Source organism: Lineus longissimus, chromosome 2, assembly GCF_910592395.1.
Source record: "Lineus longissimus chromosome 2, tnLinLong1.2, whole genome shotgun sequence".
Lineage (NCBI taxonomy): Eukaryota > Metazoa > Nemertea > Pilidiophora > Heteronemertea > Lineidae > Lineus > Lineus longissimus.
The window spans coordinates 22,893,615-23,181,972 of NC_088309.1; the positions used below are offsets into that span (position 1 = coordinate 22,893,615).

General features: G+C 40.5%; 5 protein-coding genes and 1 long non-coding RNA gene across 11 annotated transcripts in view; 4 read left to right on the top strand and 2 right to left on the bottom strand.

Annotated features, from left to right (window-relative positions):
* Positions 1 to 12,937, bottom strand: part of LOC135483109 (uncharacterized) — a 13,494-nt gene extending 557 nt beyond the window's left edge. Inside the window, exons 1-6 of the long non-coding RNA XR_010446295.1 lie at positions 12,835 to 12,937; positions 9,443 to 9,503; positions 8,764 to 8,834; positions 7,402 to 8,084; positions 6,667 to 6,777; positions 3,894 to 4,135 (exon numbers count right to left, since the gene is read on the bottom strand). This is a non-coding gene — a long non-coding RNA (uncharacterized LOC135483109). The remainder of the gene's footprint in view (positions 1 to 3,893; positions 4,136 to 6,666; positions 6,778 to 7,401; positions 8,085 to 8,763; positions 8,835 to 9,442; positions 9,504 to 12,834) is intronic.
* A 5,243-nt stretch (positions 12,938 to 18,180) lies between these two features.
* LOC135483018 (adhesion G-protein coupled receptor V1-like) lies at positions 18,181 to 26,487 on the top strand. The gene is made up of 16 exons (XM_064763515.1): positions 18,181 to 18,383; positions 18,590 to 18,764; positions 18,971 to 19,117; positions 19,268 to 19,643; positions 19,815 to 19,940; positions 20,164 to 20,489; positions 20,798 to 21,077; positions 21,270 to 21,521; positions 22,682 to 22,766; positions 23,017 to 23,297; positions 23,653 to 23,900; positions 24,172 to 24,356; positions 24,657 to 25,017; positions 25,176 to 25,322; positions 25,582 to 25,862; positions 26,193 to 26,487. Exons 1-16 carry the CDS (start codon positions 18,181 to 18,183, stop codon positions 26,485 to 26,487), a joined length of 3,768 nt encoding a protein of 1,255 aa, XP_064619585.1.
* A 198-nt stretch (positions 26,488 to 26,685) lies between these two features.
* On the top strand, positions 26,686 to 50,773 carry LOC135483107 (adhesion G-protein coupled receptor V1-like). Its single transcript, XM_064763639.1, has 43 exons — positions 26,686 to 26,911; positions 27,087 to 27,291; positions 27,564 to 27,731; positions 28,010 to 28,157; positions 32,677 to 32,848; positions 32,957 to 33,086; positions 33,430 to 33,606; positions 33,798 to 34,025; positions 34,259 to 34,558; positions 34,788 to 35,171; positions 35,313 to 35,507; positions 35,710 to 35,942; positions 36,251 to 36,396; positions 36,743 to 36,985; positions 37,188 to 37,363; positions 37,669 to 37,944; positions 38,140 to 38,283; positions 38,478 to 38,698; positions 38,927 to 39,083; positions 39,369 to 39,525; positions 39,802 to 39,915; positions 40,069 to 40,250; positions 40,553 to 40,738; positions 40,847 to 41,014; positions 41,265 to 41,352; positions 41,485 to 41,768; positions 41,989 to 42,132; positions 42,307 to 42,594; positions 42,833 to 42,981; positions 43,287 to 43,491; positions 43,752 to 43,972; positions 44,128 to 44,241; positions 44,552 to 44,710; positions 44,883 to 45,120; positions 45,573 to 45,676; positions 45,843 to 46,047; positions 46,288 to 46,392; positions 46,757 to 46,979; positions 47,258 to 47,372; positions 47,671 to 47,828; positions 48,282 to 48,403; positions 48,750 to 48,950; positions 49,318 to 50,773. Exons 1-43 carry the CDS (start codon positions 26,754 to 26,756, stop codon positions 49,615 to 49,617), a joined length of 8,091 nt encoding a protein of 2,696 aa, XP_064619709.1. The 5' UTR covers positions 26,686 to 26,753; the 3' UTR covers positions 49,618 to 50,773.
* A 1,242-nt stretch (positions 50,774 to 52,015) lies between these two features.
* On the bottom strand, positions 52,016 to 55,435 carry LOC135483106 (sorting nexin-24-like). The gene is made up of 6 exons (XM_064763638.1): positions 55,245 to 55,435; positions 54,969 to 55,052; positions 54,571 to 54,675; positions 54,298 to 54,395; positions 53,965 to 54,056; positions 52,016 to 53,609 (listed from the first exon to the last, which is right to left on the bottom strand). Exons 1-6 carry the CDS (start codon positions 55,302 to 55,304, stop codon positions 53,551 to 53,553), a joined length of 498 nt encoding a protein of 165 aa, XP_064619708.1. The 5' UTR covers positions 55,305 to 55,435; the 3' UTR covers positions 52,016 to 53,550.
* Positions 55,436 to 55,483: 48 nt separating this feature from the next.
* Positions 55,484 to 166,555, top strand: LOC135483104 (uncharacterized). Of its 3 annotated transcripts, none has more exons than XM_064763635.1 (13): positions 55,484 to 55,545; positions 59,962 to 60,207; positions 82,773 to 82,815; positions 85,348 to 85,558; positions 91,659 to 91,768; positions 96,829 to 96,953; positions 100,068 to 100,211; positions 130,769 to 130,930; positions 137,292 to 137,456; positions 143,106 to 143,179; positions 149,644 to 149,761; positions 156,168 to 156,937; positions 162,079 to 166,555. In XM_064763635.1, exons 2-13 carry the CDS (start codon positions 59,997 to 59,999, stop codon positions 162,559 to 162,561), a joined length of 2,616 nt encoding a protein of 871 aa, XP_064619705.1. In that variant the 5' UTR covers positions 55,484 to 55,545; positions 59,962 to 59,996; the 3' UTR covers positions 162,562 to 166,555. The 3 variants fall into 3 exon arrangements, with proteins under 3 accessions (XP_064619705.1, XP_064619704.1, XP_064619706.1); XM_064763634.1 differs by lacking the exon at positions 55,484 to 55,545 and adding an exon at positions 58,862 to 58,979; XM_064763636.1 differs by lacking the exon at positions 55,484 to 55,545 and adding an exon at positions 58,862 to 58,979 and having other exon boundaries at positions 137,295 to 137,456.
* A 39,277-nt stretch (positions 166,556 to 205,832) lies between these two features.
* LOC135483110 (nuclear receptor subfamily 2 group F member 1-A-like) lies at positions 205,833 to 230,344 on the top strand. 4 transcript variants are annotated; one of them, XM_064763640.1, is made up of 4 exons: positions 205,833 to 206,847; positions 208,462 to 208,992; positions 213,089 to 213,121; positions 228,497 to 230,344. In XM_064763640.1, exons 1-4 carry the CDS (start codon positions 206,301 to 206,303, stop codon positions 228,769 to 228,771), a joined length of 1,386 nt encoding a protein of 461 aa, XP_064619710.1. In that variant the 5' UTR covers positions 205,833 to 206,300; the 3' UTR covers positions 228,772 to 230,344. The 4 variants fall into 4 exon arrangements, with proteins under 4 accessions (XP_064619710.1, XP_064619711.1, XP_064619712.1 ...); XM_064763641.1 differs by having other exon boundaries at positions 208,465 to 208,992; XM_064763642.1 differs by lacking the exon at positions 213,089 to 213,121 and having other exon boundaries at positions 205,834 to 206,847.
* The last annotated feature ends 58,014 nt before the right edge of the window (positions 230,345 to 288,358 follow it).

Below are 288,358 nucleotides of genomic sequence, written 5' to 3' on the forward strand. Positions count from 1 at the left end.
TACATGTATAGTATATAGGTCAAACCAAAGTTAGTACATGTATAACATTTGATGCATCGTCGCTTGGAGCACCTAACATCAAAATATCATCGAAAACAAGTAACTAATAAGCAACATTTAGCACTTTTCACCTTTTTTAGTTTGGGCCTTCTGGTGGCCAGGTGGAGGATATGATCGGATATCGAAATTCGGTGTCTGAGGTTACATGACATAAGCCGCGTTCACACTGGGGGTTTATACTGAATCGAAACCGGAATAAGGCGCTATTCAACTTCGGTGCGTCACACTTGATTCGGTATAAATTACCTTTATACCGCTCTAGCGAAACCAGGATTTGTATCGACATCGATGCGCTACAACCAAAGCGATACAGCTAAGCCGCAATATAATTACAGTGTGACCTCTTTATTAGTTTATTCCGCAACAAGGTGGATGACTCATCAAGCCGCGCAGGCGCAGTAGCTAATGTCACCTCTATTTCCGTTTTAGCGTATGGAGAAAACGTGTTGAAAATTTTGTCATTTCTACCACTTACTTTGAAGTATTTAGGCCCTAATTTGGTGTAATGGCGGCGAGAGGTGAAACTTGGGGTATTCCAGAGAGGCTGCTGCTCCTGCAGATCTGGCGTGATGAGGATGTTGAGGGCCAACTGACTGGTGTGCACCACAACACACCAGTTTACGATCAGGTGAATGAATGACCTTCACCCTGCAGGGCAGTTTTCTTATCTAACGTATAGGTGGCGTATGTCTATTGCGGATTGAGTGTGACGCGGTTTGTTTCGCATCGATGTCGGTTTCAAGTGCAGTGTGACCCGAACCAATACAGTGAAATTGGTTTCGGTATTTCGGAATAGGGAAGTCGGCATGAATGCGAAACAAGTGTGAACGCAGCTATAGGGAGTCATGTGTAACACATTTCAAGTTCACAGCTTTAGCATTTAAGAAACGTGCCATAGTTACACTCAAACGGCCAATTTACGCCATTTGACCTATGTCACCTTGAAAATTAGGTAAAATCAAAAACCAGCAGGAAAATATGATGTATCCTTGCAAGGAGAACCTACCATGAAATATCATTGAAACCAAGTCACTAACAAGCGCCATATTGCACTTTCTTCTTATAGTTTTGGCCCCCTGGTGGCCAAGTCGAGATTCAGATCAGACCGAAACTCGGTGTCAGTGGTTATATGGCGTAGGGAGTCATGCCCACCAAATTTCTAGTTCATTGCTTCCAATGGCTAATTTATACAATTTGACCTCTGTGACCTTGAAAATTAAGTCAAATCAAAAACCCGTATATATGTGATGTATCTCTGCTAGGAGAAGCTACCATAAAAATTTAATCAAAAACGAGTCACTCATAAGAGAGATATCACACTTCTTAGATTTTCACTTCTGGGGCTTTGGTGGTCAGAATCAGATCGGACCGAAATTTAGTCTCCGAGGTCATTTGACCTAGGGGTACATAGGTACACGATTTCAAGTCAGTAACACCAGGGGTGAGTAAAAATGCTGCTATTACCTAACGGTGACGCTGATACCGAACTTGACCTCTGTGACCTTGAAGAGTTGGTCAAATCAAAAACCTGGGTTATATTTCAAACACCCTTATAAGATGCATCTACGGTAAAATGTTCATGATTCTAGCTAGCAGCATTCATACGATATAGCCAAAAATATGTTTTCAAAGAGCGCCACCTATATGGCAGACAAGCAGTCAAATTGCGCTTATTTTCATTATGAAAAAAGGTCTTGCCTAGGGGTTGGCCGTCACAGCAAGTATGAACCTTCTAGGTCAAGTGGTTTCCACTTCTGGCCCCCTGGTGGTCAAGAATCAGATCGGACTGAAATTTAGTCTCCGAGGTCATTTGACCTAGGGGTACATAGCTGCACGATTTCAAGTCAGTAACACCAGGGGTGAAAAAACATGCTGCTAGTACCTAACCGCGATGCCGATACTTAACTTTGACCTCTGTGACCTTGAAGAGTTGGTCAAATCAAAAACCTGGGTTATATTTCAAACACCCTTATAAGATGCATCTACGGTAAAATTTTCATGATTCTAGCTAGCAGCGTTCATACGATATAGCCAAAAGTATGTTTTCAAAGAGCGCCACCTATCTGGCAGACAAGCAGTCAAATTGCACTTATTTTTTTCATTTTGAAAAAAGGTCTTGCCTAGGGGTTGGCCAACACAACAAGTATGAACCTTCTAGGTCAAGTGTTTATGAAACATGGCACTCTTTTGTCAATAGTTAACGACAAACGACGACATCGACGGATGACGACAATGGCGGACGACGACGACGACGGACGACGGACGCCACGGTATCGTAAAAGCTTCCCTGAACAGTGAGCTAAAAATGATGCAGCGAAGGTGAAGTTGTTGACCATGTTTTTAGAGATCATGAAAAGACACTGTAGAGTTTGGGCAAACTGCTCTCAGTTCGGGGACGGAGTGAGCTACCCACTTCCGATACCCAATGCCGATATTGGGCGCATGAAGATCCCGATTAAAATGCAAACCCAACTGACAATACTCTATTAAGACTAATCTTTGGTAAAGATCTTGGGTAAAGGGCTTCATTTAAACTACCAGGAAGCTGATGTCCTGAGCAACATGAGGAGTTCTTGATAGCCCATGCCTTGGTTGCCTCTGCAAATACCTCAAATATTGACAGCAGTATGATAGAACACTTTGAGAAAGACCAGGTCATGCAATTTCATTAATTTCCCTCCCAAAATCGCTCCAGAATTCCAAAACTAAAGCCCAACAAGATATACTTTATCAATTTCGACTCTCAGGAGAAGTCTTGTTATCTAACTGTAATTATATCTCAAATATAACATTGGGAAATTGTTTTATAATCGAAGAGCCCCTTGTACAGTGTTTATGTTCATGATCTCTAAATCAGGCCAATGTCTTCACCAGAGTAAGGACATTTAAAAATGAAGTGGCAAGGGGCCTTTGTGGTCACCGTATAAATATTTGGTGGATAGGAATTCATCCTGGTTAAGAAACATGCTACATGTATAGTATATAGGTCAAACCAAAGTCGGTATGACGACATGTGATGTATCCTTGATTGGAGTACCTTCCATAAAAATATCATTGAAAACAAGTCCCCAATGAGAGAGATATCGCACTTTTGTACCTCCTGGTGGGCAAGTCGTGAATCAGATTCAATGTCAGAGGTTATATGACGTAGGGAGTCATGTGTACCAAATTTAAAGTTCATAGCTTTAGCGGTAAGGAACGTGCCACAATAATTACACTCAAATGGCCACTTTACGCCATTTCACCTCCGTGACCTTGAAAACATGGTCAAATCAAAAACCTGTATGATATGTGATGTATCATTGCTAGGAGAACCTACCATAAAAATGTTATCGAAACGTGTCACTCATAAGAGAGATATCACACTTTTTAGGTTTCCACTTCTGGCCCCTGGTGGCCAACTCAAGATTCGGATCAGACCGAAATTCGGTATCAGAGGTAACATGACATATAGGGAGTCAGTCATGTGTACCAAATCTCAAGCTAATAGCTTCAGCGGTTAAGAAACGCGCCATAGTTACAATCAAACGGCCAATTTATGCCATTTGACCTCAGTGACCTTGAAAATCAGGTCAAATCAAAAACCTGTGGGATATGTGATGTATCCTTGCTAGGAGTACCTACCATAAAAATATCATCAAAATTTATTATCAGAGGTCACCTGGCCTGAGGGGTCCTGTGTACAAAGTTCACAGCTCTAGCGGTTAAGTAACGTGGCACTGTTTTTAAAACAGGATACAGACGATCACGACGATGACGGACAACGGACACAGAGGTGTTGTATAGACTCCTCTACGGTGAGCCAAAAACAAAAACTAATTCGGTTGTATTACCATGCAGTGGCATCCTTTTGCCTTGTCATAAGTGGAGCTTTCCCCGAGTCCTCAAAAGATTGTCATTAAAGTCTTTCAGAGCGACTGACGATCCTTTAGGTCATTAGAGTCTTTCAGAGTGACTGACGATCCTTTAGGTGTCCACTTCACATGTGCAGCAAACACGTTCCTTTTCTGAGAAGGTTCTGCATGCCTTAATTGGTCTGGCAAAGGCATCGTCTCTGGACATCGGGGAGTCTCTACTGCAACATAAAAATCAAATATCATTAATTTGCTGTTGCGGTGTTTATACTATTTTTAGCTCACCTCTTAGCAGAGGTGAGCTTATCCCATACCGTGGCGTCCGTCGTCCGTCGTCGTTGTCGTTGTCGTCGTCGTCCGTCGTCCGTTAGCAGGGCACGTTTCGTAACTGTTAGAGCTATTGAGTTGAAACTTGGTACACATGTACCCTTATGTAATGACACCTTGGAGACCAAGTTTCGGTCTGATTCGTTTCATGGTTTGGCCACCAGGGGGCCAAACGTTAAAAGTGAAAATATCTCCCTTAATAGTAGTCGGGAAATTTTGAAAAAAATATGGTAGGTACTTCTAGCAAAGGTGCATCATATATCCTCCGGGTTTTTGATTTGACCTCCTTTTCAAGGTCACAGAGGTCAAATGGTGTAAATTGGCCGTTAGGATGTAACGATGGCACGTTTCTAAACTCAATGACTATTGATACCAAATTTGGTACACATTTACCCCTTAGTCAGGTGATCTCAGGGACCAAAGTTTGGTCCAATATGATTCACCACTTGACCACCAGGGGGCAAAATCCAAAAACCTTAAAAATGTGGTTATTCCTTAACTTCTTGCCCGATTGCCACCAATTTGATATCATGGGTACATCTAACCACCATACAGTACATGTCACACAGGTTTTTAATTTGACCTTCTTGTCAAGGTCACAGAGGTCAAATGGCATAAATTTGCCGTCAGGCCGTAACTATGGCACGTTTCTTAACTGCAATGACTATTGATCACAAATTATGTACCCCTTGGTCAGGTGATCTCAGGTACCGAAGTTTGGTGCGATCTGATTTGCCGTTTGGCCTCCAGGGAGGGGGCCAAATCCTAAATTCTTCAAAATGCCATTATTCCTAGTAATGACTTGCCCGATTGGCACCAATTTTATATCATAGGTACATCTAATTCCAACAAACATTCAATGTGTCACCCGGGTCTTCTTTGATTTGACCTACTTTTCAAGGTCACAGAGGTTGAATGTACTGTAAATTGGCCATTTTGGGGAAATTGTAATTGCTTGGACCTACATCAAACCTAACACTACATGACACAATACCATGCTCTTTATCCATCTTTCCTCCACATGAGGTGAGCACAATGGCCCTGGCCATTTCATTTTATACCAGTCACGGAGTCGAGCACAATGTCTGCCCTCAGTCGATGTCTGTTGTCATTCGTCAATAAGCAGTTTACGAAACAGTGGCCTGTTTCTTCACCACAAAAGCTATGATCTTGAAACCTCACACATAATAAACCCTAGGTCTACTATGACAACCAATACAGGTCCAATTTGGTCCTTGAATTGACTTGCCAAGGACCAAAACTGAAAACTCAAGAAGCATGAAAGGTCCTGAACTTATGACCATATCATCTGTAAATTTTAATCACATTTGACTAGACATATGTTAGACATACTTCTCAAGGTGTAAGTCAGTTACTCAAATTGCTAAGCCATGATGATGTCTGTTGGTCTCTAATTCAGTGTGCATGTATGCTGGGGTCAGTTGATCTCTGACAATTTTTGGGGTCGAATCTGAATCACTTTATATCCAAATAACTAAGTAGAGGCAATATTCCTTGACATCTTGCTGGATAGCCTTGCACTTTTGGCTCATAGGTACTACAAGTCTTTGCAATACGACCGTTTGTGTCACCTTTCATTGTCATTGTCTGTCTTCTTCGTCTGTCTAAAATTCACGTAACTGTATGTGGCCTGTTTAAAAAAAACCCACTTGATCACATGACCACCCCCCCCCCCCAGGTCAGATCAGGGCCGGAGAAGCGAACATTAACCCCTGATTTCCTCAGGATGATGTTTAGATGGCTTTGATATGTTCTCGGGATGAAGATATAGACTGTCCTGCATCGGACTCCCCAAAGAAACAGAAAACATGGCTTCCCAATGGCCACCAAGGAGTGCAATGTCTGACGCGCTAAATGTGATGTGGCCGATGTGGGATGAGGCGCAGTTGCAGAAAGCATTTGTGGGAAGATGTTGTGGCCTTAAATCCCACTTGGGATAAGGAATCAAAATAAGTAAGTACCCCTAAGTCAGATGATGGTAGGGATCAAAAGTAGGCCAAATGTAATTTTCCCCTGGGCCACATTAAAGAAGTGTTTTATCCCTTTCTGATGGCAAGATAGGAATGATTCTTATTTTACGAGTGCACCAGGCAGCTGATTATGGAAACGTGTTAAGTGCTGTTATTCTTTATCAGCTTGCTGGATAGTCATGAAGTTGGTATCAGGGGAGGGGGAAATATCTTATAACCACATGTAACATGTCACCAAGAAAATATCTTTGACCTATTTTCCAAGTTGGTCGTTTGATGTTAACACATCTTTCAGCCCATTTTCAATCTGGTAAGCACAGTCAGCCTTGGCTATTCATTCTGCATATTTCTACATGTACCATATTATCAAAGGAGATAAAAATCTTCTTCTTAACATCAGCATCACTCAAGACATATCCAGAATTTATGCCCACCTTTTCTTGCCGTGTGTCCCTTGTATCCTGTGTCCCTTGTATCCTGTGTCCCTTGCATCCTGTGTCCCTTGCATCCTGGTCCCTTGCATCCTGTGTCCCTTGCATTCTTGCCTGAAATATAATTGAGTTGAAAAAATAACAAAATAGTTTTTTTGAGGTACTTATATAATCTAAAGAATTCAGATATGCAATATTTTTTGGTGGGGTCAACTTTTGGTGACCTTTGACCTTTGACCTGTCACCTGGACATCAATATCAGATTCCCTATCATCTAGAGATCCTAAATCATCGTCAAAGTCATCGAATTTGTGAATAATTTGATCCAATTGTTGTGAATTCCTCGCCATCGCAGAGCCGAACACACTTGATCGCTATAGAAAGATGCAAGTGGCGATCTTGCTGCACAAAAATGTGAGACTCGCAATCCAGGGATTCCCCATTGTGATTTACCTGACACCAGGAAAAGAAACCCTCATATTTTATTCCATATTTGGATGACTTAGTGCATTTACTCAACAACACATATGATGATGTAGCCGGGGATGACCAAGTAGGATATTCCAGCTGTTTTAAAAGAACATCATCGATATGGCAGTTCAGGGTGGTCGTGGTGGCTCGTAGGCAGTTTATGGCAACAATGGCTCTTTTGGGTTCAAAGCCAATTTAGAAGTCAAATTCAAAATTTTTTAACTGAAGATTCCATCAAAGCACAGGTAGGACTATTGCAATACTAACCTCATTTTGCTCAATCATTGGCTGCAACTCTTTGTTCTTGGGGTCCACTGTGTGCTCTTCTCGGCTGACAAGCTGAGGCCGGCTCTCTTTCTTCTTCTCCGTCGTGTCAATTTTCAGCGGGTGTATTTATGAGTTTTGTGGTGCACAAGGAGGTAAAGCACACTGTTGTTATCCAAAGAACCCAATGTCTTCGTCATAAGCACTAAACAGGTTTAGCACTAATCCCACACGGACACGCCTGACATTTCGTCCGACGAAATTCCGCAGGTTAACAACAGGACTTTAACCCAGTCATTCCATCCCCCTCGAGATCAGGTAGGGGATCGCTGGCCAGCTATTGCTTACTATTGTTAACAGTCGTAAGACTTATCCCGCCAACACTCTAAAACAAGGGGACCAATTGAATGTCTAGCAACACGCAACTCTAATTACCCACATCAATCAACCACGATGACTCAAGGGGAACACGTACTCTGAACCTAAGTCCATGTCATCACCGTCGAAACTTAGATGAGGACCGCAGAACAAAGTGGCAAGCATGCCTGGGACCCAGCCACCGCGCTATTGACGTGAGTTAGACTCAGTCGTAAGTCACGATAACCAAATACACCAAGCGTATAGCTTGAATCGAACCCGATCTATCATTGTCATCGGTCTCCTGGCCTGGCCTGGACAACTGAAAGCTGAATAGGTAAAACAAGATGATAAGCAGGAAACACGAAAACAACTATACTAGCTAGATAACTAAGATAACTACGATAACTACTCTTAACAACTATACTAGCTAGATAACTACGATAACTATACTCTAACAACTAGAATAACAACAATGGCTACAAAGTAGCACAACATTGATCAATCACACTTCCAGCACTCACTACAGCCACCAGAGTCCCCCCCCACACCCTTTTCCCATCACACCTTCCACTTGCACACAAACACACACACATTCACACAATATCATACTATGATAACGACTTTTAAACATCTATTTACCAAATTAGCGGCTAAAGGCATCACTGTCAATCTTATCTTATTTTGAAAAATATAACTTTTCCGAAAACATGATATAGAAATGACTATGTAACAACATGTTTTGAGAATGCAAAATATGGATAATTAGTCTCTCCAAAAGCCTTGATCTCTTTGAAGAGTGCACATAATCAAGTCCTTTTCAATATATTTTTTATCTAAGGCACAGATAAGTTGACAAATGTCGACTTTTTATCAGTTTGTCAGTTATTTTTCACTTGCCTTTTGGCCCTGCTGGAGTCATTTTACAAGTTTCTCTGAACAACATCGATTTGACAGTGGCACCTCTATCGACAAATCGAGCAAGTCATAACCTGATACTATACATACCCTTCATCTTGGAAATCATCGCAGAATCCTCGGTTGCCATCACAGACTGTTCAAGTCATGGTCTGTTGCATCTGTAATGATAAATTGGCACGAATGCAAAATTACAGCATTCCTGCTGGTGAGCAAATAAGGAAAAATAATTGTTAAAATATATTTTTCATTTTTAGTCATATTAATGTTGCCCTTGGCATAGGCGGGTCATTTCTTTGTATTTGTTGTAGTTGTGAGCCGGGTCAGGATTCATTACCATGCCAACATGATGATAGCATCACAGCTTCCAACATGGCCTCCTGGAGAATCCGGTCTGGTCAATGGCCGCCGCGTTAGAAAGACCTGTGGTGGCCATTTTGCAAAGGTTGTAATTATCAAGTGAATCCTCTCAGAACCAGCGGAAGCCAGATAAAAGAAAGTTCTGAGAGTCTCTTTTGCCATGTGAACAGCTACTATTGGAAGTTTGCAAAACACAATTCAGTGGTGATGAATGTGAATGACTCTGCTTTCCTGGGGGGGGGGGGCCTTTAGACTTGTTGAACCTTGTGAAATATTTTCTGACCAAAGGCTTGGGAGCCACAGCTGAGAACAGGAGGCTGACATATACTTTCGCAATTTCGACATAGCTAGGCATTTGACAGTGGCACCTTTATTGATGAATTGGGCGAGTTGAATACCTGATACGTACCAACCGTCTTGAAAATCATACGAGAATCTTCGGTTGCAATTGCGGACAAGGTTTGTGGCACCTGTAATGATAAATTATGGCACAAAGGCATAAATACAACAATTCTACTATTATGAAATTATTCCCTAAAAATGATGGTTGAACTATATTTTTCATTTGTAGTCATGGCTTTTGATTCCTTTTGCAAAGGTCAACTTCATTCCTTTGTAATTCTGTAAATAGATGAGACCTAGCTATAGGTCATGACTCATGAAGAGCCAAACAGATGGAAAATTCACAGCTTCCAAAATGGTCTCCCAACTAGAAACTAGAAACAGATAAGTCTGGAATAAGAACTCCAGTGGCCATATTGCATGGACATTTTTAGCAAGCTGTTCTCCCTCTCAGAAACAGCAAAAAAGTCAAATCATCAAAAAGGGTTCTAAGAGGGAAGTTTTCTCTCTATCCTGCTGTGTACTGTTCATGGTACTTGTTTCCGGAGTATATTTCTATCACAATTGATGTTGATGACCTATAGTTTCCAAGGTCAAAAAGGTCAAACTCTAAAATTTCACTGAGGTTGGTTCATTTCACTACTATTTGTCACAGATTTAAATTTTATGTGCAGACATATAAGTTGACCTGATTCAGCAAGATTTTCATTTGCCTCAGATTCTTGGCATCTTTAAGTTCTAACTTTACATCTGTTATTAAGATTTCCTAATGGATATGAGACTCATATCAATGTGATGCAGTGAGCTCTTGGGATGGATATCATGATATAAACGTTGCCTGGCAGATCTGGGGTGAGCGCTCAATCAGCGTTCCTTTATTAGAACAATCAAAGCTTGTCGGAAACGCTTAGTGCTAAGCATACTCCAGGGGATCGTCAAATGTCAAAATGGACAATATAGATGATGAAAGGATTGTAGCATGAATGGGAAGGTTTCTTAACTCTTTCAGAAAGGTGCCCAACATCTGATAACAGCTTACTACTGTTGCTGGACAGAAGACACTCTGTCAGTAATAGTTCTATATAGGCCTATATGAAGAAAACACTCCTTTCCTAAAATGCCCTGGAGTGTCGCGAAAGCACCAGATTGGTGAGGTTTGTTTATTGTTATCTCAAAGCCATTCTACATACATACTCAAAAAAAGGAGTGAATAGAATAATGCTTATTATTTTGGACTTATCCTGTCTTTGGGTAAACTTTATCAAGGGTACAAGGGTGCAAGAAGGTCTTTCATTTCAGTCCTAAGCAGGTAAAATTAGGAAGCCAATTCTTGATAAATATTTAAACCACCATCATTATGTAGAGTATTGCTTTCTCTCTTTTCAGAGTGGTGGCAACAGTCTAACTTTCGGCCCAGGTATCAACCATGCCAGCATCAACATCACCATTTTTGATGACCCAACAGCTGAAGATGACAAATATTTTGAGGTCAAACTTCTAAATCCGTCAGGTGGCGCTAGCCTGGGTTTGGGATCAGTTGTGCGGGTGATCATCTCGCACTCCGACGATGCGTATGGCGTATTCAGATTTGCTAACGAGTCTTTCATCAAGCTGACGACAGAACCTGAGGGCACTGCCCCAACTAAGGTCACACTTATGGTAAGTCTGAATTTAATTGTATCAGTGTGTCACTTCTGCATCCTCACTTAAGCCGTGGAGTCATTGCTACATGTAACACTGGGCGATATGAATAAAGACAAGTAAATGCTTTTACTACAATTTTGTACAGAAAGGCCTAGTGTAAATGTACATGGAGTTTTAGATAAAAGCATTTGCTGGTCTTTATTGGTTATCACCCACTGTTCAGAAAGTGACGTTCTTTACTTCATGACATCTAAAGCAGTTCTGAAGTCACGTTACTAATTGGAACTTCATTCTAACTTGTAATGATAATAATGATAATAAAATGATTTATATAGCGCCGCTTTAAATTAAATTGTCAGCGGTGCTTTACATACATATAAAACCAATTTACCTACATTGTAATACAACATTGACAATCTCAAAATATTAGTAGTTAAAAGGTGGTAGAAAATTCTATTGAAAATATTGCTTAAAAATATAAGTTTTAATACATTTTTTAAAAGCTGTCATAGTTTGCACGATCTTATATCTGCTGGCAGATTGTTCCCAGAGCTGTGGGGCGCAGACACTATAAGCCCTATCTCCTGCAGTTTTCTTCTTGGTCTTGCACCTGCCCTGGTTATTTATGGGTCGAAAGAAGCGGCTGCCGAAGATGGGCACTCTGGGCCACCACCGTTCACAGCCCTGAAAGCACAAGTTAAAAGGTTGAACTCTATTCTGGCACGGACTGGAAGCCAGTGAAGTTGAGTTAATTTGAAAAAGTTGATGCTTTGTCAAGATGCTGTCAAATTCAATTGAAATTTGTGTGAATTTTGCCACCAATGACAAATGAGAGACTCATCTCCAAATGAATTTGAATGATGAGCCTTTTCCTGATTTTTTGATGTGAATGTCAGTTTAATAAGCACGTTGCTTGAATAAGAATGTTATTATTTTATAGTGATAAAAAATGTATTTTAAAGGTCTTGAGGGAAGGAGGGAAGATCGGCCCATCAGATGTCACTTGGGAGGTGACCAATGATGATGACAATGACCTTGTCAATCAAACAGGGGTCATAACCTTCTCAGACGGACAACCCTCCGCTGTCATCTCCATCCATGTGACTGAGGATACAGTTCCTGAACTACTCGAGAGGTTTATCATCAGGTTGACGAATGTAACCAAGGTAATTAAACTGTTTTTTAAGCATCCCGACCTTACATTACTTAAATGACATAAAGAATTACCGCATGAACTAGGATGCCGCATCTGCGATGCAATAATCCTAACCGGATTGCACGGAGTACAATCCGGGGAAAGCTCCTTCACAACTTCAAGTCATATTCATTGCTGTCTTTTGTAACGTCATTACGTTGGCTTAAATTCTCCCAATGTTGGCTTTCGACATTGGTGTGAAGTCATGACATGATACATCAAAACATACATCATGACACATTCAAGTTTGATTAGAGATTTTGGCAGTCTGGAGCTTCTGAGGCTGGAGAAAATCAACTCGTGCGATCTGGCAAGGCGAAAGTCACACAGAAGATGAGCCCAGGTGACACCAGGAGATCATGGATGAAATTAAGGGTTGACCATAGGCATTGCCATCTTGGCTCAAACTTGAAATCGTAAAGCAATTATAACTCTGTCAAAACGAAGTGAATGCCAATTTCAAGGGCAGGAGTCAGTTCTTTGTTTTCCAGAGAACAACCTGATAACCTGTCATGAATGTGCACACTCAGAACATCTAAGAAGGCTCAAGGCAAGATGAACTTTACTTCTGACAAGCCCAAGGGAAAAAGGGTCTCAAAGTACAAAATTGGTTAACTTACAAGTTAAATGTGTCCCTGTAAGGAATCTTTGGCTAACCTTGCTTGAGGTATCCAAAACTAGAAGCAATTTTAGTTGAGGATGACGAAGATATTATAAGGATTATGAAACCGAATGGACAGACACATTTTCCCTCCATCGGCCACCATTGATCTTGAGACCCTTGCAATACAAAAGGGAAACCCCAAACCCCAAGGTCACTGGAAAGTATGCAAACTTTTTTGGAGGGAAAATTTGAATCTTGAGACCAATGAAAATAGCCTTCACACTTGGTATTTGTAATTTTTGTATATCTGTTCACAAAATGGCAATGTAATTTTTTTGTTTACTAATTTACTGAAGGAGACAATGCTCATTTGAGCTACATTGTAACACTATAGTGTTTTTCCTCTGACAACAATAAGCAACTGGGCGGAGAGGGTTAAACCTTATCCTGAAATGTTGTTATTTCAAGCTCATCTTGTAATTCTCTGGCTCATTAACTTTTGATTATGGTATTCATTGTTAATCACAAGAGTCATTGCATATTCCCTTTGGGCCACTCTATTTCATTATCGAAAATAATAATGAATTTTCTCTTGTTATGTATCAATAGAATTTGACTAGTGCTATTTGGAGAGGGAATAAGAGGGGTATAAAATGGAACTGCTGAATGAAGCGTACAGATTAACACTAGAGCCTACCTCCAGCAAATTACATCGCAATTCCAACTTTGTTTACAAGTGGGGAAAGCCCACTTAAAGGGATTCCACATAAATAGTTTATTTACAAACATTCATGGCCTATTTAAGGGACATCCCACAAATGGCAAATGGGGGAAATTGTTACTCATGACATACATGTATGTTTCAAGTGACATGATGTCACACTTGATATGAGACCTGAACTCTTTCCTCAGGAAAGATGATCGATGAATTCTCCTTGCTGTTCCTGATATTTCAACAAACTGGTCTGAAAAATAACCAAAGATAAATTTATGGCTTGCTTGCTTATATGTATAATTTCGAAATCACTGATCACTTGCCGGAACAATAATATCATCATTTATGTTATGTCCTCTAGACTATTCTCTCTCTCTGAATATTTTCAAGGTTCAAGTACATAGAAAATGGCTCAATCTGCATCAGAGATTGATGAAAATCTCCCGTTTATAAGCCTTTTATAATCCATGCAGATATTTTTAATGTAATCCAATTTTTCAAAATCGCATTAGGAGTTACAGAATCAGCCTTCTTTGATCTCAATGACCTTTGTTACGAAACATCCTCTTGTTTACAAACGGTTCTTCCAATCCTCCTTCAAAGTCTATCTGTATTTGACATTGCTTTAGGTCTCTCTAGGTGGTATGAGTTAGTTCATTATTACTGAATTATTTCTTTCCAAGGATGTTATTCTGTGGAGAGAGGAATAGAATTGCCCCATGTCGTCTCAAAGCCATCATTCTCTGCGTGGCATGAAGCCCTGAAACAGGATTTGATGTCACCCAGAAAAGAAAACCACCTCGTTCTTTTTCTTGGTTCAAAATCTGATCCCTGGTGCAACTGATCTGTCTTTGAGGCAATGTCTATGGTCCTGTTCCTTATGCGGTATGTAAAAAACTTAAGGCTTTCTTGCTGAAATGGTGCTTGCAGGTATGATGTCATAGTCAACATTCAGCGTTAGGTTCTTTTATGATTTCTTTCAACTCAGCTCTAATAATCTTCAACAGAACTTCAGAAAGATCAACAAATCATCTTTTTTCAGGGTCGACTAGCTGCCGACAATCTCATCCAGTGTAACATCCAAGTTAAGGCAAATGATGACCCATATGGTGTGTTTGTCCTGCCTGCTACTATGAGACCAGTCTACACAGAAGAGGGTGACCTGGGTAAGCAAGATGAACTTTTAATCTCACTTCACAAGAAAATGATGTCTGACTGGTTCAGTCCTTGAATGGACCCTCTATCTCTTGTGGCCTTTCTTTGACGACTCCCACACTCTCCTGGCTATTTCTTTGAGGATTCTGTTCTGTGTTAGTTATTTCTGAGTATCATTTACGATATATTCTTGACCTTAGCAGTAATTGTCATAAAGACATTTCGAAATGGTAATCTTAAAATAATCTTAAGTGCATTTTAATGTAATCGGAACATGATGTAATTCACAAAAAAATTTGGAAAATAATGTAAACTGTTTTTCAGAATTTTTAGGTTGGAAATAGAATTTGAAGTTAAATATACTATTAATCACACATTTGGTTACTGGTACTTTTATCACCACTCTAAATGGAAAGGATAGTGCCATCTCTTAGACATTGGCAAAACCCGTTAGTTGATTAACTTGCCTTTCTTTACTACATGTACCCTGATGACTATTGTGGAACAAATAATCAAGACTGTCTGATCTCATCAGTTTCAGTTTTTTATGATTTTTGTTGAAGATGGAATCCTCATAGTGCTGAACAGCAGAAAACAGCACAGAGAGTTCTAAGGTTGGGTAACCTAAGAGGACCCAGATTTCTCAAAATTTCTTAATTGTTTCAGATGTTGCCTTGACAGTCACCAGATTGGCTGGTTCAATCGGCAAGGTTGCTGTCCACTACACCACACTGCCTGAAAACAGCACAGAAAGTTACTTACCCTCTGGGGTAAGAAGGGCAGAAGAGGGGCAAGATTTCCTCAAATCAACCGGTTCTGTGGAGTTTCCCGCAGGGACAGTTAATGCAACATTTCAGGTCAAAATTAAAGAAGATGACATCCCAGAAGCGGATGAATCTATCTTTGTAAAGCTGACTAGCGCTACCTTGATTGACACCAAACAAGAACTGGGTAAGTTGTCATGCCTAAATCATTTGGAAAATGAATCACAGTTTGTAACAATTAAGCTCTGTCAAGGCAAAAGTTCCTGCTCTTGGCTATGGTAGCGTCAGGTCTTTTGAACTCTGTGACTGTCGCCTTACCTGAAGTAAAAAGCAAGGAAGAAGGACAGATTGATGAACTTGGGATCCAAGGAGGGCTTCTCAGACACATCATTGTTATTTTGTCTTCCAGCTTCGAACTCTCCAAGGCTGGGGACAGAGAGTGAAACCTTTGCTCACATCATCATAAGGCAGAATGATAACTCAAGTGGCATTCTTGAGCTCTCCACGGCTGCCAGGAGTGTTCCTGAGGGCTTCTCCGGAACTGTTTTGGAGATTGTGAGAAAGGCAGGAGCATTTGGAGAGGTCAGTAGCTTAAGAAATGGATACAACCCTGCGCTGAATGTCTCAACCTATTAACAGCATTTATGACTGTCTAACTGACTGGGTCTTATAGTTTCATGCTGAAGTGTTCTATAATATAGTGCTGTGTCCCATCATTTGCATGTTTAAGATGGGCTTACATGTATCTAGTTATTATCTATACTTCCTTTTGGTCTTCATAATTGGTGGACATCGTCTTTGCGTGATGGATGGGACATACGTTCATTCAGTCGGCCATTAGGCAGACTTACTTCAAACTGTTTTAACTTTTTGATTCTTGGTCAAATTAAGAAGTCATGAAGCAAGTATGTCATCCAACTGTTTTTGAAAATATTTTCCCTGATTTCAGGTGTCGGTTCAATTTGAGGTGACCCCTGGTACAGCCAAATATGGCCTCGACTATTCTGTCTCTGCAGCCGATATCACGTTAAAGTCCGGAGAGACAAGGAAAGCTCTGCCAATCAGCATTCAGGATGACAATATCCCAGAAGTTGCCGAGACATTTACGGTGAAGTTGAAGGATCAGGTAACAGGTGGTGCTGTTTTGGGCGATCCGTCATCTGCTGTCATAACGATTGAGGCATCGGATGATCCAAATGGTGCTTTTGGTAAGAATCCTTGAAATATTTCTAACGCTTTAACTGGATTAGATGTCAGCAGATCAAGGTGCTTGAAATCATGGCTTGGCCTGTTGTCTTATTGCTATAGGAAATAAAAAGTCTGCACGAAAAATAAATTCAGGACCAATTTGATATGGAAGGCTATTAAGTTGCAACACACAGGATCATACACTAGAGGAGATGCTTTGGAATTTGTAAAGAAAATGATACAGACCTTGAGTAATTTGCTTATTCTTTTCATTGAAAAAGAATTCAAAAACTTCTTGGAAGTTCCTAATGTTAATTTTATTGTCTTCAGGACCGGAATTGAAATCTTTTGATGTCTTTTCAGAGTTCTCCGCAGAGGGCGTAAGTGTGGAGGAGCCGGGTGCTGGAACCAAGAAGAGTGTAGAGATCATCGTGAACAGAATCGGGGGTACCCTGAATGTGGTCGCTGTTGCTTGGAATGCCACTCTCAATGGTGAGGAGAATCATTTGTGAGGCAAAAAAATGTATCATGTTCATTTCTGGTCAGAGGGTAATCTCCAGAGCTGACACTGTGTGAAAGTTATATGAAGATTATTTCACATGTTTTAATAGCAAACACGCTCTATCACTGCTGGTAGCCATCTCTCAGCAGGATATGGCCTAAAATTGATGTCATTTGCATGGAGTGGGTAAACTTTTCAGTGTTATGCCTTCCTTAATTTGAAAGAATCATGTGCAGTGGCACTGGTATTGGCCTGTACCTACTCAACAGCTGATACTTGTATAATCAAAAGTATGTAGCACGCTCACCTTATTTCTGGTGTTATGCATTTAGTGTCGACCCTCATTTGAAAAGTCATAACCTGTGAGCCTTCAAATGGACAAAGTGTTAGCAGTTCAAGCTCCTAATGAAATTATGTATTAATGAGATGCAGCTTAATTAGTGGTATCTTGTTAGGCTGTCAGTTTTATTGCAGCAACTTCACTGTGATCAATTTAGTACTTTGCATTTTGCATGTTATCAAGAGGGATAAGTTGGCTTTTCCCCGCTCTTGTGGTTGTGCAGTTAGAGAACTGGAACATCTGATAATCGCCCATGACCTCTCTTTGGCCTATGTTAGGCGGTACCGATATCTAAACTTTCCTTCTAGGCGTGGCTCCCAAGGATGACATCAGCCAGGTTAAAGGGACGATATACTTCGTCACCAATCAAGTGAGTCAGAAGATTCTCTTTGATATCACGCCTGACGATGTGCCGGAGGGAGATGAGGTGGGTAGAGACATCTGTCATCAGGCTTTGAAACTGGTCTGTTGGCTGGTCTTCTTCTTCTTCGTGTTCTTCTTCAGGATGCACCAGTTAAATTGTTTGATTATAGTCTCACCAGGTTATTAGGAAATTACTTTTCGAATATGACCAGACAGTGTGTTGATTACTTTAAAATCGACGTGTTTTGGATGAAAAGAAATCAAGTAGCAAGGCTGTCTACCCATCAATCCTATATACTGCTTACTTGAAAATATAGAATTTGTGCTTTAGTTGTATGCTACTCAACTTTTCTCTCCAGAAAATCATCATCCAGCTGTTGTCTGCCACAAATGGTGGGCGAATTAGCAATAAAAATAAGTTCACGCTGACAATTCTTGCCAATGACAATCCGCATGGTACAGTCGAGTTCTCAAAGAATAGCTTCGTCGTGATTGAAAATGAAACGGATGCCAGCCAGTATGTTAATTTGACAAGAAGGTGAGTGAGAAAGACAGTTGTCCACCATCCCGGATCCAACAACATATTCCCACTCTGAGGTGATTGATTTACTGTCATATGGATTTAATCATTTTAATAATTGGGCCCAATTCTCAACTGTGTAATTGGACCCTCTTGACCCTTTCTATAGTCCCCTTGGAAGTAAAGAATAAGTTTAAAACCTTTAAGCATCTTATTCGTTTCAGTGGAGGGACCGTGGGTGACCTTGTCATAACATTCACGACCTTGGAGATTGACATAATGACCTTGGTGGGGGAAACGGGCAAGACACCCATCGATTTCTTCTATCTGCCGTATGAGAAGTCAGTCAGGGGGAACGGAACTAAGGTGACTGCTGCGACTGCGGAACTAACTTTTCAGGTGAGAATAAGGATTTATCAACACAGAATTAGAACATTTACCATGATTTGAATCTAGAAAGTGATTCCCATGGTTGATATGCAGGACTATATTAGCCCTTGTACCACATCCACAAACTCAGTTGGATATGTCAGTGAATTACATTTTCGTAAAGCCTTACATCAATACATGCTTATTTGTGAAAGCAAGTCACATTTCCTTTTCAGAAATGTTCTGAGGCGTGTATTGTCAGTCGAGCCTGTGAAGGTTTTGAGATAGTTGTTTCAACAGCGGCCTGCTACTGGTACACTCACTTGAACCTGGATGCAATCCCCAACGGGAAAGGATCAAAGTATTACAAGAAGCATGCTAGTGTGAGTAGAATTTACAATGTAGAATTTACTTTACTCGTTTGAGTACAAAATTTTCTCACTACTTTCTATACCATTTGCTTTACATGATAAGAACAGGTTTTGAAATATTCATTTTTTTCCTATAACTTTCTCTATTGTTTCTTTTTTTAGTCGGGTCAGTTGTACCTAAAGCAAGCCCAGGCTGGGATAGATTATGGTGAGGTGACAGGGGGTGAGGTCATCATGGCAGATGGCAATAAAACCGCACTACTCCCAATCACCATCAAAGCAGACACCATTCCAGAACTTGATGAGAAATTCAAAATCACCTTAGACAAGATCAAATTAAAAAATGCAAGTGGCAACTCGAAGAATATCCCCTACTTGGGAAATTTGAGGACTGCTACGGTGACAATTGCTACCAATGATGATGCACATGGGTCGTACCGGATTTATAGTAACAACCCGAGAGCAAGCAAGGAAGGCAGTGTCCTGACTGTTGAGGAACGGTCAAAGTTAGCCGTGGAAATTCTGGTGGAGCGACAAGGTAGGTAATCATAAGAAATTCTGTGGCCAGGTGTTTATAGATTAGGCCTTTAGAACATAGATAGTTTTGGGGAATTGCTGTCAGTCTGTCCTTCAATCATCATAAGAGGGTACTGGAAGCCGGTGAATCACCTGCCGCTGTGTCCTAATCTTGTAAACTATCTTATTTCAGGAGGTTCTCTTGGAGACACCAGTGTAACCTGGTCCGTGAACACCTCAACCAGTACAGCAGTCGATGGTCAAGACTTCAGTGCCAGTGGGGCTACTTTGAACTTTAAGGAAGGGGAGACCAGGAAGTGTAAGATTCTTTCTTCATCAGATACCAATACAATTATTGCATGCCTAAGGCAAGAGGCATTCATGTATGTTAAAGGGACATTTACTTCCTATACATGTATATCTTAAGAAGGGTTCTCTTCAAAAAAAGGAAATACCATCTAAGTTTTCCTTTGTATCTAACTAGAAACTTGTTTTGTTAAAAGGTCTTATACAGACATTCAGATATATTTGTTCTATTTCAGCAATCACTATTGCAATCTTGGACGACAAACTCCCAGAGAATGATGAGACCATCATCCTGTCCCTAGCCAATCCTACAGGTGGTGCCACCCTAAGCAAACAGAAGACTATGTACATCATCATCATGGCAAATGACAATGTCGGTGGCATAGTGGGATTTGAGAAAAGCTCTGTCTTGGCTAAAGAGGGTGACTCTTTCAGTATGGCCGTCAAGAGGACTTCGCCGGCCATCGGAAATGTCACAGTTGAGTGGGCTATACAGGGTGTTAAAGAAAACAACCCTCAAAAAGGATTTCAACAGCATGAAGGGACATTATCCTTTCCACAGGTAAAGATGTTTATCGATGTAGAAGAATCTTGCAACTGTGGACAGTGGACATGTGAACTAAACTAAATTTGTTTGAACAAGAAATATTGGATGGACTAGATTTGTATTCCTTTAAAGGGCATCGTCTAATTCCATTCTTTGAATATCATCCTCTTCCAATGGGTACAAAATGAAAAACGAGATGAAGTAAAGTGAAATGAAAGTTCTATAAGGGATGTTTTCCTGTTACAAGCCCATGTTTGCTTACCTGGACTGGAAGCTTGTGTGGTGTGCATACAAAATGATAACAATGTCTTCTTCCATTATAGAGTGTGACAACACAGATGGTATCATTACAAGTCAACAAAGACACTGACCCAGAGGTGAATGAAGAATATCGGATTGTACTTCACAATATCACCACAGATGGCGTATCAAGTACCGGGGCCGCATCACTTGATCCTCAGAGCTATGCCGCTAGCATCACAATAGAGGGCAGCAACGATCCACATGGTATAATAAGCTTTGCTGCTAGTTCGCTGATGATGAGTGCGAAAGAGGAAGCTGCTACCATTAACCTGGTGGTGAACAGAAAGTTTGGAGCTATCGGTGAGTTCAGGTATTTCCCTAACGAACAAATGGGTATATAAATCATATTTTTATCAATCAACATATTTTGTTGTTGACTGGTTTGGCTCCACAAGAGGAAGGTTTCTTTAGATTAGCTATTGACACTACCACTGTCGATTCCAAGGACTATATCACTGGCAAAAGGCTGATCTTTAAAATCATATCTTTTAGGTAATATACGTGTCACATATGACATCATGAAAGGTAACATCAGCAATCTCAACAAGAACATCCAATTGGCAACACCCGATGTTGATTTCGTCGGCAAAAGTGGGAGCATATCTTTGAAGAATGGTGTCAGCTCTGGCAGTATACCTGTCAGTATCCTAGATGATGCTACTCCAGAAGTTGATGAAGTCTTCATTGTCAAGCTAACCGGGACAGAGCTCTTGGACTCGCCTTCAGGCTTTCAGCCTAGATTGGGTAAGTATTTGCAGCCCTTTTTATCCGAGTTCATGATCTATTGCCCTTTGCTGGGTTGCAATCTACTTCCTCAAATATATGACAGCCGAGTTCCAGGCCCAAAGGTCTCCAGCTTTAATTTCTTTTGAGGAAAATCTATTAGACCTGCCATACTTTCACAGTGTTCTGGTATTGTGACATTTTAACAATTGCTAACAATTTGTTTATTTGTCTACTTGTCAACAGTGAAGAATTTGGGTGATTATCATGATATTTCGTAGTTTTATTGCCAATATTCAGTGTTCAGGGGTGGATCCAAGTCAAAGGGGGTCGGGGGTCACCTGCCCCTCTTTAAGATTTCATCATATTCAAAGATATGTGATCAGTTGCAAAGATGTTTCTGAAATGGGGGGGGGGGGGGCAGGCCTGAGTGGCATCCCTAGCCCTTTCCCTTGGCTCCACTCCTGATATAACTGCCTGGAAGTGATTAAAGGTATTTTGTATCTATCCACAATAGAGGTTATTGTTAGACCACCTGTGTTATTTGAACATCAAGTTTGTAAGCATGCAGGGAATGATGAATTCAACTTGACTCTTAGATATGGAGATAGCAACAATCTTCAAGAAGTCCTTGAGCAATCTAAGGTGATGGGGACACCAGTCATATTTTGATTTTGTTCAAGATATCAAAGATTTCTATTAACAGATGTTACAAAACATCAATATGGTTATTGTCCATGATCATGTAGTTAAAACAGATGTGACATTTATGTGTGTATTAAAGGCCAAGTAGGCCTGCTTCTCTTGAGAATTTGACCATTGTCATTTTTGTTTAAATGTTCAGTATTCAAATATATATCAAGGAGGGGATAATTTCGACAGCTTTGAAATGTTATACTGGATTATGTCATGCAAATGGGAACGTAAATGTGGATGGGTCACCTTATTTATCAAAATGATATGAAAGTATGTTACAGTGCCTTTAATACATGTATGTATCTGTGTATTGACTTAGTTGAAAATGACTAAGTTTGCTTGTAAGATTATCTGGGATATCACTTTTTATTATGGGATCCCTTGATCTCAGGATTTTCGTAGATGGAGACTATTTGTCAGCTTAGACTTCCTGTCACTGATTCCGAAGACCATGTTTAACCTCTCGGTACTATTCGTGTTTTTAGCTACTACCGATATCATAGCACAAGTGAAGATCGAGGCCAATGATGGGACGATGGGTGTGGTCCATTTCAGCAATGACACAGCCAAGTAAGTAAAAGTTGCAGATGACACAAAATGGTGTTAGTGTTTGCCAACAGGTCTCTGTTAAGCTATTCGTCCATGCAGACAAGTTGGATGGAGATCTTTGAAGAAACTGCACATAAAATGCAATTGTCACATTCATGTCCTCTGTGGAGCAGAGCAATTTCAAACTGGATACAAATTGCATTGCATTGTATTGCCTATGTATTTCGTTGATTATGTCATGATTAATAAATAACACCATCCTTTTCTTCAGGATGACTGTAACGGAATTCACCCAAAACATCACCCTCAAGGTCATAAGAGACCAAGGTGCCTTTGGAGATGTGAGCGTCTTCTTCTACACCAAAGATCTCGGGGCGACCCCTGACAAAGATTACGTTGTCTCTGACCAAGACATCAAATTTGCTGATGGTGAACGCAGTAAGACAATTGAAATAGCTATCATTGATGATAGTGACCCAGAACCTGCGGAACAGTTTGAGGTCATACTAGCCAGTCCTAAGGGTGGCTTGGAGCTTGGCCAACCAATAAAAGGTACACAGCTTGGCATCACAATAATGATGTAATCACAATAATGATGTAATCCTTAGGGTGTCCTGCTTACAGAGGTGTCTGTTAAGGGCGGTTCCACTGTCTATTGCAATACTGTACGAAGCCTCCTAGCCTATCAGAGGCCTCGCCTGAATACTATGTGATGTTTCTACGAGCCAGGCACAACAAACTAATGTTACTTTCATTTTGAGCAACATACATGACAGATCAGTCTGTAAAAAAAGAAGTCTGTGAATTTGGTAAAATTGCCCCATGCCTAGAAAATATCGGGCCTCAAACACATGTAATATAATCATAGTGCTCTTGAGTTGAAGTATTGAGAACTTATTTGTTTCAGCTATCATCACTATTCGTCCCAGTGACGATGCTGGTGGACATGTCAGGTTTGAGTCGGATGCAGTCGTCTATCTCGATGAACCAAGTAACTATTCCACAGCAAATAGCAAGGCAGAGCTTCAAGTCGTTCGTGGCCCGGGTGTGTTTGGATTGGTCAATGTCCCATTTACAGTCACGGCCGCTAACGGGATCAAAAATATTACCGACATCACACCAACACAGGGATTCATCTCCATTGATAACAGACAGGTAAACTGAGCTAGGTTAAATTTAGAGAAAAATTGCCATGTATATATGTATGTGTTTCTTTGTTTCATCCAGAATCTTGCATATTATGCAGCACGTTGCTGTTTAACTAATGCCGGCATGATTTTCATGGTGGGAGTGTTGGTGACCCCAGTTTTCAGATGGTTGCAATAATGGCATTGGTCTCGATTACTCTGCCCCTTTAGAAATTAAACAGATTTTCATTAGTCAGTCATGATCATCAACTTATCATTGTTTCATACTTATTTTCCAGTCCCGCGCTACATTAGTTGTGAGTGCAATCATGGATGTCCTATCAGAACTTGATGAGACATTCTACTTCGACCTGAAGGCACCTACAGGTGGCGCCATCTTGGGAAACATCACAAGGAAGACGGTTATAATCAAGAAGAATGACTCGCCATTTGGTTTGCTGCAGATTTATCCAGCAGGAACCAAGTAAGAGAATTTTGAAACTGGTCACTTGCAATATGCAGTTAGTGGTTCCCCTGTAGGTTGAAAATATCGTCTAAGACAGAAAAGTACCAAATAGAGAAGTTTGCTGAAGACAGATTAGTTAAGAGGGGATTTTGTCGGTGGCCAAAGCAGATGGGCTAACAATCAGAGGAGGAAATAGTATTTGTCCCGTTAGTGTTAGTTTCTCTTTAGTGCTTAATGAAAGAGTGTGGATAAGATTTTAGGTTTCTGATGATCAGGTATGAGTGCTCGTTAATGATTTTTGTACTTTATCATTGCCAGGTTGACTTCACTGAACATTGAGGAGAATGTCACGCAGGTTGAATTTGACCTTGTGAGGACCCGGGGTGCAAGGGACAGAGTTCAGGTTGACTTAATCACCGAGTATTCTAGCCCCAAAGGTGCGATTGGAACACCTGGATCAAATATTGTTCTCTCAAAGTACCAGACGTTCCCGTCGAAGAAGGCCGCCAGCTGGCATACGATGAACGTGAGCGGTGTGGTGTACGGCGTGTTGTTGAATGGTTACATGACTGGAAGCCTGTCGTCTGCTGTTGGTAGCAATGGATCCGTCTCGACGAATGGAACCAGTAATAACTATACGATGATCTATAGGTGGCAAGGTGTTTATATGCCAGTTCAGGTAAAAAAAGTGCTGATTTTTACTTTAAACAGAAATTGAGCAGTGCCGCTTCATTATAAAGGAAAATAGCGACAACTTCTCATCTTGAAATTTTGTCTCCTCTTTTCAATCTGATGCAGCATCAGTCAAATCAATTTGATGTTGGTCTCTATTTCCAGACATTGGAGACAGATGGCGCTACGTCTGCAGTTTCTTTTACAAGAGATAATAAATCGTATCTGCTTATCATCAACGAAGGAAGCCTTGGACGATATGAGACAAACTCGAGGCTGTATGAAATCGGCAAGCAGGGGAATGCAACAGTGGTATGTGATGATCGAATTCAATTTTAGCATTTTGGCATTGCTGTCCGACAGCAGTCTGTCCATTCTACTGTTGCTCAAGAGGGCCAAGGCATGTTTTAATATTGGTCATGAAACATCACACGTTGATTCCAACAAACACCTCACCTGTGACCATGTGCAGCTGGAGGTTACTTCACTAAAAAACCTGATACGATATTGAATGTGATCTCGATTTAACATTCTATTTTAGCTGTGATAGAAATTCCTTCTGTCTTTTTAGCTCCAAGATATTCCAACCAAACGAGGACAGAAAGCTGTGACGTTCGTCCAAGGGAGCTCACTCTATGCAGTGGTGCTGAACTACCAGAACAACCAAGGACAGACCACTGTTCACTCGGGGAGATACGTATGGGAGGACACGGCAAAACGCTTCAGTAGTGTGCCCAAAGATTTTATTCCCACTAGAGGGGCAAGAGATTTGACCACGTTCAATATCGATGGGCTTCAGTATTTGGTTGTGGCCAATGAGTACGATTCGTCTACCAAGTCGTATGAGATAGAGTAAGTTTATTTCGATTGAACTATTCGAATTACTTTCTAACAATGATCAGTTGACAAATTATAATGCGTAGAATGGAATCACTCTTTGCTGATGCCTATTTAGTGGGACAATTTCCTTTTTGAAGACAGCATTGTCAGTCCCAGGGATGTTCATGATAGAGAAGTTCTACTTCGTCAGATTTAGCACAGGGATTAGGAAGGGCTGAGTTCATCTTCATAGCTGCTTGACGGGTCTCTTCCCTGTGATGACTTGGTCTGATAAGGATTGGTTTGTTATAACTGTGTTGGAGTTGAATATTAGAAGCATACTTGTTTCTTTTAACTTTCCAGCTCTATCGTTTATCGCCTTGAACCCAACACAGACAGGTTTGCCATTCACCAAAGGATCAACACAAAAGGTGCCGTAGGAATATCTCACTTCATTATCGGCACAGAGGTCTACCTAGTCATCGCTAACAGCCGAGGGAATGCTAGCGCCAAACTCGAGAAGAATATCATAACATATAAGTGGGATAGGACAACCAAGTCATTCACATCACATCAGGAGATGACACAACTTTATGCGAACAGGATCAATATCTTCCAGTTCAATGGTGAAAGTGAGTGTTTGTGCTTTCTCTTGTAAGGAAGGGGAAAATCCTGAAATGATATGATATAAAAATTTGTCAAATTTTCCTTCATGATTATTGGTTGACATCAAAATTTGAATTAATGTTCAAGTGATTGATAAGTATTAGTTGACCGAATTCTACTACAGAACTTAGGCATTGAAAAACACAACAGCATGTCTGAATCAGAATTATTTTGTCGGTTGCAGCTTTCCTGACCATAAGCAGCCTGAGAGGCAACTCGACCATCTACAAATGGCTTGTATCAACTTCTAAATTCCTGATGGTATCTCAGCGAGCAGCAGCAGTGGATCTAAACCCCGTCATCATCCAGCAGTCAATCGGGGATGTAGCATTCATTTCAATATCGAATACAACTTCCCTGGAGTCCAGATTGGATATGTTGTCTTTGGTGTCCTCAGACAGTGACTTTGTACCAAGGTTAGTATGCTTTGATGGATAATTGTATATAACATAAGGAAAATTAACCCCTTTTGGCAAAGTAAGCCTTCAAGGATGGAAGCCCAAATGAACAGTTTTGAAAGAATTTTAAGTAAAAAACTCAAAAGGAGGAATAGCTGATGGAAATATCTATATCATGTAATTGACCTTTCAGAAAGATCACAATGACCTTTGAACCTGACCAGCGTCTCTTAACGACAAATGTCGCTGTCTTAGAGGACACACGCCCAGAGGATGCGGAAGTTTTCATGGTTCGCTTAGTCAATCCCACTAATGGTGCCGAGGTTGGTGCAAACGATAGTGTGCAAGTCAACATCCTGCCCAATGATGATGCTTTTGGAATTATACAGTTTGCTGCGGTTGGTATACCCTATCATTTTGAGACAGTCGGGACAATCTGGAGACACTCACAATCATCAATTATAATCCTGGAGGTGACACCACAGATCTTTTTTGATTTGTGTGTGATGTTGTCATGTTCTTTCTTAGTTTTTCGCTTCTATATCTGTTATTATTCATCACATAGACATAAAAGTTACATATTCACGATCTGCTAACACTATCGCCAGTCACTTGCTCAATTGAAAGCTATTCATTTGAGCTTTAATTTTATATACCATTCCAATTGTAGGATTCAAGATTTGTCCGACAGATTGAAAGATCTGGTGAGGATAACTCTGTGCGATTGAACATTGAAAGATTGCGAGGGAATCACGGCAGGGTGGAAGTTGCATGGGACTTGATCACAAAGACGGGGACACCAGTCATGACCAATGATGTCACACCCACTGTGGGAAGCGTAAGTTATTTTAGGACATTCAAGTGGACTTATTCGTTGATCTCGTCAGCAGAATACATGGATCAGTAATCTACTCCTTTTCTGTATTTGGATCTTAGATGGCAGTACTCTTCAGCATTTTAGGCTGCGATCATTGTTGTCTTTGATTAACCGACAAAGTTTTTTGATAGCTGTTCTTGAATTAAGGAATTGTTACCAAGCTGATGGTCCTTGGTTGTCTAATCAAGACCATGTGGGTAGACTACAAGTTACACCCCAAACCATTGCACCTTTTCTAGGTTGTGTTTGTGTCTGGAGCTGAGGTGTCCACTATTTCCCTCCTGATTAGAGATGATGCCTTACCAGAGATGGACAAGGAGTTCACCATCAGGCTCAAGAATGTCACAGTCTCCGGTACAGGCATACCAGGCAAGGGTGCAACACTTGGTGAGTAAACCTTATTCTAATTTTAGATTTAAAAAAAGACTGATGCTGATGCAGTGGAACCCTGGTAACACGACCACTCATGGGACTGAGGTTGAATGATCGTGTTACCGGGGTGGTCGCATTAGTGAAGTTGAAAATCCAGGGACAAAATGCATGATTAGGTTTTCCTGCCAAAATTGCCGACCGTGTGTGTATGCTGCTCGTTCATGTACAATGCCGCCTGACTCAGATTATGCAGTCGGTTCTGGTCATACGGTTCATCTGTCAGTCAGTTAAAAAAAAAATTTCACAAAAATTTTCAAAGTCAAAAAAGTTTTGGGACTGATGATGTTGCTTCATTTTGAGAAGAAAACAAAAAAACAAGTGAACCAAAAAATTTCGACTTAAAAGTTTTTTCATCCTTCTGTGAGAGTAGAATTTTTTCGTAAGTGTGAACAACTTTCAAAGCCAAAGTTTACAGTTAGAAATTGTGATTCCCAGCCATTATTTAATCATTGGACTGAACGTTATTAGAAATGATGGATTTATCTATCTTTGGTGATTACTTTTGGCTCAACGAGTAAATTTCTCCCTGCTTGGCAAAATCTTTTCAATATCCCATTTCCCCAGTAATGACAAATGCAAATAGCCTATTGAATAAAAAACGCCCTGCGGTGACTTTTCTTTGCCGACCTAATCCCTATTTAGCCGGTTTAGAAAGTCGGGCAGGAAAAGTCTTCCCCTGTGTTTGTATGGTCTGTGGTCAGTGTATGTGTGTGACTTGACAGGGAAAGGCCTATGTACAGGGCCTTTACATATAGGCCTGCTAGGAAATAAACCGAGGTGGAACATTCGTGGATTTTGTTCATTAATTTTCGTCAAATTCATTGTTTGAGTTACTCTGTGAGCATTTGTGAGCATCATTCTGGATATTCATTTCGGAGATCAGACCGGCATCTCTGGTTTGCGTATTGCTAATTGTCAGTGAGTTTTTTGAGAAGTATCAATTTAAAGGAACTATATTTTGTCTTGAAATGAATAAGTTTGCACCTACATTTATCTCACTAACAAACTCCTGATGATCGAGCCTTACCAGAGGGCTTGATTGACAAACGGTTCACCAAAGGTGTGTGTGTGTGGGGGGGGGAGGAGCGATTTCCAAGTCAGATCAATTGGCACCCAGCTATGTCCACAACATTGCCCTCTGCTAGTTGGCCTAATTATTTGCTGTTGGATTGATTTTCTCACTTTCTGAAAAACAACTTCAAAGACAAGAAAAAGACCAATCGAATCCAGGCTAAATAAAGATTAAAATAAACCTGCAATCATTTGTGTGTTTGGACAGATTCCCATCGATTAGCTGGATCAATAAGCTTGATTAGTCCAATTAACTCGTCAGTCATAGCAAAACTGTCAATTATATCATGTGTTCAATAAGTGAGGAGGGGGGGGGGGGGAAGGGAGGGAGGGAGGACATTGACATGATTCACATGATGAAGTGCAAACTAGGAATCAGCCAGTGAGCTAAATGATAAACTGACAACACTAATGCCAGATTAGCCTGTCTCTGTCACCTGCAGAAATGGAGGAAAGATTGATTGAGCAGTAACCTCAAGGTGATAGAACTCCCCTACATTGGGAGGCTCTGTGTGCTTTTCCAATGAATAACAAAACACAGTTCCATTACAAATGTAGCTCTAATTGTCTGGTTAAAAAATAATGTAATTTTCACGATACCCAAAGCTTATTAGAAATATCAATAAAAACGAAAGAGTCAAAAAGTGCTAATTCTTGTTCCTAGGGTTTTGTTATTACAAATAGTAATTGGATGCTTAGGAAAGGAACTGTGGCTTTATAAAATCCCTGCTCCGTGTTGTGTGCGATTTATTATGCAGGATGCGCGTTCTGTGGAGAACTGTGATGAGAATCGATACAACGATGAGGTGTGCTGATCAATAGATGGTTTAGCTCACACGTTAGGAGAGTGATTGCTGATTCTTGAAGGAGTACGCTATGACTCGTGATTTTCGGATAAGTTCACTGTTTGAATTACACTGGTACCAGTTTTCATTTAGTCTGTTTTTGGACATGAATTGGCCAATCTAATGGGAGTAATGTTGCATCTCAGTGTGCTGATCTATAATAGATTGCCGCCTCAGGCTCCAAGTGGTCGATACAGAGGACGATTCTTGATATTTCGCATGCTCGGATATAATTGCTCTTTCAAGGAACGGTTGTAGTACCAGTTTGAGGTCAGTTTGAGGTCTGGATTGTCCCTCTTAGCATGTTTGATATGGAAGTTGTTCCATCAAGGTTCACTGTCATTAGATTGCTGCATGAGTTTGATCAAGATTCTTGGAGAAGGATAATGTTTGTTATTCTTGTAGGATTAGTTTTCAAATGATTGCTGTGTCTTCATTCAGTGTCTGTTTTGTTGAGTTAATGTATTCTCTTTAGCTGGCCTCAATTGTCGAAGAGAGTCATCCTCTCTATCATGATCAGTCGGGAATCGAACCCATCCAGGACCCCAGAGGTGACAGACACTGATGTTTCCACTGTGCCTCTTGATTCGACAACCTAATAGGCTATATGGTTTTATTGGATAATTTCAAACAACCAACCCTGGGAAATTTCTATTTGTACTTTCAACATTGAACTCGAAACTAATTGCCTGTTATGAGATAAGCACTATAAATATATTTACCCAATTTGATATAAGAAGTCAAACTTCTGTGTGAAAATGATAACTTGAAAAATCAATGCTTAAAATTCTCTCTTCCTCTGAAGTTCAACCCTCCATTTGAAAAACGGTTAGTTTTGTTTTGACAGACCTGCAGGGCCTGGGGTTGTGTTGCAGCGACGCGAATCTTTATTTTCTCATAATAATCCGTACATTGTCATCAGGAAAAATTGATTGTTTTTCTCGAAATGTGGGACTGTATTGCCATCGCTTAATGCTCTCTAATGTCACTTAGGGATCCGTGTATGAGAAGGCATCGGAAGATTCTTTTCTTTTGTTCTGCTGCATCGATTTGATCGGGGAAAATCAGAGCCACGCCTATATTCATTAAGATTGTCTTGTTGTTCTTCGTAGAAGTTGCATCTTCTGGCGGTCACCTTTTCTGTCTTGGTTACATGTAGGCCTAGATATACACACATACAGGGGAATGGATCGAAAAAAGAAGGTTTTAGGCCCTTTTAATCCCTCCGACTTAACAATTGTGGATAGGTCTGCATTATGGATCGTGTCCTTTGGAATTTGGATTTAGACGATGGTATTTGAATCGCAAAGTTTTAGGAGTGAAGCACCCTGCAACGAGGAATTTGAATTGCTGTCACCAACAATCATGATCGCATGCAACAAAAAAATGCTTGTTTGCAGTGGTCATTGCAAGTGCCTTCAACAACAATCGAGATTGTACTGACCTGCAGATATTATCAAACCCAGCCTGTATACTGGTTTTACTCGCAGATGGTGGCAGCGATTATAATTGCTGGTTACGGGAATTTAAATTGCTTGTTATCTGGCACTAAAGATAGCAGAAGAATCACCTGCTTCCCCATGCCCTTTGTTGCCATTATTGACTTGACAAACTGACCATCTCAATACTTTCTTCCCAATCAGTAGGTCCAGACAAAACAATTTTGAGACAAGGACTGAAACCACTCAAGCATTCTGAATGGAATTTACTTTATGACCAAAGATCGAAGAACGCCTATGCCTTAGCGAGATAACATTTTATTTGAACTTGCGCTCAAAGGAATGTATGATATCGCTTTCTCTGGTTAAAGGAAATATTAGCCAGCATGGATAGCTTTGTTATGCCCTCCCTTTGAGTTTGCAACTTGGTACAATTCTCTCGCTGTGTGTGCTAACTCAGACTCTTTCTACAGCATCATGTTTCACTGGAGAATGAAAGGATCCACTGTTCCTAGATGGACAAGGCACTCTCAGGATAAAATATGTGTTATAACTGACAAATATTATGAATATATTATCCTCCTTGGGCTGTTTGGGCTGTTTGGTGGGATTCAATGTGATATCAATTCGACAAGTACAGAAATGAATACTACTCCTCCATCTTCGGTGGTGACAACGGGTAATTTTGTTTTTTTACATTTTAGTAACTTTGTCATGTAAAATGCATGTATCATTTTCAACCTGTTTAATGCCTCGGGTACTGAATGACGTAGATCTACGTCATTTACACCCATCCATTCTGTACCCAATGACGTAGATCTACGTCATTTACACCCATCCATTCTGTACCCAATGATGTAGATCTACCTCATTGGGTGGGGGTTCCCATTGACTGTAGCAATTGTCTCTTTGAAACGATGTAAACTACACAAGCTTCAAAAGTGGTAAATGTTGGCACTGTAACAAATTTTATACATCAGTTTCATCAATAAACATGATAAAGCTGGATCATCTTCTTCGTTTGCCTTGCCTCGACTGTTTGAGTGTGCACTTCTGGTTACTTGGTTTGAAAATGACATTTGTCATAAAGCTAAGGTTTCTTGTGATATCATTTTCCAGGTGTCTATAATACGAGCACGATGGTGATCATGGCCAGTGATTCTCCAAATGGAGTGGTGTCATGGGAGAAGACGGCCTTGGCAACAACTGAACCAGAAGGCTCGGATGCCACCGTAACTCTTCATGTTATCAGGGAACAAGGCTCAAAGGGAACCATACAAGTCTCTTACATGTAAGTGTAGTGTAATTGTCTGATTTAGAAAGTGTTTTGCCACAGTTTCCCTTTAACTCAAAAGACCGCAATGTGCCTCTCTTGATGTGATCCTCTCAATTTCTTCAGCACGTCACGGGACATGTCCAAGCAGACGTCAAAACAAGCTACAGCAGGCGATGACTACGTTGCTAAGCAGGAGACCGTGAGCATGGCACCTGGTGTCAACCGGACAGCTGTGACTGTGGTCATCAAGCACGTAAGTGTAGGATTCCCTTGGAGACGTTTTCTTTATGGGCTATTACCACTGTTGAGCTGCTTCAAATGAATATGTCCTCCATTTCTGTTGCCATGCATAGCGTGTTTCACTATTCCTTCAAACTGAGTGCTTAAGGGTTATGTATTGATCTACTGACTTGCCACAAGTTCTTGTCGCATACACATTCCCATCAATGACTGGTTATAACACTGATGGCTTACGTCAGTGGATCCGAGTTTGAGTCCCGGTGAGACAACCTTACTAGGCTAGGGTGTGTAAGCCACTGAGGTGTCGTGTCAGTTATCATTATTCCCCAAAATGATTTAACTTCTTTGTATTTCAGGATGATCTACCAGAGCAGGAAGAGTCGTTCCTGGTGAACATCACCTCTGTTCACCTGATGGGCGCCCCCGCTACAGCAGGTGTCGGGCCAAGTATCAAGAAGCCAGGAGATGTTGCTACCGTTTCTATTGGAGAGAATGACGTTGCTGGTGGTGTTATACAGTTTGATGTTGCCAAGGTATGGTTTCATGTCATCTTCTTGTTTGCCTTTGTGAGAGTTTAATCTTGTGCCACTATGATTGGCTGCCAATTTAAGGTACATGTATAAATGGCATTGGAAGTCTGTCCAATCTACTCATACCTCTCACTTGTATGGTGTTGGATCACAGATTCTTGCAGGTTTGAAGAATTCTCATCTTATTCTTCTAGAATGCCAATGACCAGATTGATACCTACGAGGGGGAGGTGCTACGCTTGCCAGTGAATCGTACGAAGGGCACCTTCGGTGATGTGACAATATCATGGAGGACGATCCAGAATGAGGCTAGCAGTAGCGACTACAAACCAAATGGAGGCTATATCACATTTACCGAGGGACAAACTATGGCGACAATCAATATCACAATTGTGGACGACACTATTACTGAGGGAGTTGAGGTGAGCATTTTATGCTTCTTTTACCCTCTTAACATACATTCCTGCATTCCTTCTACTAACTTATCTGTCAAAGTGACTTGCCAAAGAATGTCGATTGTCAGAAAGTAATAGTGATCATATCTGTATTGATCAGCCGCATGTTTGTAGCATACTCTGGTTGCATTATTGGATTGACATTGAATATGCTGGGGCTTCAAATTTTCTAACCTCACTTCTGTGCATTAACATTCCAGAAATTTGAGGTTCATCTGTTTGAGAAAGTTTCTGGCCCGCCCACGGCCTTCTTGGGTGACAAGAGAAAAGTAACAGTAGCCATTAGAAAGAATGACTCGCCCAATGGCATGTTTGGGTTCGTCGAGGCCCAGCAGTCTGTGCGGGAGCCAGCAAATGCAGATGACCCTGGAGGAAACGTGACATTCAACGTCCAGCGTCTACAAGGAACTGAGGGAACGGTTGTCGTCACTTGGAGACTAAGCGAGAATGCCAAGGATGACTTCCAGGTGCCGCTGACTGGAAGTTTAACATTTAAAAATGTAAGTCTGATCCAAACTATTTCTAGTTTGCACAGCTCTGCCTATGTGATAAAGTATAGTGTACAATAAAATACACTAGACCCACAGTAATTTATCTCATATTGAGCCTCAAAGAGCCAGGAATTTTGGTTCCTTGAAAGCCACCTGGGTTCTCACAAATGTGTGGTAACCAGAAATGTTAACCACGAGACTGTAAGGCTTCTCAACCATTATTGTATTTTCTCTTCAGGGAGAAGTCAAACATGCTGTTACACTCCGCACTAAAGGTGACAGCATCCTCGAGGGTGATGAGAAATTCACCATATCATTGGTGTCCGCAGACAATAACGCTGACATCAACCCGAAAGCGAGTGAGGCAGCTATCATCATTTTGGCTGACAAGGGAGCCAACGGCATCATACAGATTGTCCCAAGCGATCGCTCCATTCTCATCGGTGAGCCCTCGGCTTCCTACGATGGGAAGGCGACTATCGGCGTAACACGAGGAATTGGGAAATTTGGTGAGGTCATTATCACTTGGCAGATTACCGAGAGGGACACGGAGACTTTCCTGGCGCTACAGGGTATGGTGACATTTAAAGATGGCCAAGAGAATCAGACCATTGAGATTCAGGTAAATCATACCATATTTTCTCTCATTTCCTTCTTTACACCGATTATTACACTATCACACCCAGTTCTCACCTTGTGTCACTTCTCAGAACCTTAAATTACTCATGATCTTGATCTTCGTACCTATCCACTCTTCCTTCAGACCAAGGATGATACCGTACCTGAACTGAAGCATCTGTATGCGTTAGAGATCACGTCTGCCACTGGTGGCGCCATAGTATCCACAGAACCGGGTGCCAGGAAGTCTATAATCACCATGGTGGCCAGTGACTACCCACACGGATTGTTCCAGTTTGCAGCTCCACAGGAGAAGATGGTGTCTGAGGATGACGGCTTTGTGAGTAGAACTGACTTCAGTCATTTTCATCCAATAAACCCTGAGTTACAATTGCCGAGTTCTATGATTCTCTTTTCTCCTGAGAGTCTTGGTCAGGTCAGAGTAATAGGTCATTATCTTCTTCCTCTGCTTTCTGGTGATTAAGGCAATTCACAATCAGTTTGAAGGTTTGGGTTATTGGTATTTTTTGTTTCTTTGATAGGTTTCCTTGACCATTAAGAGGGACTTTGGAACAGTAGGCCAGGTGAAGGTCTCGTACACGACCTGGCAGAGTACTGCCAAAGAAGGGGAAGACTTCACAGCCGAGTCTGGGGAGATGACCTTCGCCAACGGCGAGAGAGAGCAGAAGCTCCAGGTGTCGATCCTGCAGGATATCCGGCCAGAGGGACCAGAGGAATTTTGTGTCAATATCACCAAGGTGGAGTTACTGTCAAGGTAAGGGGCAGCTTTGTTTTCAGTGGTGTAGTGTTAGACGCAGGTCCACGAGGTCTCAGGTTCAAGCCTTAAATCAGTTTTAACTTAATTTCTCTGTGACAATTGCGATGCTCACATAATGCTTGTGTGAATTTGTTTAATCTCTTGAACAAAAATTTGCATTGAGGGTATGATCTCTGGGCATCTATTGTTGAATCCTATGTGAAATTTCTTTGTCATACTCTGACAAGTGAGGATCAACAGCAAGGGATTACAACTCAGCATTTGATTCTCATCCGTTGGTATGACTTGTAAAATACTTCTTCCAGTACCAACAACTATACCAGTATTGGAGGCTTGGCGATGGACATGGCACCAGAGATTGGCCCTCTAGTTGTCAAAAAGGTTATTATCACTAAGAACGATAATGCTGAGGGAACACTGGAATTCAATTCGTCTGCAGTTAATATGCTTGGTAAGTGGAATAATCCGTTCTTAAAGTTACTGGAGTATTACATGCATTCTGGCCTGATACAAGTTTGTGGCAAAGTTCCACACTAATAACCTGAAGGTCTTTGGTTCAACCACCTGAATGACACTACCTTAAGTGAGGAAATTTGATGAAGGATCTGGATACCAAGACTTATCCAGTGGGATAGGGGATAGGGGATAGACACTGGCCTAAGGGTTAAGGTTAAATTTCCAATCACACGACGGATTGGAATTCCATATTGCCGTCGAAAAACTTTAAAGAAGAGATTCCACCTTAGTATGGTAGATATAAATCCTGTCATGTCTGACTTTTTGCTATTCTGTTCCAGTCAAAGAAGATGCCGGAGTGGCCCGCATCCCTGTCATACGGACTGGTGGAAGCTATGGCAAGGTGTCCGTAAAGTATGAAGCTGCAAATCAAACAGCCAAGCATGGCGAAGACTACATCTTGCAAAAGGGCGAGGTCGAGTTTGGCGATGGGGTGACGTCTGCTTTCATACAAGTCGTCATCTTGAATGATAATTTGCGGGAATTTGGAGAATCGTTTGAAGTCAAGCTCACAGCAGCTACAGGTAAATTCAAATTTAGGTATATTACCTGACGTCTGTGCGAGTGCATGACGTCTGTGCGAGTGCAGGGAAGACCCCATCCAAGTAAGAAACGTGTAGCTGGTAATGATTGCCACCCCAATTGTCCCCCACAGTGGCGAATATACAGAAAAAGAAGAGAAAACATTTTCATTCATTTATTTACTAACTGATACATTATTTTCAGGGGGAGCTAGTCTGGGAAGTCGTACAAATGCTGTGGTCACCATTGACAAATCTGACTACCCAAATGGAAAGTTTACCTTCGTTGGTACAACCAACCTTATTATTCCCAATCCGTCAACAGATCAGGTCAGGACATTCTTCCTGGAAAGAAGTGGCGGCACCTTAGGGAAACAGACAGTAAGTTATCTTTTAGGTTGTTCTGTGTGTATCTAGGGTTTGGCGCCAATCAGGTTTATTAACATAGTGGCTTGTCTGTGGCTGGGAGAAGTTGAGTAACTAAAGAAACTTCTAAGATATTGTTGGCAGTCCATCCATGTCAGGCCAGATTGGTTGGCCCTTTTGCTGGAAGTGCTGAATTCCCATACACTATATCTAACCTGCAGTGCAATTAGACCATGTTGAGCCTTTGGCAAGGACAATTATTTTGAAAATCTTAACAATTCCGAAGTTACTATTCTTACTCTCTGTCAATTACATCTTAGGTCCACTGGCGCATCATGGGTTTCAATGACAAGAACAAACAGGTATTCGACACAAACGACGTCAGCTACAACATCAGTGGAACAGAGGTGACATCAGGAAGCTTGGTCTGGGCGGATGGAGAGCTTGGACAGAAGAACATCGCTCTCACCATCAAACCTCACACTGGACCAGAGATACAGAAGATCTTCTTGATCACAATCTACGATATTGTTGGCAGTCCAGCCACGTCAGGCCATGGGGAAGTTGGCCCTCTTGCTGGAAGTGCTGAACTCACAGTAGGTGTTGTCAAGACAGTTTCACAACCTGACTCCCTTTTCATGACTGTGTCACTACCAAGGTTGTTGAGATAGTATCACAACCTCACATTGTCACAACCTGATGTGGTTGTCAAGACCTTTTAACTATCTGACTACCTTGTTGGGACAGTTTCACAACCTGACTATGACCTGAGACAATCTGCATCTTTCCAGATTTTGAAACATGGCGATCCAAATGGTATTGTGCGCTTTGCCGATGCTGCCACTGAGCAAAGGAGCTTCTCTGAGCCCCTGACAAGTCCTACAGAAGTCGCCTTCCCATTATACAGGAGAGAGGGAACCATTGGAGACATCAAGGTATGATATTGTCGAAATAATTTGAAAATCTTTTTGCAGTTTGCTTACAACTTCTTATCATCGGATATCTTGTTTTTGCATGTCTACTGTCAAATTAAGAGCCATTTTGCCAACCTAGCCTCGTACCTGAAACTTTGACCGAGTCCAGAAAGTGTTTTTCTCCCGACTTAGTTCCCTCTCTCTCCTCAATCAAGGTCCACTGGCGTGTAACCGTACCATCTGGTTCAAACAACGACACCCTCCCCATGTCCGGTGTGGCAGTCATTCAGGACAAGAAGAGAATTGGCACCATCTACACATACATCCAGCCGGATGATGAACCGGAACTAACCGAGGAACTCACCATGGAACTTGTGAAGATCGAGGGTGGTGCTGAGATAGACACAGTTTTCAATACATCTAAAATAGCTATAACGTAAGTTAAACTGTGTAGCAGCAATAGTATGCTATTGAAGAGGCATCTATCTGATGATTCTGGGTACTTGGTAATTGTTTCTTTCTAAGACACTAATCTCTATGTAGTGATATTGCAGCCAAGTTCCAGAGCTTGGGCAGGATGCCTGATTCTGATTATGTTGACTGTCTTCAAATACTCCACTCTGGGTGACAACTATTTTGATAACTTTTCATTTGTGTGTTACAGCTACAACGATGACCCCCATGGAGTGTTTGCTGTTTTCACTCAATACCAGTCTGTTGTTGTCAACGCAGACATGTCACGATCAGTCAAAGTTAATGTCACACGCCTTGCAGGTTCTGTTGGCAAGGTCAGGGTCACCTTCACTGTGGCTTTTGATCAGGTAAGCTCCATTCCTCTACCCTCGAAAAACTTAGTGATTTGAAGTTGGCAGCTAGTAGGGCCATCGTGTAGTATGCAATGGGTATATGTTATACCAATTTTATCATGGACTGACTGTATTATGTTCTCAACAGGGAGGCATTCTTCAGAATGGACAGAAGTCACTTGTTGTCCCCCTCAAATTCTTGCATGTCCAGGTTGAGATTGTCCAAGTTACCCTCTATTGTGGGGGCAATCATCTAGCGTGATTGTGAGGGTCACTCGCTATATTCTCTGTTCCTTTCAGTCATTCACTGGTCCTGCCACAAGTTCTGGGACCATCGAGTTTGAGAATGGTGAAGCGTCTGCTTCTAAGCTTGTACCTGTTGGGAAGAACATCTTCATGGCAGTCAACTCTACCTTCACTATCACGCTTACGAATGTGGAATTCAATGGAATCGGAGGTAGGTGATGTTATGTTTAAATGGGATCATTTACGTTTCCTGGCCTTCGGAGAAAATAATTGAAGTGCTCATAGCTTTTACCGCAGCATATCATGGTGTCACTGTCATTTCTCCTTTGATATTATTCATCTAATGGATGTGCAAGGCCCCGTCAGAAGATTTGCAAAAGAATTGAAACTTTGCTGATCAGAGCTCATGGCTCGGTACACTTATTTGTAGAGAAGTAGTTGTAATTCGTGATAGCTTATTCTAAGCTTTGTTGTACTTATTTTTCAGTGACTATCCCTCCAATGCTGTCAGCTACTGACAAAACATGTAAGGCCTCTGTACCAGAGTCTGCTGCAAACAGTCAGGTTGGCTTTGCTCAGCCAGTCATTCAGATAGATGAAGGTAGGTCTTCATGTCGACATGTCAGCTTGCATTCTAAAAAAAGAATTTTTGTGTAAAGAGCGAAAATTATCATTACCTGGCCTAAATTGGACCCCATATGTCAAGAATGCAATGGATTGAAGGGTTTATTCTAAATGTGAATTATTCTTTCAGCTAATAATGAAGCCGAAGTGACTCTGACTCGTATTGGCACGTATGGATCCCTCGATGTGGAGTGGCTCACAGGATTCCCAACGAATGAGATCCCGACTGGGTTCACCCAGGGAAATGTCCTAACCGCACCATCGAAGATCAGCTTCACCAATGGAGAGAAGACACAGTCGTTTAAAATAAGTGTAAGACAGTGTTGTTGCAGTTGTTGTTTTTTGTATTTTAAAGATTTACGTGCATGCATTGAAAGCCAGGGCTGTTAACTACAGGTGTTATGCTGAAAAGAGCCATTGAAGAAACATTTGTATTGTCTTGCCTCTGAAACCAGGTAAGGAGAGTAAGATTCTGGCAGGTGCCTGAGTCCTTTTCCCCCCAGCATCTCAAGTAGATCTTATATGAACTTTGCATGACCTGATCAGCAGTTGCGTTGTTGAATTTCGTTGTTGGCCCAGAGTTGGTTCTTACCGAGTCTCCACTTCCTTTGCAGGTCCTCCCAAACAACCAAGGTACCCCGGAACTTTTTGCAATCCACCTGCCAAAAGCACCCACTTCAGGCACTGATGGTGGTGCACAGCTCTGGAGTGGTCATACCTTACTCAAGTTTGACAATCAGGGCTTAGTGCAGTTTGCGTCAAACAGCAGGGAGGTGACTGTCGATGAAAATATTGGAACGGTAAGTGAGCAATGTTGTCGCTTTTCACCTCACTAGATATTTTAGATGGAAATATTTGATGTATTTTATAAATGTACATACTAATTGGGTTTTTTCTCACTATTTTAGATGGAGTTGACCCTTGAGCGTGTTTACGGTTCAGAGGGGAGTATCCAAGTCCAGTATCGTACCTCGTCTGTCGCTCAGGGGGCGACGGGAGGACAAGACTTCACACACGTATCGGAAGGAAAACAGAACTTTGACGAGAAGCAAACACGGGCTATCATTATGATCAGGGTGAGTCAAATTGAGTGCAAGTTTTGTGTGTGTTTTGCTTCGTTTGTGGTAATCTCCTCCTTTGATCTAGGAGGTGTTGCGTATACTCCTTTCAGGGCCATTTAGCATTTAGGGCCTGTGACTCACCAACTCCAGTGTTTTGCCATGAGACATAAGTACCTCATACTCAATTCAGGTTATGTGAGAACTAATTCGAGTTCCTTCGTACATTTGTAGCATCTCATGTGACTCTCTGTTGTTTACCTTTCAGATTCTTCTCGATAATATCCCTGAAGTTGCGGAGCATTTCTTTGTAGATGTCATCGCTGTTGTGCCCCTGCCGACTGGCAGCGGAAACGGTAAGTTGAAAAGATAACTCTACAGGGCTACTAGGTGGATTTCTCTTGTATCTAGTGTTGTCCATGAGTTTTGAAATATTTTAGAATTTCATTTAAAGGTTTATCATGCTCCTCATACCTCTTCAATTTCAGGAGAGTCACCAAGAGTCAGCCGGCTCTTTTACCGAGCCAAGGTAGTCATCTCAAAGAACAATTACCCCAATGGTCTCCTCTACCTGACCCCACCAGCCCTGTCAGTGAACGAAGGTGCCAACACACTCCTCAGCATCATGCGGACAGGTGGCCTATACGGGGACATCAGGGTGACAGTCAGGACTATGGGAGCGGGGGAAATCTTCAACCATTCTGATGGAGAGATCAGGCCAACTGCTGACCACTCTGATTTCGTCCCCTTCAGTACGGTTGTTCTCTTTGAGGTAAGTCACAGAAAATTAAGAGAACTGCAAAGCATAGAAGTGTCAACTTTCAGGAGTGTTGGGGAGAGGGATGCTGGCCCAGATATCTCAATATCACACTGCCAGGTGGGCCATCTTGGCCTAATAGCTGACATAGAAGTGCCAAGTTTCTGGTGTGAGTCAGTGGGTGAGTGAGCTTGAAGGATAATCTCTCTCCAACATGTGTCTTCTTTGATTACAGAATGGTACCGCTGGACCTCGTAGTGTCAGCCTCCAGATAAGATCAGATACGGATGTTGAACAGGACGAGACCTTAGTTGTCTACTTGACAAATTCATTTGGTGGGGCTGCAATTCTCCAAGGAAATACTATCAATGGACAGAAGGTATGGGTATATATAAATCAGCATTGAGCTATTCTACTTCTGCATTTTGAATCATTGCATTTTTCAGCAGATATGCACCTTTAAACTGACCTAGACCCAGACGATGGCTTAAGTGAAGTAATGTTACTTACCCAAGCTCATCAATGGTAATCATATTCTTTTGTCATCTTCCAGAATTACTCATTAGTCACCATCAAAAGGAGTGGCCAGTACAATGGTGTCGTCTCATTTGTGACCAAAACTGCCTACATCGATGAAGATGGTAGCGCAGAAGCCAATCTCGTGTTGTCGCGGACAGCATCTTTTTATGATTTGACGGTTGAGTGGATCGCTAAGCTGGCCTTGGACAGTAATGAGCAACAGGATGCTGATATGCTGGACCCAGTCACAAAGAAGGGGTCAACAGTTTGTAGGAAGGGCGAGTCGCAGTGCAAGATTAATGTAAAGATTAAGAAAGATGAGGTAAAGATATTGAATATTCATTCGAAAGTATTTGTTGACTAATGTTACCAGTGCCTTGTGTTTGCTTAGTCTAACTAAGTTTGGCAGCAAATGTTTTATTTTCGTATTTACTTTACATGGAATGAAAAATGAGAAACTTGCGAACTTTTGGCTTCGCAGACATTACCTGGTTTACAATATACCATGAGTAACTAGTTGTTTCAAATTTGTATTTCTTATATGTCTTTACCTCTTTTAGACACCAGAGAGGAAGAGCAGCTTCTATATTATCCTGACAAATACAGATGGAGGTGGCGCATCTATCAACCAGAACCTGAAGTCCTGTAAAGTAGTGGTGAATGCGAGTGACTACCCTGATGGCTTGATACAGTTTACGGAGAAGTCTCGGTATGTCGCATAAGTATATCTACCTTGTTTACAATGTACATACAATGCCTTTACCATTCCAGAATCAAGCCCATTAAATTATATTTGGAGCAGTAACTATTCTGCACAACTCTGAAGCCAACTTTGGTCTAAACCAAGGCAGGGAATATTGTGAAGATTAGATTTAGCTGATCTGCATGGTGCCATCATATCTGCTGCGACCTAGTTTTGTGCCTACACCAAGATGTTATGGAAGTCGAAACTTGCTAGATTAGAAAACACCTTCTCATTCCTTGTGAAATCTGTTGTATTTTCTTTCCATCCAGGTTCATCACAGCAAATAACTCCCAGACAATCGTACATCTTGAGGTTTTGAGGACGAATGGTGTGGACGGTGAAGTAGCAGTGGAGTTCTACTCCTGGCAGCCTGTCACATCCACCGTTGCAATATCGGGTATAACTGTGCAGCAAGGTGTTTCTGGACAGGACTTCACAGCTAAGAGAGGCACAGTCACCTTCGGGGCCAAGGACGTAAGTTGAACTTAACACTCTTCATAGACTATGGGCTCTGAGAAATGTGGCTTGAATAATTTTTAAGGGGTTAGTGTTTGGAAATATCCAAGAAGGCCTTATTGCTCTCTACTTAAAAAACCTGGAAGCGGAGATTTTTTCCATCAGACCATTTGTATGTCATACGAGATGGTGGGGCTTTTATACCTGAATATTCTTCTGATTCAGTGGATAACTAGTAAGGAGAGTGTGTCTTAAAAAAAGTTTATATTTGCTTTCAGACTGGTCCAAAAAGTATCAACGTTACATTGACCCCGTTCAATGGGCAGTCCTCGAACGTCTACCCCAAAGTTTTCTACGTTAGTCTAGAGAAGCCGACGAATGGAGCAAGCATTGGTCATAGTCAAGCTCAGATTCTCATCTCCAAGCCGGGCGAGGACAAACTATGGGGGATATTAGCTGAGGCTAATGCTGGCACACTTGATGATGCAAGGATAAACAGGTGGGTGGAATATTGACTTCTCAAGTTTAAAGATTTTAGTGCTGCATTTTTCCGGGCAGGGGCTGTCCGTATAAAAACTGATGATATTATATCATAGTCATAAGGTAAGACATAGATTGATGACACTGATGATGATGTTTTTTTTCCTTTTGCAGTGTGTTGACAAGATTGAAAGACGCCACTAATCCCACAAAAAAGTTGGTTGCGAGTGAATTGGATGTCGTTGACAATACATTGGATCTAATCATAAAACAGGCAGAAAATCGAACGTAAGTGTTAGTGCTCTCTAGGATTGAATTTTAAATTCTTATCAGTGTTCAGTGTTGGCTCTTGTAAGCATTAGTTGTGTACCACTGCTGTTGGTTGCCAGTTTGGTTGTTTTGCCTAGTTAGTGCATCTTAGGCGACGGAGGAGTCCACATGACAGACTACTCATCTTTCTCTCTCAGATGGGAACTTTTGTCTCCTCTGCAATTGTTGCCAGGAATCAGGAATCTTGGTATGTTTCATACATATGTTGCAGCAATTGAAAGTAAAGAGATTTGCGCAAGAAATCATGTCTCTGTTCTCTTCATTTCAGTGTCCCTTTGAGTGTGCAGCAGGGCGTCATGGATGTTTTCTGCAATCTCGTCAACCCAACCCGTGACGACACTACGATGGGACATTCACAACTTTCTAGACTCGTAGAAAGATTTGCCTTTACGTTCCTCCTGGACCAGAAGTGTCAGACAGAAAACTTGTGAGTTTCTTCTTACTCTTACTGGAACAAATGTAGGAAGCATGTGGCGTTAAGAGTAACACATGTGCAGAAATTTCCTGCAGGTTTATATTATCCTATGTTTTGGTAGGAATTTAAATACACTTTAAATGGGCTGATCAGAATCTTACATATTTATCATTGTCCATTGCAGAATCAGGTTTGATCACTGTGCATCTATAAGATTAGCTATGGCCAAATGGTACCCTGAAAACATCAATGGATACAAGTACCAAGCGGACCGGAATGCCAGAGATTACTTTAAACTTCCGAGTACACTTCTCCCCACGATCAGTGCTCCCAACAAACAGTGTGAAGCAATACAATTTCTTGAGTATAGCAGTGAACAATGGTTCATGGAACAAAAAGATAAGGTTCTTATGAACAATAAGGTAAGAATATCAGAATTATTAAGGTGATAAGTATAGGTAGATAGTTAGGGGTATAGAACAGCCTTTTCCATACATGTGCCCTTCTTCTTAGTCAATAGACTCATGTGTAGTTCATCGATGGGGAGGACAGCCTTTTCCATACATGTGCCCTTCTTCTTATTCAATTGACTCATGTGTAGTTGTTCATCGATAGGGAGGCCAGCCTTCTCCATATAGCTAGGCTCCTCTGTCACATTTGGAGTAAATTAAAAGAGGAGTCTTTTGCACTCTAATTTCCATTCAGTTACTTGATCAAGATAGGTAGAGAGCAGCCTTCTCCATACTGGTTCTCATCTTCCTATTCAAGATGACACAAGGATTGTAAAAATGCTTCAACGTAATTCAGCGGTCTTGCATGACCTTGTAAATTGCTTCAAGAGAACTTGTGTCTGATGTGTAGTTCAATGTTTCAGGTCATCACCTTTAAAATTCAAGGCCAGTCGTCCAAGATGTTGGAGTCGCCTATTGTCTTCAGAATCTATACCCAAGACAGGAAAATTGCTCCTAACAGAGCACAGTAAGTTACCTCTAAATTTCTTATAAAAAGTTAAGTTGCGACTGTAAAAGCTGGGTGTTTTCCACTGAGCAAGGTCAGGGGAGATGGAATTCAAGGGGTTGATACATTTATTGTAAATTAAGTGTTTTTCTGCCACATTCTAACAAAATGTCTGCTCTTTTTTCAGGTGTGTTTATAACTTAGATACGAGTGTGGGCTGGGAGGTTCGACAGGATATCTGCTACGTGGTGAACAATTTGAACCTGGCTGTGGATGACTATGTCGAATGCTCATGTAAACACATGACAAGTTACGCTGTCAAGGCCAATACCAACAACCCTGATCTGATTGGCTATCCTATATGGTTCTCTATCTCCTGCTTTATTTGTATGGTAAGTTCTGGCTATATTTCTCCGGCTAGTGTTAAAAACGTGAACATTTCTGTCCACAAGAAACGACCTCGGTCCCTTTACCTCTCACCAGGACAGACACGGTTCAAAACTCAAAACTTTGTATTAAATGGCTATTACCTTGTTTATGCTGAAATCATAAAGTGTTTTGTGGATATTTATATTCTGATCTTGACAACCTCATGGACATTTTGATCAAAGTTGACATGCTTTTCATTTCAGTTTGGACTACTGCTGGCAGTACTTTCACATCATCTCTGTTCCGTCTATTCAATGTTTGCAGCCAACCTCCTCATGCATTTTTGCTTTGCTGCATTTGCAACACAGGTAAGTTGAGGCAAACCGCTCTTGACTCATGCCCCTGATCTTTACAAAACACCATTCCTCTTCTTTGAGGGCTGAATTATATTAAGAGGCCTGGGAGAACCTTGTGCTGTTTGATAAACAGAGGATCACATATGTATGTTTATTCATACATAAAGATATGAATACCAAAAACCATTCACCCCAACTAAATGTTTTGGACCTTTTGCATTCTGGAATATGATGATTTCAAAATCAACACTTCTGAAGGTTCTCTTGAGAGCCAAAGGTGGCACTTGCAAATCCCAGATGGGAAAAAACAAGTCTATTAATGTCAAATAAGTACAAATATTGTCAAAAAGGTATAAATTTTCTTTCCTCTCTTTAGCTGTGTTATGTGATTGATGCGTTCCTCAGTCCCGACTATCTCCTCGCATCATCAGTCGACCAAGATAACTACAGATGTATCGTCATGGGTGTCTTCACACACTATTTTGCCCTGGCCCAGTTTACTTGGCTCCTCGCACAGGCTTTGAACTTCTGGAAGATCCTCGTTTTAAACGATGAGCATACAGATCGAAAATATGCTGTTTATTTGTTAATTGGTTGGGGTAAGTATTGAGGTATGAGCAGAATTTCAAACTCCTTGGCACATGACAGTGCAATGGACATCATAGTGTTCCATTGCACCCCGAGTGACTTTAAGAACAAATATGTCTCGAGTTCCTTTGCTGTCCTTTTGGATTAAACCTAATTCCATCTACAGGTACTTGAAATATGCTGATATACACAATTTAAACAGTAGCAAAGCTTATATGTATGTTTCCAACAACAACCTAGCTTCAACCCTGTCATGACCTGAACAGTTCAGTATTTTGTTCTATTTCAGGTCTGCCAGTAGTAATTGTTGCAACCTTCTATGTCATTACATTCTGCCTGTATCACTACGTCTATAAAGAAGACGCTAAATTCATATATGGTGATGTCAACAACAATGGAGACATGTAAGTATGACGAGTTGCTGTGACATCAAGGTCAGTGTGGGTAAGGGATGGACTCACCATCCGAGCATCGAGAGTTCAATACTTGACACATTGCTTGTAAACTTGGGCAAGTCACTTCATCAGGATTGCCATGTTCTTTCATTGAGATGTTGAACCAACTATCCTTGTGCCTATCCTTTTGCAAGCAAAATACAAAAATGTACTTTACCTATCATTTTCACTGATTTCGTCCAGCGGGCAAGTGTTTCATCCTGATTGTGACTTCAAAATGAGAGTCAACTTTGTTATTTGTTTCCAGCTGTTTCATCACCAACCCCTATGCTGCCCTCGGGGGAGTGATAGCCCCTGCTCTCATATTCATCATGGTGTTAGCTGTAGTCTTCATACAGTCTTTCCAAGTCACTCCACAGTGGCAGGCTTATGATGATATATACAGAGGGAGATATAATGTGAATGGTGAGTGTTATGTGTCCTCTTTCTCATAAAGATGCTAAAGATCACATGTTAGAAGTATTGCAAAACAGTTTTGCTCCAAAAAGAATAGCAAGTGTTCATTGCTAGTTTACCAACTTAATCGTATAAAAACATCACATCTTTGACCACCAATAGTAATATTGCGACCCCATGGCAGGGGGTATTTGACAAGACCAGTATGTACCCTCAATATGCATCGGGTCCCAGGAAGGAGAAAATCGTTTTCATCATTCAGTGTTTCATCTGGAGAGAAAATGAATGAAAGTGGTCCCAATCTACCTTGGAAATTGTAATATTGTTGGACCTGCATCCTCATTCCGGGGCATTAAACTTCTTATTTTGGGCCTCTCTAGCTGAAGTCACCCACGTGGCATCCATCAGATATCAACCCTTTGTTGCTGTACTAAATGATTAATCTGATGTTTCATTTTTCAGAGGTTCGCATTCTCCTTCTTTTCTTCACCATCGTCATCCTGACGTGGCTATGGGGTGGACTCCATCTGGCCTTCAGCCATGTCTGGTGGCTCGTACTCTTCTGCATATTCAATATCATACAGGTAAGACAGTATAACATTCAACTACATGATTTGTGTTCTTATGAGAACGACAAGGTCGGTGAAGCATAATGTCAAGGAGAAACTTTGGGGGACGGAGGATGACCAGAAGGCCACAGCAAGATTCGTGACATCCACCAACCTATGAGAATTTGATGCTGTCGTTGAACACAAAGAATTTGTGTCATATCAGGTTTCAGTTGTTCAAAGAACTTACATTAGCAAAGACTAGCCTCATCCACACATTGGAGAATCACCAGGCCACTGGCCAAAGCCATTGGCCACAAATGTTTTGGTTTCCAATTACTGGTTGATATAACCAAACTTCATGTTATACATTTGCTTCCAGGGTCTGTACGCCTTAGTGGTCTACACCATTCTGCGTAATCCATGCTTGCCATGCCTGCGGCCACAAAAACAGAGCTACGCCGTCTCAGTCAACATGAACGGTGATACCGGTGGCCATTATCCTCACCATGATGGGCCGTCTTTGATTGACAGTATTAAAGGATCAAAAATATCACTTGTTCATAATGACATGATGATTGATGTGAGTATGACACTAGATTTCAGTTTTTAAAGTCTTATTTCTCCAACCTGGGTACGACGACTAAACCATAACACCATGTGTATCGAACTGCCGGTTGCCTAGTCCCAGAATGAGTTATTCTGTTGCCTGGTTGGATCATATGATTGGCATGTGCCACGTGATGGTCCTAATAACAATATCTGAAGCAATGCACTTCCACAAAGAAGTAACTTAGGCTTTCATTCAGAAGATTTTTGATTTATTAATGGACTTCAATTTGACAGTGGTGGAATGAAATCAAAAATTTGAAGATTTTTCTAGATTCCTACATGTAATTTGAGACATATAGTAATCATAAGATTAAAATTCAAGCTCATATATATTCCAGGACTGGGATCAGGATTCCCTGACTCATGTTGGTGGAATGAGGGTCAAAAGGACACCACCAGTCAATGGGAATATCTTCTCAATCTACGACAACAAGATGCCAATACCAGCAGAGGACGACCGAGAGGACCAAGACCTCGATGATCTCATCTTTGCTTTAAAAACTGGTGCTTTGACGCCAAGCGAAAGCAGCAATAATTTCGAAAAAGATTTCGACCAGTCTACGACGATCACTGGGCCACCTCATGATCCCTTCATGGGAGAAATGAGAAGAATATCGATAGCAGACACGCATTTGTAGTCAAAAGCTTTCAGTTCCATTTTATTTTTCATCTTATTTTCCTTTTGGTAAATAGTTCCAGTTTTCGTTTTGGCACTAGAAGGGGTGAACATACTTCAATCTTTAGCCAACCATTCATTAACTACATTTGGGGGTTCATATGTCAAAATGGAAAACATTGGTGTGAAATTAGGATAACACACTGGGAGATCATGAGACTCGAAGGACATTACTTATCATGATACATAAAAGTGTGTTGAAATGACAATGTTTTTTTCTCGATATTGTAGATTCTAACTTGCTGTTGTCTACATGTATGTGTCTTATTTCATATCAATATGATCAAGTTTCTAATATATACTTGGTACAATACATGTAGGCCTGGTAACCCTCGTCTGACAAGCCCAAGAAAATTTGTGATTATAATTAATCCATCTATTGGCATTTACTTAATAAATTGTAAATAAATTAATTATCCGAATGTAAGGTCCAATTTGTAATGCAACATGTTTTGATAACCAGACTCTTTTCTGTGATTTAGCCGTCCATATAATCTGTAAGTCTGTGGCAATACAGTTGCTTTCAATGTAGATATATTTGGGCAGCAGGGCTGGTTGATGGTCAGTTGAAAATCTGCTGCTCGTAACTGTTCTTTTTATATGTTAGCACAGTCAATGCACTATATATATCGAGCTACTTTTGAGTATACCTGTAATAGTCATAATGTTCACATTTATTGCATATTTATTGCACTTTCACATTCCAAACACATTGGGACACTTCAGTCTAAAAGTCGGTATGACAGGAAGGAACTTTCACCAGCATAATCAAACTCCGGCCATGATTTACCTGTTGTTTTTTGGAGTGTTGATGTCCGGGCACTACTGCATAAATTCTAGTTTCTCCTAATAATCATTTGGATGACCTCCATTGATGTTGACTACTATGTTGAAATTGACTTGTTCAGAAAGAAGCTCTGTGAGAAGTGGTTTTGGGATTTCTCTGCACTGAAACTGTGTGACTGAATAAAGCAGATCACTTCCCCCCACTCAACAGTGGATGTTCTGTCCTGTAATGTAGTCATCTGTATTCATATGTTGTCACATGCATGTCTTTGTATATAACAAAAGGGTTAAAAATGTATGAGGACATAACACATGTCAGGATAATACATTACATTGGCTTCTATTAGTTTTTTTTCATATCTTGATTGTGAAGACGTCAAGTCGAAAGTGCTATCATATATATGTCATGTATATTTACGGTACTTGAGATGAGCTACTTCCAGTCAGCTACTTGAGTTGTCCCCGCAAAAAGGGATGAGACAATACACTTCAGTGTTAGATTGTGTCTTCACTGGAGGTGACAAATTCCCTGATCTTTGAAAATGCCTACAGAGCATTCCCTGTCTTCCAGTGACCAGAGACATAAGGGTCCCGGTGTTGTCCCTGTCCGAGGACACGAGTATGAATAGGCAACAGGCTACAGGAGTTTTCTCTAAGCCCAGGTTTGACTTGTCTTCAGGAGTGACCAGAGGCAGGAGGGTGTTGGTATGAGTAGGCTCCAGGTGTTGTCTCTAAGCCCAGGTTTGGCTTGTCTTCAAGAGCGACTCGAGGCAGGAGGGTGTTGGTATGAGTAGGCTACAGGAGTTGTCTCTAAGCCCAGGTTTGGCTTGTCTTCAAGAGTGACCAGAGGCAGGAGGTTCTTGGTAGGAGTAGGCTCCAGGTGTTGTCTCTAAGCCCAGGTTTGGCTTGTCTTCAAGAGTGACCAGAGGCAGGAGGGTCTTGGTAGGAGTAGGCTACAGGAGTTGTCTCTAAGCCCAGATTTGGCTTGTCTTCAAGAGTGACCAGAGGCAGGAGGGTGTTGGTATGAGTAGGCTACAGGAGTTGTCTCTAAGCCCAGGTTTGGCTTGTCTTCAAGAGTGACCAGAGGCAGGAGGGTCTTGTTATGAGTAGGCTCCAGGTGTTGTCTCTAAGCCCAGATTTGGCTTGTCTTCAAGAGTGACCAGAGGCAGGAGGGTGTTGGTATGAGTAGGCTACAGGAGTTGTCTCTAAGCCCAGGTTTGGCTTGTCTTCAAGAGCGACTCGAGGCAGAAGGGTCTTGACGATGTCTCTGGCCTAGGACAGGTATGAGTTGGCTGCAGGAGATGTCTCTATGCCCAGGTTGTGCTTGTATTCGAGGGCAACAAGAGGCAGAAGTGTACCAGTGTTGTCTCCGCCTGAGGACGGTATGAGATGGCGACATGAGTTTTTCTCTTTGCCCCGGTTGGAGCCGACCCAATATCAGATCATAAAAACTGATAGAGTCGGATGTTATATGACTAGTTGATATTGTGAACATCTTGTAGGTCGAGTCTCAAACTTGGGTGTTACATAATAACTCCTGTACAATAGCAAACAAACCAACAAGATAACATATATAATGGTACATGAAAAGTTTATTAAAAACTTTGTAAAAATACAACAGTAAGCATGCGAAGAAAATATTCTAAGACTACAGTTCCTTTTCATCTAATGGTAAATATAATAGTATCCTAGTTTACATGGCTACATTATGTAATACTTAATGTGGCCTTGTTTGGCACCACATAATAGTTCCGTCTCCATACAAAAGTTCATAAAAACTACACTATACACTAGAACCTCTCTTTTAAGGACATTCTCGGGACTGACAAATGCTGTCCTTTATTGGGAGGGGTCCTGATTACAGAGGTCAAATGCAGTGGAAAAGACCAGTTTGGGATCAAATGCAGTGCCCTGAACAGAGGTGTTCGCTAAGGGAGGTTCCACTGTATTAGATTTGACTGACAAAAAGAACACTTGGAGACACATCTTTATCATAGATTTTGCAGATATAATAGTTATAAACTCATAAATACAGTTTAAATGTAATTTGCCCAGATACCAGGTTGCCATTAAAAAGTGATGGCTCCTAAACAGTTTTACAGTATACATCCAATCTGTCAAGAACAACCCACATTCATAGTTTAGCCTGCCAATAGACTGTATTAGTATTTGTTTACAGATGAGCTTGAATAATCGTTTAGAAGAATTAAACTGTTGCAAAAGTACCAAATAGAAATGATACATGTAAATGCAAGAATACACAATTCTAACCTCATGCATAATCAAAAACAGAAATGGCAACAAGAAATTCAACATGCAAGAAAGAATAGATAGAATGATAAATCAAAATGTGTGTATGAATGCATAAAGTGCTACTTTCCTTGATAAATAGCTGATGCATATCGCACCGTACTTGTGAAGAAAAACACCATATGTTTTGGCTTGAAAAAAGCTAATAACTAGAAAGAAGACTTGGATAGATAATTTGAGGTATTTCTAATCACTGCACTGAAGAAAAAAGGCCTTATTCGGGGCTTGATTCTGCACAAAGCTCAGCTAAATTCATGGAGGCAATAAAAAACCCACAGGTATGGATGGGCAAGGACATGTCCCAGACCTAGCAGATTATAATGAGCTTCCAATTTTGGAAGACAATAGATCATGGAGACAAGATAGATTACAGTTAAACCCATATTACATGTTATCAAGCATAGATGAGGACGAGAATGAATATCTTCAGAAAACCATGAAGACGCACTGTTTTCAACTGCATATCACAAGCTAATCACTTTTAAGAGATAAGCTAGTGATATGCAGTTGAAATCTATACTTGATATTACTTAAGACCTGATTCCTAACTTTTTAGGACAATCTCTCTCTGACCAATTTTGTCACCAAGAGACATGCTTACTCTGAGCATAGGAAAACATGGACGGTATTGCAGGAAGACTTCATTTTAACAATGCAGCCAACTACAGTATAGCAGCCTTTGATTTAAAATACAAAACCATGTCATCCACCTGTATCTCAATAAACGTAAGGAAAATGTATTCTCTTGTTCTCAGTTCGTGAATGTTGTACATTTAACACCAAACTCCAACAATCCAAGTTACTTGGTACGGTATATTGCATCTACAACGCCTTGCGTAACGATATCTGGCAAGCCACCTGAAATGTAAGGAGATTATAATGAAGGCAGGGTTATATTACTCAATAACACAACCAGAATAATGTTTCAGCTTTTACTAACTGGTCAATACGTACTGCACTTTTCACGAAGAGACTTGGTGCTTACAACAAACTGTTTCCCAAGATGCCTATGTTTTTAGGGATGTCAACACATTCAGAGTAAAATAAACACTAGACACACAGGATGAAATTTAGGAAGGTTTTTACCTTTATCTCAGCTTAACTATCACATGGGTGGTGTCGAATTTTATCTATAATGATGTTCAGGCTATGAAACGGGCAAGTTGGAAGTTACAAGCACACTTTGTAAATTCCATCTCAATTAGATACGAACCTCTTTGCTGATGGTATTTGAACATTGTGTCCTTAAATGCAATGACGGGTTGGTGGCATATGCCATGATGGCCACTCAACTGATCAAGGGAGCTGAAATACAAACAGAAAACTGAAGAAACTGAGTTTCACTGACTGACTGATGGTATCTAGCCAGAGGTGCAGAGTGATTGACCAGGTTGGCAGCAAAATCTGTCAAGGACGGTGCTCCGACAGAAAAGTCATCAACAACTCCATGAATCTGCCTGGGGTGTAATTTATTGTCTGGGTGGTAATATGCAAAAACATTTGTCCAGGGACCGTGCCTGGTGAATAACAGTACTTCTCAACTTACTCTATGCTAGTTGCCAATGAAAGTTTGTCATTGGATGACAGAGATATTCCTAGAAAGGATATCAAACTTTTAGGAATCTTTCCGGAATCTAGGATGTCCTGGAAATAATAGGAAACAAGGAATTACAATCACACACAATAAAATGGCAGAAAGACTGTTGATAATGGAAACTCACCTCAATCCATCCATTACACCAAAGCCCAAGTTAGGGAAAATTATATAAATTGATAACGGTGAGTTTATGTGATTGTGAGGTGAGACACATAGACATACCTGCAAATAAGTTTGAAACATCTGCCTTCTCTGCTCTAGAACTTTAGGATGTCGATTTAAAACCTTCTTGGGCGGAAAGTCTGGAGTCTTTATAACTTTTTTTAGCTGCAAATGCAAAAGATGAATGAATATGACATGAGTCATGATGTTACATGCGTTTCCTGTGACGGAAACATTACATGAACAAAGTTGTCTATAAATAATGTTAATGCCTGCTTGTATTTACCAGATAATTGACAGGTAAGGATGGTGGTGCCAGGGACTTCAGTATAAAGTTTTTTCCTGGATCAAGATTTGACAAAAGAAAAAGACAGGAGTGTGTCAGACTTGAGCCAGAGACCAACATGTATCGACCAAATGGTTTACCTCAGTAGACTGATCAATGACCGAGGTCCTACCTGCTTATGTAAATCTTCAAATTCACTGTAACGTTTCTCCAATATATGGCACCGTCTCCCGATAACAACTTCAATTCGGAACACCTGAGAAAAAAAGATAACAATGATTATTCAATGGATTCAAAGACGAAAATTCACGTAGGAGTGCCTCGTCTGCAACCATCCCCACCCACCCTGTGCAGTATTGGCACAATGTATCAACGATCATGTTTGTGGATGCATGTACCTACAATCATATGGGTGTGTGTAATGTGTACAAAATGTACAGCAACTTACTGTGTAACTGCTGGACGCATCTTCAATCTTGTGAAAGGACGGAACATAAACAGTGATCATCTTCGCCTTGCACCAAGATATTCTACACAATCTTAAGATTCTAGAAACGAAAAATCATCACAATCAAACCAAAAGAACACAATAAAAAAGTTGAAAAATGGTCCCGGATCTGGCCAGAAAATATTAAAAGGTGGTCGCCATTTTGTCTATGAATCACGTGACGAGTAATTGGTGCGAAATCGGCAGCCTGTCACTCAGTCGTTAATTGCCAATTAAATCCAATATGATTGATAAGTGATAGGTATGTACTAGAGGTTTTTAGTGACAATGTCTATCTGGGTATATTGTTGCAGGCTTTGTCTGTCAATCTGGGTGTATTGTTGCACGCTTTGTCTGTAAATGCAGGTTTATTGAGTAGCTCTTTTGGTTGTTCCTTGGCAGCTAACATGCTGTTTCTATTTTTAGAACAAGCACATGGCAATGTTATTATGGTTTTGCTTGGTGAGGGCCTGGGGGAATGGGGCAGGGTGTTCGGGGACATAGCCACACCCGTGAGGATTTGCTGATTGCTTTTGCAGGTCTGCATGTGACAAAAGATCTTGCTTTTGATGAAAATCGACTATTGCAGCATGCAAGCAGCCCATACCAAACTTTTTAAGCGGCTTTTGTCAAATAATGAATTGATTGCCAATTCAATATTGGAGCTATTCACACCTGCGCCTTGCTGATATTATGTGATAAATAATTGCGCGTTTGCAGAGGACTGTCGCCCATTTTCAGCAGACTGAGGGACAAATTAACGCATGTCACTGCGATAAATATCTCAGTTTGAGGTGCAGTTGTACTCGCTATCATGATTACAGTAGAACCTCTCTAGTAAGGACACCCTCGTGACCGACAAGTGCTGTTCTTAATAGAGAGGTGTCCTGATTAGAGAGGTCAAATTAAATGGAAACACCCATTTTGGGACCAAAACTAGTGTCCTTAATAGAGAGGGTGTCCTTAATAGAGTGGTGTCCGCTAAGGGAGGTTCTACTGTATTTGTTGTGATATACAGTAGAACCTCTCTATTAAGGACACCCTTGGGACTGACAAGTGCTGTCCTTAATAGAGAGGTGTCCTGATTAGAGAGGTCAAATTGAATGGAAACAACCACTTTGGGAGGGGTTGTCCTTAATAGAGAGGTGTCTGCTAGGGGAGGTTCCCCTGTAATATAAATCACTCCATGTAGTATTATCAGTTCTATTTTGATTATCCACATGTTGGCCTTATTCTACTTAAGTTTGAATTTATCTCAAGTAGGTGGTTAGGATTTTTGACTTATCACTGAAAAGTAATAACATTAATTGATGATCCCTAGCTGTCAATCAATATCAAATCTCATTCTGGTAAAAATGTTGTACAAGTGAACTTGAACTTTTACTAGTAAGTATTGTGGAACCTCCCTTAGCGGACACCTCTCTATTAAGGATAACCTCTCTATTAAGGACACTAGTTTTGGTCCCAAAGTGCTTGACTCCATTCAATTTGACCTCTCTAATCAGGACACCTCTCTATTAAGGACAGCACTTGTTAATAGAGAGGTTCTACTGTATAAGTGTAGTTCCGGTTAGTTCACATGTCTAGCAGGACACATCACACTATCACCAGAAATTAGAAACACTAGAAAATATCCGACAACAACTAAGCTCAGTTAGTAAATACTACTTTGTATATGTTTTACTAGTACAACTAGTAAATACATGTAAGAATCAAAGACAAGTTTACTAGTGAACTGCAACTAGTACTGGTAAGTATAAGTGAAGTAAGTAGGCCTACAACTAGTAGGTACAGAGACACAGAGTTCGATGGACTTCTTCTGTTAGTATGGGACTTGATATATATGCAAAGGTTTTATACGAATTATAAAAGCAAACATGAAAGCAAAAGATGACTCCCAGCCAGACTTCTTGAAGTACTCAGTCAGTATAATTTGTTTACTATGCCAAATGTATTCCAAGGTATAAAGTCTATGATATGAATACCACCAATTTTTTTTGCAATTTCATTCCAATATTATCATGTCATCATTCAAGTCTATACAAACATTCTTGCTGTAGAACCTCTTTCTATTTGGGTATGAATTGCTCTCAGTGAGGTCTGCTAACTATCCGATCTAACATCAACCTCATGAGGAAATCAGGGGTTGCTTTGCATTCTTGCAATGGGTGCTTCCAAGGCAATCCTCTTGACCCTTAATAAACTGTGTCCTGCATGAAATATTGACCAATGACATATTCATATATGATGTTTATATCAGTGACTAGAGATATTTTGAGGTTGTGGTTGGTTGCACTCACCAAGCATTGTGCCTAAATCAGATAAGAGATTTGTAATGAGATAGAAATGAACAGTTTTGTGATAGATGTGTAAGCCTGGATGATCATCGTTACATCCATTGTTGGTGATTTTATTGGCGAGTTACTGCTACTAAATACATGAGAACTGTCTGCTTATTCTGATATGTGCTATTCAGGCAATAAAACATTCATATTTCAAAAAGAGTTGTACGAAAATTTACCATGTCTCCTAAGTGGCTTGGCTTAAAAGGACGGCAAACATGGGAGGTTGTTTCTTTAATGTCACCTCAAATTTACTGATTCAGTAATAGTCTTTAGGTGACATGTAAAACAAGAATTTTTGGTTGTGCTTTTGTGCACCATCTTAAACCATAGTAAATAAAGACCAGAATTGGTGACATGTTTTAAATGGGATAATGAAAATATACTCAATGGCTGCAGCCTTGGAAGAAGTAAAATTTAAGCTTATAGTAAGGACTTTAGAAAGCAAAGTATCATAGCAAACTCCTTAAGAAAATATACCAAATACGTAAAAGGTATATGTCAATATTTGAAAAAAGTCTGATTAAACGTGTGATCAGTTGCAACTTTTGGATTGTACTCCCCCAGCCCACTTTCTCTTATTATGATTTAAAGTCTAATTAAGGCAGTTCGCTACTGGGACCCAAAATGGCATAGCATGTTAGTCCTATAGGTCCACATACCCCCTCCTGGGGGTAAAATAAGACTGTTAAGACGGTTTAAGGGCAAATCTTTGGTTGGAGGGGGCCCATGAAGCGTGTTTAAGGCATGTTGCATGCCTATGATAAAACTCGGGCAGTTTTAGGAGTTTCCAAGGTAGGCCTAATTATAATTAGTGTCACTCCAGCAGGGCTAGTTGAGACTATGTAGATCTAGTCAGCGGTGGTCCCCATTATTGCATTTTTGTCGAATAGTATTCAGTGGTTAAGGTTTTTTGTTATTTTTTCAAATCAGGATTTATTACATGTATGTAGTCTACATTTTGGTTGTACTTGTCAGAAATTCACTCACAAACCATGTCCATCATATCCATCTGTGTTCATGACACAAAGAGATAGGCCCACCAAAATGACAGTTTGACAATGACATCAATACAGTTGGTTAGACTTGTACAATATCTTTTAACTGTAATTTGAAGTTCGGTGATTGGCTTTTTGAAAAGGAATCTCTCAAGCCGGCACACTTTTGTGGGGATTTGATAGGTTTTTATTCGATAGGCCTTTATTACCAATCTGTTACAATCGGGCATACCATTAAGTTAGTGCCAAGGCCTATGCATGATTGTTGTCTGATTTGATAGCTGTGTCTTACTTTAGTGTCAAATTTTATGGATACTTGTGTCGATAGTGTTTTACCCAGCCTGGTGTCGTCAAATGTAAGTTGTTTTATGATGATGAGACGAGTTACACAGGCCAAGCCTTATTTTGTCTTTGATATTGCCAGTAAGCGATAGCTCAGCCCATGTAATTTTGACCTAGTTCATGAGAGCTGTCATTCTGAGAATGATGTGGTGTGTTTTTTTCAACTGCCCTTTCTGCAATTCTCTCCCTTCCCCAGTTCATTGAGTTGTCCATTCCAGTTTATAATTCAGGTGAGCAACCAATGCATACCCCTCGGATCAACTATATTCAGCCTCTGCCCACCAGAACTGTGCCTAAAGGAGACAATGTCACAATCAGGGGACAATATCACAATCAGGGCCAATAGTTTTATCTTGCAGTCACAGTGTGTTTTACCGTGCAGTCTCAGTGTGGCAATTAGACATTTGGTCTAAAAAATCTCATGCTGTCTTGCTAAGTTAGGTCTCAAAGGCTTATATAGATATGTTGTGTGGAAAATCCCTGAGCACAGGTTTAATACCCCAGCATGTTTACTTACAAAGGTCCTTAACATAAATCCAAGTTTACTCAGGGTATGGTAGAACCCCTGAGGGTCCAATCCAACCCACCATATTTTCATAACAGCACATAAAATTAGAGGAAAACATTTCCAAATGTAAACTTCCATTGTCATGTTTGTTCACAAGGCAAACTTACCATGATGATCTGACAAATACTGTATTGATTTTTTAATTGAATTGAATTAGAAAGTGGTACCAAAAAACAATGATTTCTTAATGAAATTCGATTCTCGGAGGATGTATTTCTAGTTTTGTCATAAAGAGGGGAGTGGGTGTTTACTTTCGGAAGACTGTTGAAACAAGGTTGGGTGAAACCTAGCTGCTTCATGAAGCTCAAATAAAAAAATTGGTTTCGTTCTGAAGTTTGCTGTAATCAGTGGTGTCATGTTATAGAGACTGCAGTGATACCCGGCCATCACTAATAAAAAAACACAAATTTTCAGTATCTTTATTTCAGTTTATGGATAGCGGGAAACAATACAGAAAAGAATAATGGATGAAGAAACAGTTGACGGAATGACTGTCCAACATGGAGAGGGAGAGCATGTGCTTTGCTGGGGCTGCTCTGAGTTTGGCCAGCATGGACACAGCAAGAGAGAAAATATTCCTGGACAAGATAGTTGGTTAAAAACGTTCAGCGGGCCCTGGGACAAACGGGCAAAGTACTTCTCCTGTGGGTCCAGCCATACTGTTGTCGTGACAAGTGAGTGCTTTGATTATACAGTGGAACCCCAGTTGGCGACCACCCTGCTATGACGACCAAGAATCGCCGGTCCCGAATGGTTTCCTCTCTAATTAACATAACAAGACCCCCGGTAACATGACTACCCCAGTTTTTGAACTGTCTGAAAGGTGAAAAAATTTCTGAGTCCAAAGTTTTTTTTTCACTTGTTTTTTTCTGCTAAAAGTGAAGCAACATCATCGGTCCCAAAAGTTTTTGACTTTGAAAATTTTGGTGAATTTTTTTTTTGAACTGACTGAAAGGTGAAAAAAAATTACCATTCATCTAAAAGGAGTGGTGTCTTGATACTCACAGAGTTCTGTGCAGAGGGCGCCACAGATAAACATACAAAATTGTCCATAGACAGTTTATGGAATATTTGTGTGCATTTTCTGATCAATTCCAGAACCATGGCTTTGTACAGGAACTCAGTACAGTTCATTGGAGATGAATGGGTATTATCTCAAGACACTTCTCCTTCGAGTCTCAGTCAGGTCAGGATGGACCATTGCTTGACTGCTTAAAACGTTTTCTCGCTAAAATTTATGACCATACTAATCTATGTTAGGAAAGTAAAGGTCCATTAGTTAACTTTGAAAATGGCTTTTTGTTAGGGGATCAAACTTTTAATTTTCTGAAAAAATTTAAGTGTTTTCTGTATCAAATGTGTAAATCCCTCATTAAATAGGTATTTACTTTAATGTTTACTTTATAAATCTCTGAAGCTGCATTTATCCAAGTTGAGCCCTTTTGTTGAATATTCATAAGGTAAAAGTGTAGAATGCATTGTCTGATTTTCGAACTGGGTTTTCAGATTTTATTGCCAGAGATTACGTGGATTAATTTCATGGTGTCCAGCAGCAAGACGAGAAATATTTTGCAGCGAGAACCTTTTTGATTTTGGTGAAGGTCCTAGTTATTATAGCCTCTCTGGATTTCAGGATTTGCACTTGAGAGTTATAACTCATTGCTATTGACTCAATGGAATTAGAATTTTTGTTTTAATTGCAGTGAATATTTGGTCCTGACTTGGACCAGGTGGTGTGGGATGATGATTTTTAAAATTTATTTGTCATTGTCACCAAACTATAGAGATAGATTGTGTGATTATGGCTGCATCTATGCATCATGGTTTTCAGGAAATATCCTGTGGTGCTTTTCCGATGGCTATCTTGTCATTTTTGTAAACGTATCATTGAATTTGAATATGGCATTTTTGTGTGTGAAGTAGGTTTTTAAATGGAGAAGAGAATGTCAGAAAAAGTGTGGTTAAAATGCTACCATAAACATATGATAACTGAAAGATTCAACCACATTTAAAGTTTTACGAAAGTTTTATCAGGAATTCTTTGTGCTCCCTATCGGCATGTCGTCCAATTTTTGCTACCACGCATCGCCAACCAAGGTTCTGGCTGTAGTTCCGAGATGGCAGCACTACCATACATATGAACTTCCCACAGGAGGCCCTTAAGGGCATCAGACCTGAAGTCGGCGTCTGTTGATTGCAAATGATTGAGAATGACTGGATGTCTTCTTTCTTATCAATATCAGGCAAAGGAAAGAATGCCATATTTATGAGACTTGAGAAGAAGACCCTCGTTTTGATACCCTGAGACTGTCTGACCGTTCAGGCATGAGCAGAAATAATCAGTTGATAAACAGCTCAGTTGACTGGAGGGGGTACTTCAAACTCCAGCATGATTTCTTTCAATAGGATAAGGAGACCATTTGTCCTCTATGGTCCTCTCAGTTCTCATATTTTAGGGTCAAAGCTGAGGTTAAAAAGAATTTTGTCTATTTGCCTTGGGCGATTGGTTACTTGCATAATGAGGGGGCCTGTCCTCGTGCTGTGGTGCAAGCTGTCATATTGGGACAGAGAGCGTGTTATCAGCATGTTCAAGGACTCCGCAGCGGCACGTGCTGTTCAAAAATGGCACGCGCCAAGTTTAGAAAGTCAATGGTTTCATGATTGGAGAAATCCAATAAAGTGATGTGGGTTAGCACTGCTAAGAAAACAGAATATTGGGGTTATTGATTGATTGATTTATTTTAAAAATAGGTGGGAAGTTTTTTTGGCGAAAAGTTTCCAATTGAGTGTTATATTCTGTTTTTAGGCTGTCGTAACAAGAGCTATCAGTTCATCTTTATTTGTCAGTATCTATTCTCATTGACTCATCTTAGATGAGACATAAGTTTGGTCAAATGCCAGCCCGGCTTGCAGTGAATGTGACGTCATGGAATGACCGGCATCTTTTGTTTTAGAAATAAACTTGATGATTCATGTTTTGACATTCTACAACATTTCACCTGCAAAACAGTGATGATGTCCTTGGTTCTACTTAAATAGTGTAGGTGTAGGTGGCAGCAGTTTCTCATTTCACACTTTTAACACCTTACAATTTTACTGAGACTTAGATTAAGCAACATGATATCTGACTCCCCTGCACTGAGGACATTTTGGAGCTGACTAGGACAGGGTTGATTGGTCTTTGCGGCTAAGTGGATAACCCTGGAGGTACCCCCCCCCCACATTCAAGTTTGTCTTTTTAGCTAGTTAGAAGTCCTTGAAAATCAGCTTGAGCCATCCTATGTATTCAAAATTGCATCATTAAGACCAGCATTGAAGTGTGTTGGCCAGAATTGAGAATTAGCCTGTTAATACAGCCCTGACTCAGCGCCATTGCTCATTATGCCCCGCCACAAAGGAGGTGAAAAGGTAGAGACAATCTAATTATGAGAGTATCAAGGTGAGAGCGTCGAGGTCCCGATGTTAAAAGCAGCACCCATCTGCTCAATCAACATGAGCAAATCAGAATTCAGACGAGAAAATTGCGTGAAATTTTATTAGCAGATATTCTCTCTGTGTTTTGCTGCATAGATTATCTTTTGGAAGATACTTTTTTTTGTGATGAGAGTTTGTTTCATGCCTTTATCTAATTTACATGTACTTGTTTTAAACTTCAGCCTCTGACAGAATTCATCACTCAGAAATCTATAATGCCAGTCCCCCCCACCTCACTTTTACCATCACCAATTTTCTGTGATTTGGTCATATCAGAAACATAAAACTGATGAAACAATAAACTTGAAAAGAAAAATTGTGGTTAAAAAGAAGCCGAGAAATCGATGAACTATAGTGATGGGTGTGGTCGAATTTTAACCGACAAAGATGCGTAAACTCTTGGCTTTAGGTTGGGTGTGGTACTATGACAACGTAGGGAGGTTTCCTTTAAAAGATCAAGAAGACATGCAGTGGATCAATAAACTGATTTTGAAAGATCTTCTGCACAATTATTGAACTAAAATGGCCAGTGTGTCTTTGTAATGTGAGGTGTGTTACATGAGACCTTTTCTCTAAATTATTTAGAACAATAAAAAAAATCATTGAGTTTATATCTTGATTCAGTTACAATCTAGCTGTGAAATGATATTGAGTTGTACATGTTTATAATCTCAATGTCTTGGAGCTGGGTCGGCTTCCATAAGAAATCCATACTTCAATGTTTGGACAAAACAGTTCTTGTGGCAACAATGATTAACAGAAGTTGGTGTTTTATTTTAAACAAAGTTGATTTTTGGCCAGATGGCATTGTGTTCAAGGACAACACCCAGTGGGTTTCATGCAGTGACCTTCAAAAAGAAACCCCCAGGTCAAGATGGACTGCTTTGCATTTGCCAAAAAATGAACCTTTCTTCTTAATAAACTAATAGATGACACTGAATTATTTCACCAGAAATATCAAGTGCATGGTTGTGACTCTTTTGCTCGTTTCAATCAAGTTAGAAGCCACAGTTATAATTCATAATCAGTCATTCAAAATTTACCTGAAAATCGTGACTTGAAATAGGTGTGCTCTCACTGTTGTGTTAGATGAGTGATCTCCTCACAGTTCACGAAGTATTCAATACAAGCTTTGGTAGAAGGATTACCTTGTATAGATTTGGAGATGCTCTTCATATAAAGAGAATGAAAAGAGAATGAAACAGTCCCAATCAAGGAGAAAACATGGTCCCTTCTCAATTTAATTGCAATTCAATGAGAACTCCCCTTGCAAAATATCAATTTTCTTCAGTATCACAACTGCCCTCTGAACCTTGCACAAGGACACACGCGCCAGCTTTTCTTCAATCATTTGTAGCCCTTTATTGTAAAATCAACTCGAGAGTAACGCACAATAGCCGAAAGGCAACAAAGGAGAGATTTTACTGTGATATTCAAGTATTCTGCCAAAGAATCTTGAAATTTTATCCTTCATTTCATTCGAATAGCTCGTTGAAGATTAGGAAAAGAACAATCATGAGATTTGAATTGTCGAGATAAGATGTGGTGGAGAATCATGCTGGGTTCACATTTCTATTCATGCCACAGATGTTGAAGGAAAACAAAAACCTCTGGACAAAACGATGAAATTTGGGCTGTTCTTGCTAAAGTTATTTCAAACTTCAAATCGTTTGAAATTTGACGAAGTTCTAAATTTTGAATGATTGTATTAGTGCATCCTTGTATGAACATTGTGGTTGTGCGTCACTCTTTTCATCCCCTAAAGAACATTCTTAATTACCGCCCAGAAGATGAGGCAAATTTTTGTGGTCCAATCACAGCCAAGCAAACAATGGAACTTGCACTTGCCGCGAGGAATCAGGCATCTTATAATTCCTTGGAGATTTGCGGTAAAGAATTGTAATTTCGATCTCACCAAGTGACTTTTAATCACCAAACGAGGTGTATAGATTTTCAAATGTGATGTACTTGTTCAAAATTTGAACACGGTTATGAGGAGATACCCACAGCTGGCGGGTGCTTTGCAGGGTACAAATTACATCAAAATGATAATCATTATAGGAAGTTGAAACTATACCACTTGGGGCCAGCTGGCCATATTGCTGATGCCCTGAAAAATGTCTTTGATAGAATTTATATTTTTCAAAATGTGGTGGACTTTTTATCTTGCTTCCATCTTACTTGCAGTTTCCTAAATTTGTGTTGAATTTTCTCAAAAGGTATCACTTAAATATCATATTTAGCGCAGCGTATGCATATCTTAATCAGCTATTCAGCCTTTGTTTGGTCATTTAATCCAACTAATCTCATGAATTTATCATATTTGATTCAGAAAATGATAGTTTCGTATCCCCATATTCCCGTATGGTCATTTTCAGGATAATGGTATCAAATCTGATTATGTTTTAAACTAGCAATCGGGGAATCGACACATTTTCAGAAATTCCTCTTTTGAAAAAGCGTAATTCGACTGATGTAATCTTGCGTCACATCATTAATGCAATTACTGACAATGTTTGATAAAATCTGATATTTCTTATTGGTGCAAAGCTACACCAAAACCTTGATTAGTTCAAACAATAGTGGAAGTCTTACTACAAATCCATGAAAATGGAGAAAATTGGCTATCGATGTCCATTATGGCATGTCTTTTATCGTTTTAGGTAATTCAGGAAAGTTATGGTTATTTCTTATGTGTCTCTCAATGGCCGTTAAGATTTTATCGTGAAAATTCAATACAAAGTAATGCATGTCATCATAAAGAAATTGTTTGATTATATCACGATACTGATTATTGTTTGAATAGCAATCTTCTGTACTGGTCAAAAGTAATGTATCTGGGTTGAGGAATTGAGGTGTGGAATTTTTTGAAAATGTGATGATATTCAAATCTTTATGGTCCTAACCATTGTTAGAGATAACACCGGTCATTTGAAGGCTAGTTCCGTTCACTGGCTGCATTCCATAATGATATGATAGACCAAGCAGGAGGTTGATTTACGCTCCTTAAAATATTTCTTGCAATATTATGTGATAAAGACAATTTTACTGCTGCACATGAACAACTAAAGAAGTGCTTGTAACTGGAACTATAGACACCAGTCACCTAAAGAAGCCTGAGTATAGTTAGCCTGACATTCACTTCTTGATCACCACCATGATCACAGGTTGAGAGGTTCTCTTACTGCATCAGATAACAGAGTCGACTTTTCCCATCACTTCTCCACGGAAGCAATATTTTGTCTTTCTCAGACCTGTCATGGACATGAGTGGAAAACCACAATCAAAATTCAGTTTTTTGCTTCTGTAGATTATGAAAGAAATCCAGGGAAATCCTCGAGATTTGGTGATTGCAGTCCGGTAAGATCGTAATAAGATATTAGGAGCCAGAAAGCTTCTGTTATATCCTAATAAGATCATCTGAGCCAAAAAGGACTTCCTCTGCCCGAATGTCCATTTTTCGTGAAAAGTTTATTACCACAATGAATATCAAAGGTCCTGCACTCCACGATAAATCATTGTACCCTGTCTCCGCTCACAAAAGACAGCCGAGAAAGATTTTCACATCTTTGTGGTGGCTTAGTATTTTGACAGGCTGTGGTTTCATTTATTACAATGATGACAGGAAATTTGTTTTGAGGGATTTTCCTAAGCTGTAAGTGATAATTAGGAATAGATAAGGGAACAGAATAATAGGTGAGAAAACAGATATCATTATGAGCCGAGATGACGAAAGCCCGGTCTTTTGCGATGTGCGAAAAAAGAATTATGAATTTTTCGCACCCATGGTGTTCTTTTCTTGCCCAAGTTAGGAGTATGACTTCTGTTATTAACTTCAGGTATGATATGAAATTTCATTGTCAGGAATACAGTGGTGGTGCAGGATTGATTTGTTGGCAGATCTGATGCAAAAAAATGGCTGTCACTTAAGAGGTTTCATTCATATTCATAAACTATATATTATTGCCCAATTTTTCATGCGAATATGTCATCATTAGTGTCTTTCGTAAACAAAGGGTTAATTTGGTGAAATCGTGGCATGACACAGAGGAAACAAAGGACATCACATTCGTTAATTGTCTTGAGGAAGCTCGGAACCCTCTGACATCACCGGATCAGGAACAAGGGCTAGGGTCAGCCGGCAGCTGCCGCCAAATGCTCTCTGACCCCTAGTCTCGTTTTCACTCATAACTAATCAGTTCATACACCAGCATCAACCAATCAGAGCCATCCTCACATCTCCAGCATTTCATATGTAATTGACGAAGTGCTCGGCTCTAATGAGATGCATTAGAGGGGAAGATGTGCCTGCGGTATTGCGGCTTATCGTCTCGTTAAATGATGCGTGATTCACGCAAATGTCGACAATATTTGATACATCAGTTTGGGAGATTCTTGCTTCAAGTCAAGTACAGATTGTAAGCTTACCTTTTCAAATTTATGTAAGAATAACTGCTCTGCAAATCATGTTTTGCTTGATTTTGATGGTGTCATGTAGGTGGTATAGGGAATCTCTGTTTTACATCTTATCCGAGGATATGGCAGCAGTCTATGACGTGTCTGTGGCTTGAAGGGGTTAATGATATCCTCCGAAGCCCTTTGTCCAATATTGGCTTGGTATTGACAGAGATCTGTCAGAGAGACTCTTCTCCAGCCTTATCAAGACTTGCCTCAAATTATGACTCCAGACCAATCAGACACAATCAGTGCCAATGGTATCGCCAGTTTATACCCATAATGCCCAATCATCGCCACTTCCAACGCCACGTTACATCCTGGTCACTCGGGCGATAAAGATGTGTAATCCTGCTAAACAATATTAACACATCATTTGATTATTCTGATCTATTTTACATGTATAATAATGAGACCGGGCGCAATCGTCCTGTGATCACTCCAGTCATTATCTATGGTCAGCGGTGGGACTGACCTACGCCGGATGACTGACCTATTCATTTGGTGTAAACGCTATCTAAATGAGACTGACAAGGAGATACTGGAACTGTAACCCTGGACAATGCGCCAGTTATTTGACTTGGTTATGATGTGGTCAGAGCTGCCACAGGCCTTGTGACCTCTAAACTCTCAGGATGATGCACTTGTGTTGGAACAGTTGCAGCTTGTGTCAGGGTAGCTGGACTAGCTAATGTGACGTCCTGTGCCAAAGCCTACCATACCCTGGCATTATACACTGTACCATCACACACTTTTGGAAGCAGGCTCCATAAATAACCTGTCACAAGGCAGAGTTCTTAATCAACCTTATAAAAAGGGAAGTCTTCCAAGTAGAGAGTGGGTTAAACCCATCAAAATTAGCCCAACCACCATGAGCAGGAATGTTAAACTGCGAGAGTAACCGAAGGTGACCCGCTGACCACATCTGATACTGGTACCGGTCAAAGAAATATCTTACTAATGACTACGCTGTTAATCTCATTAGTAGTGGTCTCGGGCAAGAGGGTGTGACTCTACGGGATGAGAGAGTTCAAGAAGCCCCTGGCTACCGAGGCAAAAATCTGCTGGAGTAGTGTGGTGTAGCTTCTTCTTGCCAACTTGCAGTTGTTGGAAATCACTTCATTGCCAGTGTGAACTACTGAAGCTATCATTTTAGATATGGCATCTCTTGGAAGACAATGTGCCATGTTCCCTTTAACATTCGGGTTTCATCCCATGACTAGTATGATATTCCCTTGCTTTCCTGGTTATTTTAAGTGATCGAAAAGATCTTCTCAATGTGATAAAGATGACAAAGATACTGCAATTTGACCAGTATCAATAAGAAATGGTATTGATGATGATCATTTGTAAGAGTTCTAACCTTTCAAAGCATGATGTATTAAGAGTCCAAAAAACTTCTTAACTGAAGCATGAAGATGATACTGAGATAACAATGTTATTCAACTTGACTAAATCAGTTCTATTGCAAAGACAATCAGTTGAATTTGTATGATTTCAGACATTTTCAAATCGGAGCATGACGTTCTGATAGAATTTATAATTTCCCACTTCATTTCCAAAGTAATTCTGAGAATGCTTGTAGGTCTTCCACACAATTATGAGACATAACGAGTCCACTCAATAAAGCCCATGTCAAATATTCCATATTTTGAGTTCAAGATGTACAGTACAATGATGAGACTTATTAGGGACTTCTTGTTTGCATTGTCTCTTCTCTGCTGGATAGCATGTTATTGATGTCCAAAATACATTATAAAGGTTCTTTGTCTTGTCATGAGTGTCTTCATTAGACATTAGTATATGACTCACCTGAAAAATTGTGTTTCTGTGGTCAAGTTGATGGTGATGGGTGGGGTGGGGGTCGTCCTAGATATATGGTACGATTGATTAGTCAGAGAAACAGGGGCGCCCAGGTGTTTTTAATGTAAATTTTCCAAAATTCAATGTCCACTTCAAATAAGTTTGCCAAATAGTGAATAGATATGTGTTTGGGGGGGGGGGGCTGGTATGGCACCCCTGGCTGAATCGTCACCAGAGAATCTTGCGCATCTCCTCCCATCTCCATGCTACAGTGCTTATCCATTGAAGTTTATTTTCATCTTTTCACCAAAATATCCTAGGATTGGATTATGAGATCGTTATCAACTGATATGATGCCACCAAAATCAAAGGACCTAACGTCTTCAATCTATGGTTTCGGGATGCATCTTTTGTAGTTTTGATTGCCACAAATCGTATACCCCTGTGGCCTGATCTATCCTTTTGTGGAGATGATGAAATGAATGAGAAAAGTGTAAACCCTGAAAATGTTCCCCCTTAAAAAAAAATGTGAACAATTGTTTTAAACAATTTGGTCTAAAGTTACTTCAAATTGATAGTTCCGAATGATAGATTTTGTCATATGTACTACTCCTTTACATATCAGCCTCATTTCTTTGTGACGCCATCGAAATGACATCAGGGGGCAATCTCAGCGTTCCTGAGTGCTGTAATGCGACCCTCTTTTTTTCAATGCATCTAACTCGTTTATCTTCCAAATATTCCGTATCAGTAAATAGGCTGGAAGAGACACAAAGAGGGCCATTTGATGGTAAATAATCACTTCAGAACATTTCATTACCACGGAGAATCTCGTTACTCGGCGGGAAATAGGAAAATTGTCTCTCTTGTGTTAGTCGATGTCAATCTTGAACGCTTTTCTGATCTCTATGGCGAAATTACACGATATCTCTCCAGTTCTTACATATCTCTCGAATGTGTACTGCCTGATGAACGTGGGGATTATTTCTTTGGATCGCTATTGACGACGTTGTTTATGGAGAATGGAGCGTGATGATGCGTTCGCTGACCCTGGTGCCCCGAGTCGTGTGGAGAACGATAATGAAAATGAGTCAAGTCACAATCTGGAGTCGAGGGGTGATTCAGTTTACGTTGGGGTGCAAAGGCCAGGCGCAGAGTTGATAGACTGCGACTCTGGGTGAATAAGTCTAGCGCGGGTCGTTACGGGATGCTCTTTCAGGGCATAGCGTAATCTTTCCAATCTTGCCTGAATACTCTCACTCGCTGGCTTGTGAATGTTGTGCGGAAATAGGAAGATATGCATGATTAGTGTTCAGGGGTTGGGTGGGATTATTTCACCCGCTGACTTAAGGTTGTTAGGGGTAGAGGAAAACAGATGAGTTCCCCAGGATTTTGGTGTCAGTTACCTGAAGTGATTTTTCATTAAGTGAAGTTGAATCGTGGCACGTCTGGAAATATTAACCACCAAGTAGAGAGACACCATTCCTCGCTCCTCGATCATCACTGCACCAAATGTATAACCTAACAGTATTCTACCCAAGTTCTCCCTATCTATATTTTTTTCTGTCGTCAAAAGTCTAATTTTTCATTGTGTTATGGAGTAGGTGTGTACTTTTCTAACCAAAGACCTGAGTCTTGCTGAGAGGTGACTGGTGCCACTGCTGCTGTACACGTACAGCCTATTACAACATTCCAGCCAAGCTCACACCTCCCTACTTTTCTTGCCGTTGAAAAAATGTTACTTTTGATTGCATTAGCTTGGAGTTGGTTTGAAGGCTGTTCTGCCCGATGCTGGAGACCTTGATTTAGACTGGAGACCTGTTTGAAGGTGACAGGTGCCCCCGCTGTGCCACTACTGTTCCACACCAGCAACCTTAAAAAATTCCAACCAAGTTCTCCCATCTTCCAACTCATTTTTTTTCGGCTTAAAAAAAAAATCACTTTTGAAAATTACTTCTGAGTCGGGTCCCTGATGTCAATCATAAGTAAATCGTCATGACACTTCCTTTATTAATTGAAACTAATACAATTACGACTTGTCATTTCTTGCACTGGATAAAAAACACTGAAGTCATCAATGAAATGATTTTTTAAGCCAGGAACAAAATTGTCAGTTTTTTCAGGTAATTTAATTTTCTGCTAAAATCCCCTATAAATTGTGTGACAGTAAGGGCTGACCCCTCTGATGTCATCATGCCGTCCCCTCTAATCTCTTAGCAGAGCCTATTTGTGCCGCTCGTAATTGCATTAATTAACGTTATAATGAAGGTTGAGTTTTTTGCGCCAAGATTGGCGAGATACGACCAGGGAGTTAGGCATGCATGTCATGGAGATTTTCTGTAGAAAACCATTTGTTAATTGTAAAAAAAAGATTGAACTATTTCATTTCATTCTCCAAAGTTTTATTCTTTGGTTCGGTTTAACATTATGCTCGGTTTTTGTTAAGGTTCTGCCAGGTTTCTCAAGGTTCTGTAGGCATGGCATGGGTTAATACTCCCATCCTCCCAGAAGTGTTATTGTCATCTTGCATTTGAAAGATGTTGAAACATTTGGGGCCGGGTTCAGCAAGTGTCACCACATTGATGGCAACCAGAGTGATCTAGTTTCAACATCTTAATTAAAGGCTCTTCCAATCAACGGCAGAACCCGTCAGATTGCTATTCTGATTAATGTGCCATGCCCCTGCGGAAGAGTTGCCTGGCCTTACCCATGACAGTGTGTTACTTGAAATGCTTCCGGAAATGGTGAGTAAGATGGTTATATATGTTTCTACAGGACAATTTTGTGGAAATTTGAGAAATTTTTCCATTTTGATTCACATTATTGAAGGTTTCATTTATTGACGGGACCATTGATTGTGACTTACAAGATGTTCCACACATGACTGCAGCATCACCAGGGCAGTGATGTCATACTCCTGACCTGTCACCTCAGAACCATCACAAGAGATGACATCACGGCAAGCGGGGCAATCTAATTAGATGGGCAGTCACCATACGGAGATGCTGATGACCATTTATGGAAACATCATTTGCATTTGCTTGGAATGCTTTCTGTTTGAAAAATGTTGCCGGCAGCGTAATGAAGTGACTGGTCAACTTAAGTTGCTGAAACCACTAACGTTGGTCTTATAACCTAGGTACTAGGACGGTAACACAAAAAATATTGTATCCTTGAATCGGTGCCTAACTGTAGTCGCATGTAAATACACTCATACAACCTTGGATAAAGTATGCCTCCTAGAAAATGACCCCTCCAGGTTCACACTGAAGAGAAACTGAATGTTCCTCCTTGGACAATATATTAGAGTGTTCCACTCCTTCCTTCTGATGGAGTTGCTTTGAAATCTCGTTATGTTTTGTGCGCGCCTCTCCTAATGGACCACCTGACTGCGGACATAATTCAAATTTATCGCATCTCTTTCTCGAGTCCTATCATGTGGTTACACAATAATAGAGTACCTTGGTATTATTGTGTTCTTTATTGGCCCTCTCTTGTCATTTCTAACTGAATTATGGTCCAGATGGCCATTTATTTCGCATTAAGATGCTGTGTAGGTAACTCAACTGGCATCCTTTCTGTGGTGTGTGTAGTAAGTTCCCTGCAGTTACATGTGGCGTGAGTGTGGGGTGGTGTCAATCTCAATACTATTGCTGTGCTTTTGGGGACAGGAGTCTCCCCCACTTGTTTCGCTTGACCCAGGAAGACAGGTACCAAGATACAGACCAGTAAATGCAAGATGGGAACTGGGCAGTTTGCTTTGACGAATGAACTGGTGACCTCAACTTTCTGACTTGGCTTTAGTATCCAACCTCACCGAGCACACCAAACTTTGCCTTCATTGGAATTCATTTTTAACTGCACAAACCTTCGTAAATATTGAAAATCTTGAAGGATGACACTAGAGGGTTTCTTTTAACAATTCAGAAGGCAAGCTAAGAAACCCTTCAACAAGGTTAAGAATAATCAAGTGAAATGCCATCTTTGTTGAATTGTGCAATTTTATCATAAGTTATCAATGAAATGAGATCAAAGATGAAAAAGTTCTCTGGCACAAAACACCAAAATATATAAGGCTTCTTGTTCTTTACGAACGTGTTAAGTTTCAGTAATTGAAACAATATCAAATTTACTTCAAAAGGAACAATTGACAAAAATCTGGCCTATTGTTTAAATTATATTTTGCGAGGTGTTGGTTTGTCAAAGCAGAAAGTCATGAGGCCGTACGATTTCTAAATCAATTTAGAAAGTTCAATTCAAGTTTCTGCCTGCTTGTTTGTCCAAGTGTTCGATGATTGTTTTGACATCTTGGTTTAAATCGGATCTAGGATTCGGAATCGTCTTTTTATGGCACTGCTATTTGCTGACACAACGGGATGTTATCATCAAATAGAAGTGACTTGTCCAAGACCACAGGCAAGTGGATGAGCATTGGAATTACATGTAAACCTTCAAATAACTTGCAAAAACCAAATTACAACACCATCCATCCCTATGAAAACAGCACTGAATGTTTTCCTCCTTGCCACTCTCTTCCTACATGTATGCTTTATTTGTCGCCAGATAAATCCCGATTTCTCATTATATTTTGACATCTCCCAAATGAATTGTTATGTTTTACTGAATAGAACAACATCCCCGATTAATTAATGTGCCTTTAATAATTAATGGATCTTGGGTCTGTAACGATACCCCGACCCATTCCGTGATCGTGATGTCCTGTCTTCTTGCTCCGATGTCATTATCTGTAGAGAGAAGTCATAGATTTGTTCAGAATTAAAAATGCATGGTGCTGACCCAGGGTCAGGAGTCCCGAGACTTCATGCGCCGCACATTAAGAAAATGGGAAAGCATTTGACTCGTTCTGTCTCGTATTCCGTCGCCATGACATTTGGTCACAGTATCATAACTCAGATTTGGTCTTGGGGACCATCTCAAGATGCATAGATGACAAAGTAAGAACCATCCCCCTCTGATAAACAAAAAAAGAAGGTAATTAGGCATAACTTCTTTTTTTGTTGATACCTATAGTCATGAACTGGAAAACAAAGATATCGATTTTAGCCTACCCATTCTAAACTGGTTTAGTAGTTATTTGCATCATTTTATTCTGAGATGGTCCCTCACAAGACAAGTATAAAAGGCAATTAGCAAGGGAGGGGTAAATGAGATGTCATTATCGTAAATAAAGGGTCGGAGAGAAAAAATAACCAGTCGATACATCGAGGGTGGCAGGTGGGGAAACTTTATAATCATTACCTGCTTTATTTGTTCTTAGACATAATAATCTGACTCAGCAGGTGATTTTTTTGTTGCTCTGCAAGCACACGGTTTCTCCTTAATCAGTTTGGATTAAGCCAATTCAAAGATCTTCGCAGAAGAATTGGTATTTTGCAATCCATTTAGACGATGAGTCCCAAACGTGATGTGCACTGTCTGATGAATGTCACGTGTTGTGCTCGTGGAATATTGTTACTATTGCTTAGTATTCTCCCGGCACTTGTGGTTTCAAATCACGGTATAAAGTAGAGATGGTAATTTGTTATCAGCTCGATGTGATTTTCTGACAGCATGTGGTATCGTAACACCCGGGTGTCTATTCGTGTGACATGTTTTAAAACAAATGGTAAAATGGATTGTCTTAAGATGTTGAAGCCATCAGAATGAGTATAAAAAATGTCAACAAAGATGACATCAGATTTCTTCAGGGTCGTTTGTCAAAACCAAGCAATTCTAAATGGTCAAAGAATCAGCAGACATGTCAGAACCCAATGGGCCAGATCGCAATGTGTTTTAAAGATAAACTTGACCTTGGATGCCTAATGCATTATCATTTCTTTCAAAAACCACCAAAATATGGAGTCGGGTCCCAGCGGATCCTTTCCAAGTTCATTACTCTTCTGAGGGTCACTAACATCGCTCTGTTTTGCCCCTTGGGACTGTGGTTAGCTGGAGATGCGTAGTGAGGCACTGGAGTGTGGTAGACCGGTGCGGTGGTAATCGGCAATCAATGAGGCAGTTTCCTTGTGGCTGCTTTCAATGACAAATGATGTTTTAACTTGATTTGTTGGCTGGTTTCTAGTGATAGGATTTTTGAGGTGCAGGATATGGCATAAAGATTGATGGGGACCTTCATGCTGATTTTGTCTGATATTGTATGAGGACGAAAGTCGACTTAGAGGGGGTCAGTCATGGCCTCCATTTGACTGGTATAAAGAATTGAAAGATATTATTGTGAATATAAGGAGTTAAAGAACTTGGCCTAGTTTGGCTCATGAAAATATTCCTGTCAGTGTCGTGAAAGCGTGGATATACTGTGAGAGAGTAGAGACATCTATTGGCAGCTTCGTGTCTCAATCTGGCCCATCTCGCTCCCGCTTATTGTCTACCTTTACAATTGTCGCAACACGGAATCATCATATAGAATTATAAAGAGTATTCGATTCGGTGATAACTGCAGTTCAGTTTATGAATTTATGAACTGTTTTATTTTCATGATGTAGTTGTCGATCATCAGTAGTGTACATGTTGGTAATAAAAGTATGTTATCACATATTGACATCCATGGGACAAACATAAATATTCGATAAACCTATCACCTTTTAGTAGCGAACTGTGGAATATGATGGACAGTGATTTGGTCGAAACATTGCTGGGGAGGCAAACAGATAGCCTCGATTTTGACGAAATGTCACAAGTTCTGGGTGTTACTGCTGCCACCTGGCGGCCGTGAGAAAATGTTTAAGGCGAAATAGTTCAGAGACACCTTTACTTTAATTTCTTGATTTGTCTCGTGCAATTTTGATTTGTTGCTTGTTGTAAATAACTATACATTACTGTTGTTCTGTAATCTTCTAACAAGGAGGAAATAAAGAAATATATATTTGAACATTTTTATTGAAATTTGAATAAAATAGATTTCCATTTCAAACTAACGTATTCATAAAAATCAAATGGGGACAAAAGTGCCAATAAACACTTTGACCGCAGATCATGATAATAAATTCAAAATTTATGAGAACGAAAAGTTTTGATACAATAAAATGATGTTATGGCATTGATGGATGATTCGCCACGCGCCAAGTTAGTGTTCATGAATAAAAGATGGCGGGACAATATTGCACATGCGGTGTCGATAAGTCGTGAAAAATTGATAAGGGGCATAAGATTAGATCGTCTCTGTTTTGATATTGCGGGACTTCCTGGCCTTTCATTTGGCTGTCATTGGTTAGCCACAATACAAGGACCGAGATTCTCGTTGACACAGTAAGAAACAAAGGAGAAACCTCATCTTGTCCGCAAATGCTAATAAGTTAAAAATGATGAGATAGTTTTCATTGGGAGAGGTCTGAACCAAATTTTCATTTGGTAGGTGATGAGATGGCTATCCAGCCTGAGATACCTTTTAAAAACACGAAATTGAGCAGGGCGGTGTCTTTCTGCATGCGAAATCCTTGAGACAGTTAGAACAAAATGCCACAAATTTCCCCCTCATTCTACTACAGTGAGAGACTCAAGAATATTAGATAAAAAAGGAACGAAATCAATTTCTGATGAGTAAAAAAGAAGCTGACAAAAGGCACCAATGGCGCTATGAAAACCTGTCTCATTAATTATGCAGAGAAACGTCATTGTTGGATTTGAGGGTGCTTATGAGTTATGAATACAATTATATCATTGACAGTCTCCAGTTTAACTGAAACCGCAACCAACTTTTTTTCATCGCTTCATCTTTTATTCATGGACCCCTGACACAGAGAGAAACTTCCATAAAAGATTTTTACGATATCATCAAGTCCAATCAGCAGGACTGAAAGTTTCGGGAATCATACTTTTTTTTGACTAAAATATTTCACAATTGTTTACATGTACATATAGGGAGGGAGGGGCAAAATGTGAGTGCTGATGTTCATGGCAACAAAATCTATTGGCTTAAATGGAAGGCCACAAAGGGGTTTGAAGTATTTATCAACACACTATCACCAAATTTACTTATCATGAAAGGTTTGACTTGAATTATATCAGGTGTTTGTGTCAGCAGTTGGTGATTTTGCAGTTCTGGAAGTCGGAGTGGAGTATTTGGCAAATGGATCGGGCAATCTCGTGACATGCCCGAAACTAATCCGGTGGAGAGATTATCTAGCAGGACCCTGCCTTCCAAAGGAGAACTTCATCACAGAGATAACCGCCAACCCATCTTGCACATGATTCGGCGATCTTTTTCCATTCTAGTCCCTTCTAGCTATCCACCTCTGACCTCATTCAAAACTCATCCATCAGCGAGCATCTTGGAAATCAGAGCCACTTACCGTATCAGCCTTTGACCTCTAAACAGTGACGTTGACCTCTGCTGCTGTCCCACCACCTGTAAGCACAAATCACGCAGATACCGCCTCTATCATGCGGGTACCCGCCTCTATCTTCGCATGATTGATCTAACTATTGCGTTGAATCTTTTATACCCGCAACTGATTGTGACCGTCTTTTTTTCTCATCATGTGACAGGAGTTGGGTATCGAGAAATCATAGTTTGTCTGTTTTCATGACGGATGCATGGTGTATTGATGATGAATGGGAATAGCCTCTTGGCTGCCCTAGTCGGGGCATATGCTATCAAGTCGGAGTTTGAAAAAGTTTGTTTGCGAAGTCATCAGAAACTGCAGTGCTACTGATAAAAAGTTCAGAATTGTAAAGTGCTTTAACAATGGCATCCATGTAGTGGCCAGTCAAATCAGGGTTACCAGAGTTAGAGACTTTTACGGCAGTGAAACAATGAGGATGAAACGACTTATACGAAAGGCTTTATAATATCTCATGAGAATGTAAAAGATAAAAAACAGTTGACAAATTGTATTTGGAGGCTGATATGAAAAAGGAGCGTGGCATATTCAGGCCATTTTGCTGATCTAGGATGTATCCAGTTGTCAGGGGGGTACTTTGTTCACATCCTCACTATAACACCATGATCAAAATGCAATCATGGGCACAGATTAATGCCAACTGATTAATTTCAAGATATCTGCAAATCTTCGATGAATTCCTTCATTACTAGCCTATGCAATCAATCGGCCATTTAAGATTTGACGATGTGATCACGGTTCTTATGTTCTCTTAGTCAGCGAGTGCTCGGTAAGCGTTTTGTTGTGCTGTAATATGAGGCGTATTAAGAGATGCTTATTGTGCTATCTGCAGTTAATGCTGAAGATGATATCCAGAGAATTTTTGCCATGTGTGTTGTTTCTTTCATTTCATTCTGTCCAGATTTGTCTGTACATCGCGGGTGGATAATGCACTGCACTTCTTGCTCTCATCCTAATAGCGCGTTCTTTAGAAACTGAAGTATCGTGGAGTATTTTGTGGGAAAAGATACTGGCTTATTTCGATGCTGTGTGTGTCGCATTCTCATCGAGAATAGTGCAAATAGTGAATAAAGAGACAAGCGGATTGATGCCAAAATACAAAAATTAATTGACACTGGCAGTTTGATTTGAAAATGTGATACAAATGGTAAACCTGATCACAGCTAAAGTGGTCTTATCACGGCATTCTGGTTGTGACGTTGTCTTCATAAGAGAATTTTGGGACCATTAAAATCAGACACGTGCGACTGTGCAATGGTGAGGATGATGTCTTTCCTCTCAAATTGGATGAGTAACTATAGGCTCATCTATATGTCTTCATGTACATGTATATGTAAAGAAACAGGAAGTAGTTGGTGCATTTTCACAGCCTACAATCTTTGCCTACGAGGAATATTCATATGGTTGGAGAAGGACACTTAAAACGTGTTACTCAACTTAACTTATAATTGATTTCAGTCTGTGGGCAAGTAGCAAAGTTAAAATCAACTTCACCTCAAAAAATTTCACCAGAGTATCATTCAACGGTAATGACATGTCAAATAAAGTGAAGATAGTTTCAATCCAGCCTAAACTATATAGCTTTAATCCACCCAAGATTGTTTTTGAAGCTGCAAAACCAACGTAAAGTCCTCTAAATGGAATATCTGAATTGGCATTTTCAGTCTCCAATTCATCCCTAATGAGGCAAAAATGATGATGATGGATTGAAAACCGGATCTTTTTGAGTAGACGGTCTTCCAGCACTTTTCATCACAGTGGCCCATCCAACTATTGAGAAGAAGAACAAAAATAGTTAGAGGGGTGTGTAATGGGTCCATTCTACTTGGAGAGGTTTACAATGGGCCATTTGGTGTGATTAACTCTCTATTGGCAGTATCTGAAGCTGTCGTAGTTTGATATTGTTTGCAAGTAGCTTTTTCCCGATACCTCACCATTGGAATAAGAGTTCAAACAGTTCTGATTTTAGCAATAAAGAATGTTGCATCTTTTTGCACCATTCAATGCAAATGATAGTGGCCAAGTAATCGCTACTGTTAATGTTGATGTCCCCTTCACAAAGAACTAGAAATTCATCGACCATCGTGCATCTTTTAAAAAATGTTCATGTCATTTTGTTGCCTGTAGTGTCACCATGGTCGATTTTATGCTATACATTAACTTTTCCATCCAAGTGTGTCCGTGAAACTTAACTGCATGTTTGTCAGAAATTGAGGCGAGATGAAGTAATATGTAATCAATATCTTGCAAATGATGCAGTTTGATCTATTTTTTAGCATCTGAAGCTCTCTAAAGATGTCCTGGCTCATTTGCTGCAGTATCGGTTCATTGTGAGTTCTTTTTTGCATGGAATAACTAGCTGGTTGAAGTCGTATTATCCACTGCATCAGACCGCTCAGATTGAAATGAAATGGTTTCTAATGAGAGTACAGAATGGTTTCTTCACTCGTAAAGTGAGGTATTGTGCAGTCATTTCAGTTCTCTCGCTACACATATCATTTGAAGAGAAATGATTGGACTTCTTTTGTACTGTGCAATACTAAAATAGTTTTGAAGTACAGTGTGTGCGTTTGTAATGGAAACTACAAGCCAGTAAAAGGCAGTGCAATATTTATATTCTAACTTCATTTTTAACAGGCCCTGCCCTTCTGATTACAACTTGTCAAACACTGACAATATCTTTCTGAGACTATTTGGCTCGCGGGTTAGCTTCCAAATCATCCAAATCCTACTAAATTATCCGCATTCATCAATTGTAAGATAGAAAGAGGCACCTCATCTAATTTTTCTGACACACTTTCCTTTTAGGTTCTACAGTGAGTGCTGTAACAGCAGCAATCTTTCCCGCATAAAGTCTCCTTTCTACAGAATCTGACTTTTCATGAAAGATTCAGAGCTGCTCTGATATCTTATCGAGTTGGCACAATTGAAGCCATGACACCTTAGGCGTCATACATCATGAGTTTCCAAGTTTTTACAAAGCTGAAGCAAATCCTTCTCTCACAAAGCTTTGTGTGTGCGGTCGTTTCAATGTTACTAGACCCCAACATCTGTACATTTCCCGTAGAGTAGTAGCAGAGCGTTTTAGGGCTTGATGTATAAGTATCAAAAGAAACCCAATGTACCATCAATGACATACCGAAAGTTCCCACTTTCTCTGGAAAAAAGGACTTATTCTCTTCAAATCTATTTATGAGGAGCACCCTTTCATCCTTCCTGAAAAAAAAATCGCATTTGGTTTCACCACACGTCAATGTCTTGTCCTATAAAAATGACACCTTCTATCGTGTTCGCTTTCTCTGTTGTTGTGTTTTTCTGGCAAAGTGACATCTCATCGAATGATACCACAAAACATGAGGATATGAAGGTGCAATTTACCTCTCACTCAGAGGTAATGAAGTCTTGACAGTGTCAACCAAGGAAATTGAATTTTTATCCACGCTGGTCTCTTAATGTAAGAATATGACAAGTCTTTGATGTAAGGTGGATTGTTTGCACGAAGCCCATCAACTGCGGGCGCTATCTCTGTGGGCATGCACGCGGCAATGACTTTTAACTTGGTAAAAAGGTTACGGTACGAGAGAACGCATGGTCTGCGGTGACAGAAAAACGCCCAAGAGTTCGTCTAGGATTAAAGCCAGTTCCTCCGCAGTTGTTACTCATTCGTAAGTGCGGTTACTTTTTCTGGCTTCTTGAGTCTTCGGTTTCATGTGTTGTCATTTTATCTTTTCCATGAGGACATGTCGTGCCATCGGGCGTACCACAGTCATTCCACTTTTCGTTGCCTCGAATCTCCTCTAGTTGCTTCAGCAAACAAGACGGATCATCTGTGGATGCTTCAGGTGAAATTGTTGTCATTCCCCTCTGTCTTGCGTGATTCTTTTAATCATATTCCTGTCAGCTTCCCTCTTTCATTACCATGATCAGAGTGGACAGATTTTTATCGGATTGCTTGAGAGAACCAGGTTAGGAAGAAGACACAAAGTTGCTGATCTCACTTCAGTTCTTTTGGAAAGTTCTCAACGCTAGCTTGAATGGTGTGCAGGCGGGATGTTTGAAAGTTTGAAAGATTTGTTTGAGACAGTATTTTCAATGAGTTATCAAAGTTGGGTTTAGCCAGTGTTTTGCAGTTGGTATGGTGTACAAATCACCACTACCAGCGGCTACATGGGGTAAAAGTGATCACTCCCTATTTATTCCATGATTACACACCATGATCTGGTCATATTTAGACCCCTCCTCTTGAACCATCAAACTTATACCGATATAATATGATACAATTGAGAAGTCAATCATCAACTCGAGATGATGTAAGATATGAATTTGCAATCACCATAGCTCAATCATAGAGGAAACGAACTTGCCAATGTAATTTTTGCCTTTTCTTGAACTCCTGGAGTCTCTGAAATTATATCCTATTCTTCTAAATAAACTATTCTGTAGTGATTAGAGTATCATCATGATGCCACAGCCTTTACCGTCATCCATTGTCCAACTCATTAACATGGCGGACTGGCCAGGCCTGCCGTTCCCCAGGATTATTGAGTTCCTGGTCAACTATTAGATTGCGGTGACCACCAAACATGGTTAGGGTCACTGGGAATTTATTCTATTGAACGGCAGAACTTTGGGGCAAACATCCACCATACATGATCGGGCGCCCGGAGCAAAATGTTAGTCGGGTAACCGGATCTCGGAGCGGCGGACCAAGGGGGTCAACGGGGATCACCGTCGTTGCCCGATTTCATTATAGATTGCCAATAGATAGCACTGCTATCAAAGTGAACGCTGTTTTATGTGCAAATGGGCTTGGTGGGGTTCTAGCGGGTCTATTCACGAAGAAAAATCAATTAATGCCTCCGTCGACTTTGATTTCTTCTCTGGAGATATTGGTCAGATGTAATGAGGATGTTTTATCGGGATATGAATCATGGTCTGGTGTGAACGTCATAATCTCGCCTTGATGCTAGACAGATCATAGCTGCTCTTATAAATAATTATAAAATTAGATGATCTTTTGGAATCTTAAGAGTTATTACATATAGCAGTTAATGTTTCAAGGGTTGAAATTCATATGATTTGGTTGTGCACATTACCACTAGAAATTCAGGAGCCATTCCTTTCACATCCTCTGATTCTCTTTTCAGATAACAATACCATCTACGCGTGGGGAAATGGACACTGCGGACAGTAAGTAAAAGGCATTTTGGAAACTGCAGCATGGAGATCAGATTATGAAATATGTAGATGCTATGACATAGTGCATCTTCTCAAACATGGCTTCAGAGGTAGGCCTAACTGTCTTTATGTCAGTTAGGCAATGCTCAGAACATTTGAATTTTGTCTGAAATTTACTCTTTGCCTGACTACAGAACAAGAGTTTCTTGAAACGGTGGCAGTCACAGTTCTGCCAAATATTACTAGAGAGTAGGAGACAGATCCCCTGGCCTTTCACCAGTGAACACAGGATCATGGTTCCTTTAACCCCGTGATCAAATCACTTGCGCCTTTCATCATCCACACGACCGATTATGTGGAGAGCAGGACACTATGTATCAATCTACTCTACCGTGATCTGATCAGGTGGAGCCCTGGGCCTGGGGCTGCCGATATGAACATCTTTATTTATCGCAGTTACTTGCAGGATCACTTCATTCAGCTGAATTGTCATCACCAAGGTATGCCTTAGTTCGTCCAAGATAAGTCCGCTCATGGACTTCGGGTTGAAACTTTAAAATGCATGGACTGATTTTACCATTTAAAGACAGGAGCTAAATAATGGTTGGATAACCCTAGGGCATTTGCCATGATAAAGGTAATTGAGGACAAGGGGTTAACCTGTATCTCTCGTCAATGAAATGGTGCCAATTTATCATCGAAAACTTAGAAGATACGGTGGCAATATGATGCATAAATTCACGGGGTCAAAACCTCAACAACTGTCAGCAAGGTACTGATTCCCAATTGATGGAAGTGCATGCGATCTTCCTCCCCGATCTGCGGTCGGGACAAAGCCGCACACGCTGTCCCCCTCTCTCCCGGGATGCTAAACGACCAAATGATGATCTAGCTATCGTTTTGGATGCAAATTGCCACCCAAAGAGACATTAGCATAGTTTGTCATCATGGCCTCATAAAGCATGGCAGAATTATCTTTTGTCGCATGGCATGACTTTGAGAAAAAGTTACAACGCTGGGCAAGCGATTTTTCTGCCCAAATGAGAAGTTATGCCCGCTAGTGTTTCGGGACGTGGTGGTGCAGAAAATGAGAGGAGAAACTGAAAGGCAAAAAATGCTCTGGTGAAAGGAGCAACTGTTCATAGTGTGAAAAAGTGAAAGGGCTTAGTGATGTCCTGCTGTCATGGTCAAATGTTCACAGGCGGCTTATTGTCCAAAAATGATGGCATTTGGTCCAAGATTTTTTTTGATAATTAACGTGCAAATTACCCCTTGTTATCATCACGAGGAGAGTGACTATTATGTGACCCTGAAACATGCCTTTTAGTAATTCTACAATTGACCAGTTTCGTCATATGTTTTTGAAAAAACATTAAAATTCATTACAGACAAGTATAGATTGGAGTGTTGAACATGTTAAACAGCAAAATGATAGAAAGACGCAAGTGTACATGATTTAATTGATTTGCTGATTTGCTTAAAAATAAGAGTAAGAAAGAAGAATTTTTGAAAGGCAATCAACGTTTTCACCCCCCCCCCCCCCCATTGCTCTTTTAATTTTAAAGTGATTGATGGAGATCTGCGTCAGAGCGATTCTCCCCCTGCACTGATTCCCCATCCCGTAATACGGTAATTGCACCAGCCCACACAATGCCGCAAATTAAAGGAGCCTCCAATTGAAAGTCCTTTATGGTTAGACCACAATTGCCTCGGTAATGCGACATCATCCAGCATCATTGGCGGGTGATTGACACTTGGAGAGTCGAGACCTGAGGGTAGCCATCTCGTGTGGGATGTTGTGCTGGCTCATAACATTGCGGTCACGGGTGCGTATCCCAGGTAGCACGTTGCACTTCTTTCAAAAACCAAAAGTTGATGGTAGAGTTGTGTCTATTTTCAATGACTTCAGAACTTCATTGATCTTATTTTTAAAAATATTAGCAATGTTATTGCAGTTTTGCCAATTTTTCGATGGTGTCTCATTGAATTTGACATCGGTGTAAAAAGTAAATGTGTATTGGTATTGTGTCGCTGGCACTAATTGCTTTCAAAAGGACAATTATGTATGAATCGTCGTAATAACCCTGGATGAGACACCATTAAAAAAAGGACAACTAGCAACTTTTAACTATGAAGTAGAGAGTCCTCAAAGAGAGTACCACCGTAGATGAAAACAACAGTTTATATTATTAAGTGGACTTTAATTACCTGGTTGCTCAAATCACAGAGGACAAATAAGTGTTTAAAAGTGCATATTTGTGAACATTAATGTACGTCTGTTTCATTTTGATGTTAAATAAAACTTTGTGTCATAAAAAGTTTAATGTTTGGGAAGTGTTTGAAGTGGTAGTGGGGACTTTGTTGGTGATTAAGGACCCCTTAAAAAAGATTTTCTAAATAATTCGATTATTAGTGGTGGTTCTCATTATATTTAATGTCAAGAGCTTTTTTTAAGCTTTATTATCTAGATGTCAGTCAATGTCCCATGCCATTAAGCTATTCTGCCCCTATGCAAAACGTAGTTGCCATCTCCTCTCTTTCCAGGGTTGGTTGTGGAGACATGGATTCACACGATGAGCCAATATGCATCAAGCTTTACGCCAACCAGCAGCGACCGCCGGAAATAAAGGGCATCGCCTGTGGATGGCGCCACACATTCATACTCCTGGAGAACGGCAACATGTTTAGCTATGGGAACAATCAGTATGCTCAACTTGGTTATGATCCACGGATAAAAGAGTTCAGAGAGAATCAGGTAAAACTGGGAGATGGGTGCCATATATATAGTTCCCAGTTTATCTTTGAAGGGTATACATCCAATTGTTTGCACAAACAGTTGGTAGACAGGGCCGTATTTTAGCTGGGCGGATGGGTGCAGGTGGAAAATTGTATTGATTCTGCACCTTCCCAATAGGGGTCTTTTCACATGCCATCCATTAATCAGCCTCTGGTCTTCCGTATTGAGACAAAGGGGAACCATTCTTCTGGTAAAATTCAAATCATCGAAGATGGCTTATTTCATGAACATACATTTATGTATTCATGCACCAAATGATAATCACAGATTCAATTTGACTTGTTCTTGAACCGAAATAAAGACGGTGGTGTATTGTTCCTAACATGGTGTTATTACAAAATTATCATATGAATACTAGGATAACCTCACTAGATGAAGAGAAAACAATTACAACCGCGGGCATCCTACCACATTATACACATAATACCAAAATCTTCTTTTTCTTGCATATTGCTGGTTGCGTTAATAACCTCTAAAACTTTCATGTCAACCTAAATAGATCCAAGTTTTCATGTGGAAATATGGTACATGATTTAGGGAATATTTAGGTATAGCTTCATGAAAAGAACTACATCCATGTTACAATGAACTTGATAATCCTCCATCCGTGAGTGACATGGCTTCTCCGACTTCGTCCTCCGGGATGAAAATAGTCCTTTGATTGCAAAAGAAAATCTAACGCCATACTTAGCGGAGATTTCCCAGCATGACAGTTGGGTCAGGGGTCAAGGTGCAAAGGATAGTTTGCCATTGCACGTCGACAAATTATTCCTGATGATGAGTTTTAAATCCATTAGTGTTTTGTGTTATGTCATTTTTTGATGGCGAATCCTCGAGTTAATATTTTAGAATATCTTAAAGTGACATTTTTGTGGTTCTCCTCTTGTCAGATTTTTCAAAATTTCTCTTATGTTTGAAAGTGAAATAATGGATACATTTTTGACATTGCGTCAGCCAAAGGAGAAAGTTTCGAAAGCTCTCGTCAGTCTGTTGCTTTTCTAAGTCTGCTTTAAATAGTTTTATGTTATGTTTGATGAGTGATAAGTAGTTTGGATGTACTTTAATACAGTCGAACCCCGGTCGGCGACCACCCCGCTAAAAAATTTCTAAGTCCAAATATTTTTTTCATTGTTTTTTTTTCTGCTCAAAATGAAGCAACATCATCAGTCCTAAAACTTTTTTGACTTTGTACATTTTTCAGAATTTTGATTTTTTTTTCTTAAATAAGAACCCTGCCACTGTGGAGCCAAAATTTGAGTCTTGTTGCCACCATCACCATCTACCCCAGCAACAGATATTGCATATTCTCACCTCATCATACGTGTTATCTTGTCTTCCACCACTCATCAACAAGATGACTTCACAGACTTTCTTTTATTGTCTCTTTACGATTAGAATGCAAATTAAAAATGCTGAAAGTGATGAGCATCATAAGAAACTAATCTTCAAATCAATGAGGAGACAAAATATCAGGGTTGAGGTTTTCATTTAGGTTTCGATCATCTAAATGGACATGAAATCAAAACATAAAGATTAGTGCCAGCGACTAAGTTTCAATAATGATGCAGAGATGGGGATGCCACCAAGGTGAAACTGTTTTCACAATATTAAAAGTTAATCCATTTTTAAGTGATGGGTTATTGGCTTTGGAAGCACTTTTGACCTTTCGTTGCCATCTTTCGGTTTATCAAGAATGAGAGGCACAAAGTTTGAAAGGACGATATTGGAAGAAAAATGTTTGATGAAGTTTTAATTGTTTTAATTTAAAATGTTAGGTACTGTTCTGAAGCTGAAGAAGTTTATATCCTGGAGTTTTAAAGCTTATACCCTGTTCATACAGAGCATCCTTAGAGTCTGCCCTATTCATAAAGAGCGTACTCAAATGGGACTTCTTGCAAAAATAGCACTTAGAACATGTAAAACAGTGAAAGAAAACGCCCTCAGATATGGTATAGGAAGTTAACTGAAACATATCACACTTTCGTCTTTGACTATAATGTTTGTCAAGTCTTCATACTGTGCTGAGTTGCGATAGGGAAAGAATGAAGTTTACAGAAGCCACCACACTTTTTGCCTATGATAACTATTGTTTGTCAAGCGATAACTTCTCGCTGTGCGCAGTTGCAATAGGGCATGCTCTTCTTTTAATATGAAATAATCTAAACTAAGAAAGTATTGCTTTGAGCCAACATGTAGTTGGTAATGTCATCCATTTAAGTTAAAAACAGGAGTTTCTGTCATTTGTTGTGACTCATTTGAAACTTGTTTATTGGTAAGAAGCCAGTTGGGATCTTGTATGATGCCAAGACTGTGTCCAACTTAGGTTGATTACTGTTTATTTTGTTTCACTCCAGATCCAAGATAAATCTTGGGTTCTTTCCATATTCCTCAGACAAATCACTTTGTCGTATGTTTCTGCACTCGGAAACAAACCATCCTTGCTGGACTGCAGGATCGGCCTTGTTTCCCAATGACATTGTTTCAGGAAGGGTTCAAAAGTTGACAACCTTTTTCTGGCTTTCGGAAGTGATCTGTTAGTGTGAAAATAACAATTTTGATTCCTTCCCTTCCGATCCTTTCCAACAGCATTGCATGCCAGTTGCGAATTAGGTCTGTAATTATTGCAAATCACGTTCTGCCGTGGGTTTGGCAAACGCCTTCTAGGATAATCAGAAGTCCTTTCTTTTGAGGAGACAGGGATGAACCCTTCTTTTTCTGCCTGAGGTTGTAGTTGTTACTTCTCAACAATAATGGGCATTAGGTAAAGAGGAAATGTTATAAAATGAATCACCTGTAGAAAATACCAAGGGCAAACATGAATGGATGAGCTTTGAACAAACTTTGGGTTGCCTGATTTCTGGAAGAAGAAATATTGGCGTCGTGAGGCAGGTCAAGGGAGGCTGGGAATATCTTTTGAAAGATTGTTACTTCGTGAATATCAGGACTTTACTGAACAGTAAAAAAATGAAAAACTGCTGCTGAATATGATATAAAGATGGCACTTAATTCCATTCTTCAGATTATGATGATAGTTTCTCATCTCACCCCAGGCTTTCTGTATGACAAATTTTAACTGTTAGGGAGAGGTATATGCTGTTGAAAGTCATCACAAAACAAAGCAACCACAGAATAAACTTGATCGAGGTGTCCTATAAAATCTCCACCCACCTTAGGCAAGTTGTGGTAGTGCAACCTCTTTTGTTAAGTTTAGACTCATTTGCGTGCATGTTTGACATTCAGTAACTTGCTCTGAGCATTCACTTTGTTTGACTTGTGCTAAATCTGTTCGTCAGTTATGAACATTTATGAAAAGTTGCCAATCCAGGTTGTTTTGGTCGTTACTGATCTTGGCGGAACACGTTTTTTCTCACCGAGGTGGTGTGCTATGGCAATGAGGTGTGTCCATTGCCTTGAGGATGTTGCTCACATTTACAGTTCTTGTCTCTCCCACGGGTTCTGTCCAAAATCACCAGGTGGACGTACTGGTTCTTACTCTGTTTCTTCAGGATGATTGTTTCTTCTAATCACCCTCTAGGCATTTTAATCGAACAATACGAAAAGAATCATATCAACTCTTCCATATATTGACTATCCCCAGACCATTTTGGAGATTCTGATCGCGTGGCATTATTGACTAAAGCACAACTCTGTTGCTATTGTCAATCTATTAGTTGGGACAGGTGGAAATAATTGTTCTAAAGTTATCATCCACAATTGTTATGCTCATATTTAAATATTTTGACCATTGTTGTGGTCCGGCCGGCATCAGAATGTGTACCAGCTCCTTCAAAGCATCACGCCGTTGTTGAATGAGTGGCCAACTGATGTTGAATTGGCTGCCGCTAATGTTGCTACTGAAGTGGTTTTGGTTTAGGAACCGTGATAATTCACTCGCTAAAAGGGCGGTGTTTGCTTATGGTCTTGTCATGGTGTCGTTGCAGTTATCAATCACAGTTGTGGTCATTCTCTGTCTTTGGTAGAGCCGTTTGCATTTCACCATTGTTACAAAAGTGTCATGTTTTGTTGAAGTGCAGGTAAAATTAATTTGGTCCAACAGTGAATATTTTGATATTTGTTTGAATGTCTGGCAAGTAAAGTGCGTTATTCGTATTTTCATTTGGTTGCTGGTTGGGTCAACAAAGCAAATGAGCCATATTTGTTAGGAAGTTCACCTGTCACTATGAAATGCTGAAGAAATAGGGCCTACTCCAGTATCACTTTTATCATGTAATGCCTACATGTAGCCTTTGCTAAATCTAGGCCAATGGCATGAGGAGTGAATATGGCTGTGCTCTTTCTCGTTATTTCAGAGAGACTTTTAATGATAATTCCTTTTGTGCCACAAACTATTGGTAACACCACCATAGTGCGCTACTCTCACCTGTCCATCACTCCAGCGGTCACTCACCCGTTGTTTCAGCAGTTACGCCGGAGCTGGAGTACACAATGGACAAGAGGCCATAAGGTCCACGATGTTGAAAGCCAAATTGTTGGGCCATGTCCTGGCAACTGGAGTGGTCCAGCCTGCTTTATTCTGACAATGGTTTGTCCAATTAACTCCGGCACCTCGTGTCCATTTCATACGGGATCAATAAAAGGGTCAGAGAAGGGTTCGACCTGTCGACCAAGAGGGCCCCTCTAATGGTCTCACCTGAGCATTATCCTGGGGCCCTCATTTAGATCCTGCTCGTGTCCGAAGTGAAATATTCCACTCGACGGGATGTTTTCGTCACATGACCATAATGCCACACTCGGAGCTGAGGTTTTGAGAGTGGGCCATCTGCCCCTTGTTCCCACGGCGTTATATCGATGGTCAGTTCCTGCATTGGTCAAAGGGCACTGATTCTGCCTTATTAATTTTTCATCGAGCAAAATGATCGGAGTGGTCAGCAGTATACCTCAGAGGTAAAACAAATAATTAGAGACATGAAAGAGGTTTTGGTTTTCAAGTCTTTTGTGCGGCTGGATATCATAGTGAGAAATTACGGAGAATTCACCGCGTGGTCAGGTGTCGCTGAGTGCCCGAGGACCTTCCTGACCGCTGATTGCGGCCATTGTTTGTCACGAATTAAAAGGCCACGGTATTCAATTTCATGTAAGATTTGGAGCGGTCACTTGGCCGTTCTGCTCACCTTATGTCATGGAGTTTAATGAAGTTCAGGCTTTGATTTAATAAAGGTGAAAATGCACAAGAATTGAATTTATTAGCTTCGGGCATCAGGGTATTGCATGAATGATTTTCATGATTTGTTAAATGTGCCTTCAAAGTTACTAGAATTTCTCTTTGCTGGGACTAAAGATATTGATGGGTATTGTCACAAAACTCTGCTTTCGACAAATGGCTTTGCCTACCTCATTCCTCCCATCCTGATACAATTAACAGGACTGAAATGTCACGGGTGAATATTGTTTTCTTAAAAGAAAACCTGAACTGATGAGCTTACAGTTTTAAAATTTATAAATGCCTGTTTGTACTTGAAGTGAGCAGTCTGAGTAAAACAACATTTCTTTTCTTCAGTGGGGTTCTGAACAGCACTTTGCTTCGAGAATTATCCAGTTCTGTCACAGTTTCTGCATCTCAGTGTCCGCTGACTTCATCTGTCACTACGCTGCTCCAAGATTTGTGGTCATCCCTTCATTGTCCAGAATGCGATCATGGCCATTTATCCCATTATAATGATGTGATAGTCTAATTCACTATTACAGCCTTAACCAGGGTGTTACTCATTGTTGGCTAACATTATGTCATTGGAGAAGACAGTGACAAATTGCCCTATTGATATTTTAGTTCAGGGTTGTGTTGCTAGGTGGAGAGAGTGGTCGTCTAGTACACGTACCGAGGCTGACGTCTGGTACAGGGGCATTAGGACTAGGGATTTATTCCAACGCTCTTCGACTGCTGCCCCCTGGTTCAAACTGAAAAACCAGCCCAAAAAGTTACAGAAACAGTTATCATGGCCATTGCTTTTGTCCTTCAAGAGATAAGGTGTCCTGCTATCAGAGGTGTCTGCGTTTACTGTACCATCTCCTAACAAAAGTCTTTCTATCCTCTTTGCAGCCACGTCCCCACCTACTGCGGACGTTTACTCATCTTGTTGTTGACCAAGTCGCATGTGGGGAGAAACATTCTCTGTTCCTCATCCAAGATGGAACTGTTGGTGCTGTTGGGTAAGTGTCCCTAAAGAAGGAGGAGCAGAATTACTCTCGAAATCAGTGATACCTCTCAAAAACAACCCGTTTTCTTTTCATAATACATAGTTTATACCTGTGTAATGCTTTAAAATATCGCCTTGTCTTCTAATGATAGGCAGGCACTCTATATCATTTTGTCTTGACTACTGCACTCCATCGCCTGAGGCTAAGGGAGAATTCGAGCAATCGCTGTAGAGGAGCCAGTGATACATGTATGCCCTGGAGTCATTTCTCCATCAAAATTCAACCAAGCTAGATCCTATGCATAGTGCATTATTATACAGCTACACATTATATTCGATGGAAAATTTTCCCAACCTGAAATAAATTTATTTAATTTCTCTTGGGCATTTTGCTGTAGGCTGTTCTTTTCTGATCACTGAAACAATGTACCTGGCAATTTACAGCCAAATCAGGGACACTCTTGAAAGTAGTAAGAATTTTTAAAATGGATTTTCATGATATTTTGATACTTTATCGTGTCTGTCCGTCGTGTTTTCTGTAAATAGAGTTGTTCTCAAATGAAAGCAAACAATGACTAATATCAGGAATTACTAAAGACTACAAGTCTTTACATGGATAAATTCTTGTTAAAACCCAGAGTGGTAATTGTATACTGTTGCACTATACTTTAACTATGTGGGTACCTCCAATATTTTACCTCCTATAGCCATGTTCTTTCCTTATCACGAAAATGACATATATTATTATGTCACCAGGGAGGGAAATAAATTGGATTAGACATGTTAGAAGATAAAAAATTGAGTATTTTTCAGAGATTATAAAATCCTCATCAGTTTATGATGCTATAAGTATTTTATGTCTAAATTGAGCCCGTGGGGGTAAAGTATTTTAGAAAATATTTCATACGAATGACAAGTTTACAAATTATGCCTCATCGAGTAAAAAATATGGAAAATTTACCAACGAAAAAATCTCGGCCTAGAATGTAAAAAATTCATAATGATGCTCTGTAGGGTCGGTAGGGTTCCCGCATGAGCACTTTGTGGTGGATCTCTGTCATCCATGCATCAACCGTGTGATCATTAGTTCAATGCAAAGTTAACGACTTCTAAATGAGCTTTTACAGGCTCCGGTGCATTTTCACAAGTTGCTATAGGATTCTGTTTCATCAAGCTGGCTCCGTAGCGATTTAAATCAAATTACAAGTCGTCATTTTTCATTTTATCATCATTTTGTTGTATGCGAATGACACGCTCTGATAAAGTTTTGGCTACATGTTTTGTGATCATTTGATATTCATGTTTCATATCCTGAACTAACAAATTTGATGTAGATTTTTTCACCTTTCTGTACGTGCAGAGGGTATTTTTATGGATCTCAATGAAATGGAGATTGATGTTTTAGTTTGGTTGTTATAGGCCAGAAGAATAACCTGCATAGTTAAAATAATTCTTGGTTCTAACTATACATATATTCTTCAGCCAGCAAACTTGACGGTAGTAAGTATATCTTGTTTAAGTAGTTTTGCTTTTCATGAGATTGATTTGATTTGTTCCTGTTATCATTATTTGTGAAATATAGCTTGCTTAGATATGAAACTGTCTTCTCATTTGTTGATTTTTTGTGAGCAGTTTGTTCACTCTTGGTGTATCAAACCCATACGTGTACATGTACTGTAAACCACCATGTTTTTGCACTGTCTGTGCATTACCCAATCAGTTCATCCAGCATCCTTGCTTGATGCCTTTGTGCGTCGTAACAGATACCATGTCGCCTTTTGCTCTCAAACAAAGGTGCACACTTCAGGATAAAGCGGTGTCTCCATAAGATGCAAAAAGGACTGAGAATCGATGGATGGGGAAACTTAAGAAGAATACTAATCAAACGAAGAGGGAAACTGAAAGAAATTCGATTCCTTCATGCCCAGTGGCGGTGTAGGGGGGCCTCAGTTCAAAAGGCAATCGTGTCAGCGTATTTGTAGTAAGATACATGTAGCTTTTGTTAGTGATTGCCATTTACTCTTCATTTGTGATATGACAGTTATGAAAATCTGAACGGAAGAAGTCATGTAGTTGAAAAAGGTATAGAAATCCGTTTTCCCTTTCAAAAGTTTTTGGGTAGTAGCAAAGTGTAAGAGGAAGCCAACCTGCAGTGATAATTTGAGAGCATTATTATGGAAATTATGGAAGAAAAACCTGTATTTTCGTGTGTTTTTTAGTGCGATGAGAATGTTGGCATTTTTCCGTGATGATCATAATTATGGCTGCACTTTGTTTGATAATTATCTTCCTGTGATACCAGGTTACGGCATATTGCAAGTGAGCCGTCGAAGTGCACTATAATTGTTGCACTCGGCGCTCAACTCCGACATTTCAGATTGCAATTTTTTATTCCACAAGATTATGTTTTGTAAGTTGTTATTCCATCTGGGTTGTGGTACGATATAAAAAATTGATGCGGTTAGAAAACGTAATGAAATCTGATTATGTAGGAGTCGTCTTAGGGAGCGTTTTTGGCCTAATCAGCTCGGATGATTCAGAAATGGAAGATTAGTTGCCCCTACGGAATGTACCATGTTTTGGTGTACCTTAAACCTTCTATTGTTACAATAATATGGGATCTGTTTGGTCGCTTCTTTGTGGTGGTGTCGTTCCCTCGTGATTTTGTCGGGGCTTAGCTTTTGCGACTTATCATGGCCTTCATCCTGTCGGAGGAAATGAACTTGGGTTGTGTGGGCTGCGATGTCATAGGATATGGTGGCAAATTATCCGTGGTAAAATGTACAGGGTGTAGAAGAAAATGAGGCCACCAGCAGCTGTGATATGCCTGCCGTTTTGTGCTTGATGGCAGTGACTTAGACTTGTTAGTGATACATCAGGAGCATAGGTCGTCTTCCTCCTCCTACCACCGTCACCAGTCCCTGTATTGGGCTCCATGAGAGTTGTCAATCAGTGAGACTGGTGACTGCTTATGAAATTTGAACCTAGTCATAAGTCTGTTACAATACAGAACCAGCATCGTCCTTCGTGCACTGCAGTCACCTTGCATGCACCAGGTATACCTTCTTTTGCACAATATTTAGCAAAGGTGCGCATTATGAGAAATATCAGAAGAAAATATTTGATTGTGTTGCTTGGTATGGGGTTGTAATGCTTCACCCTGATCGAGAAATGCAATTGAAAGTTGAAGATGGACGTGCTGTGACTAAATGACTCTTACGATTCCTACCGTTATGAGGAAGGTTCCAGTATGATTAGGCTACGAGAAAAATCCCGATGCTTTTGTCGATGCTGTTCCTGCTGCGATGCGTGCATGTAGAAGCAATTAGGGGAGAGACGAAGCGAGTGTGAAACGATCGCATGCAAGTCACCAGGGTCGGAACGTCTTGGCCAGCATTTCCTGGACTATTACTCCAGTGCCGTGAATAATTGGTCCTCAGCTGGGTCCCTTCGATACAATAGACTAATTGGCAACAAAGGGAAACGGTAATGCAAGGCACTGTCATCCCTGCTCACCTAGGCCCTCAATATTTTATTACTTGTTTCATGGGTCTGAGATGGGAAGTTGTTGTGATAGTTTGTATGTCAGCTTCATAGCCTTTCAGTGTCTTTGACCAAGGCACAAAACGCTAACTAGCTTTTCTCAAGAATATGAGAGGTGACATATCTAACTGGGAATCAAAGCTGGAATACACTAGCATCCTGTTCATGACATCCTGGTATCTAATAATGACTTCACGAATGCTGAAATACCAATTCGATAATGATTAAAAACTTGTCATTTCATCTTCTCAGTTTGACTGATTTGTCATAAGGTCTTTACCTGACTTATTCCCATCCAGCAAAAGAAGCAACTTTATTGAGAAATAAATGCCTTTTCACGATTTTTACTTTGTGATTTTTTGTCACTAAATCATCAACATTCATACTTGTTTTATCAAAAAATTTGACGTAAAATCCGTGAACCAATTAATATATTCCCCGAGGCCCCACGCTGATATCACGGGCCAATTTAATGTGTAAGTGCATTGCTCAGTGCCATGACTTTGGTGTTGTTTTCCATAGTGTTACGGTATTGATATGATTGCCTGATGACATGAATGTCGCGCGGCGGTGCCGTGACTTAACCCGAAAGTCAAAGGACTTACAGTGTGGCGGGTACATGCTCACAATTAGCAGGTGGGATGCAGGGAAAGTAGATACAGGGAGGCAGGAAGTATTAGTTGACACTCTCGTAGTGGATCTGTTTCCAACTCCCTGGTGGGGGTGTTGGGCATGATTCACAAAAGGTGGTTATTGTGTTATTTATGAAATTTTAGATGGAGGTTTGGGGTTATTTACTGACAGATGTTGAAATATTATCTTATCCCTTTAGTGACTGAGCAAATCTAACAGAGATATAAAATCATCAAGACTGGGTGAGAGGCCAAGTTCATACATGCATGATTATCTTTAAAATGAGAAACAATTAAATAATTCCCATGAGTCTTGCTGCCATAAAGATCGAAAAAGCTTTGGTTGAAGGGATAAATGTCAATCTTGTTTTGGTCACCCAAAAACTTAACCATGTCACTGCTGGAAGTTCCTCGATGTTATTCGTTTGACTTTGGCTTACTCTAGCATTTGCAAGCAATAACCAGGTGTCTGATCCATCCCTGCGCTCACGGTCAACCAAAACCTGAGAGGCCTAAGGGCCAGAAGACAAGGGTTCAGCCTTGAATCTGATGCCCATCCTTTGAGAACCCCAGGTACCCTGGTGTGACAAGGACTTCTATTCTCTTACAACCTTCAAGGGGACATCTGGCCACATTCTGAAGGACACGATTGTTCTCATCAAGAATTGTTATGTGGTCTCATTATTGTGTGCAACTCTTGTTTTCTCTCAGTTGGTGGAATTTTCTCAAAAAGTTCTTCAAGTTTTGAGATTCATTGATCGCGTGATCTGTTCTATGGACTACAATTGTTGTTTTCTATGAATTTATTGAATTTTCTTTCAAAAAGGTCACTGAGAAATATTTTTTCATGATCTTTAATGAGGTGTCATATGATTTGACTGATTTTCTTCCTCTCCAGAAATAACTGTTATGGCCAGCTTGGAATTGGTGACTGTGCAGAGGCGACTATCATGCAGAAGATTGAAAGCCTCTCTGAGGTCAAGGCCATCGCATGTGGTGCTAACCATAGTTTAGCTGTGGGCAGTAAGTATAACTCGAAAGAAGTCAAATGGAATCCATATTAAACCACACTCACAACATGGGTTACTGTGAAAGAAATATCTATAGTAATCCCCTTTTCAATTGGTCAGGCAGGTGAGTAGGACATTAGATCCCGGGATGGTGATTTCTGTTACACCAGCCTTTCAGGTCATCCTGTGTAAAATTAGAACATTACATTCATTCTTAGTTTAGAACAAACTTAATTCTTTTTAAGAATTCACATAATGCCTTTTAGTTCCACCTGATTTGGTGACATCCTCGTCCAGTGTGTGGCGGCATCCATTCCAGTTTCCCTTTGAGCGTCACCCTAAACCACACAGCCAGGGGTTGGAATAAAATGATCACAATGGCGTGTCATCACTTCAGAATATTACTTAAAAGACAGGGTTTTGTTTTTGACAACTCAGAAAGTCATTGCTCATTTCAAGGTCGAATTAACCCCAACGAAGCCCTCAATAAGTTATTTGTCGCTCCCCAATGGGTTGGGGTCCAGGTCAAGGCTGAGATGGGGGACCTATTGTCTTGTCTTCAACTCTTCCTATATTTCCCGCTGCTCCTTGACGTCTGCTATTTGATGTCTGCTCATTTGGCTGGGAAATATCAGCATGACCTCAGAATGTCAGCTTTTTGTGCTGTGAACTTCTCATTTGAACTTGAAACCTATCATTATCCTGTTAAAAGTTTTCTGCTAGCTTTATGTCCTGTTTGAAGATTTAGCGAACCATCTTAGCTATTTGAAACCTTTAATTATTCTATTAAGACTTGGCCATCATCAACAGATCATCAGCAATTGGATTAATTCTGGCATTTCTCAGATGTCCTGTTGCTCCGTTGTCTTTTAAAAATATTTGTCTGTTATGAATATTGACACCAATTTTTTTGTGCCGACAACAGGGTATAAGTTGCAGCATATAAACAAGTTGGTGGAGACGTTATGATGGTGTCATCATGCTTGAAGGCATTAACTGCAAGTGGAGCGACACAACAACCTGTTACAAATATGCCAAAATATCAATTTCAAATGGAACTTTTATCTCTTGAGATTTGTCCGAGTTGGCAAAATGCATCATAATCTAAATTAATCTAACTCAAGTTCACTATTTTTACAACCGAGAGTGTTAAAGTTACTTAAACTTCAACCAGCATCCACCATTAAAATCTTCATTGTGGAAGAGTGGTAAGTTAATTGACTCCTAATCGGTTCATTCATCACCCCACGGGTTTTACACATTTGTAAATGTGTGAATGGTTTTCAATCAAATTTGTCAAAACTTCTGATGCAAAATTGTGTTGCATTCACTCAATGAATGTCAGCATTAAATTCAAAAGTGTTTTATTAGTAGATTTAGTGAGTGCTTTGGTAAGTTTATGAATTATATCTGTGCATTCTACTCTGTGTAGGGAAAGACCTCGGCGGAGGTTGAACATATGGCTGGTCAACACAGTGGACATTAATGTTCTCCAAAAACTTTTTCCAAAACAGGTGCCATGTTCATTGAGTGCCGACTGGACTCAGTGATGATCCATGTTTTCGATCCAAGTGCCTTGCCAAAGGACAGAATGAAATTAATCCACTGACGATAAATTGAAAAATATTACAGCTCCAGTAACCCTGCCTGGGGGAATATCTAACCTCGATACTATATGTCAATTAGTCAGGTCCCCTTTCACCTCAACCTGTGAAATTCTGTTTACCCTTGCCTAAATGGAATCATGATTGCCCTTCGGAGCAGAGGATGCTCCAGTAATACAATTAAGAAGAAGCTTTTAGACGTTCTCAGGCGACAGATGCCCAGTATCGCACCTCCGTACCCCGACATAGGCGATCACAGGTCTTACAAGTGCAACTTGTGACAACCGCGGTGACTTATTACCTTTCACCGACCATAATAGCAATGTTTTCATGCCCCATGATGCCAAGGAGGTGGCATGGTCGCACGGTATGCAAGACAGAAAACTCTCACTTAAATTCAGCAGGGAGTCGCTTGTAAATCGTACAACGTGTCAGGATTCATTTGTAATAGTTAACAGTGCCAAATGCATTCTGTGGTGAAATAACTGAAATTTGTTCATTAGATACTCTTTGCATGAAGCAGTCTGGGTTCATTCCATGCTAAAGTGGTGTCAGTCTTGCAGGCATTTAAGTACATCGTCTAGTACAAATGGTGATGAATATTCAGCTTATATGCAACGACTTGGCACAAGCATGGCAAGTGGCCACCATTATTTCATCTCCTGCTCATAACCATCGCCTCCTGATTTAGCTAATCATCTTAGGTTGGCAGAATCGCCTGTGTGTTTTCCAACATAAATGCACATCTTAGTGCTGCACATTTTGGGTATTGTTATGTTGAAATGTCACAAAGTATGTGTAGGCAAGTTTCAGGTCAGGTTGACCACAACCGCTACTGTATTTGCTTTGTAAATACACATCAATGTGTGGTACATTTTAGTATAGTTTTGTCGAAATGGAAGAGATATTGCATGGACAGGTAAGTCTTTGTCTTTAAAAGCTGGGACAAGAAAATTGGCTATCTGTCGTGAGGTCTCCCATGGCCACAGGACAAACCCATCAGATTATTCACCGCATAATCCCTTTACCCGTTTATCTGCCGTATGTCACCACAATTTTTGGCCGCATCAGTCCCAAGGGTGGGTAATACGGATCTGTTGGTTAATGTGGGTATTTTGTGGCTTCCAAGCGGTGTGGTGTTACAGGTCCTCTTAAGTTAATTAGATGAAATTATGGTCTTTCTCATCCATTTTGTTTAGGTTTTGTTTGATTGTTGTCAATCCTCTTGAGGTGATCATCTAATCCGGCTTATCCTCGAACTTCTACTTCATGCTGGGTTGATCCTTTGTGGTTGTGTTGTCTATTGGAAATGAAGAGACAAAAGTCACGATATTGTCGAATAATTTGATTCCGTATTTCATCAGCTCCATTGAACACTTCTGATGTAAAAAATGTAACGTTGATTTCAGGGAAGCTGAAAATTCCATTGTCCATGTAAACATGGACCCTTTGACTACATGTAAGTATCAATAAAATAACCTTTGCAATAATCTTAAATTCCTCGACTTGTTTTTTGTTTACAGATGACGGTGGCCTCCACTGCTGGGGATTTGGTAAAGCATGCGGGTCAAAGGATGACAACTATCTCTTCCCCGAGAGAAAATATGTTGGGAGTTGTCGGTTCACTGCTGTGTCCGGTGGCAGCTTTCACAGTGTCGCTCTATCGGGTAGGTACATCAGGGATCCCCTCATCTTAACACACAAGACCTGTCTCTTCAATTAATTCTTTCTAAGCTGGCCAGGGATTGGAGTTATTGGGATAAGATGGGGTTACTCAGATGACTGAAGAGATCATGGAGAGGAAGATTAAAGTGTGTAGAGTTTTCTGTTTTGTCTGCTTAGAGAATTGAGCTAGGCCATGTCCCCTCTGCATTTGAAATTGTTAGGCTAAGTCTGTGTCAATCAGTCACTGGTACTTCGTTTTCATCTCAGTTGTTTTGAATGGTGGTTAAGCCTCTTGTTTTTTTTCGCTGCCATTCATACACTCACAAATCACGAATTCAAACGACGCCAACCAGAACCCAGCGACTAATTAGGCGAATTTGTCGAAAATTTTAAAGTGTGTATTATAGTATTTGTGGTGGCGTTCTTAATTTTGCATGCGACAGATAATAGTGTTTAATTTTAAATTGAATTGTGACAGATCAATTAGGCTAATTAGAAGCAAATTGCCCAGAATCACTTAAAAGGAATATAATTCACTCTGACAGTATATCAGACTTTGCTTTGACTATTTGTATTGTTTTGGCACATTTTGATTATTATGTTGTGCAAGTACAAAAATGTATGCAGATCTCTTGTGTTTGTCAGGTGATATAAGCAAAACTCGCTTAAAACATGAATGGCAAAACCAGAATGTGCTGACTGTCAATGGGTACTTTATTTTTTCAAACTTGACGAACCTTTGTTCTGACTTTGCTCTTGATTCTCATACGCTCCATGATAATTGTAAAATGTTTATTGTCTAGTTTCTTTTTCAAAACATTGAAATTGTTTGTCAACGAATGCGATTTTTACAGGTTTTTTAGCTCACCTAGTTTACATGTAGCTTATGTCATCACGTCTTGTCTGTCTGTCTGTCGGGCCGTCCGTCCATCCATCCATCCATCTTGCCGTCTGTCCATCCATCCATCCATCCATCCATCAATTCGTCCAACCATCTATCGGTCCGTCCATCCGTCCATCCATCCATCGGTCTGTCCATCCATCCATCCGTCCGTCCATCCATCCATCCATCCATCCATCTTGCCGTCCGTCCATCCATCCATCCATCCATCCATTCGTCCAACCATCTATCGGTCCGTCCATCCATCCATCCATCCATCGGTCTGTCCATCCATCCATCGGTCTGTCCATCCATCCATCGGTCTGTCCATCCAGCCATCCGTCCGTCGTCCGTCAACCGTCAACAATTGTGGCACGTTTGCTCACTATTGAGTCTAGAAAGTTGAAAATTGGTGTGTGGATAACTGTTTCTTCGGGCTATCACTCAGAGTGAATGCCTGTGGTGAATCCTAACTATCGTAGGAAGGCCTTAGTACCCAGGTCTCCCTTACCCTCATGTCTCACGCAAACTGATATGAAATTGAATATTTTGATTGTTATAACTTGAATGATGACCACTTTTTTAAATCTATCAGTTGACTTTGAAAGGTAAGGCATCTGATCGATATTCAATGACATTCAGCTATTAGGGGTTGTTTAAGGCAGCTTATCCCAATTCAGCACCATAGAAATTCTCATCCTGATCGGGTTACCTGTGATGTCAACTCATTGATTGAAGTAACGATCTTCCATTCCAATCTAGCGATATAGATTGGACAGTTCACCTTTGATATTGAATCTGTACACAAGAGGACAAGTTTATTTGACATTTCTTGTGCAGTTTTGGGTTTAATTTTAAATTATGTCCTCTTCTGACATCGATACATGTACTTATTGATCCCTCACCTTGTCAATAATGATATCAACAGAGAAGACATGTAATGCAGTGGTCAGCGTGAACTCTGTACCCCCTGGTCTGTCGATCCATCGACACCTATTTGATGCCTGGGATAAAATCTGAGAGCCAAACTTCAAAACTTTTTCACCGAAAATGGAATATCACTTTACCAGGAACTGAAGTCCCCAGGAATTCGACATACTGGTGAAAAATAATTCTACAGAAATTCGACTCCTGTTTTCTATCTATACAAACACCTAAAGCGTTATCATTTCTGGTGCAGATAGCTCATCTTCCAGTACAGTTACATGATACAACCATTGATCAAATTGACATTGTGCCTGTAATCCATGCCAGACGGATCGAATTACAGATCCATGGGTTAAACTTGAACTTTCATCATTTAAATTTTTCAATTGGAAAATCAGGCAATGCTAAGGGCCACACCCCACGAACCATTTCACCGAAGGTAAAACCGATAAAGACCTTTGATCCAGGTTAAATTTCTGGTTTTATAACCCCACCTCTGTTTAATACGTCTAATTTTTCCAAAAGTAATAATACACCAATTTTCTATTGTGACCTTTGTATTTTAGAGAATCGCTATTGTTAGTTTTTAATATGTGTTATTTGGGTGGTTTGGTTCCAATTATTAAATCGTTACTGTGACCTCGGGGTGGTAGTTTTGTCGTGATCTGATCACATTCAAACCACAGGTTGCATCATATTTATGTTTGATCTTTCGTGTTCTGTTGATGAGCCGAGGCAAAACTGAGCATGTTTCTTGACTTACAAGGATAGCCCCCTTTGGTCTCTAAAGAACGGAAGTCACTCTCCAGGAGCCAGTGTGGTTCAAACTGTTGGCTAGCACTCAAGACCTCCTTGGTTAGATCCACACAGTTGGCGTGAGACTCTTGGCAGATCTCATCATCATCATCAATATCACCAAGGATAAGAGATCAATAATTCGGGCCAGTCCACTTAGTTAAAAAAATCCTACCTTGGTACAATAACTAGGCCAAGAAACAGATGATGAAAGGTGTGTGCCCTTAGTTGGAAAGGTGATGCAATATGTTTGTGTATCTGCAGGTTTATCCTCCATAATAGCTCATTGATTTGGTTATTTGTTGAAGCAATTACACTCATCATCACTCCAATGTTGGCCAGGTTAGCTTGTCCACTGTGCCAACGTGACCCTACCCGTCCTCTTTACTTTCAATATATTATTCCCAGTTTGACATGTCAGTGAAGTTGTTCCACGAGACTCGTAACTAACATTTCAAAATCGAATTCTTTTGAATAATTGATTGTGCTGCCATTGTTTTTGGGTGATTTGGTATTTCTAGGACATATTTTGCGCATTTTGAGTGCCCTGGAGAGTCGTTTACCCAAACCTACAATCTAAATCGGTCGCTAGGTTTAAATTAGACAATACTAAGGTTCCTACTACAGACTGAAGCAATGCACGATCTTTGGTTCTTGTGAATATGTGAATATTTAGCGATTTGTCAATTATTGTTTTTTTCCAGTTCAAGTATGTCATAACTGGGGTTATGGTTTAGAGTAGGCTCTTTGAATGGGTGTTATGCCTTGTTACTTTCATACGATACGGGCCATGTTACTTGAGGGGTACTCGAGTGGTTTTACTGTCATGTTTCCATGCCAAATTGTCCGATGTCCGTAAATAATACACTAATACTTTTAGGGTTTACATCATGTTAGGTTACTGGAATGGGTAGGGCTTTATCAAGTAGTTGTACCCCGCTTCATATGCATTGTTTTCAGACAGATGAGTTAAATCTAAAATTTATGAAATAGTGTTCCTGTGTCATCGTGAAAACCATCCAGGGAAGCCCTGAGCTGTTGGTGATTATTGGCCGGGACTATGCGTACTTTGCAGTGTTGCAGAACTCTGTAATGGCCATATAGTCAGTCTATTGCCTCAGATGCCTCAGCTGTGGTATAACATTGTTTGCAACTGCTGTAAAATTTCAGTTGAATCTGACTTATCATTTACAACAAAAAGATTTTCTTCCCAATCAGCCACCAATTTCATCAGCTGAGTGATTAGCCATCATGCTCTTGTATTAGTTTGCTTAGCAATGTGTGATTACTTTCTCTGGCTTGACTTCTTCAAAGACAATAGGCAAATTGTTTAAGCTGGATCAATGACTCTTTCAAGAAGATCTTTGGTTGTGGATTTCTTCATATAGATTTGTAATTTCACTGAAAATGTAGAGCCTGCCAACTTGGTTCAGCTCCATTTGAACCCATCAATCATTGAATGACAGCCTACTATCTGGAACCTCCCATGATAATTTGCTTTATTCATGACCAATGTCAATTGACCATTTTGCCCAAAATGACAATTGGTCAAATATTAACATTTGAAAATGGTTCCCTGGCACAAGGAGAACCAAATATGGTCACTCGAATGCACCAGGGGTTAAATATCAGGAACTTTGGTTTACCCCTGAGATTGCTCACTTTTATAATGGATGGCACAAAAGAGGCAATCATCATTACTCATCAAAATAATGAGATTAGAAGAAATGAATTGCAGGGCAGTAAAACTTCACTCAATGAATTGCTACTATCCGGCTACCACATGTATGGTTATATTAGCTGCGGTTGGACATTCTGGTCGAGCTGAAATTAACCCTTTTATTGTTACGAGTGGTCCAAATTTTGGTGTCGATGGTCTGCAGCTGGCATCTGAATTCAACTGATGGCATGTCATTGGATTTTTCACCCGAGGATGGAATGTCTCTGGACATGATCACTTTTTAAGAGCAAGCTTATTTTCAAATTACAAAAGTGCTTTAGTCTAGTTTTGGTTCTTATAAAATTGTGACAAACTAAAGTAAAAACGCTCGTAAAGTGGTCCAAGATTGATCATGGGACATTATTTCGTTCATACCTTAAGTCTCACAGAAAAACATGTCCGCTGCAGCCAAGGGATAAAAAGCTTACGCGACCAAATGTGGTCATTACCATTTTAATCGAAGGTACTGGTCAGAAGAGATAGGTAGTTAATGCTTGGACTAATTAACCATCACAAAATGCCAATATGCCGATGAAGTAGTAAAAATCATTGCACACTATTCATAAGCATTGGTAAACGGACAGTTTTGTTTATCTTTGTACCTAGGTACGTCATGAGAATAATTCCAGAACTTCCAACTTGAGTTCGAAGTTATTCATGGTATTTGAAACTGATTAATATGAAAATAAAAGTGATATCTTAATGCCCGTGCCCATTTTTTATGCGGTCAAGAATGTAGCTTCTAATACTTGCATCATCTATTTTGATCTGGGAGCATTAATGTCAAAACTTTTTCGAACTTATTTAACACCTAGTGTATCCAGTGCATTAAGTTGTTCTGAAATAGCTAGGATTTACGAATATTGGACAGTGTGAACTCAGCGTGGCATGCTCTTCGAGTTTTTCACCAAAGATCCTACGTGGTATCTAACTTTAGAATTCATGGCATGTCTTCCTCAATCCTCATTCTGACTGAAGCTTAAAAAATTGCCCGTGTGATTCATAAAAGTATCATCAGAAATTTTGTCAAGGAACAAATTTCTTAAAAAACTGAAGTCAAAGATACCATATGCGACCACTCGAAATCTCATTTATCACTTTCCTCAAAGCAAAAGGGAATTAAATAACATGTTCCATCGAACAAAACGATGAGAAAGAGTTCCTTGCCATTGTTGATGTACTTTATGAGAAAACAGCAATTCTAAGGTTACAACACCAGTGCATTCAAGTCAAACTCTGATGCCTTTCACTTGGAAGGTGGCAATTGTCTCCTTGTTATTACGGTTGATATTGCACGCTTTGTGACTGAGGCAATAACAGCTCGATGCGCAGTCAAATCGTGTTCAATAAAGGCGATAGATATCTTTGGAACTCTGTGCAGGATTATGAGAATGAGATCTTGAAGAATGATGTTATTTTAATTTGAGCGTTTGTACGAATTTTTGATCTTTGGCAAAAGTCTTGAAGAATTTGTTGCTTATGGAAAGTGTTAGATACTTCAGTAGTACATGTAGCATGATGCATTCCAATTTCGAGTCTTTGGGACAAACGTTGTCAGGTATGATGAACACTGAGTATGTACATGTTTATTGATTTGTGTCCATCCTATGATTCTTCAAAACTGTCAACAGATTATAAAAGGTTAAAATGGAGTTGCTGTTTTGTGCTTCTGTTATCCATATTTCTAATCTAGCGTGACAAAGTCATTATATCAACTCTCAACTATAGGAAAATGTCAACAATCGCCATACCCCCTGCACCATTACATCAAACAAGGAAGCCCACTGTTTGTGCAGGATATCATGGCAATTTGTTCCTGTCGATCGCGGCCAACAAACCATGCAAACTTTACCATCGCGATCGTAAGAAATGGTGACAGAGCGGGATACTGAACGACTTCGAGCAAACACGCAGCGCTCTGGTTGGCAACCTATTTCCTCAGCAAAGATTAAAAAGGAAATTAACCGTGGATAGCCGTCCGATTTTAGTAGTTGAATTTACGAGATTGAGAAAAAATTATTTCTCTCATTTCTGGTCTTTGATTATAAGAATGCTTCACGTCCGCTCCGACATGACAACTGACACTGTGTAATTATGCCCCCTCCTGGCGAATGGTGGAAACAGATCAATCGCGTTGTGTTTTGTTCCGTGGGGTTAGTTTTGGTACAGCACCCAGGGCTAAAGTTGATGAGGCTGATTACCGGAAGCTCGTTAGGTAAGGTGATACCCCAGATCATAACAATGGCAACCTTTTTAAGAGTCATTTAAAAAAAATCGACTGGTAAGTTTTGTAAGCAAGCAGGATTGGGGTGCTAAGGGAATGGTGCTAGTTTGCTCCGAAAGTAACTATGCAAGGTTTTCCTATTCATCATATCAGTGAAATACACCTTGCAAGTAACAAAATGGCTCATGGATGGTGTTGATGATGATCCTCGTCAGACCGAACCCTCTGGCGCTCTGATGAGATCACCCTGACTCAACCTTTGATCACCAGTGTCAATATCGCTGCCAGATTACAAAGTTGCTTTGCCCGCTCATATTGAACTGCCGGTATTAATTTACTCATTAAAATCTCTCTGCTTGGAAAGTCAAAGTTGGTTCATAAAAAGGGGCTAATGATCAAGGCAAAGGTTTTGATCATGTCAACGTGTTAGGTGAAAGTGGAGATCACTTAGCTCAAGATCTGACTCCTTCAATGCACGCACCTTGGAGCATTTTGTGTTCGTTAAGGTGACTGTAATTAGCAAAAGTATTTTCTCGTAATAACCCAGGATCGTTAATCTTTTCTCTAATGGTTCCTGTACAGCCAACTGTTGTGCCATGCACCATCGACCTCGCAAATGAATCGTGACTTTCCTCGCTGAAGCCGCGCCATCCGGGGAATTCTCACCTGATTTCAGGGCTAGATCCCGACAAAGGAGGTCTTTATCAGGTGTATTCTATCTCGCCAGGATAAATTGGCGCCCCGTAATTTGCAACACAGGAATCTGAATAGAAACAAATCAGTCTTGAGGATCAAAGATGATGATCTCGATGCTTAGATGAGTAATTTAGGCCAGGTGTCGTATTGATTAGACACGCTAGGTCATTAAAATTGGCGTACATGTCATGGATCGAACGATGATCACACTGATCAATGAGTTTTAATGAGCCGCTTTTGTTGCTGAAGTTCGATCATGAGAGCCTTGGTATGAACTTCGGAAACCCTAGCCGGAGGAACCAGGAATAGGTGTAATTATATAGCAGGAATATACCTTGGTCACTTGATGAGGTTGATAAGCTAGATGGCTAGGGCAAATGTTAAGATTTTCTTTCAGTTAGGGTCAGGGCCCTGTCGAGGGATCAGGTTATTATTTACCTTTAGCCACTGAGGAGTCTGGTGCAAAATATGCTTGTGAGGTTCGGTTTGGATGCCAAGATATGGTGTTTGACATTTGAAAAGGATGCGCCTAAATCTGGGGCTGAACTACATATATAGGTATTCCTTCAATTGCAACGGTATTGCTCCGATCGCCACCGTGATCTATGACTTGGTGCGTTTGAATGGTCGGTCAGGCGCTAATGAGATCGAGGTCGGAGTTTATGGCGGCCATTCTGACGTGCGGTGGGTTCAACAAGAACGCCAATCAATCTGAACTGTCTTCTGATGTCAGTGACCAATGAAAATGAACCCAATCCCGTATGGGAGGTCAGAGGTCATGTCAGTTTGACCTTCATGAGTGGTTTACTCATATACGACCTTTCGTCCAAAACGGTGATTTTTCCACTGACTTTGACCTAGTGAGTGTTATCTTCTTCTGTCAAGGTCACAACTTGCCTTGCTTTGCTGCTGTGCAGTTGGACATGCTGGCAGTTTATCCTCCTCAACCACAGTTGCCCGCCCCAGCCCATGACATAACTGAATCTTCTCAAAGATCTAAACTGGTAATTCTTATTTCAAATGTGGTAGCCTGGTGAGGGTTTGGGACATGTAATTCCAAAATTCATCATCTGTCAAATGCTTGTTAGAGGTAATTAAGTTTGGCCATCCTGTGTGACAAAAAAACCAAACTTCCTTATTTTGCTGGAATATCAAAACGTGGTGGTATCAAAACCAGGCAATTACAGTTAAGTGCTGTTGTGAGTCCTTAGCATTAGATGAGACAGTTCCTTGACATGTCTGGCTTTGTGTAAACTTTGCTTTTAATCACTGGGACACGCTTCAATTAAAGGCACCCTGACCTCTGTCCAGTCACGGCAGATAGGTCAATCTGGTCTGCGGTCATATGACGTCTTGGGAGATGGTCAGTTGTGAGAGCAGATTTGCGGTGTTGGGTGGTGGTGCCTTTCTAGGAATTGAGATACTGTGTCAACGGGTTTTGGCCAGTTGAGAGGTGTCCTTTTACAGATTCCTATTACAGATGGCCGTGCATGCTTCACCTTTAAATGAGATGAAACATGGAGATTCCTGCAGTGGGCAAGACAGTCTGGGTCAGGGTAATCCCTGCAGTGGTTTGTTGTGTAATATCGGCTTCAGTAGATGATGGGACTTTCAGATTTATTTGACGCCATTTGTTATGGCCTTGGACCTGAGAAGCGTGATCATCTTGCTGGTCAATCTACATAAAAAATCTTTTCGCTTTCCATCATTGCTTCTGACCAATGTAACAGCTATATCATTATCTTCCGAGGGGTCTTCTATTGATGGTCAGAGGTGGATGCTCGTGCTGTTGACTTTGGCAAAATGTCACGTCCAAGGTGCATTACGATTTCTTGAATCAATGCCATCATTTTTCCATTTGGTTACATTGCATTGGTCGGTTAATGTAGCTTTTCATACTCTGTGTACCGACAAGTTGCTCATTTTGCTGCAAAACAAACAGTGGGGCTGCTTTTTACGAAACCTTGTAACACCCAACTGAGCTTTTAATTAGAGTTCATTTGTCTAATAGGCTGAGGCCATTAAAAGAGCAGTCTAAATATTATTTCATTAAATACAAATTTTCATTTCAATTTGGTGCATTTGACATGGGTGTTCTGTCTATTTGCTTGTGATTGCTTTCTTTTCCATGATTGTTTGACGATTTTGGCGCCAATCAATTTTACCATTGCATTTGTGGTCTCTTTGGGAGGGGAATTTTCTATCTAAAAGCAGACAATTTCATAAGTTTGTGAAAGCAACAATCAGTGTAAAGATTGGACGAGCTGCAAGCATCATTTTCTCCATGAGATTTTGTAACTTTACAGTCAATTTATCAGAACTGCCATAGATTACAACCTTGAGCAGATGGCTATCACTCTTGACCATTGTGTGACTCTGGTGGTCAGAGGTTAATGACCATGGCCCTTGACTGGTTTGGCGGTTGGGGAGGGGGCATGGGTCATATTGTCATGACGCGACCATGACATTAAGTCAATCAGGTGTAAAGGCAACACCTGCGTGGCAACACAATTGAAGCACTGTCAGTTGAGGATTGGTAGTGTTTCATCAAGAAGTGAATATTTCTCAATTTTAAGAAGGGTTTCATTTTAAAGTTATTGAGGAGTCAGATGATATCTGGCCATGATATGTGTCAACTAGAAACTGAACTATCTATCTATCTGTCCCCGAGCCATACGGCCATTGGGGCGACCCTTCATGTAGCTGAACAGTTGACTGCGGGGCACTATAGTCGTCTATCCTCTGCGAGGCAGATAGCTCTCCTGTCCTTTTTCCCATCCACAATGTACTCAGTACAAAAAAAACATTGCTGAAGCAAGGGTTTCCCAATGGCTGTGTGTAGCCAAACATTATTCTTGTTCCTCCAGTTATGAATGCAAAGTCACAAAGAATAGCCATGCCTGCCTCTTCAACTCTCCTGATAAGTCTATTTGACTTCACACCATAAAACCATCACTGATGATGACCGCTATTATTCCAGTGATGAACTGCAACGCCAAGTCCCCCTTAATCACGTCAAATAATTGATGGTCATAACGATGGACTAACCAGAACTGGAGTGCCCAGTTAATGATTGTTGGTCTTTATGAGAACTAGCTATGCTGCTAATCTTGAGCTATTAGCATAGCATGAATGTTTAGCTGACATCATAAAAAGTTGCAGGTTTATTGACGTCATAAACGTGTGTGGATTTAGCATCTAGATTTGTCTCCAATTTGTTGCGATGGTGGTTGGCTTATTGTGTGAAATGATGTTTAAAGAAAGTTGGCATAGTTGTAGCTCATTGGAATTATGATGACAGGTGTCCAGATCCATAGCTTTGAGTACCAATTGTTGGTTTGGGGTGCCCTATATTAGAAGCAACATATCTGGACACCCACAACATTCCCAAAATAATGCATTTTAGAAACTTGTCTGATTCATATTAAAAAATTTCTAATCCCAGACTCAAAACTCTCAGGTATGATATATAGATCAGACTAGAAAAACAGGCTTGTCAATTCATGGAGTACTGTATCAAATATATCATGTGAACCATAACGACCAAAGTTTATACCATCAGTGGTACCATTATCTTGTATAATTATTGAATACAACCTATTTCAAAGGAAGTCATGTGTCAATAAGCCAATGAATGGTAAAAATGATACCCTGATCTAGCACATTTTCAGTTCGAAGCTGCTCTAAGCGCTTGTTTGAGCAGAGATTATGATGCTGCCATTTCAATAGCTCAAATTGACTGGTTGCGACATGCATACCTGTAACTGCTGTATCGATGGCTGTGCTCAAATTGCAGCTTTGGTATGCCTCAAGTCAATTTGAGTCAGCTCTCAACATTTGATTGTGCATTGGGCTCAAATGGGCTGCAGGCGATCGAGTGATTTATGTTGCATAAACTTGCAATAGTTATTATGACATTAATTGTCATTACAAGTCTGCGGTTCTTGCAGGTGACTGGTGTGAAGTCTCTTACAAGTTTGATTTTATCACCTGTCGTTGCAACAAGCGATTTTGCTCATAGACTAGTGATTTTTTTCACACATCCCACTTCCTTCGAATGTGACTTTGGGCAATGATGCCATGACGGATGAAATGTGCTACGATTGTGATGATCAAAATCAGATCAACTGATCAGCTGATACATGATTGATTCGACCTGAAATTGAAACTTTGTTCTGATGACAGGTTGTTTAGTCAATTAGCTACCTTTGGGCGATGTCACATGTTGGTTGATTATGGGTGTACATATCAGGTTCCTTTTGATCCCATTTGTGTTTTTTTACGAGTCAGTATGTTGTTGATAAATGTAAAATGTAAAAAATTTTGCTGACATTTTGAGATTTGTTATGCTTTTTTTTCTTTGTCGGGTGTTTTTCTGGTAATAGCTGCTGGTGAATGATGTTCTTACGTGTATGAGCAAAGAGAAATTGTTGACACTAGCTCTGATCATAAAGATGATTCCTGAGACAATGGGCAATTCCCTAGCCATTGATTTAAAACGTCATAACGCATATCTCAATTAATCAAATGTACTATCATAAATTCATATGGAGTCCACCTCGAGTCATTAAAGATAATCCACAGCTTGATATGTTCCAATCTGAAAAGAGCCAAGCCCACTGTACTATTGCTGTAGATTGTGTTTAGTTGGTTTTGCTCTTTTTGAGATGAAAAATTGTTCATACTCACGGCATTGTAAGGAACACGTACGCCATGGCTTCAGTAATAAATCGTTGTTTTGATTAATTGACAGATTAACTAAATCACGAATCTGATTCGATAGTTGTGGTTAAATCTTAAATTCACCGAGAGCTCAATCTTTGTAAAATTTATCGACTGAAACCATGCCTTATCTTGAACCCTGTTGTTCCACATGTGTCCTTATAACCAAAGATTACACACTAAACTATCGATGTCACAACACCAAATTGACAGTTCGGTATTAATTACGGGCATAAATTACAAATTGCCTGATTTTAATTGCAATTTGGCATTTATACGGTCATGAAAGTGATGGCCTTGTTCATTTGCTAATGGTGGGGTTGTCTCTTTTAACCTCAAATCAAATGCCATGGCAGGCGAAGTGATCATCTAAACAATAGTTAGCCTGGCCTTGTGCTCTTATTTCACGCTTAATTGACAGATCTGTCATTCAAGTACATGACTGTCCCGCTGTCTGTAAGCTTTAGGGTGGTATAAGTATCATATCAGAATGTTGTCAGCCAAAGTTTTCGATCATGGGATTCCCTTTTGAGAACCCAAATATCAATTTCCATCTTCCACCAATTTGAACTCTGCATGTCAAAAATGGAAGATCTTTAATATGGCAGCAGATTAGACATGAATATGTTACAGAAATGCAGCAAAAAAAACAACATACCAATTTTAATGAAATATCTTTATAAGAGCAGCCAGTTTTCCATCCTTACCTGTGTAGTACATACAGCATGTTATAAAAATGTACGTTATACAACGTATCATTGCAAAGTTCAAATGTTTAAATTATTGAGTGCATTGTGTGTTTGTTAAGTGTATTGCCTCCTACATGTAATTGCTTTCAACTAATGTATATATAGAAATCAAACACCCAAAATGTCACAAAATAATGGCCTATTTACCCCTGAATAGAATGTGTGCAAACAGAAGCGAATGCTCCTGCTAATGTCTCTTTTAAAATAATGTCATGCTACCTTGTTCAAGGATGCTTCAGAATTTTCCTATTTTCAAAATTGTCAAATTGAACAAGTTAACAGTTGTGCTCTGTCAACCTAAATGTCCGCCCTGCCATTAATGCGAGGCTAAAATGCCAAGAGAGCAGATAGCAGTGCTTTGAGTGGGTTCATTAAATTGGCAAAGGTGACAGTCAACCTGTACGTTGACATTATTGACTCTTTGCTCTCTGTGTCAACTCTTTTTGATATTGAGTTGACTTTTATACATATCTATATCAAAAATGACCTGTCATATCCCAAAGAATGTATGTATCTGAGAAATCTTGTGCCATATATATTCATTTGTTCTTTGTGCAGTGGCGATACTGTGTTATACAGTTAATAATGGAATTGCCACTAACTTGTATTGAGGACCATCTGTAGTAATAAGGCTTTACATTGAACAGCACTTTAAAATGAGGTCAACTGGTTAGCCAAAACCTCAGCGGCTTTTATTCACTTAGGCCAAATGCAGCCCATTGAAAAAAAGAGATTTTTTTGATGGCAATGTCTTCTTTAATCTATCGTTCAAGTTGAAAAAGATAAAGCTCCAGGGTGGACACGGAGCCAGACCTTGCTGTGGGGTCCGAAAATGCTCTTATGAGACAGAACAGATGAAGTTCAGATTCTTTAGAAATTAAGGCCAGCGTATTTTTTTTTTCTTTTTTGCCCAAAAAACGATATCTTGTCCCTGGAATCTTTCTTTTGTAAAAAATTAAGATGTTGTAGAAAAACTTTCTGACGTAGCCTTGGGGAGGGTGCGGGATGACCCTCTTTGCTCTTCTGTCCTTGAATGCCTTCGCAGACAATATCCCATCAACAGCAGACGCTGTGAAAAAACTGATTGAATGCCGTCTACTCTTTAGATTCCTTGACCCTGGATCCATGCGATTCACACCTTTTGTGTCCTCAGATGGCGAGGTCAGTTTGTCTCAATATCACCCTGAAAAGTAAATAAATCTCTTGAGGGTGCTTTCATGATATGCCAACATAAAGTGATAACTTAGATGTAAAAATAACTCAGGATTTTCTGAGGTGCCTTCTGGCTTGTGCAAATTGCTTTAATTTTTTCTCCCGGACAATACTCTTGTGAACATTCAAGTCAAGAGCTATCGGTCATGATAAATCAGGCAGAAAATAACGATATTTCATTCAATTATGGAGAAGGGCCAACTGGCGATTTTTGCAAAAGATGCAAATTTAAGTCATTTGTTTAATTCTACGTCACTGCAACAATAAATGTTCTTTACTTTCTTGAATGCCAGAAGTGCTTCTTTAATGACCTCTTTCAAAAAACCTTGTCAAAATAGTTTTCAGTGTTGTGTTGCTTTAATAAGATTTCAAGTGACAGGTCACAACAGGGTCTTCTTTTGCTGACATTGAGGAGGACCCTTATTACAAATATCAAGGGGTGGGTTACCCCCTTGTGCCCACTTCATTTATGTCCGAGCATGTTTGTCCAGGCTCAAATTGGTTTTGAAGGAGTTGTTGGTAAACTCTGTGGCTACAGAGAGTCTTGACCTGTGATGGAAAGACTTACTGCAACATGGAATCAAAATAAATTGGCGGGAAAAGGTTGCTAAAAGTAATATTGATCATTTACAATCAGTGTCTCTCTCTTCACTTCTATCAACAGACTCGAACAGCTCTGTAGAACTCTCGAATTACAGGCTGTATCCTGTTGAGCTTTGTTAATAACAAAACAAGCCTTCCTATGCTGTGGTGCCCCCTTTTTGCTTCTGTTGATTTGCAGATGTTGTATCCAGACTGAAGTGCTAGCAACTGTGTTTGTATTGATTACTACAGTATCACTGATGTTGATATCTACTGAACATGCTGAATACAAAAAATGTCAATAGGCAATTTCCAGATTGGATTAATGACTGTTAGATGACTGTTACATGTAAGAGTATCAAGTGCCATAAAAATGATTATTAAAAATATATAGCAAGAAGTGAGAATTGGTTTAAAGGGAAGTGTCTAGAGCATCACTTTTGCAACCAGGATGTTATGGGTTCAACTCTCGGCAGAAGGAACAGTTTGATCTCTGGGTCGTTGAGCATGACTCTAACTTCTCCTTGCTTTCACAAGTAACTAGCTGGTGTTTGTGGTTCCCCTTAACCCCCCCCCCTTCACCACTATAATTGATCTGTTACCCCCAAATTCCATCCTACTGTTGACCTTTTGCATAATGTAACACCTTCAACATCACCCGGACACTACAGTCTAGGCTATCCAAATGACATTAAGGCCATTATGTTGAGGCCTTTGACTTCTAACAGTTGGCCTTTGTTCCCAGCCAATTGATAGGCCTGACCCAGACAGATCCTGGACCATTTATTAATCAAGAGCTGATGGCTGTTTTCATTTGATACTGAGAACACACTGGTGTTGATATGTGGGGCTGCTGAGGGGGAAGAGTAAAGAGGCTTGATTTTTATGTGGCGTTCTTCTTTTTCAATGTATAAGAGAGTAATGCTGCTGTTTCAAGTAGGCACCAGATACTACCACCTGAGTCTTTTTACAAAATTTGAAAAACTCTTGGTGTACTCGCATTACCACAGGTCTTCAGGAGGTTGGAACCACTCTCTGGCTTTGTATGGGAAAAAACAGCATCATATGGAAGCACTGTCTAAAGGGGTGAACAGAATAGTGTTTCATGTCCGACCTGTTTGCCAGCTTTAACCCCCCCCCCATTTTTAATGGAGGATGTGGTGTAGTAGAGTGGTAGAAAATGGACCCCCCCCCCCGCATTGAGTCCTAAATGAATTGATAACCTCTGTGGGAATAGGGTAGGTGTATCCAACCGGGTCATTTTATACTGACTGTAAATCCCTGGTTGCAATTTATTTGTTTATTCTGTTGAGTATATATTGAGATAAGGTGGATTGATTTGATGATATTTTTGAGATTGTGATTCAATTGGATGAATTGGGTTAAATTGTAATTGTTGAATGACAAGTTCAACCATTAACACTTTGCAGCCAACTGGTGTACATCCCCACTTTAGTCTTTAACAAGTAGGAAATATTGTAGGGCCGAGTCGCTGATTGGCGGCCGCTTTTTATTTCAGTTGCCGATCGACATCCATTTGCAGCAGAAAGGGTTAAGCTGGCATCAATTTTGATGACCTTCAGGGTTAGTAAAGGTTCCTTGCACTTCATTTTTGAAACAAGATACAATTTATTAAAGCCACAAATGATTTTATCGGTGATTGGAGATAACCAGCAAATGTTTGGTATCATTGGATTAAAGGTGCTATCTCTCTCTAAGGGTGCCTAAATCGTTCTTCCTACCTCCCTTACCAATGTACCAGGTTTGCTGTTAACATGGTAAACAAAGTTGAATTCAGATATTTCTTAACTTCGCGTGGTCTTCAGACCAATTACTTCTTTGACGGAGGGATTAGAAATGCCGTCTACCACTGGCAGAGCAGGATCTCAACTGTAAATATCGGCAGAAGTTACACCATGGGGGAACACACCTTCATTGCTTTAGGACTAGGGCACCATGTTGATGTCAGTGATACACACAATCACATATAAGCAAATACAGTAGAGAAATGTTCCTTTCCCTCAAACATTTTCAGTTTTTTGTTGTATCAAGACTTAGCTTATACCTGTATTGATGGCAAGCCGAGAAACCACAAAGTCTGGTAGAAATTTTCCATTGACTAAAGCAATGAAAGTTTGTTCCCCCGTGGTGTAACCTCTGCCATTATCAGTAGTGATCTTAAGTGGAAAAAATTACCCTCGCTTACCTTGGTGAGGAATTTACGAGAGATAAGCATGATCTGACGGTGAGGTATGGTTTGTGTCTAAGTCATGCATTAAAAGATCAAACTTGATACGAAAATCGTAAAAGATAAATGGGAACGAATGGATTTACTTGATGTAAATTTGATGAAAAAGTGCATCAAAGAGATTTTTGGGAACTTTTGACCTTGGCCTTTCTTAGCATCAGGGTGAGTTTAAATGCCACCCTTCACTGGCATTGATGACTTGGCTAACCTTAATTGTTTTGGCAGTTTGCAGTTTCAGAAGTATGTTTAGAATTCTGTATTCAACTGGGATACCAATATGGCCTACTACCCCTGAAACCAGAGTAAAAACTAAACGACCTTGAGCATTGACCTCGATCCCTTCTAGCAGCAGGTTGATATTGAAGATCACCTTTCACTGGCAGTGATGACTTTAGCTAATACAAACTGTTTTGATTGCTTTCTACAGGATGTGGGGCTCCCACTAAACTCGTTTTCTGCATACCGATAGCTATCTCAGTTTCTTGTGTCACAAAAACTTGGCCAAATCTTTGGCATTCCTGTGCTACTATTTTGCATTTTGATACAAAATAAATGTTTCTCAGAACAACACATTGCTTGAACAAATCTTCCCCAGTATCCTTATATACTACAAGGTTTTTTGGCATCACCAATCTGGAAATTCTGAAACTGCCCCAGAAAATGAAATAGGTAAAATCTCCCTCCGGTAAAAATCCTCCATTAACCCCCCCCCCCCCCCATCTACATGCCCACCATCGCTAGCTCATTTCTCTGAATTGGACATAACCCAGACGATAATTCTTACAATTTGCCCACCTTTGCCTGGGGTTTACCAAGCCTGCCCCCTTACTAAGATTCTTGTAAGAGCAATGTTCTCTCTTCTTGGCATTCCTGGTGGATGGTTTCATTCATTTTAAGGAACCCATCAACGTTTGTTTAGATCTATTTTGAGGAGATTGTGGCTTCACTCTGTTCATGTTAACAGTGTGATACAGCATTATCTAAGCATGTTTTTATTGACAAAGTGCTCTGAAATATGCGTGGAAGGAAAATGAGATGGGAAGTTTGTGGCAGGGAACTGAGTAAGTAATCAAAAACTTGGTATTGGTGTCTGGTGCCTGTAGTTTACTACTGAAACTTTGTAGTAGTAGGTTATACTCGCAGCCAGGTGGGCTGAGCACATGGCAGGCAAGCAGCCAAGCTCCTTACACTGACATGTGTTCATGCTACTTATCCTTAGCACTGCTCATTAACTTTGTGATCTATCCTACAACCTATGCTAAGGTTTTTACAAGGCTCAAACATCACCCGCCTCCTGGCATTCTCGTTATGAGAGCTCTTTTTTATTACTATTGGAGTATGACCTTTGCGCATATTGACATACCTTGAGTAGTAGAGGTTAGCGCTGACTATAAATGGCGCGGAAAGGTAACAGAACGACTTGGATTTATTTTCCACGCCAACTTGCGTTAAGAAACACGTACAAAATGTTTCGCAGTCACTGAAAAGTTTATATCTTGAGATTTTGGAGCAAAACTTGTATTTAACAGTTAGGTAATCTGACTATTCTTGGAGTAATGTTACTATTTTCAAAACAAATGTTGTTTACACTCTTATTTGTTTTCCCTCATTCGTTCCGACAATGTTTTTTTAGATTCATAAATTCCGTAGGTAGAATTTCATTAGACAAGAAATTGTAGTGGCATGCCGGGAGCCCGTGCCAGTACTGGGATAAGATTACTGACCTACGGCAATAAAAACACACACCAGCATTCTTGAAAAGTGGAAGAATTACATAGTAGTTTGAGTTCTGTTAGTAACCTGGGGTTCGAGTTCATCGAACGTTAGTCCCTGACAGCAGATCTGCTGTTTGCCGAAGTTAATTTTTTTTCTCATTGATATTTTCAGTTATGATATTTTTGCCTTTTCACCTTCATCTACAAATATAGTAATTCATTAATGGGTCCAAATATCACCACTTCCGGGGGTCTATTCATGAAGAATGGCTTCAGCTCAGCGAATTTGAGTTGAAGGTGTAGTTCTGGTCTTCATCTGTTGGTTGCATTCTCTCCTGATTTGTTATGCAAATTCTCATCTTGGCGTTCATTTAAGTGATGAAAACAAATAAGTTTTTCAGCAGTCATTATTGGCAGCTCACGTTTTAACAGATGCTGCACAGATTTAAGGTATTTTTTACAATGACAGGTGAGAACCATTGTTTTTTTTCCTCATCCGTCTTGCTAATGCTCTCTCCTCCTCCAATACGGAAGTTCTGCCTCATGTTTCAGGAACAAGGAAACACAAAATTGGTTGCTCACGGGTGCGGATCCAAGGGGGGAGGCGCACCAGGTACACGCCCCCTCTCCTCATTCGAGTTCCACCTTATTTGTTTCCAGTTACAGATCTGTTATTTTACACTTATTAAACAAATTGACAGTTTCAGGAAAACGGTGAACTTCCATTCAACCTTGAATGAAAGAGAATCCCCAAGGATATTGAGTGACAAGACAAGGTCAATGGTCATTTCCTTATTCCAAAGTCTTGTGATTCTTGACAACCAAGATGCTGCACCAGGAGTTGCAGTGAATATACCTGCTGATTTTATTGGCTACACCAAGGGAGGAAGTGACCCTAGGTCAGTTTAACATCGGGTCATGACCTCAGGTTGCCCAAAGGTCAGGTGGTTCTGTTCTTGGTGTTTACACTCTGACTTTTGCTGGTGTAATGTCAGACCTTTCGCATCTGTTAGAATTATCGCTGATTAGGAAGAAACCTTTAGCAAAAAACTTCAGTGAAAATCGATCCCTCCAAGGTCAACGGTCAGGTTGCTCAGAGGTCAGATGGTTCTGATGGTGTAATGTCAAACCATGTGTGTCTGTTCCTGCTGTGCCATGAGCTCTTGGCAAAAAATGAAATATCTGTCACTAGGGGTATGTGGTCAGAGGTTAGATGGGTCTATCTTCAGTGTTTTGGCTTTTAGTCTGACCATTCTCCTGGAAAATAGTGACATCCTGACTGCTCATTGTCAATGGTCAACTTCTTCAAATGATGGCTTATTTTGCACAATGTTCCTTGTATTACTTGTTGTAGTATGATAGGTTCACCCCAGGTGGATCTGCACATCATGAAAGGACACAGGCTTGGCCATTTCCTTGCATAAAAAATCTTGGTAGTTCTTTCTGGTAAATGTTGGTGTCATCAGCAGCCTCGAAAGTTTGGATAGTACCAATGTGGGTGCTTACATGAACATTTGGTTCTTAATTAAAATGCTGGTCGCCAGTTACTGTGACCATCAGTTGAGGGAATCTAGCTGGTGAGTTAACCCGAGTTGACCTAACAATGTTGGTTGTGGTCCCTGGGATGTCTAGCTGAGTGTTGTATCAACTGATAATGAGTCTGTTGACTGTGTGAACTGCTGACAGCTGCTGTGAGTAGTGATGGATCAGACCAAGATGTCAATGAGTCAGGCCATATCACTAGCCAAGGTCAGGTCCAAATCTTTGGTGTTGGCAAGTCACCAGGTTTGCCTCACTGATTTCAGTTTTGCCTTTACATTGTTGACAGAGAATCTAGCAAGTTCTTAGTTTGCTAATTCTTTCAGTTTTGCTTTCCCATAGCAGGGTATCTGTTTGCTGATAGCAGAACTGCTTTCCCATTATTGAAATTTCAGATGAAATTTCAAATTTTCTGGTGAGTTTCAGGCTGAGGGACTTCACCCCAAGCCGAAATCTTGTTTTATCAAAATCATTATGCATTTAAGAAAAAAGATGCTCTGGAGTGTATATTTAACCTTTATCAGAGTATTTTATCCACTTTTTTTGCGGTTAAAGAAAGCTGAGTGCCACTGGCACCAGGAAGATATCTTAAATTGAATGAAACCTTGAAGGATAACCAATTATTTATCATACGAGAGGTATAATCGCTAGAATTTATAAATCAAATGGCAAGGAGCACTCAGGTCTTGACATTTCGTTTAGTCTGTGAACTTCCAGCCATACATCAGCTCCAATAGTGCCTTTGTGGAGAATATCAACAGAGTCAAGATCAGCCCACCTGAAGCATACTGGTTATCAACCACAGTTTCTTATCGAAAATATACTGCAGTTCCATCCAGTAGAGAGTGGTCTTATATCAAGAAGGTGAAAGAACGGCATACTATTGCTTGAACTCAGCAGACCTAAGTGATTTATTCTTACGCACAGGGCACTGGAAAAAAAAACTTGGAAAATATATTGGCAACAACTTGGAATCAGTTGTGAAAGGTTAATTAACTGAGCTGATACATATTTGTTGCTGCAGGGAGTAGACGTTGCTTATCACTTTATACAAACTCCACTTGATTTATTTGGAACTTTCGTCCTTTTTCTGACAGTTGTTTTCTAAGGTCACACTAAATTATCATTTTGCTCAAAGCATGTATGTATGTTAAGATATTTCTTTGTTGAATAGACTGCTGTGATCAAGGAACAACCAAGGAGAGGCACTTGCCAGATGGTCAATATCACTGCCATTGCAAATAAGGATTTATTAGTAGCTTGTCAGTTTGTTGTTGAATAATGGGTACTGTGGCTGCTCTTGCCACTGAGGATTGGATATGTACAGAAAAAGCCCTACTCCGTCCTGCCTGACAGCATAATGACTTGCAAGCAAAGTCAAAACAAAGTGGAAACCACAACATCCACTTCGATGTCATGTTGACTGACCCATGGTTGCCACTCTCCTTTCATTGCTGTCATGGTGACACACCGATGCTTTCCACTCTCCTTTGATTGCTGCCATGGCAACAACCCATGGTTTCCACTCTACTTTGATTGCTGTCATGGTGACATACCCATCCATGGTTTGTACTCTGCTTTGACTGCTGTCATGGTGACAGACCCATGGTTTCAAGGCTTTTTTGACTAAACCAAACCCTTTTCCTTGACTCAGCTTGGGCTAACCTGAACTATCAACAGCCTGGATGATCTCTCGAGGCTGTCAGTCAACAACTCTGATAGCTTGTGTTGATTTCCTACTGGCATTATCAATCAACAGCTTATCTTGCTTTTGACCTGTGTAATTGCCGAGGCAGACCTATGGCCCTTGCTGGGGTAGGGTTCACTAACTAACAAGCTGAACTGGTGACCTTTCAAGGCATTTGCTGTTTGTATCAATAGTTTATCCCCACGCTTAGGCCTACTGCGGTTAAAAGAAAAAGGTAAGGAATACATTTTTGAGGTCTGTGGATCCAAGCCACAATTGGCAAAGTTGGAACAAAATGTCCAGGTTTTGTAACTATTTGATGAAACATACGATATACTGAGAGCACGGGCCACGGTATTGCAAGAACTGCTATGCACATTTAAATAAAGACCATGAAGAATCTGTGAGTGGCTTTGTGTTTCAAATGTTCTAGTTCTCTCGGATATCTCCTGGATGTTGCCCCTCCCTTCAGAGGCCAGAACCAGGTTTCTTGTCTCTCTTCATGTTAGTGAAAGTTTTTTGAATTCAACCTGAAGGTAACTTGAATATCAGTCGAACACACAAATCAATGTTGATAGGTTACATGATATGGTCCAGATGCCAGACAGGCCATGCCTCATTATACCATGGCAGTGATAAAATGTGATTGATTCTGTCTGGTCTAAGGATTTCTAACATACAATGAATAAGAAAAAATCCTTCCCCATTGGTTTTGATATTATCGTGAAATTAGTAAGTTTTTTTGACAAATGTTATGTGAAGTAGCTTCTAAAATTGTTTCGCTGAACTTTTCCAAAAAGAGTACATTGTATATCACCAGTGAGTGCCCAAGTGTTAAAATTACGCTTAGCTCATGATCCAAATGAAAGAGTCGTGTTTTCTTGAAAGTTTTTATCTAATCTTATCAACAGTTCTATAGCGCCATACACATGAAAGTAACGAGAAAAAACCCACTTAAATTGTGAAAAACGTTACATGCTTGTTTATCCGGTGGACGAAACGAAAATATAGAGAAGTTGGTAAATACCTTTTTTTAAATTCTGAAATAGTTTTGCAATCATAATTTACTGACTACACGTGCAGTGTTATGTAAAAAACGAGCTATTATGTAAAAAAATTACACGCCTGCCTCATGGGCCAAATGAAAGGATTGTGTAGTTCACCATGGCAAGTGCATCAGAGTTGTGTTTTTCCATGTTTTGTCAACTTTTTTGTTCCAGTCAAGAGAGAGAGAACATGGCTAAGCATTGGAAACGATTTTGTTTCCTGTTTCCATTGTTGGGGACCCGCTTTTCATGTGTCTACCTCTACCAGCGTCCATCCTTTAGTGGTGGTGGAAATAATGGTCATCTTGTCAATCAAGATGGCAAATGATACTAGGAAGTGATCTTGTAGTGAGATATGTCGAAAAGTAAATGTACCTTGAAGCCAAAAGAAGGTGAAAATCTTTTTTTACTTTTCTTTTGATGGGTTGGGGCTCTTCGCGGGACCCAAGCAGAGTGGATGGATGCTAATCATCCAACTAGATATCAATAACCAGCATTAAGTGGTAACATCATTGCTGATATGTTTAGTAAAATCTTCTAGCCCAAGTGGCAATGATATCTGACTTTTTGATGATTCAGCTGTGTAGGGCCAGGTGATGCTTGTATTCACCTTGATTGCTTGACCTTACAACAGCTTAGGTCAAGCTCCTGGTTCATGAGCTATGTTAATGAGGCTAATCGTGCGGTTGAACAACCACAAGGGTATGTCTAATGCACTTTTGCCAAGTTGGGGAGCATCCCTAGCTGACTTTCTTTTCTGGTCAGACCCTGGCAGCAGGCAAAAATGGTTGAACTGCCTGTGAGTAATGAGTGTCATTCGGAATTCTCCAGCTTCATAAAATGAAGTAGTTCTCCTGTAGTACTTGTAAAGTCAACATTACTGACTTAATTCATCTTTTTGTAAACTCACCATACAGCCTCGGGAAGGGAGGACCAATTAAGGTCAGTGTGCAACATGCTTCTTCAGGATTTATTGCATTCTTTGGCAGTTTGCAAAAAAAAGGAGTCAGAGAAATGCCAATGGTGGGGGCTGAGGTACACTTCTCTTTCAACCAAGGTGATATTTACTCCGCTTTTACTACTGTTTTTCTTCCTGCCAGCTTCTTTGGACTGAATGCCTGATCACCCTAACCAAAATACCACATCTGTTCACAGATATTTCTCTTCTTGACTCCTGTCTGATTGCAGTTTCAAGGCACTCAAACAACTTTGTTAGTAAATTCCAATGCTGCATTCGATTATATCAGTATTTTAATTGCCAAGAAATTCTGACTTCTGTGATGTGTTATTAAACCATAGTAATATCAACCATGCTGGTAGTGAGTTGCTTACCTTGTGTGAGTTTTTTTTCTACTGATAGCATTCATGTACAATAATTTTTTTGTTCCCATCAATTCAAAAATATGAGTTTTGAGTCATGAAAATCAGATTTTTGTTTTGAAAGGTATGAATGGCTATTTGGAAGAATAATATGTTTGGTACAGTTTCCCTTTCATTATTTATGCCTTATACCTTATTCCTAGTTTTATTTGAATAGTATAATACTTTTACCTCCATACGGTTTACCTGCGTGGAGGTCACCTTCGATGAAGAGCTGGAAACACAAGCATACCAATGTTACACATTTCCATTTTTTGGTTCATTCAGAACAGGTGATGTATTGAATTTGTTGTAAAAGCTGTCTGCCATCATCAGGAAGTAATCATCTTTGGAACTCTGTCTGTTCATTCAAGGTATTCTCATTACAGTTATATGTTTTACCATATGGACTCAAAGTCTTTGAAATGTCCAATTTCTAGAAAGCGAAAACCATTTCATGATGTTGGCCATCTATTTTTACCATGCCAACAATGTTAGTCTTAATTGATTCTGGACAATACTAATCCCAGGGAAAGACTGGCCTCCTTAGTCCTGGTAGGCAACAAGTCTAGGAGAGAAAACCCTGTAATCAAAGGGGTAGTCTTGGCTCACCAGTCAAGCAATGGCCGGCAGACTAGGAGACGGGAACTATGACATAAAACCTGCCGATAGATGGAGTGCACTGGACCAATCAACCGGGAGAGTGTGCAGGCAACAACACTCAAAATGCTCACATGATTGATACTGATCCTATAAGGTCAAATTAAAAGTGATGATGACTTTGTGCCTCAGATCTAATTTTCAGCAGACACTTCCTGTAGACTCTCTCAGAAAGCAGAATTTGTGACAGATGACCATAAAGTTAGAAAAAAGAAAGAGAATCCCAGAATCAAGTTTCACTTGATTTACAACACAGCCGCAAAATTTGTATCTTTGTTCAGCGCAGAGACCCTTTGTGCAGAAGATCAAGCACATCTAAGCCAGGCCATAACATGAAGTCAAAATTATGATCAAATTTATGACGATTATAGAAGATGACAACACGATGTGTGGTGAGGAAATAGCTTACTGTCAACCAGGCAGAATTTATCACCGTAAAATAACTCCTAGAGATGGCCAACAGCCATTATGAGGCAAATCCTTGTGTCAGCCAGCCTCAGAAAGGTGAAAACAGTCATGACTTATGCCCATTTAATGGGCCAAACTTGGCTTTAGGGATCCCAACCAATTTGCAGGCATGGTGATTGTCTTGTTGGATCATTCCATGTCTGCGTCTGTGAGGTTCAGGGCAGATTTGCTCCAATGGAAAGTCAATTTCAGGGAGTAGATTCTTCAACAGATTTCGTTATGCATGACTTAGGGTGGCTGTGGGGGATTTTGGTGGCGACAAGGGCAGATAGATATTAACCTAATGATATATTTTCGAACCTTTTGTAAGCACTTGGGGCTTGTGTCAGCTTTTCGAAGTCGATGTGGTATGAATCTTTGGTGGCTTGGATCTGCAATAAGCAAATGGGACTGTGACTGTATTTTCAGTTTGTGTCTGTTTCTATATTCATTTCCTAAACTGCTGCATCCAGTCAGGCTTACCATGTAAAGACCCGATTCTTCAAGTTAGTGAATAACTTCTTTCTGGAGTTAAACACTGATTGTTCTTCTGTCAGGCACAGCCAATTTCCTTTTTTGCCACTTTGCCATGCTCTTGTCTCTGGAGATCAATTAGATCACCACTTCCACTGTGAAGTGAAAAGGAATGGTGTGTTCTGCGATGGTCATTATCGCCCATGTTATGATAGCCCTGTCATTCCTTCATAGTTCACCAGGCATCAATCATATTGAGCGGTGATTTGGAGCTGTCATTGAAATGTCCCAAGTTGATCTTGCGGATTCTGTGTTGAGCTGCCACTAATAGGTTCAGAGATGGACAGGGGTCAGAAAAGATGTATAGATTTTGTTGTGTACATTTACAGTGCACCTCCATGCATAATACGTTGCCATTAGACTTCCGAGTTCTTGCCACATAATCCCTGAAGTCTACTTTTTTGCCTGGGTCTCATGGGACGAGCTCTGATGGCTCATTGAGCAACTGATCTCCAACACAACTTGAAACTAACTTTTGTGGATTTACCCTCTGATCTGATGCCCTCTTCAGCACTCTGGTCCAGTAAGTCTGAAGTTGAATTCTTACAAAAGCCTGGCCATCAACATGCGATTTGGTCATTTTCACTCCAAACCAAGAAAGAAATTTGTAAAAAATACTGACTTGTGAATATATTCGCCTTAATAATGGTGGCCGGAGTGGTTTAATGGGCAAAGAATAGTTCAAGATTTCGCCAGTGTTAATGGACTCGGAGTATTGCCACAGAGTGCAAATTGTTTTCTTGAAAAGTCAAAGAATGGCAAGTGATATGATTGATGTCGTCTGCTCATTCAGGACCAGGGTGCTACTTGTTCGTTGAGGCTTGAGAAATTTCTGACTAATGTGACTGCCTTTCCTCCCTAGTATGATGAGCCCTGACTTATTCATCATTATTGTTGGATACAAATGTTTGATGGTTGCAACAGAAATCTACAAATGCCATGAACAATGGCAATTAGGAATTTGTGCAGGTATCAACATTTTTAAAGAATCACACCAAGTTTTGGCATTGGGCTTTGACAAATGATACGATGTGTGACTTACACTCGGGTCTTCGCCATCCAATCCTTGGTGTCATGGTAAACATCAGGCATCAGCAGTCAGAACGGGCTGGATCGGATTGTACAAACTCTGCTGGCACTGCTGTCTCTGGAGAGATCATTTGAGAATATTCAAGGCTCCAAGATCATCTTTGCCTTTTAAAATCGTTAAGTTGTTGATTGGACGTGATTGGGATAAGATGGGTAATTATGAGCCCATATCAGGACCACTATTACTGACCTCCACTGCCGTATTTTGCTTGAAAGGTTATCTCAAGCAATGTGTACAAAAACCTTGATATAATATTATACAAGCTTGACCCATCGCCAATATATCATAAATATATTCCTAACCAATTCCCGTCGCTTCCTTGAACCTTGCCCATTCAGGAAAAAGGCGTCAAAATGTGATTGCCCTAGCATGACTTAATGCTGCATTACTTTGCCTGATTGCATTAAGGTGATGATTCAATTTTCATAACAAATAACCGAGATTAGTTCTGACACTGCTACTCCAATAGATAAAGAGTCTGATTAGGCTCTGAACCGAATCGGCTAATATCTGGAGCCGGATCAGTCTTAGATCATTCACTTTATGTTTTCTCGGTCCTCGTGTGTAACCTTCGTACTCTTGGGCAATGGCTTGGCCCCGACCCTAACAAGGTTTACATTAGATCTATAATCATCTTCGCAAGAATAGTGAGAAATTTGCCCATTTGGTGCCATTTTTCTGCCGTTAAATGACACATCATATTTTGTGTATTAGCTCCAATCTCATATTGTTGCCCCGAGAGATTTTGCTGTCACGGTTTTCATATCAAGTGATGGATAGCATGATTTGATTTGATGTTTTGTGAATAGTGAAAAGTTCATTTTCTTACGTGATCTGTCTCTTGACAGAATGCAACGCTGCCGAGATTTGGATCGGCACTGATTGGTTTTGGGAGTGAATAAAATGAAACACATCTGGCTTTGAATCAAATTTGAATTAAGCGACGCCAAGTGCACAGTCATGATCTAATCGCAGTGAGATGAGAGGGTTCCTGCACTGATCTCCTCAATTGCCATTATGTTTAATTATGCATTATTATTTGGGGATTGCCATAGTTTGCCCTGAATCTTTTAGCATAGCATATTTTGCCCTAATTCTTTTTGACATTGCTGTAATTCACCTCGTGCATTCTACATTTAGTTTGAAAGCAAGGCATTTCAGCTTTAACTGTTAAATCTTCCCATCTTATCACTGTGAAGGCGCTGATCATTTACCGGATGTGAAGGATACTTCATCACCTCTTGCTCTAACCTCTGACATCTACTTAAAGGTTTCCATCAGTTTGTTGTCAGTTTGACCCAACCCCAGACCAGAGGTGCAAATCTGATACGCAAAGCAACTGATGGTGTGCATGATGAGCAAACTTGATATGATCACTTCTGGGGAGGATATCGATCTTCTGACTAAAGATTTTTATTAGAAGATCAGTTAAACATAAAACTGTTGTTAAGTTCAGGCTGGGTGTGGCCAGGATCCAAAGGGTGACCATTGGGTGCATGCCACCTTCTTTGAACTAGACAATAATTTGGGGAAGTGATTTATAAAACATTAGACTCCATGCAGAATCCCCTTGTATCGATGTCTGTGATCAAGTTGCCATTAACGATCTAGTCCATCAAAGCTTGTGATTGTTAACCAACTTGATAAACCTCCAATTGAGAGAAAAACACAGTGTTTTGACCATCTGCCTGCGATCCTCTTTTGGCCGCACATTCCTTGACTGTTATGTTTTTTCTTTGTGGACTTGAGATCAGCATCAATATTTTCTTTGTCAGCTCAACAGGGTACCATTAAGATTGCATTCCACCCCAAGGTTGCCCTGAGAATGTTCAGATTCATGCACTGAATCATTAAGAAATGTTTAACAGTTTCTTATACAAGGAAATGGAATGGGCAATTCACTTCATACCACTTTATTTTAACCAAAAACATGCATAAAATATGGTAGATATTCCACGTAGCTTTCTTGCAAATTAGGGTGAAATCAAGAGTACATTTGTGATCCCAGGGTGAAAGGTTCCATCACCACCTGAACCTGTTATTCATAGGTAAGCAAATGATAGTATGTTTGTGGCCTTTGCTCCGAACTCGGGGCAGAGGTCCCGCCATTTACGAGATTGATGTATGGATTCATGTTTTATTCATCCCGCCAATGTTGTAGCGATGAATAACTTATACAACGGCAGAGATTCGATATCAGCACACGGCATTTCAACACTATCAGTGCGGCTCTAACTGCTTCTACTCTCTTGGCCAGAAGTAAGTTGCTGTTTAGGTTATCCTGTTGATGATGTAGAGACGAAGAAGCACTCTGGAGAATTGCCTGGCTGTCCAGAATAAGGCTGGCCTTCCAACTTGTTGAGCAATACAAGTAATTTCAATCAAAGTAAATCTCATCCAAAATAGCGTGGGTTAATGGAAATAAACCAGTCATTCTTTGTATAGCCTATCAGTTCGGTATCCTGTTTTTACATCTTTCAAAATATTTCTCCGCCCAGTATCGGAGACCAATCTCGATTATAACTTCATTAAGATTACCCAATTAGACTAGGAGTGGAACAATAGAATTCTTTAGAAAGTGCCCTGGTATGATTGGTATGCCTTTGTCTTGGTGTGTGGTGGCAACAGGCCAAGACATTCCACTGACCCTGATCACTGGTGGAGCACAGGTCATGGACCTAGATGTGACTTTCCACAAAGGTTCCTGATAGAAAAACAAGCAATATTGACTTGATGTGGAGACCTCGCTCCCTGAGGGTCAGAGCAGGAGTGAAAGTTTGTGACCTTTTAATGAGCGGGTTGATGACCTTACTGGTGTAGCTTCTGTGTTTAAAAGTGAGTTTGATGGCATTTTGAAAGACTTTGGTTCCTGTCTGAAATTCAAATTGATGTTAATAAGAATCACCAGCCAGTCAGCACCTTATCAGCAATGTCAACTGAAGCCAAAACATAGGTCAAGCTTGAAAACAAGGATCTGTCACCAGAAAGCCTGGACAGATCACTATGTTCCCTAAGAACATTGGTCACTATCAGTTGGTTCTGTATGACCCTAAGCTCTGGGTCACTTAGATACAGAGTGGTTTCAATTATTGTTTATGGCTTGTTTCTGTGTGTGATAGCTGATGACCTCCTGTATCCGTTGCCATGCAGACCATTCATGTTTGTTGATTACTTGTTGAACCTGGTCAGAGAAGCCCAGAATCAAGCCAAGTAAAGTTGTTGCTTCTGTTACTAACAATCAGATGGCAGCACCTGTATTACAATCAAACCCAAAGGCCTGATCATGGTTGTAGTGCGTAAGCATGTGTTTGTCTGTTTGCCATGTGCATTGAAGTTTTAAATGTGTGGCCAGTATTGTTAAAGTGATGATGATGATGAAATTATGTACTCTACCCCTTCCCTTGCTCTTAGACCTTATACTGGCTGGTAAAATTATGCCATGAGACTATTGTACAGTGTTGTTTGGTTTATGTTAGCAGCCATAAGGGAACCTTCTGGACATCCCCAGGTACATTGTTACATGGGCAGACTTTCTTTCTGAGAGAACCCATGGTATGGCGTCACACAAAAACCTTTGCCTCTTTGTCTTTACTGTGTGGTGAACTTTTCACAGCCATCAAAATTTATCACATTACATATCCTCCTTCAATGGATAAAGTTACAATCCTTGACCACCCTCTTCTCTCCTTTGTCACTAGTCTATTTCTTTCTTGTTCTATCATTTCAGTTTCCAAAAATGTGTTCAGCTGGGGTTCAAATTCCGATGGGCAGCTCGGCCATGGTGAGAAGGTCCGGTTTGTGTCGACTCCTTGCAAGGTGCAAAATGAGCAGCTGATGGGCAATGTGGCATTTATTGCTTGTGGCGATCTCTACACTTCTGCAATTACAGGTAAGCATTTGTCTGTCCGTCAAGGTTGCCCTCATCAGCATCATCTTGTTGGTGTTGCAGTTTGGGCAGATAGGGTGTAACAGGAAAGTGGAGTCGTGTAGATGCAGGATCCTCAACTGGTTAAAATCTGTATTTGTTGAGTCCAATTGTGTGTAAAGCTTTTCAGTGAATACCCATATCATTTACTTTCCGAGTCAATAAACCTGATTGTGTGTGTCTGCGCAATAATCAAAAAGGTTATGACTTTGCAGTGCCATTGCAGTCAATAACGATATTGATATCAAGTGTGATTTAGGACCTGGAGCGGGTCAATTGAATCTCACAGGTTTGACACCAACTAAACATTCATGTCAATGGGGTTTTGTCCAAGTGGTGTTTGATACATGAGTGGTGAAAAGACCTTTGACATGTCCGTCACCATTCAATGGGTTATCAATATGATATTTATATTGCTGGGCTAAAATGCCAATACATGGGTCAATGATAAATCAACCTTTGACAAGTGTTGTGGTAGGATGTAATCATGGTGTCAAATGCATATTAACTCGTTAATATTCTGAAGCAACATAGTCGTTATTGAATCGAGGCTAAAAGCTACATGAACTTGACCGTGTTGACTCTTTCTTTGTTTGTCACTGAATGCCATGACAGTGTGCCTTTGACTCACCCAAGCTTCGTTGCTAGTCGGCCTTTTTAGAATTGCAGCAGGCCTATGAATAAACCACTTTACTTTCCAAAGTTTCAAGATTCAAACAAGTGACCAAATGCAAGTTGTCTCTCGATCCTTCTTCAAGGGTTAAACCATGTCTTTGATACAACAGACTAGCCTCGATGAATGTAAAGAATATATAATTGGCATAAATGAATGGTTGAAGAGTCTCGTCTGTGCAAGTCAAACCAGATTAATATAATTAATTTATCACATTAGGGCGGACTACCTTGTCCCTGTGCATGATGCGCTGCGGTTATTAGCTAATTAAACATCTTTGGCCTTTCAGTCTCGTGTTGTGATTAGGGTGCACGGGTCTCGTGCCATTAGCGAGACACCACGAGACACCTTGCCAATACCGCCGACACAAAAGGATGCATTGCTTATAATTTGTTGATTAATTGGTAAATTGAATGAATTAATGAGACGAAGTGTCTGTCAATGTCTTTGAGGTCTACCAAGGGTGTGCGTGTCGGAGGAAGAAACAAAACGCTTACCTCTTTGTAGCAGAGTCAGATTCAGGCAATTGGCACAATGAAAGTCATTGTGAGGCTTCTAAATACGTTGATAGGTTACATTGTAGTTGCCTTGTCAAAGGAACCGTCTATACTCTGGAGGCTGGGGCTGCAGCTATATGACTTCGAAAAGGCTAATCTCTTAACCATTTGGATTATGCACTCGGTAAAAAAAAATTAAGGAAGATGCGGTGGCAGTCCATTTTGATGGATTCAGCATATTTTGCTGTTCGCTCAGCATTTAGCTTTCAGCCTGTTTTTGGTCAGTTATTCATTCTCAGACTGGTAGATTTTAGCATATTTGCAATATTTTGTGGAACTATGATGGGCACTTTCTCTGTATTGCTCTCAGCGATATCAGACACAGCTAGAAGTGGACCAGGTCTTGTGGTGATATCACTATTGACAGGTTATTCTACTGATTACAGCCTCTCTCTTCAATGTCATTGGTTATGAATAATATGCTGCGGACAAAATCCATCACAATTCAGGATTTGCCTCAGTTAGATTCACCATAACCATGAGGGTACAAAAATCACCTTTCACATGAGGTGTAGCTGATCCAATAAAGTTGCAGGCCAGAAGTAAGGGTTTTAGTTATCCAATAAGCAAAACACATTTTAGTTCCCTAAGGGACTAAAATATGAGAAGAGATTACAGAGGTGCTCGAGAAAAGACTTGACTGAAAATGCACCAGATTTTGTTTGATTTGAAATATCCATAAAAGATGTCCACTCATACGTGGGACTTGAGAAGTGCGAAACAGATTTTTCCACCTGGGAGAATTTCAGCAATTGTCATTCTGACTATTGTCACAAATATTGAACAGAAGTTCATAATGACAGTGATTTATGATGATATTGCATGTCAGGCCTTGGGTAAGATTAAAATGTGGTGGATATCAGGACATTGCTATTTTCAATCCTTTGTGATGACTTCCGATTTGAAATATCATTGAATGGCAACTAATCGAATCATTTCCAAGGTATCGTGTTTCGTGTCCTTCACGAAATCGTGCGACCTTGAAAAAGGAATTTTGAGACCCCCTGGGGGTATGTACTGTCACCTCAGCATGTGGCAAGGTGTGAATTTAAGCAGTTGATACCCAAATATAAAAGAATAAGAATTTCACTTCAAGGTCACAGCAATGAAGTGGCATTAAAAATTTCTTAAACATATTGGTGGCAATTGTCATGGCCAAGTGGTGGCATGTAAGGAATTATTCGGAAATTAGGGGGTCAAGATCCGAAACCTGTCCAGCTGTGGCCGGGCTTTCTTTGGCAGTGACCTCGCTGTTGTGTCTTCTCGGAAGAACCTAGGGAGCCACGGCCTTGGCTTAAGCACCTACAGGACACACGCCACTCATCAAAGCAATCGGTGTTTGTAATGGTATCCCAGGATGATTGTCCTTACTGGGGGACTGATACGGTACACAGCATTCATGAAAGGAGGGTCCGATTGCCATAGTGGCCAAAAGGAGGCTTGTCCTTGGGGTGAAGGGGTTACAGAAGGAGGTGTTCACGCTACTTACTGATGAAAGCAACCATTATGGCCTACCAAAGAGGGTGTCTGTGACAAAAATGAGAGAACACACTTTTGGTGTTAGATAACTGTGGTGATATCATGTTCTCGTCTCAGCAACCGAAAATGGTGTGACCAGAATTCTGCCAAAAAGTCCGCCAAAGACTTTGAATGCTCCTTTCGCAGCATTTTCTGTCACGGGCAAAGGTAATGGCCAACCAAAACAAGCTTTGGGGAAGATATACATGTACAGTGCTGAAAGCTACAGCTTGAGTACAGCCTATATCGAATCAATCAGACAGTGAACCCATGTCTGATTGGAACACTGAGTGGCGCGGTTTTAAGTTTTATTACATATCGATCTGACCTTAGACAAACATCATGGATGTGCTTTCAAATCAACCAAATCTGATGCTCAAAGAGCCTGGCTAATCCAAATACTATCGTATAAACAACGTTAGATCCGTAAATGAAAGTGACAGTGTTTCCAATGGTTGCCCATTCCATTTACTGATTTCCTGTTAGAAACTAGGAGGCCATGCACTTTGCCATGCGGGCCATAATGTGGCACAAATGGTAAACAAAGGTCTGTTTAGAAATCGCTCCGACAGACGAAAAGGCATGACATGACATTTTCACATTTCCTGAACTCATGAATTTGACCGATAAAACATGCTATCGATTTTGCTGTGCCATTTTGTCGGAGGCACGGGTGATGTTTTATTCAATTTTTTCGCTTTCGGTTGTGACTTTAAAGTGCTGCTTTCGACCAATGATATTTATTGCAGGGGAAATGGCCTGCTACTCTCAGGTGGGGCTCCCCTTTTTGTCAAATTCCTTGATTCACCGCTGTGCACAACTATATGAAAGATTATCACTAGATTTAACCTGAAGGCTTGATTTATTCTACTTAATGATAAATTGCCAATCATTTTTGTGATTATTGACTCAGTACATGTTCAAAACACTCTTATGAACCTACAAATCATGTGAATGGAGGTGATATTTGGAATAGAGATTGTGTACAAACATGGAAAGGCTCGACCTAACCTTAACCAATTAGGTGCTTCAAAATATGTTGAAGGTAGACCCGAGGTCGATTGGTATTGACTTTATTGCCTGTATTGAATATATGATTGATCCACTTGGTAGGTTTCCAGCTATGAAACTGCAGTGGAGGTACTACCAGTTGGAAAAATGCTGAGATGACCAGAACCCTCTTCTAGTCAATCTAGTTGTTTAGAGCTTATCAATGTTGTTGCGATGTCAGTAAATGTGTCATACAGCAGTTTTGAAGTCAGTTATTAGACCGTAAGTGCGGCACAACTGAGAGATAATGTCTGAAATGTGCAACAAAAGGATATGTCGTCTGTGGGTAAGACCAGTAGTGCTGCAACCTGTGGTGACCACCGAAAACAGTGATTATTGTTGCATAAATCAAAAGTTGCAGCAATCTAAATTGCTCGTTTGCAAGGGTGCTATAGGCACAAGAATGATTTTGTGACCAGGCAGAATATATTGCTATTAGTATTGTAATATTCATTATTCAATCTCAAATTGAAATAATACCATAATTTATGACACCTGGGAATAACCTGTCAAAAATGGCGATACAACCTTTTGAAAAAATTGATGTTATTGTGGTCTCTATAACAATGAGTCAGTCCATTTATTATCAACTATTATTAAAAACCACATATTATTGTCCCAACACTATACTAATTAGATAATGCAATAATAAATTCAATAGATTAAACAGCCACATCTATTGCAAAGAAAGGAATCACATTATTTTGTGAATGGAAATGACTTAAATTGACAGGAAAATTAAGACAAATGCTCTTATGATCAATGAGTGGTTTGCCTTGTCTATTCCTGTGCCATGTGCTGTGTGGAGATGTTCAACTAAAAAATACGTTTGTCGAAGGGATTTTTCGAATTGTGATGAATTACACAAAATACATTGTTTCAATGTGTCAGTTATAAACAGACTGTGGTTAGATATAAAAAAGGTGTTTGGTTTTATTGCGGATGTATTTGTTGTGTTATCCCACTGCCAGATGTGTGTTGTTGCCTTTAAATATCATGGAAAAAAACTTCAAAATTGATATGATTTTTTTGTGAAAAACTTTGCTAATGGCTCTGGTCATGAAAACACACTATGGCTAAAGTTGCATAAAATAATTTGATTACATGTGTAGTGGAAAAAGCAATGCAAAGTTTAATTTGGATAAATGCCATGACACCCGAGTAAACCTGTGACTCCCAAGGCAATGTCGGTTATCAACCCGAGCCAGTCAACCAGCATCACCAAGCACACATTTCAGTTAATGTCCAACTGGGGAGTTGGATTAGTTAGAAAAGTTACGATAATTTCATTAGTTTGTTTGTCATTGAGTGGTTAGCTGAACATACAAGAGCTGCGATCGGACCGCTGCGGTCCCTGAAGGTCCCTGACTCCCACGGCACTGTCACCAACTTTCTGCCCTGAAGCCAGACAAAACATATTCTTCGCTTCTCAATTGAAATGTTTTAGTGAGTCAGTTTTACACGCAGCACCAGCTTGCTCAATTGACATCAGCAGCAACATGGTTAAGTCCGTAAAGCTTTCAATTGTAAATGGAAATCATGAAGTTGAGCTTGGTTGAGCTGATGCTGGCATTTGTTTCTCGCGCTGATCGAGCAACTTGGCCCAGGCCTTTACCCCTGGCATCTGGACTGGAAGAGTGACACACCTTGCCAAGATATCACTTTATCTTTGGCTGCTTCCAGTCCTGGTCAACAGTAACTTAACCTGACGTGTGCAGCTTTGTTTGTTTTCTGTCTGTGACATTTTCATTACAACTACTTGCTCAAGGGCAATGAATTGGAGCATGTCTCGAAGTGATCTTGTTAATTCCTTCTTTTTTGAATATGCTTGATTAAAAAATGAAACGTTAGTTGCTAATGGTATTCAAACACTTGGCACAGATGGGAGCCCAGGAATTTTGTCTATTTGGCCAGACAATTGCCAAGTCAATATTAGGAAGTAGCATGATATGACCAGGACAAATTTGTCAAATGTGGTTACTTCACAATGTGGTTGATATGGCCATCACCCATCCATCATGACATTATAGAACCGGCACTGGCTCGAACCGGGACTGATGCGGGACAATGGGTGATTTCTCATCGTATATTAGATTTGTTTGGATACAAGATGACAATTTGATATCGGAATATTTGTTCATGATAGGTGTTGACCTAACACATCGATTATGTGGTTGGCTTGGTTAATGTTGGTGCAGATTGTCATGTGGTTGAATTTGGCAACACTTGCTGGTGAGTCTGGGACTGATTTAGTGCCCTGAGGAGCCTGCACGCATCATACCACTGTTAAGCATTCTGCTGTGTTACATGTATGCCTTGTGGGAGTAGCAATGACATTGTGATTGAGATCAATGAAATATAAAAATCAGTCAGTCTGGTAGTCATTACAGTTCTCAATGTTTCGGTTTCTGGCAAGGCAAGAAGTAAGAGCAGTTATGTGAAGGCCTGATCTGGCAGTCACCTACCAGCTGTTTGTTGGAGGAGGCAGTCAGTAGCTTTTATAATGACTTTATATCCTCTCTTCCAGCAGATGGCAGTCTGTACATGTGGGGCAAGAGCAGCTATGTGATCGATGATGGCAGGCAACCAGCTGAAAAAGTCTGGCAGCCGCTAGCAGTCAATGTTGGGGGTTACCCAGTTAAGAAGATGGCCTGTGGAAGTTGGCATGTTGTGGCAGTCACAGGCAAACCAGGTTAGTGTTACAGTGTGGTTCATAAGTAACCTTGCTTGCGGCATGCAGGATATGCTGGAATCATGTCAAGAGTGCTTTGTGTTGTAGCCGTGTAAAATTTGCAATTTGAGAGGATATGATGTGTTCCTAGAATTGCAATAAGTCAGCCATGTTGCATTTCCATCTTTGTCCCAAATCTTGTTCACAACTTTAAGATAATAATCACTCAATTATGCAATATCCAAGATCATATTTTGTAGTTGAATAGCAACAAAGCCTCCAAAGAGTACAAAGAGATAGATCTTCACTGGCTTAGTGATGAGCACACAATGCCCTGCATGATCATAAAACATTATCACCACGATATTTTCCTCTTCATTATCTTAAGTTGCATCAGAGACTAGAATCTGGTCCAAAGCTGTTATGATTGCCCTTAGATTGATCTAGACCTGTGATATTGGTGAAAACCTCCATTCAGTGTAGGAAAATAAAATGCAAATATGGATCATAAAACGTAAATCTTATGCTATGTTTGCTGTGGTCTTATAGTCTCGACAGACTATAGTCCTATATCGTTCATGTCTGTCTCAAGCTGCGACACGTTGTCCATCCTAGGGTGGTGTTAAAATCACCGCCAGAGAAATCATACATCATATGAAATGATAGTCGCCAACCCCTACACGGCATATGCAATGTTAATGACTGTCATTTTAGTCCATAAATGTCGCTTTCATGGTACAAACACAAGTGACACCAGCAATGTCTCATTACTGCAGATCAGAAATTGACAAACACTTTTGAGAAAAACTAAATGAGACCATGAGGACTATGTCGTGGACGCTTATTGGCAATTGTTAGCCACTCAATTTGGTGTCATCCTGCCATAAGAACTATCTTCCAATGAATATGATGTGTTTTCGATTACCACATCCAGCTGCGACATGATGGGATGGGCCGTGTCTGCAGATTGGGACAGCCTTAGGACTAGTTGCTTCTCTGAACTGCTAACCTTTTTTGGATTGGGAAATGTCAAATTCAAATCAAATCTGCCATTGAAATTGAATGTCTAAGAACTAAAATCTTTCAAAAATGTTGAGGTTTGTACACAGCGTGAATATAATGGGCCACCCCTACAAGTGCATCTCAACTTGGTTTAATCCCAGTGTGTGATTATATTTATGTGTTGGAGTGTGTGCGTTATCATGATGGGCGCCAAGGGGATCGTACCTTGTCAAATGACCATAGAGAACCCAGGACATAAAAACCACATATCATTTTTGCGTTTTGATGACTTTTGGGAATCGCTTGTTGTATGATTTATGAGTAACATACAAGCAATATTGTGATTGAACTGGCACTTAGAGAGCCAGACCTGAGGTGGTGGCCTTTGCTCTTTTGGATGGAAATGATATTCAGGTGCCATTAAGGGTGTGTTGAGGTCTCGCCTATAGCCCTGTTACAGAAACGGAATCATGGATCAAGTTGAGAAAGGCAATGGTGAATTCATCTGAATATGGCTGTATTAGGAAGGGTTGGAGTGGTCATTTGCAGATAGAAGGAGATGGGCTGGTTATGGGTGTTAATCACTTCTGGGTTGATCATTTTTTAAGGGGAAATGGCCTTTTCTGTTCCATCATATGTGATATGAAGCATGCCCGGTCCTCTCATATGAGTGGGTTGTTCAACTGTCATGGAGGCATGATGAAATACCACCAACACTTGGAAGGTGACACCACCGCCAAAACCACTGCATCAGCAAAGTTACATGTTTACATATGAAGAACTTTCATCAATTAAATGACTAAGACAGATCTAGTGATTAAAAACTGGTTACTCATCCAGTCGGGGTCTTAATTAATCATAGTTCATGTTGAGAAATAATAAGTTCATCACAGTTCGTAATAAGCCACGATCTATTTACTTCTTCATTATTTATTAACTTTCGCGTGGGAATCTCTTGGTTAACAAGGTTAAAGTGTCTTCTTGATCTTGTCGCTTTGTGGTATTAATTCTGGTTAATCTAAAAGAATTCACCTGCATAATTAGGCTAACGAAATTACAAGATGCGGGGACGCCGTAATTTTTTATCACGGGCAGAAAATTACTTTAATACAAATTCAAGTAAATTACAATCCTAACATACTGCTTTGCGATTGGGTCAGTGATCAGCTAATCAAATTTGTGATAATTATTTTCCTCAGACCACTTAGATGATGGCGATGGTTTCCCCGCACATAAAGGTCGGCCATGTTGAGTGAATTACCTCTTTGATTACATGCATTTTATATAGCGTCTTCTGGAGCCTTTTGTGCAGAATTTAATAATAGGTCGGGATTATGGAATTGTCATATTCTTCATAAGCTGCAGAGGCAAGAGCGTGGAGATTGGCCCTATGAACACTGATGAATAGTGGTATCCGTCCTAACTAACTGGGCTTCTGATTTCAGGTTCTCGATAAAAACTTCTTTTGCATTTCTAATATTGCTGATAAGTTTGCTTGGATCAGGCACCTCCTGTGGTGATGAGTTACCTCAAGAAAGTAATCATCATTCTGTTGGTTGCATCGCTGTCCGGTCGCAGCCCAGTGCCCTAACCCCTATGCCACCACCCCTCCCCCCCACACCTGTATATGCGATAAAGCCATTCATTCTAATTGCAGCACTTGTAATAAAATTTTCAGATGTTTCGTTGAATTTAGAAAAATGATTTATTTGCTATTCCGCAAGTGGTTCCAGTTCATATCAGATGGCAAACCCAATGCACTCGGTTTACATCAGGCTTCAAAAGTTACGATACTAATAGGTCTAATGTGACACCAGCGAGAATGCCAAGCTTGACTCAGTGAAGTACGAACATATAATATTTGATTGGCTGTGTAGTCCTATCATGTAGTCATTCAGCGGGCAAATTACATTTGCGGAACCTTCTATCATTACCCGAAATATAATTATAACATTGTATAATTTAGTATTTATTGATTCTTTAAATTATTTACTCTTAATTTCTCCTATTGCCCAAGCTGGGCCCATATTGGTTTTAATCGAAAAAATTCTGATATTAATCTTGCCTGTCGTAATTTCCCGTGGTGACAATTGGAGGGCTTGTTATGTCGAAGAAGTCTCGGGTTGTCTGTCGGAATAGGCCATGTGCATCGTAACACATAACAGTTCCGCAACTCTAACAGAGAAATTAATGATACATAAAATAGGACCCGTATTGCAAAACCCGCTAAACAAGATGATAAAAGATAAAATCGTAGAACTCATGCTTCCCGGTTGGATATGGTATGAATATTTGATGAATATTTAGATTAGAGCTGTATTGAATTAGTTTAATTTCATTAGAACACCAGGGGGATTGTCAATGAAAAATTAAGGCCCCAATTTGTTCCAGTGGTTTGACTTTTTTCATTGGAAATGGCATTTTTATGGTCGCCTAGCCACAGAGAGGCACCAATTATTTACCCATCAAATAGATAACAGACTGTTGCCCTAACAATATCAACCTATTTAAATTGTTGTTACTGATATAGCATTAATGCTTATTGCTACCACTTTCTCATTTTGGTTTCACGCCCTGCCAGCGACTTATGAATAAAATATTTGATTCTAATAGTTTATAAATAGGATTTTAAATGCATTCATTAGAATTGGATGAGATCCCATTTTATGTCAGAAATGCGGTGGTGTATTGTTTTCAAGTAAAAACCTTTTATGTTGGTCAGGTCCGAAGTGCATTGGGGCCATGGGGTGGGGGGTGGGGGTCTTTGAACTTATGCCGTTTGCAGCCTAATGATTCTCACATCTGTTGTTGATGTTTTTCTAGCAAATTTCACCCCAAATGAATGGCTAGTTGATAGAGCTTATGGTCCCTTTAACAGTGTATAGGTTTTCGCAGTCATGGTCAATGAGTGCACACAACTTCTGAGAACTTCAGACTCCTGGGTAAACTCTAACTGAATGATATCTTGATTGCATATTAACTGACTTTCCAATTGTGGTCCAAAGGTTGGTCCCTCCTTGGCCATACTGTGGCCAGGGGCTCGGTTAGGTTGACTGTTGACCCACCTCATGTCACCTAATTCTGTGAACCATTTTGACAAATATTGTAATATTTCAACGGGTTCAGAAAGAGTGATACTCCTGGTGGCTTGAGGTGGTGTCCAGATATTGAATCTTTGAATAACACTTGTAAAAATCGTGCATTCTCTGCCGACTAAACATCCAGTCAGTTATTGAGAGCGTCTCAAAATGAAAATCCATCTTCATTAAGCTGAGACACCTTATTGGGTCAGGCCACCCCTACCTGGGTCACCAACATTTTTCCATGAGATTGGCCAAAATTCAATAGTCGCATATTGTCCAGCTTCCTTGTGACCTGACCTGCTGCTCCCTGCCACTACTCATTTGCCATCCCTTGTCAGAGTTGCTGGTGTAATGGGATTATAGGGGGTTGTGGTTGGGGGAACTTGTGGACTTGGGGCCTGTCAGTTCATTGAGACCACTGAGGTGCTGGCTGCTGTAATACTTGGCATGGTGTACGGTTACCCATAAAAACAACTTTTAAAGTATTTCTGATTTCAGTTCAGATTTCAGATTTCAGTTCAGCCCCACCTACACAATTATTTTCACATTTGGCAGGGCTAATACAACAAACAGTGGAACTCCGGTAACATGACCACCCATGGGACCGAGGTTGAATGGTTGCGTTACCGGGGTGGTCGCGTTAGTGAAGTTGAAAATCCGGGGACAAAATACATGATAAGGTTTTCCTGCCAAAATTGTTGAACTTATTCATAACAAGTGAAAAAAATATTTGGACTTAGAAATTTTTCACCCTACAGAGTTGAATTCACTGTACATGAAAAAAAATCGTTTTTGCTGTATCTCCTTAGTTGCGCCCTAGAGAGGTAACATCTCTCATATAGACCATAACCTTACATATTTCTGAATGGCTTTTAAAAACATATTGTCCCTAGGGTAACAACAGAATAAATGGTACTGGTATTCTCTCAAAAGTTTCGTCATAAAAAAATTTGGAATAAACTTTCAAATCGAAGTAATAGGTTCGGTAAAAAACAGTAAAGCAGTTGATTTGACATTTAGTCAGAGTCATCCCCAGAGGAAAAACTAGAAATAAAACAAAATTATTCTTTAATCTTAAATGTTGTCGAAGCAGAATCATACTAGTGGAAAAAATAGATATTAGGGATAGGTATTTTAACTCGTTAAGGCTAAATTGTGTTTCATCCAAGTTGAACAATTTGAACAGAGTTGATTCTTTTTGGTAACAAGTAGGAACCACAGTGATTTAGCTCTTGCACTACGCACACATATCTCCTAGTTTTAACTAGTTATGGTAGAGGTCAGCTTACCTTTAATGATGAGCTGACTTGTACCCTAAAAGCTAATGGTAATTTCTTAAGAATGTCGATGGTCCCCTAGCACTTTTATAGTGAGGTTGCAATTATGAGGCAAATCATAAGGGGCCTTCGACTTACTATATCATGCTCCTTGGAATGGTTATAGTGATGATGGAGAGGTGTTTTGGACAAAATCTTTCTTCAAACTGGAGCGTTGCTGAGTAAACCTTCCGATATATTCAGGTTTGGAAAGTTATTTTCATGATAACCTTTAAAAGGAATCTTAGTCTGGATTTGTGTCTTTGCAGATCTGGTTGAGGGGACAACGAATGGTACATCAGAGGCTGTTGGCATTTATGTGGAGGAGGATAGTTCAGATGAGGTGAGTTGAAAGATTGACCCAATTAGGCCTGGCCATGGTCATCCCCTTTAAACTCAGCCATGCTCATCCTCGCTCAGACTCGGCCACGGTCATCTCCACTCAGACTGAGAAGACTCAGAAGTGCCATACCCTTGCCTCAAAAGTATTTCTCGAGAAAAGCGCCAGAGATAAACTATTTGAAAAAAAAATGGCAAAATTTTACAAATGAGGTTCGAGAGGTTCATTAGCATGATAGGCTCATCAGGTGCTATTCCTAGAACCCCCTGGGGTTAAAGTTACGTATTACAAAGTCCATAATCCAATAAAAACAGGGCTTGGTTTTCAGCTAATTTTGAACTTTAGAGTAAAGAAAGTTATAATGTGGTCAATTTGAGCAATCTATGAATGACTAGAAGTGACACAACATGCTCCGTCTTTCAGAAATAGTACTATAATGTTCATTTTGTCGCATCTCGGGTACGATTCATCATTTTACCTGTTCGTTATTTTCTAACGGTGATTTCCCTGCGGATTGTTCTATTAAATTCCCCCCTCCATTCATCGCCAAGGATTTGATGGATCGGATAGTGAATTTGCCTCCATGTTGGTGCGACCACGGCATCTAGATGTAAAAGGTTGCATTGCTATCCTTTGACTGATGTTATGTCACAGTGCAATACTTCATTGATTAATTTATCAGCTAGTTTGAAAATTGAAGCGCCAGGGTGTATTGTTGGTGGTTAAGTCTGGTCGGCAGGTTGAAAAGAATGAGCTGTCCATGCTAAGAATAGCTTCAGTTTGTAAGATTGAAAACATTCACGAGCCCATCGATAAAAAACTGGTTTCATTCTTCGAATTGTGGCTGTTTCATTGCAATGATTATAGTGTCTGTCTTCATTCAAAGTTTTATCAATACCTTGTACTTCACCTGTTCCTGGATAAGATTCACCTTGCGCTAGTTTTAAGTCGACTTCAGTTAAAGAATCTCGAAAATGATGAGAGTTATGAAAAGGGATGCAATAAAGCCGGCCCTGCTGGTGTCACTGCCTTCATACCGGAAGTAGGGAGGACCTAAACACCGATCAGCCTAAGGGGTGGGCCAAGCCCCTGGCAATGTCGTATTGTACAAACTATTGCAGGATGTTGCAGGATTACGACCATGTTTTGAAAATCAAAAGCTTCTCCGTCCGCGTCATATGAGGTCGACCTTATCCTGCTGTACATTTTCTGTGTACATTGAGTGTAAGTGAGAACCATTTGCTGCAGGTGGAATCAAAGTTGCCAATGAATGGGTGATTCCTCGTGCGAGATGTCATCAACGATGCCTTGGGCCACACCCGATTGACTGAACTGTCTAATATTACATAATGGACCCATCAGTTGGAGTACATGATAAATCACTCAAGCTTGGACAATAGTTGAGTTACACCGCAGAGTAATACCGCATGTTTACATGGTGTTTGCAGGAAATTAACTTATCAAAATCACTTATCTCCATTCAGAGTGAAACGTTTGGTGCACCATGAATGGAATTCATTTCCCTTTTGTATGGCAAGCTGTCCACAAGCAGGACCAATGCTGGAAACTTCTCACTTTCCAAAAGGGTAGACAGATAAAAAGTCCAACGCTTAGTCTTATCCGCCCATATAGCATAATGCCTTGATCTCGGCTGTTGTTTTCTAAGTCATATTTGATCTTTGTTCCAACCTTGCAACTTCATCCTCCCAACAATATCAGAGAACAAAACAGCCAGCCTGCCCTTTGTCTTCAACCTTTGTCGATTGCCCCAGGGCCTAGAAAGCCAAGTGATGGTTGAATCGCTCAGGGCGGTATCCTTTGAATTTGTGCAGTAATACAAAGGAATAGATACCTGGTAAAGTATCTATAGTTCATTGAAGCTAGACATGGGCACTGGATTATGAATTCATATCACCTTTTGTCTCATTTGTTCAGGTTAAGATGTACTCTCATGTTCTAAAGTAAATGGACTTCTTATAAAGATGATTTCAAAATTCAATGATACTCTGTAAGTTAGTTGTGTTATTGGCATCCCAAGCTTTCTAAAATTGACTTACATGTTAACGTTTCTAACAAGATAACGTGACCCTTAATATTTTGACATGAATTAAAATGAAAAAATGATTTCACCACATTTGCATAGAAGCAGCTGTCCAATTACTTTAATACAGCACATGACAGTACATAACAGTGCGCAGTCTCGTTTTGTGATATTTGATGTTTTATGGTTTATAAGTGGTCTTTATGTGCTTCATCCTGACCTTTAGGCTTGGCAGAACATTTGACCATCGCCGCAGGCCAGTTTCTGTAACCTTTGTCACTGTCTTTCCCCTTCCTTCCTGTCGCGTTAATCGTCTGATGAAGACGGCAAAAGTCTTGACCATTGCTTCGGGGATGCTAACTTTGCACAAAGGCCTTTGTGTAGTTACCTTTATCTTAAGTGCATCCCTTCCTAGACTTGACATTTAAACAAGGTATATGCACTGAGTGGTTTCAGCTAAATAACCTAAAAACCAACTGGCGGCGGCCATTAAGCAACTTTTGTTGAGACTCTATGAACAGAATGGAAGGATTCTGTAAGTATTCAAACAAAGCTGGGAGTTTGCTTGCAGTTTCTTCTCTGTCAAAATGCTGTTGTTCTTTCTGTTGACCTGCTCGAACTTTTGAGTTTGGAAAAATCATTATAACCTGGTAGTTTGCTAGTGATGATAAAAGTTATGAGATCTAACATTCGAAATTGACCCTTCAATTGAATCGATCAATCAAACATCAGTGATTCAGTTATTGATTTGTCAAGTTGTTTTCTGATATCGTTAAAACCAAGAGTTAGATGGGTGACATTGACCTTTTAATGTTGAATTTGTCCTTCACGTTTCATCACGACTTTGTGAAAGCCACATGTTGACGCTTTATGAAATAGATAGAATGTAAAAAGAAAATGTTTTTGTGTTAAGTTCAGAACGATGTGATTTACTTTCATTTCCCTTGGCATGACCTTTAATATTCCATAAGAAATTTAACTTCACTTACTTCAGTAATTTTTTCTGATTGCTGAGCTTATCAAATACATTGTCTGAGTAACTCACCCCGCGTGTTACTCAAGTTATTAAAGGTTATAGACTTTCATCCTGTTGGTCTTTCTGAATTTTAGATTTTTTACTCTATATTTCTATGTCTGATGACTAAAACCTAAGACTTATATTCTCTCTCATATATCATAAACATTTTTTTCCAACTGCCTGCGTTTGAATATTTGCCTGGGGAATACATTGATTTTACATGTCAAGAAAATAAGTATGCATAGGTCAAATGGTCTTCAATCCCTAAAGCCTAGTAACTCTGAGAGCCTTATCACATGTTCCCCACAGCATTGGTGCGAAAAAGGACACAGGTCATGAGTCCACGAGCCAAAGACCAAGATTACTGGATACCATGCTCGTCTGTCCCCCGTTTTTAATTGCCATGTACATTGTCTAAATCCATGGTAGAAATCTAAATGACATATCAAGACTGGTTTACTGCTATCTGCAGAGGTCATTATAATTGGACAGAAACAGTTAATCCACCAAATTCCATTCCTACACTGTCGCAGTTTGATGGAAATATATTCAGGTTTGATCCAATGTGGCTGAGAAACATTGAATGTAAGATTAAAATATAGATTTTCTCACGTGCATATTTGCATTACTGCTTCATTGTCTGATAGAAATGTAAACCAGACAGTGCACTTGAACAGTATAAGTGCTTTTCTAAAGAGCACAAACTGTCTGATTTGTTTCACAAAACTAACTGAAGAAAGTTTAGTGCTCTTTTGAATTCACGTCAGATCTCATGTCTGCCTTGTCGGAATGATGAACCGAGACGCCCTGGTATAATTAGGCCACGACTCCAGTCCCATCGGCAGACGATAAAATAATAAAGATGAAGACACGGATTAACCAAAATCTTAGCATAACGAGTTAACTCTGATAGAAATCTGAACACAATCTAGATCGGTTTTGTGTCAACTTGAAAGACAATTCAGTACATTGAAGTACAGTTGGTGTGTTTGAGTGTATACAAGATTTTTTCTCAATCTGAGTTGAAACAACAGCTAGCCCAATTTATATTTGTCTCCCCCATTGATGGACTTGCGGGGCGACTCTAACGACCCAACTCTGACATGATCCCATCTGCCCCCTCGCTCCGATCGCGGCCTATCAATAACTCGTGGTGCCAAATCCTGATAAATGAACGTGATAAGTCTAATAACGTTGCTCTTTCAATCTCGATATCTGATCATGACGAGCAAAACCCGCGAACTCCGATGTCAATTTACTAAGCGAGAAGTTGTCAATATGGATGACTGCACAAAATCAGGACTATCAGAAATCACGCAATGTTATATTGGGTGAAAATATAGATCGCTGCATAAAAGATTTTCATTCAGACTCAGAAATTCTGCTACAGAGAAAATTCGGTATCAAATATGATCCACTGCAATTATGGTGTATATTAGCACACTGATGCTATGAAAATATGAAAATTCCCAAGACCTTGTTCTGTGTGTGAAGTGGTTGAAATCTTGGGTCGAGGGATCATGCGTTTATTGCGAGGCTCTGCAAGTAATCTTTGCGCTGGGATTCCAAATGTCGACTTTTGTCACAAAAAGTCGCAGCAAATTACTAGGAGCTTGTGGGACTTTTCACGACAAGCCCCAATCTGCAGAGATCAAATTGTGAATTATTTTCATATCATAACCGCATTTGTGAGATAAAAATGAAACATTGGGGCCTCGGCTGAGTAATGCTACAGACACCGACCAAACTTGATAAATATTACATGAGTATTTGCCAGGATTTACCAACTCGACTGTGATTTTATCAAGGATTGAAAAATTTCAAAACATAATTTGACTTTAATTGAACTAATGTTATTACAGGACACTAAATGACAAATGAATCTTGTGTAATCCGCATTAATTTATGCAAATTATGAAGTGGAAATCTCGGAATTAACTTATTTCAAGGAATTGATTCATAGCCGTACTATTTTTGAGGACACAATCTAACTACTGTAAAAACCAACAAATTTTCGTGGGGGTTCCATTTTTGTGAATTTTGTAAGTGACTGAGGTTTGCGAGAAACATAGACGGAAATCAAATGGAGAAATGCGAGGGATTGTATGTGTTTGGGCTGCATCCTAATTCTGTATGTCTTCAGATGTAGGGAAGGTTGGGGTTAAAGATAGGATTAGGGCTAGACTGTCCAATTGCCAATTATGTCAAGAATACCCCAATCTGCCCATATCACTGGGACTAATAGAACCCAGGATGCATAGAACCTAGGAAATATAGAACAAACTTTGGTTTGGAGGCATGAACCATGGACACATAGAACCCAAAACTCGTAGAACCCACCGAAATTGTCATGATGGTGTTTTCTAAACGCAGAAATCAAATGGATGCAACAATTGCTGTCATATTGTCATTCTGTATGATGACCATGTTGACAGGGATATCAGCCACCAAATATCATGTCTTTAAGAGTGATGCTCAATTTAAGGGCGGTAGCCATGAACTTAACTGTGGTCTCATTCTGTGACTAAATTGAATGGGTGGCACACACGTTCAGAATTTGTTTACCAGGAGCAAGATAAGTCATAAATGTCAGCTGGACTCAACATATAATACTCAATCGATTGATGACTGGAGGGGATTACTCCTGGTTTTTCCAATGTAGTGAAAGGTTTAGTTGGCTCTAAAGCCACGTGCATCAAGTTCATTTTGAGTTGATCTGTAGGATTATACGAGAGAGTGCCCCAAACCATATTGGACACAGATTCCAAATGCCAATTTTAAATGGATAGAAGAAACAATAGGTTATAAAGTATGACCAAAGGTTATGGCCCAAAACGTATTCTTCATGTCACCCTTGAACACTGGAACGATTGCGTACATTCTTCATAATACCATGTACATTTATCTCATGGTACTTTCGTCAGTCTTTGGTGAAATGAAATCGTGATATCTGTATTGTATTCACTCAGTTTGAATCCAGAACCTATGCTCAAGTTAATGATGCCTTGGGAGGGATGATACTTTGATGAATGGACGATCCAGCTATCTTTCTTTATCAAGATGATCGACTTTTGTCTGGAGTTTGCACTAAGAGGGTGGGGAGAGGGCTAAGGGGTCAAAACAAGAGTTGCAAAGTGAAGATGGAGGGTCAGGACATTGGAGCTCAGGTCTATGATCATTTTGAATCAGATTAGGAATGGGGAGGGGTCAATGTAAGGTAGACATGTTTTTCAGTATTCTCTATATCCTGACATGCTTCTTTTGCCTAGCCAACGAAACCAACAATCACTTTCTTATTCCTTGTGGACTTCTTAGTCCCTGTGGACTGCATGTGACCTGCATAAAAGAAGTTATGATGTAAATGAAGATGTTGCTTGTGATGTTTTTATATTTGATTTTATTCTCTAGGAGAGCTCAGATGACAGCGACAGTGACAAAGAACCAACGCGCCCTGGACTTGGTGACCGACAACCGACAATACCAATAGGGGAATTTTATGCCCCAACACCGGAACCAAAAAGAAATGGTAGGTAAAGCTAGTTTGTTGGCTTGGATATGAACCAACGATTGTTGGATTTGCATAAATCGACTTTATAAAAAAGGATGATCACAGCAACGTCTGTTCTGATGATAGGATTATTGCTTAATGACGTGGAATTATGTATGACCCACATTGTATCATTCAGAGAGGTCACTCAGGTCAACCATGACGTCTGCGGCTGTTTGGCATGCCCACTGTTCTGAGCTGGTGTCAGGATGACAGTATAATGGACTGGACCAAAAAAAGATAGTCCATCATAAAATAAAAAAGGTGCATATAATCAGAGGATATGTTGCTACGAAAGACTTGTTAGAAATCTACTTTAAAAGCCCGCAACATGAATATCATTTATTTGTTGAACAGAAGGCAGCTTTTGGTGAAAAATTAAAAAGACCGTGCCAAACTCTGGTTTGTGTATCATATCTGGATGCCGAAGTGCTGTTTGAGAGAGGGAATCGTTGCCAAAAGTCATTGTACGCCAGAGAGATGTTGGTGATTAGGGATGACCCTTTATGAAGCAGAATATTACTGGATCACATTATACCAAATGGCAAGATAGTTCTTTATCAATTTTGCCAACTTCATTTTCATGCAATAAGATGAAGTAATTTGTCATGGTGGTCTATTGTTCTGTCAGCGCGGCTTTTGTTCCCAAAGTAACTAATAGATAAAGTCAGGGGGTAAACCAATGCTTTATCTATTGACACCAGATGGTCATTGGTCTTGGGATAGAGTTTGTCTGCATCTTTTGTATCTAGTACAAAGGCATCCTGAGCGCATCACTTTCCCTGTAAGTTAACACCACCCTGTCCTTCTGTGTGCATTACTCACGCACGCCTGTACACTGATGTACAACAAATTGCGGGGAAGTTAACCTGGCACAGTCTTTGGCATTTATTGGCACCTTATCTCCCCCTATCTTGGCTGGCTCATCCCGGCACGTGGTGCCTGACCTCAGAATCACGATCGATCGCCATCCCTTGTGGCCTGCTCTATCGCATTGAGATTAGATCTAATAGTTTTTCTCTTCCTTTCAACATAAAGAAGTAGTTGTCCACCTTATGTGATCACTTTGTTGGGCAAACTTTTGAAACCAAGAAGTTTTTGACCTATCTTGCCGTAGCACATCATGTCTATATTGTTTGCGTTATTTCTTTTGTGAAATGTGAAATTTGTGTCATATGACCTTAGGCAAGACACTGAACCCTACTAATTTCAAAATTGAACACATTTTTAGCTCACAATTTCGTTGATGTCGTACAGATGCTGCATGAAAATCCATCCAAAAATGACCCAATATGATATATTGTTATAATTGATATCTAGACATATCAGAACCAATAAAACACTACCAATGTGGTTGTTGATGTCATACAGATGCTGCATGCAAAAATCAGCTCAAAATTCCAACCGCTTCATGGTTTTTCAAAGATTTTGCAATTTTTTGAAAATTTCTGTCATCAAACTCAAAAAGGGGCCTTGGATCCAGGGCCCATATGACCATCCATGAGCATGAATGTATAGGACTGAAAAGCCTATAAGACCTGGGTACAAGGTATTTTTAAAGTGGTCTGCATTTGCAAACTGTGCGTGATATAATGCTGAAAATGCGGGATATTGATGATATACTGATAGATGTTAAAGCGAAATTTTTATATCAATGCTGGTTTTGCAGTAATTCTTCAAAATGAAACGAAATGATATTCCCTCTCAATCAACTATACCTTGATGTTTTCACCCCAAATCTTGGTTCAGTACTCAGACTGACATTGTCTTCCATTTCATCAGGAAAATTTTCAAAAAATGTTGATATTTTGAGACCATGTCCAAGTTGTCATTTCGTGATATTTGGAAGAATAAATGGTTCATTAGCATTGATATCGATACATCGCTTTAGCATCAATCAGATCGTTAGCTCACCTCTTGGGAGCTTATATGATCGGTACCATGGCGCCTGTTTGGAATTGACCTTCTTTTCAAGGTCACAGAGGTCAAAGTTCACTAAATCACCGATAGGTGGCGCGTTTAGTTTATATTTGAGCTAGAAGGTTCTAATTTTGTGAGGACATATATATCTAGGAACCCTCTATTCTACCGCAAAAATTTGTCCCGCTCAGACTTCAAATATTGCCGCCAGGTGGTCATCTTCAAAATTAAACAAAGTCGGATTGCAACCGAATTTCATGTGATTGTATATCTATGTACTCTCTACAATATCCTTGATTTTCAGTCAAATCCAGCTCTTTGACAGTCCTGTTCCATCATGCCTCTAAAATCTATACTTTTAAACCTTCAAGTATATTTTGATGACTTCGAAGTATTGTTTACCCAAACTTTCAATATCATTTTTATCATCGATATTTACCGTTTCTAGTAACAATTCCCCATTCAATACATATCAAAGTACATGGTGCTTGAATTACAAAAGAACTGTATATACATGTACTTCTGGTGCATTTTCATTTAATTTGCAACTCGACACTCCCACCAACTTCCTGCCTAATTGAAACCACAAAGAACATTTAAACCAATTTTCTCGTACATCGGGAGCAAGTCAAAAGCATTTGGGATTTTGATGCCAGAGAGATAAAGTCACATTGTATTGGGTTTGACCCTCATCCCCATCTCAAAAGACTATAAAGTGGAGAGTCAACTTTGACAATGATCTCATTGAAATATGACATTGAACTTATTCGTTCAATTTTGGTTAAAGTTGATGGAAAGTGTTTACTTTGAGCCCTTTTAGAACAGAAAATGATACCTCGATATAGGTCCTTGGTTGTCTAATCAAGAGTGATCGGGTAGACATCAAATTACATCCACAACCCTTGGCTTGCACCTCATGTTTAAGCCTGCATTTCCGGTCTTCCTGTACAGTTTTAATAAGACAACCAAAGACCGCCAGCTGGATGTTAGTTAGTTCCTCAAACCATAAACCCTGTGACAAAGTCTACATGCCTTCCAAATAGTTGTGATACTCTCCCTTGTAACAAAAATATCAATTTCTATATTCAAATACTGCCATTATATTCAATTTTGAAGTGTACTTTAGTGCATGACTTGCAACAATTGTTATTTAACCATCTGTCAAAAAGTACCACCAAATGAGGTGCTGTGTGTCTGGGTTTGAGTTCGGGTTATTGTCCCATAATAAGTTTGTAGAACTAGTTGACAGCTGAGGGGTAAATTCCTCCTTTGGCCACTCACTTGACTCCTCTTGACATTTGACTGCTTGACTTGGCCACTCTTATGTTTTAATAGCTGTCCAGATTGTTTCAAGTGTTTTCAATTCTTTCTATACTGAAACATGGCTTTATACATTAACTTTTATATTCAAATTTGCTTTAAATTTGTTTCTGATCAGGAAGATCTAGTTTCACAGGATATTATGCACACTTTAAAGGTAGTGGTAGTTTCTGCCTGATGGTTGATAAAAGGCCCATGATTGAATTGTAAAATAACAGATAGCAGGCAGTTTCTTAGGCATCCTAGCTTTTATACAGGAGAGAGTCCAGACTTTCATTGAACCAGATGCCTGAGCAGACATAACCAAAACTATTGTTATACATGAAGTATTAGCATCCGATCTCTTGGCATGATAAACAAATAGTATTAATCTTCAGGAAGATCATATTATCAAATCATTTATCAAAATTTGTCTCTTCTTCTTCTTTCCCAATAGAGATCAAAGTAATCTAATCCATGGCAGTCTGTCCAACCAAGCCAAACAAAGAATTCTTCAATTCCACAGTCATTCCTCAAGTGGGATGTGATTCTGAATAGTAATATCTCTATTTGGACCCCTTCTAGATCTGTTTCGACCCCTGTCTGGCTTTATCATGACCCCATCTTGGATTACCCTCCACCCCCAGCGAGATGGCAAAATCATGTTGGCAAGATTAAGATCTCTTCCCATTGTGTGGAGTCAATTTCTTCGTGTCCAAATGCTAAAACCAAAGAAACAATTGTGACAATTTAATGCTGGTGTTCTGTGCCAAATGAAAGAAATACCAACAAAGATACGGGAGGATCATCTCGGGACCCTCGGTATAAAATGAAGTTAAGTCCCTGTTAATGAGGGTCTGGCCCTTCTTGAAGGTCAGTGCCAAATGTCAATTGTCCTATCAGTGAAATAAAGGGAAATTGAAAAGGGATTAACAGGTAGAACTGATATGGAAATCAAAATTTATGGTGTCTACAACCCAGTGAAAATAATGCTTTGATACAAGGAGGTATTCGCTTTGAGATGACCTTGTGGAGGTGGAAAGAGTGCTACTGCTCATTTGTGCTTTGGAAATGCATCCATCTAGCCAAGGCAAACCTCAAGTAGACTCTTTCTGTTTCAAAATGTTTATTACTTTGGAAAGCTAAATCAATGTTAAATTGAGTTGAAATTCAATACCCTACAACCCACCATTTCCTCACTGCAGGATTGATCAGGCATCGCCTACTTCAGAGTGGCCAAGGTTACAATTAGTGGTCTAGCTTTGTTCTGAAGGGTGCTCTAAAACAATTGATGCTACATGTAGATTGAGCTTCAAATAGGCCGCAATAAGGTTGTATGAGGTGGGATTCCTGAACCGGTCATTTGCTGCTGGTACAAGTAACTCGGTTACTCATTTCTGAAACTGCAAAGGTGTAATGACTAGACACAAATCCCTCTTGCCAGGCCTGATCAATTAGAACACATGTGATGGAATCTGAGGAAAGATTTTTTATTTTCACCACCTGACAAACCTTGTGACACGGCTTCAGTACATGATTACCGTATTTTCCGGATTATCCCCCGCACTGCCCTATGACCCGCACCCCCTTTGACCATTACCTAAAGCCACGCAAGACCCGCACCTGATTATGACCCGCACTGCTCCAAGACCCGCATTCTCCAAAAATAGTAAGCCATTCATTGATGTTGACATCCTAGAACCGCCATGTTTTTTTTAATTGTTAACCAAAGTGGATCAATTCCAGCATGGCCGTAACTATTTTCCCTAGCGGAGACATCACAAACTATGCGATCATGGCGGAAATATTGGTTGAAAACAATGCGAAAACGATGGACATAAATCCTTATCAAGTAACCAGTTTGGTCCCCTTTTTTTTCTTTGGGGTTGGGGCTTATCCCTCTCAGAATCCACGCAAGACCCGCACCTTTGTATTACCCGCACCCCCACTTTTTGGGCCTGTTGGAGGGCAAAAAGCCGCGGGTCATACGCCGGAAAATACGGTAACTATACATTTGAACTGAATTGTATGTGGGAGCACCATTGAAAAGGTCTGACTTTAATACTTGAAATATATCCACTTGAATCCAGCCGATTGAAGCGAACCAAACTTGAAATGTATTGTGTAGAAAAATTGCCTTCTGATGACTCTTGATCCAGAAGAGACAGATGGTTTATGATATTCACACCCATTTTCGTCAGTTTTAGGTCCAATTAAGTGTGAATGCATTCCGAATGTCACTGCCCTAAGAACTTGATACTAATATCCTGTTTCATGTTAGCACACTTTGATCAGGTAAAGACAGTGGGCATTTGGAGTTGTGGTTTCAAAGCCACATCATAATTGATGTTTTGCAATAAAGTGCAGACCAAGCTGGTAGTGTAAGGATAAATGGTCGTATTCCTCAGTCAATTACTAAGCTTATTCCCATATCATGCTTCTAGGGAAAATTACAGGAATCTTCCAAAAACCATAAAGACAGGAAACAATCACTTAACATTTCAGTGTGATAGATACTAAATAACATCCCAACTCTAGTCGAGAAACAAGAAATAAATGAAAATATTTGACTTAAAACCAGTGCAAATATTATTGTTATAAACATCATATCTTGGACGAAAAGTGATGAGAAATGGAGCCCTTTAGTGATATGTTTTCGCATGTTTGTCGTGTATCGCTTGATGATCTGTGGCTTATGAAAACAGACCTGGATTGCCATAGTTCACAGATGTGGGTGCATAGTACTCTGAGGAGACTAATCAGATGTAACATTTCCCTATCATGGTAACAGAAAGCATTCCTTGATGCCAATTTCTCCTCAACTTGACCGAAAAGTGCCATGTGTTTTGTTTCTAAGTGTGTGAAAAAAAAAAGTGTGTGTACATGAAGTATACCATATTGGGATACTTTTTCCTTCGAAGAAAAATCTCGGTGTTATGCTGTTGAAGTCCTTTTTCTTCATGTATGTTGTGCCATCAGCGGTGCATGGATTTGGGTCAGAATTTGTCTTTTATTATGGAACAACTGCTCGAAAGTTTTCCACTCAAACACACGGGCTGGTTGCTGGTGCAACTTGATATCTGCTATGAATCCATTAATTTTTTCAGCGCTTAAATGTTAGCTAATGTATGCTTTTTAAATTTTACTTCATTACATATCATTGTAGGTATTATACCAAGTCCTGATCTGCAGACTCCAAGAGGTCTTGATTTGCAGACAGAAAGGGGGGCGTACGATCCGAGGACAGCCAGCAATGTCAGCAGTCAGTACCAAACCGCGCGCCCTGATTCAACGGATCCAGATTATGGCTCAATCGCCGTCTACATCAATGAAGTCCACGAAAATGGTGCCCACACTAGTACGACTGATAACAACTGGACCCTGAATAACCTTCAAAACTGTCGAAGAAATACTGCTAGTGCTCGAAGTTTCAAATTCTCGGACGATGAATCGAGCTTTGGCAGGGAGAAACAAGAGGTCAGACTGTCTAATGGTGAAGTCCTGCCGAGATTAGAAACTCGCTTAGAACAGACGAATAGTGATAAGTTATTGAAGGACAATTCTCTGCCGGGGAGACAGGCTCTGAAGGCTTCTCCTTATGGCCTTTATAGGTCAAAGACTTTAAATTTAAACCCTGTAGTTACCAGAAAATCTCTTGATAATCTTCAATTAGAACGAGAACGTACAACCGTTACAAATAAGAACATTGGGTTTGTGACACCGGAAGACTTGCGCCCTCTGCCAAGATCTTTGCAGTGTAATGATCTGTGGCAGCCATTTGAGGATGGAGCAAACCATATGGTGTACAGGATGAGGCCCAATAGAGTACGGAAGAATAAAACGACTGCAGAGAAAAAGGCTGACGTTCTTGGCAGGAACATTTCAGATGGTGATATGTCATCAACATTGCCAAAGCATAATAGTCTACATTCAGTGGTAAGTAAAAGAACTGGGTTAGCTGCTTTTGAGTGCGATAGGCCTCAATGAGTGGGAACTGCATGGTCTACCACATTACATCGTTCTAAATCTCTGCTCACTTAAAAGTGGTGAAAAATTTGGACCATGCAAATTTTGCTGGCAGGCTAATTTGTCCGACTTCATTGGACCCAGGACCATCACGATGACTGCGACTGCATAGTGATGAAATAACAGCAAAACGTTCAAAATATTTTCAAAAATTTACTGAAGAATAAAAAAAATCTGTGTTTTTTGCCATCTCATGAACTGATGTTTCTCCTTTTGATATAATTCATATAACCTACAATTTCAAAGATTGGAAATTCGTTATTCAAAGTATTCTTTTGTTGACGTCAATTAATTTCAAAATAAGCACTGGTTTTAAGTCTGCCTTGAAATTTACTACAAAAGAACACAATTTGTGGGCACCCACATTTGTGTCTCTGACAATCCTTTAAAAGAACATGTGGGGTGGTAATTATGATATGCTGCACTTGTTTCACTGCAAGTATGCATGTATTACTTTTAAATCTGAGTACACTTTTGCACAAATAATGCACATGGGAACCTCAGAAAGCTTCACTTGGAACAGAGTATTGCTTTGTGGGGTGAGAATACAATAACAATATTTTTGATGTGTTGAATCCAACAGTTTGATATTATCCTGTTTTGTGTTTGTCAATCCTCTCCATTTTGTTCCAAAGAACGGTGTTTTACCCGTATCAAGTCCTCTGGTTGCGAGATGAAATGATAACCCTAAGGATGAGTGCTTTTGTCTGCTACGTAATAAGGTGCATTGTGATAATAGTACCTGTAACTCCGGGGTGTGGTTAGTTGCATCCCTGCTTATTAGTCTCGATTATCCTGCGGTCCACCATAGCCACAAGTTTATATCGATCAGATGTCAAATTTAGGTTGTGAATGGGGGCTGCCTGTGGTAAGGATGAGAGATAGTGCCTCAGGGTTGGTGCTCTATTGGAATACCGTGGAGACAATAGTTCCCCCTGCTGAGGTGATTAGCTATTGTACTGGTTTTAGGCTGTCTCCCCTGTTTAATATCATTGTGTAATGTGACATCTCTGTGTCTAGTGCCTTTAGCTTGCACCGCGCCACTTCTCAGGTTACCGTAGTCAGGATCATCATCTGTTATGACATAGATCATATTGGTAGCCTTTTTTAACCTTTGTGTCATCGTGATTGACAGAACCTTACCCTTTGGAGTCAACTTGGCCCTGGATATTTATAGGGATTATCTATTTGTCACGATCCCTGCACCCGATTGATCTTGAAGCGTGCATCCTCAGGGAAAATTATAAATCACCAAAATAGATACTTCACACTGTGCGTAAAACTCAAATAAGATAATTTTACTGAATGCTGGTTGTCAGATATTATGTTTCAAACATTCATGTAATAAGTTTATTTCACTTTACCGATTTTAAAAATATAATCCTTTACAGATTGGAAATCCCCCTTTCTAAGTTGATGTGTAAATGTACGTACTGGAAATTAACGTTAGATATGGATCATCGCCACAGCAGCGATCGTTAGCAAAAGGGTTAAAAGGGCTGCAGCACCCCAACCTTTCTCATAACTTTCCAATATCTGGTCCTTTTGAAATCCTTCTCTCTGGAAGATAACTAAAAGTGACTGCCAGATGGTGACAAAGTGCCTCGTCTTCTTTTTCCAAAAGTCGTAAAGTCATCTGATCTAGTTTTGTTTCCGCTTGTGATTGAGGGTCAGCCAGGTGGGATTAATATTGTCCAACCTGGATATCTTTGAAGGAAGGGCATCAGTTGGAAACCCTTTTCACTAGGGGATGCATGGTAACACTAATTTCCCCCCTCTTCACAGATCAAGAGTATCAGTTCGTACGCTAATGTCAGATTATTCACTGGTGCATGCTGCGTGAGGTTATACTCCGCTGCTCCAGGGCCACTCAATCTGACCCGGTGTCTTGTTTCTGGCGCGTCAGGTCCTTTTCATTTGACCCGGGGAAAATCCACACCCTGCGGTTGATAGTAACATGAAGATGCGCGCAGGTTGACAAAAATCTCAACGGAGATTCGCACAATGGTTCCACTGTCCTCTGAATAGCTTCTGCCCCTTCACAATACCTTACACTTGCTGTTGCTAATTCACTGGTGAGGTCTTCAAAGGTGCAATTGTCAAGCCTTCAACAACAACTGCAAATATCTTTTATTCTCTCCCATCTTGAATTGATCGTCACTACAGTACATTTTGTACAGAAATGTGCAAGAATGCACTAAGATTCCAGTGTACTTGTGTGGAACAGACTTCAGGTTCTCTTGTTTCTAGCCAGAGGAGAAATAGTGGTCCACTTGACTAGTTTCATGTCCAGTGTATTGGACGTTATCGTTACCCTTTTTGCGCCAAAGCAGGTCACATTTGCGGGAGAAAGCGATAGCTCACAAGAACGAACCAGCGATAGTATCAGCCATCAAGGTGTGGCAAAGGGACAAACGATTGTCATAGGGTGGAGTAGCCAGGATGATCTTATCTTAAGGGTGTCACATGGCACCTGGCGGAGAATCACTTCTTTGTTGGAAGCGGTAAGAAAATCGAGATGATCGGTTCAAAAGAGGAGGCATCAGAGATCGGGTCTATAACTGATAGTGTTGTTGTAAATCGCCTAATTCTTTGTGCAAATATAAAGGGGGCATTTTGTTCTCCAATCCAGTTGTGCTATCTTTGTCAAAGTTTGCAAGGTGCATTGGATATCTTTTCAAATGTTATGCCAACACTATTATATGATCTTAGAAATAGAAATGTGATCACTTTCCGATGATAGTTTGTGCATTCAGGATGCTGAATGCCTGCTGTATCTTTTGACTTCAAGAGCCGCAGATTCATTATTAGAGTTATCATTTTCATGTGGATGTTTCATGCTTTCGTTACTGTAGTTATGGTTACATTATTTGGGATCTAAGTTTTATGCTTAACTTAAATTACTTGATATGCTTGTTTTGCGTGAATACTGTGCCAATTCTTTTTTCATGGTTACCTGGGGTATGTTAACTTTGCCAATTTGTGTTTGAGCATATTTATTATTCGTTTCAATGTGGGGATTCTTCAAGCAATTCGAAATAACTTCTGCTGTTGTACAGTGGATCTTCCCTGACTACCAAACCTCTGATAGTAGAACATCCCCAAAAGGTCAGAGGTTCGGTCACAATTTGTTCATTTTCATTCAATTTGACCTCTGTTATGAGGACACCTTTTTAAAAAGGCAGACTTGTCAGTCCCATGGATGTGGCTTTATAGATAGTTTTTACTGTTTTTTTACTTTTGCACTGACGAGATGCATTTTTATCATATTCCCACATTCTTGGGTATGACAGGGCATTTTACTTTTGACCATAACTGTACCTTGACATATGTATTATAGTAACTGTACTTTAACATGGTATTGGTAACTGTAATTTGACACATATTTAGCCCATCTTTTGTTGTTGACACCATAGCCAGATGGAAATGGCATCAACTAAAATGGGGTTATCTCACTGGCTCCCTGACGAAGACACCATCATATTGTTTTTACCACTGTACGTGGGACGTGGGACGGTAGGGTGATCTTAAAAAAATTATTCTACTAGGTCCATCTGGATATCTCCGTTGCATCTGTGGATTGTTTCTCCTAGCCCATTAGGTCACAGTGTAACGTTTTGTCACTCCATGCAGGTTGAATTCATTGAAGAAAGGGGAGTGCGTGATGCGCAGTAGTCCCTGTCATTGCTGACAATGTCGGTTCATTGGTATTGTATTCTAGCCATCTGGGAGCTGGGATGAAAGACAACTTTGGAGTAATGGGTGGATAGTGATGTATTGATATAATGGACTTTTGATATCTGAATGATGTTTTCTGAACTGAGCTAAAATATTATTGAGACATTTTTGACAATTTTGCACATCAGGACCTCCTTTTGAGAGTGGCCTGCAGTGCAACATATTCCAGCGATCTGTTATTTCTAACAAGATTTAGATATAGATCTGTCAAAGTTGATATTATTGTTGTTGGCCTTGCAAATCATATTTATATTTTCCACAATTATTGATCAGGCAAGTTCAAAGGAATGTGACCCTTGCTCTGTGTAGTAACCCAACCTGACTTCATGTCAACTGGGCGTCTTGTATGATCGAAAAACATCCTATTTGTTGACTTATTGAGAGAAAAATCTGAGGAAAAAAGTTGTATCTAATAACACCTTGTACACAAACACATTGATTGTCTCCAGAAAAAGGTTTAGTGGGCGTTATTTATGTGTTGACGGCGCTGAAGATGACAAAAAAATGTGTTGGTTAATTCTCAGGTGGAAGTATTCGTTTTTGTTGGATTAATGTCGCATTATATCAAATAAAAAACAGTGTCTCCAATTTCCTGTTTCAGACATCAAATGCAAAAATAGGTTGAACCGGTGGTTTGTAATTATGAAACATGTCAACAAATAAAAATGACTTATCCGAGTGTGATAATAGCGTCATGAAAAAGATTGGATTTGATCAATATTACTGCATTTTGGATCAGTTCGTTTCTCATTTGGTTGTTTTCTTTATGTACTTGTAATCTTTGTGACCTTTGCTGTGATATGTGGATCGCACAACATGATGAAAGGGGATGAATAGTAATTACAGGCCTGAAAGCGCAAAAAAAATATGTAGTTTGATGCCAAAATGCTCAAAGTCGATATTGAATAATCAATATTGATATCTTTAAGAAAAATTATTCGGAGAAATGTGAAAATTAAGAGGAAATCAATAAGAATGGTTTTTCTATGCATGCCCTTAAGTCATAGATTTCTTGACTTGAGTGTATGATGGCTGGTAAAGGACATCACGAAAATTGTTTTCTAGGAATATCTTGCCCAAGTCGGGTCAGGTCAGGGGCCCGACATATTTCTTGTAAATATTTCTTGTGATGTCCTTTACCAGCCACTGTGGAAGAGCAGTCAAAAAGGAAACTATAGAGTTTTTTTGCAGCTCTAAAACAACTAAAAATTCTGTCTTTTTCAGGGTGAACTCTCTCAAGACTCCTTTAACCTAGATGAGCTAAATAGTATTTGCGATCGTGACTAATATCATCATTTCTTTCTATTTCACAGCCAGCTGCAGAGACCCTGAGATCTAATGGCACATCACGGATATTTCCCAAACCACAATTTCCACCCTCCACAGTCTTCACCCATGTACGAAGCAAGACATTCATCGGCAGCGCCGATAAGCCAGCCCCCTTTGCTTCCCCACCAAATGGACTCAAGATGTTACCTAGGCAGCATACCTCAATGGTCGATTTGCGACTCTTCGCAGAAGGCATGAACATTTCTAACGTGACACCATTAAGACCGATCGTGAAGGAATCACGTAAATTGCGTCCACCGGCGACTTCGCCATCTTTGTTGATGACAAAAAGGAACAAAACGTTACTGCTGGTGGACCATAATAGGAATTATAAATCAAACGAACTGCCTAAGCCTCAGGTTCGGCCGTCTCCAGTTTTAAGCGCACCAGCCAAGAGACCTGACAGAAACGAATCTCATGAAATGATTAATTCGGTTCCTAGTACTACGATATGGTACACTAAATAATATGGTAAATAAATAAATGAACATTACAGGATATGTTACCTTATAAGAAGTACCTTAACAGTTCATTCTGGAATATTATGGCCATTTATACAATGAGAGAAAGACCTGGAATTATCCAATGCTGAGTCTGACATATGTTTTTAGACAGAGTTGTTAAAAGTACCATTACAATGTATATTTCACATCAATGTTTGTACTTAGACCAGAACTGTGGACTGTAGTCATGATCTTGTCTCAACTCTGTTATTATTCATGCATGATGAAAAATGGACTATATCTTTATCAGCAGCCAACTATTTGATCCCTTTGCTGTGGACATTTTGATATGGATACTCACGTTCACTGTAACTAGTGGATCAACTGACTACTGAGATATAATGACTCATTGACTGTGATAATTATTGTTAAAACTTGTAAGAAACCTGTTTTAGGGTGCTTTTTACAGCTGGCTTTAAACTTTTGTAAAATATTTGCTTGTGTTAAAAATGCTCATTGCCTACAGTATTATACATAGTTGTGTGTGTTAAAGTTTGGTTTGTACAGAAAAAGTATGTTATTTGTTTTGCTCAGTAGCACCAGCTGTCAAACAGTGATTAGTGTAAATATGGATTTTTTGTACAATAAAGAGTTCAAGTCATAAATAAAGTAACCGGGCATATTAAAAACGGATAAATTCATGTCCTGAATTATCTTTTAGTCTGATGGTGTCAGTGCATAACCAGTTAAGTGCCAAACACAGGCATATATAGCTTATACATTACCAATTTATGGCATTCCCTGCCAAATGTCACTGCGGTACCCCATCGTTGTTTTTCTACAAATTTCCCCAACTTGTCTTCACCAAGCTAATGGTGCTTTTACAAGAAACCTCAAACTTGCATATTTTGATAAACACAATAGCCAGTGGCCAACGCACCTGTGACATCCAGCCCTGACCCTGGTATAATGGGATCAGACACCAAAGAATGACAAACGCAAAAATTTTGCCTTGAAGCAGCACCAATCTGTATAACGGCCAAATATCAATGTTTTCTATCAAAAGCTACTTGCATTTGTTTTGCTATTTTTGGCGGTGAATTGAAGGCGGGCTTCTATATTTCATATTTTGTCTGAATTCTTCTCCTAATTGACAAATAATGCCTACCGCAAGGTGCTCTGCTGTAAGCGTAATGACTTTCATGCATTTGATATTGCACCTCTTCATGTTGTCTGGTGAGAAAAGAACCTATAACATTGAGGGCAGGCAAGCCATTCTGGGGTCAGTAAAACATCATCACATTTCATTGCAAACCTTCCTTGCGCTATTTTAGACTTGACTCATCAAGAAGCAGGGGATCGCCCAAGAGCTGAACAGTGTCACAGAGGTAGCAATTGGAACACTTAAATGTCATGGGTGTAATGATTTTCTGATCGTATTCATCATCGACAACATGATTTTTCATCAATTCAATAAATAAGTCATCAGTGAAGTTGTGTCCTATTTCTGCAACTTTTTCTCCAATGCAGCGAACACTTTTTTTTGTAATAATCGTAAACCATATCTCTTATTGATTATAATGAGAATACCTTTGGCATGCAATCACATGAAAGGCACGGAATGGTCTACATATATGCTTGAAAGTGATATCTCTCATATTGTCTATCTGATACCAGTTTCAAATATTATCCAAATTGCCACAGGATGACGAAAACTGTTTTTTGTTGCTGAAGTTAACTTGGTAATGATACAAATTAATCAATTAGACTCGCAAAAAAACGCATATTCTCGAATTTTCTGGCTTTGAAGGTGAGCCAAAAATTACAGCTATTTGAGAAATAACCCTTTATGCCAATAAATATTTCCCACCCTAAAATACTCTTTTTATGTGATGAAGGGTTATTAGACTGACATGACATAGGTCAACTTTATCGGTGACGTCATGTATGTATAAAATGTGAAGTTCAATTGAATTGAATCCTGAAAAATGAAGCATCTTCAGTGAGTCCTCAAGTTGCTTTTTGACTGCCAAGGCTAGACAAAGTTGATATTGAACACTCTAACATCAATAAAAATCCAGAACAAATGTTTATTGATTTGAAAATATAAAAATATCCTATTCCACAGGGATGTTTCCTTCTATTTTCAGCACATAGTCACATCTCTATAATCCCTCATAAATCGGAGAAAAACATGTGCTTGGCCTGGCTACAGATTTAAAGTGATTTGCTGTTAGTTACAGGATGGGGTACATTTTGGCACTTGCCTATTGCCGTGAGGTTCACGCCACACCTGTACAGGCTACACCAATTATCCCAATTTATTGCAAAATGAATACAAGAAGAGACACAAAATCCGCTTTGTCACCCAGGATTAAATTTAGAATGCACTTTGTTTTCCAGTTAAGGGGTTTTCAAAGAGTTTGGAATTTGCATGGGTCAGGTGTATTGAGACTCTAATGATCTTTATTGGGTGATAGTTGGCTATTCTTGTCTCTTGCATTGTGTTCAATTTGGAGGGGTTTCCGTGGGTTACTAAGTTGGGCATTTCTTGGATATGTGTAATGTGTCTCAAATTAGATTTCGGCCTGTAAGTGGATTTTGCTGTTAACCCAAACAATTATTTACTCAGTGGCTAAATGCTGTTGATGAACAGAATCCCTCAGCGGTCAAGCAGATCTTTAAAGGGGGACTAAAGGCAGGAGCCAGGGGCCTCTTTGGTCGTCACCAGGTGATCAATACTCATAGTTAAGTAACTGATTTGACTTAATACTCAAGAATATTCTCAGCAAGCGAGAATTGTGCCTATATGTATTGTGAGAAATAGCCACAACATATCCATGACTTTCTCGCCCACTTGGCAACACTGTTTACAGTCTCCTTTTATGATAACCATAAATACAATTGTACACCAAGGATTGTCTCCAAGTTGTGTTGAAATGTATAAGAATTCTATTTTACATGTATACAAGTATTCTACCACTGAATACTGAATATGCTTACCTCGAAGTCCAGGGTTCATTATGAAACTGATATCTTTAATTATTCTAAGTATCAATTTACTCAGAACATTGAACTTCTTATTAGTCTTTAATGCTCAAGGCAAGTTGTGATAATTCCAGGTCAGAAAGATTAAGAGACATTTATGCGAAATTTGATAGAATTTTTTAGGAAAAATCTTAAGTGTATTTATATCGAGATGACTTTGTTATCTGAAGGTTGTTGCTTTTATTAATAATTATGTAGGTGATTTTGATGATGATCATTTGGCTTTAAAGTCCATGTAAGCTGTTTAGGCAAAACAAAAGTATAGAATGATGTGGTTTTTCGACTGCTCTTGATTCAATTTTAAAATCTGCTCATATGATGACTGGATCTGCTCATATGATGACTGAAGTACCGGAATGTCGGTTCACTGTCTTGGCAATTTATCAGACAGGCCTTCTTTAGAGTTCAAAGTGTTAAAATTAATAACTGTTGGCTCAACATTTTCAACTTTAAATTCCTGTCGTTATGACCAAGATGGATAATTTCATGAATACATGTATGGAATGGCCTCGAGAATCATTTTAAAAATGCCGTAAATATCACCTTTACGTAGTATAAAACAGCTCCAGGCGCTTACTGCTCATCTACAATTACAAATGTCAAAATGAATTCCTTACATAATGATAACTCTGGTGTGTAATTGCGCCAAGGTAAAAGAGTAATTTAATTGTTTTTAGGTGCGGATTGGAAATTACCAAACAGCTAATAATAGGTTCAACAACTCAAAGTGAAAAGTCAGATGCATCATTCTGACATGATGTTACACATATATATTTGTAATTGCAGCCTTTAAAATGATTTCCCGATGATCTGCACCATTCTGATTTCCCCTCTGGCTAATTTTCGGTCTCTAATATGCGAGTAATGCTATGTATTGATAACCCTAGGCATTTTTAGACTTCATTATTCATATTTCTGATCAATGGTTATACATGTTTCTGGTTATGGACCTTTAATGTTTGAAATAAAATTCTGATATGATCTCCAACAGTGTTATATTTTGTTTGTTGAAGTAAAACTGGTGTGTTAAAGCTCTTAAATGTCTTGCTTATGACTGGTTCGAACTGATCGTAAGTGTTGAAGCCGTTCTATTCTATGGGCTTAGTTTTTAAGTTTACATGTATCTTTGTTTTAAAGCTGTAGTGTTATCTTGGCTTGCTTGTTGAAGCTGATCTGTTCTGTTCGTTTGGCTTAGTTCTAAAGCTTATCTCTTGTGTTAAAGCTGTTCTGTTCTCTTGGCTTGGTTCTTAAGCTTATCTCTTGTGTTAAAGCTTTTCTATTTTCTTGGCTTGGTTCTTCAGCTTATCTCTTGTGTTAAAGCTGTTCTGTTCTCTTGGCTTGGTTCTTAAGCTTATCTCTTGTGTTAAAGCTTTTCTGTTCTCTTGGCTTGGTTCTTAAGCTTATCTCTTGTGTTAAAGGTGTTCTGTTCTCTTGGCTTGGTTCTTAAGCTTATCTCTTGTGTTAAAGCTGTTCTGTTCTTTTGGCTTGGTTCTTAAGCTTATCTCTTGTGTTAAAGCTGTTCTGTTTTCTTGGCTTGGTTCTTAAGCTTATCTTTTGTGTTAAAGCTGTTCTGTTTTCTTGGCTTGGTTCTTAAGCTTATCTCTTGTGTTAAAGCTGTTCTCTTCTCTTGGCTTGGTTCTTAAGCTTATCTCTGGTTTTAAAGCTATTATGTTCTCTTGGCTTGGTTCTTATTATCTCTGGTGTTAAAGCTGTTCTGTTCTTTTGGCTTGGTTCTTAAGCTTATCTCTTGTGTTAAAGCTGTTCTGTTCTTTTGGCTTGGTTCTTACGCTTCTCTCATGTGTTAAAGCTGTATTGTTCTCCTGATGATAAGCTCATCATTTTTTTGCATTATAACTGTGCTGTTTGTTCTCTTGTCTCTCTTATGAAGCTGGTCTCTTTTCTTGGCTTGTTTGTTAAAGCTGATATCTAGTGTTAAAACCGAACTTTTCCCTGGCTCTCTTATTAAAGCCGATCTGTATTACAGTTGGACAGTAGCGTATAGATGATCTCGTATTGAGGACAGTTGGTTGATCACCAGTGCTGCGGCAAGAACGTAATTTTCTTTGAAAGTGTTAAACTTCGTTTAAGTGCTAATATTTTAATAGTGCATGTTGATTTATCTGGAGTGTTTATTTTTGAACCACCAAACATGTTCTCAGGGTTAGAACCCCACACCGACATGATTCTCGACACTGCTAAACAAACACCTCTTGAGCTCGAGCAGTTCACAAAGTTATTAGTTTTTCCTCCTCCTCATAATTCTGCTCAGACAATGCTCTTGTGGCCTTTGATCTTTGAGGATTAGAATACAAAGTAACCGTTAGAAATCGTGATCATTAGTTTGCTGCCATCCTGCAGGCACAGTGGGGGTAATTAAAAGGCAATACACTGCTTGTGTTGAAAGAGCAGAGTTGTGTCAAGAGGCAAGGCTGGTGATGTGAACCCTGGTTCAGGGTTACCTCTGCGCATAATGGTGAGTTCGGGCAGCGAACAAGACCAAGCTAACATAACCAAGTGAAAGCGGAAAAATAAATTACTTTATGGGGGACATCTTTTAAATGTTGATAATTAGCAATTGGGTGACAATATCAGCCATGTTGGTCGTTCTCCTCTATCTGCGACGTTTCGTTCTCAACAAATGCTTGTATACTACGGAGGTATTGTTTGTAATTGTTTCCGTTTTGCAGGATCTCCCCTCATTGTTTGGGAACGCTTTGAGAGATTGACACATTTTTCTCTATTTCCCACTATTCAAAAACCCATGGTCACTCCACCTTCTATGAAATGACTGAAATATGGGGAACCCCAGAAATGTTACACCGGCCTTCTTGGTCGAAAGGAGATGGAGACCGTTACATTTACTGGTATATACCAGCCTTTTTTTCTCTCGCCTTTAAAAATATCATCGCTGAATGACGAAGTTCTGCACCAATTAAATCATTATCGAGCCGTCATACGATTCGCATATTGACACGGAAACTTGACGCATTGCTCGGAGGCCTCTGTCATGTTGAACCCTGACTGCGGGTGACTCCCGAGCAAAGGGCTTCCGATCGGATGCTGTCGGGCAGCGGAGGTTGCGGTCTACGGAGACTCTCTCCCAGGGATGCCGGCAAGGATTAGCACATTCATGTACCCTGGCGGCTCATTTGTGCGGAGATATTGTTCTCGGTGCGCCAGACCTTCGTGAGGACCGATCTTCCTCGCTCCGAGCAATTAAAGGTGAGACGCCGATGTTGGTGATTTTTCTCGGAGACTTCCGCTGCGGAAACTTGGCAGGGAAAGTGGTACAATAGGATGACGTTTTTAAGAAGTCAGCCTTTCATTATTACGACGGTAACCCCTCGAGTGATACGTGCAATTAGAAGGGACGTACATAATAAGGACGAAGGTTTACAGTAAAATAATCGTGTACGGTGATGGCTCATATTCTGCCTAGTCCAAAGCTCCATTCGAGACCGGAGGCAGATGTGTATTTCATTTTAAACTATGACACAATTAACTTCACGGCATGAAACATATAAAAGGTTTAAACAGTCGAGACATACTGTGCCTTTGAGGCTTTGGCTTCATAAAGCACTGAATTTGAATCGGCTCTTTGTTTCGATGATGCGACTTGCTGTTTCAAGATGAAACAAGGACTGCGTAAGTGACTTGTAGTCACAGTGCAAACGATTTGTTTAAAAACGCACAATTTGCAAATCTTTGGGACAACATTGCTTGCTCCTTATCTTCATTAGAGGTTCTCTTTTATGTTCTGTATGCCTGGTATTAACGGCCCTCTATATACCTAAAGCTCTTCATGAGAGGTCCCCTTGAGTATCATCCTGTTGTCACAACCTTTCCGAAACTACATTTGTATTAAGGTGCAAATCCCCTGACGTCAGCTTATACTTGCCTGACTAGCTTCCTTATAAAGCAAGTGATGAATGTTTGTGGCTGAAGCCCCTTAAGTCAGACTACTTGATACCTTGCCACACAGACAGTGTGACTTGACACACCCCAAATTTGATTAGGGCGCTTTGATGCCCTTGGTATAAGCATATAGTCACGCCAACTTAATAACAGGTGAGTACGGTTGGCCTTCCGCGAAGTGATTTGCTTTGCTTCAGTGTGATGGGATGTGTGATAAGTGACTGCTCGGGAATTTCTTGCTATTCACCACTTTCCTCAAGAAAAATGAGCGAGCAGTTTTTTGGCCAATACTTTCTTCAGTTTGTGATTGGTTCTTACCTGAAGACCGCACCGGAGAAGCAGGAATTGTTGGCTTCTGATTGGCCTGCTAGACTGGAAGTGCGCCGTGAAGCGCTGAACGGTCGAACTAGTTATCTTGGTATTGTCCATGAAAGGCCCATGATCAACGATAGTCCCAGCCGTGCCAGCTAGTCTGCTATTCTCGGTAAAGGAGAATGTACCTTTCGATTGTTTACCCTTGATGGCTTTCAATCGGTTGCTGTACATCCGATTCAGGTTAACAAGCTAATGGACTCTTCCACGAAAGACTGTGCTGGTCATGACAACTACATGTATGACCTCAAACGCACCTCGATCAACGTGTTGTGACCTTCGAAAGCCTCGGAGCTTGCGATGTCTTCTTCAGGCGACATAAAAAATTATTTCACATCATCAGAGTACATCAATTTTTGAAGTTGCATATATAGCTTGAAGAAGCCGCTTTTTTTGACTGACCTGGATCCTTCCGAACATGTCGTGTTCGGTATGATTCATCAAGGCTAGAAATCCGTGGCTCAGAAACATTTGTGGACATCCTCTAGGCATGTCTGATAAGGTCATACGGCTTCTGACTTATGATGTGTCCAGGGATCAGAATGCTAGACCGAGCCGAGAGCAGTGGTCAGCGTAAGAAGGCTTTGAGCCACAACACTGGTGAGGCTTCCCCGTCATCTTGTTGTCTTGGTGAACGCAGTCGAATGAAATGAGATCTTAGGCATTTCTAAAGAAAAACACAAGGATTGCATACATTCTCTTTGTCGAAGCAGCAGTGCCATCCTCTGCAGTTGACAGGTATAAAACCGCGTTTGTTGTGAGAAACGGTATGAGTGTTGTTAGAATTCTTAGCTTCTCTTGTCCCTTTTTAGGCCCAATGTGGTTTTTCTCTGTCTTTCAAAAGTGATTTGGCACCAATGGCCCCGTAGGTAGGCAACCAAAATCGATTGGGTTGGTCAAAATACTAAATTTAGTAAAAAAAGCAGTAAAATCGGATTTAATGTTTAGAATAGAGATTGATACCTCGCTAGTAGAAAATGTTAGACTTTGACATCATGATATTGTTGTAATTTGACGTGCTTCAAGCGAGTTCGATATTGGCATAGTATACAATTATTTGCTTTTTCAAACATTTCAGCAGTATCGCGAGAAAATTAAAAAAGTAAAATCATGAAATGCTATAATTTACGATGTTTTCAATGAATCTCAAAGCAATAAACAGTAAGTAATTATCTTCTAAAACAATTGAGATTTAAATACTACCTATCTTGAAAGAAAAAAGTTGCGAACCCGGGTCTGTGGCGTCCAACCCTGCAGCCATTGAGACCAAAGGACATCCTGTTCACCCCGGGGCTGGGATAGGTCAATATCTCTAATCGATCTACAAACGCCGTTTTTTTATTGGAGAAAAATATCACAAGCTCGTTCCTAAAAGTGACATTTTCTGTGTTAAGTCAAACATAAATGTAGTCACAGTCAAGTTGAAGGAGCTTGGTATGAGGTTGCCATTTTTTGGTTTGGAACAATCTCAGCCTCGCCCTATGGATATGTTGCAGTACGACTAAGTGTATTACCAACCACCGTTTGGTTTATGTTGAAATGACCTTGGTTGAGGTTGGTCTTCAGGGCCTCTTTAGTTCATGTTGCGTTAGAATATCGATATCAGACTGACCTGGGTTATTCTTATAACATCTAGAGGTGTAATTTGACATTTTGATCACTGGTGTCGTGATCAGGGCTTTCATCTTCCAAATACGTTTTTACACCAGCTTGCGAATAAAACAATAGCGAATGAAATTAGCTTTTGTCTTTGCTTGTGTTAATTAGGGGCGATGCGCTTGATAGTTTTCTGTTTCAAAGTGTTGTATCATTAAAGGTGAGGATTATGACTGTTACGCGAAGATGAGTATCAGGTTTGCCCTTATGTAATGCTAATCGGGTACATACTAAGTTGACCACGCCCTGGATGAAGAGTTTCATGTAAATTATTTAGAAAACATCATAATGCGCTAACACAGTAACAATAATACTGATGATAACCTGCCATTTCAGTATCTATTACTCCCATGAAAACTTAAATAATCAATTCGAATGAGGCTCGGTCCGGTATTTCTATAATATTCTTTTCCAAAGATGTATCCCATTTGGTAGTCCAAATCTGGGAAGGCAGTCTTGTAATCTGGCAGATTCATCTATTCACCCATAGAGAAAACCATTTGTTCCTTCATTGATATTAGGAAAACTGAGAAGACGATCCTTGGGGATTATTGTGGCATTCTCTTCCGAGTGCACTAACTATAATATGGCGATGGTCATCAAATATTAACAGTGAATGCCATACCTGACCCCAATGACCCACCAGAACAACATCAAATCATAACATCAAAAATTCATGAAAAAGGAAAACTAACAATCTGGGTTCCTGGCACGCGACCGCGGTTTTATTTTTTGAACGCACGTGACTTGCGTTTAAAATGAACATTTCAGTAATTGTTCGGGGGCAATCATTGTCCCCTAAGTGGTGAGGTGGGTACAAGCGTCCATCTGCTGGGGGTAGGGGTCGAGAGCTCAGGGAGGGGTTGACATTTACCACTAATGAAAATTTTGTGATATGATCAACCCTTCCTGTTAGCAGGAGCGTTGTTTCGTGCTTACCAATGTTGATATGGTTGTTCAATAGTTGCGAGTAACCTGATCTGTATCAAAGTCTCAAGTTAAAGCATTCCTGCCTTACCTCTTAATAAAATGACCGGAAGTCGTACATGTCCGAAAAAACCCTTGCGATTGGCTAATGCAACAGGAAAATTGCTGCATTCTCCAAGCTTCGACATTAAATGATTGTGCTCAAACACAGTTATACTGTTCATTCCTTTCAATGCATTTCTAAAAACTACTATGTCGAAATGACAATTGTACATTTTCCCATTTCCTCTAGCTTACATCACCCACAATGATTTTAGTTACAACGATCAACCGGTAATGCTAGGCTAACGTTAGGACAATACATTTCCTTGGCTTGATTAGCTTCTTGGTCAGTACATCGCCCCCGATAACTCTGTTACGGATGCGGCAAATCGGGCAGAAGAACATTAATTTCGTGTTCTGTGTGTCATTTACGTAGACAAACCGCCCTCACGGTTCGCTGGGCGGGTTGTGGACCCAGAGCACGGCTAACTGGCTTGTGGCACAGCGATAAATGGACCAAAGGAGTTTGTAATAACGTGCGTATATGGTGCGATAGAGCGCAAATAATGTCACAAAAGGAATCATTCAGGATTTTTCATGGTCGATATCAAAGTTCGAAGGCAAAGCAGAACGATGTTCCTTGACAACGCGGGCAGCAGTTTTTGCTCTTCACATTAACGGGTGCGTGTCTCTGCAGGGTTTTTTTTTCAAGATAAAGGACTGAGTGCATCAGATTTTATACTCCGGTCACAGAAAAAACATCCGTTCTGGCGAAGGGAAATAAAACGCTTATTTCCATCTGGTTCCACCTGTAGGGGATGCCATACTCACAGCTTGTAATTTCAAGTTTGCCTGTTGTGATCTCTGCAAGAAGCGGACCCAAACGGAAGCACAGATCACCATTGATGAGTCAAGTTGCACGACTTGATAAAAAAAAATTCGTCCAGACTTTCAATTCGATAACAAAGAAACAAACATCTATTTTGCCTCATACATACCTGCGTTAGGTGTAATAAGTCGTACAAATGCGCTATCGATCTTGAACTCTGTTGCAAGGTGCATTTCGGTTTCTTACACCTCATTGATTCGCCTTTCAATATCACACAGAGATGTTTATAGATGATTTGTCGCCGCCACTGACCCATTCTCTTACAACAATACATAAGACAAAGGTTGCAGTCAGCGTACGTGCGACCGTTGTCTCATCCGCGGTCAATAGGTGACATTGACAGAACTTGTACCAACTCAACAATACCGTATCTTTACATACAAATATCACAATTTGTGAAGCATCAACTGTTCCGGAGTCTGACCAACTAAATTTGAAATGTACTCCACTTTGTTAAGGTTGACAACAACCCTACCATTATAATCCCAATTTCTATCGGATCTTGTGCAATTCTTGTTACAAAAACATGTTCTATCAATACTAAGTTCATTAAACTTCAGTTAACCAGGACCACCAGTGCATTCTATGTACACAAATGCTTGCAGGGTGCACTCATCCTACGTTGCAATGGATATAAGCTAAAAGATCAGTTTGCGTACGTTAGCTGTAGCTCTTAAAGGAAATCTATGAGCGTTTCTACCTCAATTAGCAAGAGAGGGAACCTATTAGCTTACCAATTTACAGCTGACATGCTCTCTATGTTTGTCACCATGGCACTTGCAATTAGCGGATAAATACTGATATCAATTTTAAGGGGAAGGACGAAGGTTAGTTATGGTGAAAATGAAGTGTAATTTTTTAACCCTTAGGTGGAATCCATCCCAAGATTACGATCATACCGAACTAGGAACAGAAGTACGCCCCGGGAGTACTCCTTTGGATTCTGACTGTCCCCAAGTGTATTCGTAAGAATTTTATCCAGTTAAAAGGACGACGACGTGTCTTGTGTCCTTGTTATTTTTGAGGCTACATGTTTGTATATGCTTGTGCAGCTAAACCCCAGTAAACTCGATCACGGGTATGAAGAAAAAGGGGTCACACAACGACATTCACCTTCACTTGTCCGAAATAAGTCTTTTCTACAGTCATGACTGTGGACGTTGTCTTGGACGACCACGGCTGTTCAGTTGACGTGGCGAATCTCTCCTCATTCTTTCCTTAATTCAGCGCTCGGCATCAAGAGCGGGTTAAGTTGATTTTGTTATGGCAATGTCCCCGATACACTGTATGTGGTCAGGATCAATTAATAGCCAAGAGAGGTTTGATCCTCACTAATGAGTAATATCTATATCAATGGAGATGACGGCGGTCGTCGCTCGCGTATTGATCATTTCTGACACAACCTCATTGATTCTCGTGGCGGGGTTGGTGTCATGTTCTTGGCCGTGTCACAGGTCGCTCGGGCGGACTGGATGTCGGATGGTGTTCCATTAGTGATAGGTGGGTGAGGTCGCGGGTTCGTTTGGTGTAAGGAGGTTTGGTGTTCTTGCAATTGATCCCATGTTCTTTTGGGAGTCTGATATGACGGACATGCTATTGGTTGAAAGTTGTGGATGAAAATGTTACAGATGTAACTTATCAGCCATAAAAAAGCCTTGAAAACCAAGGATGTAACATGGTACATCATAACTTGAATTTGAACTCGTTATCAAGTCACTAAATGAGTCGCAGCTACATGTACATGTGGGACGTACAAAACTTGTGTTTGCGGATGTGGATAAACTCTGATACAATGACGTCAGGACAATCATGCACCTGACATTTTTAGCTCGGTGTCGTGGCACCTGCTACCAGGGCGATAAAAGGGCGCGTAAACATTTTGACCCTTCTCTAGAATGACCCTCCCATTGTCCGGTGCTGTTGCCGTGTCTACGCAGAGAAAAGCGACGGGTAGAGGCTCCATTTTACGCCACATGGCACGAGAAAATACGGCGTTGAAAGCAGAAACAGGATTTCTAAGGTATCATTTCTTATGAGGATTAGTGGGGCTATTCTTTCGGTCGGAGATGCTTGAAGGCAGATTCAATCGCATTAGTGATTGGTTGTGGCTTTGATATCATACGGTTATTAGTTACAAAAGAGGTTTTGTGGCTTGGAAGCTGGACCGTTGAATCGGCGAATGGTTGGCATTGTTCGGCGTTCGTCATGCAGTCTTGCTATTTACTTTGCTCGTTATCAAGCTTGATATTGTCAATGAAATTGGTTCGTGATTTCGAAATACACAACTTTTCTTTGTTCACACGTGTATATAAATCGTGGCAACTGAAATGTAATAAACGGATGAACATGTTATCTCTCAATGTTCACCAACCAGAAACGTATTCGTAACTAACTTCGGTTTTTCAGAAGCTCCAAAATCTATATTTGTAAAAGAGCATATACCGCCCGTGTTACGTGACCGTGACAAATGTTACAACAATCACTTCTGGATACGGAAGAACGGGAGATGTATGATATAGTCAGTCATTTTGAAGTGAAGGTCGGCTTTTTATGAAAGATTAACCAAAAAATATACATTCACACTAAAATGATAAGATAAATCACTGAAAAGGGAAATTAGATAAAAGTGACCGCAGCGCGTTTCGAACCGGGGACTCCACATCCACTAGGCCACGGGAATTTCTTAATCAGGAGGGCGATGTTCTATGTGGACTTTCGAATGATCTAAGATAATTGTCGTATTTAGTAAATCATAAAACATTCTTGAAGAACCACCACCAACTGCATCGGAAATGTCGAAGCAGCAGGCTACACCCTTTCTTAGATTGAGATTAGGGTTAATGTGACTATCGTATAGGACTTAAATTAATGACACTATCTTTAGATCCAGGAAGACATTAAAGTGTACTAAAAAGACGCACTGTTTCCAATCTGTCATTAGAACAATTAGATTTTTACAATAAAAAATTACTACTCTCCTCGGAATGATTTCAAAAGCATCGCGTCCTCGAGCGAAAATTAAATGTCATATAAATTCATTAGGGACTAATTGGTCGAAGGCCACACGGTCTTTGTGGAAGACAATGGCCCAACGGACAGAGTGAACCCCTAATGACTAAGGTGGTTTCCAAAGACGAATCTCCGCTAGTCACGTCAGACGATTTTTGTAGTCAGGTGTGCACAGGTGCTGGATACGGTTCATCTTTAATTAGGGGTCAAATCTGATTAGGACGGGTGTCAAGATGACGCGGGTTTCACACGACCCTTTTACCCTTCACGAGACCTTGAAACTTTATCTAAAAGGGGCGCAAACTCCTTTTTGTTTGATTCACCAAGGGCGCAATTCCGTCCTATTCTTCTAACATTTAAACTCGTTATTACTACAGGCATTTTCGTTATTTACAAATTGACCACTATAGTCCCTAATCGGCCGTGTCACAACCTCAGCTATCACCAAGGAAGAGCGCCACAGCTATCTTTTATCTGCTGCACTTGTTTCCAAGGCCGGTGATCGAAGAAAATGCAACCTGGTGTTGGTATGCCGTTGTCTCCCGTCCTGTTGACCGCGGACCTGCACTTGTCGCTATGGCGGCTGGCCGCGGCACACGCCGTGCGATACCGGGAAATAGTCTCCGATGTCTGAACAATAGTATCTACCTGTTCCCCTGTCGTGGGGTGACTCTGCATCAAAGGGATGGCCATTCATGGATTGACCCGTGAAACAAGCCCCCAGTCAGTTGGACCTGGACAATAAAAGGAGGCATACTATTAATACACTCAGGTTGTTATCGATGGATCTTGTTCGATGGTGTATGAGCTAGGTATGGATGAATTGAAGAAAGCAAGGTACTTGCACATGCGGCATTCATAGTGTCCCCTTTTCCTCAAAAACAAACAAATGGTGGCAATATGCACTTGCACATAAAGGCGTAACACCCGTCCTTATGTTCCCTTTGAATTGGTACCGCAACCAGAGATCTGTTACTAGTAATATTCTTGACTCTTTGGAGTACAACTTTTTTTCATAAACATACAAGTCAGTATGGTACGACCGAAAACCCCATGACGAAACAGAGTCATACATTTTGGAATAATAACCTTTTCACTTGTTCACCTATCGTATCATCCGACCCGTTCGTTATTGGAGCTAATTTTTCGTGCGTGCCAAACACCGTGTCTGGCTAGGCAGACACTATTGGGAAGGGGCACGGAAATGAAATAATTGAAAAGTAACACAATTAACGTGTCCATTAGCGTCTTCAATATTACCATAGCAAACAAGAATAAGCCAGATAGTGTTTCAGTCATGTAAAGAATATGATAGCTCATGGAATGCCCAAGAGGGCAGCAGCAAAACGCTTTCTGGAGATGAGAAAATTGATCTCTCCTTGCAAACATCATCTCCATTTTCAGCATTTTGACCACCAAGGATCTTATCAATACCCTGGCTGGCTACGTTTAAAGGTTGTATAAAACCATGAGGTTCAGGATGCATTCTCAATGACTCGTTGTATACAATTCATTATACGGCCCCAAAATTTAAAAGACTACAATACGAACTACGAAAATATCCAACAGAATCAATGTACAACCAGAGCCTTTCAATTACAACTCTGATATAACTTTCCAATTTCATCAAATAGTCATGTGCAGATCTTTTGTCAGGAAGTCGCGTTCGGAAAAATTCCGGTCATCACCAACCGCCCAAAAAGTATGACGAGCCGAGATGTTCCAGTGCAGTTCGTTCCGTCAATTCGATGGCGCCCGTCGGGCCACCTGTGACCCTTTGATGTACAGCAGACGATAATTGAGGATGGTCGTCTCATGTTACAGCGCAGCGTTATTTAGGTCAAAGCTGTGTAAACGCCCTGCATGCGCTACGACCAGTTGATTCGCGCCTTGGCAGTGCTATCGACGGGGGTTTTCCTTGACACGAGGCGATGCCCTGGGGATTTTCGTTGATCCCGGGAAGATATGTTCTTGACAAAAAATTACCGAAGTACAAGTGCAGAAGAAGAAAACAGGTAATGACACCGTAATTTCGAGACTTTTTGGTGAGGTTCCGCACCTATTTACGTCGTTCGTATTAGGCGTTCACGAAACTGACCGGACAAATTACGAAAGGCGAATACATGTACTTTGTAATCTGTTCGATTTTGAAGAATTCGCACTTGTAATCGCCGTTTCATTCTGACTGTGGTCAAGATGTGAGCGAACTTAACATGTGATCGTAGTTTCATTCAGAGTGTGGTCAAGATGTGAGCGAACTTCACATGTATGGAATTAGAGCTTTGCAGGGAGCGCACAAATGATAAGAATGCGCAAGGCTGTCGGTTTTCATTCTTTAGAAAAATTTGATACGGTATGTAATTGATCAATATGGGCAACGCCTTGTCGTTTTAAGCCTCGCCACATCTAGTCAACCGCTGTGTAGGCCAGTCTTCAATGACGCCTCGAGTGTTTTCAAAGCGATAACATGAATATTCTACTTCCTATTTTTCAATAGACGATTTCCTTTCGAATTCACGTAGAAGCCGGCAAGAATCGTAAAACTGTAAGTAGTATTGAGCAGGTAAGTTTTTTGGGGGGTTGGTGGGGGTGGTAGTATGATGACAGAGATGGCCATTAATATTACAAAGTCAAGTGCCGTATTTCGTATAATGACCATTATTTGGGGTTAGTTGTCAAACCAGAGAGTAAGAACCACAATAAGGGCGTGTTGTCCCTTAGAAATATCCAGCTGATAACTATTTTTGACCCTGTCTCATGTTGCAATACCGTTTGGTATCGGCCACTCAATCTTTCTTCAGCATTTGATATCTGTAATTTTGGATACAATGATGTCCTTAGAACAGTCCGTGTAATCCGTCAGAAATGTTAAAGATTAGACAAGATGCTTTAAGAAGCCAAGATATTTGGGGTCCAATATGTCAATTGGATTCTTTGTTGCCTCCAATGTGTCAAATTGTTGGTGACATTAGCAGACAACCTTGAAAATTGACCTTTCTCCAGCTTAGTTTAAAGATGACCGCTTCAGTCTTTAGAATCTTGAAGTATAAAGGACAGGCCGGTGAAATTGAAATAGTTTTCATTTAAAAATAATTTGACTTGGTCATAGTCAAAATGTCAGATATTAGTCTGGGTCCCAAGGCTTCGACATATAGCTTCAATTAAGAGTTGCATGCTACGAAATCGAAGTGACAGTGATGATGGACCAATTATTAAAGCCAGCACAGACGAATGTAGAAGTTCATAAAGTCAAGTTACAAAATTCTGGTATACTGCAGTGTTTTATCTTGTGCCTGTTGCCTTCCATAACTGTATGTTTTATTTGGCGTTATCTGGTGTGTTATGCATCGCATTACTGTAGCCTTTTGACTCGCCGAAAACTAAAGGGGAGCCTTCACAATACCGCACTGTTCGTCGTCGTCCGTGGCTGTCGTCGTCCGTGGCTGTCATCGTCCGTGGCTGTCATCGTCCGTGGCTGTCGTCGTTCGTGGCTGTCGTCACGGCGTCCGTGGTCGTCGTCGTCTGCATCCTGTTAAAAAAAACTAGCATGTTTCTTAACCGCTAGTATAAACAAGTCAAATTACGTAGTATACTGCCGTGTTAAATATTTCGTCTGCTGCCTTGCATAACTGTATGTTTTATTTGACGTTATCTGGTGTCTTGCATCGCATTACTGTAGCCTTTTGACTCGCCGTAAAGGGGAGTCTTCACAATACCGCACTGTTCGTCGTCGTCCGTGGTCGTCGTTGTCTGCATACTGCATGTTTCTTAACCGCTAGTATGAACAAGTCAAATTACATGTACATAGTATACTGCCGTGTTAAATATTTCGTCTGCTGCCTTGAATAACAGCAATGTTTTTTTTGACGTTATCTGGTGTTTTATGCATCGCATTACCAGTGTTCTCCACAGGGTTTTCTCAAGGTAGGGTGATGCCCTTGATTTTCAAGAAGTTTTGCCAGTGTGCCACACAAGGTAAGGTCGCCAGCAATTTGAGGTAGGGTGGCCCTATAGGAACCCTCTACACAGTCTCAGAGCAAGATAGGGTCGCTCTTCCAAGGTAGGTTGGTAAGCTGACAAGGTAGGTTGGGCCGCCCTGACAAACGGCCTTGTGGAGAACACTGCATTACTGTAGCCTTTTGACTCGCCGTAAAGGGCAGTCTTCACAATACCGCACTGTTCGTCGTCGTCCGTGACTGTCGTCACGGCGTCCGTGGTCGTCGTCGTCTGCATCCTGTTAAAAAAAACTAGCGTGTTTCTTAACCGCTGGTATGAACAAGTCGAATTACGTAGTACACTGCTGTGTTTAATATTTCGTCTGCTGCCTTGCACAAATGTATGTTTTATTTGACGTTAGCTGGTCTGTTATGCATCCCATTACTGTAGCCTTTTGACTCGCCATAAAGGGGAGTCTTCACCATACCGCACTGTTCGTCGTCGTCCGTGGCTGTCGTCACGGCGTCCGTGGTCGTCGTCGTCTGCATCCTGTTGAAAAAAGCTAGCGTGTTTCTTAACCGCTAGTATGAACAAGTCAAATTACGTAGTATACTGCTGTGTTTAATATTTTGTCTGCTGCCTTGCATAACTGTATGTTTTATTTGACGTTATCTTGTGTCTTGCATCCCATTACTGTAGCCTTTTGACTCGCCATAAAGGGAAGTCTTCACAATACCGCACTGTTCGTCCTCGTCCGTGGTCGTCGTTGTCTGCATACTGCATGTTTCTTTACCGCTAGTATGAACAAGTCAAATTACATAGTATACTGCCGTGTTCAATATTTCGTCTACTGCCTTGCATAGCATCAATGTATTATTTGACGTTATCTGGTGTCTTGCATCCCATTACTGTAGCCTTTTGACTCGCCGTAAAGGGGAGTCTTCACAATACCGCACTGTTCGTTGTCGTCCGTGGTCGTCGTTGTCTGCATACTGCATGTTTCTCAACCGCTAGTATGAACAAGTCAAATTACATAGTATACTGCCGTGTTAAATATTTCGTCTGCTGCCTTGAATAACAGCAATGTTTTATTTGACGTTATCTGGTGTTTTATGCATCTCATTACCAGTGTTCTCCACAGGGTTTTCTCAAGGTAGGGTGATGCCCTTGATTTTCAAGAAGTTTTGCCAGTGTGTCACACAAGGTAAGGTCGCCAGCAATTTGAGGTAGGGTGGCCCTATAGGAACCCTCTACACAGTTTCAGAGCAAGATAGGGTCGCTCTTCCAAGGTAGGTTGGTAAGCTGACAAGGTATGTTGGGCCACCCTGACAAACGGCTTTGTGGAGAACACTGCATTACTGTAGCCTTTTGACTCGCCGTAAAGGGAAGTCTTTACAACACAGCATTGATCGTCGTCGAGCATGGTCGTTGTCTGCATCCTGCATGTTTCTTAACCGCTAGTATGAACAAGTCAAATTACATAGTATACTGCCGTGTTTAATATTTTGTCTGCTGCCTTGCACAACTGTATGTTTTATTTGACGTTATCTGGTGTGTTATGCATCGCATTACTGTAGCCTTTTGACTCGCCATAAAGGGGAGTCTTCACAATATCGCACTGTTCGTCGTCGTCTGTGGCTGTCGTCACGGCGTCCGTGGTCGTCGTCTGCATCCTGTTTAAAAAAAAACGAGCATGTTTCTTGACCGCTAGTATGAAGAAGTCAAATTACGTAGTATACTGCTGTGTTTAATATTTTGTCTGCTGCCTTGCACAACTGTATGTTTTATTTGACGTTATCTGGTGTTTTATGCATCGCATTACCAGTGTTCTCCACAGGGTTTTCTCAAGGTAGGGTGATGCCCTTGATTTTCAAGAATTTTTGCCAGTGTGCCACACAAGGTAAGGTCGCCAGCAATTTGAGGTAGGGTGGCCCTATAGGACCCTCTACACAGTTTCAGAGCAAGATAGGGTCGCTCTTCCAAGGTAGGTTGGTAAGCTGACAAGGTAGGTTGGGCCGCCCTGACAAACGGCCTTGTGGAGAACACTGCATTACTGTAGCCTTTTGACTCGCCGTAAAGGGCAGTCTTCACAATACCGCACTGTTCGTCGTCGTCCGTGGCTGTCGTCACGGCGTCCGTGGTCGTCGTCGTCTGCATCCTGTTAAAAAAAACTAGCATGTTTCTTAACCGCTGGTATGAACAAGTCAAATTACGTAGTACACTGCTGTGTTTAATATTTCGTCTGCTGCCTTGCACAACTGTATGTTTTATTTGACGTTATCTGGTCTGTTATGCATCCCATTACTGTAGCCTTTTGACTCGCAATAAAGGGGAGTCTTCACAATACCGCACTGTTCGTCGTCGTCCGTGGCTTTCGTCACGGCGTCCGTGGTGGTCGTCGTCTGCATCCTGTTGAAAAAAGCTAGCGTGTTTCTTAACCGCTAGTATGAACAAGTCAAATTACGTAGTATACTGCTGTGTTTAATATTTTGTCTGCTGCCTTCCATAACTGTATGTTTTATTTGACGTTATCTTGTGTCTTGCATCGCATTACTGTAGCCTTTTGACTCGCCGTAAAGGAGAGTCTTCACAATACCGCACTGTTCGTCGTCGTCCGTGGTCGTCGTTGTCTGAATACTGCATGTTTCTTAACCGCTAGTATGAACAAGTCAAATTACATAGTATACTGCCGTGTTTAATATTTCGTCTGCTGCCTTGCATAGCAGCAATGTTTTATTTGACGTTATCTGGTGTTTTATGCATCGCATTACCAGTGTTCTCCACAGGGTTTTCTCAAGGTAGGGTGATGCCCTTGATTTTCAAGAATTTTTGCCAGTGTGCCACACAAGGTAAGGTCCCCAGCAATTTGAGGTAGGGTGGCCCTATAGGAACCCTCTACACAGTTTCAGAGCAAGATAGGGTCGCTCTTCCAAGGTAGGTTGGTAAGCTGACAAGGTAGGTTGGGCCGCCCTGACAAACGGCCTTGTGGAGAACACTGCATTACTGTAGCCTTTTGACTCGCCGTAAAGGGCAGTCTTCACAATACCGCACTGTTCGTCGTCGTCCGTGGCTGTCGTCACGGCGTCCGTGGTCGTCATCGTCTGCATCCTGTTTAAAAAAAACTAGCATGTTTCTTAACCGCTTGTATGAAGAAGTCAAATTACGTAGTATACTGCCGTGTTTAATATTTCGTCTGCTGCCTTGCATAGCAGCAATGTTTTATTTGACGTTATCTTGTGTCTTGCATCCCATTACTGTAGCATTTTGACTCGCCATAAAGGAGAGTCTTCACAATATCGCACTGTTCGTCGTCGTCCATGGTCGTCGTTGTCTGCATCCTGCATGTTTCTTTACCGCTAGTATGAACAAGTCAAATTACATAGTATACTGCGGTGTTTAATATTTCGTCTGCTGCCTTGCATAGCAGCAATGTTTTATTTGACGTTATCTTGTGTCTTGCATCCCATTACTGTAGCCTTTTGACTCGACGTAAAGGGAAGTCTTTACAATACAGCACTGTTCGTCGTCGTCCGTGGTCGTCGTTGTCTGCATCCTGCATGTTTCTTAACCGCTAGTATGAACAAGTCAAATTACATAGTATACTGCCGTGTTTAATATTTCGTCTGCTGCCTTGCATAGCAGCAATGTTTTATTTGACGTTATCTGGTGTGTTTTGCATCGCATTACTGTAGTCTTTTGACTCGCCGTAAAGGGGAGTCTTCACAATACCGCACTGTTCGTCGTCGTCCGTGGCTGTCGTCACGGTGTCCGTGGTCGTCGTCCCGTTTCAAAAAATAGTAGCGCGTTCCTTAACCGCTAGGGCTATGAACTTGAAACTTGGTACACTGGCAAACCCCCTGGGCCAGGTGTAAATTGGCGTAAATTATATGTCACATGGGATTTTTGATTTGACTTATGCTTTTCAAGAACAACAATAACAATCATTATACAATAAAACACATGCAGTCAAAGTATTTAAGGTGCTCCAATTGGAGCGCCGACGGGTCAATTAAGATCCATGCTACGGGAATTCTAAAAGAAAGAAAAACATACACATTTAGAACATATTTGATTTCTTTAAAAACAAGCCTATGGATCTCCCCTGATGAGCCCTGATTACGTATCAAAGCGAATCCGCTATGTTGTACATTTTCGATATAATAGCTGGTTATTTTCGGATTAGTAAGTCCGACCACGCCTAAGTGCGGGTCTGATCCGGGTGTCAAGTTCGGTGGTAAACACACCGCTTGTCGTTAATAACAGGTGCGCCATCGGCTAATTACTGATCATCTTGGCGACATGACAGTAATGAACCATCATCAGATGATCGCGGAGCAACTTCCCAGGAATAATCATACAAATTGTCTTTCTATGCCGAGTCTGTGGTCCATGTCCAGGACATAATCTGTATACAAACTTGTCCAGTCCGCTAGGAAACTGTCGCGATTCGTTGGAACATGTGGCAAAGGTCGCGGGATGTCGAATTTTACAAAGACAACACCTAACCACTGTGAAATTTAAACATCGCAGAGATTTACATAACAATGCTACAATTGTTGGGACCAAGGGTTGCGATACTCCTTGGGTTCTTGTGACCTATTGTCCATGAACTGACCACCTGGGCTAGGGTTTCGCCGCTGTTTCCAAGCTAAGGTGATTTACTGTTCCGAATCTTTCCATGAAATTGATCAAAATCACACTGAGAGTATACACGTGTCATAATTCGTGAAATAACAGAATACAGATGAAGCCTTGATAACATAAATTGTGTAATTCGATTATCACGATATATATATTGATGATGATTTTTCCTAACCACTTTTCGAGAAAAATCCGTCCCTTGACAAAAATAACCTAAATGCTCCTCATCATTCTAGAATAGCCGTGTGGCCGCCCATTGAGTCAACAACCTCACCACACGGTATGTGGTCATGAAATTATTCAATTAGGTGGCAGTTTAAAATTACAATAGGGACATTTCAATTGTTTCCAGCTAACATCTCACATGCAAACTTAAAACACAACAGATGGGACTCTGGCGCGTGGCACCCTTTCTTTGGGTCGTCAAAAGGAGCCCTGGTCCCGGGGTAATTCATTTTGACATGAGATAATTGAGGCAACCCTTTCTTTTCATGATTAGTTCACAATTTTCTGACGCGGGTACAAACTGTGCACGCACGGCCGTCATTGTTTGTTTTTGAAATCTGAGGTCAGCGCTTCAATTTGATTATGGGTTCATTTTGATGGTAAATAAAGCCTTAATGAAAAAAATGAACATTTGACGAAATGTTTATGTAAAATGTGCCATTAGCTTTGGTAACTTTGAAGGGAAATTATTCAACTCGGCTACTCAACTACAATATGAATAGGAACTTAATTTAAAAAAAAGATTATTTACAAAAAAAGTGAGTCGGCAGTAGATACACCGGTATGTCGATCATTTTGCAAATACTCATCACAATAGACCTAATGTGTATCACTTGAAACATCAACACTAAAACATTTGACTTTGAGGTTCCATCGCTAAATTTCTACTACGCAGGTAAACAGACAGAAAGAAAGATCTTACATGTAAAACCAGGGACAATAACATTTGATAAAAAGACAATGATGTTGCGGTGTGTAGCCTGGTCCTTTCCCCTGCTAACGCCCTTTTCCATGTCTATCAACTGTTCAGGTTGTTTAGCTCACCGTCACGTCTTGTCCGTCGTCCGTCTGTCAATACCTTTATTTCGTTTCTGATGAAGAAAAAGAGTTTGGTCTGGAACGCCGCAATATCTGGCAGCACTATATGCACCCGTCCCTTGCGTCCCGCTTCAACCGCCCGCGGACTGCGCTTTTGTGTCACCGTCATTCCTAGCCAGTTTCAGGACGAAATAATGACAAGTGTAATCATGACTGAATAATGACTTGTCATGCTTTTGTCTTTTACGGCCCCCGCGTGACCGGGGGAGACCGCGCTGGGATGGAAAAATGTTCGGGCCGGTCGGGTTTTACGAGGAGGTAAACCACATCTTAGGGGCCTAACGGAGCGTGAGCTGAAATCAACCGCTAAGGTGATAACAAACCGATTTGGGGACACTAAAAATTCATATACGATTTCATAAATCATAACTACGAGTTTAAAACAAAGGTGAAGAAGACAATCTATTTTTTCGCTAGGAATAATTATAAGTTTATTATTCCCGGGATACTCTTAGAAAATGTGCTATCTCTTCTGGCTCAGCTGATCTCGACAAATGGTGCATTCTCTGCGGTGTCTTTTAGACAGCGGTACTCTATACCACTTCACTAAATCACGACAGTTGTCGGATATACTCTCAGATAATTATAGTGCCTTTCCCCTTCTATTCGTGGTTAATGTTCGTACTATTGAGAAGAAAAAACATGAAAAACTGAGGTATGAGTGTTGTAGCTATTTTTCATACCTCACTTTTGTTGCCACAAGATATCAGGAATGATCCCAATTACTTGTACAGTGGAATATCACTTGAGTGTAGGCACTTACATCCGTACTCATATAGAAATTGACGAAAAAGTTACGATTTCTCATCCCAAACACAACTGACAAAACTCATTTATTTCGAATTCACCCAATTTACTCTCCTTTGAAGTCAAAGCGCGTTGTTTTTGATGCTTTCACTACTTCACAGCTTTATTTCTCATCCAATTGGTGTCATAGAGTAAGAGCCCCAATCCCCTTACATCTAATCCCAAATGCAATTTCCATGTGCGAAGAATTATATTTTTTACACTGAATGTTGTTTTAAGTATGCCGACTTGGCTATTGGATCTGACTTGAATCCGTCGTTATTTCTTAGCTGTTACACAATTTCGCGGATTTTTGCACTGATAATTGCAAGAAAGAGAAATTGGATTAGCACAGTGATATCTTTGATCAGAGGGATTTTAGTTTTGAATTGAGAAATGTGAAAAGTTATGCTTTTAATTTTTTTATTTCAACTTCCTTACAACTGGTTAAGTAAATGTTGTCAATATCCTTGGATAATTTCATTACAAGAGGCGTGTGGTACGGATAAAAAATTCAATCCGCCCACTATTAAAGATTACTTTTTTAATCAGGTATCATGGTACTTGTCATCTCCAAGTTTCATTCAAAACTTTAATCATATCAAAAAGGATATTTAACAAACCATGCCAGCGCCTGTTCAGTGTTGCCTCTCACAATGTTCAAGGCGTAGAATATGCTCCTGACACTTATGTGACACATTTTGTATGTGTCTTACATGTAAGCAGGCCAATACTTATATGGTTAGGTGATGCACAGAGGTTTTCTTGAGCATTGTTGATATCACAACCTGCGGGGAATTTTGTGACCAGATGATGTCAAAGATTCTCCAATAAAAGAAATGTCACCGAGAAATACAATCTGATCCATCGGATGACGCCTATATCATCATTTAATGTGACGTATGAGACGGTGTTCCGGGAATCGAAACCGGTTGAGACCAAAACTACATCCGTCACCCGACCAGAATGGTCTTTTAATTGTGGAGCCCGGCGAGACGCCCCTCGGGCAACTGGTATCATTTTATTAGAATCGCCCGAACAAAGGCCAACCAGCGGCCGAGGGACTCGTGGAAGACGTTCGAAACGCATCTGCAAGTCGCTTGTGCATTTCTTACCAGATTCTGGCGAAGTAATGTCATTTAGAACAACGTGGTATCTGTTATGAAAAACATCGCAATATTTCATTTCTTTAATTCGATTGTTGCGAAGGCATGCACACGCGCGATGAATCGGATAGTTAGGGGTAATCGTGTTACTCTTGCCCGCTCGGTAGGCGTCACTGAGCTCATCAATGAAGTGGCCCGGAAGGGACGTGACAGTCCCTTACGTAACCAACCGCAATCTGACGTGGCGTAAATACGAATTTATTGGATCAGATTGACGGTACAATGTGATTACGTCTTGTTTGTGATATACTGGGACAGGCGTGCGTGGGAGAAGGGGTCAATCCTGGTCAGAGCATTGGGCTAACCGGGCCACTGTCTTTCAGCAAGGGTCGCTAATAAACCCAAGGTGGCCGTATGTCGAATTCGATTTTTACAGTCATTCGATCAACACCAATGATTGGTAGGTTCTAGATCGGTTAGAGCCCGCGTTGACGGCCATGTTCAGGTCTTCAGCATAACTGTAATTTGTGGAGTTTCTGGTCTTCCAAATTTTTCAGTTATATTGGGTGCTTTAGAAGGCGTTCTGATTTTAAAGCGGGATCGGGAAAGAGTGGGAGCGGGGCCTTGGACAATTCATAGTTCAAAACCTATGCTCAAAACACCAATCAGTTAGAAATTGAAACTACGTCCAACATAATGTCAGCACAAAGTCGATTGAATATTAGAGGCATTCTCCAAGCAAACGCCATATGCACATGACATAACAGTTTGTTATCAAGGTGTCATCATATCGCAAAACTCTTTTCAATTTGAAACCTTGAAACCATCAACATTGAATATCGGATTCATTACAATACGAAAGGAAAACTGCGTACCGTGACCCCATGCTACTCTCAGAAAAACTGAATCCACGGGGTGTGAACAATTCCAAATAGTTCGTGGAGGAGCATTCAGATCGCGATGAGCGTGACGAGAGAAGTGCCCTTTTCAAGGTCGAGTTGGTCCCGTCACGTGTTACTCCTAAAACATGGAAATGAGTACTTTACTGTGCCTTCAGCGATGATAATCTTTTGTAAACATGTTCTGGCATCGTGTGAATCTCTAATCCCGATGAAAGGGGATATTTGAATATCATACCCTTTTAGGGTCGAGGCTTTGGCGGCGCATGAATGTCATGATTGTCTGTGGTAGGAAGTGTCATCCATCATTCGTGGCACCTGACAATCTGATGGACACGTGCCGATACCGACAGTAAAAACCTGTCATGTGTCACTTGCCGCTGGTCGAGGAGGTGCAGGGGTCTGCGCCCTGGGGCAAAGACGGCGTTCGTTTCCGTGGTCGGGTACTATACCGGATGGCTGAAGGACAATACAGGGCCGGCTATATGATGGTAGAGATCATTAGATAATTGGTCCTCCGGTAATGTCACCATCTTTACAAGCACAAGGTATATGACTATACAGTTAAAAAACAAATGTGTGTATATTGATCAAATTTGAAGCTGGTAAAAGCTACATCGACACCAACTGCAGTTCGTAAAGGCTTACAATCCCCCCAGCGTGTGGGACAACGCAACTGCTGATCGCGAAAGCTACATGTACATGTACATCACAATGTATATACATAAATGAATTTAAACACTGCCGATGGTCGCAGAAACGACATAAGCCGCATGAGAACTCTTGGGAAGACGAACTGCATGTGCTCCATTTGCTGCCTCGTTTTTTAAACAGTCTCATGAACTTCTATACCATTCATGTGTTGGGAAATGACTTTGAAATTAAGCTCAAAGGAAGTCCTATTTCTCATCAGTTATTTTAAATCATACTTATGCTCATCACGGTTAGCTTGCGTACCAAGAGCTTACTGATAGATCCACCCTCGTGATCGTATCGGGTAGCTCGCCGCGAGCAAGATCACTTAACGCTCACCGCTAACCTAGCAACCTATCAAACCCAATAGTTGATTTCATTAAACCTTATAGAAGTGTCAAATAACTGGCGTTGTCACTTAAGAGTGAACATTGTTGTTACATTGTGACGATCGTGACGCGGATTCTGTAGAATCTCTCTGCCACCTTAAGGCAACCATGATTTGAAGCCACAAACCGCACGATTGACGCCTGCCATTATGTTGGAACCACCATTGTCAGATTGTGTGGTTTACTGTCGACCATTGTTAGTGGTGGAGATCACCAGCATCGAATCCAGCTTTGATATGTGTGCGAAGCTACACTGTACCACCAGTACGAATATTAGAGCAGGAAACTAACATGTAACATATGGTATTCAAGAGAGGACAAGAACGCCAAGATAAACTAAGCTGGGCACCACTTAGGTCACTTAACGTCTCAAATGATTTTGCCGATTTTGCTGATTGCAAAGTGCATGTAGCATTGGTATCCCCTCAGTAAGCACCACAAATTGATAGTAAGGCAGAATGCAAAATCTCAACTTCGAAAAAGCTGATACCCATCCCCAAGGTTGAACATGTTAAACGGGTTTGCAAATTACCATTGTCACCATGAGCTCGCCATCATGATCTCCAACCCAAGCAGCAATTAGTGTATTCTTTCGTTGCAACAAGCAATTTTGAGATGATCCCGTTCATAACCATGAAAAATCATTCAACAATAAACGCCTCATACCTCGCCATCTACTCTAGAAACCACTTTATTTCTTCAATACGCCTTTACATCTAACCAAGCACTCACTGTTGTGCAAATAATATTTGGGGAAAGTTAGGACTGCTATTTTTATTAGTCTTGTACGTGGCTTTAATGAAGATGTTTTTGAGATGACCCTTGGTTGTAAAACAATGATCAGTACCAACCAAGAACCCATCATCAGCTCTCGAAACTACTATAAACCATCCTCTTCACCTTCCCATCGATCCAAGCAACCACTGTTGAGCAAATATTTGCGGGAGTTTTCCAGTTAATCGACTTCGATTATCATAGTGTCTTGTATCATTGATATTTATCCCGGCAATTGACAAGGTATCGCAGTCTAGGCTGGGCAAACAGGAAGGTGGCACTTACTGGGATAGAGGTCCCCTGTTTGATCTGTTAGGGCACAATGGGGCGGCGGTGTGGTCAGTGTGTTATACGTGAATCGAAGTACTAAACAGAAGAGTCAGTTTAGTTGATGATCCCCGTACGACATGTCGACGGTACCCCGCTTATTGGGGATCCAGGGTTTGTTTAATTGTACTCTCTTTGAGTCATTGCCGATAGCAGGAATCCAACCCCAGGAACACGCACAAAAACCTTGTTCCGGGCCCGCACATTACCGGCAGGCTACGAAATCTGCCCCACCGCCACAAAAAGGTCCCTGTCGTCCCAAGAAGCTTTGTTCATCTCCAAGCACTGGCTGATACGATAGCGTGAGCCGGCCAATCGACCATTACAGATGAACAAAAAAGATGAGCCGCTTGAAGGGGCATTGTTGAGAAAGTTGTCAAACTCGTTTGTCAATTTCACCATCTGATAATAATAGGAGAACATCGAAGCAGAGAGATTCAGAACATCGTGTGTGGTTAAAAAATGACAAGATTGTCAAAAGGGACCTCCAGGCAATAGAAATGACAAAAACCAACCAATATTTTTCTGCGATCGTTGCTACTTCTGACAAGTCAGATCTTCGGTGCATTATCGTCTGTTTCGTGCTAAACGACGCAGTATATTCTCAAGGCGCCTTGTCACTTGCAAAAAGGCTCGCCCCGGGCATGTTTACGCCTCCACGCCTCCTATATACTGTGGAGTATTTGGAGGCGTTGGTGCTTCCGGTAAAAACCCCAAAACTTCCATCAGCATGGTCACGTGCTTGTGTTGGAAGAAGCAGATGATCTCAAAGTCATCTCCCAGCATGCATCTGTGACTCTGGTTGGAGGTGATAAAGAGGCCAACAAAGCATATGTAATATGGTGCATAGGGTGTCTGTTTGTGACAGGGGACTTTAAGGTCATGCGGTGATGCGCACTTGGTGAAGAAGTCGATTTTGCGCGCACCTTGCCCGTGAGCTATATCAGACTGAACGGCTGTTGGATTCCGCCAAGCGTGCGGAGTCCATCGACCAGAAACGAAGTCGATGGCACTCCCTTTACCCCGACAATTCACACTTCGATCTGAAACCACCTCCATTTGCTCTTTTACGGTGTCAGTACTCATTCAGTTAGATGTTTGGCTTTTTATTTCTTATCAATAACAAATGATAGAACATCTCTCGTCTGCTTTGATTTCCCATATTCCTATTGCGTGGCACATGTTTTTCCTCTCTTTGAAGCTAGCGTTGCTGTCAGGAACTGTTCGCAGCGAATTTGTAAACTCTTCTCTTATCTACCGAACGACTTTGTGCCACAATGTCACATGTGTGTTCACAACTTTTCTCACGTATTGACTTTGCGAGTGTCTTTTCCAATGTAGTATCGGTATGGTAACACCGGGTTTTTTCCTCTCCGGGGAGAAGGGAGTGGAGACGTGAGTGAAATCCCATCGTTGGTAAGGAATGTCATCGAAGAAAGAAAATGGTTTTGACCAGTAACTGGTTCATTTATCAAAAGTTCAACGTTTTGTGGGGTCGTGGGCCAAATACCCACTCTCAATGTTACACCAACACTAACCAGTCGCTGAAGGTTCCTTATTTAAACATAACATTTTTGATGGGTGTGTGAGGGTCCCTTATTCATAGCTTTTGCTAGACGGTCACTGTCGATCTCTGTAGTTAGGGGATTGCATTTTAGATCTTTTCCCGCAAATATTGTGCGCTGGTGAGCAATAGCACGGCACCCTCGTTTTCCGAAGTCGCTTAAATTAAAATCAACCTGATTTGCCAAAAGGCGCAAAACCGCTGATTGTTTATGAACAGATGCCCCTCTGTTTCTGCTCCTATAGCGCAGCCCAGTGTTTTCTGGACTCCCAAAATCACCACTAGCCATTCCCAATTGGCAAACCCCTAGCTACATCTCAAGCCGACCTGTCTTCCTATTTGCTAGGGGTTGATTGCGGGTGTCCCCAATGTGTGCATACAACATTGACTTCGGTTGAAGATCGCAGCCACCTAACTGGTAGGTTAATGAGATTATACATGGTTTGTTGACACCGTGCTATGGTACCCATCCTTGCGGCATACCAATGTTCGACAGACTCAGTTTTGGAGTCACAACAAGACAGATTCCAGTAGATGCAGTACAGTGCTAGTGCATACAGTGACATCGTTTTCTCTCCCAAAGTCTGTGTGGTCATTCGTGATGGAATGCCATACCGTGCCACTCCTTGACTTTGATAATCAGATGACGGACAGCATAGAAAACATGCCTTAACATAAGAGTGGTCCTTATCATATTGCCAAAGATAACTTCCACAAACCCATTTCAATTTCAGTTCGAGTGCAAATACAATGTTCAGGCTTTGCGAAAGATAGCGATTGCCATGAACTGTCCCACATTGGAAAGGATCAGCAAAGAAGACATGTAAACACATTGAAGGTTAATTGGTCAAAATATTTATGGAAGGTGCACCAATGAATGGATCACTTGCAAAATCCTCATCTCAGGTAACTTGTTTGATCTTCGCTCAAACCCACCCAGGGGTACTCCGGACCACAGAAAGATATCGCGGAAAGATTTGCTCTCTTCTTTTTACCATGTTTACCTAAAGTTTAGACTAGACTGGTGAATTTACATTCATCCCAAAAACTAAGTTGAACTCTTGTGTGAGATTGAATCTTGGCTATTAACCCGAGCAGGAGACCTTTTAATTGGCGCAGCGGCGGCTGCTTTTCAAATAACTCGTTTGAAGCACCCAGTCGAGTAAGAAATATCTTGTCTTTCGAGCGGAATTTGAACATTCCGAACCTTCGCGGATTGTTGACATTGAGATAGCCAAGTCTGAAAAAGCGTCGATTGATTGACCAGTTCGACTGGGATACCATTTCAATGTTAGTTGAATGTTGTACTTGCCGGCACCTGTCCGTTATATTCTCATATTGAAAAAAGCAATGATCCGGTAATCCCATCCTACGCACTAAGACCATTTGGATCAGAAAGTCAGTTGTTGTGGAATCACCCTGTCATGAAAATAAATCATGCCGTATCCATGAAAACAAATTGAGATGTGACGGAGTAATATGCTTTTGATCAAGATAATATCTCAAAGAGACAATATGATAGAAATGCACATTGTCATAACACACCTCACCCATATGGCACAAGGACATGTAAAAAACATCTCACCTGCGCCTTGTTGTCAAATTAACAGACGACATGAATCAAAGGACAGATGTGCGCATGTCATATTCACTGCGGTCTTAATTTTTTCCATGGGATCATGATGATACGTATCACTCTAATATTACTCATCAAATAGTCCATGTAGGAATTTTACGAGCGTGAAATAAATTTGTGGCTAACCTAATGACTTTGGTATTGCCATATTGCCAGAGCCCAACATTGGCATGAATTATAGATCACGACGAACTCAGAAAGATTTCGAAATCCCTATCTGGTAGTCTTGATGCGACAGGAACCAGGATTTGCCGATACTGGTTCTCTGTCTTGAAATCTCAAGGCGGCAATAACCTCGTCATCTCGCGCGAAAATCCCATTATTTCACCAATTACGACATTTTCAACTCTTCGCCACATCTTTTTGAGTTAGCGCTAACAAATTTTACGACTCCGTGAAAAATGACAGTTCGGATTGAAAAAATCATTGCAATGAATTAGCTTATCTGATCAAAGAATTCCATCTCGTTGCTCGCTGCACTACGTTTATTCCCGCATGGATGGTAAATTTATTAGCACCGTGCGTTAGGGAGCGCGGTATTTGGCCCCAGAGGTTTGGCCAACTAGCGGGATGATGACCCTAATCATGACCTAAAGTAATCACAATATTACACTTTGATCTTGGGTTTGTCACAGGGTGATGATATAAGATGATCATACTGACTGTGAGTGCTTGATTCTTTAGGTTATGGAACAAATTACGACTAAGTCAAGCGAGTAGGTTTTGCTCAGGTTTTGGCTATGAATACTGGTTCGCCATTTCCCTTCCACTCCGAGCACACATCTCTGCGTTTTCTAGTAAAAATACCATATTTGCGCTATCCTAAATTACTATAGGATCTCAGTGTACGAGTTCCTGAAATGACACAACGTGGTGGCAAGGGGAGGAGGGACCCGGTTATCAAGGATGGCTTTGGTCCAGGTTGGGCAAATGCCCGACATTTACAAAAAAGAAACATGTTAGTTCGATCTTGGGTATTTTTTTTCTGGGTCAGAACTACAAAGATATCAAATTACATTGTTTTACTCTCCCCGAAAACGTTTGATTCGAACATACATGCTTGCAAAAAAGCATCTGTTCTTACCTGAAAGGCGATGCGAATTTTCACCTCTCAATGTTTTCCCTATTGACATACGGCACGCTGAACCAAAACAGATGGTGCAAAGTAGTTTCTTCAAAAGTTGTATTTTCTGAAGATAAAATTTGATAACCGATGTTTATTTTCTGGTTTTACTCCGATTTTTTTCAACTTTTTCAAAGTCAAGTATGGATGGCTTGAATATTTTCATCTGTTTTGCTGTAGGCTTTCAGTACTAGTTGATTTAAAACTGCATCTATCAAATAAATTTGGACATCGAAAACGCTACATGGTCACTAGATCTTGATTTCTTGTGATAAGGAAGATGGACCATGTGCTCAACTCCCGTTTTCCCCAAAGAGTATTTTTTGTACGCTACGAGGATCGACAGGGCTTGAGCTAAACACAACAAGGTTTTCAATGGCGATCTCTTCGTAACCAAAAATAAACCAGCCATTCCCTCGTCAGATGAACTGGCTGCACTAACCACAACACTCGCCTTGCCGGACCACTAGTCGTCCGCGTCTGTTTTTATCAAGAAGCTCCTGCGATTTTGACTTCTGTTTTCAAGCGAAGCAAAACGCAAAAACGAACCCCCCAGAGAAGCGATTCCTAAACTCTGACCCCATTTCATTAAAACTGACAAGCACTGCCAAGCATCTTTCACCACTGCGAGGGCGAGATTGCGTTCTTTTGCTTGTGCGATATTTGGTCGAATTCCCTCGGTAGGTCCAGTGACGATTGGATCGCTCTCCATGCTGACCTGGGAGAGTAGTAGCGGCCGGCGATCGTGACCCGGGCCACATTTCATTATCCGGGGGCTTTTACGGCGAGATCGGGGAGCGTGCCACGCATTGAGATGGGAGGTTTACCTAAAACCGTAGGCGGGAATCTCATCTTCGTTTGTGAAAAACTTCAACTCCTCCGAGGATTTGAGATCCCTTGACCGCTGAGTAGCTTATTCTTCTACAAAAGATCAGACGTGGATGACTGGCGGATATACCCCGAAAACATAGCGCGGTCAAATCCGCGCTGCTGTGATTGGTTTTGCAAACAGAATACGGAAGCTTTGGGTTTCGTGATCTTTGCTTCTTTGTACCACGCTACTTCTCCCGGGTATTGCTCACTTAGTTTCTTATATAATGTACCAACATTTCCATATTGGTTGAGTCTTTGCTCTTATTTCATGGATTGGGTGAGGTGAGGGGTGAAAATATTTCCTGTCGCGACAAAAGGATAGGTCGGGCGGCAAGACCCGTCACGTCGCCGAACCACCTTCACCCGCTAAGCTAAAAGGCATCCTCAGCATCATTGTTCATGCTACCTGGTCAGGAAAATTAATCTGTCTCCCCCTAATGACTTATGAACCACCGCTAGAATAACGCAAAACCAGTTTCTCACATCAGTAGTTTTGGCGATTGATCTTTCATGTAGATCGGATAACGTAAATTTCATTAGCCCGACATTGCACCATCGAGAAACCATATCACAAAATTATACACATAACCTTTTGGTGTTTGTCATGCGGCGGATCCGCTGGGTCGTGGCAGTGGGGTGTCATCGAAGCGCACTCACGTGTAGCAAGCACAACTCCCGTTGCTGTCGGCATCACCTCGGTGCCATACCCACCCAAACCACCAGTATTATGAAGCTAATCCCGCGTTACCCAGCGACATATGTGGTCCCCTAGCTGCGGTTGATCCTTTTGTTCTACGCACGTGCCATCTGGGCGGAGGCATCACGACACCACAGATAGGGTTCTAATTACCCTCCGCGGAGACAATTGCGGCATTCTGTTGCTCTATTCATCCCCTATAGTTTTTTTAATGATCTACTGAAACACCGATCTGATGCCATCGCAATCATCACATCTCCAGAAAATGCTTTCCTCTTTAAATCTCCTCGGAGGGCTCTTCAATGTCCTTTAGATAATATCTCATCCTTCGCGACAGATCTGATGATGCGTTATGAAATGCATATTGATATACTCTTCTAGTGTTGTTACAATAGTAAAGCGGGCGTGTAACAATACACTACGTTAATGAACACAGCGTTTGTCTTAGAACGTACAAGCTGTACCAATTGTAAACGCCAATCAAAACACTGCAAATTCTCGGAGGACGTTTTTCTGAATGGTCGTCGCCACAGCACCTGAGCCCCAAGTTACTCCACGTTATCAAGAGAATTAAAAGCTACAATTTCACAATCAATGGTCTCTAATTATAGAAAATTTTACGATAGAAGGATCCTTGATTTCTACTCAGCTGCAAGGGATCAATATTTTAACGCGTGATGGCTTTGTTGGTGTTGTGATCTGGCTAATCGGTCGATGTCGTCTGCTCATGGTGCTCTATCGTCTGCTGGTTTGTGATGGCAGCAGACATGGTTTGGGTGTTCTATCGACACCGGAAAAAACAAAGACTCTGTACCAATAGACGGGTGTGGTGTAATCTACGTTTGATACTATTCTCATATAGAGTATCGTGGTGCCAATGTGAATTCCCAATTCTTCTTTCTCTGCGCGTTTTACTTTTGTACCCAATTTTCACTTTGTCATGTTACCATCTGGCTTTAAATGTCTAAAGTAGAGCTGTGATTAAACTGAATCTTAAGGTATCGTTGATACTGATTTCCTTCTGCTTCAGGACGTCCAGTGGTCTCAAGTTGGCTGCATTTAAAAAAGCGAGCCAAAGGGGGTGCGATCTCAGAGCTTTCAAACGTATTACATGTACTACCTTTATCAATATATCATAGGTTTCTGTTGTGCACTGTGGCGGAATGTTTCGGAGTTACAGAGAAAAGATCAAGAAAGGTTTCAACCCGTCGTGACTTCTTTTCCTTTCCGCCTCCACAAAGACACAACTTCTCACCTTTCTACCAAAGGCAAAGAACGACTGTCCTTTGTGGTGGTTACATTTTGAGTTCTTGTAAGAAGTCGTTCTCAGAGCGTTCTCTTTTGATTCGACCGAATGCCAGCTACTGTAGAGGCATCTCTCAGTCGTCTATTCTGTAGCGGCGGATGATTTCTTTCACAGTATTCGTCAACATCTATAATATACATGTATATTGAGGTAATGTTTTGATTGAAGAAACTAAATCGCCATTCAGTATTTAAAAGCTTGGTCAGGAATCAGTGGTTACAGCGTGCGAATCTGTATTCCGTTCACAAAAGGTACACAAACGCACATAAACCATCACTGTTGGCATATATCAGGTGCTTACCCGCCCTCCAGTGACCCACCAACAAAATTTATGTTTGAATATGAGCTTGTTAATAATATTTCCACTCGTCTATTGCTCGATCTCGCCCTGGTGTTTAGTTTTATGTGTAGAAGTCATTCTTGTTTGACCTGCGGTGTTTACCATGTCAATATGCTCAAAGCAAAGGATTGTTGGAAACAACAGATGCTCACATCCAGAATAACATTTATGTCCAGTTTCTCCTCGAGTTTTCCAGTATCATAACATGATCGATACATTAGGTTTGACTGGATGTTGAGCGTATAATGTACTTTTTTAACGAGGGTGTATTGCGATGCTTATATACTCGGGCCATGCAGGATACGAGTAGGCCCAATCGATAGACCCAACACTGGCTTACTTGCATGCGATGGTTTGATCCGATTGGTATATATTGGCGATGAGCTTCATCTAAATGGCATGGGGGTGAGGGGTGGTGGCTTCCTTCTAACCTTGCTGTCATTCTGACAGATTAAAATAAAAGTCTGTTTAGAATCAAATTGATCGCGAAGTGACCGGAGAACTCGATAAATATGCAAAAAGGTTGGTAGGATAGACTTTGTGGCTTTGAATCTACTTTTGAAAAAGACGTTATGACGTCACACGAAGAACAACCAATCACGGAACACTTATGTCTTCTTGCCATCGTTCGCCAGAATAATTGAACACGACTCTTCCAATGAATGATAGTCTTAATAACTGAAGACAAACTAGCCTCTTTGCAGTCGCTTAGCAAAATGTCATGAAATTACTTGGCAATGCGCGTCCATTAGGTCAGATGAGAGAGACCTGAGCCAATCTACTAGGTTAACAGGTACCGATCTTTGAAGCAGCGCCGAGAAAACAAAGGTAAAGGCTGTGGGGTAAAAACGGTAAAAGTCAAATGTCTGATGTGTTCGGTATTTTCATTGAGATGTGGAGGAGAGGAAGGTGTTTCGGAACGAACTCAGCTGTCGACGGATGTGACGCGGAAGATTTTGGCCATGAGCCGGCGGCTTGAAAGAAAATTACACTCTGTGGGGATCCATGCACTCCAGTTACATGAAAAGATAACGTGTAGTTGCAGATAAAATATTGGTACTAAATACGCTATGGAAAAAATTGCGAGGCCATGCGAGCATTTGAGACTTGAATGGTATATTGGCAAGATCGACTTGTTCAAAGGTGAAAGGACTGGGCCTTATTTACCAAGGTGATGGAGAAATTAAAACACCTGTCGGAAGTGGGCATTCCTTTCTACAAAAAGATTGAATGAAGATGCTGCAGTGGAAATCGTTAAGCGCAGACGCTCTAGATTATAGGGATGACTTACTTTTGGAATGTGCAATGATTTCGTTTTGAAGTGATTGAATGAAACGGGTCGAGTAATTACATGTACGCTCATCTGACCGAGGGTTCTCGATGAATATTTCTGAACGTCAATGTATCAGACATTGCAGTGATGACTCACTCCCAGGGAAGTTTGGAGAGTCCTCTTTGCCACAGAATTAAACGCTGAGCTCGTTTACAAGAACGTTTTGCAAGCGGGGTCCTAAAGTACCATACACCATGAGGTCAGTCCAATTCACAAGAACAAGTCTGTCATGTCTTACAACGACAGTAAATTTGGTCTTACGGAGATTTTGTCACCACCGGAGACCGAGTGGCACGTATGACATTGGGCACAAATTAACTACAATATATCATGACGCCTCGTGTATCATTAATCTAGCGAGAGACAATGAGACTGGGCATAACGGATATGATGGTTACCTTGATGATGATCTATGCCTCTGTGCGTCCCTCAAAATTTAGTTCCTGCACTTTATGATCTGTTCAACAGTATGACAGCTGTCATAATGATGGGTACCGGTCTTTCCATCTCTACTTATCCGTTCCTCGTTATACATTGCTTCTGAAAATCTTTTTCTCCGAAGATATAAACCCACAGAAAAAAAGCTATAAAAATTCGAAAATGACTGTTCTGAAAAAAAAACATGTGGGGCTGATGGACTCGTCTGATCATTAGAGGCAAGCCAGGTGACCAGGTGTATACGCCTTTGAAATATGACATGCAAATACCCCCCCCCCCCCGTTGATACATGCATTCTGTGGGGTTCATGATAATTCTGAAGATAGTATCTCGACAGAGCAAGCTCCTATCAACTTATTATAAAGCGATATGAACACCAGGAATGGGAACTTCATCAATCTTTCCACGACACTTTCGGTACGAAAAAGGTTCTGTTATTTCATTGTCCGCGGTCCACATCCCAGCTAATGTCTAGTAGTAATGACGACTTGGTGACAAGAAGATCCCGGCGAAATTAGGCAGTCAGGTGTAGCTAATTGCTCCATAGGCGGGTCAATCTTCGCCAAAATAATTTTAGTGATAATTCTGACAAAGACAAATTCATAGATAAATGGAAAGGCAATATTCATAACTGGATCTTCCGTGGTTCGGAAGTCATTGGCACGCTGCACAGGAGGTAGAAAAGCGCCTGATCAGTGCCGGTGTATCGGCGGTGACACTGATGTGGTTAGCCATCAAATTGAGTTATTCCTCAGTCACCAGTTCATTCAGCCTGATCATACTGTATTAGGGATGCATCGAGAACATGAAAGGCTAAGCTGGGGTACCAAGGGTTGGGGGCATTTTGCTCGGAGGTTCAGGGAGGTGAGTTTTTTCTTCTTTTGTCGATCATAGCATTTTTACTTTTCGCATTGCTTGGCAAAAAGGCTGTTGCAGTTTACTTCGCCTCGTGCGGATGATCGAATCGAAGATAATTGCGCTTGGGGTCGATAATTTTCGGTGAGAAAAGGAGTCCTCCTTCCCATTCCTCTGCAGTGTCGAGTGATTACATCCAACTGTCATCAGATCTGCCTTCTCTGCGTCCGTTGGGGAGGGTCACCTTGCGACGCTTTGAGATTATGTCGGGTAAAATGTTACCATTTTTAGGTTATTCTCGAATTAACCGATTTTTGTGATAAAATCAGGGAAAATTCCTCAATCCAGATAAAACAAAACGTCATATCAAATGATTGTTAGACAAAAATATGTAAATCAAGATATGATAAAAGTCGTTGCTTGGGATTCAACCCACCTTTGACCTCTTGATCTCTACCCCGCACGCACAGCATCAACTAGCAGCATCAATTGTACGTGCGAATTATACCAAAGGTGATGAAAAGCATTGATTAGTGTGTCTAATTTGTATCTCAACAGGTTTTATACTAGGATAGCCCGGAGTGTGATGTTTAGAAGGACTGGGCCCCGGGGCCATGAGGGCTAAGCCTTTTCTGCCATCGGTTTATGCATGGAGGGTGTGTGTCGTGGGATTGCTGATTCGCTCTGCCGTCACGGAATGGATTAATGACGGGTTGTCGGGGACCAAGCAACTGGAAAATATCTGAACGTTGTTGACATTGGTGTCATCATTAGGTAAAAGTGATTTGAGGGTTTCAAACTTTTATTGTTAACTATTGGACCCCTCATTCTCGAAACTTATTTTCACAGGAGCAATGTCCGGGCGTAGGCCTACTAAATGCGTGACCTTAGCCTGCACTGCTAAGGATTCTGCATTCAACGGCCGGTGGCATATGCAGTGTGTTAAACAATGAAGTTAACCAGCATTCTTACTTTTTTGTGAGAGCTTTTTTTACCCCAAGGAGACAAAATAACCAAAATAACGTAACGAGGAGCACCCCGTGTGGAGCCAACAATGAATTTCAAGCATATTTTTCTGCAGACTGATTAGAACTGGCGATACATGTATATCGTACGTTGGACGTACGCATACCAACTGTATCTAAGCAAGCAAGATAATAAAGAAACCAGGTAAAACACAGCAGCGTAAAAGTAATAGTAACAGAATGATTTTCCTCGTACGGGAAGGCGACTAGACAAACAATCCAGTATTTACGTAGGCCCAATGTCGATTTGCCCACGACCATTTCTTTAGGTAACCTGGTACGAAGATATCAACGTAATGTTTTGAACATACGTCTATGCGTAAAGCTTTGTCAGAAGCCTAGTACTGAATACAATAATCATGCGTAAAGCGTAATTGATGGGCCCACTGAATACAATAATCATCTGCGTACAGCGTAATTGCAGGCCGACGGAATACAATAGTCATCTACGTAAGCGTCATTAATAGGCCTACTGAGTACACCAACCGCGTAAGAGTAATTTATAGGCCTATTGTGTTCAATAATCTGTGTAAGCGTTATTGATAGGCCGACTAAATACAATAAACATTTGGCCATGGGTAAAACGTAATTAAATAGGGCTTATCTGCCTAAGCATACAACATAGGTCCGCATAGTCATCTTTGTATTAAGCGTAAGGGATGAATGTACATGTAGACCTCATGTACCATTACCAATACAATAATCATCTACGTATGCATAATCATTAAACCTACTGAATACAATAATCATCTGTGATGAAACGTAATTAATATCCCTATTAAAGACAGTCGGCTGCGTTATGCGTTTTAGCCCTCCCCCCGAATACGGTTACACACTATAAAGTGTAATAAATAGGCCCCGATTCTTCGTTTGTAACCCAGCCTTTTCAAAATGTACCGTGACGCAGTGATAATTGTCGGCTGTACAGAAATCTTGAAAGCGACCTCCATACAACTTATAATTTACTATCATATTTTTATCGCCTAAAATGTACACAATGAAGTGACCTGTTAGATTTATATCGCTTTGAAGTCTGTAAAACATAAACTAGTATTATGTATATAAAATATGCCCTTTGCGTGACGAACAGATCACAGATAAACAGATGACCCCATTCCACAATGGGCACTTTTCACAACAAGTGAACATGTAGATGTCTAGACACTTGAACATATCAATATCTCAGAATCATACCGACATTCATGATGTATAGTGTAAGTGAATAGTTAGCCCACTAACATATACTTATCGTGTCTGACACATACGCACATTACAATCATGAATGATATGAGATAGACTTGTATACAGCGCAGCTAAACAAATATGTTGCACACTGGAGCGCCTTAACAAAAGTATCTAGGGCATACATTGTAATTTCCAACATACTCCCATTATATTAGATGAAGGACTAGTGAATTAATTGATATCAGATTGTGTACCATTCAAGCGATACAGAAAAAAAACCCTGTAAAAGAGTCACCAATGTATTACACAGCACAGCCAATCGAAATCGTCGTTACAAATGTGTCGCGCAAGCGAGGCTCCTCCCATAGGGCAAAGGGCTTGACCTGGGCCTATTCTCTTTCGCTCTCAATCTTGTGTCTGTCTCGGAAGTAGTTGGCCTTTGCAACACTGCACACGTTCCAAATGATTTTTGATACAATATGGCAAGATGCGGAGATGAAAAGGTCTTTTGGGGTCGTGTTTTGGTTATAAACAGCGTCTGCCGGGTCGTGATTATGTGGGGAACGCTTCCAGTGTTGCTGAGCGCCATCTACCAATATCGAATGGCGAAAATCATTATCGTGTCAACAAACCTTCTATCACTATACATCATGCAGCGAATTCTCGGTAGTGTATAAAATGACACCGTGTATAGATTTCAAGTAAAGCAGTTGTAAGTGCATTTTGTCCTTGATCAGCTGTTGGGCGAAGGAGTAGTATTGCAGTGGCTGAAACTGTTGCACCTTTTGCATAAAAGTTACAATAATTGATAGGAACATCTTATCATGGACTGTGATGTCTCAGATGCTGCGATGAATGGTCATTTAAATTGGTCAGATAGACCCAGAATACAGCCTTTCTTTTGTTTATCTGGATATCATACAGAGCTCGTCGAAGGACATTACCAGATGTATCGTTGTGTCAAACCTGTCCTGTCGTGATCAGAACTGATATGGTTTCGACAGAAGCATGAAACAAACAATTGCTTAGAAGTAGCTTCAGACTCCTACCCATGAAGCAATGTTGGCCATTTGAATAGCATAATCCGCAAATTATCGAAGGAATAAGCCTTCTTCCCCCAGTATCTTCTCTCTGTTCTCTATCATTGAAGGTTTGACCTTAGCTCAACTCTTCCCCTGTGCCACACCGTAAGGTAATCGACTCGGCTTACAGCTACTTGCAGCGGTTTGCGTAACCAGTCTAGCCTGGGACGTAACCACATGACATAATGTTACTCGATAGCGCATATCCGATAAAGCACCAGACCGGACCTTGACAGAAATAGCCACTGTGAATAGCAGCAATACCTGCGAATCGGTAACACTGTGACCCGCGGGGCTTGGGTCAATCAGGGCGCAGTCGCGAGTCGAGGACCGGAGAATGCACGGGGATGTTAAATTTGAAAATTTTGGAAGAATTGGAGGGAACTGGGACAGGCTATTGTTGCTGGCTGGTTTGGTGATAATGTGTTGTCGTGTCTCTGTGTGGAGTTGCGATTGATAGATCTGTGTTTGGGTTGGCAAGGGCAGGGGAAGCTTTATGCTGTTTGGGGCGTGTTTTGTGTAATGTTTATTTTGCTGAATGGCAAGGAAATAGGAATTCTGTCTGGTTCATGTGCTGCGTTCTTTCATAGTCGTCATCATACAGCATTGTTATCATTATGTTTGCTGTAATCCATGTCTTCACTAACATTGTTGTACGAACTGATAAGGCAAATGTACAAAAACAAAGATGAACCTTTGAACGGTCCAAATAAAAAGTACAAACAGGCACTCTAGTCTTATCTTCCTTTTCTTACAATACATATTTTGATGTTCACCTCACAAGAACACGATGTTCACAAACGATGATGGCATTGCATGTCACAATTCTCGCAGGTTGGAGGGAACAGAGAGGAAAACAAACTAGAACGAACATAGGCCATGAGTTCCAAAGCAACGGTTAGGTCGAGGATGAAGAAAGAAAGCACTAGATACAGCGACCTTCTTTAAAAAAGTGTGAGTGGAGCATGGAACCAATAGAGTTATTGTTTCGCCATACATTGTACACAAGGCACTTGACTTACTGCGACACACGGAAAGCATATCCAAAACAACTCTTCATATCCATGATATACTACAGAATGAAGAGATGCTGGTGAGCCGCATGGCAGACTCGCTCTGCAGCCTCCCCCTTTTCCGACCTGCCAACCTGCGCGAAGCCTTGCCTACCTACCATGAATAACCCGCTTTGATTGGCCCCGCACTCCACATGACCCGCGGTGACGTGAAGGCAAACACACCGCGTCGGAATATTTCATAAGCAGTATTGACAGCCAGTGTCGGATAATAAATGACTCGGGTAGCCAATAGGAAGAGGTGGTAGTGTTCAGATGATCTCGCCTCTCGCCTTGAGGCCATGACCACTGGCTTGTAATTGTCACTTTCTAATGGGTTTCTTGAACCTAACTGACATGCGGAGCCTTATATGGCACGAGTTACTATAGCTGCACCGCAGTTTCAAACAGTCGTGTCAGAGTTCAAAACATCCAGAGAGCAGTCGGCAGCCGGTCCTCACTCTTCGTCGTTCCCGCTTCCAAGTTGTGAACTTCGAGTGAATAACCTACACAGGAATTGTACTCCGGTCGCATTTGAGGTCTACATGTGAGAGAGATAGTTACTGTGGCACGCTCGGATCTTCGCCTTATCTCGGCAGTATATAGGAGCAGCACCAAAGTTTCTTCGGGAGTCGTGTGCTACTGTCTGTCGGAGCTACTCGATGACACGAGGACAACTCTAGTGGATTGTGTTTGTTTTACTTGAACTTTCTTACTCTGTGGATCAAGGTGCAGTCAGACATGGCGATGACTGCTGTTAGTCAGACCACCCCGGCCCCGTCACCGTGGACGACCAGGGACCTTGCTAGGGACTCCAGCAATGACAGCGCTGGCCTCACCCAGACCAGTATTCCGGTTGTGACCCCTTGGAGGGACCCAGTGACAGCTGTTAGCGATGATTTACCTAATGGTACAACAGTGACTCCAACGCCGCAGACGACAGCTACATCTCCAACAACTCCAAATTCTACATCAAACAATAATAATAACAACCAAACAAACAATAATAACAACAATAATACGACCAATTCGAATTCGGTGTGTTCTTCTGGAGAAAGTGGCAAGGCAGCGCATATCGAGTGCGTCGTCTGTGGAGATAAAAGCTCGGGAAAACATTATGGACAATTCACCTGTGAGGGCTGCAAAAGTTTCTTCAAGAGATCAGTGCGCAGGAACCTTACGTACACGTGCAGGGGGAACAGGAATTGCCCAATCGACCAACACCATAGGAACCAATGTCAGTATTGCAGGCTGAAGAAATGTCTTAAGATGGGGATGCGTCGCGAAGGTAAGTGTCTCCTACATAGGTCTTCCAGTACCGGGTCCCAGGGCAGGTCAGGCCACGACAAATAACCGACCCCCACACGTGTCTACCCCTTTCCTCAGTTACATCCCGGGGTTGTGTTTTCTTGGGTTTGCTTTCATGACCGCACGTGGCATCTGAATGTCTTTTAATCGTTTCGAATGCCTAATCTTTTTTCCTGCCTTGATCTTTGCATTTGTTTAACTAAACTCACGTGCAGTTTCACTTGACAATAGCCAAATTTAACGACCAACTGGAGAAGTTATGACAACATTAATATTAGTCTCAAAGCGTTCTGGCAATTTTGATCATAACTAGATATCATTTAACAGCAATTTACAAACAATGTAAGACAATCATTAAGATATCATATAGCAATAAGAAAGAACATTGTAAGACATCGTGATTTAACAACAAGCACATCTTTTATAACAGAATATGAAGTTCCTCGTCTTTCTAAGCACGACAATCGATTAGACAACAACAAAATGATGATTATTAGTCAAGATTTCTTCACAGAATCCATGAATGAAGTACAGTGCCTCTTGATGTTCTTGACTCTTGACTGATGTTATAACTGTCTCCAACCTCTCTACACCTAATGAGTTGCTATCCTAATACCCATCAATATCAATTGAGGCATTTCAGCATGTTGACACATTCCCGTCATTTCTCTATTACCATTGTTTCGCCGCTATCACGAGCATCACTTAACTCGCCTTGGCAAAATTATCGACAATTTTTCTATTAGGCAAAACTTCTCGCTTCCCTTGTTTGACACATTGATCAGCTGATCGTTTGTTTAGCTTCTGTTAAGAACAATAGGTTCGGATCCTGAAAATTGTTTCAACCACAACACTGATTTAAAACTCATATTGATGTAGTCTGAACCCTGCAGCTGTTAATGGTTAAGAACCTATTAATATCATGGATTTGTGCAATACTATCAAATTCATGCTTCACAATATTGATCCTTGTTACATTGTTCTGTTTTGCATTCTATTTGCGATGTAGTGTAAAGTACAAAAATGACGTTTGACTTTCATTAAAATAAATTAAACCATAAATTACAAGCGTTCATTTAAAGATATCATGTTTTACGACAAATAACAATATTCATAGTCATTTATAAGATATCATGTTTTAACAACAAATTACAATGTGCAAAATAAGTCGCAAAGTACGGTATAATGCTTTGACAAAGTCACTTTTTAAGCGAAAGCAACTGGGTTTCCAAATGAATGATTTCTTGAGTCAGATCCAATGTATTTGACTAGGATATGCATATACTGTTGAAATCTAATGAATTGAATGACTAAGCAAAGATCAGGTTGCTGCTCCGTAATGGCACTTCCTGCAATAGTTGCTGAAATTGAAGTAAGATAAATTGAGCAGTCGATAAGGTTAGCTATCAACAATCTTTTCCACTCCGGATGGAACATAGTTTATTCAAAACAAGTTTTGTCACTGAGTTTTGTCTCTAGATTTGGTTTGTAGGTTGAAGTTAAGAAATGACATAGAGATACACCTGCGTCAACTTAAACGTGGATGCTGATTCTGAACCATTTTTTAGGACTTACTATTGCGTTCTGGTTGCAGCAGTACAGCGAGGCCGGATTCCCCCGACCCAGCATCCTGGTTATCCAGGTCAACTGGCGCTGACGAATGGAGACCCGTTAACCGGCCATACCTACTTGTCCAGCTTCATCTCCATGCTACTCAGAGCCGAACCCTACCCGGTGTACCGATATGGACAGTGCATGCAGCCAAACAACATCATGGGCATTGAGAATATTTGCGAACTGGCTGCAAGACTCCTCTTCAGCGCCGTCGAATGGTCAAGAAATATTCCCTTCTTCCCGGACTTACAAGTAACTGACCAAGTGGCGTTGTTGAGGTTGAGTTGGAGCGAACTATTTGTCTTGAACGCGGCCCAGTGCTCCATGCCTTTACATGTTGCTCCTTTACTGGCCGCGGCTGGACTACACGCTTCACCAATGGCAGCAGACAGAGTCGTGGCATTCATGGACCATATACGCATATTCCAAGAGCAAGTAGAAAAATTAAAGACTCTTCACGTAGATTCAGCGGAATACAGTTGCCTTAAAGCCATCGTTCTGTTCAGTACAGGTAAGACCATTTTACAATCTTTGAATTTTCTCCAACTGTCCCTTCACCTTTCGCAGTCGCCGCAGACGCTGCGAGAGGTGTCTCTTTGTGCCCGCACCCGCACCACCACGCACCCGTGACTTCGTGTTCTGTGTACAGATGCCCATCGCAAGCGGCCAACAACTAGAGTGTTACGATATCTTTTTTTTCAACTCCATTAATGAATTATTCAATGGTAACACACAAAACAAGCAGTTGAAGAGTGGAGAGGTTGAAGCACAAATGATATTCCCACTTGAAAACGATCTACTACTTAAATTTGATGCGATTCATACCCTCGGAATCCATTCTACATCTTTTTTGATTCATATAGTAGAAAAATAATGGTTTGGTCATTGTTATCTACGTAAAATGGAATTGTTCCCCAGTCACAAAAACAGTCCTAGAATCGTGCTGTTTTTATCTTCCATCACCCTAAAAGTACCTTAAGTCCTCTGGGGGCTCATGGCAATTCCGGTTTCATGAAATTTGTAAAGATACCGCAAATATGTCATTTTATGAATTGTCGTGGCCTAAGTGTAATTCAAATTTTAATACCATTGCGTCTGAAGACGTACGCTGTAGTCTCTCGTTTGTGTTTGACTTTACACCACAACTCCCAGACCAGATCAAGCACACAGAAAGTGATAACATGACTCGCTTACGGTATTTGCATTGATATTGCATCTTTGAATTGCGGGAGTTTTTATCCCTCTGCGTCCGCACCGGAGAAAGTGGCGAACATTGACAAAAGTCTCCGATGTTATCGGCTATCCAGTGTCTCCGTTATGACTCCCAGTCTACTTTGTGGCTTCCCTCTCTCATTAATTCTTCCCCAGTCATGATAATCAGTCCCCCATCCACTTTTGTTGCAACGGATCGTTTTAGTTAGACAAAGAAGAGATCAGATCGACATCTAACCACCGTAAGATTGCTTCAGCTTTTGTTGTACCCAGGCTCTGGCTTTGAGAACAAAATGTACAATCCCAACACCTTATAGCCTCCTTCCACGCAATCTGTTTAGGCGCCGGTCTCTGCTGCTAATTTTCAAATTTCAGAATCGTTTTTAATCTTCCCTATTTTATTCTGACACATTGATGTTTTACTTTATGGATTGTGATGCTAGATCTGTGTTGCGGGAAACCCACGGCGGTTTCTGGCTCGTTATTAGCCACTTGGGGCAGGGATAACTTGCAACGTCAGTTATAATAACAGGCTAGACTCTCACCATCTCACCTAAAGAATTGGATGGTAGTTTCTCAATAGCCCGTTGCAAAGCTCCGCCCTGTGGTGCGCGGTCTAGAGTGGCTTGTCCAAGACAAAGACCTGCGAAAATCGCTATCATATTCGATTAAGCGGCTTGAGATGATCACAATAGGTGCCTCCTTGGCAATGGGCACACTTCTCATAGCTAGCAGCCTCTTCATTTACTTAAGAAGCTCTCAGTCGAGTTGTATTGAAAGGTGATCAAATGCTTTGGAAGTGATCAACTCGGGAAGGTGCGGACAAACCGCCAGTATCTTTGTCAAAAGATTAGGTGACAAGGGGGTTGGTCAGTTCGACATGCGTCATATCCAGTTTACTGTGGATTTTGGTAAATCGAATTCCTGTTAGGTTTTTTAGATCGGGGATACACATTGTCCAAATGCGTGAAGGTATAGCATGGTCATGTTTAGCTGGATTTTCATCTCTTTTATATTCCTGACTCAATTAGCGGATGTCTTTCTAACATCTCTAGCTATTCGCTCATTAGTGCGATACCTTTTTGCAACTCTCATTAATTTTACAGAATGGGTCAGGATCTTTGTGATGATCTGTAATAATCATAGTAAAAGTAAGAGTTTTTCAGGCTGGTTTAATTCCTTTTATCGCAAATAACGACTAAAGGCCGCTCTTTAGTGGGCCACACTTAATGGTGGTTGAGCAGGCACCTGTATTGTTGGTGCGAATGGCCATCAATAGTATGGGAGCGACCTGTATCATCGATATATGGTGCGTTTAGTGAAAAGTGAAACGATATTGACGGTTTTTGGACACGTGGAGTGGAGAAAACAGAAGTGCCCTTCTGCCATCTGTTTATAAGGGTCATTCCAATACATTTAAAAGCCGTTGACTTTTAACAGTGAAAACACATGTGGGGTGAGATGAGCTGGGCAGTGCATCGATTTCATCTTTAGTCACGAATCAGGGGCACATTCGTGCCGTGACTCCTGCCGGTAAAAATGTGAAGCTGCTTGCAATAATTCCGTTGGGGGCATATTTGACTCCATAATGGTATTGATCAAATGTAGCATATTAAAACTAGAACATATATATCTATAGTAGTCATCTCCTAGGTGTTTCTTGTTTCTTGCCGGTAAAATCTCGATGGGAGTTCTCATATTGATACGCGTGGTCATCATCAGTCAGGTTGGTGGTTTCAGTGGTTGGGTTGCACCGCCTTCTCGTGGACCCCTTGCGGCCTTTCTGTCTCGGGCGCCATGATCGATCATCTCAGAGGATAAAAAGAGGCGCGCGCACAATGGTCGTTCGCTGAAAACAATGTGTGAAGATGCACTGGCGTTTTGCCGGATGTCGGTGGTCTAATTGCCATTTTAAAGATGAGAAGATTGTAATGATGCGGAGTGAGCTGGTTAGACAGATGGGTGGATAATAGAGGTTCATCTACATTGGATCAGCGTTGGTTGGCCGGGGTTGCTGGCTTCTCGCCTTCTTGACTTTATGAACAGTATTCTCCAGATCATAGCGATTGTTTGCTTAATCCAGGGTTGTCCATAAATTGGTCTTAATTTAGTTATTCAAACGTGTAAACGAGGATAGGGGTGAGCTGTCTGTTACGATCTCCATGCAATATCAAGATAAATGAACTTGGGGCTGGACAGGCGTATTTTTTTTAAATTTTTTTATGTTGGTCGACTGCAATCAATGCTTCGACGTATTTTTTGATGCGCTCATCATAAGCAATGACCACATCAGCATTTGACTAAAATGTATTTCTTACAGTAGATAATGATTAACGTTGGGGTGTGTGTAGTATAAAGATACATCAGCAGCATAAAACATCTTAGCTGGGGACGCGCTTGAAACTTGAAACCTTTCGCATGCAGCTTTTCGTAGGGCGTACATTCTGCACCTTGAGTTTCAGTCCTATTCGTTGTACATCGCATAGAGTCTAATCCCTTTCGTGGGCCCCTAAAATGTATTTTGTTCTCCCTGTTACGTAACTCTCGAGCGTCATGACGTCCGCGTCTCGGTGTCGTTTTAGTTGTTCGATGTATAGTATTACAGCCGTTTCATTTTCAATATTAATTTCATTTTGAGGGATTCCTAAGTCCGTATTTTCATATCAAATCATATCATTGGTACATGTACCAATGATTATGTTGACGATTAAAAAGATTATTATTCACTATATGAAGCATTGAAAACAATTGAAAGTTCATTTTGTTATCAAGAAAAAGCATTTATCGCTGTCATCTTTTGTCATCGGTGCCAATGATGATTTAAAATATACCCATACGCATATTTGAACTGATCATGATGTAAAAAAATACGTTGGTGAAACATTTTTAGAAATGGTTCTTTCTTAACCTCTAACATTTCTCAACCTCTGAAAATGGCTTTGCATTCATAATTACTGTTCGTTTAACAACGAATTCAATGAAAACCTAGCTACATGTATGTATACACTGACTTCCAGTGTAATCCGATTGCCCAATGTTACATCTGTTCCCTTCCTTTGTTGCCCAATCTGACCACGTGATACAGTCATCTCGCTGACTCTCGTAGTGACGAGAGTCATTTCAAATGCAGCGTTATTGCTACTCTCTTGATTAATAACTTCAAAAAAACCATGCATACTTTAAGAACAAGTCCTATATACAACGAAATCCGAAAATGTACTCAATAAATACAAAATCGCAGTGAATTTTCAACACATCAATCAATGTACACGACGTACCAGTATATTTGAAATCAATCGGACACTACGTTTCGTACCTATCATTTTTATCCAAGCTATCATAATGTCGAAATTCTGAACTCACGGCAACCAATGACTTTCGTGATTTCGTTCCAGATAAAACCTCATTCAATTCTCAGCGGCTTTACAGTAAGTACTCATACAATAGCTTTTGTGGGGAAAAGAAAATTATGACTTCTCTTAATGTTTTCATCGTCGAGTTTTATTTTTCTGTTTTGTATGCGTTTTGTTCTCTTAATCGAACTTTCAATTCTTCTTATTGCTTTACATGGTTCTGTCTTTTCTTATACTTTTCATTTTCTTAGCATCTTGTGTGTGTAGAGTTTCATTTGCTTTTGTCATGGTGACGCCTTCTTTTTCTCTTCGTGGTGTTGGGTTGCTTGCATGCCCCTATCCATGCATTTGCAACTCGGTTTTACTATATTTCTTTGGATAGTTTCACTAATTGGGCCAAGTCAGGCTTTCATTGATATTGTGGACCTGAAGCTGTTTATTAATACGAAACGTCCCCACTAACTGTCTAACTGATATGATATCACAAGTCGAATCTGCTCATGCTGTATATCTTGAATGATCTACTGTTTCTTATTCTGGAACAACGAACCCCCATTATACGCGTTCTCTCCTGCAATCAAATGACTTATCAAACCCATCTACGCGCTCCTTTAACTTTAACATAACTTATGGATGAAATTGACAGCCCTTGTAACAAAACTCCTCCAAGAAACCTAACGTTTATTTGACGTTATGTACCAGACCCTACCCCTGATCCGAAAGGCGACATACTTATGAACTTATTACCAAATGCCATCATACCAAAGACGAAATGTCGTGGTTATTGAAAAAGGTCTCTGGTGAGATTGAGTATATGGATTAAGCAAAGCCGATCTTCCCTATTCACCACCAACAACGCCAAGATAGTAGCACATGTAGAGTTTGTAGAACATCGGGAATTGCTCTGAAATGCCAAGCAGACGCATCTCATAATTCAATAGCCCTCCTCTATTTGTTCTTTGATCCCTAGGTTGCAACTCCTGACATCCAATCGCGGTCGAGGTTCCTCTCCAACAAAGCCACCGCGAACCGTTCTTTATGAGTTGTTTCATCTCGTCTCATCCCTTCGTAGGTTCTGATCAATCCCCTGGCCCGATGGGTCTCTTTATTTGTCATCATACAAGGATTTTCTTGTCACGGTATCTCATCGTTTGGTCTGATTCAATTCAAGTCTACTGATACACGTGTGCATTTCTAAGTGTAAAAGTGCACCGAAATGGTACTGGCAAACTTCAAGCGAAATCAGGTCTTGAGTGAGAATCCTACAAGGTTCGCCTGCTCAGATTCGTAGCAAGGTTTGGTTTCTAATATCACGTGTACATCACGTTTGCATCAGACTCAAGGTGGCGGTGTAAACTTGAGGTGAAATGACTTCACATGATATGTTATAGGTCTTTATCCTCTCTCTATTGATCTCTGACAAACAGTGTGGCTATCGGTTGCTATCGTTGGACCGCATCATAGAAAAGACAAATTAATTGTTGAAAGCGTCCACCAGGTCGACAAAGATGGTGGTTAGCGCTTACAAGAAGATTGTCATTCCTATTGCAATAACATTATGTCGTTTTGATTCATTGAGTGACAGAGCGGTTGTCAGGTGATGTGTCGTCTGCTTTGAGATTACAGCAGATGAGATCCTCATAAAGTCCATTGTTGGTGCTATTGAATTTTACAAATTTGATTGTAAGAATGGTTGTCTTCCATCAGCTCCATAGGAATATCGTTATATTTGATGCAACTTCTGCTCTAACTTTAAACTGACTCGGAAAATTGATGTTTTGATGTTTTAGTCCTCGATTGAAATAGCCTGCGTCCAGCTGTTAGCTAATTGCATGCAAGTCACCTTAAACCTTCAATTCAAGGAAAAACTCTCACCAAAACAAACGACCTCGCTGACTTAATAGGCGAATTGATGACCACTTCATCATCGGTGCCGAAAACTTAGACACAAAAACGACCCAAAGATTATTTCAGAATATTAATAGGATTTTTTTTCATGACATACTGGTCGACAGAAGGCTGTGGTGTGGACGAACAGTTGTGGAGAATATCCATCCAGATTATCAACCATCTATAATCCACGTGATTTTTTAAAGAAAAAAATTAACATTTGTTCCTGTGGATGCCCCCTAATACCCATCTTCGCCACAATTTCAACAAGAGCACGTCCGGTTTAAATCGCCCCATTCACTCCGTAACACCGCATCGTATCGTTTAATAAATGTTTCTTTTTTAAACACAATTGTTCACCTTCTTTAAAATCAATAAGAAGAAAACCATTGTTCTAATTCCCTCAAGGCCTCCCTCAGTTTAAAGGAGATCCGACGTTACTGATCGTCGCCGTACTCACCCAAGGTAATTGAGCGAAAGAATAATGCCCCAAGTCGCGAGATTGCCAATTCGTTATCTTATTTTCTACGATATTGCTAATCCACGCAGCAAAACGTATGAAAACTCAATGAACGCCAATTATTCTACACCACAAAAATCTGCCTCGTGAAATTTTGAAATTGACGCCATCTTGGAATGACGCGGGCGTTTTGGGTAATTTCTCTTGATGAAGCCATGAATTGTCATGTTTCCAATTGATGTAGCTGAGTTAGAACGATGAGAGGCACAACGTTTTAAAACGTTACATACTGTTGAGAAGCTTTGTTTAAAAGTTACATAAGAAGTTTCGCAATCAGAGTAACATTAGATAATACGGCTTCGGTTCTTTCATAAGTCTTCTTTCGTCCTTGTTTGCCTTTGCTGTTGTACTTTCAGTATCTATTGTCATTTCTTTTCTCGAGTATATCGTTGTGGCTTTCCTCGCAACTCAGTGTGCTATGTTACAACTGCTTGACATAGTTCAAATCATATACTCCAAAACAAGGCTTCATGGTTTCTTTTGTCTCAATGATGTTGCCAAAAACAATAACAACTGGCATTCTAACACTAGTAGATTTTCCTACGTTATGTCTCTGGGTTAAAAATCTAACTTTTGGAGAAAACAAATGAAGCGCTACTGTCATCAAAGGGCTAAAGAAGTAAAAAGCTTTCGCACTGAGCAAGGTCGAATTTTTTTTAGTGATAGCCAGAGATCGCGTTTTTCGTTAATCACAGAGGGAACCTTCTGACATAATGTTTTGGAAGGTATTATTTACTTTAGTGCTAAAACCATTACCTTAAGAAATATTTAAAGCGAAATCAATATATCATCGATATGAACCTCACCCTTGTGCCTAATCTGTGTTTGAGCTCTCATAACCTGGGTTTCTAGTCCTAATTATCAATTATTGTGCACTTGCCCAAATGTTTAATACATTTTACCTCAGTTTGTTGTCTACACTTATCTCGCAAATGGTTTCCCGAAACCCTGCCAAAAATACAGTTAAACATCGGTTGAACATTAATAATACGAGATACCAGTCATCATTTAAATTGCTGTGACAACATAGTTTGCAATGTTATTAAAGACTTTACAGAGAATTTGCCTGCAGCATGTTTTCATGGGGTGTGACACTAGTCAGACCTTTGTTACACCAGGTTCAGCCCAGATGACGATAACATTAAGTGCAAATAACCATCATAATTATATTAAAAATGTGTTTAAAATAGTTGCCCAATTTGCTTTGAGAATCAAATATATCTCGCAACAAATGTGATCATGCTGATTTGAAGTTTGATATTCCCCTTTTTACACAACTTATCGGAGTGCAGCGCAATTTGTTCGTGCCTCTGACTTTTAATTTAACACGCGCCTATTACAGGTTTATAAAGTGACTATTGACGATTGACGAGTAAAAACAGCAAATTGTCTCATGAAATTCGATACAGGGTGTAATTATTGAAATATGAGTCTGGTAAATGTTTAAATTGACGTACATGCATGAAGTGTACAAAGTACAATTTAATCAAAGTACATAATATTAACTGCTTGATTCTGCTGTCTAAGTTCAAACTAATATTGTCGCTCTCGGGGAGTACTGATCAGTACTGGTAGTTAATTACCAAATAACAGTTGCTCTGAAGGCAAATCAGTTTCACCACCAAGATGACACGATGGCGGGGGTTAAGTTCAGGGTCAAATGTATCCTCTGTTGATAGGCTTCTATTAACCTGATGTTAAAATGTCTCTGCCTAGCAAATTGTCTAACTGTCACTTTTGACTATTACTTGCATAATTATACACACAGATAATAAATATATTAAGTAGGATAGCCCAATTTGCATGGTTAATTGGAAATGAGAAATGCTTTTGTAATGAGTTTCCTAATGGCATAGTCTTTAACTCTATCAACCTTGTAAACTATGTGTGTTGACCTCGCCGAGGTTCTTGACTGCAACAAGCAATGGCTAGACTCCAAAAAAGTGGTTAGAAAATAAGATAATGGGCTTTGACTGTTACAATATTGATGCTCCAAAATAAGTACTAATTGTATTCGATCTTACTTTCCCAAATATCAAAAGTCCAGGATCTGGGGGCTGGCTTTTGCACAGGTCAGTTGTAATCGGCATCGTTGGAGGATGCCCATGGTATTTCATCTCGACACCCAGGGTTTGAAACTACCTCATTTATCGACTTTCACCAGCATTTGGAGTGACCTCAAAGTCTTGGGGTGAAGATGAAGGGATTTTGACTACGCGAGAAAACCATGTGCCAGCTTCCTCTACAGTGAACAAGCAGTATACCGTTATGCTACATTTCCATGTAAATTTCATCGCCACACTGATGTGTCACTCAAATCGTTTAAACTTGAGCCATCTCATGACCCATGGCAAACTCTTGACATTGTGATGATCTATTTCAAAACATTATTGGTTATCACTCGGTTACCAGGTATTTACGTAATATTGTGTTGAGCCTAAAACGAAATAGTGCCCGAGGAACCAATGTAAACAGAGGGTTCGCCATGAATCACTTGCGTTCTGGAATCATCTGCTGATCGAACGTGGATGTTGTCGGCAAACAATCATTGTCTGCAACACAAGGGAAGGATTGTGCCGCCAAAGCATGCTTAGCAATTGGTCTCTTGGTGTCTCTCAGTTGACTTCCTGTCTCCACACCACCACTTCCGATCACCTAACCTGACATAGGTTAGCGTAAAATCTGATTGACACCCATCCCAAATCCTACAAAGTGTTGGATTTGCGTCTCGTGTTATGCCCGTTACGAAGCGGCGCTAACTTCGAAAGCAACATAGTGACATATACGATAGCTTTGCTCAATATGGAGAGCCTTCGCAAATAGCGCTCCATAGCTTTCAGTCCTGTTACTGGTGCTGTGGATGCGGAATAAGTGGTGGTGGATTTGGAGTTACCAGTATATCTCATATCACGATATCAGAATCTCCGCAATGTGTACTTCATGTAGTTTGAGCCAATTACTATTTCTACGATTTCGCCCATTCTTCTCTCACAAACTCCCAAAGGCGTACACGTTTGTAATCATAATTTCCAAACCCTCATCAGCCACCTGTAGTAATTGCCCGCATAATAAAATCTCCTAACCGCGTTGACCGACGTTTTGGCAAAGTGAAGAAGGTGCGAAAGTAATTTCTTCGGAGCGATGCAGTCAAATTGGAGGGTTTGGGTCGCGCGCCGTGAAGCCTTTGGCGGTTGTCACCCTCAGCCTCATTCTCACAGGTCAGGGGGTTGAAATTAGTGGGATACGTTTCTTTTTGATTGTGCAGATTTAGAGCTACCGCTGCCAGAAGCAACATATAGTTTCGACTAATGACTCAGGTCATTATGCTGGTTGAGAATCCTCCTTGTTTTTGTTCTCCTTCGTTGGCTGTCAAAAGATTGCACCGCAGTGAAAGAAACAGAGATCATTAAGAACTCCTAACCATTCTAACCGCCTGGGGAGCTAGTTCTTTTCTAATATAAAGAAAATTGCAACAAAATTATGATTTGAGCCTTTTATGTTTGGTGTAGTTTTACCCAGGCATTTTCCATTAGTTTAAGATGACTTGTGTCGACGCTGTAACTCCTTAGTCGCGATGACACAAACCGGGTTGTATAATTACAGTACTTGCTAAGGACATTTGTGGAACAGAATGGAAATCTATTAAGGCGATGCTAAGAGAGCTAGACGCTATGCATAATCTCTATCAACAAGGAGATCTAGTATTGACCCTGGTATCCGTGCAGATATTCAAACCAATATCGTGTTTGGTGAAGATGGGTGAATCTTAACCAAGATTAGAGTCATCCATGCCCTACTTGACATTTTCGCGTCGTCAGTGCTCAGACTTAACCCATAACAAAGTACTCTAGATCATTACCAATTTATTCCTTGCAAACATTGTGAGATTTACAATACTGGCTGCTGACTTTGGATATAAATTTCACTTGATGATTCCATACTTACTTGAGCCCAGATGTCTAAATATCTCTGTCTCGTGTGCATTGTTGTTTTAAGTCTCGTTGAGAAGACATATAGTTCATGATCGTCGATAACTTCTAGTTTCTTTTCGGATTGTCGGCATACATGCGGAGTTTGAGTTTACATAACGAACAATGTCACAGTCTTAGGCGGCTATATTCTATTAATTCGTTTGCATTTGCAAGCACTCCGCCAGTACTTAATTCGACCTTTCGCTACTCGAGAGTTCCTTTATTTGCTCTCGCAATAAGCAGTTGAGTTCAATGAAACGTCGGTGAAATGTGTGACTGGATGATGCGGGTCGTATGGCAGACTATATGACAAGACGAAGGTGCAAAATTCTGAATTACAAAATGATCCGAAAATGGCAGCAGGGGCGCCATTTGGGTCACTGGCGATTGTCTCGAGTCCTACTTTATCATATTTGCCTGACACACTTGAACCGTTCTGGTCAAATGTGTTCATTTGGTGTTGTCCCTATTGGCACAGGCGGCCTGCTAGGGACAATCCACGCTGTCAAACTGCGGATGAAAAATGATCAAAATTGGAAAAAATCGGGCAATTTTCTGTAGTCTGGCAAACCATAATTAACCAAAGCGGCCCGTTCGCTATTTAGACAGTCAACCCTTAGGTTGACCACGTCCCAGAAATAGCGCAATTTTTTGCTTGAATGAGTTGAAAAATACGACCGGGTGACGGCTTCTTGTTTTCTGGGTAATGACCATGTTAGTTTGGTAACATGGTCGCTAAATGGGTTTTCGGTCCTTGGGCAGACCGCACGCATCTAAAACCCTCATTACTGAAATGCATCAATTACTATCTTAAATCTTCCCTTGAAAAAAACAAATGAGTTCAATGTCAATACCGACCACATGACTTTTAGTTCAGATTTTAAAACGCGTGAATGGGGCATGCGCAGTGCCACACCCTGCACGTGACTTGTGTTGTTCCATCCGATGCCTGATTCGCGTCTGAAAAGACAAAAATAAGTACGCTTTCAAAATTGCCAGAGTGAAACTTCATTCAGACAATCAACGTTATAATATCTAAAACAATGATTTTAATTGCTCTTGTGTTGGGTTATTGACCATAATGGCGGGGATATTTCAAACCACATGAATTTATGAAGTCAATAGGTTCTTTAATGTTTTGTTGAATGTTGTATTTTGAAGGAAGTTCAAAAGTTTTGTTTTTTGCTGCGTCTTGATATTGACGGAGATACTGAAACTTTGAAATTAAGGCTACTTTGTCTACATTTTGTTTCTTGGTGAGCCAACTTAAGAGACTGCTGTATAGATTCCACCCTCTTGCCTTTGAAACTGAGAAGTCTAATTCCATCAGTTATTTAGAAGGCTGTTTGACTTCGCTGCGCAGGAAAGGCTGGCATACCCGTTTACCTGCAAATAAAGATGGACCTCAACGATCCCCTTTAATTTAATCGCTCACCGTAAGTCAATCTACTTTGCTTGGGGTCTGTGGTTTAGTCAATACACTTAAACGGAGCCCCAAAATAATCACAGTGTTTTCAACGAGCAGTTTCGACGTCTCTTTCCGATATCGTTTTCAGAACCTGGGTACTTTCCTGATGGAAGATTGTTGAACAAACAATCTCAAACCGAAGCCACCGTGAACTATTTGATTATCATTGATTAACTCAGCCTCCTTCTCCCGAGGATATCTACCAAAGTTTACCGAGGTTACCCAGCCTAAACACTCGGGTTCCTAACGCGATTTGAGGAAAAGCTATCGCCCTGTGTACTCCTTGGTTCGGGAACCCAATAATCGGAGAGGACCTTAAGATTAAAGACCTTTTTCGTTTGCCTATTCCAGTGACTGCACTGACGGGATTTTTCTGACATTTGTTTCGACGGATATCATTTGGTTTGTTTGCTCTTGCGACGAATCAAGAAGGAAGTTCAAATATTAATTCCAAATAGATCTAAAGGCGAGGGGCTGGTAGAAAACACAATTTACTTGCCATCCTTGTCCTTTTGCAAACAAGAGGACGACCGTACCTCGGCCTCTTATTGGGTTAAATCTTGGTGTACAATGAGGGGAGGGGAGAGAGCATGGTTCGACAACCGTAGAACAGATTTGATTAGCAGTGTCTAGCACTGATCCGTGATTGGGTAGCCTGTACTGCAACTTGATTATCTCAATAGATAGGAAGAGTATTCACGCAAGAATGAATCTTTAGATATTTTCTACGAGAGTACATGTAGCCTGCACTCAGTGAGGACATTGGCCTATACACACCAACAGACACCGTTGAAATACTCACAATTAAATCATTTTTCTGGAGTATCAAAAACAATAGACCCATTGCTCTTTTTTTCACGACGGTTAGAATGAGCAATAAGCGTAATAGCTTGTTGTAAAAACTACTGATTGACAGCCAATTTCTCTGGTGTGGTCCAAAAGTATCATCTTCTCATATACCTAACAAATAACCAAGATAATTTGTGATAATTCTCTTGTGTCGGTTGGCGAAGTTAAGCTGCATACCTTGAATCAATAGTACTTCTATCTCGGAAACGGATACGCTTGTAACGTACTCGCAAAGAGAAAGAAACCAATCATGTATACCTGGAGATCTCTCTGTAACTGTGAAAAAAACAATTCAACCATAGTCACTGAATTCAAAACAATAGCAGCACATATCATATCATACCCCAAGTATCAGGAGGTTTTCTTAACCTTGTATTCCATTTCTTTGGCCAGTAACATGTATAAATCATAATTACCATCCGGGTGATACTTGCAACTCCATCATGATAATATAGACGAAAAAACTGATCTTGGCCTCTTTCCTGGTACCGTCTGCTCGTGTTGCGGTACCTACCGAAGCATTTGTGTCAATTACTTATTTTATTCCTTGTGAACTTTTAGCAAAAGGCGATTCCGTAAACATAAACAATAACATTGGTATAGTTTACGGTATATCGTCGACATGGTCGAGGAGTTGCTTCCCTGGGCTTGGTTCTCTGATCCCTCAAAGGATTTTTCATATCATTGAAAAACCTCAAAAAACGTGACCCTTTCCACTTCTAATTTCTTAACAAATGGCCTGGATTTTAGATTTTAATACTTTTAAAATTTCTGGGAAGGCTAAGTCATGATGGTGTCTTGCCAGATATACCTTTTGTGCTGTAAACCTTTGCGGTGAATGGGCGACATATCGTAAGCTCATGAGAACACTAGGGCTTTAACTATTGCTGAAGCTGAATCGCTGGCTCCTAAACTTGGCTTGTTGTCTGGTTTTATCTACGGTGATACCAGGTAGAAACGTGCCTGGGACTTATAGTAGTGGCTTCAAACTGAGCCCCGTTACAACTCTACGCCTGCTGTTCTTGCAGCTGAACTGACTCACGATTTAAAGAACCCGGCTGAAAAAATCAGCTAACCCGGGACGACTGTTGTTGCTCGTCAAGTCGACATGGCTTAAACTTATGCTACGTGAATTGCCCTTGGTCGAAAAAAGTTTCCAGGAGCAATGTAGTGGCGTGGTTCACATCAAAGGTCACAGCCTCCTGCAGAAGCATGTGTAATGTGCTTTATGGTTTCTTTGTGAGAGCTATGGCTACACCTTTCCTTCATTAACCTCGAAACCTTTTTTTGTGTAAGTTAATATGCGCTGTATGCTTGAGTCAAGAGGTGATGGGTTCAAGCTGTTTTGCCTGGTCTATTGATCTGTGATTGTTTTGCTGAAAAGCAAAAGATACGGCATTGCAGTCATTCAACATTTTCTCTGTAGAAATAAAATATGTCCTTTGTGGTGTTGTCTTAGGAACAGGGGTAGAATCACTTTCCATCACTTCCATCAGGTGCTGTGGTGTTGACGAGTTAGATCATGTCTAGCCTTTTAATTACAAATGTCTCGACAATTACGAACGACAGTGCACCATGTGCAAATGAGAGCAACACACAAAATTGCGATCAGATCATTTATTTGTTGAAAATATTTGTCAGGTCACCACATGCCGTTTAGAGTAATGGCAAAATAACCTCAATACAGCTCACAATATACTTGTGGGGCGGTAATAAATATATATCATCACACAATAATTGCCCAGTCTAATACATATGCGACGTCTTTCAAGCGCATTGTAGATTTATTTTTTCATGTTGAATTCATGATATTTCACACATTCATTCACGCCATTCCAGTTCAATTGTGTCATTCAACTAAATCGGCCATTGCACTGCTTTGCAAGATCTAGCTATAGATTATGAATATTTTGGCGATAGCCGGACACTTGGAAAACAGTCCATCACTCATATCGCTGTCCTTTGGTTACGAGTTCTATTCAACTAATGATTATCGCAGACGGGAAGACCTGACAAAGGACATCAAAGTTCCAGGTCAGTGACTTATTGCAAAGGAATTGTTTTGACAAATTCGTCTGATCTCACCATGAGGTATCAAAATAGTCTGTGGCCTGAACTATCACATTCTTAAAAAGCCTTTTGACCGGCTGCCAATAAGTGATCATGGGACTGAAACCACCCGTGACATGCTTTCATCCCTTTGACAAAGGTCTAAACCTAGATATCGGCGGTGTGATTCACTTACCGTTGTTCATGACTTGACATGACTTGCGAAAAAAATTATGTTACTGTTATGGTGTTAAGACCGAGTAGGCTTGTCCATTGTGATGCTCTAAACGAAAATTAATCAACTGGCTCTGCAATGATGTTTCGTTTAGATGATTTTTAAAAAATATGATAACTAGCCCTAACTAGCCTTGTTAAGGCTTGTTGTGTTCGTTTGCGGACATTGATGTAATCGATTACTTTATACAACTTAGATCTGAAGTATTTAGTTCCTCCTGTTGTGAAACAAGCTTAGAATAAAGGTAATCTAAATATCTTGTGTGTAAGCATTCCTATAGCATCTTCTTGATCATACTGTAAGTTGGTTACCATGGTTATGTTTCACCAGCCTCGCCGACATATTCCTAAAAACCTTGTTCTGCTTATACCACCGCAAGGAACCGTGGACTATCCCCATGAACCTATCGCATAGGCTATGTCAACAAACCTTAGTGCTTTTACATTGCATGTGGATTGCTTTCGAGAACAAATGTATTGGTACCCATTCCATCACAAGTGATGTATTCAATATAGTAAGTCAACATAGCAGTGTTTAGAGATACTGATTAAAGGCTTTAACAGTGACAAATATACATATGCAGGCGACATTTTCTTTGGGTGATTGCCTACAACGAACGAAATAACCAAAGGTCATAAAGGCATTTCTGCACCAAAAGGCATTGCCAGACTTGCCTATTGCACATATATTTTGCGTAGATCTCTTCCTGCTAACTCAATGGCATCCACGTACATTCCATTGCAGTCATATGCCAATTAGCACTAGTCAATTCATATTATCTTGACCCCACTTGCGTTGGAAACATAATAACATTGGTACTCATTGTTTTATTGAAATTGGAGCACCATACTCGGATGAAATGCCAAGTACTTGCACGCATACGGAATGTACGTTCGCCGTCTGTCGTCTCCAGCTCCTCATATACTGTATGCCTGCATCTGATCGTCGTGGGCATGCAGTAAAGAAATTGATATTCGTGACATCAGCGAATCTAACTTTGACTCTCTTTTCGCTTCACCTTCACCTAAGAAAGAGGGAAAAAGTCAAATACCTTAACAAACAAATATGTAGGGTAATAAAGTGGAGGCATATGGTTGTGAGCGTCAGGTTATAAAAAATTGTGATGGAATCTATTGGAGGCATATTATATGTTAAGCAACCTACGCTCCACCGAAACAGCAGAATCATTGATGAACAAAATAACTGATAGAAGCCTGGCCTCCTTCATCATGTTACGTATTCGTTCATACTTCTGCCTCTATGTCTGTCGTGTCAGCATTGGGGAGGGTTCAAAGAGTGTGAAAACGACTCGAGTCCCGTTCCTGTCCTTGCATTCGCAGACCACCCCTATTTATGCTCTCAAACTTGGAACATACAAAACAAATTTTAAGATAACCAACACTTATTACCTTTGTTTGACTCTTGCTACCTGATCCTACACCTTATTACTTTGATAGCCTCCTCGTAGTAGACGTTAGGGCTTTACCAATTACTGCAGTGATATGGTAGAATTGGACCAGCCGATTGAATTTCTCTTGTAGTCGCTCTCATTACCACATGCTGTTTCTGTATGCGTCCTTTTCCTTTGGGCTAATTATTGAGGCAAAACATATACCTTACAAGTGGCTGATCTACCAACATACCGAAACAAGTGAAAAATAATATCTGTGATGTATCACAATTCATTATGGGATTCTTACACCGATTTTGTTAAATTGCGATGGTTGGTGAGATTCTCATGTGTTACAAATGAAAATGTTTATATTGAACTGAATGACTTTTAATCATTGATTTAGATCCTTGCATCTCTGTACTTTAAGATGTATTTTGCAGGAATATTTTGAAACGAAATCTTTTGAAATCTTTTTGTAGTTGTCTTAATACCTTCTGCCAGCGACCCCGATACAGTAAGCTAAATCTGAAGAGTTAATATAAAGTATGTCTACGTAGTACCACAGTCACACAAGGACATTGATCCCAACGTAAAGCTATTACTTCATAATGGAATTCCAAGGCAATTAAAGCTGTGATAATGAAATGGATGGTAGTTAGCAGCGCATCTTTGGTGAAAGGGACGCCATGTTGTTGTCTTGGTGGCCATGATGGCGGTATCTGTCCGTGAACGGTCTCTGGATCAACAGTGACCGAGAGGTGTTGGGTATTTTAACGGATCGTCATCAAATGTATTCATTTGATTTAGAAATTGTATGGAAGAATTCATTTGTCTTGGCTGATCTTCCTTGGTGTTTGTCTTTTTGGAGACAGGCATACTGGGTATAGCGATTGTTAGAATCTTCATGATCTGGCGTTATTAGAAGGCTGTTTTAAAACTCATTTGTTTTATAACTGTCCCGTTTGGTATTCTTGTCCCTTGCCAGCATCGAGGCCTTACATTTCAATGTCTTCAGCCTGGTGCACATCAGTGCTAACTTTGGTAATGTTCAAATCGGGAAGGATCGTTATTCTTTATGTGTCAATTGGTGTCAATGGTAGGTCATGTAAAAAAATACTTCAAGATACTATGTTGATTTATATCTTTCCCTCTTGACATTTGGCATTGCTCATTAAACCGAATCATTGATATCTATGACGTGCACATGCACATACATGTATCATGGAAAAAACGACTTCATATAAAAATATATCTTTTATAACGTGTTCCAGATTATGTGGGCCGTGTCATCTCATGTCGAGGTTTAAAAAACAAAGTGAAGGTTACGAAAGAAGTTGGGGTTTAGCCCCTGGAAAATTGTTATGAGATGACTTATTCCTCTTTTCCATTTGAAACATTGCATGTAATGTGTTTGAAAAATGCAGTTTTCATTGCGATATGACCTGAGTAGGTCTGAATGTACCTGATGGACATAGGGCCTACGTCTTACATTTTGACGAAATATGATGTGCTGTCAATATTTTAACAACACTTTATTCCCATCCCCACGGAAACTATTCAGTACGACTGACAGTTGCTTACTCAATGCCTTTACACTAACTAACTGAAAACTAAACAGATCTGCAGTGGAAGAATCTACCCAAAAGACCGGAATTCGCTTAAAAGACTAATAGTCGCCTCATGGGGGCTTTTAGTGTTCTTTCCTCAGACAAATTATTCCAACGCTGATGGATCCTGGGTTGAAGTGCAAAACTTCTGCTGATAAAAATCATGAACTTAAAACTTCGCCATCCGCTTCTCAAAGCATCTCAATCTTTGTAATAGCTCTCCCTTCTGGAATAATTGACATCGACAGCTTTGTTCCTGAATATGTCTTATCTGTTTTGTTCTGATGAATTATCATCGGGTACCTCTTGCCATCGTTGACTGTCAGTGCCTTCAATTTGACGTATAATAACTCCAATTGTATACCTGTTCAGCAGCCTGCGGTCACTAAGGGACGTGCTCACCACTTCCATATTTTCCTGTTCGCTACCTCAAGCAAAATCCGCTGAAAGATCGGCATACCTTCCCCATTGATATTACCACTGCGGGCATACATAAAACTATCTCGAGAATTGATGAAAATTATACTAAATTGCACACTTTCGAGATGAAGTAATGTTTTCTTTGTGTCGGTGAATTCTCCAAGTCGTTTTCAGCCACCCTGTGGGATGCCCAAGGCGGGCTGCAAAGCTCTGTTTAAACTCAATTTCATTAGCATTTCTCTAGTTTTTACTTCCTAGCGAACAAACCGCGTTCATTCATCATGAACCGGAGACTACCAGGTGCCTTAAGAATCTCTCGGTTACGGTTTGTTAGCTAAGTCGGAGAATCATATGGCCAGCATCAGAAGCTAATTTCTCTAATCATCGATATTTGTAATCGATCGCCAAGATCCGTCGTATTTAAGCATACTCTTGAAAGCCTTGGCTTCCTTCCTTCGTTATTGCTGCAAATAGGCATAGCAATCGGCTGAGCTACGAATCCACACAAGAACAACTAACGTCAAGGCATTGCTTTAGACTTGACGAGCTCGGTTATCTCGCTAAGCCACCAACTTTTTAGCACTAGTCTTGATTGGGTAAATTCCTGCACCTGCTTTACTCAATTTTGGCTTCGTTGACATTCTTCCATTGTATCATTACTTTCACTTTGTTGTAGAAAGATATTTGTCCATAACTTCTGTATGCTTTTGGAAGTTCTTAGAATTCATATGTCAAAGATATCTTTACATTACAAAAAGAAACTAAACTGTAGTTTATAAATAACTGCTCGCATGTTATTGTCAACAATGATGCGTTAATCTTTGAATAGATGCACTTTGCAAATATTTACCAAAAGTAAGGTTAATTCTCGAAACGAAAAAAAAGAGGTAAAAATTCTGTTCCCGCAACAGACCAATTGCTAATATTATTTAATGTCAGCCTTATCTTCCAAAACATAATTTCGCGATAAACACACAGTGATTGCACAAAGCATTCCATTACTTATTTTTTGCCATTACTTATGATGTTTTCCCTTTGTTTCTTGCAGATGCCTGTGGCCTATCGGACCTGAACCATATAGAGGGCCTCCAGGAGAAATCACAGTGCGCTCTGGAAGAGTACGTGAGAAGTCAGTACCCCAACCAACCCACTCGCTTCGGGAAACTACTACTCCGGCTTCCATCGTTACGGATGGTCAGCGCCCAAGTGATCGAGCAGCTCTTCTTCGTACGGCTTGTAGGGAAAACCCCTATCGAGACGCTGATCAGGGACATGTTGCTCAGCGGAGGTTCATTCAACTGGCCTTACGTACCCCTCCAATGACAGACGGCGTCGGTCTCAAGGGACGTACAGCAGTGGGCACTGGCCAAGAACTCATTTTAACACTATCTTTGTCACATACGCAAGGACTTGGACATCTAGGCTGAAACAGAGTGAATTGCATTGATTTCTTAATACATTGGTCTTTGGCTCTCACCTGGGATATGGACCTCTATATGGGTCTAACTAAACACAGGGCCCTTGTGTGTTTTCTTATGATATCATTGGCAGCCATTAAATAGCAGAAAAGCATTGTACAAAACAATTACTAATGAGTTAGGTGAGTACTGTACGTCATAGAAGACCAGTACTTCAGTATGGGTGTGGTATGTTCATTCTACAATCATTTCGTAATTGGGTTTGTGTTTGTGTCTTCCGTGGGTCATGTCGATGTAAAAAATTATTTTGCTCCGTTGTTTTTTTTTCACCAAGGGATGACAGTGTCAATCCAGGTCTTAAGATTGTGACACAAATGCATTACAAAAACTTCAAATAGCTTTGTCTTTGTTGGCTCTAGATCCTTCATCTTTTTCCAAACACACTACTAATTGTACATGATTTCAAACACTGAGACCTTAAGTTACACCTACGAAACATTTGTGATTTATGGCAGCGCTGAACGACTGAAGAAAACTCACTTGCGTACCAGTTAGGTGTCAGCAATACCCACGTTTGCATGGTACCCCCATGTACATCTACGTTATAGATCGACGTCGAATTTTCAAATTGATTTGCTTAATAAACAACTGAAATAGATATGGTGTGATTTAGATCTCAGTGTTTTGAATCGACCTAAATGTTTTCTCTATATCAGTCTAGATGTGGTCTTCCGTTTTGGCATGGGTAAATGTACAGGGAAATGTACAGCAGCGAAGGTTCGAAACCTGGTAATGGCATTTGCACAAGGACGGTGGATCAGCTCTATTTGACTCGTGATGGAATTTAATTCTTAACAGAGTATAATATACATATTCTAGTAAACTGACTTTGTGATGTAAATCTATTGTACGAATGCAGTAGCTTTATATAAGTGCTTCTTCAATGTCTGTGTGTTCGTCAATATTTTATAAATATTAGTGGTTCTAAACCATGTTGTCTTTATCATTTAATATTATTTTGATATAACTTTGCATTATAGTTATATTTTATTATTGTATGTAAAAAGAGATGTATAGGTACATAACGTATAGGTTTAATGTGGTAAGTGGCAGACCTGAGGACCCAAACTTCTCAATGACGTCAAATACCTTTCGTGCTCCCGGTCACAATTTTTAAACAGTCTAACTTGCATCATTTTTGTCTATATAGGCCTATATAGAACCCCGAGCATCATCAATTGATGCTATTTACGACATCGTTCGATGCAGTTTACGTCATCTGATGATGCATTCGTGTCATCATTTGATGAAGTCTTAGTCATTACTCCATGTGCAAAATACTAAATTTTGTGTTGTTGTCCGTTTTGATGGTATAACTGCCATAGTAGATTTGTTATTATGCCGCATTAATGTGTCCAAGACACAGCTATTAATGCTTCATACAATGATCTCTAAAATAAAAAAAATCGAAACAATAATTTCTTGCCTTTTTCTGTTTTCTTGACTAGTTTTGTTCACTTCTCATCACCATACATGCCATGTAGCTCTTTGCATCGTAAAGATGCCTCCGTCTTTACATCGTATTGCCTCAGATACCAGTAGGAGATAGGGGTTTATAGAAAAATAAGTAAATGCAGATAAGCAACGATTAAGGGAAAATCTACCACGTAGAAAAAACCGTCATCGAGGGTATTCTTCCTGACAAGTCATGTTTATTGTGCATCTTTGTGTTCATTGATGTCTTTGATGTGACCTTTCCCACTTATAAACAATATCGAAAGTGGGCTGTCAACTCCTAGCCAGTTGATAGAAACTGATTGAGGTCAATCGAGTGGAAGAGATGGAACCAGCTATTCGATTTCCGCAGTCACCAATCATTTGTTTCAGTCTTCTATTTGATACTCTGGCAGATACCAGAAGAAATTTGACCCGTAAATGTAGTTGGCTTTAGGTCTTTGAGCTGTTGGTCCTGCACATGCCTTTTGCAGACAGACCCAAGGTCCTACTCTACCGGTTTTGGGGTAACTTCATAAGCTGAGCCGATTTACATTGTAGGGGCGTTTTCCTTTAATAAGTATATACCCATCGTGGTCTCAACTGAACTTGCAGAAAACCTGCATTGTGCCCTCATAGGCACTCCTTCTGCTACGGTGTAGCCCATTGACATTCGGGCCATATCTCTTTTGATTATCATTCATCTCTGGTGTTTAATTAATTATTGGAGAATGTTAGCAAATTACATCTGCAACTAGACCAGGCCTCGTTCACATATAATTGCAACATGTCACTGCTGGACTTGATTTTTTCTCTCAATAAGTAACGATGCCAAGCATGTCAAAGTGTTCCTTTTACAAGACCCTGGATAATGCATATATCAAGTTTAAATTGCCAACTAATATCACGGGTTGTTAAAAGAGATAGTTTTGTGGAGGTTGTCGGGGCCTAATTACGAAAATTGCCCTGGTATTATACGCCATTTCCATTGCTAATCGGAATAGAATTGCTGAACAACTCACAATTTATGCATCAGATGTCAATGTTTATTTTTTGAAAAAAATTCCGTTGGCATCAACGACCAAAAAAGCTCCTGTCCAGTATGGTATGATTCCTCTAATTGATTAGCATAGCCAGGCAGATAATGATGAAGGGAATAAGTTAAGAAGAAGCTAATTGGTTTCTGTTAACAATTTGCCTAAATTCATCTTGTGCTGAGAAGTGCAAGTACACCTGCAGACGCGGGCAATCGGACGCTGTCTTCAAAATGTGATACGACAGTGAAATGTTTCAACGATACGCGACGCAGCGCAGCGGCTGCTGAATCAACTCGATGGCGTGTATTGATTAACCTCTGAGCATAAAGGTTGACATCTTCTTCATACATTAGGAGACCAACATCTCGAGAAAACCGGCTGTGTGGGCTGTAGCTACGGGTCCATGGGCCTGCCAAGGGCCGTATGACCTGAGGACCAGATATGGTGACCTCTGGGTGAGATTTGGTCCGTAGCTATGCAGTTACGTTAAGGTTTACGATGCTTTTTTTACCAGAATGATCAAACTTTGACATGACCGAGTGATCTCTCTGCCCTCTCATCAGCATACGATGCATTAATTAAGGCTGCGTAATACGGTTGACGCCTTGATTACAGTGTGGCTACGAAGGACGTGCCGTCAAGGGGAAAGGTGGGCACGAAATGCCGGTCTTCGTCAGGATGGGGATTTAATTGATGGGACAAGATGCCTTCGGCTTGCCGTGGCCAGAATGTCCAGAGCAACCGTTGATAGTATATTGGAAAGGTTGATAGCAGTGCGAAGGAGAGCCAGTAACAGTCGTCCTGCGTGCGTTTTCCTTCTCCCCTTACACACGCTGATTTTGATTTGTCCTGATTTTGATTTGGCATGTGATCTCTGCGTTTCGCTCTTTTTCTGTCTGGTCGTTGTAAGCAGCAAAGGTCGCCTCTCCACAGGAGTGATATTTGATACGTGATGTATACAGCAAACGTTTTACCAGTACACCACAAGTACGGAGGGTCTTATACCAGTTAACTCGGTATCTTAAAAAAACGGAATGGATGGCCACAATTTTCTATGTGGAGTTGTCTTTGTAAGAGGTCACCGGTGTTGGACATTTCCTCTATCATTCATATTTTTCTGTCCAAGTGAATAGTGATGCGTTAGCATTCATCCCCATACAAAGAATCTGTAGAACCACAAAGAAATATTGCCAGATCTACTTTTTGACAGCACAATATCCAGAAGTTATTTTTAAATTTGTCAAGATGCTGTTTGGGTCATTTACAGACTTCATAAATCGTACCATAGTGGGAGGACGACAAGGAGACAAAGACGCTGGCCAAGCAAAGAATGGCTGCCGTGTCACTAGGTGGTTAGCAGGAAATATATTTGAGACGCCATGTTAACCCCTGATGATTAAAAAACTCCCGAATTTTTTTTTTGTTGATAAAGAAAAAAGGAGCCACTACATTATTACTACAGTGTGTTAAAACACGAAGCCAATCTTTTACTATGATGCGAATTTATTTTTCAGTTTCCCCTCGTTATGTGAAGGCAGGCTGATACCAGATACACATTCATCGATATATTTATGGGCGGGAGGCATTTCTTTAATATAAAATTGATTTGTTTGAAAGACGATATATGATTCAGATAATTGTAGTATCACTTCCAATGCAAGTGGGGATGATTTGCATGACCGTAAGGCCTTATATCGGTTACATAAGCAAGTGTTAAGTACTAAATCACAAACGGGTTGTTTAAATGAATGCAATACTAGTTACTGTCGCATATACATTGCAAACACTGTCGTAAGGGTATATTGATTTGACCAAGAGGTGTCAAAGGACGCAAAGGTTTCTAATTGCTATAAGTTACACAAAACCATAAAACAAAAGCATAAATTGCCAATCTACAATTTTGATATCTTATATCACAAAATTTTAAAATCCCGTGATTTCTGCCATACACCTCTTACTGCAGCAGTGAGACTGCATCTTGACAGATAACCTTACGGTATCATTGACCAGCTTTGTGATAACGGAGCCTTGTTTGGATAGATGCACGGTCTTGCCATTTTTATAACCGACCTCTGAGAGCTGTGGTATAAGTATGTCCTTTAGCAACTGTTTCTGACGAATGACATTTTTTATGAGCGATGACAAAAATCTATGAGCAATGAAAAAAATATGTTAGTACTCTCTCGCTCTTAATAAGCAAACCTGGAAAAAGGCTGGGAGCTTACCTTTTTCAACACGAAAGATAGCAATACTAGGAACAGTTACAGGAATCAAAAGCAAATGTGTCGACATGTTGACATTTTGCCCAAATGACACACATTACCAGAAAGGCGATGGTTAGAGATAACCTCCCAGCTGAAGGGTAACGGGAGGCACAGCGTTACCTTTCTTCACTTCAGCAGAGTTTTCGAAATATAGTGGAACCTCCCTTAGCGGACACCTCTCTAATTAGGACAACCTCTCTATAAAGGACACTAGTTTTGGTAGTTTCCTTTCAATTTGACCTCTCTAATTAGGACACCTCTCTATTAAGGACAGCACTTGTCAGTCCCGAGGGTGTCCTTAATAGAGAGGTTCTACTGTATTGTCTTCCATGGGTGTGATAGTAGAAACTTGGAAGCGGTTTCTGTTGATGAAACAATTATCTTCTATACTGAATAGTCTGTCGATTGTGAAAAGTTGGTCTCTTGACATTTTAGCCAATTTCGGTATAACTGAACATTATGAGCTTACATCATCAGTGCAAAAAAGACATGGTTGAACACTACCTGCTCCTAGTTCTCAAGGAATGCAGTTATTCATGTCAATATTCAAGTGTGTATGTGTTCATATCTTAAGAGGAAGTTTTTTTTCTAGTTGACCTGGTTGTCCCATCGGGTCACAAAGAGTGGCCTATTAGTCATTCCGCGTACATCAGACATATTGGTGCAAAATTCCTTAGCATGTACGGGCGCACTTCAGTGTCCTCACATCACTACCAGGTCAAAGGACAATGGGCATGTGAAAAAAATATCTGGATTGAAACGCTACCCCGAGTGTTTTACGAGTTAGAGGACGTTTTTCAAACAGGTTTTCAGTATCTGGAACAAGGTATAGGTCACCCACACCATGGTCGTGGCCCAGGAATTCATTCTCGAGAGGAGTGTTGGCCATTGTCTAGAGGTGGTGTATTTTTGCGTGGGTCGCCGAAAGGCGGCAATGTGAACATGTCAACAGAAGGAATGCACACTTTCGTTGTGTTCTCGGCCGTCTTGGGCAAACATAGAGGCCACATGGTGGTGGGACTGTATTTCAAAATCTCTATGATGCTTACATGTACCGGCGGAAAATAAAATATACAGTTTTGATTAAGTAATGAAAGGTCTGCAATGACACTGTCAATGTCTTGTCATCAAAAAGAGGTTTTGCGGCAATTCCGAATTACTGAATCAACCCTAGTTCCGAGTCTATTTCGACTCCATAAGAGGACCAATCAAATGATAAATTACTACGTAGTGTTTGTATCAACAGGGCACCGATCAGCCATGAGCGCATCGTTTTACTTGTTCTCACCATGAAACAGACGCCATCTGCGAAGAAGTGATACCAACTAAAAATCCCAATAACTGATGAAAACTTCAAGAGGTCGCTTTATATCTTATAACAATCTAAAACTGAACAGAATAATTGAACAGAGCAAATTTGAAAATACAGAGTGTCTGTAATTACTAAACGGAATTATTTTTAAGTGTACAAACAAGTCAATCTGTTGCCTGCTGAGCAGACAGTAGGCCATTAATGACTATGATGACCTATGTGATAACCTGACAACAAGGCCTACCATTCAAGATTCAATATCACTTAATTGTCAAGGGTTAATTGAATTTTGATCTGATATATAACACATGCTGTACTATGGTTTATGAGGATATTACAATGTATCTTTGTGCATTGCTGATTAAAGTGACCTACCTGCGTTGGATGTGTCAAAGGTCGAGTGTCTGTTGTGCCATTACAAGTTTTTATTCTTGGTAGGATTGTACCGAAAGTAGGTCAAGCTTACAAACACTGGCCGATGTCAACAAGGGTGATGACCTTTGTTTCTACTTTGACCGCATTCAAAGACAAAAAAAAAATTTAGAATTAAAAATCAAAAATTTCATGACAAGACTCATGACGAGATTTTCTTTCTATAGACTTTCCTGAGACTTTGATAAACTTGTCTGAACCAACTACCCGTAAACTTTAAACGTCCGCGTGTATATTTCGATAAAATAAAAAACTAGCTGATGATTTATTGTTATTGATTTCTTATCATTATGAGGTCACTTCCGATAGTAACGGAAACACTACATTTTTGGTCAAATATATGTACATATGTACATATAAACTTATATCCTTCATTATGCATTGAATAAATAGACCAGGGGCGAGACTTTGGGGCGCAAATGTGTGTCGAACCCCTGATCCCAGGACCCTAGACCTACCCCGACCCACCCATAGCACCGAGCGTACCACTGTCGCACGCAATCTCCTGCTCAGGTGATCGAATCCGACACGATTCGTTAGACCCGCCGTGCAGATTTCGTCCTGAGATTATCAGGGATGATCCGTTTGGCCACTAGTATTTTTTTCTTTGCTGATTTCGGGCATGACAAGTAGGTAACGTGAACGTACAAGTTCAGTATTGAGCTTTTGAAATCGGCCAACACTTAAACGCACCCCCTCCCCTTATTTTCTGTGTGTGATGAAGGCTCTACTGTCATCATCATATGAGCTTTGGCTGGCACAACAAAAGGAACAAATTATTTTATGATATTCTTCTAAGGCGACGAGATATCGAGTGATATAAAAACAATAAAACGATTTATCGATCCATTTAAAAATATGTTTTATGGACTGGGGGGCACGCTGGCCCGGTCAGAAAATAAAGGTGTGGCCTAACTGCAGCAGCCTAATTCCGTTCCACTCGTGATAATTAATTTTCCGTGCTACCTTAAGGACGGTCCATTACATAAGAACAATTGACAGGACATGCGAATCAACACTTGATATCATATATCTTGTTCTATCAATACGCAACGCAGTCACCAGGTCTACGAAACCAAAGCTGTCTCTCAGCACGCGAAGTTTCATTTTTATTATTTCATTGGTGCGGTTTTATGAGTAACCTAATTAATTCTCTTGCTGTAACTATAATCGCATCAGCTTCCGGCGAAGTGGAAGTCGTGTATTTGTAGCTGCGGTCTCGCAAACCGCAGCTATCACGCAGAGGCAGTCAGGCGTGGTCGCGGTCGGCTTGAGGGCCGTGCTGATTTAAACCTCAAATTATTGAAAGAATATAAAAAATGAAGAAAACAAGTTTGAGCGATTGACCACATTCAGAAATGATATTTCTGAAATGTCGTTAAATCAAAAGTTAATCTATGGGTTAAGAATTCATGTTGCTTTAGTAAATATGCACGTGTATTGTCATTCGTCACTGGATAATTTTGATTTTGTTGATTCCAAACCAAATGGCAAGATTTTACGAACGAAAATTTGACTAGTATGGTCGTGGTCAACATACCGAAATTCCAATTTCATTACATACATTACTTCGGAAATTAAGTGCATGACTTATCCAATTTAACAATGGTAATTAGTATTAAGCCTAATCATCACCAATTTCATTCAATTTTTTATACATCCTGTCCAAAATGGTCATTTGTGGCCAATTCGCTTTCCAATTTTGCCATAAAAGATTCGAGATTTGAAACCTTCAGTATTACAGTTCAGTGAAACTCATTTAAATCCGAAACCTTTGTTTCGGGCACAGGATGTCGTTAATTGGGGATCCACGCGCCACCAATTTAACACAATTTAAAACAGAAGAAAGACAATGGAATTGCGAAATAATTTGTTGATTAGATAGATAAAAACAATTGCTATTCCAGACAAGATACAAAAGGCCGCATCGTTTCCGAGGATGCATCCAAATTAGTCTAATCATCAATCTCCCAAATAGACAAATACCTCCCTAAATCGTCCAAAAGTCACACTGTGTCATATTATTTGGATGCTTTAGATCAAGAATGTCCAGACGATTACAATTTACGTGTTGTTAATCAAATTAAGTCAAATGGTCTAAATAGCTTTTTGACCATCACTGTCATAATTTATCATCATTGAAATACCATGTAACAAACAAAAATGAGAGATGACTGGTAGATCCTAATTTTGGCAAAGCGTCTGTAGGGCCAGTACCCACCGACCCAGCCTTGATGGGGTGAAACTACTAGGCAACTGTAGTTATGCACATCGGAAGTGGCGTCAACCATCATCGTCGAAAATATGTTTCGAAGTGGGTCTATATCCCCCCCCGCCCCCCACTGATCTTATATAATGATCCCTGTACTGTGACAGTGACCCCTAGAGCATCAGGCCACGACAACATCGAACTTTGGCTAATTAAACAGTGCCATCTTGACATCATCAAGTGTTTATACTTCAAAGAAAGTAAATAATGACTAACAAGATATAGAATATAAAAAAGTGAACGAGCTGATGAACTGGTTATCAACTTTGTTCATATATGCCACGTCATTATATTCGTACAGACATGAACACAACAATACGTTTTCAACGAAGAGTATTTTGTTTCTGTATCCATTCAGACCTACTTTTACTTACTTACGGCTCTTCATCCCTAGTCAGGACATAGAGCCAGAATGCAATGTTTCCATCTTTTTTTTGTCTTTCGCTGTCTTAGCTGTACCAGTTATCTTTCGTGATTTTTTTGTGGAGACTCTACTCATTCAAAGGTATTTTTATCATCTTGAGGTGTGTACGAGTATCAGGTCATGGCAGAATCAGTTATATTTCATTCCATTTTTTTGTTTGCCTCCCGCACGCAACAAAATGGTCTTGCGCCACGGCAGCCAGTACCGCCTCAGAACTAGTAATGAAATGATAAAAGAATTATAAAAAGAAAATATAATTGGAAATATTAGCTTGGGGAGCTTAAATCCAGATAGGTGCGCACCGTGTTTGTTTCCGTTAGTGTCCCCTGTTGTTGATTCAGGATTGCCTGAAGATGTACCATTGTCGTTAAAAACATATTTCGGGTTTAATCGGTTGTTAAGAGAATGCTGTTTTATCAGTTGACACAAGATTTTGGATTTTATGGGTTACGTACCGGGAAATTTGCTACATGTGGAGAATGCTTCAGTGTTACAGCCCCAAGGTTTGTAGGTGATGCGATTCATCCTTTGCAGAGTGATTCCCTGATGTTACATTTCTCCGGGCGGGTCCTGTATCGCAGTCGCCACTCGTTGGAGACGCGAGAGAGGCGGCACTTATCAACAAATAACACGATGCAACACATGAGGCCGTAGAAATGGTAGAAAACTGTTGATGATTTTAAAGATTATTTCAAGAATGCCGTCATTTTCGTTTAAGGTCAAAACACTTTGTTAGAGGTAAACGATGTAGAAGCTTTTCCATGCGTTTTAAAACTATGAAAAGGTGTATATCTGTACTGGGTTCTGCACAACCAAGAAGCACTTAACCAATGCAGTAATGCTGGGACCTCTTCCGATCATGGTAAATGCAACCCCCAACACAGATTTATATGGCATGCCTGGTAAAGCTACAGAAAAGCTGGAAGAGGTGACAGTTTGAGCGCTACTCGTTATTGTGCACTGAAAAGGTGTTCGAACAAACGGGACTGGAGAACCCCTGTGGTTTGAAACTTGCCAAGTAAAAAAAAACACGGACGTGGACTCAAAATTCTAAGAAAACCTCTCAGCACGTGGCCTTATTGTCTTGGTGTCATTATCTGTTTTGGAAGAAAGACAGCCCAATTCAATCAAATTAAGTAGACACCAGAAAGAGGGAGATCTAAAAATTCAAAATACAACAAAACTTCACGACACGTGCCGTTTATTGTCTTGGCGTCATTTTCTTTTGAAGAGAAAAAAGGCAAAAGAAAAAAATCCTGCGGGATCAAGTAGACAGTAGGAAGAGGGCGGTTGAATTGAGTAATTGGGCGGAACCAGATCAATTAACTGTGATAATTACAGGGTATTTTAGAAGTGGATTTCATAACATTAGAATCAGACAATAAATCGGACGCAAACCTGGGACAATTGGTTGCAATTTGAGCGACGGGGTCAAAATATTGGTGACATACTTTGTCATTCTACAACAAGGGCTGCAACTTGAACATATGGTAGAAGCGCATTTTTCAATAAACCGCAAAAGATTAAGCTTTTTTCCTGCAAGATTTGTCATATGTCAGATGTCTCGGTGTGTTTGGCTTGTCTATGCTTGCATGAGATGTCACTTTGTTTGACGGGTCTCTCAGAATCCAATTAAGTTCTCATTCTTTCTATCAGACACGGCATGAGAACCACATGGACCGGCAGCTTTATTCTCAAATCGGACGTCTTGGAAACGTACCTACAATAAAAATGCCATTGGATTCGGATTGTTATACAATCAAAGAAATTTAACCGAGATCTGTTGTGTATTATTCGGCTCGGATAATGTCAACTGCTGTTGGCTTCCGATCAGCTCATCCTTCCGAAGCTTGAAACCGTAACCCCATTCCAAAGAGATGAAAGAATGGACTATAGTGCCTCCTAAAAGCAGCCGTATGCATGAGTACACTAGCTTTAGCCATCGTTTGAGCAAGCCAACGTTATTTCCTTCAGTAGCGTTATGTTTTAACCTAATTGTTACCGATAACGCTTTGAGCAACCTTGTCTTTTTTCCGGCCAAAAAGTCGCTTATGACGATATGTACAAACAAATAATATTGACTAGATGATTCCGTTAGTGCGAATAAAGTGGTGCTTTATGGTATTCGCTTCAAATCTTCTTTGAGCAGGGTGCCTGGTATGTTGGTTGAGTCACCAGATGTTCTGAAGCAAACAAAGTGAATCGCCGGTCCAAGTACTCCTCAATATTTGATCAGGGAGGAGTAGGCGAAGATTTTTTAAAGCCGGGCGGTGATTTTTCTAAGAGATATACACGATATACACGAAGAGTGATATTATGCGGATCAGTATTTAATCAGAATGTTTGTTGGGCTTCAGCAAGTACGTACTTTGATCTCTAAAAGAGGGCGGATATCTCGCAGTCTAAAGTTAATACGTACTTGTATATTTCAGCGTGGAAATTGACCGAGTTATTTGCTCTTTAATCTGCGGCTGTGAATCGAAACTTGACTACCATGCAGCCCGATAAAAAAGGTTAATCAGATATATATTCACTTCTCATGATAATTCCATGTAAAAGTAAGCCCAGTTGCGTCCTCTGATAATTTAAAATGTGGTTATGGGACCAGTTTTCATAGTGAAGCCAATTGAATGCTCTTGCACGAAAATGTAGACCTTCTTCCTACCATACCAAGCCTTTTTGCCCAACATTTTCGATAAACCTTTAATTATAACACACTTCATGGCCTCTAGGTCATCCTGGGTCGCGGTATGTTTTCCCCAACACAATCCTCGGTCGTCCGGTTACGCCTCACTGTCAATGCGCCAGACACCACAGACGTGCTCCGCCTGTTCATTAGGCTCATCTCGGTCATGGGTCATATTTCCACAGCTTGAACTTGTCAAAGGGCATTTGTCACTGGCTGAAAAACAGTACTTCTGGTGCCCCATATCTTCCAAGTTCAATCCAGACTAAAGTGGAAAACATTTAGAGGATTTTGAAGACTTTTTACATACACCATGCACTGGAGTTTGTGTCAACGTTGAACGAAACGAAGCCTTAGTATCCAAATATCGCATGTTTATCTAAAAGCGGGTAGCCGCTGAAGACGCTGATGTTAGTAATCAAGTTTTTTAGAGAGGTCTTGTTGGTTAATTCTCCTGTCACCAAGAGTACAAAGGAACATTTTTTTTCGGTCGGCCTACGCACTCTTTTCAAGAATATCGGATGATATTGGCACAAGAAATACTGGTCTTGGCTTGTACAGAATGTCTTTTGCAGCGGTATTTCTATACAATTCTCTATATAATTTCCAATGGGGATCTCGGCAGAAAAAGCGCCGACATCTTTTTCAAAAGACTTACAAAGACTATTTATTAAGTTAATAATACAGTGACATACATTTGTGTACTTTTTCTGCAAAGAAATTTGCAAACATGTGCGGCAATAGATGATTCTTCTTTGAGTTGATTGTTGCTTATTAAAAGATATCTTGCCTTCTCTACTGTATAAAGAAAGAAAAACAACCCACATTTTTTATTAAACATGGTTTTTCTGAGTTCGATAGGCTTGATCCCAGCTTAATAGCCCTGTTAACCCGGGGTTGAGAAATCCACTTCCTCCATAAATCTCTTGACATACTCAAACAAATACGCTGCTACTATTTGTTCGAGAATGTCAAGAGATTTATGGAGGAAGTGATTCGACTAATTGGGCGACGAGAATGTAAGGTGCCATTGGCGCTTTAGAGCAGTTTGAGCCCCGTCACTGTTTTACAATTCACTCAACGAATGGCAATCTGTCACCGAACAAAAACGTCGGTTAGTAAGAGAGAAGGGGCCCTATTTTGTTGATCACTACATTCTTCTCCTTAACAAATAACGTACCGAAATCATGTCTGCGAACTGCAGGCCCTACGTCTCCTATAACGCTGGTCTGTCATAGCTGATGAAGCTCTGAAAAAGATAAAGAACGAAATATCAACATAGCTCCTTGCAGAGGCCTACCTATGGTCCTGCGTTTTGGTCGCGCTTGCAGAACTTCCCTGTGTAGCTGACTTCGTAAGGACATCGAAATCTGTCCAAAGTATCCTGGATGAATATACACAGTTCATGTACAATGCATTATTTCATTGTCAAAGCAAAAGCACTGGGTTACATGTAGTTCATATGTACAGGATACTGCAAACATAATAAAAGTAGGATTAGAATATGTATGATCGAAATGGGTAGTGCAAAAGATGCAAATCTCCCGATCCTACCAAAATGGCACTCTGGCAATTTCAGAGATTTTTACATACCACGAAAAGTCTAGGAACTCTTGAACCCAGGTTTGCCCGCAGGGCAAATAAAAAATACCTTGCTGTTCAAACTGGAGCAAATACACTGAATAACAATCAGTGCCACTTCGAGTTTTTTCTCTCTTCTTCATGGTGGCATTCCTATTCTTCATCATATCAATAGCCTTGCCATTATCAAAACTAAAGATGCATTTTTATTCCGATACAAAACGCCGCAAAAAACTACCCTGACCCAGCAGACCCGTAAACTAGGCCATCACACTTTATCAATGTGTCTGGTTTCGTTAGGTTTTTCTTCCTACTTTTTTAAGCGTGCAGGTTGACCTGTCTCTTATAATGTAAGACTCGATCTGAACTAGGGCAAGCCCTGTGAACTGTATAATTGACTTTGAGTCTTTACAGCAAGCAGACTACAGTCTTCAACGAATTCAATTCTTGGGTGCTTTTTCACAAAATCGGAGTTTAATGCATGGAGGAAAATTGATATCGTCTTCCTCCTACGATAATTGCTAAACTCATTTTAGCTACTTTTGAGAAAACAAGAAAAAACTGATTCACATCTCACTGGGAACTTATTTATTTACTCTTTGTTTGGAAATGATACATGATAACGTGACAATTACATGTAAGATACAATGAACATGGAGAGTCAGTGCGGTTACATAAAAGGTACACATGATTGGTCAATGACGTAGGCTTTTTTATTGTAGGCGACTTGCTTTTGGAGGGGTGACTTGGGCCAAACAACTCAAAATGGCCGAAAAGTGAGTTAGGCAATTATGGCAAGAGGGTGACGATATGTTGAAAGAAAGGATTGCAAACTTTGCGAGGAAAGACTGACGTGAAATGACTTGAAAGATAAAAACTTGCCAACAACAAGCATTTCTACTCCGAACTAGACGTTCTTAGGTCAGAAATGAAAATACCTCCAATCAAATTATAAGTCCATTGCCGTTTCAGTTGTTACGTTGACATTATATTTTCTAAACGAATTTTCCAAAATTAGCTATATACCGTAATGAAATTAATTTAAACTGAGGTGCAGTGATTCAGAAATCCGTTCATTACACTTCAGAAAACCACAAAACATAACGCAATAGATCAAGTAAAAAGTAAACATTGCAAATTGCCATTAAAAAAGACTCTGGGCGTGCATATTTCTGCATTTTTCAGTTCCTCAGATTCTTGCACGTATGCCATGCGCCCCGGGATGATGAATGGGGTCTACATCTACGGGGACCTCATCGCACGGGGTTCGTGACGCGGTCCATTTGTCACTTTGCATTACAAATTGGATCATGTCACTCTTGTCGTAAATGTGGCATTCTATGTCATATCCGTCTTCCTTTGCACGACCACAGCATGATTGATTATAAACTGCCAGCATAATTGAAATCAATATAGACGTTTGGAGGAGAAATCCGTGCCACGCTATCTGCAGCCAGATTGCTCTCCATCGTGACCGTACAATGTACGTTGGTTGGTTGACGCAGTCAATCAACATTGGCGTTTTAAGATATCATGATATCATCACTATCTGCAGCAGCAAAAGTTCCCTCCACCACACCCTGCCTTTGATTAATCGGCCCCGTACTGGATGTTTTGTCTGCAGGTATTTTACACCGCGTGTAAAAAATCGAAATAAATGTGTGGCACATGTCCTATTTCTGCATTGTCAGCATTTTCCGTAGGCTCAACGATGAAAAAAACGTCACCAAGGTCTATAGATTTTGCATTGCCGAGTGATCTGTGTTGACTAAGTGTTGCATTCACTGCCGAATCATAAGTTTCTCAAATCTATGTTTCCGCCAACCTCCTGTTTGAACGGTTTATCTATCAAGAGACTCTCAACCCACGACCCTGGATATGTTAAACGTGACCGAGGTAATAAATAGTGTTGAACTCTGACATCTATTCTCCACTCAGATTACAACCTTTCAAAGACCGTTCACTCCCGCAGAAAAGTTTTTTTCACACTTTTTTGTCAACTGATCACCCACACCCCTTTAGTGGCATCGGTTCGTGTTTCGGGAGGTTTAACTGCGATATTGTGTCGGAACTCCTTAGATACTAAAGCGATCGTGTTTTTTGCGACCTTTATCACTGGGTCAGAGTAAAAAAATCTTAGCTCCACCCGATATGCCTAAACTGGGACCCGTAGTTATGCAAACAAAAGTTAAGGTTTGGTTGTAAAGACCTGTTGTTCGGGCTCCTGAAGGCAGGTGAGACATAGGTCTGCTCAGCTATCAATTATGGCAAATTTTCTCATTGACGTGAATAGCCCATTTGGCAATCATTTGATTTGCAACTGCTCCGTTGGCCAAAAGCCTGCCCGGGAATATTTTAGTCTTAAGTTTCATCAACTGAAGGATGGATTGTAATGAAAGAGTAGCGCTAATTCGAAGTTCCAAAAGTGTGTGAATGAGGCGGGGCGTATATAGCATTACTGAGCAGTTACACAGGTTTCTTATTGAAGGAGGAGGCAAACGGTTGTCCTATCGACCCCACATTCTACATTCCCATTTCTCATTTTTTCACAAACCTCGCAGGCCTCCACCAGCAGCAGAAAGTTTCTTACTTTACTGGTTTTCATCATCACCGTAAAGTACATGTATTGTCAACTTACCCGTTCCTAAAGCAATTTATTGCTACATGATCTGTTATGATTCCCTCATTATTTCGCCTTTAGGAACGCTACACCTAGCCAGGCAAAACAGCAAAAACGTGTATATTTGTCGCTCTATAACAACCACAAAGTAGCTCGCTTGTGTCCTCTCTTTTTCATAGCTCTGCTGGTGCATCGATTTAAGGTGATTGCTTATAGTTAATGCAAGTCATGTACTTTAGCATATGCAATTTGAAACCGACTCAATCACACTGATTTGTATCAGTGAAACATGATACATATGTATGGTGCAATGCACGAGATAGGCGTGTAGCCAGCCATACGGGCGTTTGGTTGCATAACGGAATTAAACTTGCAATACACTAGTAACGTGATGCTCGTGATACATTCTCAATCTCTGCATCATCCGCGAAAATCATGCCGATCAATCAGCGCTGTTCGTCGGTATCCCTCCTCCGACTTTAGGATTGTCGCACACCGCTGATAAATCGGCATGGCGATACTGCGCTTCTCCGGACAAAAAGTTGATACCATTGATGGTCATGAAACGATTTCATTATGATTGAACCCCAAGAATCCGCACGGCACGGCCACATCGCCCAAGACACAAGATTTCCTACGGGATGTTCACTCTGGATGCAGTGTACCGGCCTCGTCCCTCCCATGAAGAACGATGTCCAGGGCTGTATCCAGGATTGACGAATGAACTGCCTCGGGAGCTTAACAGGGTCAGACTCGGCACCAGTCTCTCTGACACTTCCCTTCTGCAGATGTTTTTCACACTCGAACAGTGACCCGAAGGCTTTCCAGTTACCATGATCTTGGTAAAAAACGTCTACTCAATGATTTCATGGCAATGCGATTCATCAAAAGGTGACACACGGACGGGAGAACACTATTGTCAATTACGTGACCGCCCATTGCAAGATCTCTTAGAAACGACTGCGTGGCTTTGTTGGGTTTATCAAGGGATGGTGCTTACACTACCTACCTCTTACCTCCGGCCCATCACGTTTTTTTCGATGAAAAGAAATCAAATATCGTTTAATCAAGATGTTGCGCTGTCTGAAAATGGTCGACGTGGAAAAGAACTATTGGCATTAACTGCAAAGCTGTTAATGCTGTTACTTTGACTAGAATCTGTTACTGAGGAAAATTCAGTCGTTTGAGATGTTTGATAGTATATGAGATGACATGCATTATGGTACCATGCACTAGAAGCTACCTGGGCAAGTCATCGCTTGAACCCAGGGTTCGAGAATTGGTGGGGCTGAAAGAAACATATGATGTTGAAGATATTGCGAAGGAAGTTATTCTTGCAGAAGACGACGCGTTGACTTTTAATTTTGCAGGCCAAGCGAAATTTCTAGTTACTCGGCTGCATTTTGCAAGAATATTTTCCTTTTTAGGAAAATGTAAGCAAGTCACGTACCAACTCCTACTAAAAAAGAGATAGCTTGTTTGTTCCCACACTGTCACATCTCGAATTTAACTTGCCTGGAATGTGACCCTATTGTAGATTGAAAATTATAGTTGAGTAATCAACTTATTAATTGGCAGTAACATTAAATGTAATATTTTGTCTAGAGTGAAATTAGGGCGACCTGATGCAATTATGAAGCACGTATCAGGTGTCGCATTATTGGTACAGTATAGACCTAGGTCAAATACATGTATCTTGTTCGTTGTTGCTGCAGTCAAGTTACCAGACTTCATTTTGTATCATTGTATTGGTTAATCTTGGTTATTCTATTGTTTGCTTGATGGTTGGCCAAACGTTTTTGAAAGAATATACGATTGTTGAGGTCTTGATGTAAGTGTAACTTAAAATGTATAATGATTTTTAGAATACGTGCAAAACAACAGAGCAAAACATAGTTCCGACAATGAGACTTAACCATTTAAAACGCATTTGGGCTGATTTCAATATATGTATATGTAATTCGATATGTCGGGCGATACTGGTGTTTGGTGATATCCCATCAAGGGAATGAATAGGCCTTCTAACTTCCAAATGTTGTCTATTATGTTATCATTATACTTGTCTATTTTTCTGACGCAAGATTTCTTGAACTTGGTATGTAATGTAAGCTACATGGTGTTGATGTGTACCTAATCATGTACATCGATCAGATACATGTAACACCTTATACAGTGTGTGTGAATTACAATGTACTTCCAAGAAGCCAAGTTGCATAGCTGAAGTAGTTACATACATGATAGATTTGACGGCTCATAGAAGTTGCTACAGTAAAGTCGTTGTCATTACCTCGATCAATTGTATAACAATCTATGACCTTTAATTTTAAAATAATAATTGTCACTTTTTAAACCGCCATATAGGCCAGGGTGATTTGACATCGACCCCAATTATTTTTAAATTTCTATTCTCGTCGTTTTTTGCGGTTAATCATACTTGATAAATACTTGATAATGATGATATTTACTTCGTAAAGGTTAAAGAATGAGAACAGATCATTTCAAGGTCATGCATCTGATTGCACCATCTGGTTTTTTTCTGTTCAACTCCAAATAATTGTAGTGATATTTAAAAAAATGACCATATCATTATTAAGCTTGGTAAAATAAAAGCAAAATGTTTAAAAAAAACTGTTTTCCGTAGGTTACCAATTTTGATAAGCTCATTTATACTTGCTGTATGACTTTTCAATTGGTGATCACCTATCGTCCATTTGTAAAGTTTAATCAGGCCTAACTTGTTTCTGCCTGCAGTCTTCCTGTAAGACTAGTCTGCAGACGAACTTTCCTTTCAGGGCTGTAACACAAAAACGTTATAAAATTTAAATTAATAGCTATCATTAAATGGCCTTGTTTCAAATTAAATTCCCTCAACCCTTATGCTAAGCGCAGCATTAAAATGCCAAGACTTTTGAGAAACATTTCATGAATGAGGACATCTTCCTCAGCTTCTAATCCTAGGACTCAAGGAAACCAGCGCCTATCCGGCACTATAATACGATCTGACACTGAAATCAGATGAGACTTGGAGATCGCCAACCTGAGCCCCGAACATTCAATTTTCTCTGAGCCTATTACCCGGGATTATTGTCAGCCTCTTCCCAATGCGACCGCACCAAAAGAAGAACTATAAGATATTGAATTTAGCTACAACGCGGTCTCATTAATAAACTAATGGGGCAGAATCTAAGGCGATTTATCCAATCACAGTTTCCTGAACTTCATGGCTCAGTCACGGTTAAGTCGGATCATTACCTCTATAGGCGATTCGGTTAGGGATCGATCGGACTACGAACGGTGCCAGAGGCGGATCTTCTTATTTGCCTGTAGGGAAAGACACTGCTGTGTCCTCACTTCGGACGGCACCTTTTTGAAATGTCACCAGAAAAATGTGAACACGAATGTCTTTTATGTACAGTCAGGTATTGGTACCATTTTAAGTGATGTGGCATCGTAGAACCAAATATTGAACTTTTGATTGGTCTCAAAGAGTCGCCCTACTTCACTCCCTTCAAGTATCATCGATCACTTCAAACTGCGGTTTGAAAGCGATAGCGATTGCAAGTGACCCTCCTTCAATGGGAAAAATCTCTCATCAAACACATTTTTTTCAAAATATCCATTGACGGAAAAATGATACCCAAAGTATTGTTAGTCCACTGTGATCACACGACATCCAGGAGGGCAGTCCGAAAATCTGATTTTCTCCTCAGCGGAACCAATATGTCGCATCCGCCCCGGGCAAGACTCTTTCAAAGCATTTTCTTCCTTGAGGCAAATTCTTTGATATCGGCCAGTTCGAAACTGCCTATTAGATGGATGAGACAGTCAATCTGATTAGCCGTGCATGAACTCCTTATTATACCAAGATACCTATATATGAATGCGTGCATGATGCCTGAACTGCGAATTATCTAGTATTAGCCCAGGGTGACGCATGGACGGTGACCCAGGATCCCTGCGGGTCAGGGGATCCTGGGCCTGTGGGGTGAGATAAACGCGGTTAATCGAAATGGAAGAAAAGCTTTGGTTCCGAGGGAATAGCGTGTCTCGGCGGCTAAGCTAAGTTCTTAGCAGTTATAATAAAGGAAGATGAATGGACTTCTTTCTTATAAAGAAGGTCGAATTAATATGTTTTCTGTGGTTTAGGAACGGAGCCAAATCAATCGTCCTGGGATTTGGCAATAGGCAGGTTCCGCAACCCAACGAAGGACGAAGTACGCACTGCGAAGCTCTGTCGTATTCATCACGACCTGTGTTGATTCATTTTCGCGATACTCGCGAATCATCTTCTCTACGAGGAATAGAAAAAAATATTTAAACCGCAAAAATCTTCGACAAAAACATCTGCAAACTTCGTACTTCGTTGTCCGAGGTCCCCTATCGTTTTCCACCTCTTTTTTATATGGATTTGTTTTCCCATTGCAAACCATCCTAAATTGTGTTGGAGCAGGAGGCACGTTTTCCATTACATGACCAGCTATGTAGTCGGACTAAACAAACTCGTCTACTTTTCAGTTTAATTGCCCCTCGGAGCAATTTGAAGCGGAACCTGGGATTGCTCTCATTCTAAATACTAGTAATTAACAAGGCATAGTTATACCAAATTGCAGAAAATTATAATACTCTCTTCGTGCCGATATGATTTATGATACAAACAAGGTCACCTTGGTTGAAGCTTTGGCGACTACAGGTCATACTGGCCAGCAGCGAACGATACATGATTATGATCATTTTCGATCAGAAAGATCAATTATTTTATTAACCTATAGAGTGGGGTGGTTTTACGCCCAAAACCGAAATCTTCTTGTGACTGACAAGTAATCATAATGTGGAACCAGATATCGGTGACGAATGAGAATAGGGAAAATTTGTGCAGAGCGACCAGGGACCTTTGATTATCCTGACCTCGTATTTATAAATGTGTCGTAGCTTAGTCTTTCTCTCAAAATTATGCTCCACCCGTAGCTCGAGCTATCCATACAGGTTTGCCCGTATCCAACAGATCTACCAGCTTGTTCGCCTGCATTGGGTTCTATCATTGAGGTTCGCTCCTTGATGGATAATATGTTATTGGGCAAAGAAGAGAATCATGATCCGATTTAATACATACAATGTGGTTTTACCAAACATCTAGCTTTGGCTAGTTATCAAATGGGCCTGCTAGACTAGTTGGAGGACACGTCTAACGCTTGCATAGCAACCAGCAATTCCACTTGTAGCTTCTCAAGAATTGGCGCTCTGTATCAACACCTTTACCTTCTTGCATAAACTCTTTCTGTGGGAACTCCTTGAGGATGAGTTTTGGTTTGTTGTCGTAGTGGCCAGTATCTCGATAGACTGGGTGACATCGAGTTCGTGTGCGGTTTGCTTCCTTTGTTTCTTTGATACGATTTATTGAACTTAACAAAATGTTTTCTTCGATATTCATCATGTTGTTACAACCATCATGTTGATCTTTAGTGGCAAAAAGGCCAAGGGGCTCTACAGTACATTTTTGCAGCAACCATGAAAATATGAAGAACCAGTCGCACAAGAAGACTTACATGTACTGCGAAGAGTCAACTCATGTTCATATTTCCTACGAAAACATCAAAACTGTTGCAATAACAAGGGGTATTCTGAAAAATAATTTGTTTAGGCCCTGTGTGGGAAAAATGCTAACTTCCTTTGTCACCAGAAACAATAACACGGTGTCGAGATTGACAAAAGCAGCGTGCGGTTACCATGAAAGCAAATCTTCTCGTTGTGTGTTTTTTTTTTCACTCTTGATCCGAAGTTGTCTTTAGGCCAGGATTTTGTCATCGTCGCTGGGTAACCATAGTAATTGCGACACTGTAGAAACTGTGGCGAAGATCTCTCTGTTTATCTTGTCTTTGTTTTCTTGTCGCATTTTGTTTCGTATCTGACACAGGACTTCTCTGTAATAGGATAAAATCGAACCCGGAACGAGAACTTCACTTCCTTACTCAAGCCAGTAATCATCCAATGAAAATCTGGACCAAAGAGAATACTTCGGCTGCCTTGGCCAACATGGACAAAGAATTCAACCATTCTCTCCAATGATATGAAAATTGATGTATCACTGCAGTCAGTGTTGTACGATAAACTCCAATCTGTGTTGACTGGAATAGACGCACCTTACATTTCTTCACGACAAAATGATATTTCTTCACATTTGATTCCATAAGCCCTTGTTGAACTCGCATTGATGTAATAACATCAGAGACATTCGGCCTCTGACATTCTCCCTGGGCAACTTCCGCACCACCATCTCTCACTACATCCGGTCATCCAGAGCCCTGGTCCCATAATTTCCTTTAACGACCTGAAAACAGACACGAACGTGACCTAATCTAGCCTTTTGCCGACCGTAACCTCATCACAAGATTCAATCAGTTGTTACTCCGATCTCCTTCCTTGATGTTGGCCCACCTTACCCTAACCCTGTCGCGAGATCCGGTGACAAAGGCACAAATTACATCAGAGGAGACAGGCAAAGTGATCTTACGGTTTCTCAAATCACCTTATTTTCCTGTTCCTTCTCACCTTCTTGATACACTGGCCGCAAGTTAAAATCCTGTTTGGAGGTTAGCAGGGTGGATGACATTTGGTCCGCAATCAGACCGTGGACAACCTGGTTATCTGAAACCTTCGGCGATGGTGGTTTTCGTGATTGTCGTAATAGAAATGGCCGAAGGAAGGAATGAAGTCAAGGGCTGATTTGATGGTCATCTTTGGGGTTTTATGTATGTAGTGGTGGAAACTGGTTTGGGTCATTTTGTTTAAAATCATTATGTCAGAAATTGTCGAGTTTCTTTACCAGTCACTAAATAACAACCGCAAAAAGGCTTTCTGCTTGCGGAGTCCTTGTACTCGCCAAAGAAGCAAATTTTAGTGATTAAAGCAATCCTTACCGTAAGATGAAGAACGAATACGTCTAGTTTCATGAATTAATCTTACCCTATATCACGTAGGACCATTGAAACTGTTCAGATATTTACTGAGTTCTTGCTGCAAATATCGACGAAGAACACAATCTTGCTCTTGAGTAAGTTTGGAATCATGGTATAGAAAAAAACCCTCCCCTCTAAGGCATTGGTAGAAAGGTTGAGCGATAACGCAATACTTGAGATTCGATCCATCCGGATAAAAAGCAAACGATATTTAGGAATACCTTGATAACATGTTTTGGCATAGATAATCATACACACGATAGAATATCAAAACAAAGATAAATGGATAAATTTACAGCGGGAAAATTACTGGCAATCGTCAGTGAAGATCGGGGCTTAAGTCAATATGTGAAGAGTGGAATAACTATTGCGAGATTGTGAGGATAGTTGTGCCGACACAGAAAGGCAAAGAGGTGTTTTATTTCAACATAAAGAGTTATGCTTAGGGACATAAAGAGTGTGTTTAAGGGTACGAAGGTATGTTTCAAATGCTGATCAACAAGACAAAACTAAAAAATATCACAATATCAGTGATATGAAGATTTGTAATGTTCTCTCTGGGTAAAGGAACTTGTTAGCACCAGTTGACGTAAAGTTCGGATATTAGTTCTGCGGGCGAGTTAGAAGTAAATAAATTACATCTGGTCGGACGAATGTTTCCAATCTCCACACGGGGCGCGGCACTCGCCAATGCTGTTGCTGTTGTTGTTGTTGTTGTTGTAGTTGTTGTAGTTGTTGTTGTTGACAGAAACGCTCCATCCCAGTTATTAAAACTACAGATATGCCCTGGGCAGGAGGTTTGGGTGTTTCCAAAATGATTTTCTGCCTTATTTTCTGATACTCCAGAACAAGCAAAGCGACAGTTTATCTAATCTAACTATCATAATGCATTACCAACATTTGGGTCCTGACTCTAAAAATGATGCCATCTAAACGTTGGTCTGATATGCGTACAGGCCTGATCGTTATCAATGATATATCAAACGATAACCAAGACCAACAAGATAGAACCTTTAGAATAAGCAGTGTGCTCCCAGGTATGTTTACAAACCTTTTTCTCCAAGTCTATTTCAATAGTAACTTACTTTTTGATAAAACTTCATCCTTAACTGATTGAGAAAAAAAGAATTCCTATGGAATCATGACCGTGATATCAGACGTTGAAAATGCTGTGGATCTGTTGTTCCGTGCGTGTACGTAATACAAATACTGTATGTTATGCACATCCGATCGTATTCAATACCGGACTATTTTTGTGGCACAGGCTGTTGTAGTATCTATCATCTATCTTTAGTTGTGGCCTTCTAGTTTATCTTAATTCAATTGCCTTCCAAATCGGATGCCAGGGATTCTACATGTTATCTGCTGTAGATCTCTATCTATATTTCTTGGTCTGATATTTTCCAAGGTACAGAACTCGAGGTTAGATATACAATAACGATACACCTAAAACTACATTGCCCAAGCGTGAAATGGCAAAAATGATCTAGAAGATTATAGCCGCTTGGTCATCTTCCTATCTCAACATCTACGTGTTTAATTAGCCGATTTCCTCCTAGTTAGTTGTATTAAATAACTAGCGAATGGAATTGCAGTAACGACAGAGTCAGAGGCCCGCATCGCTTCGAATAGATCGATTTACCCCTTGGTAGATGTCAACCTATGAGAGGAGCTGAATTCTGTTATTCATGTGTTACAAATGTAGCTAATTATTCTTCGAGAATTCCTATGACAGAAGTAAACACTGTTTCCAAGACTTAAAAAACACTTTTTTTAAATTAGCAAAACACGACCTTAAATTATCCCTTTACGCTGTATCACTATTCACTGTCCTTTGGCTAGTAACAAGTGATTGCCTTAAAATGCAACCTACACGCTGACCATGCCACTTCACAGGAAGTGCTCATCCCATGCCAAGCGGCCATCTTTGCATGTCGTCTGCTGGTTTCTGCATCGAGACAGGAATCGTCAATTGAGGCATTGCTTCATGAATAGGATTATTTACAAGTGAAGAGATATCCGACTAACACTATTCTGTAATAGTAATGACAGCATGTTCACTCAGGATTAGCGAGTTGTAGAAACGACTCGGATATTGCAGATATCAAGCAGACTCGCCTCGAGGTAAATCCGCAGATAATCGTGAAAGTTCACACTACATTGCTTTCTATTAGATCTCAGGACTTGCAAGTGTGACCCGAGCGCCTAGCTTGCCCATGGGGTTTGAAAAATACTGGGGAAATTTGGCCTGAAAAAGCAGTTTTCGTAGTTAGTCCCGTGGTATCGATAGGCAATGATCGATAGGTTGGCTTGAGCCTATGAAAGGTGAAACTGATGGATCACTCGAGGTGGAAACGCGTGCTTCTCAGGCACCCTTGGGCATGACATCTGATCTCGGGAGTTTTCTGATAGATGAAAATACCGATGAAGTTCAATATATCCAATTACCGTATCGATACCACGTTGGAAGCAGCATTGCGTTGATAATGCCTGAACTCCTGTAATTATAATATTGCCAGATTAATTCAACAGTTGGTGTTAAAATTTGAATGAAAGAGTCGAAAACAATATGACATGTAACATCACTAGATACATTCGAGGATGTTTATACCTCAATATGTCTCTCGGGCGGACATGGCCTTTGATTTTGAGCTTGAATGATACCTGTTATATATCCTTTGACTATGAGTGCAGATTATCTTGACTGATAGATTTTGTGGTTGTTGAAAGTAAATCGATTCTGGAATCGAATCCGTGCTATGTGAGAGAAAACTTTTTTCTGTTATGAAGAAATGTCGGGCTTTTAAAATTTCCTCGATAAATGCTTGTGGCAGAGTTATACACTTAGGTCATCATTTTACGCCTTTTACCTGCGGATCGCCATTAATTCACAGCAAAATCCGATATCGTTTTGTTTTTTGCAAAGTACATTGTACACCGGCGATTATCAAATTTAATCGATTTCGAAATTGACTTTAATCGGCGTTTTGGAAGTCAGGTGCGTCTGATGATCCTAAATGGAGTCTTCAATTTCAGGTAATTTCAAAACTGAACAATTAAGAACGTCAAAACTTTTTGAACTACAATGTACTTTTTAACCTTTAGGAACTTTTTTTGTAGAAAATATCAAAATAACACGAGATAGGGGCGTTTACAGCATAAAGAACAAGTTAACCGTGTTTTTCAAATAAATCAATGACGACCAGCACTACAGTGTAGAAATTATTTACGTCTCCGTTTGTTTATTCAGTTCAAAACCATGACCATAACTTCAGCAATCAAACATGCTGAATCTGAGGGCCATTCGAAAAGTTATGCGAACAGGTCCTGCCTGTATACCACCGCATCGACAGTCATCCTCCGATCCATAACGTCACGTACAATCCCAAGGGTGAAAAAGGGCGGTCTTAGTGACATCCCAAGACATTTCATTACACCAGTCCTTTCGGCCGAAAAACCACATCTCACGATTCCAATTTGTTTTCTTGGAGCACCGTCAAGTTAATTCCTTGTTGTCTGTAATGGCTTCTTTGATGTGGTCGAATAAGAGGATGATTCCTGGCTTATTGGGTTGGACCTGGGGCCTGATTGCGATGACAGAGAGATGTTTTAGTGGGAAGATGCAGCGGGTTCCGCCTTCTTGATCGATCCGTTTGAGGGTGATGTGTCATCAGTAGAAGGAGGATGACAAGGGCAAGGAGCAAAAATGATTTCACGATTGGTTTAGTTTTGGAGGAACAAAGAAAAGCAATCTCTGTAAACGAAAATTCTAATAACATCAGAACAGTCAACTTGTCACTATGGCTACCTGGGCCTTTACAATAATGTGGTGTCGTATTTCCTGAAGAGCACTTACAACGTAGCGTGCAACTTCACCAGTCCTTTTCTAAGATCATTTAAACAGGAAATAAAGAACTAAACTGTCTTTCTGTAGCGCTCTCCTGAACCCATCCGCCCAGTTTATCGTCCAATTAAGATTTTAAATATTGGTTGCAAAATATTAGAAATAGGGCAATGTATTTAAAATTTTAGAAGGATTTTAGGTAGAAAATCTCACGCGAACTTTGAATACCGGTGACCTCTTTCTAGCTTCATTTACCCTTATGGGCGTAACATGATTATTGACAATCCATAGGGAACAGAAAAGCATGAATGCATAACGTTGCACAATAACGCTTAATAGTTGCAGACCCCTAATCATGCTGCCAAAGGCTAAAATTACTTTTCAATATTATCTTGAGAGCGTATTGTCGAACACTTGAAAATGCCTTGTTTGATAAAGTTTGACGATTTCAACTTTAAATACATGTTTTAAATTTGATATTTAAATGGCGGGGTACACCTGTACCAGCATAGGATACAGATGTAACCGGATGCTTTCCGTCTGTTTCCAGGGTTAACCGAGGAGGCCGCTGTAGCCCCCAGAACTTTCACACAGTTGCCCCCCTCGCAAGCCCAGTTTCTTAATAGCAGCAGGTTCTGGATGATTACGTGATTTTTAAAAAGGGCACAATCCTGCTGTGAACCCTTCTTAAATGCTCGATTTACTCCGTTTTGTTTCTTAGATTCAATGAAAACTTTTCGTAGCAACATGCGATTATATTTGGGGTTACCTAAACTTTGTTGAATTCATTTCAAAAGATGGGCATATGTTTTGTAAACGATTGTTGTGCTGATGATTAAGCATTACCTATTCAAGAGAATAAAACAGTGGAGAATGCTCCCTTGTTATGTTGGCGACATTGGTTTCAATTGATATCTTTGCTTAAAGTCTGCAACCGAAGGTTAGAACATGAAAAGGTTTTGCCAGCATTTACTACTATTCATAAACATTATAATGCATCTTGAAATTCATGTGCATACAGGTTGCAGTGGGACATGACTCTTGTCAAAGGTTTTAATCCTGTGAGTTCCAATCTGTAAATAATTTATAACCTATATTGTAATATATCAGACGAATGAATATTAAAACATACCTTTTGATTTATTTCAAAAAATCTAGGTCAGTCCCAAAGCCCATGTTCAAATACAATGTAAAATGCAGTTAAAGCAACTGGCGCGACTGTCGAAAGCGACAGACTGAAAAGCCGCTAAAGGTCGGCGACATATGTCGCAATCTGAAAAGAAATTTAAAAATAAATGCTATATTAAGGTTTTATTGCAGAATGGCCTCATGACTCTAATGACATTATTTTTAATGTTTGACTGATTGATGATATTTCGAAGTATACAAGGTGAGTGATTTAGCACTTAAACATGTTGTTATTCAGGCATATACCAGGCCACGCGAATAATTTTTTTCGGGTTTGATAAAAAAATTTGAAAATGAACAAGGCCTATAAATGCTCCTTTTTCGTCCTCATTTGCCTTTGTGTGTATGTAAAGATAGCATGTGTGCATGTTAAAATCGCTTCACGGCAAAGCAGCCGGGATTTTGCAATTTTTGAGTTAGTTTTTCTCACATGGCATGTGTGCATGTAATGATCGCTTCACGACAAAGCAGCCAGGATTTTGCAATTTTGGAGGGATACTTTTTCTCAGATATTACATTTTGGACGTATTTGGGGCTCATTTGATGCTGTTGTTTCATTTTAGATGATTGAACTGGCCTAATTTGATCTGTTGATGTGGAGCCTCTCACGGCAAACCAATGTTTTGCGTGTGAGGCCTCAAGACAAGATGTCACCCAACCGGTGTTTTACATTATGACATAGGTTGACCTCATTTGGTCCCATTCACTCCGGAGCGTACAAAAGACACTCATGACAAGTGGCCTGGCGAAAAAAATCACAGACTATTGACGCATGGTGAGTATTATTGTGGATAACGGCAGCTGCCGCGCAAAAGTCATAAGGTGAAAAAACTAAGAGCTTTAAGGTCAAGTTTTGATACTGATATACTTGCGATAGAGCTGACCTGTTTACGAGGTGAGCTCCAGGTCTGACCCTTTTAGCCTCAGTTGGTTTTGATATTTAAAAAAAAACGTTAGATGCATGTTTTTCAAAAACGAAAGTGGTCCTACTGATATTGACTACTGCAGAAAAATGACAAGACATGTACGTGACCTCTATACCAAGTCAAATAAACCTTTTTTATGTGAATACCGTACAGAGATTGGAGGCTTGATTTTTTTTCCCTTATATCGCCTACTATCTCTAGTTATAGCTATCTTCACGAGAGCAGAGCAGAATCATCATGATACTGCTATTGCCACCTGCACACAAACCGTAAAACTAAGAAAAGGAAACCGGCCTTAAGTCAAATTCAAATTCAAATGAGTTTATTGTTTGTTGCCTTATAAAAGTTACATTTCATATCAGCAGAAGTTACAATAAACTGGTTTAAGGTGCAAATATGACAGGTTAGAAGGTATTGAAGCATGCTGAACGTTTATTCAGACCATATAAAGAGAAGAAGGGCAGTGGAGCAAGACTTAGTTTAATATATATAAAATATTTTACAAAATAAATTCGACTCTGGTAAGGATCGACAATCAAGTGTTTTATGAAAGGTTTTCTAGAGTGAATTTGGATACTATTCTAGAAATATGTCCTTCAGATGATATGAGAAATATAAATATATCCTTGTCAGACAGTTTGTTAATTGACGGATGTCTTATGAAGACAGTGGTGTTGTGCCGGTTCAAATATCGAGTAATCAGACAATTGAACAAGAAATTCTCAAGTCAACCAGGCTTTGGATTCAAGTTTTGAGACTATCGAGCGATCAAATTTGTGGCATGTTGATGGAGGGATGGAACCAGTGACAATCCTGTTTGAACTTATCCCTGTCTCCTGGTTGTGACTTCGTCCTCAAAAGACCAACTTGGGACAAACGAAATGAAATCATTATGATTTTTAATGTATTTCAGTTGCACTGACAATGTACACGTAATCATTGTGCTCAGCTAGGCCTATTGTTGAAGGAACAGGAAGTTGTTGGGAACATTTTCATAGCCGACGACATTGCACCTTTGTGCGTGAGTAAAATATTTGGATGTGGATATAAATACCCTTTACACTTTAAGACTTTTTAATTTTATCTGTTTTACATCGTAGTAACTCAGTATCCGAATGAATTATTATACACACGTTATAGCGGGTCAGAATATGCTGTAAAATATCAAGATACGCACATAACATTCCCTTGATAAAAAAATCGAGGCATAAATATTTATCTTCTTACAAAAACAATATTGCCCTTTTGCTTTTAAAGTCATGATTTACGTCGTATATAATCACAGAATCGACCGGGATGAGTATTTTGGCGTGAACGCGATTGACCTCTTCCCTGTTGTTTTAATGTTAGGATATTCTGGGATACGGCTTGGTTTTTGTAACCAGGGCGCGTAAGATAAACCGAAGTACATGACGTACATGATCTAGTACTCGGCTTCAAAATGAAGAAGTGCTTTTTTCTCGTTCTCAGCAGCAGGGTGAAGAGACGAGGGTAGACTCTTTCGCACTCGCGTCAAAAAATGTATACGTCGTTTTTCGTGACTGTCAACACTGGCCAAGAACATTGGGAGTTCCTCGTTGAAATAAACAAGGTAGTAGTCGAATGTCGGTGGGTTTCCACCGACGAAATAGCACATTTTAGCGACGGCTCTAGCCTGCGTCGTTCAGGGATCCTTGCCAGATGACTTCCTGGTCCTGTTTACTCAAAGAAGTGTGGTCGAGCTTGTCGACTTTTTGCAATACCCCTATATTACTTTTATGAGATGTTATCGTCTGTTTGTCATAGATCATGACTATCTGTGATCAAGTGATGATTTATGTTTACAGGCTGCCCCCAGAGGGTCTGGACCCATATTTCAAATCCTTGGTCGTGTCACCGTCTTAAGTAGAATGCAGCAAACAAGGTTAAATCGTACGATGTGGCCATGAAAGATATGCCACTGTAACCGGCGCTTGAAATCCACCTGCGTCCCGGAATCTGCGTACCACAATGAGCCTACCCCTTTCCACTACGGGCTTCATCATTCCCATTTTTTTTTTCGTTTCAAGTTAAAATTTGCCTGACCTCTGTTTAGAGAAGTTCTCGACGGGCAAGCATCTTCAGAGTTACTCGAACTTGTCTTCGTGACGTAGGTGGTTCGTCTGTTCAGGACAACCTAAAAACCAGACACTTGGCCTCCTTAGAGTATACATTGATTTTGAATAAAATGTCGTCTGCTCTTATTCACCCAAGACAAATAATGTAAAACCAAGCAGAGCATGTTAAAGCAGTTTACCATAATTCACTGCTACTTAACGAGGAAATTTAATTTCATCCAAACTTTGATAGTCTGCGTTTGGCAAGCGAAAGATATCGCTTAGATCGCCCGTCATATATGGAGATGAATTATTGAAACTGCCATCAGATATAGGAAGAACCTCTCCCAAATTTATCAAATTTTTATCGATCCACGCCACATTCTGACTGGCGCAAAATTAAGCATAACCTAACTGTCAGCGCCTCGGAGCTGCAGCTTTCAATCTGACCTTCGGTCGTGGATCTCCGTGCCGCGCGCAGGACCTTTATCCCCAACATTCAAGTTTAATTTTCCAAGACTTCGTGATTCTGATCAGAAAGGATTTATCGAGTGCCCCCGGCACTGCCGCTTGGCCTTTTCAAGATGCGAAGCTCGAGTTACGATGGTGCGCTGTCACTTTCAGAAATTAAATTGAAAATGTGTCGAGCATAAGTAGCAACTCGGAGTCTAATCGCGCAGTTTGAGGCAAATCCTCGTTTTACGATGATTAATTTTTTTACACACTTCAATTTTCCGAAATATCTACTTAAGATATAAATCTACGATATATCAAGTGAGCAAGTGAGTCTATTCGGCCTAAAACATAATTTTTCGACTTAAGATGTTGAAATCTGATAGGCTGTTCGACAAAACGGGTATAGCGCTGTGGAAAGGGCGGATATTTATCAAAGATGTCGCGAAGCAGACATTTTTAAGATAATATCGCTTTTGGCATAACCTGAATATCAACTGGAGTGGCTTTCAACCAGTTTAAACATTTAAATGTTACTCTTTTTTGTCAAAACCTTGATCCAAACTATGATGCAAAACCACAACAACCAGACCATGACAAAAATTGGAGTATCAACTTTCCATTTTGCCTCAAGAGACCTTTTTAGAAAGTAAGTAACTGGATAAGGTCTGACAATTAACATATTTTGAGAAAATGTTATGAAAAATGATTTGGTTGCATAAATACTAATATCTTTTGTGTTAACATCCGCGGGCTGTCAATCTCAACGGAGACGAAAGCCGCACCGTGTCTGTACAAAGTGTTTGGCTTGTTTGACAAACGAGTGTTGTGGTTCCAGTTGGTTAGCTTATTCTTAGAACAGGAAATCATACGGCCAATGTTTGAGTCAGCCATGATGCTATCCCGGCTCGCTGAGAGGCCAAACCATTGTAAATACATTAGAATTGAACGCAATCCATTTGCCACAAGTGAGAAAAAATCGTTATGAGTTATTGGATTTAGATTAAACCTGAGCCTTAATCTAGTGAAACCAGCCATGTGTTTCGCGATATTGATGAAATAGTGATCCAAAGATCACAGGTTACTCCAAAGCTTTCTGCAGCGTAACGCAGATTTCCATTAACGCCTCACCCCGACCCGTGGTTCACAAATGCTAATCCCCGTAGCAGAAGTCACGTGTTCGAAGCAACCAATCAGGCCACAGGTTATATACCAAGACGACTTATCATAATGGCGGCCGTCACCCGGGAAATCTTAGGATAATTGATTAAATTCTCTCGTAAATATATTCTACCTGTGTTTAACATTTGCTTCTATTCGCAATCAATAATTTTAATGTCAATAAGAGAGGCAAAGAGTGTGTTTGCTGGGTGTTTTATGATCATAGTGTGGTTATCAGTGATAGAGCCTAAAACCAAAAAAGTTAAACTACTACGAGTCACCATCAAGACAAGAAATATGTCAGCATTTTAACTTCTTTTGATTATCTATTCCCACTAAGGTAGGCATTGAATTAACCACATTCAAAGTAAAATTAATGTGGAGGCATCCTTTCGATTGCTCATCCTTTATATCTTACCACATTAACATTTATCTCCTGCTGTATTCCTTAAGCAGTCCTCGTGCATGCATCGCGTCATGCGTGCATAATGGTTTAGATTGTCTTCACATACGAGGGTTAAATTTATTTTGATATGATTTTTCATTTTTCCTGATTGTGGCTGGGCTGTTCTCATAGATTCATTTGTTATTCGTTTCAGCAGCCAATGAGGCCAAAGAAAACAGAATGGCTCCAAAGATGTGACAACCCACCAAAAGGTCGATGAACCTCGTCAGCCTCAGAAATGAACGTTCCCTCCAAGATCACCATCTTTGGTCCAGTAATTGGCTTTTGTTGGACAAAGGAGAAGCACCACCAGACTAAGTCACCCCTCTGACCCTGGGAGCTACCCGTTCCGATAGCAATCGGGGGCCCTGACAGAACATGGGCATCGAAACTCATAAAACACATCAGTTATCGCAGATTGCATATCGTTGGATTTGTTTGATGAGGGCCCATGACCTAGGTCAGTACGGTCCTTTTTCCGCTGCACGGAATTGGTGTCATTAATTTTTTGTTCTGTCCGAGAGCAGAGACTTCATAATCTCAAGGGGAATTCTCTGCGGACTCAGAAACGGGTGATCGAATGGATATAAGCATCTTGTGCTCCATTGGCTAGGTTGTTTTCAGCGTTATTGTCGTCATCGTCATCGTCCAAAGTGACATCGGTTTCATCATTATCGTCATTGTCTTCATCATCATCATTTTCTTCTTCACGCTTAACATTTCATTGTTGTGGGTGAGGCTGCTTTCCACTGGTAGTCTCTGAACCAGCCTGTCCTCTACTTGATAGTCAAAGGAAAAGGAAACGCCACAGTTCGGGCCTTATTGTTTTCTCGGTCTGCGTCCGATCGTATGCCTGATACGTCATTCCTTACTCACGACGCTCTGCAAATGCAATCCCGAGTAAACATAACTCGCACACACCGCCACCAATGCCTCAGAAGCAAACTTTCCCAAGCAACGAAGCGAGAGGTTCTGTGCTAATGTTGTCTTTGTGTCTTTGCCTTGTGTTTTCTCCGCAGTAATCGGTCCACCCAGGCACAATGTTTGCCTTCTTCACAACACGGAAGCGAACTACAGACTCAGTCGAGCAGAATCTAATTGCAGCGCAGTTCCTTCACCTCCTCTACCTTTTTGACTTCTCGATCATTCCATCCTTGAGAAGACTTGATTTTTGACCACCGACACTAGGTTGTTTTTGTCTTTTTGGTTTTTTTGGTTCACTCATGAGTGCTTCGACCCCATCTCATGTAGAAAGATGCTATTTGCTGTCATTAATCACGTCATGGCAACGTCTTTCTATTGTATTTACTTTCGGCTTTGCCCCTAAGACTACTTCACGCCATCCCTAATTCTTGCACTGGTCATAAGAAGACGTTCGCGCACCGTTATAGATATAAGAAGCAACAACAATTACAGCTCAGTGATACCGTTACCCCATACTACTAGTACAATGAAGAACAAAACAATCAGTTTGCACGAAGTTTCAGATATTATTGACTCAGTACCAGTCATTTATTGACTAAGTTGTCGTTCCTTTATTTGACTTCTTCAGGTTGCTGTAAATGTTGATACTGTTAGGTCCCTGCGATGGCTAGATACAATGTTGCTTGAATATTATTGTGTGGTTGGGAAAGTTCACCAGCGCATATATTTGTCGTCCACTTTTTTGGCAAAAATAGATATAACATGGCCTCAAATTATTTTTTACGTAAACAAAGGCCTATCCTTTCATTACTGCTGCTTTTATTCATTTGTACAATAACTCTTTTGTTAAGATGTCCTCTAGCCGTTCTGACTTAACGTGAAGAAACAAATCTTGCAAAACTTCAGTTCGGGAAAAAGTTGAAACCCAGGTGGCCTTCCCGTTTCTTGGTGCTAAAATATGGTGGTTGCCGGAAAGAAATATATAACCTCCAGTTTCACGGAGCTAAGACTGGTTCTGAATACTCTGCTATTTGAGCTAGATATCATGTGCATGGTGGTTCGGTGCCATTCAATATGTTCAGTATAGATAATGGGTTGGCTACACCAGGTTGTCCGATGACCATGACGTCATGTTCTGGCTTGCCCTGTGTTCCAATTTCATAGTACTCGCATTAGTTATAATTGGTCCTAGATCGATGAAACTAGAGTATATGTACTTAAATGCAACGGCACCTACATTAAAGTTACCATGGCAACTAGTTGTCCCTGGTTAAAAAAACTGTGGTGTTATTGGTGAACAGTTGGCGTTGGCCCTTTGGTGATTTCACTATAATTTTTTTAAAGCATTTTACCTCTAACATCTCTGTTATGTTGGCGATAGGATTTTTCAAGATAATAACCAACAGACATTCATTTCATATTCCTTTCAGGCATCACTCTTTATATACCACATCTAATAAAATAACTAGGCTTAGACCCTGTCGCTGTGAGACATCGATAAGACATATTTCGTGAGATCCTCAGGCAGCCCAAGATTAACATGTGTACCCCCATTTCCCCCGTCGTGTCCTCTCAGTGTCGGAGAATGAAGTTTAATTTCATATTCCATAACACTGCATAATCTGGCGTGACATTGCAAAATCTCAGCAGTCCCATTTCTCGCAACCCTTGTCATGACCGAACCGCCAGCCAACTTCGCAATCACCTCGGAATACATGAATTTAATTAAGCTGGGTTTCTTTCAAGAGGCTTGCCTTTGAGGGAACTGTATGCCATGTCATGTTCGAGAAAGGCCAAGGGTTAGCGCAGTTTTCAAAGTTGATATAGCGGAGGATCATTGTCATGAATGATAATACGCATACATCGGAAGATACGATTTGGCTTATTCGTCACAGTTCTTTTTTCTCAATTTATCACACTTTGAATAGCATTTCACGAAGGTCTTAGAACAAATAACTTTTGGGAACTCTTATCATAAAAAGAGAACGCTGGTGGAAACGTTGTGTATTCTTCGTACCAGTCACTTGTCTAGAAAGAGACAAAAGGTTCGTCCTTCAAGGGTATACTTATTTCCAAAGTTTCCAAAATTGTCCCCAAATTTGTTTCGATATTCAGTTTTGTACTTAGTTCAGTTGTGACATATGGTGACATCACTCAACGTTTTCTCCTTTTAGTTATATAAAAATAGACGAACATAATTATGAAATGGTTAAAATCGAAAAGGTCTGGGGCAATGTGCCTTTAAAAATGATCTTTCACATTCAAACATATTCGTATTACTCATTCGTCTGCCTCAGCAATTTCCCTTACACCTGATTGGATGCTTATTTCACCCGATATATCCGCGGTCCCTGACACTTCGCTATGTTGGGTCACGGCCCGGGATCTGATGGAACCTCTCCCCGACTGCCCGGGGCGACCACAAGAACCCAGGCTGTAAGAGAAATCGAAATTAATAACCAATAAGCGCCAACATAAATTTAATCTGGCGCTCCGAATCGAAGATGCAGTCATTAAGTGTGCCCATACATACGTAGGACAATATATTACACATTCTCTATGGATTATTGGCGAATATTCCTCCATGGTTAGGTTGCGTTGGCACGGGTGGGTTCAGAGGCCAAGCAAAATGGTGGCCTGCCTGAACCGTGATAAACCTATCAGGCTCCACCACCAGGGTGAGGTCCTGACTCCTAATTGGTTTCCTGAGCCGATTTCTACATAAATCTAGCATTAGGACTAGCTTTGGTTGCCAAAGGAGATCTGACTTGGCACGGTTCGGTGATTCATCGATAAATTGGCTGGCTAATGGCGTGATGATAAAAACAAATAACCTCAATAAAGCACAGAAATGGATGGGAAAGACGATGCTAAATCCGCGAAAAACGCTCAGAGTATTAATTCGAGATTTACCGGAGCACGAAAGATGACGACGGTAAGGGATGCAGAAAGTTAGACTGACACTAGCGACCTGGTGAACATGCGTCAAACTAAATTAAAATTAAAATCGTGTTCAAATTGAGTTAAAAGCACAAATTGTTAGTTTTACTCATTCTTTGCTGCTGTAACGTGGAATGTATTTTTTATGTTACTAAAAGTAAAAGAGATTTTGCGAAGGATTGGGAATATGCAGCAAAAAGGGGTATTCTCTGACCACACAACTAGTTCTTTTATAGTCTTTATTTTAGATGTCAACAATGTACTAGATGTGAATAAACGCTGGGTTTGCGGTAACAAAAATTGCGGTATCGCCATAAACTGACTCAATTTCATTAGTTTTCCGCTGAATTTGTTTCTCTTGAACAGTAATTAGCAGCAAACCAGGGACCTACTGATTACTCCTTGGATTACTCCGCATCAGATTGTATCAATACGCTCCATGGAGCGGAAGAATGCGTAATATTTTGTTTACAGTGTTTGCTTGAGTATCTTGAAATGTGCTGTGAATAAGAATTCATTTAAATTTTTTTTTGTCTACTCGGTCTACCCTTAGATGCGATACAATATTGAATTAATTTAAAAGAGTACTTTTGAGGTAGTTTACAAATAAATTACTTTCACGGTTTGACTGAGAAAACGCCAATCGTGCATATTCATATGAAATGTATCTCGTGCCGTATTGTCAATGCTCGACTACTGTTTCATATTGTAGTTCGTTTTCGATTTTTGGTTGGCAACAACATCAGTTACATGTAACATTTATAACAAAATTGATTTTCCTGACCATTAGCGCGAAACTCGTTACTTCAGAAAGATACCAATCTGACTCAGCAGCGCAAAATTTCAATCGCTCGATCGAATTTCAATCTCAACACGACCATATTTCAACGCTTCACCCAATCATGTCAACTCTTGTCTCCATCTGCCAAACGCTACAAATGTCCCGTATCTACGACCTTTGACTGGGTACCGATCGATCACCGTGACGTCCCACGAACCAGTTTGGCTCTCTGTCACCATCCATCTTTCTCGCTTTCAAAAGAACAAAATCTAGTGGTTGTTCTGAAATCTAGTGGTTGTCCCTTGCCATTACATGATTTGCCCCGCTCGATTGAGGTTCTCATTGGAAATATTTTAAATTACTCATTATCATCGACAAATTGCTGGTTCTATGCATATTTGACGTTTTTATATAATTTTTGATGTTCTCACCCATTATTTTCATTCTACAAAATATGAAGTGGATAATTTTCCCATTCAAACTTTTTCATACAACACTGTGTGTGGGATACTTGTCACTGAACAACTTTTTCCATAACATCTCGCTCTCTGTCATGGTAATATAAAGGTTTGCCATCAAAAATTTCCCTCGCCAACATTCTTTAAGTTATGAAGAACATTTCCTCTTTCGTTATCTTCGACAACAGTTCGTAAAAACGAGAAAAGACAAAATATGACAAAGCTTGCGAGTTTCAGAACAGGCAGTAACATGTTTGGATCTATAATGTCACGTGACAACAGCAAGCGACCTATGGCCCACGTCGCTCGAGTTCGGTACTACCGATTCAGAACTCTCGCTCCCTTGTAACCCCATCAAGTTGTTGACACAAAATGTTCGGCAGTGATTGGATTTTCCGTGTAATTGACGACAAGTAATTTTCCCTTTCCAGTATCGCATTTCGATCGAAACAGCGATCGGCTAAACTATGGGGCGTTCCCAGTGAAAGGGTCGACCCTTGGTAATGATCGCCGCCGGCATATTTTTGCTCGAAGACAAATTAAATTGCGAAAGGTATTCGCATTTTGAAATGTGGTTGATCTCAAAGCCGCTAAATCGACACTAAAGATAAAAAGAAGGAGCCATCAAGAATATACATCATAGAATTTCTAGTAGACGATGATATTTTACCCTGGTCCACTTCGAGGTTTATCAACTCTTTTAGGTTTATCTGGTGCTCGACATTGTTTCATATTGTAGTGGGTTTGTTTGGTTTACTTGGCTACCAAGGAGACCCTTTGTGACGTAAGTCAGACAAGCGTAAAGGAGTAAACACGTGCACGATACCCATCATTTAAATGAACGGATCAGATACAGCATAATATTGTTGACTTGTTACATGTAGTTTTATTTGAACAATGTTTTCTCTTCAACATCTGATATACTGCTAACTGCTGATACATATAGCTCTGACGTCATTCGCAGTAGAAAAATCCATTCTGCCTCCTTCAAGGATGCAGTAACCTATAACTCTCTTGGCCATCCCTTGACTCACATCAAACTAATAGTAGTTGTAATTTGTTTGCATGAAAGCTGCTAAGAGATTGCCTCAGCAAACTCGGCCAATCGTTGATTTCTATTAACGCGCTGGAGACATTGCCCTGATGAACGAGCCAAGCCAGAGTCAGGTTATCGCCCCGGCAATAAATCCAAAGCCACCAAGCGCTTCATTCGAAGACCCCGGTGCCAAGCGTGCCATCATAATCATTCTCCCAACATCCCCTCTCGGCTCCGGAGGCTAAATCATGCCAAGGCAATACAGCTAGAGGATTAAAGGTTCCAACAGGTCGGCGGTCATAAATAAAATGTCACAATAATTTGCGCGCCAGATTCGTCATGCGAGACCTTTGACAGCTGATTGGTTGATCCTTTGCGCATGCCTGAATGAGTTCACCGAGGGATTGATCAGGCGCAGAGCAAAGCGCCCGAGGCGAGACAATTTCTCTGCCGTGGCTTGATAACGCTCATCTTCAGTCGAGTTTTGACACATGTACAATTGATGCCAATACAGCTGTTAGTGAATTTCATTCAATTTTCTCGAAAAGGCCGATTGGGAGTCGCAAACTCCCATCTTCAATTTCGGTTTTAATGGAAATAATTTTACTAACCGCAACCATGTTGATTTCAAAAGGTTTTCGCCTCCGGCACTGTCTTACAATTTGCCATGCCACTTTCTCCAGAGGTTTGGCTGAATCAAATTTCGTCAGATAGAATGCAATGTGATCGAGAGGTAATCAGGTATAACGCCCCTGAAATACGTATTAACAGAAATATCTCCAAGAAGATTGTGCTCTCTGAATGATAACTGCGACAAGTGATCTCTTTTTGGGAATACAAATGAGCCACATATGTACATGTCGTTTGAAGTACAGTTGTGTGTGAAGGCTTGTGTTCTGGATAGCCCAGTTCAAATTTTCTCATCAGCTGTAAATATTCCCATTCGTTGCTTTCCCCAAGTAGCCTTTTTGGACTTTTGGTCAATCATGATCCCTCTACTTAATAATGGCGATGGCTTTCAATGTCCTTCAAGGAACACGTTCACTTGAACACCGGCCACAAGATCTTCGACGATAAAGAAGTCATCCTGATAGCTTTCATATATCGAAAAGATGCATATGCAATACGTCCGCATCTAAGTAATGATGAAAGCAACACCAGATTATCTTTTTTCACTGTCACATAAAAAAGACCCCCCTCTTTTTTTCTGCAAAGATGGGTAAATATCTTTTTCGCGTCACCTGCGGTCTCCAATCGACCACGGTGCTCGAGGCGACGCGATAATGTCAGCGTTTATGTCGTGGCTCGCCATGTCCTTTAGACAGCTTGGCGAACAGTTACAAGAAAATTAATTCCGGAAATATAGCCGCGGGAGAGGGTAGAGATGGTGATGAGCTACATCTCAATAAATTACCAGGAGATATGGGAGAAAGAACAAATAAATTAGACACAGTTCCGGTAGATCCGGAGAAATACTTTTAGTACCTCAATTTGGGCTGGTGCTCGACTGATGACGCAAATCAGATTTTTAAAAGGGTCGTTTAAAGATGTGTTGTGTAGTGTATTGGTGATAGTGGTGGACTCCTGGTCGAGACGTTGTGTGTTCAATTTCCTTCTGCTGCGCACTGCTATGAAGGATCTAAGAGGGTGAAATGATGCTGCTCCCAAAAGGTCCTACCGAAGACTGGCTTGACGAAGCATCTTTAGCAATGGGGCGTCTATGAAAAGCTCAAGAAGTCTAACATCTTTGCGATAGAGAAAGAAGCAAGTCATGCTAAATAAATGATTAAAGGATAGAAAATGCATTGTCCTAAGACTAAGGCAGGGGTGTAGCCCGCCTAAATATCAATTGTTGTCAAGCACATTTCATGAATAAGAGTTATCTCAGTTTCCTCTACCCCTTCACACCAAATAAAAGAATCACCAAATCGAACTTGGTATCACATCATTATATTTTTGTCTGATTTCTTAGGGACGTGAAATCAATGATAAATGGTTGCATCCCTAGAGAAATTAGTCTCAGTCGAAAAAAATGAGATCCTGACCTCGAGTTGGTCCGATGTCCTTGGTGCTGACAAGGTCATTGTTTCGGTCATCCGGCCAACTGATGACAGGGCGATTGCTACCAGTCGAACTCCCTTGAGATTGATCAGTGTCAATCATGGGGAAAGTAAACTAAGATAAAAAATGAATTGACAAGAATGGAGAAGATTTGTAGATTGAAGATTTTGAAGGGTTGACGTCCTTGGTTGTGACATACAGGTTTTTTGTATTTTAGGATGTTATATTAGTTTTGGCCGATTTACATAACACTCATATGTGGCTTCTAAGATTCAGGCTACCGGCGAAATTGTGTGATTTTGACCTTGGTTGTGCACAAATTAGAGGCGCATGGCTGTTCGAATATGGCCCTTTTTCAAGAAGTGAGTCTGCTATCCGAACGGCACCTTTTGATTCAATCTTAATTGTTGTAAGGAACGTGAAGTTAGATGAAGTTTTTCTCTTCATAAACTTACATGTAAAACCCCCGTATATCACGCTTATTTCTCATATGTTTAATTAGTGTGTTACGGAGTTGTTGGCCGTGTCTAAGAAGCCAAGACGCTACTCGAATGCTAATACAAATACTGGCAGTTTATTCTTATCAAATTATTTTCTCGCTATAAAACACATCTTAGGAATAGCAATTAGTTGTATAATTGACAAGCAACTTTTGTTACTATGACAACGCTGGTAGATATCCTTTTAGATTGAAACAAAGCGAGTTCCGATTTCCGACAAGGTCTGGGGTAATTTTCCTAACGATCGTGCCGGGGACCGCGCGGCCAAAGTTTAGCTGTTGGTCATGCCCGAGACTGGGAGCTTAGCCAATGCTTGACCCAAGCTGACCCACACGGAGCACTGGGCTCTGATCACAGGTCCAAATGATGATATTCTACAGCAGATGATTAAATAAAAAGCGGCTAGAGCGCTGACGGTGCTAATTCGGCACGGCCGCCGAGGGATCGGAGCAAACCAGCTAAAGCGACGCGGCCCCTATTAACCTCACGCTTGGCGGTTGGACTCCGGAAAATGATGGTGCGGTTGGGCTTGAATGATTGGACTATAGGCTGCTTGCAGCGGCAGTTCAACACGGGTTGCATTGCTTCTCTTGACATACTTGCGAACATTCTGATCGATAATACGTCTTTCTGGTAAATTATCGTGTTTGTTCTTTTAAACGATTATATTACGTACATATACAGAGAACAGTCCTAAAGTTAAAGTAATTGCACCTGTCCAACAGAAACCAAATAATAAAGCTTGACAAACAGACTTTGTCGAACATGGAAAGAAGATTCGATGGAACTGTTTCCTGTTTGGCCGATAGTGGCGCCGGCTCAAAATACGAAGTATGCGAGGGAAGTTAGATTCTAATGATCAACAGCAGTGTTCGAGTGAGAAGTAGATGAACAAGTACAAGTACTCAAACTTTAACTCTAGTCTTCACAAATAAACTCTTCGTGATCCCCTTCTCCTTCCCAACAGATCACGTCTCCAAGATCCAAAGCGCAAAGCATTGTAATTAGCCCCGTAGCAAAGTCTTAAACAAATTAATTGGCCGTATTTAGGAATCTTCAGGAAACCGCCAGGTATGGGTTTGAATTAAATGAAGGTTCTGGATGACTAGGATGTCATCTTATTACGTTGTCACATCCACGGCACGTCGCGCTGGAAAAGAAGCGCCGGGGGCACCAGAGCTGGTTTAATCTAATGATGTTGAACCGACACGGTGCGTTCATTTAGACGGGGGAATATCCTACCTCAGCCGCGTAAGGTCTAGGTAGGTCAGCGTGGAACTTTAATGAAGTTTTCGAGTCTTGCTCCAGGCTCCCAGGTACATCTTAACACCAAATCCTTAGCTATTTTCAGCGTGCCTTAAAACACTCAATATTTTCCAGCATATTACATTTACCATTGCCTAGAGGAGGGAGGGTTTCATTAATCAGCTGCTGCTGTCATTACCCAAGGCCCAAATACGTCCACGGATTTCGTGAAAAGACTTCGTTAAAACAGTTCCCCATCTTCCCATGTGCAACCTCTGACCACAATACTATGCCTTCATTAACAGGGGATTAATTACTTTTCTTCAACCAGATTCGCATACCGTCGAATCTGTCAGCAACTATTCAAGACACGCGCATCTCACGCCAATCTTTTCAAATGATAATGATTATTTTGCTAATGCTTCTTATAGTATTTAGAACTGATGCGTTAACAAAACCGCGGCTATCAATCCGTGCTAACACGCGGGGAGATTTATTTGGAGTGACTAGTAAGGAGTCACTTGGCATACCGGGCCAGATCCGGCGCACTAAGAGGATCCGAGTAGCACGGGACTCTGACAGACAACAAATAGACTAACCAAGCAGAAGTGATACTCGGGGTCCAAGTGAAATTAGCAATCAGAATGATCCATCCGATATATCACTTCATTCCAGGGAGAATGTGTCAAGGTTTGACGGAGGGAGTGTCACGATTACCCTACGTACCTGAGGAAATATGGCGTTGCCTCCTGAATTTAAACTTGGGTTACGTTACTCGGAAGAAAGGCATCTCAATCCTGCTAAAAAACGAAATATTTTAGTAATAGTCCATAGTTTCATGCAATGTTCCAAGTTGACCTCCTGCTTGGCATTACATTTATTTGACATGACATTTTGAAGTGGGTGTTGTTTTCACAAACCTTAAATTGTCACTGAATGTGGCACAGATCCGTATAATAATGTGTCAAAAGGTACAGCCCTCAAAGTATTTGTGCAATTCCATATTTTGGTGATGTTATCATTTTTCGTGGCCCACCAAACCTGTAAACTTTACAACCCTCCAGTCAATCAAATAGTCATGTTTGTCTCGAAGAGTTAGCTGGAGCATCACTACGCCGCAGGTCAGAGGCGGTTCGCGGTATGTTGCAAACGGAGCCGGTTTGCGGTATGTCGTAAATGTAATTATCACATTCGTCCGATGGTGATTAATTTTGGCATGTTCCTTAATCCTTTGGTCTGGGTAAATGATATCAAAAGAATGAATAACACGTTTCCAGTGTTTGTGGCGATGGCATATCAGAATGATGATGATTTCGTATAGTAATAGCTTTAATTAAGATTTTTAGAGCTGAGGGATCTTGTGACAGGAGACGCTTAGTTGCCGGCCAGTGAGGCCCTATTTTCGTGAGCGATGACATGGTTTCTTCGTTACGCAATCAAATCCATAATTGGTTGCCCTGAATATTTCCTCGAGGTCATCTATAGCTATTTCTGCTTAGGTGTATCTAATTCAACTCATAGTCAGTGTGCCTTTGCCTACAATTTATTTCAATTCAAATTATAGAATAAAGACAATACAGCGATATTTTCCATGACACATTCTCACCACTTCTTAAATGCTACAAAAACATCTTACTAGTTTTCATTAAAGCGATATCGATATGTTTTCCAATTGCAAGATCGTGGTTCTGCCACAATAATCGTAGCATTACTTTGCTTAGCAGCATATCGTTCATCAAAGAAAACTACGCAAACCGTTTGTAACAATATTGGAACCGTTTTCTTTACAATTTCCATAATGAAAGAAAGAAACTGGTTCCTTCAATCAGTAACCTTTTGTTGTAGTATCTGTTTCGGGGCGTCGGCTGCAAATCTTAAAGCAACACTTTCTGTGGACGAAACAATACTAGTGTTGCTTTTTGTGTTTTACGTAATCTCTGTCGCTCTCAAAGGTGTGATTATCCGCAGAAATCCTCCCTAATCAGTCAGTTTTTCTTCCCCTTTATCTCTCAGTGATGAGCCCGAGACCGTATCCAGGCGATTAGTAACTGAACAAACACTATCGGGAAACTCCAAGAATCAATTAAGGACTTTGATGTGGGCCCAGTGTTGACACAGGAACTAGGTAAAAGGATATTTTCTGTTATTTCTCCGCGAATTCCTCCCACTAAATGACGCGTAATTAAACTGATAATGGTTCCTGCTTTAGAAACATTGTTTTACACCTTTAAATTCTACGCTCTGAGACATTATACAAAGTTGCTGATTTCCAAATTGGCATAGATCGAATTCTTCCCCCAAATCCGCACGCCTCCTGTCTTTCGCGGTTTTGTCTTACAAGACGTTGACTGCGCTCAGTAGGTATCATAATTCTTAAAGAATGGCTGTCATCTTTGATTCAAGCTAATATAGTCTTTTTGTTGTCAATCATGGGGTATCTTGTCTCGGTTTACCACAAATTATATTAAGTTGAAACAGGACAAAGGCTTAGAGCCTATTAGTGTCGGCGCCATTTTGATTCTCAGCAATGATAAAGAATTTGTTCTGACATAAATGAACATTTTACACATTGTATCTCCTCATTATGGTCAATGTAGTGCGAAGATTCCTGCATAGCAAGTGTCGTCATGTCATTTTTCAAAATTTGGATTAACATTGACGTAAACTTATATTAATTCGTATAATCATTACAATTTCATCACGATTTCTCACCATAAATTGAAATGATTTGATTTGTAAGATACAGGAATATGAATTGAAATTGACATGGTGGTAGTTGTGATACAATATACAATACTGCGGTAGAGATTTAATTTCCTTAAATTGTTATTCCTGCGTTCGAAAGATGTTTGAAATGTTCTCTCGTCTGCCAGGGCTTTTCATTTAAACAGGATAAAACGATGGCAGCGACCATCATAGGTATCTGGGATGGCACTATCGACATGTCAATTTCATCATCGAAATAATTTGGACCAAAACCAACAATCCGATCGAAATTTTATTTACTGTTACTGGAAAACCACAATGCAAAGAGCCAAATCCTCATCACTCAAGTCAAACCTTTTCATTCAAGAGCGATTAATAAGAACCTTGTCAAAAAACTATGATCGATACAGCTTGATAAATGTTCGTAGGTATTGGTCATGTTTTCCCCATTAAATAAGACGAGGAGTACGGTTCAAAATCCAGCTGTGGATATCTGCAAATTACAATAGTCGTCTCGGGTCCCTCAGATCACGAACAGACGAGATCTCAGCAAATTTAGGGAAGGATTATGAATATCATATTCTTCAACTTGTTTGATAATGTATCAGCTGATAGGTGGGTAGTTAGTAGATCTGTTGTGGACATTGCTCAACTGGGTTGCGCAAATACTAATGACTGACGTGGGTCGCTTAGATCACGTAATTGTGTAATAGATTGCTGATAAAACAAACACCGGTAGATTTCCGACCCATGCAGAAGACCAAGGACACTAAAATACACTGTCACGATGTCTCAGGAAGGTCTTGTCTTTGTACTTGTTCCATTTCTCATCTTGATCAGTTTGTTTGCGGTTCTGTGTGACCGCAAATGTATTCCATCGCATCATCCCCAGGGGCCATGATCAGTCGAACATCAACTGACAGTACCAATTACCTTGATAAACATTTGCCACCAAATTCAGTATATTTCCTTGATCCACAGGGGTCCTTTCACCATGAGGGCTTCTCATTATCACGGCCACGAGGGAGCCGCATTGAACCAAACGGGTCTTCTTGTTTGCCTTTTGCTAATTACCAAGCGCTAATTGTTACATTTTGCCAGAAAATGTCATTTATCTTGGCGCCATTGTGGTCTGGTGCTAATTGGTAGAATATTTATTTTAGATCCGCTACTCTTCTTGTACAGATGAGACATCTCATGAATCAAATCTGATAGAGGGGTTTAGAAAGGATTACCCTCGCGTAGACCGAAGATGACTTGATTTCAGAGTTGCTGACGGCAGTATTTTAGTGTTCATGGGTTTAACTTCGCACAGAACCCCACAGGTCTGAATGTTTTCTGATTTGTATTTTTTCCGAAAATATCGTCCTAGTTCTCCAGACATACCAGGCCATCGTGGGCGGAAGGCCCGGGGTCGTATTCTCCAATGTAAGGATCACTCACTTGCGTCAATGAGGTACAAAACTTTATTGGATGGCAAAGCTCTGCTTGTGAGACCGAATTAAGCAACTTGCTGTTGCTTAAGATGGCGAGAAAAAAAAATCTCTGACATTAAATTCTCCTGAAATCAAAAGAATCCAACATCCGATTTGAATGGGAATTTGATGCTACCGTTCTTTAAGCCTTCCATTAAGCCCCGAATCACCTTATATGGCTCAATATCAAGACAAAACTACCTTTGACAAATCCGGGCGAAAGGCGTGTTTAAAAGTCGGGTGTAATATCTCCTTGAGATATAATACTCAGTAAGCAACTATTAAAAGCTCGCATTAGTATCCCTCTCCTTTGTAATAATACTTACAAGTCAACTTTTAAACCCACACATTATTATACCAAGATCCTTCTCATTTTAACTTCCCGTTGCCGTCGGAAAGAATTACGCGTGAAGGTTCCATGCGTTGAAATCCATGATTAAGTGAAGAAATCAAATTAATTTTTAGCCTTTTAAAATCTATCAAAGGGTGACGGTGGCTTAGACTCGCTGGCTGAGAGCCTGAATCGAGATAGGCTTACCGGGGCTGAGCTGTTCTGTGGGGGAATGTCGACGAAAGGAATTTACAACTTTATGATGAATGTTCCGTTTTAAGTATGTCATCTATCATCAACTTGAAGGGTCTTATACCAACCTGATCTGCATTTTTGAGAAACCAAGACGGTTATTTTTAGTTACAATTTTAGTGAGAATCCGTATCACGCAGTAGCACGTCCTCAATTCTAAACATTACAATACTTCATGTGCATGTAACGCGTATGCTTGTCTTCTGGATCTGGTTCAGGCATTCTAATGGTCGTCTCTATAAATATAGCCAAAATTTGGACGTGATACAGTACGTTTGTCCCTCACTTGTTTAAAATTCTTCCCGAAATTATTTTTTGGTGAAGTGTCCAGTAGAGCACCCTATTTCACTTCAATAGATCATGTTTCAAATATTTTTCAACAAGTTTTCACAGCAATTTAAAATAGTGTGAGAATGATCTAAAACTGAAGAAAAATCACATTTTTGTTCTTTTTGGGGCTTTCAAGCCTGTTGATTAAACATGTCCATTTCAATTCAAGCAGCATTTCTCATTCACTCAGAACCACAAATCGAATTTAACTTTTTATTTTAAAAACTTTGATAAATTCCCTTTACGAGCGTGATGTAATCTTGAGAAGGCGAGTACGTTATAAATAAGTACATGTAATTACTGCTGCGGCTGTGTTCCGACAAAGCGGAGATCTGTTTTAAAAGCACACGACACCAAGATAATGGACTAATGGACTCATCAATAAATCCGTAAAAAAGCTTTCCGGTAATGGCGGCGAACTCCGACAAGAGCCGAGATCGATTGCGACATGCGGGCCATTATTAGGTCGTGGTTGTCGCAAGCCGATGCGTGGAACTGTCGCAAGACGACCTCGGATTTGACTTTCAATCGTCTGCGACATTTTAAGGAAAATCACGTGTTTTAATTAATCATTTTGATTGATTATGCGATGTGATGTAATCCACAATATCTCTCAGGTCATGTATCATGATTGAATATTTGTAAAAAGATGCGTGATTCCCATTTAAATATTGAAAGTGGATCAGGTTTGTGCTTGTGATAGATTTGCAAGATAAAATGACTTTATTTCAAATTTCAATGTTATTATTCTTCATGATGATGCTACTTAGCTGGTGGCCAATGCTGTATTGTATGTATGAATACAACTAGTACTCTCAGTCGTATTTTTACTGATTATCACGAAAAACGTGCTGTCCTGTCACAGTTACATGGCTACTATGTATTTTTTTGTCACTACCAGTATGGAATAATCTGAAAATTAACTTGAATATTCAACACACAATCCGTCGACACCGACTAACAATTGTTGAAGGAATCGAGGCAGAAAAGGGAAGTCCTAAGAAGACGACAGAATTGCTCCGCGCCAAAACGGATGCTGATCCTGTTTACACTCTCCGCACAAACGATCACGCTTGATGTTGATTGGCTGGAAAAACCCACTGAAGTGGTAAAATAATGAAAAGCCTGTACGCGAAGAAGAATGTTGCGGAATCGCTTCTGGCCGATAAACACCCTCAGTGTCAAATTAAAACATGGAGTATAACTCTGCCAGTCTTGCCAACGGGCTATATTCACTGATTTTATTTTCTTATCTTTGAGATGATGACTTTTTCTTCTAAATGACAGGGTGTTGAATGAAAGTGGTGAGGTGTTCGAGGCTATTGCAAGAAATCCGAGACCATAGTTACAATGTTACTAGTGCAATTTACCGGCTAATAACAGGATATAATGATCTTATGGAGAAATAGTTTCAGAGATGAATTGTTTCAGGTTTCCAACTGCTGGTGTATCGCGTACACTAAAATCTGTCGTTGGTGGTTTGGATATTTAAGGAGAAAACCAATTTTTTTCAGTCAAAGGTCCTGGGATGCCCTTCTGGCTTGCCTGGAGCCACAAACGACCCCACCTAATTTTTCTTTAGCTTAAACAGCTAGAGAAAACATCGATTTATCTTTTGAACAATTGGGCCCTGGTCACCTAAATCCCACACCTAAGTTGTCCCTTGTATTCAAAGTAAAATATATAAATACGATAAACAAAGTATGCAGGCTTGACTCCAAGAGAATCGGCTCGAACTTTATATATACAAATGTACTATCATATGTGCTTCTGAAGCTGATAAACCTCTCTCTTTCGAGCCTTCCTCCGCCCTAGACAATGGGCTTGGAATAATATTGGTCAGGACCAGTAAGGCAGAAAATCGTCGTGTTGAGTCAAATATCAGCACTTTCAGAGAAACAATCAAGCCAACAAGGAAATGGGTGAAGAAACAACATTGGATAAAAGCGCACTCGAAACAGCTATTATTCCGATACTATTAATCTCTAACAGTCAACTTAGCTAAGTTGGCTACCTGATTGACTTCACCAAAAGGGCTATTTAGAGCGAAAAAATAAAAGAAAACTTTATTGTCTCTTGAGCAATAATTCTAGAACAAGATGAATTCTTCTGCGTTTCAAACAAATTCAATGGTACACAAGTCGAGTTACCAGTCATCCAGAAACTTCCGGTTTGGGTGAGAAATTGCTGTCTGAGGTTGAAAAAGTAGTACAACCACCGAAGCACGTAATTTTCAGTAAAATGTTTCCGCAAAATCCTGCTCGGGCATGCCCTTGGTTTCACGCAGCAACCAATCACCTTAGAGCTGACCGCGGGACAAAGGCCCAGGACTGTGCGACCCAGCCGGATACATCAAGACCCCATCAGTATCCATGTTGGCTTCTCCTCCATTGATGAGCGACTAGAGCTTAATGTACCGCGATCTAAAACGAGCTGAAGGCAAATTTAAAGATTCATGGGGCAATCTAGTTGAAATGAATTGTAATTTTCCTGTCATTAAATGCAATGGGTTCGTATAAAAAGTGGCACACTGTCGGGCGGCTCGTCGATCTTACGTCTGTGAGTTGAAGATTTTTCACTCGGATGACCGCAAGTGTTCAGCGGTTTTGTTGTTGTTCATAAATGGGAAGAAATTTAATTTTAATTTGACTTTTATGCTTAATGGTTGAGGGGTTTTATAACCGTACATTGGTTGGGGGGTGGTTTATAGTTTATCATCAAGTTTCACCCACAGCTATTAGTTTTTATGTGCGATGCACATGTCGATAAGGCACAGAAAGGAGAAAGTACCGATTGATTCATACTAGACAAACAGCAGAATAAAAACACCAAGGCTAGATTCAGTCGTGTCTTGTAGTCGTGAATAGACGTCGTAGGTGAGGCTTAAAAATTATAGCAGAAAGACGACATACTTTTTGTCGATTTCATTTGTGGGCGTTTCCTTTCGTATTCTCACTCATTCTCTCACACACCCACAAGCGTGTGTCATGTCTATGTACAATACATTCTTTTGAGTTACTCCATGCTCACCTTGAAGTGACTAGTGAGGGAATATTAGGATAAAAATCATTTTACAATGATGTTATTTTACGTCTCTCTCAGAAGTAAACAAGCAAACGTGAAAAATTAGGATACAACAAGCCCATCGTGAAAACTAACATTATAACTTGGAAAATACGACAGCAAATAATGGGGAAAATAAAACTACATCTTGTAAAAGCAAAGTAAGAAAAGTTGTATGTGAGAAAGTTTAGGTAGATTACGTAGAAAGCGAATTTGTTGCCAACAAGTCTCGTCTGCTAGGTGAAGTGTCTCTTCATATCGTCTGCTCTCCAAGAGAATATCGAATCATTATTGGGTATTTGTATTCACCTCATCTCATTTGACAACCGGTTATTACTTATAGTACCACGGCAGCGATGTAAATAGTCAATGATGGTTCATACTTGACAACGAAAACGAGATGAGATGACAGCCAGATGCAATCTTGGTTCAGCAGACGACATTTCGGCTTGATCGTCTGCTCAAGGCTAGTGCCCGGATGACCCACCCTTTCCCCGCGACACACCTGTCAGCAACGATTAAACTAAACCCATCACGCTCCTGTCAACATCCTTTTATTTATGATGAGGTTTTTCTTCATCATCTGTGGCGAGATTTCATTAAATTTTCAGGATTCACGCAAATCAGAATGACAAGCTTCCTGATCGAACCGCGAACATCAATAACAACAGCACTCGCTACGCTTCCGGTTTCGACAAAGGTTAAAAGGTACCTCGTCAACTAAGTCCATGGATAATTTCCCTGTCGCTGGAGTGGGGTAGTTCGTGATCTGGGGGGTTGTGACGTAGGTTTTTACTTCAACCTTTTACCATCAATCAAACCGAACCAATTCCATCGCCAATAACAAAAGCGTTGGGTTTTTCTACGGAGTAGTCATGGCGCGCTTTGCGCAGACGACAATTTGAGCATGCGCTTGTTCATCAAGTGTCCTATCCACGGCTTCCCCGCTCGCGGTCCCTCATTAGAAAATGTCGACAACAGTCACTGTCAGAGTGATCCAAACCACCGGAAGGACGAGGGATAATGAAAGCCGCGAGATACTGAACATTCCGGTGAAATTAGTTATATTGAAAATGATTCCCGAGGCTCGGAACCGTGCCGCGGTCGACCAAAGCCGAGCGAACAATTTTAGTTGTCACTAAAAACCGTGACAATTTGACAATTCTCAGAGGTCTGGAGGCGCTATCATGCTCATACGGGCTCGCGGTCTGATAGTGTTTTTTCAACTTTCTCATCATTGAAGGTTTAAGGACTTCATCTGCCTCCTTTTTGAATAAATGGGACGGGTTTTGTGTAATCAACAAGCAGCATAATATTGGTGGCATTGTCAACTCGTGATTAATTTTCATGTTTTTGTCGCAGCCGATTGTACATTGTACTTCACTAAATTGTTTACAAATTGTAAATTGTTTACAATTTAACTAGCCTACACAAAAAAAACTCAAGTTCTTAAAACGGTAAAACGTTTTTGGAAACGATATCAGAAATTCTGTAACACAAATTATCCACAACAAAATTGTATCTTATTATAGGGGGAAATACAAGCCTGAAAAAAATTAGAAACTGAGTCATTAAACTCGTGTCGAGAACTTGAATATGAATTCCCGTTGTTCTACATTTTTTCGCTTCACTTGAGCGTCTGTTTGATGACTTTTTGATTTTTTCTGAATTTTTGATGGGCATTCCAATTATTGTGTTTCAAAGGGCCCGAATCCACGATGTCAGTCGGGCTCAACTAGGCGCGGGTCAGAGTGATGCGACATGAATGACGCATACCACGGCACTGCCAGGGTTCCTCTATGGGAGGTCAACCCATGTCACCCATAACCGATCACTCATCTGAAGAAGCTAAGCCTGATTAAATTTTTCACGTTAATTAGTCTCCGTAGCATTATCATTGCGGAAGCATTCACTGTATCAATCGTTGGCGCTTTATTATTCAGTGCGTGTCTGTTATTGACGGGCAATGCGCCGCCATTGGTTGAGATTTTCAGATGAGCAGACGAGATTATCGGCGCACGCACTGTTCAACAAGTCAACGTTTAGTTGCTCTGAACTTTGTGTCCTAGTGCAAACTTTGACTCTAAGTTCGAAAGGGTGTGTCAGCCACCGTTTTAGCGACGTCATTGAAACACGTGATCTAACTTTTATAGAGCCAATCAACGACTAAGTTTTTGTTTGATCGAAGAGCTGGTGAGTTTTAACTATAACTGCTCTGCCTCCTCTTGTGTTTCTGCTTTATATTTGAGCGTGCTGTTGCCAATTGCTTTAAAGATAGTTCGTGAATGTGTGTTTGTTTGTTGAGCATTTGATGGCGATGAATGTGAGAGCTAATACGGCGTACAACGAAGGAACATTCTGGATTTAGGCAATGTAAAAGTGCGAAATTACTTAGTAGTGAGATACTGTACATGGCTAAGCTCCTTGTATACAATGTACACGCATTGACGATATTTTATTCTATAAAGACTCATTTTGATTAAACCAAGTCGAATATGATGATGTCTTGCCCAAAATTGTTAGCTGCCAAGCCATTCTATAAAACAATTTTATAAAGAACACTGAGACGTATTTGGTTGCCTGGTAACCTGTATTAAATACATAAATAAATGTATAGGGGCATATGAATAGTCATGCATTTGGCAAAGGAGCAAAAAAAGTAGAGATAGACACCAGTATTGAACACGTATAAACTGGCATTTCAACAGTAGTATATTTGGGAAATGAACATATTGATAGATAGACGAAATGAATACATCAGTCTTGAATACATATGTGGACATTTGAAAATAATAAATGAGCAAATAAATACATAGAGTAATATTATATTACATGTACAACGTACTTGATTTATAGCAACACAATTTAGGATAACGTGGTCGCTTGCCTAAAAGTCATGGAAATTGAAGTTACTTTGAGAAATTGACGACCCCAGAAAATCAGTGAATGATAATTTAAGACACTATTAATCTACGGAACCGACCAAATCTTTTTGTCTCTTAATTTTTTAAAGAGTGCATCACAAACTGGGCGATTTGGGCTTCAAAAGCAGAATCCCATATTCAATTACAGAACGTGCCTTATCACAATTTAAGAACCACGCTTGAAAAACTCCTTTAAAAAGTCCTGCATAAAGCAATAGTGACACTTGACACCGTTTGACCTTGATTTACGCACACCCTCCTCAATGATTTTTTTAGTAAAGACAGTAAGTTATTGAAAGGCGCGAGGCACGCTTTGAGCCTCAATGATTTTTATTCACTTCTGAGAGAACTATGGAAATGCCCTCTGACCACATGCTGCGGAGTCCATGCACTTGGTAACTTGTGATGGCTATTTTTTGTTGCCGTTTCCTGGTTCCATGCACGGAGACATGCGCACAAAGGCCGTCTGCTCTCAGAAGTGCTAGTTATTCAAGCGTAAAAAACTAAACTGTCAGGTCGAGAGAAAAAAATACTTGAAAAAGCACGTTCTACGATGATGTGCGTCCATTTTTGTCTTCAGACCTATGGATTCATATTGTTTTGAGACACTGACAACCGCGTGTGGACATGCGTCATGAAGGCCATGTCCACCTGAACTAGGGCGGGTGAGTTAACATTGATTGCTGAAAGGGACATGACAAAGCACGAATTCGTTTTGTAATCGGTTTCGTGGATTCGATTTTGTTGGCGAACGCTGCATTGGAAGATAGCAGTGCACCGTTGAAACTGAGGTAGCAGCATCTCAAAAGTGCAACATCTCTACCCGAAGATGAGCAAAATAGAAGCAGACATAATTTATACATAGCATCCGCAATGAGAAAAAAACCTGATTCAGGCAAAACAATATGTCCACTTAGAAAACGATGAATTACACTCTCGACATTAGGTTTGGTCCTCTCGACAACCCTGGAGACATCAGGTGACTATTCGGAACAATAAAAGTGTTATTTTTACGAAAGATGCGCACAAGAGCCGATGTAGGCATACTCAAGAGCTCCTTGCAAGAACAATCGTGACAAAATTCACGGCGTTGCGATTTTGTCTTCATGAAGAACTTAACGTGGTCAAAAACTACCCGGAAACGAACGTGCGTTTCCAAATGCCCCCGCCCATATCTTAACCTAGTGTAAGGAGGCTTGTGAAGGGCCAAGAGGCATTATCATTCCTCTTTATGATACATGAGTAACCTAATACACTGGTGTACTTGAAGACCTGTATCTTTAAACTAACGTTGAATGAAAATGCTATGAGCTAGTCTAAAGTGCATGTCACCCTACGTTTGGCTTGTCAACCCGTACATTGGAGTGCTGTCACAATCATAAAATTTGCAAATGATTCGCCAATGTTCTGGTGAAATGAACTGAGGTCCTCAACCTGCAACAGGATGCTGTAGAGCCGTATCCTCATCTTGACAAAAGATCATACACGACGGTGATGGCTCCTAATCTCGGGTAATAATCTCCACCTAATGAGAAGCTTTTTCATGTAAGAACCATCAAGGTTTATTCCAGTCATCAAGCTTTCTGCCTCCGCTCACCAAGACGTTCTAATCCATTGACATAATAACATTATGATGAAGCAGAGGAAAGGACCAGGAAGTCGCGGTGGTTAAGGGCCCTCGGAGCCACTTCTGCCCTCAATCGTGTCCTTTGATCTAAACTTGCGCCCAATCGGCCAAGAAGCCACGCCATCGGTCTAAGAGCAGGATGAGTGGGGAACCCCGGAGCGATACGCTTCAATCCTCTTACAAAAAGAGATACATAATGGCTAAGAGCTTTGTTGAAGGAAGATAATGAGTCTACTACACTGACTATTAATTTCCAAAGGGCTTCGCTCGGCTGGCTTCGTCATCTTTCGGATGATTTCTTATTATTTATTGTGCATGAGCTAATAGGAGAGATAAATTGTGGTCAACCAGATAGAATAATTGAAAACCACCGGCAGCGTTAAGCCATGTCTGGTGAGGCGAGGCTTCTTCTTGGTGCTAGAGGAGAAGGCTTAGCATTGTGGACTAAAGTGCTTAGAGCGAAAAACGTGCAATTGTGAACCGACTCTGGCTAAAATGTCGAGTTATATGCAAAACACAAAAATACAGATGGATACTCGTATTACCTTTAAACAGAGAGGTGTGAAGAACCGCAAGAAACATGAGATAATTACCATTAACAAACTGTCTCACTTGCAGTCAATAATAGGAGGAATTCCCTCTGACAGGGAGACATCTCATCAAAGATACCAACAAAGGCACGGACAATAATATCATCCAGTTGTAAGAATCGACTAGACAATTCACCGGGGATGCGAGTTGTCAGCCCGCATCATTTGACGGAAACCCCACTGTGTAAAAGACACTCAAGCTAATAATAAAGAATATCGCATTGAATAGATATATTTCTTCAATTTGCACATCTGTAGGGATATGGTTTTAAATGAATGATTCGAATTTGATACCTACGATTGTAACACGACCGCACTATCTTGACTGTCATGGCGTCTTAGGTTACATTGCGGTTGCAAGTTGATAGATTCAATGTATTATTGTGCTGCTGTTGGTAGATATAATAATTGGACTGGTCACAATGTCACAATCGCGTGTAAATTGTTTTCAGACACAAAAGTACGACATAATGTAATATATTCCAATTCTCTAATTGATATCAATCTGATTAACGACCGTACTCTGAGAGTGTATTTGTCCCGTCCGGGCACTGGAGGTACAAGATTACGTCTTGCTCCGTCCCAAACTCTAAAATTAGTTCTAAAAGGCAAAAACAGTGGGCAAAAAACAGGGCTTGCTGTGTACATGCAGGTCTGAAAGAAACTGGGCCATCAGAAGCATCTCCGATCCGAACGGTTTCAAAACTAGGTTTTGTCGTCCTCAAACTGATTCTTCATGATGCTTCCCCGTCCTTTTTCTGAACATTCTTCATCGACCTCCAACTGACCACTGTCCAGTTCCCGGCCTGGAGATTGATGATCCCTGACCACTACTCTACATGACCGTTTAACTGACCAGCAACTCAATTTTCTACCAGATTGCCCGTAATTTGAATCAGTTAACTGGCGTCTAATCTCAATTTGATACGATGGTCGAATATGCTCAATGAAATGAGACAAGCTGACCACAGGAACTGGTCATCTTGTCCACCCATTCCTCTTGTTAACCAATAATGAAACACAATAGGCAGCCGCGTGGAAGAGAAATAAATTACCATACAATGTTGAGGTGTAATCATCTCATTTGTCCGTCTTTCATTTAATGGGTATGTTTACTCTGGACCAGCGGCCGGGGGTTGTGTGATCTGTTGGAGATGTAGCCCGGGGTCTAGTTGACGGAGCACCGCAGCACGAGGTCATCAGGGTGGGAACACAGTAGAATAAATTTAAATCCTGATTTCTAGTGCGATCCCTTGGGCTTCAGTGATTTCGTATCGTCTGCAACTCTAAACAATCGTCTCTCCTTGCGGTGATTCAGAGAAAACAAACAAGGCGTATGATGCATGCCTCTTTCCTCTTTCCTTGTTATTCAAGATTGAGTATTGCTCCATTTGAAAGTGTAATGTCGACATTCATGTTCAGATATGACCACAATTAGGGAGGACCGACTCCAAATATAAAACTTAGCTAGTTAATGATATCAAATGATTCTGGACTACTACGACAAAAAATGCAGAGTTGCACCAGAAACGAAAGATCAAGACAAAAAGGTAAACATCGTATAGGTGATTCACCATTTTGTTTTGAGTCATTGTATTCCAACCAGAAGAGGTTGTGGTTGCTTCCTCTCTTTTAATCTAGTCAACTAGTCAATAGACAAATTACAAGACATCAGATATGTAAAATATTGAGTTGAGGAAATCCTCATCAATAATCCGGAATCGAGATACTCTGTTTAATCTTCCTTTCAATGCTTTGATGGAAACCTCATCCCATCTGATATCTTTTCAATTCAGATTTGAGCATAATGCAAATAAACTATTAATTTTCCAGTGGGAGACAGCGGATGAAAGAAGTAAAAAGGATAGAGTTCAGGTGTCATTTCGCGTATGAATTCAACTTTAATTCTCTTTCTTTTACATTTTGTAATCTCACCAATATTTTGCATAGTTTATTAAAAATCTACCGCAGCAGAAAGCAAGGTCGACCCCTGACGTCAGCCACTGCCAGTCTAGCTTATCTAGTCGCGAACATTCGCGTTAAAGAATTATTGACACCCAACTCCAGCCAGGCTCTCGAAATGAACAATGGCGTCTCGATTTGAATGGGACTAGAGACAGCGTGTTTGTACTCTTCTCCAGTAAGGCTGGCTAGGAGTGTTGGTAAACCTCAAAACAGACTGATGTGGCCCTAAGGAACCCGCAGGGGTCACCATTCAAGCCTTGCCAACCTGGCGCTTTTTCACTCGAGTGTTGGCTTCGCAGGTAGCCATGATGTATGTGTCTTTTTACGATTGTTCTGTCTACAACCCGCATGCTTTAAAGCAATTAAGATTGTTCCGTGGTCGCGAAGTATGTACTGGGAATATGAAAAAATGATTTGCACTATCGTCACTGTTAGCCGTGATACTTGAATCACATTTTAGCTCCGATATTTCTGAATATAAGACAAAAGCCAAATCAGGGCCACGACGCCGCGCCTGTACATGACTGATGATATTGATGATCAACTTGAAAAAAGTACATCCATACCCGATATTTAAGTTATCTTCTTCTCTTAACTGTTTCCTTCTTACACCTGGGGTCGGTAAATGCCGAAGAAAAACAAATAATTGAAGCATTAAAAGTCAGGCGAAGTGCCCGAGTTGCCACTGGAATTTTAACAACGGTGAATGAATTTACAAAAAAACGGAAATTGGACAATTGGAATGAGATTTAGCTGTCTATAAGACGATTCATATATGAGATACATTCGTAATAATCCAAAGCAGACATCAAGTTGCGTTTGATGGAATATTGCTCCGTTTATAGGGAATCCCCCCCCCCCCCAAACAGCCCTAAATATGATCGGCATCCCGCTGATAGTTACAATGTCATGTTTTCCCTCTCGTCGCAAAAATAACGCGAAGTCAGTCAGCTGACGACAAAAGTTTGGAAGGCGTTAGTTTGACATTATGCATTTTTACAGGCAGAAGAATCATCAAAATCAGGTCGCCATTCACAATACTCCCATTTTTTTCGAAGTCGTGCTGCTATCATCCCAGGGTGATCATGCAGGCGATTTCTTTGACTTTTTCCAGCCCCCA

Excerpts from the sequence above, each read along its gene's own strand:
- LOC135483018 (XM_064763515.1), top strand. The coding sequence starts at position 18,181 with ATGCTACTCAACTTTTCTCTCCAGAAAATCATCATCCAGCTGTTGTCT. Across the intron at positions 21,078-21,269 it reads CAGAAAGTTTGGAGCTATCG|GTAATATACGTGTCACATAT; the intron begins GTGAGTTCAGGT and ends CATATCTTTTAG. Across the intron at positions 25,863-26,192 it reads ACCAAGTCGTATGAGATAGA|CTCTATCGTTTATCGCCTTG; the intron begins GTAAGTTTATTT and ends TTAACTTTCCAG.
- LOC135483106 (XM_064763638.1), bottom strand. The coding sequence starts at position 55,304 with ATGATCACTGTTTATGTTCCGTCCTTTCACAAGATTGAAGATGCGTCC. Across the intron at positions 54,676-54,968 it reads TTGAAGATTTACATAAGCAG|CTAAAAAAAGTTATAAAGAC; the intron begins GTAGGACCTCGG and ends TTGCATTTGCAG. Across the intron at positions 54,057-54,297 it reads TCATTGGCAACTAGCATAGA|CTCCCTTGATCAGTTGAGTG; the intron begins GTAAGTTGAGAA and ends TTTGTATTTCAG.
- LOC135483107 (XM_064763639.1), top strand. The coding sequence starts at position 26,754 with ATGGTATCTCAGCGAGCAGCAGCAGTGGATCTAAACCCCGTCATCATC. Across the intron at positions 33,607-33,797 it reads TACAGTTTGATGTTGCCAAG|AATGCCAATGACCAGATTGA; the intron begins GTATGGTTTCAT and ends TTATTCTTCTAG. Across the intron at positions 46,393-46,756 it reads TTGCTGCATTTGCAACACAG|CTGTGTTATGTGATTGATGC; the intron begins GTAAGTTGAGGC and ends TCCTCTCTTTAG.
- LOC135483104 (XM_064763635.1), top strand. The coding sequence starts at position 59,997 with ATGGATGAAGAAACAGTTGACGGAATGACTGTCCAACATGGAGAGGGA. Across the intron at positions 82,816-85,347 it reads GGAAATGGACACTGCGGACA|GGTTGGTTGTGGAGACATGG; the intron begins GTAAGTAAAAGG and ends CTCTCTTTCCAG. Across the intron at positions 100,212-130,768 it reads TCACAGTGTCGCTCTATCGG|TTTCCAAAAATGTGTTCAGC; the intron begins GTAGGTACATCA and ends CTATCATTTCAG.
- LOC135483110 (XM_064763640.1), top strand. The coding sequence starts at position 206,301 with ATGGCGATGACTGCTGTTAGTCAGACCACCCCGGCCCCGTCACCGTGG. Across the intron at positions 206,848-208,461 it reads GATGGGGATGCGTCGCGAAG|CAGTACAGCGAGGCCGGATT; the intron begins GTAAGTGTCTCC and ends TTCTGGTTGCAG. Across the intron at positions 213,122-228,496 it reads CAATTCTCAGCGGCTTTACA|ATGCCTGTGGCCTATCGGAC; the intron begins GTAAGTACTCAT and ends TGTTTCTTGCAG.